At 49.0% G+C, this 214,293-nt stretch overlaps 7 protein-coding genes across 17 annotated transcripts in view; 2 read left to right on the forward strand and 5 right to left on the reverse strand.

Annotated features, from left to right (window-relative positions):
• FBXL18 (F-box and leucine rich repeat protein 18) overlaps positions 1 to 3,145 on the reverse strand; it is an 18,929-nt gene extending 15,784 nt beyond the window's left edge. The window contains exons 1-3 of one of the 2 annotated variants that reach the window (XR_014228412.1): positions 2,983 to 3,144; positions 1,527 to 1,727; positions 1 to 632 (exon numbers count right to left, since the gene is read on the reverse strand). The exon at positions 1 to 632 is cut by the window's left edge and continues 909 nt beyond it. Coding sequence is in view for 1 of the 2 variants with exons in the window: in XM_082314398.1 (XP_082170524.1) it covers positions 1 to 632; positions 1,527 to 1,727; positions 2,983 to 3,123 (974 nt within the window). In the remaining variant the exon portion in view is untranslated. Of the gene's footprint in view, positions 633 to 1,526; positions 1,728 to 2,982 lie in introns of both variants that reach the window. The other variant, XM_082314398.1, reaches the window with a different exon arrangement.
• Positions 3,146 to 8,628: 5,483 nt separating this feature from the next.
• Positions 8,629 to 13,289, reverse strand: ACTB (actin beta). The gene is made up of 6 exons (XM_082313326.1): positions 13,201 to 13,289; positions 11,757 to 11,885; positions 11,210 to 11,449; positions 10,241 to 10,679; positions 9,739 to 9,920; positions 8,629 to 9,370 (listed from the first exon to the last, which is right to left on the reverse strand). Exons 2-6 carry the CDS (start codon positions 11,877 to 11,879, stop codon positions 9,227 to 9,229), a joined length of 1,128 nt encoding a protein of 375 aa, XP_082169452.1. The 5' UTR covers positions 11,880 to 11,885; positions 13,201 to 13,289; the 3' UTR covers positions 8,629 to 9,226.
• A 23,965-nt stretch (positions 13,290 to 37,254) lies between these two features.
• On the forward strand, positions 37,255 to 46,765 carry FSCN1 (fascin actin-bundling protein 1; the record flags this gene model as incomplete). Its single annotated transcript, XM_082314737.1, has 5 exons — positions 37,255 to 38,077; positions 45,233 to 45,389; positions 45,880 to 46,001; positions 46,295 to 46,462; positions 46,563 to 46,765. The coding sequence occupies 5 exons, from the start codon at positions 37,255 to 37,257 to the stop codon at positions 46,763 to 46,765; spliced, it is 1,473 nt and encodes a 490-aa protein (XP_082170863.1).
• Positions 46,766 to 50,622: 3,857 nt separating this feature from the next.
• RNF216 (ring finger protein 216) lies at positions 50,623 to 188,405 on the reverse strand. 6 transcript variants are annotated; one of them, XR_014228254.1, is made up of 18 exons: positions 134,784 to 134,952; positions 119,075 to 119,203; positions 117,745 to 117,878; positions 115,799 to 116,656; positions 113,925 to 114,001; positions 110,100 to 110,202; positions 109,386 to 109,550; positions 108,304 to 108,418; positions 107,879 to 108,018; positions 106,274 to 106,324; positions 104,520 to 104,657; positions 103,363 to 103,511; positions 102,825 to 102,903; positions 66,365 to 66,462; positions 63,659 to 63,881; positions 55,062 to 55,131; positions 50,970 to 54,397; positions 50,623 to 50,640 (listed from the first exon to the last, which is right to left on the reverse strand). XR_014228254.1 is itself a non-coding variant. In XM_082312710.1 (17 exons), exons 2-17 carry the CDS (start codon positions 119,139 to 119,141, stop codon positions 54,078 to 54,080), a joined length of 2,787 nt encoding a protein of 928 aa, XP_082168836.1. In that variant the 5' UTR covers positions 119,142 to 119,203; positions 188,387 to 188,405; the 3' UTR covers positions 50,708 to 54,077. The 6 variants fall into 6 exon arrangements, 5 of the variants coding, with proteins under 5 accessions (XP_082168836.1, XP_082168833.1, XP_082168832.1 ...); XM_082312710.1 differs by lacking the exons at positions 50,623 to 50,640; positions 134,784 to 134,952 and adding an exon at positions 188,387 to 188,405 and having other exon boundaries at positions 50,708 to 54,397; XM_082312707.1 differs by lacking the exons at positions 50,623 to 50,640; positions 134,784 to 134,952 and adding an exon at positions 134,969 to 134,987 and having other exon boundaries at positions 50,708 to 54,397.
• LOC309591597 (urotensin-2 receptor-like) lies at positions 136,297 to 137,454 on the forward strand (the record flags this gene model as incomplete). Its single annotated transcript, XM_082314168.1, has 1 exon — positions 136,297 to 137,454. The coding sequence occupies one exon, from the start codon at positions 136,297 to 136,299 to the stop codon at positions 137,452 to 137,454; it is 1,158 nt and encodes a 385-aa protein (XP_082170294.1).
• SMURF1 (SMAD specific E3 ubiquitin protein ligase 1) lies at positions 141,091 to 188,613 on the reverse strand. 5 transcript variants are annotated; one of them, XM_082312714.1, is made up of 18 exons: positions 188,387 to 188,613; positions 161,283 to 161,321; positions 160,509 to 160,617; positions 159,777 to 159,910; positions 159,592 to 159,657; positions 158,675 to 158,750; positions 158,078 to 158,316; positions 157,202 to 157,286; positions 154,766 to 154,912; positions 153,290 to 153,494; positions 152,918 to 153,021; positions 150,749 to 150,863; positions 149,566 to 149,744; positions 148,576 to 148,713; positions 148,082 to 148,202; positions 146,370 to 146,571; positions 145,462 to 145,537; positions 141,091 to 144,710 (listed from the first exon to the last, which is right to left on the reverse strand). In XM_082312714.1, the coding sequence occupies exons 1-18, from the start codon at positions 188,439 to 188,441 to the stop codon at positions 144,611 to 144,613; spliced, it is 2,190 nt and encodes a 729-aa protein (XP_082168840.1). In that variant the 5' UTR covers positions 188,442 to 188,613; the 3' UTR covers positions 141,091 to 144,610. The 5 variants fall into 5 exon arrangements, with proteins under 5 accessions (XP_082168840.1, XP_082168839.1, XP_082168838.1 ...); XM_082312713.1 differs by having other exon boundaries at positions 145,462 to 145,546; XM_082312712.1 differs by having other exon boundaries at positions 158,078 to 158,331.
• Positions 188,614 to 193,625: 5,012 nt separating this feature from the next.
• Positions 193,626 to 202,110, reverse strand: KPNA7 (karyopherin subunit alpha 7; the record flags this gene model as incomplete). The annotated part of the gene is made up of 10 exons (XM_082312817.1): positions 193,626 to 193,706; positions 194,775 to 194,924; positions 195,641 to 195,823; positions 196,152 to 196,385; positions 196,741 to 197,004; positions 198,223 to 198,305; positions 198,805 to 199,073; positions 200,552 to 200,637; positions 201,192 to 201,329; positions 202,045 to 202,110. The coding sequence occupies 10 exons, from the start codon at positions 202,108 to 202,110 to the stop codon at positions 193,626 to 193,628; spliced, it is 1,554 nt and encodes a 517-aa protein (XP_082168943.1).
• Between the last annotated feature and the right edge of the window lie 12,183 nt (positions 202,111 to 214,293).

The following is a 214,293-nucleotide window of genomic DNA, read 5'->3' on the forward strand; positions in this document are numbered from 1 at the left end:
ACATTTCGAGCCATAGAGTCCAGGAGGTTTTTAGTGGCTCCCGTTTCCGCAAAGCTACCGGGGGCAGAAATAAGGAAGGCATGAAGGTTCTCGGGTGTCCGATCGCTTAGCACCGCCAAGTACAGCCTCACCACCTCCTGATTAACGTAGCCAGGAGCCAGCCTGGCATAGAAGACACGGAGGTTCTGGTAATGAGGCACATTGCTCTCACCTACCATTAGCTGCCCAGAGAGCATAAAACCTTCTCGCGAGCGATCGAGGATCTCAAAATAAAGCAGCAGTTTCTCAAGGCTAGTGCAGCACGGAACGACACCATATGACGGCGTGTAAAGGGTTTGCTTCAATTCCGAGACACGGCTAAGAGTGGCTTTACACTCACTGCTTAGCTGACTGGCATCGAAACCCGGATTTACATCTATCGCCAGGGAGCGCAGGTGCTGGAGCGTGGACAGCATCTTTGAGAGACGGAGAGAGGTGACGTGGCACCCAGACAAGTTCAGTTTTACCAGGTTCTTGCATCGTGTTACGTGATCAATAGTGGAGCTGGGCAGCCAATAGCACCCAGCCATGTTCAGCTGGTAAATCTCTTTTCCGATATCCCTCATCAGTTGCTTCACTTTGTCTTTGTTTACCTGTACTCAAACAAAACCAGATTCAATGAGATATATGGCAATGGTGTGTACTGACTCAGTTTCCCATCTGAAGATGGGGATAACAGTGGTTAGCACTTAGATTACGTGGCTCATCCAAAGGTCGCAAGACGCTAGCACAGCCTAAGAAATATTATACTGCTGGTAGCTGGCTTAGTTGGCCATGCTTTGGACTCTTAAGATTACAATTCCTTTAGCTTCTTAGTCTGTGCAGTTCTGCGTTACTGACTGAGGCAAAATCTGTTCAGCAACTGATAGAAAATGGAGATGGTCCTCCATTCCACTAACAGCAAAGTTATTTCAGCAGAACTAGCTATCTATGGAAACTCAAATTGAAAGGAGAATGTTTCCATTCTCCTTCATCCAGTTTCCTCTTTTGGAAATGAGTAAGAGAGGCTTCCCCTTGCCTGCGCTTGGTGATACAGTTCTCATAAAACATATCACCCTTCATTCCCAAGCTTTATTTTTGTTATAACACATATACAATTTCTGGCTTAGCTGACTGCATGCCTGACAGCAATGTGCACAAGATTTTTTTTGCACAACAACATGGAAAATGTATTTTGCGAAAGTGATAACTTTACACAACCACAGCTACAAATGGAAAGTCACGTTTACTTTCATTTTAGCTTCCAGAAACACAGAGAAGATAGTTTTCACTGACGGTATTTTATATAACTAAGGGAGCACAGAGCTGTTCTAACAAAGCATTCTGGAAAACAAATGCTTTTATAAAACAGTTTATTGTTTATTTGATTTCAGAGTTCAAGAGCAGTTCATTTATGGAGACACATAGGAAAGTTCTACTTCTTGGCATTTTTTCAGAAGTCAGATTTGTCTTCATAGCTAACAGAAGAAGCAAGCTACTCTCCCCACCTTATAGTCTTTCTGAAGTAAAACTGTATGGGTTAGACTCTTGTCAAGGCAAAGCGTTGCGAGTTTCCTGCAGGTTCTCCTGACGTTCAGGACAAGGTCTGTGCAAGGGACGTAGCTGAGGATGTGCAAAAGGATCTCATCTGAGAACTCCATCAAGTTGACGCCATTACTTTCCTCCTCACTCTCCCCACTTACGATCTCCTGGGGGCAGGTAAGAGGGAGAAAAAGAAAAAAAAAAAAGCTACTAGCTCAGAAACTTCAGCAAAGCTTGTGAGAAAACATATACCCCAAGTCTCATAAGGATTTATAAAGTGAGACAAAACAGAAACGCTTCAATCTCTAAGTACTTCCATCTGCATCAAGAAACCAAAAGCTTTCCCTTAGAAGGCAATATGGAGGTAGTGCAAAACTTCACACAAAGCCACAGTACCTTCACTCACTCTTTCGCTGTTGGCTACTTTAGAATGAGGGGAAAAAAAGTTTACATTTATTCCACTTTTGCCACTTACTTTGCAATTGGAAAGTGACTGTCTCTGATTCTTTCTAAATATAACGCAGCAGCCTCTTTCTACATCTTTCCTCTAACTAAGTGCCATCCATTTCAATAAACTCAAGAGTTATATAAACATATACATATATATATATACACACACACACACACAAACAAAATTGCAGTCCAGCATCAGATCACCCATAGCTCTCTGCAACATGCTTATACTTAACCATATGAAACCCCACGATCGACAGCTGGGCTCCAAAGGGGACAGGAGAGCCCCTTTGCTCCTCCACCCCAAGCTGCCTGCCTTCGACACCGAGGTGGCCAAGGCACCCCAGCAATCGCCCCCCAGGCCCACCGGGCCGCCTGACATGGCGGCAAGGGGGTGCGCGCTGCCTGGCGCGGTGCGAGGACCGGACGCGGCCCCCAGCCCACCCCACCGTGATGACGGAGGTTTCGGGGGGCGGCTGGGACTTTAGCACCACCTTTAATGAAGCTCAAATTGGCATTAATGCCGTGGCGTCCCCTAAAGGGAAGGGGGGGAGCTGGTCCCACCTCACAGCCCCTGTAAACTCCTCACAAAGGCGCCCCGGAGGAGGGCGATTCCGGCGCCCGTGCCCAGCCCCGTTAGACGGCGGCAGGCCCGCCTCGGCAACCCGCTCCCCGGGGCCTCTCCCCGCCGCCGGGCAGCCCGGGCCGAGCCCCGCGGGGAGAGGGGCCGCCGGCACATCCTGGCCCCGCCGCCGCCATCTGAGCGCCCTCACCGCCCCCGAGGCCGGCTCCAGCCCCTCTCGCCTCGCCCCCATCCCTGAGGGGGGCCCGGCTCCCCCCAGCCCCAGCCCAGGGAGACGGCGGCTGAGGGCGAGCCCCGCTACAGCCCCGGTTAACGGCCCTCCGACGGGCCGGAGCGGAGCGGGGAGCGGAGGGCGGGAAGAGCCCCCCCCTCCCCCCCCGGCTCACCTCTCCACAGCGGAACATGGCAGCGGCCGCGCGGTCCCGCCGCCACCGCAGCCGCCTCCCCGGGGCACCGCTCAAACCAGCCGCGTCCCGGCCTGGCTCCTCGCCGGCCCGGCCGCCGCACGGTTCTTCCGGCGCTGCCATGACCCGGCTTCCGCGGCTCGCCACACCCCCGCCGCCCCCTCGGCCGCCCCGCGCCGCCATCTTGAGCGTGGCCCGGCGTGCGGCGGGAGGGAGGGAGGGGCGGTGTCAGCCGTTGCTCGGCGCCATCTTGAGAGCGGCGTCGCCATGATGGGAGTGGCGGGTCCATGTTGGGACGCCCGCCTCAGTTGTGCTGTCTCCTCACGTCTCTGTGGGCGCCCTCATCTTGAGGGCGGCAGCTCTCTGCCCCGAGCGGGTGCGGAGGCGAAATCCGGCTTGTTCAGAGGGCCTGGCTCCCTCACCTCTGCCCCAAGGCCACCGGTGCTGAGGCATCGGAGACAGATGGATCCAGGCGAGCGGCCGCTCGGCCGCCTCCGCCCTTGGTGGCTCCCAGCTGCGGGCGCTCTGCCACCCCTGCAGCTGACTCACACCGGGCCCGCACCCTGCAAAGCCCTGAGTCGGCTCCGAAAACGTAAATCTGCCCTGCGAGGAGCTGCGGGTGCAGCGGTGACTCAGCAGGCGAGCGGGGGGCCGAGGAAGCCCCGCCGGGTTGGCGGGACACCCCTGCCGCGCTGTAATGCGGCCCCCGGGGCGCTCACTGGGTTAGCGCCCTGGTTTTCCGGGGAGGCATTGGAGCATTTGGGAGAAGGATCCTTTCCCGATTCACACTGTGGGCTGGAAGCAGCCGGGATGTGGAAGACAGGACACCCATGAGCACTGAACGCATTGGTGCTAACAAGGGGGCTGTGGGGCACCACCCCCTTTCTCCCAGGAAAAACCCTAAATATAAACCCATCGGCTTCAGGTTCACTGGTCATTTACGCAACAATCATCAATCCGGGTTCTAACCAGGCTAAATACTCTAGCTTTGGCTGCAGGTGTGAGATACGACCCTTTGCTTTGCTGATGCACAGAGGGCCGTGCAGAAGTCATCCAGGGCTGCTGTGAGCACAGCCATTGCACACAGAAATGTCCAAGGGGAGCAGCTGGCTCAGCTCTGTTACTGTTAGCTCCTCATCCCAAATCTCAAGTACAGACAGGACCAGAGCGCTGGAATTTCCAGTTACGTGTATGCTTCGGGAATTTTGTTCATAGAAAATGTGTTTTAAAGATGACCCACAAAGGAAAATGAATAGGTTGGTGCTTTCTTCCTGCTTGATTGTTGCCATTTAAGGCCATGAATTAGATTAGGGGTAGATTGGGGGTTTAGCTTAGAAATAGCAAGTGCCTCAAGTCTTGATTACCTGTTTTGCTTCTAGGCCTGTGAGAAGGCTCTGGAGTTGAAGAGGAAAACCCCTCTTAGCCCTTAGATGAGGGAGAGCCTCAGTAAAAGAATCTGTACCTGCTTGCTTTGTCATGTGTTCCACTTAAAGAGAAGGTAATGACAAATTAAATCCGGAGTCAAGACTGACTTGTTTGACATCTGGGAAAAATACCAACCTACCATATTTGCAGTCATCAGGGAAAACAGAGACCGGGGTGGAGGAGACCTGCATTTCCAATGCAAATGGTAACAAATCACCAGCAGGGCCCACAAGCAGAGTGAAGCCCTGCTCAGAGCCAGATCGGCTGGAGCAGCCTGTGTTAGGACTAGCCACGGGTTCCCTCCAGCCCTGGGGCGTACATGGACCAGACAGCAGCTGACAACCCTGAATAAGAGCTGGGAACAGAGATAGGTATAAGAACCTCCCAAGGAGAAACCAGGCTCGCAGCAGTTTGTAAGAGGTGCTGCACTTGGACTCACGATCCACCAAATAAATGAGCAATGTGGCAGTGTAGATAAGACATGGAGGTTGAATACAAGGCAGCAGCGGGACATCAGATGGGCAGTGAAAGAGGAAAGAAACGAACAGCTACACCAAACTCCGGCATTTCTCTTGATGGTCGCTGGGAGGTGGCCAGATGGTGAGAGGAGAAACCCTCCCTGCTGCGCCTTGCTTCAGGAATGCTCTTCTCGGTCTGGGCACTTGGGAGCCTTCCATGAAGATGGGTTCAGTTCAGGGCTGGGACATCTCAGGGCAGGCTTTGGTCATCTTATGACTAATACACAGTTTTCTTAGCCCAAAGCAGGCAGGCACATACCATGTTGACCCAGTCCAGGAGGGCAAGCAAACAAATTAATGCTAGTATCAAGATATTTTGCTCTGTATAAGACAAAAATCTCTTAACTGTTCAAGGCCAGACTGCCCTGGGGATTTTATGTTTTTCCCTCTGGAAAGTCTTGGGTCATTTCTCGCCTCTGATTCTTCTTAAGACTGATACAATCTGGACATCTCATCTTTTTGTCAGCATGACTAAAGCCCAGCTGGACGGCAGTGGCCAGAGCACTTGGTAAGCTTGGGTGAACTGCTAGCTCCACTGCTGTAAGCGATTTTCAATACTTGACACAGTTCACTAGAGTAAGGCCTGCTAAAGTAGATTACAGATGGGTATAATACAAGTCAGGGCAGGCTCCAGGTCAGCAATCCCTCTGCAAAGAGCAACTTCAAAGACCAGGACTCCTCCTGCCGCAAGCACGGCCAATACCCACAGTCCCATCCCTGAACTGATACCTCGGAAAGCCCATTTTCTGAAGCTGATGCTTTGCACCCTCGGAGGGGACTTCCGCAAGGAGGCCAGTTTTGTTTGAATGCTCTGGGATTTCCTGGGACTTTTGCATGCGGCCAGCTGGCACCTCTCCTGAAGCAGCACACGCTTGCTAACGAGAGAATGGGACCCCCCCCAACCGGGGACCGTTTCTGGTCACCACTCCCTGACACGGCTACGAGACAATGAGGAGGCCCTTCAGGGCTAAATCCTGAGAGCCGCAACCGTCTCCTTTGCCAAGGACATCACTAATTCCTGGCGGTGGCTTGATTCCATAAGCGGCTCAGCGAGGTGACTTTCCAGGTCACCAGCTAATTGCAGGTGAAGTGCCAGTGACTGTCTCCAGCAGGAGCGAAAGTTGGGAGCTCTGGGGAAGAAAGGGCATAAAACATGTTTGCTCAGCTCCCTTTAGCTGAGCCAGCTCCCCCCGGGCAGCTAAAGGGAGGCGAGAAAGGGCTGGGTGGCTTGCAAGGATCTGCGGCTGAGTCCTGCTGTCTCTGCAGCCTGAGAAATGCTGGTTTGTCACTGCCGCTGAGCCAGACGGGGGGACGTGCTCAGCCGTGGGTGGCCGTTTTAAACCTCCTGGTCCCCCCACAGCCCCTAGCTGGAGAGGAGGAGGAGGTAGCCAGGGAACTGCTTATTCCCTACGTGTCTTCTCCTTTGAGTCTGCCATGGCTGGTGGCTTCAAGAGCCAGGACGCAGCTAAGCCAACTTCTCTACTGCCCTTCCTGTGACAGGCCCCTCGGCATTTCCCCACCTCTGTGAAACAGCGAGGGGCAAACCGAACCCTCCGAAACGCGGAGAAACTGCGGTTAAAAAAAAAAAAATCCCCCCTCTTCCAGCGCCTGGCGTTCCTGAGAAGAAACCACCCTGGGCTCCCCCCTGCTCGCTGGAGTTGGGAGCAGTGAGTAATGCTCGCAGGCTTCCCTGCCCGGCTCCACATTCTTTTCTCCAGCATGTAATGGCCCAGAGGAGGAATAAACCGAGCCTTGCTGGAGCAGCCTGCAGAGTAGCTGTGCACACCACGGCCTTGCACCGGAGAGGCATCGGGAAGGGCTGTGGAAGGCTCAGCCTCGTTTTATTGGGGGGGGTGGTTGCCTGGAACAGCAAGCGAAATAGGAAGAAAAGAGAAAAAAAACACCCTGCAAAGTGTTAGCCAACAGAAAGCCTCGCCTGCTGCGCTCTGGAGCACAAAAATCAGCCCGGCTGCCCTGCACCCAGCGGCTCTGCACCAGCCCATTGCTCACCCTCTCCCCATGCCCACACCTCTCCTCACCTGAGCTGCTCGTGGCCCCCAGCGTTTTGCTGCTCTGTGGTTTCTCCCTCACTGCCACCATCATCTCTTCTGTTCTTTGTGTCTCAACACATTTTTCCACAGTGACCGGTGACCATTTCAGGGAGGGCTGAAGAAAGGCCCATTTCCCTATGGCCATCGTCCCTTCTTGCCTCCTGGCCTTTTTCCTGCCCTGCTCCCACCAGCTCCCTCCCCAGGAGCTGCCTCCTCACCCCACTTCCCCAAGACCTCAGGTTATAAGCCCAGTTTAGGCCTTGTTCCAACCTGTTTCACCTCCTGTGTTGCAAACTGGTGCTTCCAGTAACTCGTCTGCCCAGCCCAGTGTCTGCACCTACAGCCCTGCCAGGCTCCTACTGCACCCGGGGCAGCCGGGAGGGAGGCTGGGGAGATGAAGGGCAGAAACTGGCAGGTCCACCCTGAACACAGCGTGATGCCGGCGCAGGATCAGGCCAGGCAGAGGATTAAAGAGCCAATGGAGCCTGTTCCCTGCCTTTCATCTGCTGTGAGCATGACACAATCACGGCCATTAGCTCTTCAAAGGCAGGTTGGAGGAGCCTTAGGAAGCCTGCATGCCTGTGAGCGAGGCTCCGAGGTCTGGTCTGCCTGTGTTGGCAATGCACGGTGTCACCTGGCTTTGCTCTCCCTGGTCCCCGACCTGGCAGCCTTGGTCCGCAGCAGTGGCTCCAGCTCCTGGGGCTCACAGGCTTTGCTGTGCCCACCAGGGTCTCAGCTCCCAGCACAGCTTTGTGAGGGTCTCCGCTGTGGCTGCTCCTTTTCATGCAACTGGAAAACTCAATTCACCAAACAAGGCTGAAGCTTCACAGGAGGCTCCGGAGCCCAGAGGATGGGGACAGAGCCAAGAAGCTGTGCAAACCTCCTTCCTGGCAGCGGCTGGGCTAGAGGCAGCTACCTGCACTGCCCACAGCAGCTCCTGCAGCTGTAGGTGTCACTCGCTATGCAAGCGCTTCCTCTCCCCACACCCTTTTCCCAGCCCCACCCCTGTGTCACAGCCCAGTGGCCCTGCTCTCTGAAGTCGTTTTTCCACTTCACAAGACTTTCTCTGGCCTTCTCCCGAAAGCTGCTCCACCCAGCAAGCAGTTTGGCAGAGAGCACAAGTCTTCTAGCCTGAACCAGGCCTAGGGCAAACCAGGAGCAGGACAGGCTCAGGCACCCAGGGCAGGGACAAGAGGGGACATTGCCCCATGGGCAGCTGCAGACTAGCCAAAGGAGAAGCCAGCCACTTTAGCATGATGTTTATGGCACCACCCTCCCACTCGCTTTCTTCAGGCCAAAGCTCGTTATGCTGCACTGTTCTGGAGAGACACGCAAGGCAGCATTTCAGAGGGTGCAGCTGAATCCCCACTAAGCCCAGCTTCTCCCTATTGCACACACTGGCAGCAGCTGCAAGCTGCACAGCCCAGAGCAGCCTTAGAGGCCCGCAGGTTTGGCAGGCTCAGCTCTTCCCCGCTGTATCACCACAAGCCATCTGGCTTGCGCAGCACCAGCATCCACCCCCCCGTCAGACAGCCAACATGCACAGCCTGGCAGGGCCAGATCAGAGCATGCAGCAACTGTCAAAGAAGTGGCATGGAAGAAAGAAAATGAACAATCAACACCAGTCAAGCCTCTATGGTGTGCACTTTTATTTGAACTGGTCTTAAGTCAGTGTACAGGTAGCCCCTCCCTCCCCGCATACTGGCACCACTTCTCCTAGACCCTGCGGGGGACTGTAAAGCCTTCATTCACATCTTATCACTGGGGAACACAGCCCGCTTGCTTGACATATCGAAGAGAAAAAGGATCAAGTGTGTTTTGTTTTTAAGGCGGAAAGATACAAAAAGACACTTGTTGGGTTACATAATTTACAGACAAGCAATTATAACCTAACACCAGTAACTGGCATCGGCTTCCTCCGAGCTGGGCTGCTGCCTTCACAGAGGCGAGTAACTTCCTGTAACAATGCATTATAACAATATTTGGAATGACTATTAAAAAAAGAAACAAATGTACAATCAAAGTCCTCAGATGCATTGTAGAACTTTGGGGGCGTTCACTCCAACATGTTTCATTTTAAGACTGCTGCTGACACCTTCACCGTTCCAGTTTTTTAATCCTGAGTCAAGCGCCAAAAAAAAACAAATAAAGCCATGCCAATCTCGTCTTGTTTTATGCGCATTTATGGGTTTCATTTCATCACAAGGGTGTGGGTGTTGGTAACAGTCCGGTTTAGAAGCATTTGCGGTGGACAATGGAGGGTCCGGATTCATCGTACTCCTGCTTGCTGATCCACATCTGCTGGAAGGTGGACAGGGAGGCCAGGATGGAGCCTCCGATCCAGACAGAGTACTTGCGCTCAGGTGGGGCAATGATCTGCAGGGAAGAGGAGGAATCAGTCAGATGCAGTGTCATACTACACTCGCCGCCCACGCACAGCCCTGCAAGACAGAGCTGCCGAATTCCCTTACCTAGCCTTGGCCAAGACAGCATAAAGTCCAAACAGGCTTAAGACACAACCTCACACGCCCTCCTCCCTCCCTTGCAGCCAGCGTTTACACTAATCCCATTATTCACATGGTCGGGTGGATGCCATCTTGTCCAGAGCAAGGCCATTAAGGCTGCACCAGACACCAAAGTATGGTTTCTATCTTCTCTAGTAGGAATTTAGCTTACCCCCCTCCACCCGCTCTGGATGTCAGCATTAACAGGGATGCCAACAGGTTCCCTTGACTCCATCCTACCTTGATTTTCATTGTGCTGGGTGCCAGGGCTGTGATCTCCTTCTGCATCCTGTCAGCAATGCCAGGGTACATTGTGGTACCACCAGACAGCACTGTGTTGGCATACAGGTCCTTACGGATATCCACATCACACTTCATGATGGAGTTGAAGGTAGTTTCATGGATACCACAAGACTCCATACCTGTGAGGATGAAGCAGTCTCAAGTCAGCAAGGGCTCAGGCACAGCCAAAGCAGCCTGAAGAGCAACCAAGAGACCAGCAGTCCCTTCAGGGGGAAGGCACTACAGAGCCATGGCTCTGGCAGGCTCAACCTCCTGTTCTGCTGTTCCAAGTCCCTCAAACCGCTTTAAGCAGTGTGGAAAGTAAGGCTAACTGGTGGGACAGCACAGACCTTGCTGTGGACCAGCAATAGTATGGTCACTGGCTGCCACGGTCTCCAGGTCACCCTTTACAGAAAGGAACATTGAGGGGCGCAGGGCATTATAGAAGAGTTGGACTTACCCAAGAAAGATGGCTGGAAGAGGGCCTCAGGGCACCTGAACCTCTCATTGCCAATGGTGATGACCTGGCCATCAGGGAGTTCATAGCTCTTCTCCAGGGAAGAGCTAGAGGCAGCTGTGGCCATCTCCTGCTCAAAATCCAGGGCAACATAGCACAGCTTCTCCTTGATGTCACGCACAATTTCTCTCTCGGCTGTGGTGGTGAAGCTGTAGCCTCTCTCTGTCAGGATCTTCATGAGGTAGTCCGTCAGGTCACGGCCAGCCAGATCCAGACGGAGGATGGCATGGGGGAGGGCATAACCTTCGTAGATGGGCACAGTGTGGGTAACACCATCACCAGAGTCCATCACAATACCAGTGGTACGACCAGAGGCATACAGGGACAACACAGCCTGGATGGCTACATACATGGCTGGGGTGTTGAAGGTCTCGAACATGATCTAGGGAGAGACAAGAAGGGGTTGAGTCAACAGCAAAAAACAGGGTTCTTGCCACAGGCCCACACCAAGTCCATGCAAATGGTTTTACTTTTGCCCCTGGGTGAGAGACTTCTCTCCACTACCCCTCAAAGTCCATGCTTATCTTGCCTGGTCTCCACCCACACCTGCCAGGTCAGAGCCTGAGCAGGGACACCACCACAACAGACCCATCCACGTGTCACAGCAAGGAACAAAACGAACGCCAAGGAAGCTACAGTACAGTCACTCAAGGCTGGTCAATCGATTAGTGTGTCTAGTCAGAAACAGCAGTTAGACAAGTTGCTAGTTCAGTCTCAGAGAAAGCCAGCTTAGAAGAGCAAACAAAACCTGTCAAGGTCCAGCAAAGAGCAGACTCAGGTCAGGAAAGGAAAACCCTGTAAAGATGGCAAAAAGGGAGAATAGTGGTGAAGGAGGAGAGAGGACAACATGAAAGAGGAGAGCTGGCCTGCAGCAACATCTGCTGTAGCTCCAAGCTCCGGAGTTTTACACACCTGTGTCATCTTCTCTCTGTTGGCTTTGGGGTTCAGGGGAGCCTCTGTGAGCAGCACAGGGTGCTCCTCAGGGGCTACTCTCAGCTCGTTGTAGAAGGTGTGGTGCCAGATCTTCTCCATGTCATCCCAGTTGGTGACAATACCATGTTCGATGGGGTACTTCAGCGTCAGGATACCTCTTTTGCTCTGGGCTTCGTCACCAACGTAGCTGTCTTTCTGGCCCATACCAACCATCACACCCTGCACAACAAAGAGAAGGCAGTAAGCGCAGCTGAAGGGCAAGCCCCACTGGGTGGATAACCCCGTTTTCCCGAAGCCAGGTCTCCAGTTACTGTCCCCACTCTATCAAATTCAGCCAACTGCTCCGACAGACGCTGCACGAGAGCCCTGCAGGAGGCTGCACCCCCACCCGCTGCGTTGCCATGCGGAAGCCTCTTGCGTTATAAAGCCAAATAAAAGGGCTTCTTGAAGCTCCGTGGCTCTACTGGAACCGCTTCCACGGAAAGCCCCTCTTTGTTGTCCGGTAACGGGCACCCCAGCCCCCTACCTGATGTCTGGGGCGACCCACGATGGACGGGAAGACAGCACGGGGGGCGTCGTCCCCGGCGAAACCGGCCTTGCACATACCGGAACCATTGTCAACAACGAGCGCGGCGATATCGTCATCCATGGCTGGCTGCGGAACGAGAGGAGAGACGGCGAGACGTGAGCGCGGCCGGCCACCGAGCCCCGTCCCCGGTGCCGCCGCGGCCTCCCCCGCCCATTTCCTTCCTGCCGGCGCCGCGCCGCTTCGCCCGCCGCCCGCTAGAGGGGGCGGCGCCCGCCGGGCCCGGCGCCGCACGCGCTCGGGACAAAGGAAGTCCCGGCGCCCGCTCGCGCTGTTACCATAAAAGGCAATGGATGGAGCGCGCCGCGCCTCGCCGGCCTCGCCCGCCGCCGGCGCTCGGGGGGACGCGGGCGGGGAGGCCACGCCCCGCGGGCGGGAGGCCACGCCCCAGCGCCCCGCCCGCCGCCCGCCAGCGGGGCTCGGCGCAGCCCCTGCGGGCCGGGCACGGCGCTCGCCCCGGTCGGCCGCCGCCCCGGAGGGCCATCGCCAGGAGCCGCAGTTGCCACCCCGCCCGGCCCTCTAGCCCCGCGCGAGCGGGGCTCTGCCCCATCCGGCAGCACGGGTGGAATTAAAACCAGGGTCTTATGCAAATGTCGCCCGCCCCGAGGAGGGCGAGCTCGGCTCCGGCGCCTCCGAGAGCGCCGGTTTAATCCGCGGGCAGGGCGGGGGCAGCTGCCGGCACGTGTGCCAGCCCCGCACGGGGCAGCCCGGGAAGCGGAGTCGCCGCCCGCAGCGGGCAGCCCGCCTGCAGAAGGGCACCGCCGCTGCCCGGGGGCTTCTCCCCTTCTCCCCCCCACCCCTTTGCATGCAGCTCTTGTTCCGATGCAACAACCTCGTCCTCGGGAGAGGGTGCCGTCCCCCTTCCCCTGCAAGAAAAAGCCACCGGGGCCGTCTGCATGTCCCCGGGCGGGGGGGACCGCGCCCCTCCCCAGCGGGAGGCAACGCCCCCAGGCCCAGCCGCGCTGCGGGCCCCCCAAACCCCCCCATCGGCGGCTGGCGGGGGTGGGGTGACAGCGCGGAGTAGACAAAGCCCCGCGCCCCATTCCCCCCGCGCCGATCCCCGGAACACAATAGCCGAGCCGCCCGCTTCCCCCGGCCCCACGCACGGCCGCCAGCAATCCCCTTAGGAGGCGGATTAACCCCCACGGGCGGCAGGGCGGCGACCCCCCCGAAATGCAACCAGCACCCGAAAGCACCATCTCCTAAGATACTGCAGCGCACGGCGGGCCGGTCTCCCCACCCCACACCCTCCCCTCCCCCCCAGCAAACAAAGGGCGCCCCCGGGGAGCGGGCACGCCATCTCCCAATGAACTTAATTAAGCAAATATTAACGACAGCAGGGGTGTAACGGCGGAGCGCAGCCCCCCGTCCCGGTCCCGCTCACCTTCGGGGAGTTGCGCGGTCGGAGCGAGGCGGCGGCGGGAGCGGGGCGCGCGCGCGCGGGAGGCAGGCAGAGCTCGCAGCGGCTCCCGCCCGCCGCGCGCGCCGCCTTTTATGGGGCCGCCGCCGCCGCCGCCTCGCCATAAAAGGAAACTTTCGGAGCGCGCCGCTCTGATTGGCCCTCGGCCGGGCCTCCCCCCCCCTCGTGCTGCCCCACCTCCCGGCCGCGCGGCAGCGCCCCCCGCCCTGCACAGAGAAAAAAATATTGGGGGGGTTGGGGGGGCAGAGCAAACGGGGGGCGCGGGCGTGGGTGTGGGTGCACCCCCCGGTCACCGCGCTTTGCCGGGGCGGGGGCCGGGTGTCCCCCTGCTCGGTTCCCCCCCGGGGGTCTGGCCGCCCCCGCGCATCCCCCCGTCCCGAGGGGAACGGCTGCAGCCCTCACACAAAGCCCCGCGGCTGGGGGGGGGGGGCCGGGCTGTGCGGGAAGCGGCGGGCAGCTGAGCCCCGCAGGGGGGGAAGGGGGCGCCCCTGGGGGCAACGTGCGGCGGGACCCCGCTTCCCCCGGGGCGGGGGGTGGCTCCTGCCTGCTCCTGCCTGCAGCGCTGCCCAGCGCCCTGGCCCCGGGGTGGGCCGTCGCCTGCACCCCCAGGCGAGCACCCGTCGCCCCCGGCGGGTCCCAGCCCGGAGCGGGACGCGGGGCCAAGTTCACTGCTGATGTCAGCAGGCAGCGGCGACACGGCTGCTGCCAGCCCGCGGCCAGCCCGCTGCCAGGCCTGCGGCCCTTGAACCCGCCCGGGGCACGTCGGGGTCGCCCCCGGGCACCGTTAAGGGCCGCGTCCCTACGGCGGCAGCGATACCTGGGAGGAGGAAATGCCCCACTGGCGCTGAGCGGGCACCGAGGCGAGCGGGGGGCCCCGGTCCCCGCTCCCCGTCCTGCCCCGGGGCTGGCGGGGGTCACCGTGGGAGCAGCGATTCGGTCAGATTTGGGCAATATTTGTTTCTTTCCTCTTTGATCCAAACCTTGCTGGAGTGGGAGACGTGGCTGCTCCTGCCCCGGTTGCCTCTCCGCAATTCCCTCTTTGGCTGTTATGGTCAAATATCGGCTGGAAATAAAGGCGAGGGCAGCGTCCGCGGAGCAGCAGGCAGCAGCGGCAAGAGGGCTTTACGTCGCCAGAGCGTTGTGCGAACACGGGCTGATTAATCAAGTTAATTAAGCAGCCCTGTAAGTAAAGTAGCAGCAGCCACTCGCAATCTGTTGCCGGTTGGAAGCACACAGACTTCGGCGTGGGGACCTTGCGTGTCTAATCCCAGCGGTTTGAAAACAGCAGTGACAGGGAAAAAAAATTAAAATCTGGGGAAAAAAATGCTAAAAATGTCTGTTCTCAACAGGACACCCCTCGCCCGGCATCGCAGGTTGGGCTGGGAGAGCCGGCCCTGCCACAGGGGTCTTGCAGCCCATGCCAGCGAGCTCTTTGTCACCGGGGAGCTGCAGAGATCTCCGTGAGGATGGGGCCTGGAGGATGGGGGTCCCTCCCCGAACCGCCAGCCACCCTCCCCAATGTGGGGTTTGGCCGAGGGGGGGACCCAGGAGTTATCCCGCCCCCACCCCCAAGCATTGCACCCCGCTGTGGGACAAACAAAGGAGGAGAACTGCACGAGGAACCTGCAAAAGCCTGCTGAGATAGAGATTTGCAATTACCTGGGGGCGGACGGGAGGAGATGGGACACGAGGGATGGATGGGAACGGGAGGAGCAACCCTTTTCCATGGGATGGCATCCCCTTCCCCAGGAGCACCTTGTCCGGGAGCTGGCAGAGGTGCTCCAACGTCCGCCACCATGGCTGCTATCAGATGGGTGCTTTGGTGGGGACAGTGCAGAGAAGAGGGACAGGAGCCCTGTGGGCTCTGCTAGGCCACACCAGGACCGTGCCTCATCCCTCGATGCAGAGTTGGCCATGGTGATGGACCCACCCTGCCAGGCCACCTTAGGACCATGCCATCCTCTCCACACTGGAGGTGGCCATGGTGATGGAGCAGAGACAACCCAGCGCACGGGGACTGTCCCCACGGGAAGCTTTCAGTGGAAGGAGACCCAGCCTGGGCAAGCTGGGGTTTCTGCAGGGCCGTGCCGGAGCAGAGCTGCCTTTGCACAGTCGTTTCCCTGCCACCTCGGGTGGATCGGGCAAGATCTCTGTATCGCAGCTTCCCTTGCAGTAAAATGGGAGTCATCACTGTTAATTACCTACCTCACGAGGAATTAATTAATGTTTGCACTCCACTTTGAAAAGGCTGATTATTAATTAGAAGATTATACGTCAAATAAGGGGAGCCACAAGGCATGGGTACAGCTGATGGCCCTTGCGGGTGTAAAGCATGGTCCACAAATGCGCTGATAAGGGGTCTGCAGAAAACAGCAGGAGGAAAAGGTCCTACAATAGCACTGGGGTGATGGGTTTGGGATGGGGAACGTCAGCCGGAGGTCAGGACCAGGTGGAAAGGCCACCGTGGCTCATGGGGGTCTTGGTCAGCTGGATGGGGCGCGTATCAGACGGATGGGGTGCTCCGCTCCGCTGCATCCCGGTGAGCCGGTTGGGTGGAGCGGGGCTGGGGAGCCACAGAGGCAAGACAGCCCATTAGGCGGGGAGGGGAATTACCAGGCAATTAGCATCTCTTGATTATTGGACTGAATCAGAAAGCAATCAATCCGCCAGCATCCGGCGGGCAGTAACACCGGCCCCGCGTCTCCGGGCTTTCGGGGGCGGTGGGATTTGGCCTCGGTGGGGATGGCAGGATGTGGTCCGCAGCACATGGCCAGGCGCCACCGCTTCCTCCCAACCTGAAGACACTTTGACAGCGAAGCCACCAGTCAGTCGCCGTGCTCACCACCCAGACCATGCACGGTGTGACAGACTGAGCTGGCTCTGCTGGCCACAGCTCAGGGCTCTCCTCCTGTCTCCTCCTGGGGTGTTGCAAGAGCCGAGAGGAGAGAAAAGGGAACTGAGCGAAGAGGTCCCCAGCCATTGTGTTACCCTTGGGCAGACATCGCAGGCTCCCGAGTTTCCCTGTTTTGCTTCACTTCTCCCTGCTTGTCCTTGGCGCTCGGCTCACCCCGGCTCCGGACAAAACTATCCGGGGGAGGATCCTCCTGCCCTTCACTGGCTGATACGGCCGGGCTGGAATTTCTGCACTTGTGGGACAACATGTGAGCTCTCCTTTCCACTCGCTTCTTCCAGCTTTTCCCCTAGAGCAGAAGCCCTTTGCTCATGCAGGGATGGCGTCTGTTGCACATTTGGGGAGAGGCAGGTCAAGGGAGGGAAATAATCCCAGCAGCTTTTGGGGATGGCTTGAACTTCTGCACATCCCCTACAGCTCCTCCATCGCTGCCCTCACCATGCGCTCGGGCCTCCGCTCTCTCCCTCTTGCTCTCGTGACAATGAGAAAAAAGGTGAAAACTTCTGAAACCAGCCCGGTCACTTTAAATAACCCTCCCGCAAAAATCGCGGAGGTTTTTCGGAGCGCTGCTTTTCCCCTCCCTTCCTGCTCCCCAAGGGGAAGAGGGACAGGCACTGGCCACATCCCCTGTTTCGCAGGCATGGGGACCATCCCAGCACCTTCCTCTTTTTCAATTCACTCCTTGCAGCATCAGCTCCAACTGGAATTTGCAGAAGGTAAAACCTAAGCAGGAAGCCCAGGTCCAGGCCCATCTCCCCCTTTGGAGGTGTTTGGGGGCCTCACCACAGCCCCCACCTCTCCCTTTACAGGGACACGTTCAGCGTTAAAACCTGAAGCAAAACAGCCCCTGACATTTTGCCGACTCGTTGTGTTGCATCCCCAATGCTAGCTCATCTCCAACGAGCTGCAGACTCTCCTCTCCCCCTTTAAGCATCACTCCCCACTCTCATACATCCCTCCCCGAGGTTCCTACTCCTTTGTATTGATCCTCGAGCTCTCTCCGATTTATCAGTGCCTTTTGTAGAGAGAGATGAAAGCCTTTCCCTCTGCAGACCTCTGTGTGCAAGGGACCATTCTCCCCCGATCCGCTGTGTCCGTGGTGCATTGAGCATCTCCCCCATCCACAACAGAGGTAAATCCTTATATTGTATCACACTGTAAAACTGTATAAATTCACTGCATTTCATCTTCGGGCCACTGATAGACATCCCGTGCCAGGTTTTGCTGAAGCTGTTGGAAAGGGCACGGCCCTGCCCAGGTAGCGGAGGTGGTAGAAGGGGACACGCGGCTGGTTTATAGCCTGCTGTCCCTGGTAACAGGACTTTGCTGGAGGGGTTGAAGCCCTGAGCAGTGGTTTTTCTCCCTGCATTTCCCCAGCCATGCCTGTCCTTGCTGCCTCCAGCCCCATCTCTCCCTACCCCGTTCCTTCCTCAGCCCCTTCATTGCATACCCCTGGGCTGATCCCTGTGCCAGCATTTCCAGATCGTGAGGCTGGCCCCAGGGTCCCCCAGTCCATGCAGGCAGCAGGAGACCAGGGCTTTGTTCCCAGCCCTGCAGGCAGCTGGGAAAGCTGGCGGACACTACACTGGCAGGGGAATCAGCTGGTGCCGGGGCTGGGCATCCTCTGCCCGGCTCCATCCTGGCCCCCAGCAGCCATGCTGCCCTCCCACCCTCCCTGGCTTGCCCAGAGCAGAGCAAAGCCCTCCCTTCCCCCACAGGTTAAATGTGCTGCTGGTGCTGTCTTGGTTGACCTTGACAGCAAGAGCCGATGAGGCCCAAGCATTGAATTGTTTTTGGTCCAAGGTCATTCCCCAGCACAGCACGATTACACCGGCACAGCCAGACCCCCGGGGCGATGCTAGCCAGGCTCCCAGGCTCAGCCCTCCTGGCTGCCCTGCACATCTTTGGGGTCCGCTTCTCCCACAGCGATGGGACAGGTATAAGCTAAGCCCTATGCTGGCCTCTTCCCCGAGGTGGAGAGCTTCCCCACAGGGACTGAGAGCTGCAGAGCAGCCCTGCCCCTCCAAGCAGGCCCAGCACCAGCTTCGGGGATATTTCCTCCAGCTAAAAACAGAAGAGGAAGAGAAAAAGCTGATGCTCCCTGGGCTTTCTCTGCAAGGCTCAGCCCTCTGGCCCCACTCACCCCACCCCCATCGCCTCCCAAGCACCACTGAATGACCCCTCCGCTGTGATCCAGCCCCGGAGGGCACTTTCCTGCAAAGGATGCTCCCTGGGGTTTGGTTACCTGGCCCAGCAAAAGGCTCCCGCACATGTTACATGGTGCTATGCCGAGCTGCACAGTGTATTTTCAACTGTTTCTTAATTACTTTGAGAATTGATTTTTCTCGGTTGCTGATGGTAAAGGCAGGGAGGCAGCTGGATGGAGTTTTCCGCTCGTACTGTACCTAGGAAATGAAACAGATCCTGGGCTACCCAAGCACGTCAGGAAATTCGCTTTGATCTCTGCCGGGCTAATGGTACTTTCCATCTGGGGGCTTCAAGCCTTTGGCAGAGGTGAGCTGTCCACCTCGGAGAGGGAAGGGAAGAGCGCTGCCTTTGTTTTTGGTGTGGGAAATGGAGGTGCAGAGAGTGGGGATGCCCATTGCCCCTGATCGCAAGGGCTCTCACACCCATGCCAGGTGATACAAAGCGCTTCTGACTCTGCAGGCAAGTCTGTTTTGGGTTTGGGGGCATAATCCCCATTTATCTCCAGCAACAGGGGTCACGTTGACTTAGCGGTTAAATGGAAGAGAGGGATCTGAGACAGCCGTGCTGTGCTACTGGGGCTGGGGCTGCCCTGAGCGCCCACAGACGGGGACCCCCACCCCTCCGGCAGCCCCAGACCCGCATCCAGCTCCTTCACCTGCGAGCACAGAGATGCTCGGGGGAATGGGCGGGCGAGGCGGGGTTTGCCCGTTCCTAGAAGGAGGGATGCGGAGGCACCCGCTGGAGCCGCTCTGGGCCCCGTCCCAGCCCCATCCCTGCCCGGGCTGGCCCCTGGCTCTGTTTGCGCAGCCGGTGCCGAGTCCTGACGCAAGCGTCTCGCCCCAGGCGGGGAGTCGGCGATGGAGGAGTGGATTCTGTTGTTGTCAATGCCCCATCTGCTCCCCGCGCTCCTCCGCGTTAAAATAAACCGTCAGGGGTGATTCAGCCTGTATGGAGCACAGCCCTTTCACCAGAGCCACCAGAAATGAAACCCAGCTGCCATCCGTCTCCCCCTGCCTTGGCTCCCTGCTGGGGAACGGGTGCAGGGGAGGAGGACCCGGGAGGTTTTCACCCGGTGCCAGGAAGGTTTCTGGTCCCCATGGCAGGGATAACAGTGGGGTGATGCCACTCCCAACCAGCCCCTCTCGTCCAGCTCTCGACATGATCTCCAGCAAACCCCGGGGCAAGCTGGTGAGCTTGCAACGATATCATCCCTCTGATATCATCCAGAGGCCACTCCGCACACAAACTGGGGACAAAAGGAAACCACCACCACAAAGCCTGTGTGCAGAGGCACCAATCCCCGCTGCATTTTATTACCCTCTCAGCCTGTTGCCCCCAAAGTTTCCACCCTCACTAGAGACAGTATTTCTGCGTGTGCTTTGTTTGGCTCATTTCACACATTCCTGCTGGCAGGAGATAAGATCTCAAGAGAAAGGCAAACAAAAGCCACGGGTGCCATGTGCTGACTGTCACTCCCCTAACACATTAAGGTACCCTGCCCGCTCCTCACCAGCTCTGACCTGGGACTGGCGAGGACACCTCAATGTTCATCCCACAGCGGGCTGGTCCATGGGATGGAAATGATGGAAATCTGGAAGGAGAAAGTGTGATGGGACTCAGGTGGTTTTGTGAGTTGTCAGGTCCCTCCTGCTCCTGAGGAGGAGGACAGCAGATCTCTGCTCTCTCCTGGTGCCAGGGTCCCTTTGCCACCCTTGGGTGCCCTCTTCACTGTCCCATGTGGGTCATGTGTGCATGGGCGGGCATTGAGTCCCTCCAGGGTGGTGGAGGCATTATCGACTCTGAGAATATTTGAAAAATGCACTTAAGTCCCATTAAAACCTTGAGGACTCGCTGGTGGCATTCATCGGAGCAATGGTACTGCCCTGGGGACTCCCCGCCTGCCCTGGCCCGGGCATCCCCCAAGAGACCCCGTGCTGGCACATGCAGGATGGTGTATGAACACATCCCTCCCTCCTCCAGCCCCTAACGATAAACGGGGTTAAGACATCCATGTTCCTGCTCTCTTCCCTTCCCCACGCTGGAGCCATGAGGGGTTGCAGAGGTGGCTTCCAGAGCTCCTCCATCGCTGGAGCACCACGGGCAGCAGAGCAGCAGAGGAAGCCAAGCAGATACAGGGGCCACCAGGGCTACAGTGGAGCTCAGATGGAAAATGAGCTGAGACACGAAGGGTGGCTGTCTCTACAGATTTTTGGCCCAAGGAAGAGGCAAGCCAGCAAGCAGAAAAACAAGGAGTGATTTTCCTATGGGGCTTTGCAGGAGACAACCCCAGCCTGGAGCCCCCTTGGTTCCAACAGCACTCCCCGTGGCTGTGAGATGGCTGCAAGGCACCTTTCACTTTCTGGGAGCCCTTGTTCTTGTTTTGCAAGAGCTTGGGGGGGGACAAGCAAGAGGAAGACGCAGCAACCAGCTGCGGTGCCGGGAATGAGGAAGCCCCGAGCATGGGGCAGCTCTGGCCCCAGCACAGCCCGGGCTGGGTCCTGGTGACAGCCTGGCAGGGCAGGGGACGTTCCTGCTTCACCCTGGCATCGCCCGGCTCGGGTCCCTCGCTCGGGGCTGGCTCGGTGGGCAGGGGGGCCGCTCACCCAGCCCCTGGGACCGGAGCCCCCTGCCTGGACGCTGCAGCCTCTGGGACCGGGAAAGGTTTTCTCCTGCCCATCCAACACGGGGCACATCGCTCCACAGCCTGAACCAAGATCCCTTCCCTTGGCTTTTTCCTCTGCTGCGGAGGTCAGCAAAAGGAGGAGATGTGGGAAAGAGGGAGGTCGGGATGGCGAGGGTCCCCCCTCCTCACCCATGAGCACCCACCCCTCTCCAGGCACACATTTTAATGAACGCAGAGTGGCCAAGAGACCGACCTACCCAGCAGCTCTCAGCACAGCCACCGGCCTGGGGAAATAAGCCTTAAATGGCAAAACCTGGCCCTGTCTGCGCGTAACCAGCCAGAGAAAGAGGCAGCGGAAACCGGAAACCAGAGAGCAGCTGAGGCCTGCCGCCCGCCCCCCATCGCTTCATAAACCCTAAATTCACCAGGAATACACTTAGAAATGAACCCCTCCCTCCTCCACCCTGTCCAAGTGGCAGACGTGTCCTCCTGTGGGATGGGTGCCCTGGATCATCCTGCACCCCCAGATCATCCTGCATCCCGGGTCATCCTGCACCCCTCGTCATCCTGCACCCTGATTCCCAGGGCAGGCACAGGGAGGGAAAAGATCTCCATGTCTCCCCTCCCTTGTGCATCAGCTCGAGGAACAATGAAGGACAAGAGCCCCCCCAACCCCCGGTTGCTGGTCTTGTGTGTTAGCATCCAGCAGATGCTGGGGCACGAATTGCTGAAGTGCTGCAGGCCTGTGCTTCCTTCCAAGATAACGCTTCATGCTCAGCAGTGAAAACATTTCTGAGCTCCTGAAGTCTCCATGTACTGGGATGGAAAGGAGCTTGGATGCTCACTCATCTCCCAAGGATTTCGAGGTGCCCCCTCGAGTCCAGCCACCCGTAAAGGAGAGCCACCGATCTGCCGGCAGCCTGAGCCCCTCTGCAAGGCTGATGGTCTTCATTGGGTTGTAGGCAAGGGGGGGGGTCTCACAGTGCAGGACAAGCCCACCAGCCTCATGAATTTCCTCCCATAAATCACCAATCCCACCTAATGAACCCTGTGCTGGTGACCGGCGTGTCAGGAGCTCCCAACATCTGCTTTGGCCGGTTTATTGGCCATCCCATTTTTTTTTTTTTGGACGAGCATATTTCTTACACTTGGTCTAATCACATCCTGATAGCGAGCGGGCAGTGGACTGTCAGCAAGCCGCTCCTGGCTGATGCTGGGGTGGAGAGCAAGGTCCTTCGCCCAGCTGCTCCCATGGATTCATGTCTCTGGGATGGGGCAGGCAGCCTGGAAAGCTGCACAGTCCCAACGCTGAGACTTGCTGCGTTACCATTTCCCAGCACATTTCTCCATGAGAGCTCTGCCAGCAGACTCATTAGCAATGACATCTCATTAAAGCAACCATCCTTGGGGGAATTGGCTTGCGCACATGAATGCTGGTTTTGGTGTTGCCCTTTTCCTCCTCACCTTCAGACTGGAGCGAGGACCAAGCGGTGGGAGAAGACCCGTCTGTTGGGATACGCGCAGCAACAACCCTTGCTGCAAGGGAAAATCTGAAAAGGGAAAGTCAGAGGGAGAAGTCTGCACACATCAAAAAGAAATCATCTCAGCAAAGTCACGATTATTTAAAAACCACACAGACAGTCGCCTCCCTACCGCTCTCATCGAGCCTGCAGAGGAGATGGGTTTCTCCTGTGCCAGGACCGGTTTCCGAGCTCGCCAGCCCGGTGAGGATGAAGCTTCGCCCGCCAGCCCCGCTCTGTCGCAGGGTCCCCACCCCGGCTGGCCAGGGGACGGGGAGTCACAGCACCTGCAGCACCTGGACTGGGAGCGTTTCCTCCTGGAGAAGAAGTATGGAAACAACCTGGAAACTGGCTTTGGGTGGATTTAATCCCGTTTGATTTCCTCTTCTGTGAGCTTCAACCAAGTCTTTTGAAATTGTTTCCACTGCTAAATAATAAGAGATGTTTCCCGCATGGGATACACTCTTCTTCTTCAAACAGGGAAGCACCAGCCCCTTCATCTCCCTCTGCTACGGAAGTCTGGAGGCTTAAGTTAAATAGGACACAACCATCCCTGTTGGGTAGAGACCTAAATCCCGTAATTCTAAGCCCAGTTTTACACAACAAAATGGGGCTGCGGGAGACCAGCAGAGCCATCGATCCCTGCAGCTGTCCAGCACTTTGCTGTCCAGGGCAGTTGATTTTCACCATTAAAGGTGATGCCACCACCAGCAGTTGGCTGTTGCCTCCACCCTGCTTTATTTCTAATATTTCACACGCGGGGGGTTTGAGCATGACCAGATCAGCGAGGAGAAGAAAAACAAAGATGAAAAAGTTTTTTAAACCCCCTCACCCTATCTTTTTCAAGCCTCAGAGAAGCTCAGCACCTCTCAGCACGAGCTCCTGGGAGGACCTCATCGTCCCTCCAATGCAGGCAGCAGAACCAAGCCATAAAAAAAAAAAAAAAGACTCAGAGACCTTTCTCCATGGTTTTATTTTTCTGCCAGCAGCTGCCAGGAGCAGTCATGCTGCTCAAGGAGGTCGGACGGTATTTTTTTTCCCCATGGGTTGTCTTGACCCAGGGTTAAGCGAGCCCTGCCCTCCAGCCAAACCTGGCTGCCAGCAGCTGCAGCCGGGCCAGGAGCCCGCAGGGACTGTGGGGACCATCCTCCGTCACGCCGTTCCCACAGTCCCAGCCTTCGAAGGTTTCACCTTCTCTGAGGTGGAGCAGCGCCTAATGACAAGTGAAGTATGGTGCCACACCTGCAGAAAGCCATTTTTGGAAGGACACCTGGGGAAGAAATGATTCCCATGTTGCTGCTCTGTAATTAGCATTAATTACTGGGGCTTGTGAAATCTCTTCCCCATTTACTCCAGGCAGCACCTGACGGAAACTGTGGGAATCCCATCCAGCTGAGTCAGCCGGGAACCATGGAGGGGACGATGGGCCCCCATGGGGTACAGGGCTGAGTCCCCGGGGTCCCTCCCTCTGCCCCCCCAGCCCACAGGGACAGGGTTTTGGCCGGGGGACTGCAGGGCTGGTTAAGACACCAAAGAACAGCTGAGGTTCATCTACCTCACCCTTCCCAACAAGGTGCCAAGGTCCTTCTCTACCCTGGTGACAATCTGGCATATCCTAGGGCTGGGGGACTCGCATGTGCCCCCCTTTAAAGCATCCTTGCTCTCCAGCCCTGCCTCACATGCTAGAGCAAGAGGGCTGTCCCTAGCAGCACATTTCCTTGGGTATTTGCCTCTACCCCAGCTCATTGCCTTCAGCAACACCCCGAGGTGTTATTATAGACTGGGGGAAAATCCACCCCAAAAGCCTAACCCTAAGCAGCCACTCTGTCACCACCAAATGGTAGGGTACCACTGCCTGAGTCACTTTTTTTGTTTTTAAATATTAATGATTCGAATGAATCAGGACATTTCATCATCCGGAGCTGCTTCGGAGTCATCTCACCCTGCCCCAGTGACTCCTCGGTGGCCTGGGGCTGGCGACACATCCAGCCTCGCCCCCAAACTGGCAGTGTTTGGCTTCAAAATAAAATGATAAAACAAGAGGAAAACCCCCTCCCCACCCACAGGGGCTGTTTTCTCCCCGGCTGCTTGCAGCAGCTCAGGGTGCTCCAGCATCCTGGGGGGGCCCAGGGTGACCCCAACCACCACCCTGGGTGGGGGCCCCAGTGGCACAGGGCATCACGATGGGGGTCCCAGGGGCAATGCTTGGCTGTGCCCCAACTTAAAGCACACCATCGCTGCTGTGACCCCCAGGGATGGCCGTGGCCCCCATCCCCCACGTGGGACCCCTGTCCCTCCCCAGGGACCCAGGCATCCCCTCACCCTCCCATTTGACCTAACCTCCTGTCCATAAATGGAGAGGTTTGAGAGCCCGTCCCCGGGGTGGAGGAGGAGGAGAAAAAAGGAGAATAATGCCAAGAATGCAGGACACAACATGAGGAGCCCGGTCCTGGCCCCCCCGGCGTGGGCTGGGGGCTATGGGGGTGGCTGCCCTGGGTGCCAGGGGAGCCCGGCCAAAGCCTGGCCCCAGCTGCAGAAGCCACCCCAGCTGCTGGCAGGAAAGGTGCTATTTTTGTTTCTCTTTCTCTGCATTTCTCACCAGCCGGGGACTTTCCAGGGCTGGACTGCCCCGTTTCCACCTCAGCCCCATGGAGCAGCCACAGGGTGCAGAGTGGTGCCCCCTCTCCCCAGGGGTGTCCCTTTGCAGGGATGTGTCCCCTGCAATGCCATCACCTGGCAGCAACATGGACTGTGCAGATGATGCCCCCACCTCTGCAGCAGTGTCCCCTTGCAGCCATGTGTCCCCCTGCAGAGACATGTCCCACCACATCCTCTCTCCCCTTCACCCCAGCGCCCACAGGACCCCCAGCCTGCAGGAAAATGACACCGGGATGGCCGTGGGACGGAGGGGTGGCCTCGAAGGTGGGTGGCACGGAGGGTGTCAGCAGCTGCAGCCCCAGCTGGCACCATGGGCCGGGCCTCCGCTTGGGGCCAGCGTCCAGCTCCTTAAAATAGAAAGTGAAAACATTCGGGTGCCCCATCCGGACGGGGAGAGGGGGTCCATCCCCACCTCCACCAGCCGCACGCTGCCTCGGTGTCTCGCCACCCACCCCGCTCCCCAGCCACCCTGTCCCCAACCCGGCGGTTCCCGTCCCCAAGGTCAGGGTGGATCCCTTTGGGTTCTCTCGGAGAATTGCTCCAGCGGCTCGCTCAAATCCTCCATAAAAGGAAAAACAGCCGGCAGGTAGCACTGCCAAACTTAGTCATCCCCAGTCCGGCAGTGCTCGCAGCTCCGTCAGCAGCAATTTCCTCCCCGCGCTCCCCTCCGCGCGGGGGGGACAGGGAGGAGCGTCTCTGCCTCGGCAAACACCCCGTGCCGAAAGCACCCTGTGCCGGCCGTGACGCGCCAGGCTTGGCCAAGGGCCATTGCTGGACTTGCCAGGCTCGGGGGTATGCTGCCGTGGTCCCACGCAAGGTCTGGGGGTAAATGCGCATCCTGGGGCCAGGCCTGGGGAAAGCAAAAAGCTTGGTGCAGTGGTACCGCAGTTGGTCAGGCACCAAAATGTCACTTTTTGCAAAGAATTTGGTCTAGAGGCACAGAAGTGTAAATGCACCTGGGAGCATGTTGAAGCACCTGGAGTTTGGTGGGCGAAGCAGAGGCATCACAGAGCCCATCAGAAATATAAAGGACCTCCAGCCCATCCAGAGCACAGGGATCAGATCCTGGTCCCATCCCGGTGCTGGGCTGGCACCAAGGGTGACCCCCAAGCTGGCCCATCCTTCCCCAGCCACACTCAGGGTGGGATGTGCAGCATCCCCGGGTCTCCCCCGTGCTGCCTCCTCCAGCCCTGTCTCTGCCTCCATTTCCCCATGGAGGAAGCAGGGCTAATTGCCCACTTGCCCTGGGATGGCTTAACGAGCCCTGGAGAAGCGACTGGGGCTCAGCGCCACCATAGCTCGGCTCATTCCTGCCCGGGATTACATCACAGGAGCAAATGCCCCAGCCTGTGAGGGAGGAAGTGGCATTTTCTCCCATCGCCCCAGAGAGACAGCCTGGGTGTCGGTCTGGGTGGCCGTGTCACCCGTTGCATCCCTTGTCACCTCACCACGGGGACATGGCAGTGCCCTGCAGTTCAGAGCCTTCCCCCAGACCAAGGGACTAGGAGGGGATCGGGGTGGTGGCACCCCCGCCTGCGCGATGAGGCAAACACCTCAAAATACTGATGGAGAAGCCAAAGCAGCGAAGGGGCAACAGCCGACCCTATAATAGCCCCAGCAGCAGGATTTCAGCGGGGTTCTCACTCCAGAGCTTTCCCAAATCCTGGATAAACAAACCCACCCCAGACAGGCAGCCCTAACTCCAGGAGGCAGCAATCTTGGCCATGCACCCACCCTCTGCTCTGTCCCCTAAGGGGGATTTACCCTTTTGCAAGCGGTTCCCCCACGCAGGACAGAGGAACCGACGATGCGGCTTCACCTGGGGAGCGACCCCTCCATCCCGGCCACGCTCAGCTGGCACCGGCTGTTACGAGGCTTTTGCGGGCAGCCTGCCCGCCCTGGTAAATGATTCACCCCAGCGATAAAAGACTGGGGAAATGTTCTGGCGACGTCCCACAGCACTGAAGGCACATGTAGGGCCATAGGGCGTGCAGCATCCTGGGAGCAAAGGGAGCCCCAAGGGATGGCCTGGGCTGCTTTGGGGCAGTTTGTGGTTTTCTAGTGCGGTTTTCCTCCATGCTTTGGTGAAGGGTGAACAGGTCCGTGCTGGGGCCAGGTCCCCCACCAGCCACAGGGAGCGGCAGTGGGGATGATGCTGAGAGCATCATGTGGGGTGGGGAACTGGGGGACCCACAGCCTCTCTTGTCCCTGTGCTAGGTACCGTGATCTGGATCAGGCCGTGATGGAGCGAGCGGTTACACCATCACTTTGTGAAATCACAGTTCAAGACAAACCAGCCCAAGTGATTAGGTTGGAGTCTGCTCTCAGCAGCACCGAGACTTCAGCTTCGCCGGTGGGAATTGGCCAGCGCTGGGGCACCCAGTTCCCTTTGCCATGATGCTCAATCCCACCCTGGGCTCAAATCCTGCAGCACCCGCAATCAGACTGCTAAGAGTCCTAGTTTGTGTTTGCAAGCGATGCACACAAGCAAGGAATGTGCTCCTGAAGAGACGCTGCCTCCCCAGACGGGATCAGAGACACCCCTGTCCTCCTGGTGCTGCAGAGGCCGGGGAGCCCCCAGCAAAGCCTCTGCGCTCGCTCCCCTTAGCCGCTTTGTTCGTCTCCATATTGTCCACCCCACCAAGGATTTCCCCAAGCTGCAACACCCACCCAACCCGCTGCAAAGCCCGGCCGGGCTGCTGGGTGGCAGTGTTGGGATGCACACTGCACTGCGCAGAGCTGCACGCAGGGCCTGCACACCCAGACACAGGCTGCATGCAGCACTGCGTGTGCTGAGATGCACGCTGCAGCCGGGATGATGCAGGCCGAGGTGCGTGCTGCATGCAGGATTGCATGCACTGAAGTGCAGACTGCACATATGCACCTCAGTGTGCGTGATCCCAACACACAGCGGGAGTTGAGTGTACCGACATGCACACTGCACATGGGATTGTACACACCAACGTGCATGTTACACAGAGAATTACACACTGAGGTGCACGCTGCACACAGGATTGAATATAGCAACGTGCACACTGCACATGGGATCACGTACCAAGGTGCACACTGCACACGGCATTGCATACACCAACATGTGTGCTGCATGAGAAATTGCACGCTGCACGCACCGACACACCGATCACACGCACCGACAAGCATGTTGCACATGGAATTACCTGCAGCGAGCTGCGTGCTCCATGTGGGATTGTGCACGCTACGCATGGGACCATGCACTGACCAAGGACCTCGTCCAGCTCCAGCCCCACCACGCTGACGTGGTCCCTGCTCCCCTCCAAACGCATTGCCCTGCAAAACGCCAGCAGTCCCTGTCCCATCCCCCGTGACCCTCGGGAGGCTCTGCACAGGGGGCTGGGGCGCAGGAAACCCAACCTGAAGCACGGGTTTTGGGCGCACACCCATGCCCAGAACGGGGAACCGCTCTGCTCCCCCTGGACCCCCAGCCCCGCATCATCCAGGCTTTATTCTCCTTCTCCCCTCCGTTTCCATCCGGGAAGCTCTCGCACGGCTTAACCCTGGGGACGGCAGGAGGGGGCTGGGGAAGGGGTTACCAGCACCCTCATTAAAAAGGGGGGCTGCACAGGCGAGCCACCCCCTGGTCCCCATCGCCGGAGCCGCCGCGGGCGCAGGGCCCGGTCCCGGCGGAGCAGCGGCCCCTCCCCGGCCCGCGGCCTCCCGGCGGCAGCCGCCGCGGGGCCGGATGCGGAGACCCGGGGCCCCTGCCCGCAGGTTTTGGGTTTCAGCGGCGGCCCCCCCGCCCCGCATTCCTGCCTTCCCGGGGGCCTCCCCGCAGCCGGCCCCCCCGCGCTCCCTCCCCGCGGACGGAGCCGGCTTGACAGCCCCTGTAATGGGAAGCGACAGCAGCGCTGGGACGGAGGAGGCAACACCCCCCCGGCTCCCATTGCCACCGGTTTCACAGCAGCGGTGGGACGGAGGAGGCAACAGCCCCCCCGGCTCCCATTGCCACCAGTTTCACAGCAGGAGCCCCCAGGTTTGCCCAGCTGGAGATCAGATCCGGCACCTCTTTGCAGAGTACGTGGGGAGTCGTGCTCAATTCAACAAGCAGCTCCAAATTTTGGGTGTCCCCCCCTCCACCCCAGCCCTACCACCCCTCCTTGCAGACCCTGCAGGAAGGACGGCCTCCGTTTTCATTCCAGATGTGGTTTTCCACTCCCCTTGCCTCAGTTTCCCCAGGTGCAAAGCTCCCTCCAGCCTCACTGGGGCCCTCTAAGAATGCATGGAAAGCTCAGATACTAAAGGGAGATGGGCATGGATGTACCCAAGGAGAGAAATGAGGGGCTGCAAGGACTCCCAGGCTGTCTAAGAGCCAAAATCCTGGTCTGGGATAACTCTCCCTTCCCTCCTGCAGCCCAGAACACCCCTGGCCTGCAGCTGCCCCTGACCCTACAGAAGCACAACCTGCAACAAACGAGAGCAGGGAGGTCTCTGCTCACCCCAAAGGCTCCCTCCTCCCTTCCAGCAGCCGCTCTCTGCCAGTGGGTCAGTGGCCGAGGTGGCATGGTCCCGTCCACCGGCTGCCAGCGGTGCCACCGGGACGAGCAGTGCCACGGGCTGCAGACACCCCCCCATCCGAGGGCTGCTACTGCTGCTGGGGTGGGTTTGCAAGCACATGAGGAGATGCAATGGCGAGCGGGATATCCAGTCACTTGGGGTCCCAATTCACCTCTTTCTGCCAACTCCCCCATTTGTCAGCCCCACAGCTCAACAGGAGCCCCATTCCCTCCTGCATCCAAAAACAGAAGGGGGGACAGTGCCCCAAGGAGACAGAGATGCCCCCCCCAGCCCAGCACCCACAGGAGGCAGGGGAGGGCTAGGTGGGAGGTGCAGGGCTAATCCCCAAAGGCCCTGTTCTTAATCCTGACTAATGGACTCTTTTCACCATCAACAATGGAGTTATCCATCTGGAAGGCCCAGAAAGGCACAGCTGGCGAGGCAGTGCCTAGGCAGGGAGGTTTGACCCCCCCTCATCCTCAGACCACTGCCTCCAGCCCTTTCCCTGGGCCAAAACCCCAGCCCCCACCTACCCCGGTGCTCCCCACTGGGGGTGTGGGTGCATGCACTGCTGCAGCCCTGCATCCTACCCCAGGGTGCCCTGATACCTCCACAAAGGAGTCAAAAAAACCCCTTACCTCCTTGCAAGCCACAGACTGTAAAAGGTTTCTCCCTGCCTCTCTCAGTCCTTTATAGGGATCCCCAGGGCTTCCCAGCTGGCTCCTATTACTGCTCCTATTATTGCTACCTCATCCTTAAAGAGATGGGCCCCCTGCTGTGCTCTGTGGGTGTTTGGGGGGGGGGGGGGGGAACCCCCCTGGTCCTGTTAGGGTTTGGTCTTGGTTTCTCTCCAGACTGAGCCTCAGCCCTCTTACCTTGCTGGAGGGGTTTGCACACAAACTTGTGTACCCGCAGGGTGCGGCACCTGAGAGGACAGGGGTCTCGGCGCCAACCCCCTGCAGCAGCATCCTGCAAAGGGTGCCCATGCACTCATCCCAAAGCTGAGCCTCCAGCAAGATGCTGGGATGATGGCAAACACATGAGTTGCTGCCGCCTCCTCCTCATCCTCATCCCCCATCCTGGGTGGCTTCCTCCTGGCCTGCTTGCCTTGTCCCCTGTTCTTGATGTCCATCCCTGCCACCCTCTGACTCATCTCCAGCTGTTCCAAGGCTTCTCCATCCCTCTTACGTCCTCTTTGGGATGCGCTGTGTGCCACCCCAAGGTGAGGACGGAGCCAATGCGTTGTGTCTGATCACAGCAGTGTTGTGTGGGGATGGGGACTACCATCCCAGCCATGCTCAGACCAGCTTTTCGGCACACTGTGGGTTTGGAGAGAGCAGCCATGCCCTGGGGATTCAGGCAGTGCTGTTCCTCTGCCCATCAAACCCTTCGGCAGCCCCGGATGAGGCCATGAGCGGAGGCGGTGCTGGGGCGATGCATCAGGCATGGTGCACCGGCTGCAGCAGGAAACATGGATCTGGGCATGAGTGAAAAACCAGAGCAGAAAGGAGCTGCTGTCGCAAGCTGAATCACCTGCTCCGCCTGGCACTGCCGAGCGGCTGGGACTGTGTTATTTTGGAGAGCTGAGTGGGCAGATGCTGATAACACACTTTCTTCTTCCCTGCAAATTCTTCCGTGCTGACTCCATGCTGCAGCAGGGAACTAAAAGCAGGGATGTGCGCTGGGCGGTGGGGCTGGCACTGAAGTCTGCTTCTTGGGCCCCTGGTTTGGGTTGTGGCTGCAGCTTCTGCGCTGATGGGTGCAAGCTGCAGGCGAGAGTTGAGCACATGGAAACTCGTTGCACCTCTGGGCAGCGGCACAACCGTGGCTTCCCCCGGCATCACCATCCTGCTGCCAGGGACTGACCTGACCCCGGCCCTGGCCGAAACCTCCACGCTGGAGCAGCCCAGGGGAGGATGGCAGCCGGCATCGCCTGCTGCTGGAGCCTCCTCTAAAGTGGTTTTGGGGATAAAATTCACCGCCGGGCTGCATGTGGGCAGCCAGCAAGAGACAAACACACCGTGACAGTCAGCAAGAGCCTCCCCCACTCGTGTCACGGCAGGGCTGCTGCCACATCGCCCATGGGCCAGGGAGGCACTGTGGGAACCTGCCATCACATGGACACGGCTTATTTTTCCCCCTAAAGGACTAGAAAAAGCCCCCAAGGCTCTCGCACCCTCCACTCACAAAATGTGCTGCGTTTTGCTGCAAGACAGGCAGCAAAGAATGGACACATCCCTATTTTTTTTTTCCCTGTTTTTTTGGTCTTTTTTTTTTGAAGGCTGGAAAGCATCCCCTGCTATCTGATTATTTTGGCCCACGAAATGCCCTGTGTCTCGCATGTGTTGCTCCAGGCACTTCCATGGGGTTATGGGTGCCTTGGCAGAGCCCCCAGGGACCAGGCAGGGCTCTAGGTCCAGGACAAAGAGCATCGTCCCCGCCACCGAGGTTAAGAACTGCTACACAAAAGGTCTTTTAAGATTTCTTAATAAAATTCATTCTCCTGCTGGATGAACCAGGGTCCGGCCTCCATCCCATCTCCGTGAGGTCCTCAGGGGGAGCTGGAGGAAGGGGCAGGTTTTTGCCTTAGCTTCTGATAATGTAAAAAACACACCAGAAAACAAGCTCGAGCAGGAAGAGAGGGACAAAGTCCCCAGGCCCAGGGCTGCCCGGCCATACATGCTTTCCCATCCACTTTCTTCCTTCATTTGTTTGAGGCTTGACTATGCCCAACACCCAAACCTTTTTAAACAGTGCACTTCAAGCATTTCCCTCTCTTATTACACTCTGGACACAATTAAATTAGGCTAACAGGATAAACCTGGCTAATAAAGCACCGAGCAAGCACCACGGCTGGTACCACGACCACTCCTAATGGCTGCGAGACGCAGGGACGTGTCTGAGCCCCGACGATGCTCCGCTGCCATCCCTTGCTTCCCGGGTCATGGGGCTGGGCAAGCCCCCTCGGGGCAGCATCCCATGGGAAAACTCCCCCGGAGCGCGATCCGCTGCTCCGAGCCCCTCTCTTAGGGCTGCCCTTTGTTTTCCCTGGTGCTGCTGCTTTTTTTTTTTTTAAATACTGCCTAATACAATTTTAATGAGGCCGGGGCGCCTGCCAACTGTCGGGAGAGCCGCCGGAGAACCTCTGCTGAGCTGCCTGGCGGCATACGGCAGCGAGGCCAGGGCAGCCGGGCACCCCGGGGTGTCCCCAGTGGCCCCCAACAGCGGCAAGGGACACATTGGGGACCCCGGGGAGATGCAGCCTCCAGCCAGGGTTTTGGGGCTCTGCCTGGGGCTTGCTCCTGGCCTCGGTCCAGCGGTCCCTGGTCACCAGCTGGTTTTGGCAAAGCCCTTTGTCCCACGAGAAGACAGCTTGCTGGGCTGCACAAGGTCACCCCATCCTGCACAAGGGCTCCTGTTGTCACCAAGCCCTGTCCCGCATGGAGACGGAGGTGGCTGGAGAGGTGGTGGCCACACAGCAATGCAGTCCTCAATCTCTGCCAAGCCCCTCCATGGTGTAAGGGGGGTACCCGCATTGGGGGGGCTTCCCAGGCCAGCCTTGGCCATCTCGCAGCCACTGCTACCACCACAAGGGACATTGACACCCCCGGGACATCTGTCTGCACGTGCCAGCGACACCAAGCCAGGGTTTGCAACACACAGGGGTCCCAAGGGAAGCAGGTGGCCGTAAGCCAGCCTGTGTTCCCCATGCCATCACGGTGCCGCTTGGATGAAAACCTGCAAGCAGCCCCCTCGCAGCAAGCCCAAAATGGCTGCACCAAGGACAAGGAGGGCTCAGGCCAGGCTGGTGGCTGAGATGTGGCTTGAAGCCAGAGGACAGCCGCGCTCTGAGGGAGGGGTGACCCAGCCGCACCGGCTCCGGACACCCCGTGACACAGCCATGCCCAAAGGGGCTGTGTGTGCCGGAGGAGAGGAGAGGGACAGACACACAGCCCAAAGCATCCCCCGGCTGCTGCGCCTCGGCCTCGTGCCTCCGCCTCCACGCTGCCCCTTCACCCAGGGATGTCTCCTGCTGCCCTGGGATGGCTCCTCTCTCCTCCTGGGGGACACAAGGATGAAACAACCCGCTGCACCCCCATAGTTCTTCATCAGACATTGCCGTACGCTGCGTTTGCCAGCTCTGCCCCCCTTCCAAGCCCCTCGTGCGGGTCGTTGGCACCGTGCCGGTGTGCCCTGCAACCTGCCCTCCCTGCAGCGGCCCTGGCCGCCAGTTCTGCGTTCAAGCCCGATTTCAGGAGCTTGACTAAAAGCCCCGGGATTGCTTGCAAACGAAGCCAAGCTGCAACAAAAAGCGTCCAGGCAAGCATGAAAATCCAAGGGCGTTTCTGTGCCTGAGGCAGGCAAGACAAGGGTCACTCCATGACCGGGGCTCCTTTTCTCTTTGCTTTTCTTTTTTGGAGCCGGGGTTTATTTGAAGTCCCAGTGGGTGAGTCACGCAACCCCTCCAGAGGGGACACGGCCGCGCTCCGGAAAGCCCTTGTCATGGATGCCGTGCGCCAGGGATTGGGTCTCCTGCGGGAGCGGCGGTGGGAGGGCTGCAGGGGGGCTGGCCTCAGAAGCGTTTAGTCACGGCGGCTTGCAAAGACGACGGGAAATGCAATATAGAGAGGGAAACCCATCGCCTTTCTTACTGCTCCCGCGCACCCGGCACGCACGAATGCACTTGGGAGACAGGGTTTGGCCGCTGCGTCCCCAGGCTGGGGAGCACTTTGCCACCACAGTGATATGTGGGGACGTCTCAGACAGTATCTGGGGCTCTTCCACCCCCCCCCGAGCACGGGGTGCAGGCAGGCTGGGTGCAGGCAGGCTGCCCGCTCAGCAAGGGCAGGCCCCACTGAGCCAGGCAGTGCCAGCTATCCACGCTGCACTGCTGGGCGGTGGGGAGAAAACAGGGCGGGTTTTTTTTTTTCCCTGCATAATTGCTTTTTTTTTTTTTTTTTTGTCAAGCAGAAAAGCCATTTCTTTCTCAGCCTCGCCACCATCTGCCTGCTGTGTCAGGAGAAGGCAGATCCCGGCAGCTGTGGGCCCGGGCAGCTGCTCGGCCTCGCGGCCGGGTCCTAACGCCCGGGTGCTTTTAGCAAGAGGAGCAAAACGGCTTTGCGAGACAAATGCAGTTCTGCCTCGCTGGAGCTGGGGGGTGGGATTTGTTTCCAACCCAGCTGAGAGGCTGTGGAGTTGGTTCTGGTTGCAAATGGTCGGCCTGTCTGTCTGTCTCTCCGGATTTGCAGGGCTGCGTGGCAAGCACAAGCATAGAGCAGTTCTGGCTGAGGCATCCAGGAAAACAAACCCCATCCAGAGCTCTCCGGTTTCCCCGGGGGCAGTTGTGCCAGCCTGGAGGTGGAACAGTGGCTCTAACCAGTACGGCCAGTGCAGAACCAGTGGAGCGTGGAGGGCCTGGGGAGATGGGGACTGGAGGCAGCCCTGCCCCGGGGGGGCTGTGAGCCTGGGGGAAGTCTTTGTGCCAGCCAGCCCTGAGCACACCCCGTCGCACCCTCCCACCTGCACCCACACTCCAGCCCTTCCCTTGTCCCGCTTCAGCCGGGGCAGGCGGTTCAGCTCCCTGATCCACCTGAAAAACATCCCGTGGCCCTCCCATCCCTCTTTCTCCCATTTTCTGTTTCTGCACGTTTCCCCAGCAAACAGCTCGTTTCCCCCAGCCAGCTCCCCCCTGCCACCCCAGCCATGCTCCTCTTTATCTGGGTTCGTTTCCATGTTACAGACATGAGAAGTGTCCCTGTCCCCAAGGAGCAGCGGGCAGCACCCTTCCAGGGTGCGGTGCCTCCCCATCCCGGGGCTGGCCCTGCCGTACGTGCGACTGGAGCATGGCCTCAGACGTGCACAGCAACGCTGCTCAGCTACACCCTGAGAAATGGCCTCGAAATACCCCCCTTGCACAGGAGTGCCTGTGTTTTGCTTCTGGCTTTGCTGGGGGAATTCAGATTCCCCGGGGCCCAGATGATCCAGCCTCACTGGTGCCTGGCACAGGGTGCTCAGATGGCTCAGAGATTGCGGGGGGGCCACAGCATCGTTCACCCTTCTCCCCTTCTGTCCTGCAGGCCTGCAGCGTGGCCAACAGCCCCGGGGGGGAGCAAAGGGGTGCAGAGGGGGTGCTACAATGTAGGAGGAGTCTTGCAGTGGGATGGGGATTTGCAATGCTGAGGGATTCTTGCAATGCAGGAGGGGGACTTGGAGTTCAAAGGGGTGTCTTGCAATGCAGGGGGTGGTCTTATAATGTGGGGGGGTCCTGCAATGCATGGGGGGTCTTGCAATGTGGGGGTGGGTCTTGCTGCTCAGGGGGTGTTCTTGCGATGTGGGGGGTGTTCTGCAGTTCAGCGGGTTTCTTCCTATGCAAGGAGTGGTCTTGTTATACAGTGGGGGTCTTGCAATGTGTGTGTGGGTGTCCTGCAGTTCAAGGGGGGCTGTTGCAATGCAGGGAAGGGTCTTGCCATGCCAAGGGGTCTTCCAATGTAGGGGAGGGTCCTGCAATTCAAGGAGTCCCCTGCTATGCCAGAATGAGTCTTGCCATGCAGTGGCGGCTTGCATTGGGGGGGGCTGCAATTCAGTGGGGCTCCTGCAATGCAGGGAGGGGTCTTGCCATGTGGTGGGATCTCACAGTGTGGTGGGGGATCCTGCGATTCAATGGGACTCTTGCAATGCAGGGAAGGGTCTTGCAATGTGTGTGTGGGGGGGTCCTGCAATTCAAGGCGGCTCCTGAAACGCAGGGAGGGGTCTTGCCATGCAGTGGGGGCCTTGCAATGCAGGGGTGTCCTGCAATTCAAGGGGGGTCTTGCTATGCAGGGAAGGGTCTTGCAATGCAGTAGGGTCTTGCAATGTGTGTGTGTGGGGTGTCTTGCAATTCAAGGGGGTTCTTGCCATGCAGTGGGGACTTGCAATGTGTGTGGGGGTCCTGCAATTCAAGGAGGCTCCTGCAATTCCAGGAGGGGTCTTGCCATACAGTGGGGGTCCTGCAATGTGGGGGGGGTCCTGCAATTCAAGGGGGCTTTTGCAGTGCAGGGAGGGGGTCTTGCAATGCAGTGGGAGTCCTGCAATGTGGGGGGGTCCTGCAATTCGAGGGGGCTCTTGCAATGCAGGGAGGGGTCTTGCAATGCAGCGGGAGTCCTGAAATGTGGGGGGGTCCTGCAATTCGAGGGGGCTCTTGCAATGCAGGGAGGGGTCTTGCAATGCAGTGGTGGTCCTGCAATGTGGGGGGGTCCTGCAATTCGAGGGGGCTTTTGCAGTGCAGGGAGGTGTCTTGCAATGCAGCGGGAGTCCTGAAATGTGGGGGGGTCCTGCAATTCGAGGGGGCTCCCGCTGCGCCAGGAGGGGCCCTGCCGCGCCGCGGGGCTCCGCAGCGATGCGGGGGGCGGCGGGGGCGCAGCGGCGGCGGCCGGGGCGGCCGGAGGGGCGGCGGGGAGGGGGCGGGCGGGGGTCGCGGCGGGGGGCGGCCCCGGCGGCGGGGGGCGGCGCCGCGGCGGCGGGGCTATAAAGGCGGCGGCGGGGCGGGCGCGGCGGCAGCGGCGGTCGGTGGCGGCGGCAGCAGCGGCAGGATGACGGCGAACGGGACGGCGGAGCCGGTGCAGATCCAGTTCGGGCTCATCAACTGCAGCAACAAGTACCTGACGGCGGAGGCTTTCGGCTTCAAGGTGAATGCCTCGGCCGCCAGCATGAAGAAGAAGCAGATCTGGACGCTGGAGCAGGACGGGGAGGACTCCAGCGCCGTGCTGCTCAAAAGCCACCTGGGCCGGTACCTGGCAGCCGACAAGGACGGCCGGGTGAGCTGCGACAGCGAAGAGCCGGGGCCCGACTGTCGCTTCTTGGTGGTGGCTCACGGCGACGGGCGCTGGTCGCTGCAGTCCGAGCCCCACCGCCGCTTCTTCGGCGGCACCGAGGACCGGCTCTCCTGCTTCGCCCCCGCCGTCTCGGCCACCGAGAAATGGAGCGTCCACCTGGCCATGCATCCCCAGGCCAACCTCTACAGCCTGGCCCGCAAGCGCTACGCCCACCTGGGGCCTCGCCGCGACGAACTGGCCGTGGACCGCGACGTGCCGTGGGGCGTGGACGCCCTCATCACCCTCCTCTTCGTGGAGCAGCGTTACAGCCTGCAGAGCTGCGACCATCGCCTGCTGCGCTGCGACGGCCGCCTGGTCCCCGCCGCCGAGCCCGGCACCGCCTTCACCCTCGAGTTTCGCTGCGGGAAGGTGGCCTTTCGCGACGGGGAGGGTCGCTACCTCGCCCCCTCGGGACCCAGCGGCACCCTCAAGGCGGGCAAGAGCGCCAAGGTGGGCAAGGACGAGCTCTTCGCCCTCGAACAGAGCTGCCCGCAGGTCGTGCTCCGGGCCGGCAACGACAGGAATGTCTCCACCCGGCAAGGTACGAGGGGGTGGGACACGCACACGCACACCTCGGCCGCCCCGAAGTCGCTGGGGGGTCGCCGCCCCGGGGTGCGCCCCTGCATCCCTCCGGCATCGGCATCCCTCGGGCATCGCCGCCTCCGCATCCCCTGCATCGCCCCAGCATCGCCACCTCGGAGTGCCCCCCCCCGGCAGCCCCCCCTCCTTCCAGCATCCCCTGCCTGCCTGCAGCAGCACCCCCACAGGGTGCCCCCCTGCATCCCTCTGCCATCGCCTCTTCAGGGTTTCTCCCCCCCACGCTTGAACCCCCTCTCACACGCATCCTTACACCCCTCCCCTGAAGTCACCCTCTCCCCAGGGCACCCTGCTGCACCCCTCCGGCATGGCTGCCCATGGTCCCTCCCCCAATCCCTCCATCATCATCCCCCCGCACCCCTCCCACATCCCTCTCCCTTCCCCCTCCAGCATCGCCTGCCTGGGGGCCCCATCCCTCCGGCACCCCCATCCCTGCAGCATCGCCTCCCCAGGGCACCCTGCATGGGGGAGGAATGGTGAGGGGCCTGCCTTGGGGTGCAGGCATGGATGGGGGGGCTGGGGGGGGGCGGATGGGGTCTTCCCTTGCCGTGAAGGAGGCAGGGCTGCCATCCATCGCCTTCCTACCTGCGGAGCTCATTGTTCACCCAACAAAGCCTCCATCAAACTCCCCCTTCCCCGAGCATCGCTGAGCCGTGCGCCCTGCAGAGTGGGGCCCCGTGGGGCTGTAGGTCCCCCCGTGGGGCTGCGTTCTCCAGTGGGTGAGGGGCTGGGTGCCGCCCACCCCCCTGGCCTTGGCAGTGTTACACAAATGGCTTCACCAAAACGCCCGCGTCGAGCCGTGACGGCACAAAGGCCGCTGTTCCTCCGCACCCGCTGCGTCCCCTCCGCTCGCCGGAGAGGCCACCGCGCCGCCGGCCTCGAGCGTCGTGGCCACACGGCGCAGCTCCCCGGGCACATGGCCGCCCGCCCGCCTTCGAGCACCCAGCGTGCATCCTGCCCCCCCAGCTTGAGGGGTGCTTGCTGGAGGACGGGGGTCCCCGCTCTGCAGGCAGGGCGGTGCTGGAGGTGCACGGCTGCCTGCCGCGGCCGGGCTGGTGTGGGAGCCCCGGGGCACATCACCGGCGTGCCAAGTCAGGCCGGCGCACGCCGGGCGCGGGATGGGTGCGAGCATGTCTTGCTGCAGCAAAGCCTGGAGGGACAAGCAGCGGGGAATTTTTTTAGTGTGTATATATAATATTTCAAGGCTGCAGCTTAACTCTCGTCCATGCCTGGGCAGCTCCTTGCAGGGAGCTCACTGCCTTTCTCCTTTCTGAGAGCAAATCCTGCGCTGCAAAGCAGCCCCTTTAAAAAAAAAAAAAATGCTTGCAGAGATGGGCAGTGGGGACTATTTACCCAGGCGCAGGGGTTTGTGGAAGAGGAGGAGGATGGCAATGGCGGGAGGCTGCCGCTGCGCCGTGGGGGAAGGGCTGCTGCAGCCCTTTGTCACCGGAGATGGGAAAACCAGATGCGGGGGGGAGCTGTGCAGGCTGGGGTCCCCCATGGTGGGATGGGATGGCGGTGGGGGACCCCATGGCGCAGGCGGGAGCTGGCGGACCCGCCGGCTTTGTGTGATTCGGAATGGATGGTGGGTGGGAAAGGCGGGGGGGCACAAATCTCCCCAGCAACAGGGGGCTCTGGGCTGTTCCCAGCCCTTTTCCAAGCAAAACACAGCGGGGAGGGGTGCGCTGGGGCTGCACATCCTCGATTAAGTCCGTTTTGGCCAGAGAAGCCATTTCTACCCGGTTTATCCTGCCCAGCAGCAGCAAGAGGCTGAGAGCTGCTGCTCTCTGGGGCTTGCCTTCCCTTCTTCCATCGGGAAAGAGCCTTGTCCCAAGGTTACCGAGAAGGCAGCCGAAAAAACAGCTGTCGGAGGAAGCGGTTGCAGACAGCCCTTTCCCCCTGCCGAGCTGATAAGCGCCACGCTGCTGGCAGATGCGCCAGAGGCCGCCGGGGATGCGGGATGTGGGCAGGGAGCGGCTGGGGCTCGGCGCAGGCTCGTGGGAAAAGGCAGCTCGTGCCCGTGTGGGGTCGAGGAGGGAGCAGAGATGGCAGTGGCTGTCCCCCCGCTGCCCCACGGGAGGAGCGGGGATGGGGCCACGGGGCTTTTGTGGCTCCCCTGGCTGGGAGCTGGAGCTGGTCCAGCCTTGGGACAGCGCTGTCCCACGAGTGCCGAGTCAGCTCCTGGCTTGGAGCCTCCTCCCTGTCCCTGGGATGGCCGGCGTCACCATCCCCTGCACACAGGGCACTGGGGACCACAATGCCAGCAATCCGGGGGAGGGACATGAGGTGGGTGCCAGCCCTGCCTCCGCACTGGGGCTGGGGGTGGCCCTGGCACCTCTCCCCTGCCTCCAGCTGCAGAAGGATGGGGTCCCTGGGGAGCCCTGGGCTCCGTGAGAGCCCCCATCTCCCCATTGCACCTTCAAACGGAGCCGAGTCGGGGTGCTGCCAGCAGAAAGCAGCCTCCTCCCTGGTTCAATGGCTCCTTTCTAGCCCCGGCTGCGGCAACAAAGGGCCCTTTGTGGGCGCGAGGGTCCCGGGGGCAGAGCGCTGGCGTCCTCCCCGCTCCGCTGGGCCCCTGCCAGCCCCCCGCCCAGCCGAGGTGTGCCGCCTGCCTCCCCCACCCTGATGGGGCGAGAGGATGGGCTGACTTGGGAGTGAAGCATTTTGGGAAAAGGGGTCTGGGGAGGGGGGCGAGCAAGCAGTGCGGTGACAGGAGCACGCCTGGGCGTGCCAGGTTGATGATGGGGAGCTCTGCTTTGGGGCCAGGAGTCCTCCGGGCATGGGGCGGCTTGGTGCTGGCTGTAGCCGGTGGCCCGTTCTGCCCCTCCGATTCATCTCGGTGCCACAGCGAGGTGGGGAGATGTGGCTCCAGGGCCAGGGGCACAGCTGGGGGCACGTAGGCTCGGATGCAGGTTTTCATCCAGAGATGCTGAGTGGCGTGTTGGTACTTGGTGATACCATGAAGCCACAGGAAATCCATAGGGAAGGAGAGGAAATCCATGTTTCACCCCCACCTGTGACCCCCTTGCAGAGCAGCACCTCCAGCAGAGGAGCTGCATGGTCCCTGGGTGCTCCAGGCTTTGCTTTTGGACAAAAACATGCTTGGATTTATGTACGGGTGCAACATAAGCCTGTCCGAAGGGCAGGATGAGACAAGTCTTGGGGCACTTGCATGGCTGCAGCGTGGGATGGAGGGTGCCAGGGCTCTGCAGGGAGACTGGACCCGACCTGCACAGGCAGAACTGAGTGCAGCCACCCTGGCTGCTGGGGCACGAGGACCCAAAATCCTGCCCAGCCACCCACAAGGGCTCAGGGTGCTGCCGGCGCTCCCTTGGAGGGAGACAGGCTCAGGTTTTTTCAGGCATAACCGTGGGTTTTTTGGAAAGGAGCCTCTTGGCCGCTGGGGAGTTGGAGGATGGGAAAGGTGCAGCCTCCCGTCTGCTCCTGGTGCTGGGCAGGGCTGGCAGCTGCCTGCAGGCCCTGCCGGCTCCCAGCCATATGAAAGGCAGCAAGCAGAGCCCGTGTGCAGGCAGCTCCTGATGTGTGGGTCTGCCCCCCTTGGGTTCGGGCTCCAGCTGGCTTGTCCCACCAGTTGGCCATGGTCCTCCAGGCTCTTGGCCTCCTCTCCATGGACTGTGTCCCACTGGGTCTCACCAGCATGCCAGGACGGCTTGTAGGACACCCTCTGCGTGAGCTTAATATAGAGGGAAAGTCTTTTGCATGCTGTAGATGTCCCCCCATGCTGGGACTGCAGCCCCTCACGGCTGTGGAGGTTGGCACAGCCACAGCAAACTGCTGCTCCTTTAGATGGAGAAGCTTGTCTCTTTGGGAGATGCGGGAAGGCACGTGCGTGCTCTGGGATGGCCATGGTCCTCCATGTTCATCTGCTCTCCTGGGCTGGAGAGTAGCGAGGGCTGGGGCATCAATCCTGCAGACCTGAGGGGTTGGCAGCGGCTGGAAACCTTGGCAGCTGAGGACTTGGGAAGCCCTTTCCTTCCCCAGCACTGGTTCTCCTCCCCATCACCCTTCCCCGGCTCTCCTCTCCAGGGACCTCCAGCCCAGGGGCTTTGTTTGGAGGGGGCTTGGTGTTAGGAAGCCCTGGGGCGGGAACTGCTCCCACCTCCAGCCTATCCAGCCTCCCCAAGACCCTCGTAGCAAACCCGTGTTGCAGATGGAGCTGGAGGCCATCCCACATGGGGAATTTTTGGGGGCACAGGCGTGCCTCCGCTCTTGCCCCTCCCAAAGTGCCTCCCAGCCATGGCGTGCTCGCCCCCCTCCCGCCTCCAGCTGTAATTAGCAGCTTTGTCAAGGTCAGGCAGAGTCCTGCCGGCTCCAGACTGTAAATTTACCAAGAGCGGTAATTAAAGCGTGATTGGAGCGGCAGTGGCTCGGCTGGGCGCTGCGGGAGACGCCAGCTCCCTGCAACAGCCCTGGGCTGCAAAAAGCAGGGGTGGTGGCTGGGGGTGGCTGGAGGGACAGCCTCTGTCCTCCGCCACCGGGAGACAGGGACATCTCTCTTGGATCTGCCATGGTCCTACCGCCGCTGACCCCCCAAACCTCCTGCTCCGGCTCAGTTACAGCCCTTTGAAGCCTCCTTCTGCCCCAGCTGTAATTGCATTCCTTTCTGCTGAGTCGATGTAACCCAACCCAGCCCTGCTTTCGGGGAGGGGGCGGTGGGAGACCCTCCTGCCGCCGGGCCCTGCGAGGCACCGGGGAAAGCCAGGCGGGAGCGTGGGCAATCGCATGGCGGCGGGGTGGGGGGAGGCTGGTCGGTTCACTGTGCTCCTTAGTGGGCGTCTCTGGGGGAGAGGGGACGTGTCGGGAGGCCCCATCTCTGGTCCATCCAATCCTGCTCTGCGGCACAAGGCGTCCCCCCCAGGCTCTCCCCATCGCCTGCAGGTCAGGGAGATCCTCACCTAAAAGCCTGCTTCCCCCCCCCCCCCCCCCCAAACCACAGCCGCAGCTCTTGCAGGTTTGGAGGTGTCAGCAGCCTTGGGTGGAGGGCTGCATCCCCTCCTGCATCCCAGTCCCTCTCCAGGAGCCCCCACAGAGCCCCTCTTCCCCCTCTCTCGCTCGGCTCCGGCGAGCAGGCAGTCGTAGGGCTCTCAAGAGGAGCTGGAGCAGCCTGCCGCAGCGCTGCTTTCCCGGCGGGGGTGCAAAATCAAAACCAAATGTTTCCACCAACCGCTGGCTCGGCCCCCGGTAGCCCTGGGAAGCGGCGAGAGTGGGGCAACCACACAAGCCAAGGGCTTGGCTGGTGGGGCCAGGGTTGGTGGCCGTGCAGCCACCCCTCTGCCCCCCGCGCTGCCCCAAGTACCCTGGGGAGCAAAGCAGGGGGTGGCTGCATGTCGGTCAGGAGCTGCAGAAGGTGCTGGAGGATGCCTGGCGGGAGAGGGGATGCTGCGAACAGGCAGCCGTGTGGCAGCCATAGGGCAATTTGGGCATGGGAGATAAGATTACAGCCAACAAAGAAAAACCTTCAAAGCCTAATCCCTTTGGGAAAGGTGGGAGACTGATATGCAAAGCAGAGGCTGCTCCCTGGGGGCCACTGGGCACCGATGCTTGTTTGTTTGGAGATGCAGACGGGGTGATGGGAAGCCGCCAGGTAGCTGTGTCTCCCCAGCTGTGGGATCTGGGGAAAGACATCTCCATTTCCAAGGCCCGTAGCTGGTGTGTGGAGGTAGATGGTCCCTCCCCAGGTGGGTCAGCACCCGCTGGGTGCAGCTGGTAGGACTTGCTGGTGGCTTTCCAGTGCGGAAGGGCCACCAAGTCCCTGAAGTCGTCCCAGCGACCGTGTAGTGTGGTACTGGAAATCCCAGCAGCTGAGAAACTGGGAGGCAATGCACCATGGAGGTGCAAGGGGCTGAACACGTTGCCAGTCCTATGAGCAGGTTCTTGGCTCCAGGAAAAGGCAGATTTGGGCAGAATGGTTGCACGCACGCTTTGCATCCTTTCCAGGACCAGGTGCGTGGTTGGACTCGAGCCTGTAGCACCCATGCAGCAGGGGAGGGACGCGGGTGCTTTCTGCTCTAAAAAACTCATCTGGTTCTACTAAACCATGGTCTGTATTGCTGTCCGCTCCTGGGCTGCTCTCACTGGTTACCCATGCCCCACTGGTGGTACTGGGGCTTGTCTCCACTCATCCCAGCTGTAGGTAGGCAGGGAAGAGCGGGGCTGAGCACCACACCTCGGCTCCCTCCCCGAAACCCGGCATGGCAGCTCAGCCGCTTTGCTTTGGCTCCAGGCTATGGCTTGTGACTCGCATCCCAAAAGTATTTTTAGGCAGAAATCCACCAAGCGGGAGAGTGCTGGAGAGGATTTGGCCCTGCTAGCCCTGACTAAGCAGGTTTGCTTGGGCTCAGTGCCTGTGGGTGGATGTGCACGTGGCCGGGGGGGCTGGCGGTGGCCCCAGGACTGTGGCCGGTGGCCCTGGGACTGGCTGCATCCACCTCCGAGGCTGCCGGGAAAAATTGCTGTCTCTGGTCCCTTTGGTGTAGGGACAGGTCATCCTGGCTGGCAGAGCTGGGGGACAGGCTGGTGCCGATGGTTTTTTGGGAGCCAGGGAAAGGCTTGGCTACCCCAGAGCTTTCCTGAGCCTCCTCTCCCTGCAAACCTTGCCGCCCCAACGGGTTGTGACAATTTATGGATGAAAAACAGTGCCACGGTCCTTAAACATGCCACGAGCCAGGGATTCATAGGTGGTGTGGTGGCCTCTGCTAATGGATTGAATAACCTGGCTGTCACCTTCGGGGAAAAAACTACAGCCCTTTTCAGTGTGAAATATCTAAGTTGGCTTTTGCTTGGTGCTTAATCGTGATGGAGCTGGAGAGTCCTGAGCTGAAGCTCATGGCTGCCTCAGCTCAGGCCAGCCCTCATTTATGGCCTTAACACTTGAGTAGCCAAATGAAAACCTGGATTTGAACCCAAAGTGCCAGAGGGGAGATGTGTACGAGGGATTTGGGAGTCACCAAAGCTCACCCAGGGGAGCAGGAGCCCCTCTCAGTTGGGTTTCCTGGGCTGCCCCCGCACCCGGACCCGCTGGAGGTCGGTTGGGGTCCCCCCCTGGTGCCGCTCACCTCCATCTGCCTCTGCCCCGCAGGGATGGACCTCTCGGCCAACCAAGACGAGGAGGGTGACCAGGAGACCTACCAGCTGGAGATCAACAAGGACACCAAGAAATGCGCCTTCAGGACCTACACTGGGAAGTACTGGACCCTCACCTCCAACGGGGGCATCCAGTCCACCGCCTCCACAAAGTGAGTCCCCTGTCCCCGGCGGCTCTGGGTCACGCCTAGGCTTCGGGGACCTCTCTGCGTCTCCCAGGGGAATCTAAGGGGGATTTTCCAGCCTAGGCGCTTGCCCCAAAATGCTTTCCAGTGAAGGCAGTGAATTCCCCGGAGAGTCGGGGCCGGGTTGAGAGGCTTGCCGCCCACGATGCTCAGGAAGTCCCTCGGGCCACGTAATCCTGGCCAGCTGGGGCTGTCGAAATGCTTTACCCTGCAGTTCAACCCTATGCTAGCTGAGAGCCAGGCGGAAACCCCAAAAGTGCATTTGGCTGCCTGCCTGCCTCCTGCCTGCGGGGCGAGCACTTCCCATTGGGATGGCCACCACGATGTGGCTCATCCCGCAAAAATGGATCGAATCGGGGTCTCCCGATCCAGCCATGGCCCTTTCCGAGCTGGTGGGGTGGCACCAGCAGGGTCTCCGTCTGTCGCATCCCGCTGACTGCCCTCTCTCCCCCCACAGGAACGCGAGCTGCTATTTTGACATCGAATGGTGCGACAAGCGCATCACCCTGAAAGCTGCCAACGGCAAGTACGTGACAGCAAAGAAGAACGGGCAGCTGGCGGCCTCCATGGAGACGGCGGGTAAGGGACCGGACCCCCTTAGGGACCCCTGCCCCTGCGCTGGGGTGGCAGGGGATGGACAGTTCCTCCCCAAGCCAGGCTCCTCTTCTAAGCAATGGTCAGGGATGCAGGCAATAAGTTTTTCTTAATGGCCGCACCACTTCAGGTGCTGCGGGATGGGGGGACAGATGGGGTGGGTGAGAAATGGGCCGGGGGCACAGCCCACCCCACCCCCCACTGCTGCCTGCCAGCCACGGGGTCCGGGCTCTGCGCCCCCCAGGCTGCTCTCACGGCCCCTCTCCCTTCTGGCACAGGTGAGACGGAGCATTTTGTGATGAAGCTGATCAACAGGCCCATCATCGTCCTCCGCGGTGAGCATGGCTTCATTGGGTGCCGGAAGGTGACCGGCACCCTGGACTCCAACCGCTCCTCCTACGACGTCTTCCAGCTGGAGTTCAACGACGGGGCCTACAACATCAAGGGTGAGTCCCTGGGGGTGGGTACAGGCTGGGGGGGTGATGGCCATTAGGTTCCCTGTGGTAGCTCACAGGGCCACCTTGTTCCTTCTCCCTCTGCCTGCAGATGCCACTGGGAAGTACTGGATGGTGGGGAGCGAGTCGTCCGTCACCAGCAGCAGCGACACCCCCGTGGACTTCTTTTTTGAGTTCTGCGACTATAACAAAGTGGCTATCAAAATCAATGGCAAATACCTGAAGGGTGACCATGCTGGGGTCCTCAAGGCATCTGCTGACGCCATTGACGCCTCCACCCTCTGGGAATATTAATGCACTTTAGCGTACCTCCCATTGCCAACTTTTCTTTCCCCTCCTCTGTCCTTTTTTCTTTTGGGTTTTGTTTCTCCTCTCTGTAAAAGGATTTTCAGACTGGCTTGCCCTTCCCTCCTGCCATAGAGTCGGTGCATTATGTGGGAGGTGGGTCTCCATAAACCTCTGTAAGAACTGGAAAAATGATGGGGCAGCCTGCCTATAGCTTCATAGAAGGGTCTGTCTCTATCCTTCCCCCCCCCCGCCTCCTTCCAGGTTTGCTGGGCTTGGAAACTGCCGTACCCCCCTCCCGGCCCCAAGCATCACCTTAGGTAGTTTATTTTCCTCCTCGATTGAAAAAAGGGAATAAGATCGCCTCTGTGCTCGCTTCTGCCATATCAGCGCTGGCGCCGCCTTGGTCTGTGCTGCCAGCATCCCCCCGGAGCACCCGTCCCATCTCGCCCCACTCCAACCAGGGGCAGAGCGATGCTGCTGGGCTCAGCCGGCTCCTCCTGGCCGCTTCTCTCTGCTCCTGGCTTTCGGGGCAGGATTCATCCCCAGCTGAGCCATAAGAGGTGACTTTGCATATCGCAGCATCCCCGGGGACAGGGCTGGCATATGCCAGCACCCGTCCCTGCAGTAGGGCCAGCAAGCTGCCCCCCCTCCCCCCCCACATGCACCTGGAAATTATTTTTTTAGGGTGATCCTGTCTGGAAAGCCTCAGCCTTTCATCTCACGGAGCCCCGCGCTCCTTCTGTCCCTCTGCCCCTCCTTGTGCTTCTGGCTCTGGAGGAGCAGCGCAGACCCCGATGGTGGGTCCAGCCTGGCAGGCGCCTGCCCCGAGGCTGGTCCTGCTGCTGTGCCTGGGAGGGGCTGGCGTGGGGGGGACACGGAGCAAGCCCGTGCCGGGCGGGGGGCTTCATCCAGCCCACCTCCAGCGCTGGCGGGCTTTGGTCCCTGCAGGAGCCTGGCTGACCGATACACCCCCCCCCGGCTGGCGGCTGGAAGCATAAGCAGATTTTGGTTTACAGAATAGAAAAGTTCCTTAGCAAACTTTGCACAGTGATATTTGCTCAGTACCTTTGTTTTTTTTTTTTTTTTTTTTTCTTCTCTCATAAAATACTGGAACAGTGATGTGAATCGCTGAACACCTAATGCTGAATTAGGAAGCGCCCGTCCCCCCGGGCTCCCTTGAGGAGGGCAGCTCCCGGTCCCGCTGCTGCCGGGGCACCTGGGCTCGGCTCTCATGCCATCGCAACCCTACTGGAAAAAAAAAGAAAAAAAAAAAAAAGACCAAAACAGTATTTTTGTTAGTCTCTATTTATATATGCTCTCCATGGCACTGTGTTACCAGCTGTTGTCTGTACTAGGTCTGCATTAGAGTATAACGCTGTTTGTAATGGGTGATGCTGACGTGTTCGTTAGGGTGTTGAAAGGCACTTTATCCTTTGGGGCCTTCCCGGGGCCGGTATTTGCTCCCTGCAAACACACCAAGGAGCCTTTTCCCCCGTGGGCCCCCGCTGGGGAGGGAGCGCTGGTCCCACCCCACCCCACGCCAAGGGTGCTTGCGGCATCGCTGCCGTGCCAAAACAGGGCCTGGTCCCTATTGCCGGAGGCAAGGTAGGGGCTCGTCAGCCTTAAAGCCATGTGGAGAGATAACCCTCCGTAGGAGCTTGGTGCTAAACTCAGCCGGGAGAGCGAGCGACCCGTCCCCTGCCAGGGGAACAACTCCAGGCCGGGGTCCCTCGCCGGCGCAGGGGATCCCGGCTGGGACTCTACCTCGGCTCTGCGCTCACATCCAGGGGCTGCCTGCGCTCGCACGGGCACCGCACGCCTGCCCGGGGACCACGATGCCCCTCGAAGGACCAAGTGTCTTGATGAAGCCCTGAGTGACCCTGTGACTTGGCACCCACCTCTCGCTGGCCTTCACCCCCCCCACGTCGCCTCCTCCCCGTCCCCCGTCGCAGTTCGAACCATGTAACTCCCGCTCCGGCTTCTTCCGTGTGACACTAGGTCAACATCTCTCCTGTCTCCTCCTATCGGGTGTCGTGACTCTCTGAAAACATCTCACTCTGAAAATTTAAGTTTTGGGTTTGTTCGTTTTTTTGGTTTTGTTTTTTTTTTTTTATTATTATTTTTTTGTAAGTGCCATTTGTATAACTTAAAAAAAAATAGCTTCAAATGGAGAAAGATGAATAAAAAATAAAACCTGCATTGGGATACAAGCAGTGGTGTGTGGTCTGTCGGGGCGACCGCGGCTGGGGCTACAACAGCCTTTTAATGAGAGGCACGAGTCTGAGCATGGAGCGTTCGGTGTGGAGGAGCCCTTGGGGCCAAATTGCTTCACAAAGCTTGAGCTGGTTCTAGAGGGCTCGGATGAGTTGGTGGGAAGGGAATGGTGACCAACAGGCTCATCTCCACCGAGCGGCACCAAAGCTGGCTGGAGGCTGGGTCACCTCTTGAGACGCACGGAGCGGCCCTAAGCCACCAAAGGCACCGAGCCCACGGGCAGCTTTGAGGACGGGTGAGCTGTGCGTGGGTCAGGGAGATGCACCAGCAAACCATCTCTCCTGCAAAGCAGCTCTCCCACCCTTGCAGCCAGGAGCAAAGCCGCGTCCCCTTTCAGCCTGGCAGCGCTGTGAAGGAGCTGCTTTTTCTCCCCCTGGCTCAGATATTTCCCCCCCATGCAAGGGCCCTGAGGGGGATGTGCCCACCGGGAGGGGAGCAACGGGGTGCTGGTTGCAGGTGCATGGCATGGCTGGGGTCAGCAATAAAGCCCCTCCTCTGCTCAGTGATACGGAAAACGGGAAGATAAAAAAACAGCTAAGGACGGGAAGGAGGTGGGAAGCCCATCTGCTGCAGCTCAGCCCAGGCCAAAACATGGCGTCCGGCCGGAGGAGCCGGGATGTCCGGGATGTCACCCCAGCCCTCCCGAGACAGCTGAAACCAGCCCTAAAACTCAACCAACCCACGCAGGTTTGATGCTGGGGCCAACCTCAGTTTTGGCTATGAAGATGGGGTGCAGCACGTGCTTATGGAAGGGCTGGCGGCCAACTCCATCCCCCGGGCTGAGAGCAGCCAGCCCCTTCGCTGCCCTTCATTTCCCACAGCCCGGCTTGGCACCTGCAGGTCACCAACGGGCTCCTGTTTGGCTTTTAAAATCTAAAGCTGGTTTGCTAGAAGCAAATTTTGGGAAAGAAGGGCTGCACAGCCCCCCCAAAGCACATCCCAATTAGGACAGCGGGAGGGCATTGCCAGGAGGGACCTCCAGCTTCAGACATGGGTTTAAGCACCGCAGCAAGGGCCGAACGAAGGAAGGATGTTCGTTCCTTACTATAAACAGGGCGAAATTAAGGCTGTGCAGGAAACGCTGAGCAGCTCTGATTGCCACGCGCTCGCCCTCGCCCCCCCAGTGACATCCGTGTGTGCACAAGCAAACCCGGCCACGACACCCGGCCGTGACACCCGGCCTGGGGAGGAGGCAGGAGGAGGTTTGCTGTGCGACCGGGGGTGCCCGCGCAGCGAAGGGGCTCCGGAGCTGCTGCGCCGCGGCAGGGAGGACCCTCACCCTTCCCACCTCCCCCATTTCCTTTTGCTTTTGAGGCCGGATTCTGTATTTACCATCGCTCCTGCAAGCGCACATCCTGGTTTCCATTTAAAGGAGCGACTGGAAACCATTTTCTATCCCGTCCAGTTTTTCCTCAGGAGCATGTGGAACACATTAAGCTTTTCCAGAAGGGTCAAATGGGTTTTGCCTTGCAACTTGCAGAGTTTTCAATCGTGCAGGCCGAGATCTGGCAAAACAGTCCTGCCTGCTTGTCCCTGCTCCCTGCTGCTGCCTGTCATTAGCCCCAGCACCGAGCCGGCGCAGTTGGGATGGAAGGATGATGTTTCGGCTGTAATGAAAGCACAGAGGTAAAGGCCAGAGTGCACAAATTTATTTACAAAAATTCAAATTACAATATAATACAGGAACTTTTTACACACAGAATATTAGAACGGTTTACTACCAGAAGGTAAAGAAAAATATTTTTTGTTTTGTTTTGTTTTTTTTAATAAACCACCTATTTATTTTCAGCTATTGTTATACAAAGTTGCAGAACATGCACATCTTTACAGGGTTTCTTTCTTTTAATATAATGTTTTGCTAAGTGCAAATACTAAGTTTTTCTCTCCACCTTTAAGGCAAGTAAAATGGGACACTGCAATTAACCATAAGAAGTACCTGTTATGGGATCAGTCTGGGCACAGCAACCTCCCTGTCGCCTTTTAGAGGACAAATGGTTTCAAGAACCGCGAGGCGGGAGGGAAAACGGGATGCAGGAGTTGGAGACCGGATCGTGGATGGCTCTGGTGGTTGTGCAGTAAGTTTTGATTTTTTTTTTCCCCCCTTTTTTTCAATAAATCAACAGAGACCCCAAGCGCTATGAGAATCCACACCTCAAGGTCTCTCAGGTTAGAGGGGAGGAGCAGCCAAGTGCTTTGGCTGCGGAGTAATTTTCAGTGAAATGGGTGTTTCCTCAGGGAGAGAAGCAGGACAGGAGCCCAGCGTTGCCGCAGGGCCGGGTGGAGGGCTAAGCCCATCGCTCGGGGCTGCTGGGTGCGGTGCACCTCCGCACCACAGACCAAGCACAGATTTCTCTTCTCTCAGACACAAATAAGCTGGTGGATTTGGCAGGGGACATGAGGACAGTGGTCCTCTCCCCCTGCATCTACCGGGCTCCTCCAGGACCAGACTGTTGCACCATGGCAGAAGACGACCCTCACATCCTAACCACAAGGATGGACCACGGACACCAACCTCCCCTTGCCACCTCTGCCCAATGCTTCTCCATCCCTCTTGCTCCATCTCTGCACTTCCCTCTGCCACGGCTTAGCTCTTTACACCCGTGCATCTCTAGTCATGCACCAAAAGATGCGATTAGACCATTATTTTTGCCAGTGCCCCCAGCCGCGCAGCTCCATGGGACACTGGAAGATGTCATGCCACGTTTACTTCGTCATTTGGGCCACCGGTTCAGCAGCTGAGCTGTGCCCCGGCTGTCCAGCCCACCTCCACTGCCTGACCCCCCGCTGCACAGGCGGGAGCTGGAGGACAACCATCAGCACCCCACCAGGGAAAGGCACACGCTTCAGAAAGCCTGGAGGGCTCATCCAAGCCGGCCCTTGAGCCCACGAGATCCCGGTTACTAAAAACCCAGGATTCTCTTTCTGCAAGGGGAAGCCACTCGCGCTTCCTTGGACCTGGGTCCATTTTCTTGCCACCTGCTAACACGGTGAACACAGCCCTTCCCAAATCCAATGGGACACCCTGCTCCTGGCTACTGCAGAAATCACTCAATGCAAGCCAGGATTTAAACCTGGCTAAAACCCAGCTGAGCAGCAAGCGATAAGCTCCTGCAGCCCCTAGACTACTTCCAGAAATAAATTAAAATTAAAAAAGAAAATGATAGCCACGAGGGAATACCACTTGGTTATTGATGCTAGAGAGACCACGGCACTGAGGAGCTGGAACAGAGTACTCCGCAGGGTACGTTCAACCCACAGGCAATGCCCGAGAGGGGAGAAATTGCTGACTCAGCTCCAAAAAGCATGGAAGTCCCCTCTGGGAGACCCTCCTGGGGACAACGGTCCCCAGATGCTGTCCTGGACCATGGCGGAGGCTGCCTCTCTCCGGGAGCATCCCACCGACAGCCCCACGCCCGTCACTCACTGCACGCCCGAGGAGATGCTGTGCTGGGAGCAGTTAGAGAGGCCTGCAAGCAAGGGTTTGGCAGACGCTGCAAGGCGGAGGCAGGGAGTTCTACCTGAAAAACAAATAAAACCAAAAGACACCTAGATGCTCAAATACAGGGGGGAATAACAGGAGGGGCAGCGCAGCAAGCAGGATGCAGCCCAGACCAAACCACTCAGGGAACAGCAGCACAACTGGGCTGCTAAAAGCCAGCCCAGCATTTCTGGGAGGAGGTTTCTTCCCCACTCCAACCATTTTCTTTTCTAAAGGGGGCCTGTACCAGAGAGCACAGCCAAGGGCTGTGGGGAAAGGGCTTTGTGCCAATGCTCCTCCCGCAGCCCAGCAACTACCCACCCCCCCTGCGCTTCTTACAAGGAAGTTTTGCTTTTCCTAAACCCTCGCTTCCTAAGCCCAGCCATACTCACGTTTGCCTTTTAACACGCTTTTCAGAAGCCAATTAAGCTGAAACACACATTTTTCAGAAGTTATTAAGCACCGCAGAAGCAGCCAGCTTCCTGCAGCACAAGGCTACAGCTGCCCATTTGGTTGCAGGGGGTTCGGCTAAGGGGGCTCCCGGCTCCCCGCTCCCTGTCTGCCCAACTACAGGGGTAGTTCCTAATTTTTCTGCCACAGCACACATCACTGCCTACGCATCTAACAACCAGGTATTTGCCCAAGCAGTTTTCGCAATGAAGGGTGCAGCTTAGGCTCCGGGTGTTTCTACCAGCTGTTTGACGACTGCTGGCAGGGGAGGATTTGGGATGCCAGATGAGAAGAGCAAAGCAAAGGCCACGTTTTGGAAGCTGAGAGGCACCCACCTCGGGGGGGAAAAAAAACTTGAGCCTTTCAAAGGGGACAAGTTCAGTTCAGCCAAAGATTAGGGTGCCCGAGTCTTCTGCTACTTTCTAAAGCCCTGAGACAGAACATGGCCCCAGGCTTCCTACCGAGCTCTCAGCACCGAGATGGCTGCTGCATCCCCTCACTCCACTTGCAGAGCGAGAAATGCTAAAAACCACTAGATCGACTTGGTTTTGAACAATTTATTTCTGCTGGGAGGTGCTAGCAGGTTACAGGGATGCTGGAGAACATGGGAACCCCAGCCTCGTGCCTCTCCGCAGGCAGAAGGTTAGGGCAGCTGACTCCTCTGATCTTGTTCCTGAAGGTCTTATTCAGATGCCAAGTCTCTCCTTCCTTCCCCCAAGACTCACTTGACTGTGCAGCAGCTGCTCTGGCCAGCAGGAAGGTAGGATTTTTGGAAAGTCCCCAAGAAACGGCTGCATCCCTGTGCTCCACAAAGTCTCACTTTCCCTCCCAACAGCTGCCTGAACAGGCTTTGTCAAATCAAAATATTTGGATGCTCAACATAGGGAGAGACTGCTTGGAAATGCAGCACCAAGCCCTGTTGCAGCACAGGTTGAAATGTTTGATTGCAAAGGTTCAGAGAAGCTCTAGAGAAGGGTGCAGTGCAGGTACGCGTGAGTCAGAGCAGGTGCCCTTGCAGCTGGCTAAACCAAGAGGGGCTGGAGCAGGAAGGGGGGCGATGTTACTGGGGTGGCTTTGCCCTGCAGTGACTCTACGCCAAGTGCTGTTTGAACCAGGTCAGAACCGGTGTCGAGGCTGAGGGCCAAAGTGCATAGGCAAGTTGTGCTCCAGCTGAACATTGATCTGGGGAAAATCATAGTTCACCCTCATGTTAGGCAATGGGGGGACGTAGGGGGCAGGGATAGGGCCGATGTTGAGGGGGATGTTATTGTACATGGGACGGACAGGAGGGAGTGGGAAGGGAGGGTGCATGAAGGGGTAAGGGGGCATCCGAGGTTGATGGAGGTTCTGAGGAACAGGTCTGGGGATGACTTCAATTCTCTGGATTTTCTCCATGGGCTTTTCCGCAGGAGGGCCGATCCGCTTGAAGCTGTTCTCTGCAGAGGGAGGAGAGAAAAGAACCAGTCATCCCACAAACGAAAACTCACCAAGCTTGGTCCATGGTCTGACATTTGCAATTGGCATCTTCCATCCCCAGCATGTTCCTTAAGCATGCTCTCTACAGCATCACTGCTTGCCCCCTCCACGCTCCAGGCCCCATGGAGCACAGCACTAGCTTTCCAGGTTGGCTCCTTTCATCCATACCACACCACAAAGGGGGAACACCTCCCTTTGCAGGGATGTGGAGCAGCCCCTTGCATGCCCCTGTACTCCCTACCACAGAGCACAGAGGTTATGCTGCCCTTCAGTTACTTTGCCAAGCAGAGAGGAGACAGGCCTGTACATCCATGACACCCGGCGCCAACTGAGAGCTGGACACAAGCCTTGTGCCTCCCCATGGTCCCAGCTAAAGCCTGCAGGCAACAGCACTTTAAAGCTAGACCGGTTCCCAGGAGGAACAGGGCAATGGCTTGCACTCCTCTCTGGAGCAAGATTCGGGTGATGCTTGGTGCAGCAGAGCAATGCACAGAGAAGCCTGCAAGCAGCCAGGTGGCTGGAAGAATCCAATGAAGATCCACAGACTTGTCAGTAGCTGGGAACCCTGTGCTCTCCTGTCGTCCTCAGTCTGATCTCAAAGCACAGGTAAGGACTGTGACTTACCTCCATTTTTCTTCCTTTGCTCCTCTTCAGCCTCTTTCTGAATCTCCTGGATTATCTTCTCATCATCTTCCTAGAAATCACAGGAGTATCAAGAGTCAGTGGGCTAATTCCTGCTGCAGCAACCTTCTGTTCTCTCAATGCTGCTTTTCTTTTCAGCACGTTTGTATGCAAATAAAAAGGTAAATGCAGCTGAATTGTCTTCATTTGGGGTTGACCCAGGTTTAGTCAAAAGCAAGGCTGTGATGGAGGACTGCACGACAAGCAACTTGCACAGAGCCAAGCCTACTCTGTGGAGTATGACTAAGAGGCCTAGATCAGCTTTCCAGGGAGATCAGTGCTAAAATTCATTGACTTGATGGAAACCAGAGAACTGCAACCCAGCTCCGCCCATCTGAAGAGTTGCTGGAGAGCTGTTAATCTTTTAAATGGCAATAGTCTATTAAATATTTACATTATGCTAGCACTTCTAGAGTTTTTGGCCCAACAGCTAGAATTAACACAACTTAAATCCTGGCTCTAGTAGCTAAACGGTGCCGTGACAAGGCCATTTAGATCTTATCTGTAACTCTGAGAAGGGCATAAATCGCAATATGTTTCTTTAATGTCTATCTAGAGGTTATAGCAAAAATATTCAGACCCGCTGCTCAACAAGAACACAAGGGCAAGCCAGAAATTGAAAGCATCCTGCCTCTCATCATCTTCAGTTTTCTCAACCCAAAGTAGCAGCAGTGAGACCAAACAACACAGTGAAGCCTCATGTGGCTGCAGGTATCAAGAGAGATAGCATTTATACCACCTTTTATTAGATCAAGGGAGCATGATGGACAAAGTCCTGGAAGAAGACTGTGCAACTCCTGAGCTAGGAGAGGCTTGCCTGGAGGGACGGTCACAGGCACCGACAGCCCATAGGGTCCAGGCAGCTCTCAGGCTTTACACAAGGCCATGCTAGTGTTGGCATGAAACCAGAGAATCATCCCAATTCATGCTTGAGGATCAGCTGTCCACTTCCAAGAACGGCTGTGAAAAATGAGTTTTTTCACTGCACCGCAGCATGCAACAGCTATCAGCGTAACGAAGATCACACTGAACAACTGAAGAGACAACTCCCTTTTAGTGCCAGGCAGCAGATGCTTCTGCTGGCCATATGTGCAGCGATGACAAGAGAGGTCCTCCTGGTGTCTGCAGGGCTGCATCTGCTGCTGCTTCGTGTCCGCTGGGATGAAACACTACCTGGCACTTTCAGAAAACAAATGAGGATAGCTAAGCCTCCTGGACAGTGTTTGTACTCTTGATGTTAGTTATTAGGGAAGAAGGCCAAGAACAGGAGCTGTTGGATGACACACAACACCTGCAACAGGCATCAGCCACTCTGGGTCTACCTGCATACAAAGGAGCATTTGGTTTGCTTCGGCAGTTCATCTGCAAGCGCTAACGGTGGAGCAGGAGGGAAACCCCGAGCCCCACATACCCCACAATGTGCAAGACTCTGCTTTGTATTATTTGTCCTAATTCCAGTACTGCCAAAACCCATAAATTTCTTCCTGAACACTCTTAATGTGGAAAATATCCTCCATTTTGAAGAGTGCTCTGGGACTAAATTCGAAATATGCTTCATGTGTGCAGCTACGTTGAAATTATTTTAAGTCTAGCCAGCTTCCCAATTCCAATCTCACAGTCCTGCACATGTCTAGCAGCAACGCCTGGGAAGCTTGCTAAGATGTCCCCTCCTCCCGCCACCAGATAAGGTTTCCCTGGGAGACTGAAGTTATCTTAATCTGCAGAAAGCCATCAAACTCAATACTTCCCTCCCTTTTATTATTCTGTGAGTCAATGGTTAAAATTAAGACTTTCCAGGACATGCTTTTTTGTTTTCCAAGCAGGCTGCTTCCATGGACTGGTAATTATAGCCCATCTATCTCCATAAAAACTGCTGAACAATGGCTCTTCTGAGCCTATACAGAACTTCTAATTACCCCCCAAGTATCAGATTGCCACGTTCCCTGGCTGGAAAACAACCTGCGCATGCTCTGCAACCAGCAACCAAACACCCTCCGCTCCTTTGCTGCCCAAGCAGTGTTCTCAAAGGGTGGCCCCAAAGCTTCAAGATTCCAATTTTTTTTTCCTTCCCAGAATTTTTTTTTCAATGCTGTTGGAATATGGAGATAGCCACCTCTCCCATCTTATTGCCACTTACTGGAAAAGATGCTCCCGAAGGGGTTTTTTATAGTTATATGACAAGTAAGAAACATTTTAAGCTCAACTGAACAAGATCATCCTATCTCCTTCACTCACACAAAGGCATAAACCTCACCTTAAAGCCTAGAAACATGCAGAAGTCCCTTCTAATTAAAAAAATTATTTTAAAATTACTTTAGTCTGAGTCTGTGATTAACCCTCTGAAACAGTGCCTTCCAGGGACACCACTGTCCTGCCACTACCACCCGTGTTGCTGCAGCTCCTGCACACCTCACTGTTGATACCGGTCCTGCAGAAGCTCGGGGAATCGGACACATCAACAAGGCAACTTTCCAAAATCCTCCTGCAGCGAGGGCTACTCGACCCCCTCAGTTTAAACTGCAACTGACCTCCACACTAATGAGGGATCGACAAAGCCATCTGCCCCTGGGCTGGCGAGCCAGCTGCACGCACACCCAAGGTGATGCTGGCTTCAATTACTGCAGCTCCCAGAGCGCCGGGGAAATGCGTAACAGCAATCTCCATCTGCCAGGTCTCCAAAATGACGTCTGTCTTGCAAGGACAACATAAAACACATCACGTCAAATGCAACGTCCAGAGATCTCTATGCAACCCCATCCCTTCTTGGTCTTCAAGAGGAGGCAAACCTTGCAGCCCACTCTGGATGCAAAAAAACCTGCCAAGAACAGATCCAGATCGGGATGACGAGTTCCCGACTAGTTCTGCGACTGCAAATCACAGCAGAGGCATAACAAACCACATCTCCAAGAAGAGAAGGTACCAGCTTTGTTGCTTCTCTGCTGATAACCTTCTAATATGAGAATACACTTTTAAGAAGTATTTATACTTAATCCCACATACCAAGTCTTAGCTTACAATTTTTTTTGCATCAGTATTTCTGAACAACTCGTATCCATTAATATAGAAAGAACAAAAATACGCTACACACAATATGCACCTTCCTACTTAAGACATTAAATTTGGCAAGTGATGAATACACAGCACAGTTCAATACCTGCTGTATTTAGGAAAGAGCCATGTCCCAGCTGGAACAAAAAATTGATGATATGTGCACAGCAAGATAATTTTAGGATATTGGATATTCGTGAAGGAAAGCTGATGCCAGAAGTTCTGGCTATTACACATTGCACCGGCGCAGGTCAGAATTAAAAAACAAATCTCAGTCTGCAAATAGTCACCACGTACAACAGTGATTTTTGCAAAACACCACTAATTCTTTGAGAAGCAAAGGCTGTTTTTTTGATTCCACAGCAATTGGAGAGAGATGACTGATTAATCTAGGAGTAAAGCATCCACACCAAAAATTAAGTTTTCATTAGCACACTTAGGGCTGGCTGTTGTGGTAAGAAACCATTTAATGTCACATGGGGTGGAGGCTGCAGTACAATTTCAAAAGCCTCTTGTGTCCGTTTTCCTGAGTGGGTTCAAGTCCCTTAATAAGGATTAGATTATAATTTTAATAGCCTGTTCACAGGCTGTGTGGATTGAAAGGATTTATCTTGTCAAGTTAACAGTCATCTTCCTGTCAGCTGCCTTCCCTACAGCAAAAGAGAGAGAGAGAGAGAGAGAGAGAGAGAGAGAGAGAGAGAGAGAGAGAGAGAGAGAGAGAATGAAAAAAGAAAAAAGCAACCCCCCCAAACCCTGGGGGGGTCTCAGCACTGGCCAGTCCATATGTTTTTTTGAACAAGGAACGTAACTTGGCTGTCCTCCTGAGAGAGAAAATGCAGGGCAATGCTATAGCGTGGCCCTTCCCCATGCTACGTTGCATCCCGGGAGAAGGGAGGTGGCCAAGAGAAAAACGCAAAGGATCTATGAGATGTATTCACCCTTCTTATCTGCAAACCCTGCAGAAAGCAAACGCAGTTATTAATAGCAGCTGCATTTTTAAGTGGCAAAACAGGACTGAGCTTTGCCCCAAACCTGACAGCAGGATGCTCTTTGCAGGAACCATCCCCAGTCCTGTAGCCAAAAAACCAAAATGTTCGTCCCTGGCCAGTCTGAGAGCCTGCCCTTGCGATTCCCCACCTGCAAAAGGATCTCGGCATGGAGGAGGCTTTTCCTTTCAGCCCTCTCCCATTGAATCCAGGGAATGCGGTGAGCACGGAGCCAATCACAGCGCCAATCACAGCAGAAAGGATGGCTCAGGTCTGTGGATGGATTAACTAAAGAGCTGGGCTGGGTTGCTAAGCAAGGCACCTTCTCATGGCAGGGAGGCCTGTTTCAACAATGCTGGTACAGAGAAGCCATGTCCAGCATCCACGCAGGGCCCTGCACACACGCAGAAAGAGCGGCCGGAGAAACAAACAGCCCATCGGGAACAAGAAAATACAGCAGCAAAGGAGATAAGAGCTCCGAAAGTCACACAGAGACAACCTCCCCCCAAATAAAACCTCCTCTGCCCAGAACAAAAGTGCCATCCATGCAGCTTTTGAAAGCTCTGTTTTTATCTACTGCGCTTCTCATTATCTTTAATTATTACGTGTCACGGGAAAGCGGCTGCCTGCCTCCTGAAAGAGGGAAAACAAGAGACCCGGTAACTATTTCTGGGCTGTGCAACCCCTCCTCTGTCTGTAGAAAGTGCCTGCACCACCATTGCCTCCCCCTTTCTGGCTTTTTACTGCTTTCTTTTTCCACGTATGTGTGGCCGCAGCCGTTACTAATAAACTTGAAATGATTTTTCACGACAGAGGCTTCCAAAGGACTAAGGGGTTTTGTTTCAAATCATTCCCAGATCAGCTGCGGAGAGCCTGAGCAAGAACAGGCATCGGCTGTCTCCGGCATGTTCCTCCATGCAGCAGGAAGCAGGGGATAAAAGCAGGCTGTGTTGTAACTGGAACAGGGCATCCGCAGTGCTGCAGGAAAAGGGGGGCCAGGACGGGGACAAAGCACACGCTGGCGTTTAAGAAATGCAGAGTTATTTTAGCAACAGGCATTCCATATCGATGGCTTTCTGTGAATGCCACGGATTAACTGTATGCTTATGATTAGGGCATTTTATAGCATGATTAAAAAAAAACAAAACAAAACCCCCACCACCCTAAATTTAGGGGTGCTTCCCCCCCTCCAAATCCTAAAGGCAGTGCTGTGTACTTCATGCATTTCCTTAATGCATTTGAAGTTTTCCACAGTCTTCGCTCAACATCATCTTTTTATAACACTAGGAGGAGGGATAATTGCAAACACCTTATAATGATTAGTCTTCTGCTTTGAACTTTAATGATGGGCCTTTGGGAGTGTTTTAAGAGTTTACTGAAAACATCTTAAACTTTAAAGCCAAAAAAGCCGCTATGCAACATTATTGATAGTCCGAAGAGGAGTATTAAATTAAAAACAATACATCGGAGAGCAGAACCTGGTTTACCAAAACTGTCAGAATGCATTAGTCAAAATGCATCCCGGGATTTGTACAAACCAGCTAAAATGCACACATCAGCCTCAGGTTTGCTACAGATATTTAGGAATCAGGGAAAAAACAGCCCCCTGAGTCCCAGAGCCTGCTGTTTGCAGAGCCAATTCTCACTGCTCCGTCCCGAGCTTTGTCTCTGGCAATATTGCATCAGCCCCTCCTGCAGCCAGCAATGTCTCAGCCAGCCGAGCCAAAGCTAGCACGGGCTGCAGAACAGGCACACGAGGACTTTTGGCCAAGCAGCTTACTGACAAGAGCTCCTGGCCCGTGTTCATATACTACAGGGGTGCAGGGCACCGATTAGCTCTAGAAGAAATGCAGCGATTAAGCGATTACTGCCTGCTACCCTGGAAGCTGCTGACCCCAGCCCGATTGCAGCTTGTCTCTGAGCCAGCAAATATTGCACCAATACTTTTAAATTAGACTCAAGTCTGATTACAGCACAGGGACAAGATTTTAACTAACCTTTTATTATGGGAAATTTTGAAGCATCTGCTTTACTCAAGATCATTTGAGACAAAGATGAACAGATGCTGCAGTTCCTAGAGGACTGTCTTTAATTTGTTTTTAACCCAAGCTAATGAATAGGTTTACTTATACTTTCGCAAGAACAATTTCAGACTCAGAAAACGTTAAACATTTGGAAAAGAACAAAGGTTCCCTATTTTAAAGAAACCTGACTTTTGCTGTAAATAATGGGGAGTTAGACTCAAACCAGATCCTTCACAGAGGTATGACATCATCCAGGTCTGACAGAACGCTGAAGTCTACACCCGTGAAATGCAAATGGACAAGACCATGGTACTGCAACCATGCCACTGGTCTGCTGCGAAGACTGTTCTAGTTGAGGCTGTACATGAACGCATCAGAAATCAGAACAAAAACATCCTGTCACCCTCTATAAGCCAAGCTTTGGTGCCACACGTGTGCCCTCCCCATTTTGCAGCAGAGCCTAATCCAGGGAGAGGAGCGCCAGCTCCTAAGCGATGGGCTGCTAATTCCACAGGTCACAAGATGACCTGGTCTTGTCTTCTCAGTGCTTGCACACACGCAGAGCATAGCTGCAAACACGCACAAGCCCACAACAGATACTCTCTTCCCATATGCGCAGTGCCAGTCATCTACTGACTTCAACAGAATAAAAGAAATTGAGCCAAAAGCAGAAATGGAGGAGTTGAGAAAGGCACAAGAAGATGCCAATGCAGCAGCTGGCAGAGCCAGGATAGGGTAATCCCTTGGATGGACACCATCCCTGACAAAGAAAAAGACACTACTGATACAATGGCCTTTTGCTCTTTCATATCCTTATGTCAAGATTCAAATTTGCTCCCCCTCTTCACACCTACCACGTTAACTCCTGTTTACATCCTATACAAGAGTGCAGATCACCCAGGTGGGACTGGGTCAGTGTCACTAAGCCCCTTACGAAGGGGGATAATGCACACAGGTACCCATCATTTCAGTCTTAGAAGCCAACAGCCGAGTTTCACGTTATCCTTTGCACCGCAAAGAGGACAGTCACCCAACTTCACCTCCCCAGCCCACCAGTGCTCCGTCATCCAAAAAAAAAAAAACCAAAAAACAAGGCAGGCAGTGCCAGCTCTTTGCTGACGGTGGGAAATTTTTCTTTGCCACAACATTGGTTAATTAGAGAGCTGGAAAGTGCCTGGTGACAGTGCCCTCTTTGTGCTTCTTATTTATTTATTTATTTTAAAGTACAGTACGAGCTTTTTGAGAGACCTCATGTTTTCTCTGGCTCTGAACAAATGCCATCACCCAGCACAGTCAGCAGCCTGATGGGAACAAAGGATGCTAGCGCTGCCGAACCCTGCATCGCATCCTGGTGGAAATCAGGGAGGAGCGGGACAGGAATCCAGGGAGTGCATAACCAGGTGTTGGAAACGCTACAGGGGTGCCTAGAAGGAAGTGTCTGTGTTCAGTTTAACACCTCGCATTGATAGGATAACGCAGGGAATAAAGACAGGCAAGCAGAGGACTAGGAAGTTTACGCTGGCTGGGACCCTGCTGGGAGATCCCCTGGAGTCTGCAGGTAGAAGGGAGAGACTGAGAGTGGCTTTTCCTTTGCTCTGTGCAGGCGCAGGACTGTGCGCATCCCCTGCACAAAGAGGGGCTGGTAGCAGCCTCTGGCAAGCTGCAAGAGCCTGAGACAAAGAAGTGTTGGGATAAACGAAGCTCAGACAAGCCCTGGGAAGGGAAATCCACATTCACATTGCTCTACTGCTTTGCTGAAGTCAGGGAATTCAACTCCTGATCCTACCTCTACTCCTTCTGGATTTCTGGTATCGAAGACCTCTATTTACAGAGATGCTGCACTAAGTTTTCCCATGCTCGTCACAGCTACGAGCTGTATTAAGTTACTACAGCTTCCCTTACAGCTCAGTCCATGCTTCAGTTCTCCCTCTGCAGCTGTTGATAACAGCCGTGAGAACGGATCCAACTGTAACTTTGGATCGTTGGCTTGCAGGCAGTTTTCTCTCTCTGCAAAGGGACTCGCAGAGCGAGCAGATGATCCGGGCACCAAAAAGACGTGACTCCCCTTGCCCCCAGACGCAAAGCCGTACCAAATTGCAATTCAGCTGCAAAACTAGGAACGAGTCCCAGTAATCCCAATGCTGGCTACCGTGCCTGGTGCCAGCACACGCTCCCCACCAGCTCCTTCCACAAGCCCCGCTCCCCAGAACAACGCTCAGAGCACTTCCAACCAAAGCTCTCCTCTAACAGGAGCTGTTTTTCCCTAAAGCAACACCAGTTCCTTCCAAGTTGCGGTCAGATGTGACTCTGTGCTGATGTAGGCTTCCACTGTGTTTTTTCGCTGCCTTGGGAAAGGAAAAAAGTTGTGCTGTCTAAAAACAGCCGTTTTCCTCTGGTGGAAGGCATGTATTTCAATGCGCTGGCATGGAACAGTAATTGAAATCAGGGTGCGAATCATTCACAAAAGTCCTTCATTACTTACTGTGGGATCTGTCCAGAGAGAGCACTTTGCACAGTCCTGGCAGGGAGCCCCGGGCGACCGGGGGTGTTGGCAGAAGTGGTCGTACCCGTTAATGGCAGCCCGGCAGAGGTAGCACATCTGAGCACCGCAACGGCAGGACATGCGGTTGCAACCCTCCGATTTAATTAGGCCAGTCCCACACTTGTGGCATTTTCTAATTCGGGCGGCTGTCATTTTCTCTTCTCTGCAACGCAAGAGGAGGGAGAAGAATTAGAGAATGGGTGTTTGCAGTCACCAGCCTCCGGGAAAATTACTGTTACGCTATCCCAGCAATGCTTTAGCCCCCCTTTCCCCAGCGCACCTCTCCCCCTCCTCTTTCCTCCTGCGCCATCCCCACGGTCCACCGCTGTTCCAAGGAGGTCTGGGCTCAGCTCCACTTGGAGCCAACCCATGACAACTCAAGAACAAATTAAGTGAAAGAAAGTCAATCACTGGCTGCATGCTGCAGACCCAATCCTGGTTTCCATGCGAGCCAAAATGCCACAGTGCCAGGCTCTGGCTTGGGAGGAATTTAAGCCCTAAGTCGAAGGGCCAAAGGGCATGTAGATGCTTGACTTGGCTGTGGAGAAATACAGCCCGGGAGATAAAGTTCAGGAAAAGAAAACCCTTGGCTGTCATCTGCTAGCTAGTTTTATGTTTGCCGTTGCTCCGGCTACAAAGTTGCCACAACCATATATATTTTTTTTAAACCTGGCTGCTATGCTCCAGATTTATTTGGTTTTTGTTAAATTTAAATCAGTAACTGAAAAATAATCACAGCTTTCCCCACAGAGACTGGGCTTTCCCCCTTCTCTTCAGATTCTCGACATACATTTTCCAGAGGTTATTGCTTTAGGTTCAAGAGACGGGTTTTACTCTAATGGAGCACAAATGGAAATCCAGTACAAAGCACAGTCCCTGTCCCCAAGAGACATCCTGGCAGCGACACACGCTCCAGTGGAAAGGCTCAGGTCGCAGCAATACTATTTTGGCACAGAAATGGAGAAAATCCTCGGTCATTTAATTAGAAGACTTAAGAATATAAGTTGTCATCCTAAGGGCCAATTTTCTGACCGCTGGAGATCACGTTACAATTTAATTCACAACCTAGAAGTGAAATCTGATGACAGAAGAGTAAAGAGACTGTGTTTTCATTGAGGGAAGCACAGCTCTCTGGCTGTACTGACCTGACAGTGGGGAATGATCTTCCTTAGCCAGGAATCTCCACCCAACTACTTTAGCGGACCTGCAAAGTCAACATATGTTTGGGGGATGACAGGGAGGAGGATCACAGCAGCAAACCCGGCTACAGCACAGCCCCACAAAGCGCTCCGTCAGCACAACCGGAGGAGCAGGGAATGGCGAGGCGGGAACTTCAACTGCCTTGCAGCTACCCAAAGCTCCCACGCAGTTATACCTGGCGTGACCTGCACCCAGGCATTTGGAGAGATGTTAAGAATAGAGACCAAAAAAAACCAACTTGAGACTGACTTTCCTCTGAGCTGCAGCTGCTCTTCCCTCCGCTACTCAACAGGATGCTGCTGATGCAGATTTTTTTTTTTGGAAACTTTGAGCAAGGCAGGAAGTTTGGCCTGAGCTCCAGCTGTGCTTCCCTTTCCTTATGCAGGGCTTCAAAAGGAAGTTTTTATTGTATCAGGCAGTAAGACTCATCTATCCACAGAAATGTTCCTGCTAAAGGTTTTGAAACTGATTTTTTTTCCTTATTAGGGACATGACAACTCATTCCTCCTCCCTCTCACCCCTCTTTCCTACAGGGAAAGGAGTGGCAGAGAAAGAAGTCATATCAAATCTGTAAAGATTTTGTTCTGAATTAGGGACTGTGGGATGAGCAAGCAACAGTCATTCGGCCTCCTTGTGGTGGAGCTTTCCAGCCTCTACTCATGCCAGACAGACTCTAAATCAGAGGGGAACAGATTAGGCAATGTGGGCAAGTCCCATTTGACTGCACCAGACATGCAGCTCCATGAATGAACCTTCCCTTATTTCCTAAAGGCAGAGGATTTTGTAATTTTCTGTAGCAACAAGAGAGATCAAACTTCAAAAGATTTTAGGAAAACACTCAGGATTTACACCTGCATATTTCAAAATATGATTCCATTCGATAACAATTCCTACAAACCGGTTAGAAACAGACAAGCTTCTGTAAGAAAACACATCCCCTCCCATGAAGCCAGAAAGTAGCAGCTGAGCAAACCACGTTGTCTCCACTTTAGATTTTCAAAGGGTAATAACGACTTACTGTGACTCAATACACTTCTATGCCTCTGTGCAACACCTCCCTTCTCCCCCCCCCCCAAGCAACAGTAATGGGGGTTTCTCACCTCTGAGAAGGACGAGGTGCCAGCCTGCCAGACACCGGGCTAGCCAGAGGAACAGGCTGGTCTGGTGACAACTCTTCCACACTCTCAAATTACCAGCTGGATCCATCTGCCAGGTATCTTTCACAGAAAGAAATCCCACCCTGGGTACCTTCTGACCCCTCAGCTTTGACGTCCCTAGGACCTCCCTGATGGAGGGTACTGACACCCAGCAGAACTTTAGGGCCTCTGCTAGTCACGAGAACAGACGGGTTTCTCACCCCCTCCACACCAGAGCGTATTGCCTAGTGTATTGCTATTACGAGTTCATCCACCCCTCCATTTTTGCCTGCTTGTGGAGTTTACTTACATGGACGTCCTGTATTTGATGTCATCCTTCTCAGCCAGCTGCTCACAGGTGAGGTTCATGTGCTCCTTCCACAGCCCCTGGCACTTCCGACATGTTTCCTGAGGAGGATAACAAGTATTAAAGAAAGAGAAGACCCAGCACACCACTAACAGCATTAGGAGTCGGAAAAATTCCCATCTCTTCCCCCACCACGCTGCAGGTTCTCAGTTGAGGATGGGGCTTGCGGTATGGTATAGAGGTCTGCAGGTCTGTCCTCTACCAAGAATGAGGCTGTCAACAACAGGAGCCAAGGGGTTTCCAAGGTACAAGAACTCAGGTACGAAATGTGCCTGTAAATCCTAGTTCACCTAAAACTCATGGAACAGCTACCAGGTTCACTGGTCACTTTCCCGAGGAGGCTGCAGAGATGAAAACATGGTGCTAGAGGACATCAAGTTCATCTGTTTCCTGACCAAAATCCTTCACCTTCATACAAAGGGCTTCTAGTTCAGCAGGCGATGGAAACTTTGCAGCTGCACAAAAACTCTGCTTCACCATGCATACAAGCAAACCCATATCATGCTTTGTAAAACCTCACAAAATAAAGTTAAAGCAGTTTATGTGAGTAAACAGATTAAAAAGGCAGGATGTGGATAAATGTCCATAAAACAGAGGTGGAATATGAACAAATATGTATGAATTTAACCAGAATATCTGAACTAAACTTAGAGCAAGTGACTGAACTCTCCTGTTCTTGTAAACTCTTTAGCAAAGAGGCTCTAATCCAGGACTGGTAAAGCTGTGTGGAGCAGGAGAGCTGCAGAGGCACTATTGGCAAGGGAACTTGGACTAGCACTGGGGATAGAGTTGATTTTTTCGGTTGGCTGGCCAAAGAAAACATAATTTTGTTTTGGGTCAAACAAGAGATTTTCCTTTAATTTGAGGAAGATTAAAAAACATCCAAATCAAACTTGGAAAAAGTACACGTTTCACAATCCAACTGTTTCATCTTCAGGATGGCTGGGGCTCAGGCTTTTAAATCCAACTTTCTCCCCCTGGCAGGAAAACCCATATGGCTGTGAAGCATCCTCTTCCACTCCACACCAAAGAAGGTCCCAAAAGAGCTTTGCCCAGCTCTGGTCGCACTGCTAGCAAAAGACGACGACTGCAGACACACATCTTTTTTGACTGCATTACCTTAATTTTATTTTAATGAAGAAATTGGATGGTTATATGAGATATGATAGAAGTAACTGCTTAAAGACACACGTAGGCAGCAACACGCTTTTGATCGCAAATCAGACAAACAGGATAAAGACCAAAGCTTCCAAGGAAGCCACCCCTAGGAGGGGGTGCAAAACGTTGACTTGTTTGTATTTGTGCGTGCTGGGAGATGCGTAACAGCTAGTGCTTTCATCTGGAGAATTAAAGGCTCCTCGTCCTGGCTGGTAAGCCGGACATGTTTGCAGACTGCAGGGTAAGGGCTGTAGTAAGAGGAGAGCCAAGCGTGTGACTGTGTCCCAAAAGCTCAGCAGAGGATTTTGTGATCACTCACCTTGCAAATGCACCCTTTGGCAGGCAGACACTAGTTTTAAAGGTAGTAAATGCCTCAGTTCTATTGATCCTCATGAATCATTCATCATACACTGCGTTTGCCTGCTAAAGCTGTTAAAACAGGCACCATTTTGTGTGCATTTGTTGGCAGGCCAGGTCTGGCTGTTATTGCCACGGAAGGATCAGACTTGGAGCTGTTCACGTACCGCAATGAGGACCCACCTTCCCCTTTTATTCTCGACAGCCGGCCACTTGCCACTCCAAGATCAAAAGTGCTGTAGGTTTTCTTTTTTTTTTTTTTTTTTTTTTTTTTTTTGCATACATCAAGGGTTAAAAACAGTCTTTGGAGCCCTGCCACACAGAACCACTTTCACATGCCAGCAACAAAGATTTAACAGCTTTTTGCCAGAAGGGTTGGCACACTTTCCAGCCAGGAGCCTACTATTCCCAATTACTTAACTCCAGGAGCCTCCTTCACTGCCGAATTAGAAATGATGCCCTTCTGAAGCAGATGGTGCCACTTATACTTTCATACCAAGTCATTCCCTTTGCCTTTTGTTACTGCCACCATCCTTGCTTTGCACGCTGCAGCTATTTAAAAACAATGCTCGCCCTTGAGCTGAGGCTGCTGCTATTTGCCAAACAGTTGTCTCCTACACCCGGGAAAAGGGATTCCTGTGCAAGCGAGGAGAAAGGGAAGGGGCACGGCAATGCAGATTCCCAAACGCATGGGGATGGCATGAGATAGGAGGTATCCGGTTCCCCGCATTACTGTGACCGCCGCACAGCGAGTGCCATCGCAGCTGTGCACATTTCTGGGATCCCTCCCAAGACGTGTTGGCCACGGGGAGCTGCAAACCCACGGGCAGCTCTGCCTGCCTGTTCCAATGCACCCCGTGAAGGAGATGTCCCCGTGGCTTCCTAACTCCAAGTGTCACCTGGTGCTGCTCCTGACCAGGCCGCATCCTCTCCAAAAGAGAGGCAGGGGAAAAATGGACAATACACGTGCCACGAGCAGAACTCAAGGCGACTTCTCCCCTCGTTCTACCCAAGACAACGGCACATCGTTGGCAGTTACAGGAACCCGTGCTGGACCCCTTTGCACAAAAGCAGGGAGAAAGCCCACGGTTCAGACAAAGGCAACTGCTCCAGCGCCATAACTGAGGTCACAGCTCTCGCCCGAGAAAAGTGACTTTTTAAAATTTTTACTCCAATTCGAATCCAACTCACTTGGCTGCTGAGGGTTTTGCACATCTCATGTGATGACAATTCTGATCTCTACAATTTCCACAGGGAGTTCTTCTATTTTACAAACAGCTTTTTGTTTGATAAAGAAACATACTCTCCCATTACCATATTAATTAACCTAAACACACAGTAGGATGGCTCATTTTTTGCAACCAGCCTAGATTATTTCTATTGTAAGAGCAGCATTGGCACAAAGACTGGCTACTGCAATATAAGGAAGCACCTAAACCTACACAAAGAGGGAACGAGTCCTTCCCAGCCCCGAAATCTTCTACTGCAAACCTAATGGCCAAGAAGCAAGTCAGTCCACCAAAACCAAGACCCTGCCCAACTTCTCCTTCAGCGCCTTGTCCACTGGCAAACCCTGGCCTACCAGCGTAGGGGTACCTGATGTGGGAAAGCACATTTTGTTTTAGTTTTAACAGCTTTTCAGTTAAATTCATCGTTTCTGGACGGTGTGAACTCCATGTGTTTCTCCTCTTTTCCCCAGCCCACTCCTCCTGGCAGGCAGGTACAGCTAACACAGCTCACGCTTTCGGTGTGAGGGGCGGCGTGTTTGCAGAAGCCTTGGCATCAGCAAAAGGCTCCAAACCAGGCACGGATGCAGGAGATTAAGTATCTGCTGCCTGTTACATCTGCCCGAGCTTGGCAGGCAGCCTGGGACAGTCCATTATTGCGCCGGGCTGGGACGGCAGAGCGGAGGATGTGATGGAGAGGGTGTTTAATCGCACACTGTAATCTCCTCACTGTACATCTGTTAGAGGTAGTGGCTCCGTTTCCTCTCGCTGGCCGCCAGGAAGCAGCCGGGATTAACACAAACATGTTTGGGTTCAGGAGGATCCTTTGTTCCCAGGGTCAGCAGTGCGGATACGCAGCTTTCTGTGCTCAGGGCCAGCCTGGCTAAGGGTGGCCAGTTTGCTTTTGGCACGGACATTGCAATCCTTAAACATCCTTGTTAATTGTCCCAGCACCTAATGAAGGTGGAAGGGAGTGTTTTATGGGAACCTACCACCTTCGTCAGCACTTCTACTGGTACTTGAAATGGATACTACAGTTTTAAAACACAGCCTAAACTTTTTTTTCATTCTGCCATCTACTAAAAATAACTCTCCAAGGTCCAGCCCACATATCAGTGGGGGGAAAAACCCAAATAATCAACTTCTCCCTGACAGTCTTCATGTCCCTTTGGGCTACAGTTGGGCTGTTGTATGCCCTGCCAGCAATGCAGAGGCACCAGCTTTCCTGGTTTCAACCCAAACAAATGCCACATGGACAAAAACATCAGATGATACACACAGATCACTGACCGACTGCCCACAGCATTCCTGCGTGCCCGCTTCTTCTGTTGGAGTTTACACGAAGCCTTTTACTGATTGAGCAAAATGCAAAGGGAGGAGGGGAAGCTCAACTTAAACAACAGCAGGCGATGGACTGGGCTGTCATCACCGCCCTCCAGCTCTCAGTGGTGGCTCTGAGCTGAGTCCAGCGCTTGCCTTAGCTCTCCATATGCTGGTTAATTAAATCCTTCTGCCGCTGCACCCTGCGACTCCCTGCATCCCCCAGGAAGGGCGAGTTGCACACTCCAGTGGTCTCCACTGATTGCACACACGGGGACATTTGCTGCTGTGCTCCCTGGTAGGAGCGAGAGGGAGGTAAAACATGCTGTGTATCCCTTCGATGCTCGGTGGGACAGAGCCCCAGTGATTGATTCCCTGCTTCTTCCTGCTTTTAGACACACAATAGTGCAGGCTAACCTCAAACAGGCCAAGTTTTACCCAAAAGCAGATGTGAATGCAATAGTCTTAGAATAGCACCTCAGGGCCAGTCCATACTGCGCTGGTTTAATTAAAGGGCTGCAATTCCCAACCAGACGAGTTAATGGGAAAACAAAGAACCACACAGTCTTCTTCCCCACAAAGTCTCCACTGTCCATAAAGCTGCACTGACCTTAACTAAAAATGGATGCAGAAGTAGCTAAATGAATGCAACCTTTAAGCACGGATAAGCTCTCATGAGCAAACTCCTTCAGGACTGTTTCTGGGATTTCCTATACGTTAAGCTGGGATAAAGAGGCTATAATCCAGCCCAAGACAATCCATTTTGGTGAGAGACCCCTCGTTAGAGATGTACAAACACCCAGCGCAGGGATGCAGGACCCCAACTCCGCAGGTACCCGACCGTCCAGGACACAGAGTGCTGCTTCCAGCACAAAGTGCTGCGGCAGCTCTCCGGTTCCGGAGCCACCAGCATTGCTGCGTGCAACAGGCGAGATGGGCAGCAGGTACCAACTCCAAACACTCAAAATCCATGCAGCGTGGAGAAACGAATGCCGTGCCTCGGATGGGCGAGGGGACAAGGAGCAAGGGGCTGGAAGGGCATCGGTGCCGGGTGGGTGTGCTGGTCCCCCCGGGGAGCTGTGCTGGGTCCCCAGCAAGGCTGTTCCCCGGGCAGCGCTGCCGCTCAGCGGCCACCGGCCACAGCGCAGCTCCGGGAGCTGGGACGGAAAGGGGGAGACGAGCAGCTAAGAGAAACCCAGGAAAAGCTGGAGTCTCCTCTCCTTAGTACAGCCATGATTTATTCTGGGAGGGGAAAGGTTGCGGGAAGAAATAAAGCAAAGGCACAAGCCTGGGACTAGGCTGTAAGAACGTGCCAGGGTGTAAATAGAGAGACCTACGAGTGATGGATAGTTAAAGACTGCATAAGGAAAACAGGCATTTATATCCAACACCCATCAGGGGGGTTGGCTAAAGCTTTTATGGCCATATGTTAGGCCCCATTACCAAAAACGATGATCCCAACCAATGCCTCCTGTTTTGCATGTTTTTGTTAAATTAAGCATATTGCACCCCCTCCCCATCTTTAAGACACTGGAGATATGCAATGCCCTTTTGCTTCCAGAAACACGCCAGCAGGCCGGTTCCCATGGAGGTTTGGGTCATCTGCGTTAGAATCTGAGAACCAGAAACACGTGGTAACTCCCACCCCACGTTTGCCTAAGTCAGTAGGACTATCTCATATCCGTAATTCAGAAGTTCCTGAAACATATACGCCAAACCAAAGCAAGCTTTTTACCTCCCCAGAACTTGACTTTAAAAGGGCAGATCAACTGCTGTTTTGGGTGCGGTGGTTAGAGACCTACAGAGCAAAAATATCTGCAGCTTCACGCAAGAAGTGCTGCTCAGCATCAGTATCACCCTACAGCTGGTCAGAGGTGGAAACTGTGCTAGCACGAGAAATTGCTTGCTGATCTCATGCTCGCTTACTGTACTGTAATTGGAGCAAGAGAAACAGCTCTTTCGCTGAAAAGGATCACGCTTTACTTTGAACTTGTACAAAACTTTGAAGAATTTCATTATTTGGAATGTTTTGAAAGAAGCAGTTTTGTTTCAAAGCTACTTCCTCTCAAGCTCCAGAGATGCAAGGAACGTATCAAAAGTTGCAGGTGGCAGGTCAACTGCGTAAATGAGCACTGGAGTATTTGCATCACACGTTCATCTCACCAGGATCCCTTCTCCTAAACTGAGAAACAAGTGTTTCGCATAAGGATAAGCGTGCCTCCCCTGCAAAATAACATTTTTCAGGAGCTAGTCCCCTGTCCTGAGCAGACTGCTGTCACACACAGCGTGTCTCCTGCTCAGCCCACGGGAAGTTTGGACACGGCCAACGTGGACTGGCTTTGTGACCTACCCAGAGGCGGTCACCCACCAACCTGAGTCAGCCTGCAGTACAGGTAGAGGAAATCACCGCTTGGTCGCTTTTTATAAAGGCAGGTTAAATATGGTCTGCGACCTCACACCAAAGATATTGTCTAAATCGGTATACCTGAGGTCATATTGCTCCTTCGCAGGACAGAAAGTTCAGACAAATTCAGTACATGCTACTGGAAACACATCTGTAGTTGTTAACCACAGTTTTTAGATCTGTTGGACTGAATGCAGAAAATAGCTATATGCCTTCCCAGCCAATGTAAATAATTAAATACTAGCAGCCTAGTTCAAAGCACTCAGCAGCTGACCCTCTTGCCTCTCCCCCAATGCAGATTGCCTTACCCCATTCAGCAGAGAAGATCTAAGAGGTTATCCACTTAATCCTACGCACAACCTCACACAGAAAGGGATGCTGCTTCCAATAGCTGGAACTCTTAACTGATGAAATCTAGCAGGGCTAAACAACACCGGCAGCAACTGTGGAACTGGTGGAAACAATAGAGACCTTAGGAGAGGAACAGATTTAGATTTCAAGACAAGCAATCTAATTTTTAAAGGATAACTCTGGAAGGTTACTCAAGGGGTTGCACCCAACAACATCAAGAAGGTTAAGGCGTAACAAAACCAAGGTATCTTATTTGCAGAGGTACCTGCTAACGATGCATTGTAAGACTGAGAGGAGGAACAAATACTGAAGTTAATTTTGAAACTTCCCTCTTACACCACCACAGGATAAACAAATACCGCCCCTGTCACCACACCCCAGACACAAATCCCTACCCAGGGCTTTCGGTGGCAGGAACTGGAGAAAGCCTCCTCCAGACCTGTCCTGTTTTTCTCGTGGTTCTCTCTCCCCCTACCGTCTCCCAGATTTTATTGTATTATGAAAGGATCACACGAGGAACTCGGTACAGATGTCCTCTCCTCCATCAACAGTTGCGTGGAGATCCAGGTTTATGTAACACACCTACGACCACTTTTAATGAGCCTCTGCAATATGGCAATTTTGATGGTAATTTAGCAGCATTAACACACTTCATTTCCAATTTAGAGCCTTTTTAACTGTACACTCTACCTACAGCAGAAGTTAACACTCCAGGTCATTATAAAACCAACAAGGGATGAGAAAAGGTGAACTGTCTGAGCAGAGAAGCTATGCTGGTAAATAGCTTTAGTCTAGGTACAAATACACCCTCAGAAACTGGGCAAGTACAGCTTGCTTTGCCAGGGAAATTAAACTCAAATGAGGGGAAACTCCAAACTAAGATGCTCCTAGCTTTTTACTGGCCATAGTAAAACAAAAATAAATAAAAAACCGTTGGGGAACTAGCAAGGATAAAGAAAAATGAAAGCAAAGTGATTCCTGACCTCCTTGAAATCTCAGAAGTTCAAATGATTTATTGTTTTAATGCCTACGTGGTCCAGAGCTACCTCTTACCTGCTGCTCCTGACAAGAGCTCCGTGCAGGCAGCAAGAGGACAGCTTTGCAGCCCCTGAGCTGAGCCACACAGCCAGCCCTGTAACGATAGTATTTATAGCTATAGCATTTACGGCAGATAAACTGAAAATGGCCCTCTGAACTGCTAACCTCCATCTTCCAAATTCACCAATGTGCAGTGAGTCATCTGCAGCTCATTTGCTATGCTAAAATAAGCTAGTGGTAAAACCAAAGCCGATGGCCTGTACCAGCAGCCCGCTGAAGCATCCTGGCGGGAAAGAGCGCTGTGTGAGATTTTAAAAAGCCAAAACCGCCGAGAAGTGCAGCCTGATGGAAGAGTTTACACCCGAAGCTCCAGTGCAGACAAGCACTGGATTTCTTCCCACACAACAAAAGCTATTCAGATGCCTGTTCAAAATAATAATAATAAAAAAAGATATCAAGCAAGTGAGTAGGCACCAAAATAAAGCAGAGTGAAGTACTGAAAACTAATCAGGGAAATAGATGTGCCGGCAACTCACTGATTCCTCTTTCAGAGCCCCCAGCTGATGTTTCCATTCCCTCCTATACCTAAAGCACCCGTGAGCCCAGACTAATACCAGCTGGGCCTGGGTTTCTCTTTGGTGCAGAGGTGGCAAAGAAGCCTCAAAACTGCAATTTGGGGGTGGTTTTTCAAGCCCAGCTAAGGCTGTTTGGCCCCACAGCTTCAGTAGATGCAACGTGCCTCCCCAGGGCTGCAGGGAGCAGAGGGACACTGGGAAGGAGATGCAGTGAGAAAAGTGATGTCCAAAACCATCGGACAGAGGCTGCAGCGATCAAAAGCATCTCTTACCCCAAGCACACCTCGCAACGGGGGAAGACACCAGCTTCAGCCCTTGCCAGGTGTACGCTGTCACATCCCCGCAGGTCACTGCACCAGCACCGTGTGAATGAATAGGGGTATTTTGCAGGCAGGACCATACCAGCCTTAAGGTTTTGAAATAACAGGAACGCCCAGCACATATATATACGCGGGGATACAGCGACCCGAGGCCATCGCGCGAAGTACCTGCTTACCCCCAGACCCGTCTAACCTTGACCAAAGCTGATCAGCTGCCCTAACTCCTGAGGGAGGACGGGCAGGTTAATAACAGCGGTGCTACAACATCCTGCCAAACAAGGGTAACTCAGGACACGCTCGTCCTCTAATTAGACGACGAGTTTAATCTGTAATTTAGTTTTCATTTAAATCATATAATCCCTTTAAATTCTTTGAAAAATCTGGGGCTTGGAAGCACTTTGGAATAAGAGGAGGACCACCTTGGATCTGCAGACATCGAAGCTAAACTGAGTCAGCAATTCCAAGGGGAGCCTCTCCACCTGCACCAGCTCTGAAACAAAAGCTGGTAATCCAGCACGACAGGCTCGCTTCCGCACAATCATGTGAGACCAGGCAAGAGGCAGGGAAAGCGAGTCAGAAAACAACGCTTGAGCCCTGAAACGTTTGCGAGGTCCCAGCACGGCGCACAAGACAGCCCATCGCAACAGAAGTGAGACGGGAAGAGCGCGCTGCAACCCTCGGCGTTGTGAAATCCCAAGGCAAGCAGTTCCCTTTCTGTTACACTTACAAACTCTGATCAGAAAGACTGGTTCCCCTCTTCTCCCCCTGCTTCAGTAGGGCACACAAGCAGTTTAATTAAGCGCACTGTTCAACTATTTGCATGGCATGACTTGTCTACAAACCAGAGATGTTGCAAGCCTGTTTTCTGTAAAAGAAAAAAAAAACCAAAAAAACCAAAAAAACCCCACAACTCCCAAAAAAGCATAAGCCACCTCATCTCCAGGGATCTGTTTGAGACCCGGCGCTCATTCCCAAGTAGCAACAGTCATTTCTGCTGCGACTCAACTACAACAGCAAGTATTTCATGTTGTATTGCTGACATCAATTTCGTTTTGAGGGTAGAATCCTGGCTGGTTCAGGAGAAGGAAAGCCATCCTACCACCCTGGGCCCCCGAGGAATGCTGCTCCTGTTGCAAGACAGGGGTCCACTGGTCACCTTTACTGCACACAGACCATCTCCCTCCTTCTACACCCATACAGTAAGAAAAAATTAAAAAGAACTGCAAGTAGGGAGTGCTTTGGTATGGTTGAATGTAGGTACGGATCAAGACTGGTGCTTTGGGGGTTACCTTATCAAAAGGGCGGATTATTAAGTTATGCTGTACATGCAGTTCCTCTGAAAGGATTAAGTACGATACCCCCAGAGAGGTACAAACCACAGACAAAAATGCAGAGTGTGGGATACCGAAAGATTAAATCAACAATTTTGGCAGCACAAGTGAAGTATTTAGAAACAGGCCTGGTTTTGGCCATTTCCCCAGCCCCAGAGCAGCTTGCAGATCCTGTTCTCATTTTCCTGGGACCTCTATTGTAAAGACAAGGAGAGGAAAGGGGGGGGGGGGGGAAAGTGTGATCACAAACACACCATCATTAAAACAGACTTGAAGAATATGCGGATGGTACTGAAAACGATTTCCAAAGTGCTTCCCCAACATGTGGGGAAGTGTTTAGCTCCTACTGACCACTTAGTATCTCTGGGGAAGAGGATTTCCATGTCAGCAAACCCCACTGCCCTTCCTACAGTCAACCACCAAGGAATCGAGATCTTCAAAACACCTTTCTCTGAAAGACAAGCCCCAACTGTGCACCCGTAACTGGAAGTGGTGATCTAGTGAGGGGCGGCTGGAATTAAACACGAGGTCCGTAACATACGGAGATGGTTGTGTGAGCCTACGTCCACCGCTCTCGCTTCGAATGTCCGACTCATTTGTTCAAAGGTGCAATTAGGGAAATAGCAACCAGTTGGACCAGGGTCAGAACGGTCTTTCAGCTGCCTGCCAGAGGAAAGAGCGGGGGAGCCCATGAATGAAGCACTTCGTTTGGGTCAGCAGCTACTGGAAGCAAAGGAGGCTCACGGACAGTCCCCGGAACATCACAACAGACTCTCCTAACCAGTTACTCCTTTTTTTTCCCCTCCTATTTTCAGAGCTCAAGTGCTGAATAAGAACCAAAACTAAAGCAGCAGCCAACAGGTTTTGCAGGGAAGAAATGCGAGCAGTATCACTGAAAAATCAACCAGTCTAACCAATTGCTAAACAATCCACTTGCATTAACGTCATGAAACAGGATATGAAGCACTTTGTAGCAAGAAACAGGAGATTCACTTTATTAGAAAAATACTTTTAAGGTTCAAATTCATCGAACTATTTGCAGCCACGGATGATTTGTAAAAGACATTATCGGCCGACAATGCTGGCTTTCGGCTTACCAACACCATCGGCAATTACCACCTAGAGAGACATTACCTGTTCTCAGCTAATGAGTGAAGGCAGTGCCAAGTGTCAGGCACAAAGACAACATTAACCGCTGTAGAAAATGTCTCTTCAGGGTCCAGGAAGAAAACTATTCCGAGACATCCGTAAGAGGCCAAGACATTTCGCTTGGCTTGAAGGACTGAAGGTGATTGTCAAAAAGAAGCGGGTATTGTCTTCCTGTGCTTACCTAGATTCAATCAGTTATCTAGACTCAATCAGACTATCTGAAGCCATCCTGGGTTTGAACCAAATCAACTTCTCCCCACGAAATTAAGGAGAGTCACAATTCCTAATTGCCGTCTTAAGCAACGGGACTGGAAACTTAAGGCAAACATAAACCCCTCAAGCAAACAAAACCAGCACCTCTGGGTAGATGTTGTAACTTGGTTTATTTTAGCCTAGAATTTACTATGTCGCAAATCACCCCCCCACCCATTCGGAGCTGGTAAGACCAGCCCCTTCCCCCGCCCAACTTCTCGCTTCCACTTCTGACCCAGGATTTTATTGCAAAGGGAAACCAGCATTATTGGCCATAAAAGGAAAAGACCCATCTGCCACATTTCTGCAGAGGGGAGTCAACGAGGAGGAACTTCAGTGACTTCCTTAAAACTCCGGAAACATCAGAGGCCACCGCCGTCCCCCCATAAGGATTAAAGGGTTTTTCTCCCGGTTCTGTCAGGGATGCACATGGGCAATGACACCAGACTGTAGAGGAGCACAGATGTCCCGTTTTAAAGGAACACAAAAGAGGAGGAAAACAAAAAAAGACGGCAGCGAACAGGCAGAGTTGGGCAGCATTCGGGGAGCTCTGCCCAGGGCTCCCGTGCATGGTCCGGGAAATATCTGTGAGGGCACTTCATATGCACGATGCACCATTTTACCAGGTGACCCAACATGCTTCTTTCCACACAATCTGAGTTACGCATCTGCTGGAAAACGATGTTTAACAAGCTGAGAATTTCATTTAAATCAGGAACGCATTTGCCCTTTTAGTTAGTGCATGTTTAAGTTTGCTTAACAAACCCTTAAGTTTCTTCCATCAGATATTATTCTGAATTCCTGAGCTTAAATGCAGACATGCTCAATCCAAAAATAAGAGCAGTCAGAAGCAATTTTATTCAGGAACAGTAACTTTGCTTTTATGCTTTTTTTTTTTTAAATGAAAAAGTATTCTCTTACCTTTACACCATTAAACACAGCCATACTTAAACCCACTTACACAAAGATGAAGGCCAAATGGCGCTGCACTTAAAATCACTCACTGATTGCCATCAGCACTGTACACCTTGCATTTCAGATGCATCGACAACAAAAGCTGACAGGACAATGTCATTTTTTTGTTTGGCACTAGTTTCACTTTCAGAATCACATAAAACAACACAGCAGTATTGGGTGGAAACCACAAAACTGATTATGACTCCAGAATTAAAAACAAACCCCAGCCTCAGTTTGTCAAGTCTTATTAAGACAGCATTTGGGGAGAAAAGTCAGCGTAATGCTCATAGGGCGTGTTAAGATCCCAAGACATCATCTGTCGTAGTTTTTTAGGGAGGAGGTTGCTATTACTGATAAAACGACCTAGTTGGACCTTTATGTTAAAAAGCAGAAAGTGAAAGCATCATCATTTCATACTCGCAATGTCTCCGAGTTTCTTCCCTACTGTGCTTCCCACATGCACGAGTCTTGTGGTGCGTCCCCGCTCCCCAGCATCAGCCTCTCAAACCAGAAGACTTTCAGCAAGAAGGGAGCCAGACAACACTAAAGCATCTGCATTCTTCTCCTTCATACCGAAGGAGATATTGCTTTGTCCCACGCCGGACCTTAAGACAAGCTGCTTCACTCTGTGCAGCTCCCAAACATCACCAATTGCTCTCCAGCAAAAGTCCCCCCAGCACAGCACCCAAAAGCACTTCCAGTGTTTATCTTGGATTTTGGTTAACACACACACTACAACCGAGCACCTTTGTGAAATGATTTGGTGTGGCAGGTTAGATGCTGCCTGGCAGCCAGAGTGAGCAGCTATTGAGACCCTCAACCCTTTTTGCCCCACTTTTTTTTTATATATATATAAGCACTACTACTCAACTTTCCAAAGAGGATACAGTATAACAGAAAACCCACAAAAACTTCAGGTTTTGGTTTTGGCCACCAATCTGGAACCTCTCCCTTAGAAGAGCAGCTTTTCAGAACATGCCTGAAAAACACCTTGTCTTACGGAAGAGTCTCCTTACAGGACAGGTGAACAGCAAAAAAGTTAAGCCTCCCCGAGACACAATAAAACACCAAAATTAAATACAGATCAGATAGACATCAGACAGCTTCAGGCTGCAAGGTTTCTTTGGGTGTATTGTTCAAAACAATCTTCTTAAATCAGATCTTCACTGCCCATTAAGTGTTTGGCCAGTTGTGGGTCCCACTGCTAAACCTGGTGCTGATGTCCCCTTGTAAGCAAGCCAGTGGGCTATGTTAGCTACCCCAACAATTTCTGAAGCCAATTTACTTCATGAAGCAAGAGCCTCAGCACACATCATACTCAGAGGAGGGGAAGAAAAAAAAAAAAAAAAAAAAAGGCAGGTACAATAACTCACTTTACTGTTTTCAGATGCAAAACCTCACAAAGCTTTTTTGACATAAGGCTGCTAAAAATAATTCATCCTTAAAAAGTCCTGTTATTTTTATACAGTCACAAGAATCACTGGATTGCTTCTAATTATCCCATCCTTCCTTGGAATTTCTATTTGTGCTTAACAAGACACAACAGGCTGCCTCACCAGTGCAATCATCACACATCTTGAATTACAGGCAACTGGATAAGTTTAGTTTCTCCTTGCGAACAATTCTGGGAGAACAACAGTTTAAAAAAAGCCTGTTTTACTGGGGTCTTTGGAATCTATGTTAAAAAGGGACAAGCTTACAGCTAGGTGCCAGGTCAAAGTAGAAACAGATCTTACACTGGCCATACTTGAAAACAAAACCAGTCTCTAACAGGGATTCACAGCAGGATTAGAAATGTTCCACCTAAACAGGATCAACAAGGAGATTCCTAAAAAGCCCCTAGAGCAGGACTAGGTCTATTGGACTTCACTCTCTTTCCTGTAAATACATCCTTACCGCTTCTGGCTTCCAGGGGACATTTACTTTCCCCCAGACAGTGGTAACATGGAGGAATCTGCTCTAGGCACAACAGAAATATAAATAGTTAGCCATCTGCACTGCGGCCGATGTACCAGACTGGCAGCTGTATCTTCACTGGTAAGCATGCTTTCAGCACACGGTCCCTACCCTCCCAGTATCTCCCATGGTACGAGTCAGCAGTCAGCTATTACTGGAACTCATTACTGCACGTCCAAATATTTGCATGAAAAACTTGCTGGACGCTTACTCATAGGATGCCTGGCTCCTCCATGATCTTCTTAACGCTCCCTCAACACCCCAAGGGGAAGAACATTTCCAAAATTAACACCTACAGCCCCATGTTTTTCTAGCAAGCCATATCTACTTGAAGCTAGAATTCACACCATATTTCAACTGCTATTATTTTACACTACTTTTTTTTTTTTCTTTGAACAATGTGATGCTTTTATCTGAAGAGTCACCCATTGCAATTTGCATTGTCATGGCAACACAGCTCCCTCCCCTGCCCCAAACCCCATCCCCGAGGCTCATTGTGTTGGTTACCAGACAGGCACACAGCATGCTGCATACAGATGAACAGTGCCTCTCAAAGTGGTCTCAGGCCTCCTCTCCCTGCAGCTGTACCCACACAGCTCCTGCTATGGGGTATAGGCACAACAGTAGAAAGGAAGGAGTCTTACTAAGTCAAATTCCTCTATTCAGACAAAGAAATAAGCTTCATTAGTACAAGGTGGTTTTGTAGTATGTACATCTGTACTGGTTAAAATAAAGAGACCAGGTTCATAACCAGTCTGAGCAATGCAAGAAAAAAAAAAATATTTAGAGCAGGTGTAAGAGAGTTTTACTAAGGCAGCTTGGACATACTGGTAAAGAAAAAGGGGAAGATCGCTCCACAAAGGAGCGTACTCAAGAACAGGGCTCTGGAGCCCTCTTATGGCAGCTTGCTCTCAGCTTCCTCAGAGCAACATCCCACGTATGCCTCATAGTGTCTCTGTGTAGACAAGGATTCAATGCCACTGAGAGAGGGTGGGAAAGAACATCATCTGGCTGGGACCGAGCTTTGACAACACAAACGTTAAAACCCCACACTTCCAGCTACTTGACTACTCCTGATGAGTGGGCAAAGACTGGACAACCCCCATGTTTAAAAGGGGTGACAGAAGACAGCAAGACCAACCTCCTCCAAAGCTGAGGTGCTGCTTTAGCTCTAGAAATGCATGAAGGGTGCTAAGGAAACTACAAAATCCACTGCTCCAGTACTAATGACTGCTCCACAGGGATGTCAGGCTGCCCGGTGCTATGCAGGAAGGCTGGACTAGTTTCATACCAACCCTTTCTTGACTTCTCCAGGGCAGTAAGGTCCAACAGAGCCACAGAGCTCAGTTATTGACAGGTCAAAACCTCTGCCCAGCACTCAGGGAGCACATGGTGAGGAGGCAGCTTGCTGCTAGCAGGGAAGAGCACAGCTGCTGGGTGCCGAAGGGGTTACAAGGATTCGACAGCAGGGAAATATTTATGGAGGAAAGATGCTGAGCTGTGCATGTTTCCCAGGCTGGAGATGGTTTTAATTTACCTCTTGCAAAGGCTGTGATTATTTGCTGCTGGTTTTTGTTGAAAGCAACTATTTCAGGCTCACTTGCTCCCTCTGGTGTCACAGCTCTGCAGCTGATTCAGAACAAAACCACTGCCCAAACCCACACAAACTAAAAGGAATCCTGCTTTCCCCCCCACTCTGGGGAAGAGGGGGCAGTATTTACAAGCATTAGCGATTACTATGGCCTTGCCAGGCACAAAGCATTCCTTAACTATAGCACGCTAACAACATTACAAGTACCTCCTAGAGTTTAGAGCCAGAGCCAGAAAAAGTCTCCTCTTTTTCCAGCTCTCCCCTTCGGAGACTGGTCTCTGCCTGACTTCAGCTGAACTGCAACATCCCTCACACTCCTCCCTAGGTCTTCCTCCACAGCAGCTCCTGAGTGCGCGGTTCTGGTCAGTGTTGGCATGCTGCTATTAAAACCTTAGTTTAGATCTTTTTATGAGCACAGGGATTTTAAAACTATCCTCATCATTAGCTAGACTGGAGTCTGGCACCCCATGACCTTGGGACTAGCTGTACTCCGGGGGAGGAAGCCGTACCTTGTTAGCCCTCTCACATCACTCCCCAAACTCCAGAAACCTGCATAGCCCCACTGACAAAAAAGAATCAGTCTTCTCCATGATTAAAACTCTCACCTCCCATCCCATACTGCCTGCCCAGTCATGTATTAGATGCCACCTTGCTGTATGGCTCTTCTTTCTTCCAGCCTCAAGCTGCTCCTCCTTTGCTTTGCCTTAGTGTTTCTTCTCCTTTACTCTCACCCCTGCGTTGCTGTATGATGCTGCTATAGCACTGAGGGTAACTAAGACATGGGTTCTTGTCCCCCGTTTTTCCTTTGTGAGCTGCAGCTGCTCCTCTCCCCATCCCCACCTGGGGGATGCGACACATGGAGGCTGCCCCCGCACCCTCACTCGCACTGCAGCAGCATCGGCCGCCCCACGCCTCTTCCCCAAGCCGGCGGCAGCAGCAGCTTACCCAGCCTGGCAGAATCCCTTCCCAGCCCACGTGAGCAAGGTTTCCAAGCTCTCCTCATAATGCATCTACCCCACTTCACATTCTCGAATTAATACGTACCTTGAAGGGAACCATAAATATTTGCCTGGATTTTCTGTTAATCTTACTATGACACAGCTATTAGGATTACTGGAGTGTGGGTTGATAAGCAATGGGACGGAGTGCTGGAGTGTTTCAGGAGATGACAGTAACATCTCGCTGTATTTTACCGATGTGGATGCCTTGCTGACCTGTGCTAATCCACTTGGAAAATTACTATGAGAGAACAGAGTCTTAAAATATGAAACGGGAGGTGGAGTGCTGCAAAGAGAAGTTTATTTCCAGACCAGCCTTTTCTAAGTACATGCATAAACATCTGTATTCAACGCTAAGCGGAGAGTTGCAAACAGAAACATGCAGAGAAGAACCCAGAGCAGGACCTTCCCGCATGCCCACATCCACGTGCATCAGTTCAGTAGCAGGAGAAATCAAGGAACCCTAGTTTATAGCATAACCTTTCTCTCAGTATACATGTACAGAAATGCCTACCTTCAGCCTGGAAAAGCAGCTGTTTAACACACCACCATGCCAAAGTGAAGGCTGTTTTGCAGAGTTCAGGCCAAAAGCGGAGTTTCAGATGCAATGATTACCTACAGCTCTTTTCATAGAGATCTCTTACTTCTGAATATCAAGATGGTGTTAGTTTTCTCCACCAGCAAAATTAGGATGACCTAGCATGGTATCTTGCACTAGAAGCCCATCTAGACCTGATCCTGTGGACATGCTGCTCCTGCATGCCGCTTTCCGTAGGCCAGGGACTTTCTGCACCATCGGTGGTACTTTGTCTAATGGCTCTCTATAAATTTTTCTTCTTTGAGTCTGTCCTGTGGCCTTTGAATCACACATGTTCCAAGGTTCTCTCTCCCCTGGTAGTGCTAATTAACACAGCGCACAATCCCCAGGAGACCATTACCTATTGAATCCAGGCTACCACTTCTTGCAGTTCTTCGGCTCCTTGGCCGTCAGCCAGTCACGTCTGTTCACACCTAGTCTGGCTTGGCCTGGACAATCTAGCTAAATCACAGCTTGAAATGGTGGGGCTACAGATTGTAATGATGTTAAAGCAATAGACTTCAACCCTGAATGAAGCCAAAAGTGACCATTAAAGTAGGGAGTCCTGTAAAAGCATCTATTCCCTGTATCAAAAATTCCATTTACAACTAAGTCTAAAATCTCCCTTCTTCCTTCTCAATCAAGATATCCAACTTGATCCAAAAGCTCCAGGCTGACTCAAAGCACAGGTCTTTAACCAGCTTTACCTTTTAGACTTTTATTGCTATCTTAGCATTACCTGTTACATTTAAGATGTTACATTCATCTCTGAAGGTGTACGTTTACAGACTTACCAAGTGATCTCCTAACATTTCTCTTTAAAGAGTTAGCTTTAACATCTTACTGTAAGGCAGGATTTCTAGACTGCAGAGAATACTTTTAAACTTTTTCTCAGGGTCCTCTAGCATCCTGTCATTCTTGACTAAGAATCAGAACAAACCACGTAATGTCACTAATGCCATAATATAAAAAAAATACAATCTTTCTCCAACTCTACATGCCCCAGCATGCAAGTCCAAGGACTACAGCAGCTTTCCTGGTAACTGCATTGCTTGCTTTCACTTCTCCATGGTGAAGTGAAGTACTTCAGAGGAACTATCCAGTCCAAATTTTTAGGATAGCATCTGTCATCAAGCCCATAGAAAGCAGTGAGAAAGCCACTGACACTCCAAGCAGAAAGGCATTCTGAGCGGAAAGCGATCTGGAGTAACACATGCAAACAGGTCATGGGAATTTTGCATCTTCCTGACAAGCAGTTGTAATGAGTCCATGTGGGAGACAAGTCAGAGGACCGCGGTCTGTTTTGGTACAGCTGTGCAGTTGCACAACTCATTACATACAAGAACAGTCCACCCAATGCGTTGAGTAAATACCTTTCAGTTTTACATAGCCAAATCAGCCAAGCCAGCCTTTCCCCCACACTCTCCAACTCCCCAGTGCCTTTGGGCTCCTCAGGGTCAGGGCTTTTGATCCAGTCTCGCAGGCAATGAAAAATTTAGAGAAAGGGCGTGCAGGAACGGCAGGGGAGTGTGTGTGTGCAGGCACACACAGAACACACACAACACACGCACATTAACATCACACTCGCGTTTGCAGATACTTTCTGGACACTGGAGATGACAGATACCCACTTCTATTAAAAAAAAAGCTGAAGAATAATCCTTGATTTCAAAATAACAATAATTGATGGGTGTCTTAGCCATGGCAACTTGCTACATATAAATGGATGGAGGCAAAGGATAACATGTCTCTTATTCAGCAGCTACTTCATTCCCATTTAACTTTCAGAGCTCACAGGAGGGAACAGAAGAGCTAACAGCTACAGCTAATGCACAGCAGCTTTTGCCTGATCGGGTCATCTCATTCCTCACCCTGGCTCTGCTCGCAGCTGGACTTTAAGGCTGCCCCTTGCAGCGACAGAGATTTGAGCCAACTGCAATTTGAGAAAGCGCGTACATTTTACACATATGGCATGCACAGCTATCGCTTGCCAGTCATTTTCCTCTGGTACGAGTCACCCGCCTTGGAACCGAGACAACTGATTTTATACTACACATTTTAATTTGTCTGCTTATGGAGGTAAAGCATAAGGAAGGCAACTGCAAGTGTCACAGCAATACGCAAGAGTTCAAATTTCAGACAAGGAACCTGATCCACGTGTTTGGTGAATAACCTGGGGTTTGTACCCGGTCCTTAGGGGATCACCTGCATTTCTTCGTATCATCGCTCTTCCTCATTTGCACACTTTGAGTTCATCACAGCGCTTGGGATTAGGAAAAGGAAAGTAAATATAATTACATATAAGGCACTGCCTTTCAAAAGGGCAATGCTTGTTTTTTTAGATCACGGGTCAGCTTTGACTAGGTAAAGGGTGCTTTGCTTTTAGAAGACCAGCTCAAAACAGCTGTGTTAAATCTCCTATGCAGAACATGGTTTAGTCTGGCAGATGGAGATGCTAAGTAAAACTCATTAATCTGTTATCACTTTCACCCACCCACAAAAATCCCAGTGGTCTGAAGTCATGGTTTTCTGACACAAATCTAGAAATCTATAGCTTGTACAACAGCTGCAACCAGAATAAAGTTCCAGGAGAAAAAAAATGCTTCATTTAATTACATGGGTAGGTCAGAATTATTCAAGACAGGGATCTCTTACAGTAAAACAAAGTTGCCTCTGAAAGTATCTGCGTGCTTGTTTGCGGTACAAAACTGGAAAAGTTCCCTAATGACTCCCACCAAGCACGTGTTGTTCGCTCTGCACACCTGAAACACACCACAAAGGGTTAAAGTCACAGGATAAAAACATACTCCAAAAAGAAGCTTTTTTTAAAAAATACCCCAGGTTTCATCTGCAGACAGAACAGCTACAAAACCAACTCTTGTTCACATAAGCTCATCTAACTATCCTCTCTACCCCAAACACGGGAACTGCAAGGACCAAGGCTGAAAACAACTATAGAGCCGAGAAGCTGGCAAGCTGCTTGGTTTTGTGCCTATCTCCATATCTAGAAAGATTCAATGTGTTCATTCTGGGAGGCCAAGAGAAACTAAATATAGTAGCAGGCTACCAGTAAACACACAGACTGGCACAGCTTCCAGCTACCTGAAAGATCCATCCCTCTCTTCGCAGGCCGCTCCGATAGCTGCAATCCTTTCCCTTGTTTGGGGAGAATGTGCCATAAGGAGGCACTTGCGGGTTTTACTTACATGGATAATTGCATACACAAACTTTAGGATGGAGGTAATGCAACAACCACCAATACTCCTCTCTCGCCCCACTCAGGGGGGATCATCTGCCTCTTTCAGATTGTTTTTTGTTTGCCTTTTTTTTTTTTTTTTTTTTTTAATTAAACCTGACATGCGCTTGCAAATAGGAGGTAGCATCCTCGCTTCACGTGCCAGGAGCCAAGGCCTCTTACAGCAACTGCCTCTTAGCAGAGCAGAGATACCATCCAAGAGCATCTGTTTTGTTTTAACCTCTTCCCTTTAAGGAGGGCCCAGAAAGGAAAAAAAAAAAAAAAACAAAACCCTTCTAGCTGCAGACTGGCTTTGTTGGTTTGTATGAGGCTGGATATCGTGGTGAGGCTTTTCAATACAGAAAAGGCCTTGGGGAGAGTTGCTCACCTCTCCGCTTCTGAATGGCATCTCTGCCACTAACAGCCCACGGATATTGTGTTTTAAGCAGCAACCCTGAAGACAGAACCCAATTTTGACTGGGCTTTGAGATTTAGCTTAAAGGCATGCATGCTCCCAACACAAAAAATGAGGTCAAAGAAGCTTCTTTTGAAAAAATAAATAGAGCAATAAAGCATTCTTTCAGATTAGCTTCACAGAGGATAAATCACTGAACAAATACGACCATCTTATCTTGTTGGCAAATGGTATGTTGCAGTGTCCAGCTTTATGGGAAATATGTTGGCTGGTCTGGAGAGCAGACTGACTTTTCATTGTCTAGAAAAATGCAGCTCTTTACTTTTTACAAGATTTGTTTGTTTTTAAAAAAACCATATGATCTCTATGCAGTGCCAAGCCTGCCTCTCAGTACTTTCCCGGATGCCTTGGGACTTCCTAGCAACCTCGCAGCAGAAACACGATCCATCTCCTTTTACTAGAAGGACAACTTGCTTAAAACAAGATCGCAGCTGCTCTCCCGCTATTCCCCAGATGGGTGGGACACAGTAGCCACAGGACCCCACAAATGCCGGGGGGAAGGCGGTGAAGCAGGCAGGGCTTTCCCAGCACATGGAGGTAAAGCTTTCCCCAAAACCTCCGTTTTCAGCCTCTGTTTGTCTCTTCTGAAGTCAAACACTAACATGACGAGCACCCAGCAAGGAAAGCAGCCACCAAATAGCTAATGGGTGGTTACAGAAACGTCGCTGGCTGCAGGATCCAGCAGCAGCTATGCCTGTTCAGTATTTTGGCACTGATTTATGACAAGTGTACTTGCATTTCCATTAGCTGCGGCTTTCTCTGTTGACCCCTTGGCTCAGAAAGGCAGACTCGACATTAAACTCCCATCAGCTTTCAGTACCACTGACCTCATCCCCAAAACTTGCAGTGATGTTTTGCATCAGCCAGGGCCGATGCATTCCATTAATGCTCCCCCGACTCGGGGAAACATCTGCTCTGTTTACACTGGTAGCAGCACGGAGACCACTTAAGCATCACCTCTGCTCCCCGAGCCCACAGCAGGAGGAGCAGCCCCGCACGGGCCAGGCCCTGGACCTCCTGGCCCCCAGCACGACGACCTGGCCATTAGTTATTCGGCAGGGCAGAGGTCACCTAAACCATCAAGGTGTGGGAGAGGTGTTATGTAGTAGCAAAGAAGGTGGTTTCCTTCAGGCCAGAAGTGCAAGCTTGAGAGAGGTATTGGTGTCGACTCCAGCTGAACAGGCTGATTGGAAATAAGGAAGAATTAAAGAATGCCAGAAAAGAATTCAATTTTTTTAACCCCAACGGTTTTACAGATTCATATCTTCAGGCAGAGATTCAGTGGATACGGCTGATTAATGTAGGTTAGAGCTCACACGTGGAGCGCACCTCTCTCCGTGTCTCCTCTCCAAATGCATTATCACCAGGGTGCTGGGTGCCAAACCCACCCTCGCACCCCTCTGGCTCCACCGCCGGGGCGGGGGTACCTGCAGAGTGGGTCTTCCTGCAGAAACGGGAGACGACAGGATACCTTCCTGACAGCAAAGCACAGCTTGCCCAAAACAATCCCCCCAGGTCCCCAGATGTACCCCAGGCACCGCCTTATACACCACAGCTCACCAGCAGCCACCAGCTTCTTACTGGGAAAGCCTGACAGCTCTGAAATACCTCTTCATGTAGCGGCTGCTGCTTTATCAGTACCACATGCCGGCTGGTTATGGCAAGTCTCCACTAGGTCAAGGGGATGCTACTACATATTTTCCCAAGGATTTTTGACAGCCAAGACCTCCAAAGGGAGTCAAACCTGTGGCAAAACCCTAAAACACTTGTCGCTCCCATTGTTCTAATGTTAGATATGCATTAAATTAACCTTCTATTACTGCTGGAAGCTTTCTTTTCTATTAACCATCTAGTGAAGGCTACAGTTGCTAACAAGCCCATGAGGACACATAAAAACATACAGTAGCCTTGGAATATTTGACAGCATCTGTCACAAATGGAGACAGAGATGGAGCGCGCCACAGACGAGGACATTCAGCAAGGGTCATAAGTTTTTATTATAATGAAGTCAGGAACGTGACTGGCTGTTTCCATCACTGATCATTTTGCTGGTACATGGATTTGCTGGATTTTAGATTTTTGCCTTTTACAGAGCTTTGCAGAGCTTGGACTGTGAGCTCGCAGAACAGTTAACACAAGAGGACCTCAAAAAGACCTTGATTCTCACAGAAGTCTTAGGCACTAAAACCACTATTCCAACACCCCTGTAAACAAGCAAGAAATCCACCCCCAAACCACCTTTTTTTTATTTTTTAAACTGCACGCTAATGAAGGCTGGTTTGATTTGGGCTGTGGCAGGCAATTCAGCCAACCCAACCCTACTGAGGCTGAATGCGATGGCAGGTATTGGGGTGGGAAGAGAATAAAAAAACGTATTTGCTCTTGATCTTCTGTAATACATTAGGGATGAGTGACACGATCTGCACAAACACTCCCTGTTTTTCACCTCGTTCCCAGTGTCCCAAGGTGTTGGCAGCTCACAGCTTTGCCAATTCCACCACAAAGCTAACACACTGACTTAAGAAAGCATTTTTATCTAATTCTCTTTCAACCAAAGAGATGAAAAATCAGTAGAAGAGGAAGAAGCTGGCACTGAATGAGACAATTCAAATTGTCCCTTTCCAGTTCCTTAATTCACATGTTAGGGGACAACCACTGCTGGGAATTTCAATCTCTGGAGCAATTAAAGAAAATTAAATTCAGGGAATGAGGCCTTATGCACTCAAAGCTTCATTAACCCTGTCGCTTTTTAATTAAATACGTGCACATGAAATTTTGGACCGAGAAAGCATTTGCCTTACTGACAATGCTCAGTTTTAATGGCAAACTAGTACTTGCCTTTTAAAAAAAGAATACTGAGGTCGTAAACTCTAGACCTCTCCCACTCCACGATGGCGTTATTAAATACGTGGTAGAAATTACTGCCTATCATCAGCTCCCACTTAACGGGAATGGCTGCTCTCCCTCAAATGCGCTAAGCTGCACTAGCAAAGCTCTGCTTTGGGCTCGCTTCGAGATAACAGACAGCCCCACCAACACTACGGATAAAATATGAGCCAGGATTTAAGAGCCCTACACTTATTATGATCAGTTAGAAAAATAAAGTTGGCTAGCTACAGCAGGATAGATTTTTCAGCCCACGGAGAAGAGATTAGAGTAGCCAGCCTCTCTTTTAAACACCGTTCATCCTTACAAAAGGCTCAGGCAGGCGCCAAAGGCGGTGTGCGACTAGGACAGTTAAAAGGATAATCTTTGAAAGGGGATATTGTCAAGTCTGCCCAGCCTAAACATCCAGCTCGCTTTGTGCAAGTTACCATCTGACTTGCGAGGGAGTCATGCTGCTCATGTGCCAGCCTCCCGGCTTTGTCGAGAATATAAATGAAGCACGCGACTAGTTTATCTGGATGCATGACTGCCTAGCAGGGACTGAGCACGAACTGCTTTGATGCTTCCCCATATTCATCCAAAAGCAGTGTCACCCAACTGATGCATGCACAGGCGGTCACGCATGCTGGGACCAGCGACACAGAGAGGGAAGAAACACACAGTCCCTTCCCCTGTCTCCAAGAGACTTCTAAGGAATCTGCCACGTTGAACCAGCCATTTCACCCAGAGACATGCTCTCATCACTAGCAAGCAAATTTATACCTCTGGGTGAAATTAGACTTCAGTTTGTGTTTTTTCTTTTAAAGCATCTTTTTGGGAGATGGACTTCAGCCTCTTGCCAGCACACACTGATCAGTTTTGTATTTGTGTTTTATTGCTGACCTATGTATTTTAGCCATTTGAACTATTTCAAAGAAGACAGCGTGCGTTTAAAGAGATTACTTTCTCTGTCACTTACCATAAGAGTCAATACATTTTACAGTTAATGACACTTCCCTCTTCACACTTGCCCCTCTCTCAAGGAGCAAGCTAACGCGACAGCACAACTGTTCACGCAAGGCCTCCAAGGAATGCCAGATTCCCAAGCGGATGCTCTGCCCAATTGAGTGAAAAGGCACAGCTCCATTAACCAGAAACAGGCAATTCCTTATGCTTACAGCAGCTCAGTATTCACAGGTTAATTGCTGCATCCCCAAAATAATGTTCTTGTTCTGATTTCATAGCAGCCATATTCTCTTAGACGGAGCACAGAGATGTTTGCTGCTACAGGATGCCCTTGGTACTACCAAGGACAATCTGAACGCACTGAGTGCGGCAGGCTCTCACTGAATGCAAAAATAAACACAGCCACTTATGCTTCCTCAGCCTTTGACACCAACAAGGGAAGGGGCTTCCAACTACAGCTCCAGCAATGAAGAGCACATGAATTTTGTGATGCTTGACATGCTACCAGGCAGAACACAACCCATCACTCCATTCCTCTGCTCCTGGAAATTACAGGTCCATTAACCTTTTTGCGTGTGCGAGAAGGTCTTCCCGCTTGCGCACAGCAAATACGCAAGGAAGACACACATGGTGAATGTGCACAGGTATGCTACCGGGTGAAGGAGGCCGTTTCCAATGCAAACCTGCTCGGACAAAGAGTTCTGCTCCCCAGTTCTGATGCTATCATTTTATGATGACAACATTTTCTGAACCAGTTTCTATCTTGCTTCTCGTTCCTCTGCTCTAAGTAGTAATTAGTAATGTCAGTGTTCTGGCTGGATTGCTACAGCCCCATTAATAATGCAAGAGTAGTAACAGAGAGCGAGCAGAAGAAAAGAGGCTTGAAGGTTAAAAGCAATAAGAGAATGCATTTTGGGGGGCACTGGAAGGGGAGGGAGAAGGAAGAGAAGAAATGCTGGCCTACTGAGATTATAAACCATATACTTCAAAACATAGCATTCCTTTCAGGTGGAAGTGGTGGGTGAGTCAGTCATGGCTAATTAGAAGATAATATGCAAGTAAGAATGACACACAGAGGTGATTTTTACTAAATTAGAAGAAAACTTCTGCTTCACCTTCCCTTTCCCCCTCTAAACTTGCTGTCTCACCACTTCATCTTCCCGTTTCTCCGTTACTCATGTTTCAGAGGTCAACGGTAACCTGGCATCCAACAGATGACGCACACCAAAGTTTCATCTCTCCAGAGGAACTTCTGCAGAGACCAGCCCATACCTGCCCATCTACAGCCAAACCTTTAACGCCAGTAATCAAGTAGTGCACCTTAACCTGAGGCTCTGCTGAAGCTCTTTATGACATGTACTCTGAACCTAAAATAGTGCTGGATCTGAGTAGGCAACCCAGCATCTCCCTGTGCTTTGAAGGCCAGGGAGTCTTCTCCAATACAGACAGCAGCTCCCTCAACAGCAATAGCTTCACCACCATCTAAGGCACACAAGCCTCCTGATGGCACTGAATAAAGCTGCTGGAGCTGCATCCTCGATTGCATCACTTGGAAACACCCCCCCCCGCCTTTTCCTGCGAAGTCCAGCACAGAATCATAGAACAGAATCATTTAGGTTGGAAAAAACCCTTTAAAATCATCCAGTCCAACTGTTAACCTAGCACTGCCAAGTCCACCACTAAACCATGTCCCTAAGCACCACGTCTACCCATCTTTTTAAATATCTCCAGGGCTGGGGACTCAACCACTTCTCTGGGCAGCCTGCTCCAGGGCCTGACTACCCTTTCGGTGAATAGTTTTTCCTAATATCTAACCTAAACCTGTCCTGGCGCAGCTTGAGGCCATTTCCTCTCGTCCTATCGCTTATTACTTTGGAGAAGACACCAACCCCCACCTCACTACAGCCTCCTTTCAGGCAGTTGTAGAGAGCAATAAGGTCTCCCCTCAGCCTCCTCTTCTCCAGGCTAAGCAACCCCAGCTCCCTCAGCCGCTCCTCATAAGACTTGTGCTCTAGACCCTTCACCAGCTTCGTTGCCCTTCTCTGGACACGCTCCAGCACCTTGATGTCCTTCTTGTAGTGAGGGGCCCAAAACTGAACACAGCACTCGAGGTGCGGCCTCACCAGTGCCCAGTACAGGGGGACGATCACTTCCTTGGTCCTGCTGGCTATTCCTGATACAAGCCAGGATGCCATTGGCCTTCTTGGCCACACTGCTGGCTCATAGTCAGCCAGCTGTTGACCAATGCCCCCAGGTCCTTTTCCACCAGGCAGCTCTGCAGCCACTCCTCCCCAAGCCTGTAGCACTGCATGGGGTTGTTGTAACCGAAGTGCAGGACCTGGCACTCAGCCTTCTTGAATTTCATACAGTTGGCCCTGGCCCATCGGTCCAGCCTGTCCAGGTCCCTCTGTAGGGCCTTCCTACCCTCCAGCAGATTGACACTCCTGCCCAACTTGTTGTCATCTGCAAACTTACTGAGGGTGCACTCGATCCCATCATCCAGATCACTGATAAAGATATGAAACAGAACTGGCCCCAGTACCGAGCCCTGGGGAACACCACTTGTGACCAGCTACCAGCTGGATTTAACTCCATTCACCACAACTCTTTGGGCCCGGCCATCCAGCCAGATTTTTACCCAGCAAAGCATACGCCTATCCAAGCCATGAGCAGCCAGTTTCTCCAGGAGAATGCTGTGGGAAATGGTGTCAAAGGCTTTACTAAAGTCCAAGTAGACAACATCCACAGCCTTTCCCTCATCCACTAAGCGGGTCACCTTGTCATAGAAGGAGATCAGGTTGGTCAAGCAGGACCTGCCTTTCATAAACCCGTGCTGACTGGGCCTGATCACCTAGTTGTCCTGTACGTGCCGTGTGATGGCACTCAAGGTGATCTGCTGCATAAAAGAAATAAAAGAAAAAAGGAGCCCGCAGGTTTGATGTTGATTCCTCAGCTGTTCCTTTTGCTGAATGAAAACTCACCTTGACAGTGGAAGGGCTAAACTGTCTCCTGCATGCCAGGAAGGCAGCTTGTTTGGGGCTGACTCTAGTCCAACACTGAAAAGCAGGCATCTTCTAAAGGGGTTGGCGGTCCCTAGTTTTCTTGAGGATTTGCAAGACACATGAGCTAACTTTTACAGGTCATTTAGCAGAGCTGCCCAGACACACTATTTCTCTCCCAGTGTTTGGCATTTACAGCTTCCTACATGCTACCAGGCCTCTCGTTCATGGTGATGTATGAAACAAAACAAAGCACGTGCTCTTTCCATTAGCTGAAATCACACATCTCTCCCCTTGCAATATACATTCCAATATATCAGCTTATCAATGTTGTTATTTAACCGCAGCACAGCTCCCTCTGTCACTTAAGACAACTATTCCAAAGTCCACTAGCACTAAAGGCTCAGATGACCACCCAGAAGGGATAAAATCCAGCAGGCTCATTGAGATGAACTCATGAAAGAGAGGCAGAGGAGGAAAAAAAAACCACCAAGAAAAAAACCAAACTGGAAAGATCAGTTTCAGAACTGCATTGCTTTTTCAAAGCGACCTTTCAAGTATCACTTCCTCTGCAGAGAGGAAGCGAAAGAAGCTGGAGGTTCTCCGACACAAACAGCTTCCCCTCCACAACAATGATATAAAAGGATGGGTGTTTTTAAAAAGAAGAAAAAAAAAAAAGGAGAAAGAAAAAAGGAAAGCAGGCCAGCCCTGAGCACACTGTGACCAAATTAGGAAACAAACTCTACTGACAGCCTCCAAAATGGACATCATCTGCAGGAGCCTTGTATTAGCTCAGGAAGTCTGATGACTGTGTCATCTGCTCAAATCTGTTTATGTGCAAACAGAAAGGAGAAGCAAAACACCTCCTTGCACTACACACGCCAGGTTAGGCCATTGCAGTGCTCTGGCCCGGAGGAGACAGTCATCAGCTGCCCTGACACAATACTATTCAAAACCTCCACTGCTGACTCACGCCCCTCCAAAGATAACTCTGCCCTGGAAGCGCTAAGGTACAGCAAGACGAGGTCTATGCAGAGAGTCAGGGCTTTTTAAGTGCATTTTTTAAGTGGTTAGCTGTGGCAGATGAAGCTGAGGTTAGAGATCAGTGATTACTACGACAGGAATGTGAGGGGGAGGAAAGAGAGGGAAGATGTAGCTTCTTGACTAAGGTCAGAACAATGTTTTTAATTTGGTTTGGGAACTGCCTTTTTCCATCCTCTCCAACCTCCATTTCCACTGCAGCAGCAAAACGATAACCCTGCTCTGATGCTCTGCAAATACAAGTAGCACCAGGCAGAGTTTTAGTCTTAAACTCGCCCCTGCTGCCGTGAAGGGTACCTGTCCTGAGCTCCCACAGCAGTCCCAGGGCAGCTCGGTGGCATCGCTACCTGTTATGAGGACAGACAAGTGACAGAGGCTAAGTTACTTCACTGTTTAAAAATCAAACAAATCAAGCAATCTGAGCACTCTGGGCCATACAGAGGTTTAGGGTTTCTCCCTAATGTTAGGGCAATCATGTTACATTACTCCCTCTCTTGTTCCCTGCATGAAATGGAAGAACGCCACTCCTCCCTTTCTTTTTCAAAGCGACCTAAGAGAAAAAAGCAAAACTTACAGCTCATCTCAGCCTGCAGCAGGTCTCAGCCTCTGCTCAACCCTCAGCACAACTACAGCCTTCAGGGTCCTTCCAGCCCCAGCAGTTTGGCTACAGGACCACTCTGGCAACTTGCCACCTTCAAGGCAGACAAGGACCTTTCACACCACGGCAGCACCCACCCGTGGTGCTCTTATCCAACCCCTGGTAGAGTCCATCAGCTTATCTCCAAAGACCTTGTCATCGCATGTCACCACCACAGGTTTGCAGCTGCTCTCAGTGGCTCCTTTGCCTAAACGGCTGCAGGCTGTGCCCAGGGAGAGAAGGCAAGACGAGACTGCGGAAGCTGAAGTTTCCATCCCCATATGAAATTGTGTTCAGCTTATTACCTCTGGACCTTTCCTCGGCAAAGGACAAAGCTACGAAGGGAAGATAGCACTGCTACCTCTTATGGACCTGACAAAGAGGTATTCAGTGGTCAGTAAACAGTGGGAGAATTGCCTTTTCACTGAATGGATATTGCTATATAAGGCAGAAAGCAAGCACAGGAGTAAGCTTTGTTGCTTGAAATTGCACTGACTTACACGGTCTATTTTTAAAGAGACTGGTTTGAGTTCTTGCTTTCAGCAGCTTTTTTTTTTCCCCTCTAAGAGACAGATACCCCATTTAAACTGACCTCTTTCCTCAGGTCCATTTCTAGGCTGGGCTTCGCCCTCTCCTCCTCTGTCAGACTCATTTATCAAGCGAAGCATTTCCACATACCACTGCATAAATAGACTTGACCTTGTAAAAGCAGCAGCACCTGAGCTCCCACTGATGGAGTCTCTTCACCCCACCACAGCAATTAACCCAGCCTGCTCCTACCCTCTTTCCAGGTAAGGTTTTCTCAGATCTCCTACAGCCCCTTCCTACATGTCCTGAGGAAGGATGGCAGGTATATAGACAAGGCAAGGAGTGATTCTGGGCTGATCATTGTGCCTCCTCTCTGGAAGGGGGCATTTAGGAGCAAGCTACTGCTGGCACCACTCAATTCTGGTAGCTGCTCCTGGCCCAGACCAAGGATACACCAAAAAGCAAGCTATGGGAGTTCCCAAGGGGACACAACTCACTCCTGGTCCCTGGCTTTCCTAGATGCTCCCTCTCAGCCAGGGAGCAAGCTGTGGGCATGCGCTGTCCAGCTTCCACGGAAGCAGGGAGAGCCCCTGGCATGTGGCTTTCCCTTGTTCCCCTTGCATCCCCCCCAAAAGATAAGTATCTTGCCCAGCATAAAGCCAGGGATGAGAAGATCTCCCGACTCTCAGCATTCCCCATGCAACTTTGACCCTACATGCCTTGATGGGATAAACCACGTGGTTCAGCACGTGCGCACTCTTCCTACATGGGACTCTACTTTTAAGGCTTTGCTATACTAGGAGCCCTCTCCTGTTATCTATCTTCCTTTAGGACTTGGCAATAAAATCTACTGGGGTGTTATCTGCTACCTACAATCACCTCAACCCCACCTTTGGCCTTGGTCCCTCCCTCCTGCCCATCCCTTTGAGGAGTGATACGGAAATCATCAGCGCTCCCGCTGCAGTACTGCTGGCGCTGCTGTCGATAGCATCGCCGCTCGCCCTGCCTGCAGCACAGAGCACCGCCACTGCAGACGAGTTTCAATGTCCTTTTATGGAAGAAAAATGAAAATCGCCTGCCCAGCCACGGAGTGTCTCAGAGCCGAGCTGAGATGACAGACGGAAACTTGCCATTTGTTGTGGTTTTGGCAGTAATAGAGTGGAGCGTGTTCCCATGCGCGCCGCTCATTTAAAAAGGGTGCAGCGAAGGCGCTGAGCTGGAGGAGAAAGCTGAGAGCTCCAGAGCAGGAGGTTTCAGGGATGCAGCCCTGAAGAGGAAGATGGCAGATTCATGAAAAAATGGCTTAGACTGTTCTGCCAGTCCAGACAAGAGGGAGACAGGCCTCCGGACAAATGTGTATGCAGGCATGAGTGCTCCATTCCCCAACCCCCCAGTAAGACACGTAGCAAGGTCCTCCACACTGCATTTCTTCCTCATCCCAACAAATTCTGCTAAGCTGCATTCACACAGACACAGGAGGATGGGAATTTAAATGAGGGAGATGGTTCTTGAGGTCTTTGCCACTAGAAAGAAATTACAGGGGTTTGCCATAAGCGAGTGCCACCTTTGGCTCTGCTCTCCACTAAAGCTGTGGGGCTAAGCTCTAAGTAGCAATCAAATCTAAATAAATAGGCCCAAGGAAAAGCATACAGAGAACAGCAATAAGAATGGCTGTACAGAGAATGAGATGGGGCCATGGGACCTTCAAAATGTTTGCGCTGCTGTCAGGAAGCTGAATGAGACAGCAGACTTCAACAGCTGGGAAAACATGTTGCAAAACAAGGAGAATTAAGTAATTCTCCATATGCACATCCTACTCTGAGGCATTTTGGACAAGCTCAGTTTCTCCAACCAGAACAATTTTTTTTTTCCATGTTGCACACGCACCCTGCCAGTGACAAATCTTGATACGGTTTAAGCCTAAAACCACAGCGCATCTGGAGTCGGGCAGGGCAGCTCCGGGCAGCAACGGGCCAGCCTCTAGCACAGAAGTAATGGGCCCTGTGGTATGTGTTGGATGACATCCTTGGAAGGCTATGTCATCCTGAACACATCCCCTGCTGCTGGGTAATTGATTACACAAACATTTCCCCTTGCACCCTATAAAACACTTGTAACTGGATCATAGGTGGCTGGGGCTGCCTTGTTACCTACCTCTGAATCACAAGCAGCTGTGGGCCCCGTTACCACACCGGGTACAGAGATCACAGGCATGGCCGTACGCTCCTTAGCTGCTTCTGTAACTTTAAGCCTGGTTGATCGTACAACAACTTGTTATTTCAGCAAGGCCACTCACGTCGAAGCTGCTGCAAACCGTACAATGCGACTTACGCTTATTAGCATAGGTTGTGGATGCAGTGTTAGCACCCTGCTAAGAGAAGCCATGTTCAGACACAGCTTGCTAGGCAGAGCACTGTACAAGCTTAAACCTGTCTCGCTTCCAACAGAAAATGAAGGTTAAAAGCAGCTGGGTGCATCTGTTCCTAGCCAGCACCTTGAAATCAATCCTGAGACATTCTAGCAGCTTAAAAAGAAGTCCCCTAAAACACCATGTCTTAGTCCTGCAAATTAAAAGTACACACAAGGATTGCTGTGGCCAGAGAGCCTAACCTGAAGACAAAAAGGCAGAAGAGCGGAGATTTTATCCATCTGACACAGGCACATGAATGCTCAGTTTCCCAGCCTGACAGTTCAGATGCCCAGCAGGCAAACCCGCTCCCCAAGCACGGCCTCATTAACAGGGTGCACTAAGGAGCCCTGAACACAAGGGGCAGATGCCCAGTCCGAGGGCGATGCAATTTAGCACCATGCAACCATATGCCATCACCTCTTCGCGTCCAGCCAGCGCCAAGGCAGGCGACAACTCAGTACAATAAAGTAACAAAAATTTTAAGCTATACAAAGGGGTTTTAAGGACAAGTCTTGGAAATGCAAGTCCCTGCAATGTAGCCTGGCTATGAATTGAGTGTTGAGGGTTTCGAGCTCTCCTGCACCGGAGGGACAGCGCTGCTCCGTGCATGCATTATTTCCATGGCAACGGCAGCTTTCACCTCCCCATCTCTTCGCTGGCTGAAAGCCCTGCAGTGCTTTGTGCTGAGACTGCAAAGAGGGGAGATGATCTCCCCCACCCGCAACTCAGCAGCAAGCAGCCCGAGAACAAAAGCCTTGTCTTCACCAACAATATGGGGTCTTGGGAGGAGGGAGGCAGAGCAGAAAGGATGGACTTCCTTTTCTGGTGGGAAACAGTACTTCCCCCAACGTGCAAAAGTGCACGCTCACTTCCCAGTGCTGCACAAGTCAACAAGCAACATGTGCCTTTCCTGGTTTTACCAGAATTGCCAGCTTTGGTTAGCTCTGTCAGAGCACAGGAAGGAGAAATGTGCATCATTACAGATGAGAAATTCAAGTGGTGCTTCCACGCAGGGATCCCTGCACAGAATAAGATGGAGCTTGACCAAGCAGGCTGGCAAATCCTCCTGCCGCCGGGAAGCCTGGCTCCATGTGCGGTCAGCGACCTGTTATAGAGCAAAACCTCAAAAGTCAAACAGGTCTGAGCAAAAGCTGCCTCTCCCCTAGCACCAGCTGAGACTACACACAAACACAGAAAGCATCCATAGGGTGGCGTGGGCAACATTTTTCCTTGGCTAATTAAGCTCTTCCTCCACCCTGCAGTTCGTGATATTAAGATTCAAGCCCTGGCCACCTAACTAGGAGCCAAACTTGACGCCACACAGCTGGAGCCACAGTGGCCCTGGCAGATGGTGCAGGCTCATCTGCATGCTCTCCATGCAGCCGTTCAGTCACAGAAGGCAACTGGCAGCTCTGCCTGTTGCTGAGGTTACAATTAGCCACATTTTGGTCCCTGCAAGGTGCAAATGACTGGAACTACAGGTGAGATGCATAAGCAGTGACCCGGGTATGCCTGGAGCTCTTCTTATTATTGAGCCCAACATACATATATACAGTCAAAATGAAGGCTTCCAGCTGGTTCCCATCACTTACTTTACGATACATCCATAGCTGGCCCAAATATGAACGAAGCTCTCTGCAAGATTTAAAGGAAAGCCTCAGAGTATCAACATGAACTCTCAAAGCCAGACAAAGGATCCAGGTGATGGAGCACAGAAATACAACAGGACCACCATCTGGTCCTCCTCTCCCCTCCCTTGAAGAGCCTTGAGGTTTCAGGAGAGGCACATTTTGACCTTTCCCTTTCCACACTTCCCCTTGCTTTAGGTTCAGCTGTGCAAGTGCGGTCCTTCCAACCAGAGAGGGACTCCTTCCAGGATCAGTCGTCACCACCACAGTGTCTGCCAAAGGCACTGCTAGCAAAGCCCATGCATCCTCTCCAACCTCTGTAGAGTTCCCTAGATTAGCCCTTTCCTCCCTAAGGGCAACAGTTTCCTGCAAGCAAGAGCATTAACTGAAATTTTTCATTCTGGAGAGAGACAAGATAGTGGGAATATGAAGAAACACTGAAGTTGCTGCTGTGAGACAACACCACATCCTGCTATCTGAATTCCTCACCCTCGACTTCAAATCCTGAAGTCATTCAAGACTTCTAAGAAGAGCACAAAGCTACTCAGCAGATTTTCAGCTAATGAATCAACACAAGCTGTCCAGGAAACCAGAAATCCGGCCCACTGGAATGCTGCAACCCCAGGGAGGGGGGACAGGCAGTATACTAGGAAGGAAATGAAACAGCAAACCAGAAGGAAAGGAACATTTCAGCACTGACCCCTCTTGCCACAGTTATTGTGCCACATTACACATTTTAGGAAAAAAAGCGACTTCAATTTGTTTTGCACATTGAAGCGTTCATGTTCTTCAAGCCTGAATTCTGTTCTGTGGTGCTGACATGTGTACATTTTGAAAACAACTCTGGTTTTGCACCAAAAAAAAAAATTGATTTAAACGTGAATCAACATTGCCACCTAGTGACTAGCAAACCTCTTTGCTCATGACACTTGGATGATCCATCAGAATCAGCTTTCTTTCCCAAATGCTAGAGGTGGATGTTAGCAAAACATATGTGGAGATTAGAGATCTAAAATGGAATTGTGCATCTTTCATAAGCAGCTTTCCCCTGCCAGTAAGTTCAATTTTCACTACAGAGTGCAAAGTTCACTGCTGGCAACTTCCATTTCTCCAGACAACAGAATTTTACCTCCTATTACTTTCTCAGTACAGACAAACAGTGGGATCACATCAATACAAGAACCCAAAGCTATGGCAGCTACAAGCATAAGGTTAAGGCACTCAAGAGGAATTTCAGTGATTAGCAGAAATCTCTGCCAGGGGACAGGCAGTTCCCTGAATACTGCACGAGAATTCACTGTTGTGGCTAAAGTTACGCAAGAGGCCTTGTAGCTTCAGTGCTAAACACTGATGCTGTACTGGCCTCGGCTCACTGGCACCAGATGTAAGTGGGGTTCTGCATACATTCAGGAGACTGGGAAACACATTTCTATGCTTCTATTTTTCCCCAGAACAGATGGTGAAGAAGCAGCAGCAGCAAGCTTTCCCCACTCCGTCCCTCCATTGGGCCTGACAATTCTCCCGTTATGGCTATTAGCAAACTCTGAGAGAAGCACAAAGATCATCTGCCCTTTGAACGGACACATTTCAGTGAGCTCTTCAAACAAGTTTTTTGTCACTTCAAACTGAATCTGTATTCAGGCGACGGCATAAAAGAAAAATGCAGATGCCAATTCTCTTAAGGATAGCACATAAGGTTGTTTCAGCTCATTCTCCAGAATTTTCATTAGATAAAGGATTACAATTTGGTTTTATGCCTTTTAAACACCCAGCTCCCTGTTCACCTAAAACATTTCTGTATAAGCCAGGCAGCAACTTAAGGCATCTAGAAGCTTTTTCAGCCAACATCTTCCAAGGAAAGAAAGGAATACTGTTGTCTCATCTGTCCAGCCACACAATTTTATAGAACATCAGTAGGATCCAGCATATACTTTGGCTGCTGCCCCATGCAGCCACATTAGATATTCATTCACCTGCTACTAGGAAGTGTGAGTTGTCCTCCCAGCTCTCCTGCCCAACACTCCAGAAGACACCAAATGGCAAAGTATCCCCCAATTACCTTTCTGCAGCGGGGATTAGGGCAGCTGAACCGCTTCACGTCATTGTCCAGTAGAGCTGGGAAGTTACAGAACGGACACCTGCAGCCCAAAATAAGATGCCATTAATGCAGAGTGCCAAACATATCTTTGCTGAAAGCCGATTTAGTCAAATAGCTACATGGTAGTTAATAATGCTGCCAACCAAACACTTGCTGGCAGGATGTGCTGACTACTGCCTTTCTGCTCATATTTCTTCGATCACTTTCCTCTTTGCAATCAAAATGTTATATGCTCAGCACTGCTTTTGACCATGTAATTTAGAGGATCAGTACAGAGCTGGCAAGCAAGTCTTGGGGGAGACAAGTCTATTGAATTTTAATCCCCTCCTAGTCAAAGGCAGACCAACCTGAATAAAAACAGACCTGGGAAGGCAGAAGCCTGAATTTATAATACAACTCTTTGAAAGCTACCTATCTCACAGTCAGCACACATTTAGGGTTTCAGGGAACAATTTTCTACAATGGTAAGTGCAGTCTGCATCCTCTGCTGGACACCCACCTGACAAGCTCATCTGCACAAGCAGCAGCCACCTCCTCCTCGGCTTTCCGCTCATAGTATTTACAGAGGATGTTCTCTGGAAGCACTTTCTCCAGCTCGCTGGTGGGGAATGAACACATGCAACTGCCCTCCATGCAGCTGAGCTCTGACTAGGGTTGGAAAGAGAGAGCTCAGGGTCAGTATGATGCTAGCAACAAACAAAACTCAGTACCCAGAACATTCCCAAATAAACCAGCACAGAGCCTTGCTTAAAGATAACAGAGCTTAAGTCAGCAGATGACTGCCAGAGAACAGGTTTGCTATGGAAAGAACAAGACTAGTTAAACAGATCAGGCCTCAAACAAACACTGGGCATGAAGAACAGCATGTTGATAGCTGGTTCACTCACTTCAAGTCCACTGTGACCACATAGCAGCCCGTTATTACTGTACGGTCTCTGCTGAGAACTAGCATTCTGCTCACGAACAGCATGTTGCATTCTTGTCAATACAGTCGTATAAAATACAGCTGCCAGTTTATATGTTTACATGAAATATAGATCCCAGAGTACAAAAGCATCCCACAATTTGATCATCATATCTCAAGACAAAGGAGCATGCACACCTCAGAGCAGGTTAATGGCTTGTTTATAGCTCAGCTAAGTACCAGGATAATTGCTAAATTGGAGATTAAGAAGGTTAGTAGTGTCATAGACGAACCAACCCCCAAATTAAGTTGGGATCACAGTGATTTTATGAAGGACAAACACTCTTAGCTAGGAGGAGATTGGCCAAGTAAGAGATAAGAGAGAGTTCTCTGTGCAGATACCATTGGTTTATTAAGTAGAAAATAAAAACCAGATGAGTGCATGTTATTATTGTTACTATGAATGCTGTAGAAAGTTTTCCTAGTAATCCAAGTTACTAAGCATAGAGCACAAAAGATGGAGGTTAGAAAAACTGAAGTCCTATTCAGCAAAGATCCCATTGTGAAGTTGTTAGCTTCACTTGATGGTGAGACTGACTTGTTGGATTTGCATTTTAGGACACAATTCCATTCAATTATTTCCTGGGAAGGGCAGTTACACCTGATTTAAGCAACAACACTATGCAAACAGCAATGTGATCTCCCAATAGCAATTTACCCATTTTCCCCTCGTCCAGTTGGGAAATTCTTACCTTCCCAGAGCCAAAGACTGCCTCCTGAGCATATTTAATTAGGCACTCCTTGCAGAACAAGTGACCATCTGCACACTGAGTTAGCTCTTCAAATGCAAACTCCCCATAACAGCAGCGGCACTCTATCATCTGACCATCCTGCAGCCATGAACAGAGGTATTAGCTTCATCATCATCAAAACATCGATAGCTATAGCAACATACAGGCACATAAAACTGCAAGCCATAAACAATGCCAGGATTAATTCCAAAAAAGTGCAACAGATAAACACCATTCCATTAGATAACCTATTTGGTCGTCAAAACTCACTAAGCACAACCAGAAACTCAGTTTTAAGTAACTTAGTATCTACGTGTCCTGCTCGACAGGTTCCAAAAAGCTACAGAACACATGGTGTTTTAATAATTCTTAGTTCACACGCAGAGAAGCATCTTGGGTTCGTGTCCTGTTTTTGGCTGAGATACGAGTTAATTGTTTTCCTAGTAGCTGGTACAATGCCGTGTTTTGGATTTAGTATGAGAATAATATTGATAGCAACTACTAAAACATCAGTGTGTTAAGTAGTGCTTACACTAGTCAAGGACTTTTTCAGCTTCCCATGCTCTGCCATGAGCACAAGAAGCTGGGAGGGAGCACAGCTGAGACAGCTGATCCAAACTGGCCATAGGGCTATTCCATACCATATGATGTCACGCTCAGTATATAAAGTGGGAGGAGTTGGCCAGGGGGCAGCGATCGCTGCTCAGGGACTGGCTGGGCATTGGTTGGTGGGTGGTGAGCAGTTGCATCACTTGTTTCTCCTGGGTTTGGTTTTTGTTCTTTTTTGTTGTTGTTGTTTTCCTTTTCACTATTACTATTACTATTACTATTATTATTATTATTATTATATTTCAGTCATTAAAATGTTCTTATCTCGACCCATGAGTTTTCTCACTTTTGCCCTTCCGATTCTCTCTCCCATCCCACCAGGAGGGGGAGGGGGAGCGAGAGGCTGGGTGGTGCTTGGTTGCCGGCTGGGGTCAAACCCTGAGAGTTCGGGAAGCTGCAATCGCAGGGAAACAGCAGCGAGTACATACCATTCACATGGGGAAAACCAAGCTTCGGATCTGTTGCCCTCTAAAGGAACATTTACCCACCTGCCTGGAGAGACCTTGTCTTGGTCTCTTCAGTGCAGGGGCGGAGAAGCTTGCCACTGTTAAGGAGTAAGTGTGCCCAGTTCTTCAAAGGTCCAACATCTCCTCCAAAGTTTGAAGAGAAATGGGCATTGAGAACGAAAAGGTAATCCACAGCTGCTGAACTGATCTCTAACTTTTCTCTCTTTGTTTAAAGGGAAAGACCTGATTTTCAGGTTTTTAAAGAGTCCTTTCTGCAAATGAGGAAGGCCTTTCCACTGGCAGAGCTCCAACAACAGCAAATCTGTTTTAAACAGCCATAACGGTGGTAGCAAGAGCAAACCTGGTACTATTCTGTTGCAATGTTTGTTCTGGCCAGTAAAGATACAAGCAGCAGCTGACTGAATTACTACAGATCATTACATGCATCAATAGTGTCTTGCTGGACTCAGCTCTTGTCTACCTTTTCTAAAAGCCAGCCAACACACACTATGCAGGTTTTGCCAGCTCAGCAAAAGCAGCACAGTACAAACGCAGCTTCAGAAAAGCTCCATTCCAGAAGACAAAAGAGTCTGAAGTAGTAAGTGCAAAACAGTGTCTATGCATAAGCTGAACTCAAGAGACCACATTATAGATACTGACCTTCTGATACTGCTCCTCATTCATCTGCAGAGCGAGGAGAAAGTCTGCATGCTGTAAGAGAAACATATGCATCTGTATTTACAGACTAGATAAAGCATTTTTCCACCTCTACACTCTTTTACATTATCTCAGGACTTACAAACCACCATAAAAGGCTCACTGTCTGCTTACCACATCACTCAGCCCATGCTTCCAATCCATTAAGCTATTTATGATTCAGCTAAAAAAGATGGGAGAACCGAATTCTATACTGTGGAGGGCTGCTGGTTCAGGTTTCCATGGGCAGAGATGATGTCGCCCAATGGGCCCCTCCAGAGAAAGCCCCAAGGAACATTAGCTTTGTGTTTAAAAGGAGACACTATCCATCTGCCTAAGAGACAAGGATCTTTAAGAAGCGACTTTAGAAAGGACTGTAGGTGCAGAGCTGTGAATTCAGTCTTCCCTCAGATGACGAGGGGAAGACAACACATCAGCGAGGGTTCTGCTTCAAAACATGTGTTGCTCAGCACAGGACAACACCTTCTGGAGACACGGGACTGCCAGCCTGTGGAAGGCAAAGTGAGTGGACAGACTGCCTTGGGCCTGGTCATTATTCGCCACCAACACTGAGCTGCAGTTACAAGCCCTAAAGAAGCGGAGAAGCCTGCTAACAATTAGAGGAAATAATTAATTAGTAGAGCTTTTACTACTTTGTAGCAAAAAAAAAAAAAAAAAAAAAAAAAAAAAAGGTCCAGACCAGTGTTGTATCATGGACTATATATAGTCATTAGCAGATATACGGAAGGTTTTCAGCAGCAACATATTTAAGTAAATATGACACACTGTGCTTGGTTTTGGCTGGGGTAGAGTTAGTTTTCTTCATAGTAGCTACTATGGGGCTATGTTTTGGGTTTGTGCTGAAAACAGTGTTGATAATACAGAGAATGTTTTCATTATTGCTGAGCAGTGCTTGCACAGAGTCAAGGCCCTTTCTGCCTCCCCCCCACCCCGCAGCGAGTGGGCTGGGGGTGCACAAGAAGCTGGGAGAGGACACAGCCAGGACAGCTGACCCCAACTGACCAGAGGGCTATTCCGTACCGTACGACGTCATGCTCAGCATATAAAACTGGGGGAAGATGGAGGAAGGGGGGACATTCAGAGTGATGGCGTTTGTCTTCCCAAGTAACCATTACGCGTGATGAAGCCCTGCTTTCCTGGAGACGGCTGAACACCTGCCTGCAGATGGGAAGTAGTGAATGAATTCTTTATTTTGCTTTGCTTGCGTGCATGGCTTTTGCTTTACCTATTAAACTGTCTTTACCTCAACCCATGAGTTTTCTCACTTTTACTCTTCCAGTTCTCTCCCCCATCCCACCAGGGGGGAGTGAGCAAACGGCTGGGTGGTGCTTAGTTGCCAGCTGGGGTTAAACTACGACACTCCAAAACCAAGTTATTTTGGAAGAGTCATACATGTTAAACAGGTAGTAAAGGGGCAAAGGTAGTTATTCAACATTTTGTTCAGCATTTGAATTTCTCTAAGAAGCAGATTTCCATGTTTAGGGCCAAGACGTCTACAGTAGTTGAAGTCGTTGGCACCACAAGATCAAAGCAGCTCCTACCACTCACCTCTGCCATCTCTTTAACTTTCTGCTCATAGAATTCCTGCTCCAGTAGCACTGGTGGGAGAAGAGCGAGCTTGTCATAGGACCTCCAGTGCCGTCTCTTATTCTCCAGGAAGAACATGCGCTTCTCAATTTTCACATCTCCTAAAGCAGAGTTAAAGGCACAATAAAATGAGATGGAGCAGACAGAACAAAGCTTAAATCTCTCTTCCTCCATACACCACCAGCTGCTTAACTTCAGCATCTCAAACAGCATCGTACCAAGCAGAGGTACTAATGAAAAATATCTCCAAACCAGATACCAAACAGTGACAGAAATATAGCTGTTTTGGGACCACATCCCTTTTCAACAACAGTACTTTCTGCTGCAAGCCAGTTCTGCCTACAATTACCATGCAGAGAGCATGATACATACGGTTTGGAATTTACCTTGCTCAAATTTGAAGTCTATATATGAATACTGATTCATTTCTTTCCTCCTTTTTCGTTTCCCACTGGTTTCACGAGACAGCTCCTGCCATTTTTTGATGGCATCTGAAAAGGCCTAAAAACAACATACAGACTTAAATCCTGTCCTCTGAAAGAAAGCAGAAGCACATACTTCAAATCAAAGCACAGTACAAACATGTGCATAAGTGATCCAAAACTGGAAAGTCAAACACCCCATACAGAGGCAAGGATACCTCTTTCCTTTGCTCACCTTGTTGCTTTATGTACTCATAAAGCAATCATTCCATAAAAACAAAATAGTTGAATGATACTGCACACCACCTCTGCTATTAACTCTAATACAGCTGGTGTCCGCTCTGATGCAACAGAGCTGGTTTATCTTTTTTTTTGTTGTTGGGTTTGTTTTTTTATTTAAGAAAAAAAAAAAAAAAAAAAAGTTCAAATACTCGGTGCTCAATCAGGCAAGTGAAGAGACAAGGAGTAGGTCTTTTAGTTAAGTCCTGGAATAGTGGAGAAAGAAGCTCAAGCAAGCGGGGCATATCAGAGGAGCAGATCCAAGTCGAAAGCCTGAAGTCACATTTACATTCAGTTTGTTGATACTTCAACCAAGTTTCTTCACAGCTCCATTACAGTGAAACTCTTTTATGAGGAATATAGGACTCATTCCACAAGTTATAATAAGACATGCAGTCAGTTAACTAATAGCAGCAGTTAAATGTTTTAAGATTTAGCTAAATGTCTAGGCTTTATTGGCAATTATACTGCACTTCAGCAGCGACGTACAGGAACACTCCTCAGTTTAATGCATCACCTACCATCAACTAGCTAGTGTTTCCCCAGTTCTCCTATTAGAGAAAAGTAAAAACTTCCTGCAGCATTCTGTTTGGCCAATAAATTTTTTAAGTCTCTACTAAATGGATTAATACTCCTCAAAAGGAAAATTATGAAAAAACCCATAACCACACACTAGCAGATGGTACAGTATGGCAAAAGACATCGCGCTGCTCTCCACAGACACGGGAGATAACCCTAGGAAAGAAAACAGAGTTGAACTGGAGAACCTTTCGTGTGATTGCATAGTGTCCCTTGAGTTCATGTAGTGCCCACTTAATGTCTTGGCTGCTCAGCATTTTGAAGTCTGCCATAAGGAGGTCAGCTGCCTGAATAAAGCATCGCTGATCAAGTGGGGCAAGTTTGGAAAAGTCGAAGTAGTCCACTTTAGGCACCTAAGGAGAAAATGTGAAAGATATAAAAAGGCTGCTATAAATACACACAAGAACACCCCAAACCACTCTTTTGGTGATCAGGACCTCCTGCAAGACCACCCAAAATTCAGGTTACATGGCACCCAGTTCTGAGCACCTATCTAACCCTCAGCTTAGAGCATAGCCTACTGGCCTATGCACTTGTGCAGGGTAACCTGCCCTGAGCTGCACTACACTGCAGCTCTGCTTCTAGCAGGACCCACACCAAGTAGTTTAAAGCCATTGTGTGTGGCTGCACAAGACAGTGAGGAGAGGATACGTTTAGGTTAACTATAAAGGGTGAACAGCTTTATTGACTTGAGGTTGAGAGATGCTTCCAAGAGTAAAAAGAGGTATTTGACATTTCTCTCTTTCTGAGGCCACACACACTATTTCAACATACTCAAAGCAGCTCAGAGAGAAATTTTTGTCAAATGGACTTCAAACGAACAGAACCAGACATCCCAAGATCTGCTCAGGTTGAACAGACTGGATGGGAGGCACGCTGTACATGAAGACACTCTCACTTGCCTTTGTCTCATCTTGGCTGGCAAGCAGGCTGCTGCTGGGATTTAAAACCACTCTGCCTTCCTTCTTTGGGTAATCTGGATTTTCCAGAAGAAAGTTACAAAGTCTGAAAAGATAAATGTAGTTAATTCAGGGTTTGGGAGCTCGAGTTCATTCCTCGCTTGTCCAATTTTTAGTACCTTATAATTAAGAGGCTGGGCAGGGAAGTCACAACCTGCCCTGTAAGAACCAAGGGAGGTCTCAGACTAGAGCAAACAAAGTAAATGACTGAGAATTCAGTAAAGAATGATCGGCTGTATGACTGCAAAAGGAAAAGCAAATAGGTTTTGTCTTCCAACAATTACATTTACATAAGAGAAGCTTGTACAGGTGAGCTACTAACCAACCTACATCTCTCCATGCCCGAGGTGAACTTCCCCACTCATGCCCCAGGCTTACTTCCCCACTCACACCCATGGGTAAAACCGTGCAAAGCGACGCCTCCTTTGAGCACGTGTCAAGCCCTGCAAGACTAAGAGTCAAGGTGTACTCACTTTCTACTGTTCTGGAATTAACATTATGAAGACTATACAAGAAAGAACAGTCACAGCATTAGCAGCATTAATTGAAATCTAGCTGTTACTAATACAAATGCATCTATGAAAAAAGTATACGAACCCCTACAAAACTTGTGAAACGCTGATGGTCTTCCTTGACAGAAGTTTACAGATTCAAGTTTTAATTAAAGCCTCCAGTCTCTACCTACTTTAACATTAGAGCAGAGATAGAAACAAGTTTAAACTGTGTTTACATACAACATGTACTCTGAACACATTTCATTGTCATAAAGCTTGAAATGACACCAGTATTGTCCAATTCACACTAGAAACTGGTCTAGTGAGAACAGCATTTAGAAAATAATCACCAAAAATTGCTGGAAAAAATGCGTACTAGCCTGTAAATGCAGCATACCTGAGGTCCTATCAGAAACAATCATAACTTTGTCAGGTAAATTTAGTTTAATTGAGTATTTCAGCTTAGAAAAGACTCTAGCAAGTAGTTTCAGAATAACCCATTGCCAGAGATCCACAAATACTTCAGAAGCCCTTTGAAAGGGAAGCTTGCTGTCGGCTGTCTAAATCAGACTTTCACAGCTTATTCTCAACCATCCCTAACCAGCTGTACTACCTGGGTCAAGTAACATAAGCTGTTCCTCAGTTTCCCCAGCTGTAGAATAATATCCTTCTGAAAGGAGCTGGGACAAGCAATTAACATTTGTAAAACTTTTCGAATGAGAAGGTGCTAGGTTGCAGCAAAGACATAATTGAAGCTAATTTACATTCCTGATGTCAGAAATCAGTCCCTAATTAAGAAATCCGAACTGGCTTGAAGCATTAACCCACTATCAAGGCATGATTACTTTAGCCCTGCTTTCACATTCAAAGCAGAGGCATTTCTTTTTGTTTAATCAGGTATTGACATATTGAGCCAGAAGCTTTTGACTGAGTGTGAATGCTTCTGCACACAAAAGCTGAATAGATGATACCCTGCTAAGAGGAGCTCCCACATCTTATCTTTCACATCAGTTGAAAGTTTTAAGACAATCATTTCAGAAAACAACAAAATATCTTGGCACTGAGCATTTAATAGCTTCCAGCCTGCTCCCCCATCCCTTTTGTAAAAGATAACTGTTTTAATCCAACAAAACAGAAACTTCAAGGAGCTCAAATCACTGCAGCTCAAATGCAAGGGTTTCAGTTGGGGCACAGTCAGAATACATTTGAACTATTCTGCATGTTGCCATTTCAATGCTCAGGGTTTTCAGAGATGTTAACCTTCAATGTCTGACAATTAGTTAAGTGGGTCCCAGCACGCAACGCACGCACACTTGCAGCTCTGTTCATTAATATCTGCACCACAGGACACAGAGCCAGTTAAAAGCCTCATCCTTGCCCAAACCCAGCCACCCTTATTTATTATATTTCAAGTCTGATTCAGCTTGACACACCATGGAGATCAAAGAGACCCTGCCAGCAAGGCTGACCAGTGCTTTGACCCATTTGTTCTCATACAAAAGATGCAGTGACAACTCAAAAGATAGTTTGGTTAAAGGAATAAAAATATGGAAAAGAAATCTTTATCATCCAGTAAGTGGGTAACGCACCGCTGAGCAGACACTGTAGATGGCCTACAGGGAAGCCTGTAAGCACCTTTTCATCTCACTGGGTCTGTGGCACACAATAGGAGAGGAGAGATTTCAGGAGCAAAAAGGGAAGGAACACATTAAGACTGATAGAAGCCAATGCTGGGATTTAATTCTCTCAGGCTTCGCTAAATCCCCGCAGGACACAATAATGAGTTTTTTCACACAATCTGTGAGAGGGTCCTGCAGCCAGATGCCTAACTTCAACAGCCCGACTGCCCCAAGGAATGGCCCTACCGGTCTTCTATACTCCCAACGCAACCATCCACACCGAGGTGCACCAAGTACGTGGTGTGGGCACCTGAAAGCTTCTCTCATGCTGACCACACCACCGCTTCAGGGGAAGCATTTTCGAAAGAGAAGAAAGAAGTTACAGTCTGTTGACTTTCTAACCAAGAAGCCATGGAGACATGACTTCACAACACAGGCAAAGGCAGCACAATAGGAAATCTGGGCCCAATGGATGGGGTCATCCTTAATTCCTTGCCAGTTAACTTATTTATGGTCCAATAACTAATTCTAAGCCTCACGCACTTGAATGCTGCTTAATTAGTGCCCTTCTTAACTGGAAAGGGCATCAGATTCATACAAGATAGAGCGAATACTCTGGCAACCAACACCTATTCTTCATTCTTGTATCACATAATAACTAGTTCCAACATGTTTGAGATAGCAGTGACAGCTGCAGAAAGAGAAAGAGAGAGGGGTCACCTAGCATCAGACACAAGTCACAAGTGATTTACTTCAAACCACTCTCCCCTCTGTGTTGCTGGTGCCAACACATGCAATCCTTCGCTCTTCAGCTGTGCAAGCTTTCCCCAAAAGAGTAGGGAGATGATGCAACTTATCAATAAGGTTACCGACTTTTTTTTAAACTTTTGATTCTAACATGACTCTCAGAAATATCAAGCATGATGAACACTAAGGTATTCTTCAGCTGCTAACACAACTGGGAAAACAACAGTCCTCACGCTGATTTTTCCAGTTCTCTTACTTCTCTTCTTGGCTCATGTTTCTGCTTAGTTTGACCAAAATCAGTCCCTCAACAGATATCTAGAATCAATCCTACCAGCCCTTAAATGCGTTTGCTCTATTTTATCCGCAAAAAGTGATGTGAGAGAACTCAAACAGTACCACTGCTACTTGATTAAGTAAAGGGGATAAAAGCCAACATCATGACACTAAATAAGGGAGTCCAAAACGGTGTCAGCTTTACCTGGAAAAATCCAAAAGCCAGTGAAATGAAGAGGTAGGAAATTATTTTCTCCAACTCAAAGCTCACCAACCCACCTTCGTACTATGTTATATAGAAGTCATCTCAATACCTTAATCCTGACACTCACTCTTTTTCAGAACCCTAGTAATAGTTAAGAGGAAATTATATGTAATATCTTTAAATAAGCAAATGATCTTAAAAGCAGAGAAGCTACAGCACAATGTCAGAATTAGAGAGGATTTAAGAAAAGCTCTATTAGAAGGAAAAAGAAAAAAAAAAAAAAAATCTCTGCTCTTTGGCGCTGTCAATGCAGTGCTGACTCCCAGCCTGGATATGCTCTAGAACAGCATCACTAGCAGGTGGGGAAATGGAAATGTGACTGCAGTCAGACTGTTGCATGATACACCCTGGCTCTTAGCTCTATACTTACACATTTAAGTCATAGCAGTTCTTGATGCTGATTAGCTCTTCAATATATTCCTTCTTCACATCTGGGAATCTTGCTTCCTACAGTAGGAAAAGCTAAAGGTTACATAGGTATTAGAGGAGCTGTGTAGCACAATCTAGCAACAGGACCAAAGATGGAGATTTATAAGTAATTATCCAGCATGATCCTGAGACAAGGGCCAAAATGGCTTTCAAGAGACCATTTATAACCATTCAGACAGGATACTGCAAGCTGCTGGCTTTCCTTTGCTCCACAGGATGATTGCTAACAGCTCTTTCTCAGAAGTATGGGTAGTGATGTGAATGGCCAAGAGCAGCCTGCCTAACAAGTGATTCAGGCTGGATGGAAGAAAAGAGGCACGTAGGTATGATCTACAACACAAGAAAAGCTAATATTTACCTTCAGACAGAAGATTAAGGAGTTCCAGATTGTGTGCTGAAATACAACATTCCAAAGCAAAAGGAAAAAACCCAACAATACATATACCCACCCAAAGCACCCAGACACACTAGGAATGAGATCGGAACAGACAACAAACCCCTACTGGCATTTCTGTGAAAGCTCTCCCAGCATTAGCCACGTAGCAAAGAGCACCCTTTGCTCCTCTCTCTCTCCTTGGGTTTCTGTACAGGTATTGCAATCGATTGCACCACATGATATTTTGCTTTGCAAGACTGGACTGGTCAGGGTTGTCAAGCAACCCTGACAATGCAAGAGTATCTACTTGCCCATCTCAAAGCATGTCACTGATCAACAAAGTCTCATTTGGAAAGAACTGAACTTTGTTGGACTGCTACTTAAAGAATATTTTCCTCAACCCTAGTTTTCCCAAACAGAATCAGACATGGGATGTGGAGGGAAGACTTGGAGGGGATGGGGGGAGTGGTGTAAGATACAGATGCAGTCCATTTGTTTGCAAAAAAAAGTATTCCATAAGGTATCAAAAGGGACCCTTCCTCCCTAGCAATCAAGGGGAGGAGTGTGCAGTGGAAGGGAAAACATCAGATGTGAAGCACCACCACATTTGTTTTGTGTTTTAAATATACACCATGTGGCCCAAGCTGCTGAACATACCAAAGGTTAAGGAGTACCCTTCTTGGTGGTCCAGTTCTTGTAGGCAGTGCCCCTCGTGCTAAGCTTCACACGCAGAGTCAGAAAGGAGCATGTGGAGTTAACATACACGAGTCTTCACGCTGCTTATCGAGTAATTCCTCAGTGCTACCACCAGAAATCCACACTGCAAGGGCAACCCCTGACCACGATGGCAGGCTTTACACAGCCATGGACCAAAGTACTCCAGGAAAGGCAGCTGAAAGCAGCCATGGCTCTCAGCCATGTGTCTCTCAGCCTTCTCTACCCCACCCCTCTATCCCTCTACCAGTGTTTAGTGTCCCAGTTTTGCTCGTTTAGCTCTACATCCATCCCTAAACCAGCTCTACAGATTTGGGTTAGGAATCAGCCAGACAAAAACAAATGAGCAGAACTGAGAGGGCAGTAGCCTTTAAGGGAACAGACCCATATTATTTTACCTCACTGTGCCCTTGAGACCCTGCAATCAGCTCTGTTAAATCTCCCTGGCCAATAGCCCGCCTTGAAGCAAACAGTGCCCTCAAGATTCGCATCCTGTCACCACTTCTGCCATAGGGCTGGGGTTAGTCTTTCAAACCAAAGTTCTCCAAGACAGTTCATTGCATGCTCCTCACCTGGTGCATAGCTGAGTCTCAGCCAAAATGAAGAGGATTTGCAGCTGAAGTCAATAGGGCTGTGCTTTGAGCATGTGAAACACTACACACCTTGAAAAACCTGTCTGAAAATAACATGCTCACTGAAGGCAAACAAGCCCTGGGAATACTTACCGTCTCTCTGATGAGCAGCGCAGTGAGGTCTTGGTCCTGCCCAGCAGCTCCTTGTTCTGGCACATTACTAGAGCCAAGTTCGTGAGAGCCCTGTGCGGGGAATGCTGGACCTGGCTGTTCATTGTCTATCGCTGCCTGCTGACCCGTTTCTTCTGGTGGATGCGCCGGCTGGGGCGAAGCGGGACCTGGAATCCCATCCTGCTGTGGTTCGGGTCGGGGGAAGGCTGGCCCAGGAGCCTCCTCTCCATATGCCCTCAAAGATCCTGGGTCTGCTTCAGGCTGCCCTTGCTGAGGAGCCCAACCATTTACTACAGCATATGGCTGGCCTTCCAAAGGCTGGAAGTATGGGTGATCCAGCTGGCTGTTCTCGTGAATCTCCTGGTCTGTGGTAGTCACAGCAGCTGGTCCTCCAAGGTTTTGCTCCGGCTCCAAGTCCTCTCCTTGCCATCCCTGGGCTTCCACCTTTTCTTCCTGTTGTGGTGGAAGGTCTGCATTCTCCAGACCAATGATCTCTTTGTTAACAACAGGCTGTGGACTTATCTTTATTGCTGGGAGCAAACTTGGGCCAGGCTCCTGGTTACTTGCAAGTTCAAACCTGGGGCCGTTAAGCTCAGATGGTCCAGGCTGCTGCAAGGCAAAGTTCATATTCTCATCCCTGCTTGGTCCAGCACTGCTCTCCACCATGTGATTATACTGGTCTGCCTGGCACAGCAGAGCTGAGTTCTCATCTTGCAGATACATGCTCCTCATGGGCTTGGCAGCACTTTTAGATCCTCCTTCTCCCACAGTGTTTGCACCCTGCCATTGAGCAGCAGGTCTGATGACATTGGGACGCAGAGGGTGCTGATGCTTTGGGGTCTAAAAAGAAGACAGACAAGAGTAAGTAGGAGTTCTTGTCTGCATGTCAGAATCCTTGCTCCAGATGATCTTTTGCATCTAATCAAATTTTTGATGGGAAACAGATGAAGTCTGTTTAGCAAGGTGCTTAATAAGGCATAAAACTGCAACCCACATATCTTTGTTTCACTGAACTCCATCCTCAGTCTGTCCCCAGGTGCTAAGAGAACATTTGGCAGAATGGGGGATGCACAGGACTTTCAGACTGGAATAATTTCCTGAGCTCACCTCAGTCCCCACTTCCCTCCCAGTAAAATAGTCTGGGAAGGAGGAACTAACTGATGGCATATTTGCATTCTCACCAATTTATTTAAACAGGCAGGACCCAAAGCTCAAAACAATCTCTGGCCTTGTTCTTGCCTCTGGCAGACAGACTACTGTATGCCAACAGAGTCTGAATATCCTCTGCTACTGTTTTCAACTAAGAAACAGAAAGGTCAGCTTTGCAACCGATTTTCCCAATGCCTCTGGTTACTTTAACAGAAAAGTGGAATATATTCTTAATATAGCTTAGATATGAAATTAGACACTTAAGATAATCAGGGTAAGCTAAAGCCTTTGGCCCTCCTCTGTGTGACTGCCTGTGCCAGTGGAAAGGGATTTATCAGGTGGGCTGGCTTTGTAAAACTGCAAAAACATAAGCGCCTGCAACAGCCCAACAAGAATCCAAACAGCATAGAGGAATATAAAGCATACAAAGTCAAACAAAGCATGTTTTGAAAACCCGCCTTCTAAGGAACATCAAGCAGTCTTACAAAGCTCTCCACCTTTCTGGATTAACATAGATAACTTTATGGAAGCTACAGCCTTCGTTAAGTATAAATTTAAATACAATGCAGTTTAACAATCTAGTTCTCCCCTCCTGTGCCCAAAATACGAGTAAACACTTAAAGCCAGCAAAATGCCATCATTTCAACATTTATTTCAGACGTCCTAAGTAAATTACTGTAACCGGACAGGACTCTCAAAGGAATGCACCAGATATTTGCACAAGAGCTGGCTATAAAGGCCATGAATAAAGCAGGGCAAGTACAAGAATGAAAAATTACCTCTGCCAAGATGACTACATCATCGTCATCTTCCTCATGCTGCTGCTCTGCTGGCGTTTCCAGCAACAAAGGTAATTCTTCATCTGAGGAATCTGATATCATGATAAGACCTTCGTCCCTGAGGTTTATCCAGTCTGTAGTAAAGTAAGTAAAGTTAGCTATTTGTTAAAAGTAAATAACTGAAATTACAGGGCACAATCACGGAAACATCTGAAAAAGCAATCTTCACATTTGCATTGCAGCAACAGGGAAGAAGTGCTCAAAGGTCACTGGTTCCTCTGCAGGTTACTGTTACAGCCACTCCTACCTCCCTTGGCCCTCTGAGCAAAACACACGCAGAAACCATAGCTCAAAAGACCAGAACGGCACATGCATGAAACAGTCACTCATCAACACTTATGCAGAAATGCTTCTACCTCAAACTTCAGCACGAGTCAAGCTGCTGCAAAAATTATTCTGAACAAGCCACATACATAGTACTTCCTAATTTTTGCAGAGAAGTCCTGAATGTTCAGTATCTCAGGGATGATACATTTTCTTTTATTAATGTGCAGTGCATTCTAGAGGAGAGAGAAGGTTCCCTGTGCAAGTCAGCCTCTTCTGAAAGAGTGTGACTTTGCAGGAATACCTTATGCAAGACAGAAATAGGGCCCCGACCGTGGGCGCAGAAGACATCCTGCTATTAGATGACAACCTTGTCCCTCAAGGCTCGTCAAGAGTGAAATATAGATGCTACTGAGCAGAGCTACTGGAACTCAGGAGAGACACTCCAGCCAGAAACAGAGAGTTTCCATACTGCAGAGACAGCATACAACCATGCTTTCCCTACGATCTAACACAATGTTTTGGCTTATGCTTCAGCATAAGTATTCATGAGTATTCATTTATCACCTTTCAGGCATGCACAGAAAGCATCATTTTGAATTCCACTCTTGGAGGAACGGGTGCCAACGCATACAGCCCTATGAGGACAGGAATGCAAAGCTAGCCTCTCTCCTATGAGGTCCTCAGAAGGGTGGAACACCATAAGCCCCTCAGATCTGCGGAAATATCTCTACGTGGTGTTCCCAAGAAGCTAGCAATCTGCCTTAAGGCAGTACAACATGAGAAAGACAAGAGCCAAATATTTTGCATGTCAGCATAAAATGAGAGCATTTTCTGTAGGTGGCTGTGAAGTAAGTGTAACGGAGCAGCGTATGACACGGCAAAACAGACCACTAGCAGGTTCCCATTAACAGCACTCTTGCAAGTTTAGTATCTATGATTCCTGCTGCTTCTAAGCGGAGTTTTACAAAGAGAGTTTTGGAAATATGCACAAATCGGTACTCACCTTTTCCTCTGTGACTACGGAAGCTGTTCAGGTTAATTACTTCTTCATTTCCACCTCTCTCTGCCATTTTAAACTGCTGTACCTGAAAGTGTCAATGCCCAGGCATGGCAGTCAGGCTTGCATGAGGAACTAGAAGACAAAACAGGAGAGAGTAAGGCAAACTCAGCAGCACCCTAATCAGGCTCTCCCAAGACTAAGCCAATAGATCATTTTGGGTGTTCTCCTGGCTCTCCCACTACAGCCTCTCCATCGGGATATTTTTCCATACCACCTTCTCAGTGCCCAAAAGCAGACACGTTTCTGTTGTCTTCTGTTCCGCCAGCTAAGACAGCCAACTGGAGTGCCATCAGACCCAAGAAGCCTCTCTGCAGGACACCAAGATGCTTATAGCTATGCAATCACAGAAAGGGGGGGGAGATGCAATTCTGTCCAGCCAGGACTCAAACCTTCCCTATATGTTGATCTTCTGTTTCCAAGAGGTCAAAAAAACCTTATGCATCAACTCACATAGCGGTGCTCCTGCCAGCATCTGCTGGTGAGAGGAGCGAAAGCCACTTGCCTGAGCTGCCAGAGGGCAACACCGTGTAAGCCTACATCTCAAACGTATCAGCTGATGTCATTACAACCATCCCCTATCACACTTAATGCCATGAAGTCACATCACGCACAAGTGCTGCAGAAATGCTAGCACCGAGGCAAACAGTCAATGTTATGGGTCAGACCTGACAGCCTAGCAGTTGAGTAGCTGAACCATGAAGTGAGCCACACTGCTGAAATGGAGACACCAGCACCAAACCCTGAATTCCCTTGTGGGCTGCCAAGCTGAGGTGCAGCTTCAGAGGGACCAGAGACGCTTTGAGCTCACTTCCACGACGTCCATGCTGTTGACAGGCCAGAAAGAAGCTGCACCCCTGGCAGGGCAGTAAATAAGCGCATGTTTTGTGCCTGCACTGTGAAAGGGCATGGGAAGAAGTCACATTTACAGAGCATACTTTTCTTGCCATCATCTGTTATTTTAAAGAGACCTCCCTGATTTATGACACATCCTCTCCTCGATGAGGGTTTGGTACAAATTCCAGGATATGCCACCTGCTCTCAAACCGAAAAGAGAGCACAACAGGGATCAGGGTCCTTCACAGGACTGAGCTTTTGGGAGTAAAATTTGCTACCCCCACCTGTTCTCAGAGAGGCACAATGAGCCGGCTGGAGGCTCCCAAACAGGATTAGGAGATCAGAGGAATCACTGCATCCTGAACAGTAGGTTTCCATTTTATGCTCTGTCAGCTTATAGCTCTCAATTCCCGCTATCGCAGAGCAGCTGAATACGTACAGGAACTCCGACCACAATTTGATCACCGGAACGAGAAAGGAGGTCTTTTTATTGAGAAGTATTCATCTCATTATTAGAGCACGGAGGAATCTGTATTATTAAATATTTACTGATGCATAAGTTAGAAGAAAATGGTGGGTCTGCTATAAAATCCTGTTTGCTAGTACACAGGAGCAGTATAAATTCCTCATCAATAATTCTACTTAACCTCCTCTGCAGGGAACAGGATTTGCAGATAGGAGAGCAAAATGAAGAAATCAGTTCAGATGCATACTATGTACTCATACCTATACCCCCCCAAGGAATTAGTCATTACCATCTTCAAAATACTTTAATACAGGTTAAAATAATAAAAATAAAAAAGTATAATTTAGCACTTAAAAAAGCCAAAACCCAAGCCACACTTCACAGAAAGCGCTGAGAGTCAGACGGCTTTGGGCAGGAACGCACCCTCCTCCTGCAGAACAGCCTGCACAGACACGGTCCAAAGCGTCGCAGCGTAGGCAGCGGGATAAATGAGCAAGACAGCAGCACTTTCCCGTTTGCAGGGCAGGACGCTTGCTTAACACACACAAAGGGTGCCAGCAGCACGGCTCAGTGCCTGAAGCAGCCTTCTCCAGAGGGAACCTCCACTCTAAAGGATTGGCTACAAACAGCCACGCTCACCTGGTCCCAGCACTGGTGACGGTCCAAGTTTGAATGGGACATTGGGCTAGGGAACTACAGAGGCCTCGTCTAACCAGCATTAATACAAATACGCAACTACCCCTATATATGAGCCCTGAAACCTCAGTAGCACACCCTATTTCCAGCAAACAGCTCCAAGAGTATTACAGGCATATTGATGCTTTGAAAATGCTTCAAAACAAAGATTTTGAGAGCATTTCCGCGACATTCTTCTGCTTCTGCCTTATAAGCAAGGAGAAATAAATCTTACTTTATTTGCCAGAATGGCATGAAAGCACTGTTCTCATCACTGCAGACAGGTGCTGGAGCAGCAGCTCAGTAGCTGGATCACTGTAAGCATACTTGGTGAAAACCCTGTCCTTTTTAAAAGGTCATATCCACATTGTTACAGTTTCATTTTCCCTGGTACTCGTAAATAGCTACCACCTAGTCCTGCATAGCATTTTTCCGTTCATAGCCCTCTTAGTACTTTAGAAAATAAGACCAGTACACTTCTTGCCATTTAACAGATGGAGAAATGGAAGCACGGAAAGGACCAGTGTGGCCAAGGCCACCAAGCAGGCTAGCAGCAAAGCCAGGAGCGGCACCCAGGCCTCTTCAGCTCAGGTACCCACGCCAACCACTTCTGCTTCCCCGCAGGCTGGTCCTACCAAGCACTCCTTGCAAGAACCAACAGCCCCTGCACAGCTAGCACCCGCCTCGTCTCAGCTGCCGTCAAGCAGGCTCATGCTCAACAAAGGAACCTCTTGGCAGGCAAAACCAGCGAAGGATCACTCCAAGACTGGCTGGGGAGGAACAAGGACGGTCATGAAAGCCACAAATCAGCCCTTGCAGCATCAAGCGGTGCAGACAGAGGCTAGACAGGTGTCTGCTCGGATTTTCTCCGAGCAACGCTAAGTGGCTTGGATATTTCTCCCCTACAGGGGCATGCAATGTGTTAGCAGAGTTAGGTATGTGTGTACGCGTGGGTGGGTCAACACCACAAATGCTCACTCGGTACAGTCACCAAAAAAAAATCTTCTCCCAAATAGCTCAAATGGTGCTTTGTCCAATGCTGGCTAAACCACAGCTGTTCACAGCCAAGAACAAGGGATAAGCCACAAGACTAACATTAAGATCGTATTTTCTATAGGTAACTCTGATTCCTGTAGAGAAGAACTCGCACCCTTCAACCTTGAGCATCAAGAAAGAGGTATAGGAAATTCATCTGAAATGAAACTTGGGATAACAGACTGTCTACCCCCCCGTACAAGAGAAAGATGCGCACACATCACCAAAAGACTCATGGTGGTTTAAAAGCAGGAATATAATAAATAGCGTTAACTGTAATAGACAGTCAAGGCAACAACAAAAAAAAAAAAAGCACCAAGCCTGGAAAGAACTGGCAATGTACCACTTTTCTATTTCAAAACAGGCTGCATAAAAACCCAAGCAGCTTAATAAAGCACTGCTTTGAGGGTAAAAGCCAAGCTTCCACTGAGAGCTAGCAATTCATTTTGTCAATACTCAATACAGAGCTCAAGTTTAAACAAATATCTATAAGCATGGGCCAGTTCCATCTAGTGGCACGAGTAAGTAGTTTATTCATGTTTATAGCACTGGGCCGCCAAGAACGTGAAGTAACAAGATCAAAGCCACCCTAGGGTCTTGCCCTACATAAACAACATAATAAAAAGGAAGCAAGACAGATGGAAAGAAGCTATCCCACGCTACCTCAGTGATTTCAGTGCCTATTTATAGGTAAAGAATAAGGCTACCTATAACCAAGCTCTAACATGACCATCACCTTTTTTGCAATACAGTCAAGGACAGGATACTAGAACCACTTTAAAAGAAAAAGACCTGGCAGCAGGCAGGTACACACTTTCCAAGCTTGCCCCCCCCCTTTTTCTTAAAAATTCCCACCTGCACTACAGGACACCAAACTGGATTTGGAACTTGAATCCCTATACAGCATCCGGGTGACACAAAACTCTCATCACGACTTCAAAGCCACCCGCTGACAGCGCCGTGAAGACCGCCACGCCGAAGATGCGGTTCCATCAAATCTCCCCTCCATTTTCCACATTACTTCATGTATTCATGACTCTGCATATCCAAGTTGTTTCACTGCACAGGCAATAAAATCGTCCCCATTAAGGTTTTTCCTACAGCAACTTGAGAGAAGAACCCATTAATAGAACAGCTAATGGGGAAAAAAAAAAAAATCAGATACCATCGGGGACTTACATATAACTGTTCTCTGAACTGACTGGATCTCAGACTGACAGTCAAAGTCACACGTACTTTCTGAACAAGCTTCTCATATATGCAGAAATACAAATCTACAAAACCACTGGTCCCAACCACTACTATGAGTTGACGGATCAGTTGCTAAGAGGTGAAGCAGGTCTCAGGCACGCACAGAATGCTTACACAAGGATTTCCAAAACCCATTCAAAATCCCTGCAAACACCACATTACATATTTTTAGCCTAACCTAAAAATAGCAAGCTTCGGTACCGTGCATATATTTAAATTCCTGGTATATGTAGGGGTTTCTGGACTGCAGTAATTGGAGCAGAACTCAAATCCGCTCCCTCCACCTCGCATTTGTGCTGCAATGAGCATCTTTGGATGGTGCCGGAATTTAAAGTGACAGTCAAGGGGAGACCCCCCTCCTAGACAGAGTGTCATGTATTTTTTCCCCCACTTATAGCATTTGAAATATTGAACTCCCACATACCCAAGACAGGACTAGCCTCAAAGTGCTCTTTTCTGGCTCTAGCTCAAGGCAACAGAACTAGACAGAAAGCACTGCCGGGGAGGTAGGAATTGAAATCCCAACCGAACAGGGGGGAAAAAAAAAAAGAAAAAGAGCAACTTGAAAGAGATGTCAGCAACATCAAATCATTGTATGTTTTATCCTCTCCCCCATACAGCAACACCACTGTTGCTCACCTACGTTGACAGAAGAGCATCAACTCCCGCTTTCTGCCTGCGGGCAGCAAACGTGTCTGCTGGTAGCCTGCGAGCAAGGTGAATTTCTGGCTCATTTCAAGCTGCTAAAACAAAGAGAAGCTACTTAAATAATGCATGGCTTGTGACAACCAGCAAAATGAAAAGCTAAAAATTCAGCCCTTTAAAAAAAAAAGAAAGCACAACAGAAGGGAAATAAACCAGCCTGACTTACTGTCAGGCATTTCACTGAAACATTTCAAAGGGTTCACGATTTGCTGGGGCCTGCTCCTTGTAACAGTCACTTAGCAAAAGGAGGGAGAGTTTAACAGCATTTGATCGTTAAGCAGCATCATCCCAACCGAAAATTAGAAATCCCCTGATTATAAGCCTGACAAGAACCGCTGTGCACAAACAAGTCCTCTTTGCTATGCACAAAGCAGCAACCGCCATTGCATTGCACCTTGCAAAGGAATAAAGCCAGGGGTTAAAATGTGGACCTGCAGCAGGGCTTCTGCTGAGCAGGTTTGCACGGAGGCCTGCCCTCAGCTCACGCAAAAGTGGGAAATCACACCAAAACAAAAGCATTGGCCCCAGCCCAAAAGCCTGACCCCGGCCTCCTGAAGATAGGAGTTTGTGGGCAGTGGCTCACAGGCAAGACCACCTGGTTTCCAGCAGCAGGTCAGTTTGCTAAGAAAACAGCACAACCAGCTACATGTATCAGACAAAAGCTCCTCTTAGGAGCACAGAATGGGAGTAAACTTATGACAACTGCATCCATGTAGCTCTGCCACCAATTTCTCGACCTGCAGCATGTGCTGAAGAGGAACAACATCCCAGAAGATCATTTAGTAACGGAATCAGCTTATAAGCTCTAAAACAGTCCCTAAGTGTTTCACAAGATATTAGCAGCTGGCTTGGTTTACCAAATGATTTTAGACAGACACGTACGCCCTCTAAGAAGGAGAAGATAGGACTCCTGAGATCTGAGAAAAATCAAGGAACCGAAACTGAAGTGAACAATTTTTTCTCCATTAAGAGCCAGGTAAGACTTCTACTGCAGAAAGCCAGAGAACTGAGTTTATCACACCAAAACATAAGACAACATAACACTAGAAGTGCTTTGTGGCAAGTAAATCAAAACCGAATGTTTACCTCTCCATGCATACAAGACAGCCAACACATGCATTGTTCAGAAAGTGCCTCAGAAGAGCGCCGACTATTTCTGCATCATAACCAGCTTCAGAAGCAGTGCTCCAGGCTAGAACATTACTGAGATGGACAAGAGGGACCGGGAGTCTTCAAGCTTCTCTGTCAGCAATCACGCCTTCTAGTCATCTTACAAAAGTTCCCTATTCCTCACCCTCTCTTACCCGAGAAGAAAAGCCGCACTGTGAAACACGCGCCGAACCAAGCGATGCCCTTTCCACTGAGGCCTACCATTGATGCGAGGTCTCTCAATAACTGCAGAGGGCTTAGTGATCATTGTATCGACAAAAAGCAAACTACGAGCTCACTAACGCGGGGCTGTCTGGCTCTACTAAAATCCTGCTTGTGGCTAGAACAAGGACCATGTGTTGTAGCTTCATGCAGAGCTCTGCTGTGCATTTTTGCAGTCAATTCTCAGTCAACAGCATTACCAAGAACACATCAGAAGATTTTTTGGAAAGAGAGGCTATGGATTAACAGGGCACAAGCTACATCTATGTGTCACTGCTCCAGTCTAATGAAAATTCCTTAGTCAGTAGCAATTAAGAGAGCACATTTTTAGGGATCACTTGGGTTCAAATCCCTAACTATATTTTCCCCATTTTGCAAGTCAACTTAGGACTTAGAGGAAACATCTCGACTGTCTGTACATCACAAGACTTCTAATCAACCTCACTTGCAGTTCATCATTCCATTAAGGTGACCGTATCACTTTAATAATATTTTTTTTAAATACCCAGTCTCCATTTTTATTGTATCTATTAACACAAAGTACAAGAGGAAAGAAATCTGTCCAGTTTTATCTTATTCCCCTAACAGCTGGCCACCTACAATGATACCAGTTTTCCTAGCAAAACCGATCTCTGCTCTGTGAGCTCTTTTCTAAAATGTAAGACTGTTTTGAAACAGATGTTATTTGTTTTCTAAAAATGGGCAGCGACTAATTCAACTCAACTGTAAGTTTCTGATGCCTTCGAGCTATTCCCTGATGACTAGCATCAAAGTCAACTGCTGGACATTTCAGTGCTTTTCCATGACCCCCGTCAGTCCTTCTGCTAAATAACAGGGCTCCACACTGTCACCTCTCTCTGATCAGCATAAAATTGATAATTTTGATGTATGCAAAAAACCACGCTCTGCACAAGAGGTGGGGAGCTTTGGATCAGTCATTTACCTCCCCTATTGAATTGAGTCCTAAAAAAAAAAAAGTTAACTTTACAAAGCCTGGTTAGAAAGGAGAGTTAATGCCATTGCCTTGAGCAGCATATTTAAGAGCAAAGTGAAAATTCAAGACTTTGAGGAAGGAAGAGGCATCTCTGCCATTAGCTCCTGTAAAGGGTACTACTCTGCCTGCCTCAGACTTCTGGCACGCACAAGATCACACGGTATAATCCCCAAAATCCAAAACCTCCCTCCCACATCACAAACATCGGTGCCAGCTTGGCATTTCCTGTACAAGCAATAATTCAGACCCCAGCAGCTTGGCACTTAGCTACAGCAGCACACACACACAAAACCAACCTCTTTGGGCTCACAGCCTATCTCCCAAACCATCATTTTAAAGAACTGTTTTGTTCTGATTTTGTAGTATAAGGGTGGGGATGAACGGAAGAGCACAGGAAACCATGTGATTTGCAGATCTGCCACTTCCAGAGCGAGTTTTACTTCCAGTTTTCTTGCCCTGAACTCACATGTATCCCAGGAGAAGGGGGCAGAGGATCCCTTCTCTGAGCAGCACCGTTATTAAACCCACTGGTGTCTGAAAGCGCCAGACTCCACGGACTACCAGGCGCTGCACGTACCTGCCAGGGCTCCACATAACATAAATTGCAACTGCCTTCTCTTCCCCATCAACCCAGCGGCCACACAGAAAAGAACAAGAGAAATGCCCTACGTGCCCCAGGATATACATGAGAGTGCTCCTCTTACTGTACTTCATAGAGCTCTCCAGGAGAAAGGACACAGCATTTCCTCTCCAAATCCTTAGTATTTTTTCTCCTTTTTTCTTTCCTTTTTTAAGGGATCCTGAATGTCACCTTTAAAAGGTATAACAGAAGAAAGAAAACCAAGTGCATCCTTTTAAGTAGTTATTTAACAAGATGGATGCACATCTTCAGGAGTCTTCAGGTTACCATCTTAGTACCGTTTTTCACTGGAGAGGAAACCGAGAAATAAAGGAGTTTTAAGGTTGCTGGTTAGAGCAGCCCTAACAGGCTACGGGCACTGACATTCCCATAGATGAGCAACCCACAGCCTGCTCCGCTTGCAGCCCTCTTTGCAGGGGGCACTGGGAGCAAGAAGAGAGACAGGCTGCACACAACCAGCAAACTGCTATTAAAAGCAGCAGCGAGGGACTAACTAGACCAAAGCCAAGAGGGCTGGAAAGCACAAAGAGTCAGTTTTAGTTGCAGTAACAGCCAGAGGACTTTAAAATCGCGAAGGATTGATAGGTTGCAATGGCATCCTAGATGTTAAGCTGCTGCCCAGCAGATCAACTCTGGAAACAACCACCTAAGCTGCACTTGGGAAGCTGTGTTCCAGAAAAAAGCATAATGCACCACCAGGAGCAAATGTGGAAAGGAAGGGGGTATTTTTTAATTTTATTTTAAATGTGACCTGAACCTACCACAAGAAACTCCGTTTTCAAGGATGGCTGCAGTCCGCAAAGCACACCTCACCTCATTCCACAAAGCTGCTCACAACAAAAAAAGCTAAGACTTGACCTTGAGGTGGCACAGAAGGGAAAAAACCTGACTTACTGCAGTGGCCCACCTTAGCAAAAAGGGAGGTTTCTGTGTCATCCAGCACAGTACTTTTAGAAGTATCAACTTAAAAGCTTGCCACCAGCCATTCTAGGTGTCAAACATCCCAGACTTCCAAAAAGAATGACTTCACAGGTCACGTATTCTGGTTATTACAGCCATACCCTTTTTTTGAGCTATGTTAAGTATCTGCACTTGCCATAATTTCAAAGGTCAGTGGCCAGTGGTGGCCAGAAGCTGTGGCTTCATGTTAAGAAGGGTTTCGCTGCAATATCTGCTTAAGATGGTCATGTTCCCACACCACAGCTTGTTGCCTCCTCTCACACTGAGCTCTGCCTGCATTTGTTACAGCTTTGAGAAGAAATGCCCTGGAAAACTTTTTTGTAAGATTCAGATCAGATACCTTCTCTCCTCACACATCCACCATAGCATAAGTGGGAGAGCAGAACTAAGATGCTAAAATAAACTGCAAGAAGGGGGAAGATCTTAAACTGCAGCCTAACAGTTGACACTATGCAACCACAGCTGATACCTAACTAGTGCTCAAACTATACATGCTCCTAGTCCAAGATCAGGCACTACTTTTGAAAGATGCTTTTAATCATTCAATTGAAGGGCTTAAATAGGTACAAGAGCCAGCTTAGAGCCATACTGAGCCAAGAGGCCAAGTTCACTCTGCAGTGAAACGAGTCTTAAACTGCCTTAAGTACTGAGACTAAAACACCAACAGAAACCTTGTAAGGCACGTGTAATACTTGAGCAGCGAGTCCACGCTCTGCACTAGTTCCGGCTAGAAAGAGTAAAAAAGCTGCCTATTGCACCCAACAACCGCTGCACGAGAAGGACTGCCACCAACCCATCTGAAGAACAGCAACTATGTCCTTACTGCTCAAGCACCGCAGATGACCGGTTGTAACAAGATTTTCAAACTAGCCAGCAACTGCTTTTGTAAAACTGGGTTTCGTTTTTGTTTGCAGCCACCCGTTAGCCTTGTGGCCAACCGATTCCAGCCCAGCAAGCAGGCTCTCGGCAGCAGAAACTGAGGGCAGCCTTCCAGGCTCACGACAGTTGTCCAGCCTGACTTCATCCATGCCACGTGGCAGTGGCCATTGCAGGGTTTAAGCAGAATATGGTAAAATAGGAGAAAAGCAAAGCGTTTCTATTTGAGATAAGCACACCACTACATCAGAACCGAAAACAGCGAAATCAGATTGTGGCCAGATTTAGAGGTGCTCCGCATCCAGCATTATTCTCTTCTGAAACTATTAAAGTTCACAAATGAAAGAGTTATCAGCTGGCCAGCTAAAAAGCAAGGAAAGAAGCATGGCACATTAATTCTCCAGGTCCGCAGTCATGCAGATTTAGGAGACTGCAAGGTACCTAAAAATTTCACTCCAAGAGAAACAAACATTTTGCATATGCAAGACTAAGAAAATCACTACAGGCCACAGCTAAGAGGTTACACAGGCTGCAGTCGGACCGCTTGCTAGGGACATGACTGTTTTCAGGCTGCAAATTTGCGTGCCTACCCTTTAGTCATTGCAGTCAAGTGTCCAACACTGTTTAAGCCTTCACATAGCAGAACATAAATTCTTTTCCTGGGTGTTGCAACAGCACATCATCAAACAGATTATTTAACCATCTGGGATGGAGGGTCAGTAAAAGCAGCCACAAACTGCTAAACAAACAAAAACATTAAGCTGAGGAGCACTGTTCAGACACTGTGTTCACATCAGAGGTACGTTCCAGCCATTGCAAGCTAGTCTGTGCTAGTCGTGGCTGATCCAAGGGCACCTCCCAGTTTATACACAATGAAGCCTGCTCCACTACAATAGGATTCTGGTTTAACAATATATAGAGAGGACATGAACTATTTATGCTAGCCAAGTTACTGCTAATGGGTCTTGCCAGTCTTGTTCATCTGTAGCTGGAAATCCTAGCAGCAGGGGAGGTATGAAACGCCCTAAGCTGCTGGTTTCCTGGAAGGGAGAAAAAGCTTCTTTTCCTGCCTCCCCATTATGCTGCTGCTGTCATCTTCCTCAAATTGCATTACAGCGCACTACAGCGAGAGCGGGGAGAGGAGGAAAGTTGTCTCGGCAGCATCACCGCTCTGCTGTGGGCAGCTGTCAACATCACTGCCTGCTCCACTCTGCCATTCCGCTCTAACACGTTTATCCAACAACATTTTGTACTTGCCACGGGTACGTGGGTAAGTGCTCCTTCCGCTACCAGCCTTCAAGCAAAAATGATCTGCAAGAGAGGCTTCCCTCCCCTCCCCTCTCCATCAAATATAAAAATGCATCACGTCTTCGGGATGGTGCTTGGAAGTAGAAGTGTACATCTATTCCTAACTCTGGTTTTGCAAAGGCTGCAAAAAGCCAACTGCCATCTTCCTTTCTCCAATGGAGAAACGGCAATAACAGTGCCTGCAGCTTGGTAAGAGCACGTCAGTATTGACAAAGCAATACAGGAGCCTTGTGTGAGAATGGCTTTAGACAAAGTACATTACTTGAGGCCATTTTACATCCTTATATTCCCCAACCAAAGATTCTAGCTAGTACAAATCCTGATCACCTTATACTACAGAGTAATATCACATGATGCCTCTACAGATCTTGTCCAAATGTTTATCTAAACAATGCAAACAGTACCTTGGCCTTCTTAGAGAGGTAAGCAGACCGAGTGTGAGCAATATAGCACTTGTCCTCAGAAGCCAACTGAAAACATTTCAGGTCACCCTGACACCTACATACGCTCCCAGATTTATTTCAGTTCATCAACTTTGCTTCTCGTTACAAGTGACAACAACAGCCTCCAAAAGTCACCCTGTGAACAGACAGGCACTGTCGGCATCAGCAAAGGAGTCGGGCTCCCCCAAAGCCAGCGAGGAAGCCACGCTTAATTTAAATTTCCCCTGACCTGGGTCAGAAACACTGCGAGATGGCATCATGACTCAGGGTAGCAGCTGCCCTGTGTTGAAATCCTTCCCCAAAGCCCAGTGCTTTTTCCACTTAATCAGACACCGACAGTTCCCCTCACAAACGCAGGGAAGGAACCACAGCAGCGCTAGTAATCAGGAGAAAGGTGTCATTCAGCACGAATATGATTTCTAGTCCTGAGGAATTAAGCCTTCTCAAGGATAGTTACGAATTTAAAACGACTGCAAGCTCTTAAGCACTGACCCAGAGGAAAAACATCACTCCTGAGATATTCCAAAATAAATCTAGGATACTATAAAAGCAACATGAAGGCTGCTGAGAGCGAGACTATCCCAGCTCAGTAAAACATTCCTTATTATCTCACATCTCAGTGCTTTGGCAAGGATAACTTATTCAAGCCACCAGGACACTGGTAAGTGTCTTTTTTTTCTCTTTCCTGTTCTCCCTGTCTACCCCTCCCCAATTGCCCAGATTTCCCCGTCCCAGTAACCTGCCTAAAACAAAACTACTCCACTTCTCGTGAGACCAGTGCTGATCAGCACGTTATTTAGCTCCATTTCAAACACAGGAACTACCACATCGGCACACAGATAACCTTATCTCCTGGGCTGCTACTGGAAGATAGCTAGTGTCCTGAACCAGCTGCATGTTTCACACCTTCCACTGTGCACTGTATTAAAAAAGGCACCTACCCCATCGGGGACAGATCCTACTGAGAGCTGTTGAAGTTACATGTAGCAGCTTGAAAAGCCCACCCATCCACCAAGGCATGCGATACACAACACTATTATTCTAGTGCACACACAGACTTCTGAGACTATTAGTGCCTCTCCTTTAAGTAGTTAAGAAGATGTCTGAATTCAATAATTTAAACGGAGACTTAAAATATCTCCAGACCAAATCTATGTGCAAAAAAAACCCCTAGCTTCTGACAAGAGGAATTAGCGGCACAGTTCTGACTGTCCCGAAAAGAATGCAGCCGGTGGCAAGCCCTGACGCCCATTGCCGCGCCGAGCTGCCGGCGCTATGACACAGTAAACCACTTACAATGACTTTAAAAAGAAATAAATAAAAATAAGACACCCATTCCAAATTAATGAATGGGAGCTTCTTCCAGCAGGCACTAAAAACACCCAAAGGGCTCCATATCTCTCACGCTTGAGTTTGTGCTACTCCGGCTTGCTAATCAGCTCCTGTCCCCCGAGATACGCTTCCTGCCTCTCTCCAGCTGCACCGAAGTCGCCAGAGTTGTGTGCTTGCTCCACCTATTTTTGCCACAGGACTTTTTAGCGATTTGTGTCCAATTTCAAAGCATAAGCCACGCTGCCAGCGATCATAGCTCGCCGGCAGCAGTAACGCCCACTGCATTCTCAGGCAGACAAAGCATTGGTCTACCCAAGAATTTGGACTTCCGAGGCAGCTTCTGAAACACAAGCCCAGGAACAGGCTGCCAGCACCCTGCTGGAAACCAGAAAGTACCTTATCATCAGTAAAGCCTGCCCCAACCACTCTTCCAGGAACTGTTATTCATGCCCTGACTTATGCAGCTGCCCAAGAAGGATGCCTGCAGCCAGGCCGACAGGAAAACATCCTAGGACGGAAAGAAGAAGAGATGGAAGAAGGCCTGTTACCAAAATGCAGCACTACCAAGTGGGCTGAATGTCTCTACAGATCTTCAGGAAGTGGGTCTGAGTCCTCTCCCAAGTCTTGGCATTCCAGGCACAAACTCCTGTCAAGATGATTGTTTATTAACATTTAGTCACACCGTGCAGACACCCAGCACATGAAATCTATTAACATGTTTACAATATGGAAAGGCCTGATGTAAAGCAGTGGAATTTTTGCACGGCATTCATCCTAGAAACGAAAAGCTCAGATTAAAGCTGTAAATCCCACAGTTCTGTAATTAAAAGCTGTCCCTGCAATTCTACTAGTCCTAAAGAAAACGGGTCCCACCATATGGTTTGTGCTGCACGCTCCTACAGCACGCTACCCGTACAGGGACATACTAGAACCTGCTCAAGATTTGGGTCTGCAGAGTGATGGGTCTCCAACATTCCCCTTCACCTTCCAAACAGGTTGCTGGAGCCAAAAAGCTCTTATGCCATCCTCCCTGGAAGCAGGAGGAGGCCACTTTATAGCTGAGCATACAAAGTCCAGCCTACCCACCTGATCAGGGACGCCTGCCTTCTCTTCCATTGCTACTGCTGGAAACCTGCAACAGCTCCAAAGTACATCAACCGAGATAGCAGAAATTGTAAGAAAGAGGAACCAACCACCACAGAGCAGAAGAGAGAAACGAGGATCTGCTCATAGGTCTTAGCACTAATGCTGCCTGTGCCTGTCAGCCACCAAGGCAATTAGCTACTGCTTTTAGTATTGCTGCCCAAAATAAAGCAAGAAGAGTCTGCTGTCCTGCATAGCAGTCAGTAAGCTGGAAAAAAAACACCAGAAGAGACGCTGTGAAAACACGCAGACAACCAAGCTGTAGTTCCTCAGCATTATGCCTCGATAATGGAAATAAAAGTGCACAGCAGCAACATTAGCTTTTCTTTTTTAAAAAGCATCAGAGGTCTCAAACCAGTGACCGAACCATAATGCTTCACGTGACAAACTGAACCTTGCTTGACCAGCAGTAAGGAAGCTGAACAGAAACATGGACAACTAAACTTATTCATATGAAAGCTATGCTTCTGGTATAAGTATTTTTCAACAAAACTCTGAGATAAGGTATTAGAAGACATTCAAAGACAACGCTTCAGGTCATAAATCGGAGGTGAGATAAAAAGAAAAACCTCCCAGGCCAGACTCAGGTGCAAGGGGCCGTTATCCACCCAACGGCCGCACAGGGCTTCCAGCGAGCGCAGCTGCAAAGCCAGCGGATCCGCGAGACGACGGCGACTTTTTAAGCCGACCTACATTTTGCCCACCCCAAAGCGACGTGGGGGAGCGCTGCCTGGGTGAGCTCGGGCTCCTCTCTTCGCACGCACACACCGGAGTTAGCTACAACTCTTTGGTCTCGGAATACTTTGCGTGAAAACCTGACTTTCCTCCAGCTGTTTGGGGGAACGAGCGGAGCTCCAGAGGCAGGAACAGCCATCGGACACCTCCGTTATATAAACACCGCATCCATTAGCGCTTCCAGCCTTTGCTCTCTCCCACCAAGCCGAGCTAGCACTCAAATCGATAGAGAGAGGGGGAAGAGGAGGAGGAGGAGTATCTCTTACACAGATCCCTCAACTCTGAGGACAGCTGTGTTTTGGGTTTCTTTTCTGCAGCAGCTCCCACCGCAGATGCCTGAAATGTCAAGCTGCCCCAACGGCACCCGGTGTTTCCACAACAAGACGGGGGTCCGAAGCGGACAACAACCCTACACCCGCCTGGCCCCGCCAGCTCCGCGGCCCACGCCGGGTTTCTTCCCGAGTACAAACATGCCGCCCGGGGAACCTGAAAGGAGCCGGTGAAGGCAGCCGGCGGGGCGCAGCGCCGGGAAGTGCCCCTGGGTGCCCCCCACCCCGCTCTGGGGGGACACGGGACCTCAGCGGGACCCCGGGGCCGGCAGGGAGGCGAGGGCCTCACCGGGGCCGGCCGCTGACCCCGGGGGAGAAGGGAGCGGGGCCGGCCCCAGGGAGGGGGAAAAGGAAGCGGGGGGAGGACCCCGGCCCTGAGAGGGGGAAGGACCCGGCCTGAGGCGGGGACACGCGGGGCGGGACCCCGCCGGGGGGAGGCGAGGCCCGGGAGGGGGGCCCCGGCGGGAACCCCGTCGTCCCGAGCGAGTCCCTGTCCCGCCGCCGCTCGCCCCCGCCCCGCCCGGGACCCCGAGCCCGCAGGCGGCCGGCACTCACCGGGCCCGTCCGCCCCCGCGCCGCCCCTCCGGCCCCGCTTCATTTAGCCGCCGCTGCCCGGCTCCTTCCGGCCTGCCCGCCCCACGTGACCGCACCGCCCCGCACCATAGAGAGGAGCGGCGGGGAAGCGGGGAGCGGCGAGGGAGAGACGGGCGGCCCGAGCGGTCCCGTCTCGGCAAACCTACCATAGAGGCGGGGGAGGGCGGTCCTCCAGGCGGCCCCACCCCGCCCCCTTCCGGGCGGTCCGTGTTTTCGGGGGAAGGGGGCGGGGCCTGAGGGGAAGGGGCGGGGCGGAGAGCTGCACGTGCTTCCTAGGGGTGGGGGGGCTCTGCCATGGGGGGGGCAGGTCCCCTATGGGGGGCTCTGCTGGGGGCTCGGGACCCCTACAGGGTGCTCTGCTGGGGGGGCGGGGGGGGCAGGTCCCCTATGGAGGGGCTCTGCTGGGGGGGAGCAGGTCCTCTATAGGGTGATCTGCTGGGGGCTCAGGACCGCTGTAGGATGCTTTTGGGGTGGGGAGGACAGGTTCCCTATGGAGGGGCTCTGCTGGGGTGGCAGATACCCTATAGGGGGCTCTGCTGGGGGGACAGGTCCTCTATAGGGTGCTCTGCTGGGTGGGGTAGGTCCCCTATAGGGTGCTCTGCTGCGGGGGCAGGTCCCCTGTGGGGTGCAGGGGTGCAGTCCCACCGCAGTGGTTAAGCTGCTGGAAGGGAAACCCGGGCCCGGCCCGGGTGCCGCTGTGGGGTGGGAGCCAGAGCCCGAGGTGACCCCTGCAAGGGCTCTGCTGCCTTTCAGAGGCCTTAAATCGCGGTTTTGGGGCGCAAAGCGGCTCTAGGACAGAGCCGTGGGGCTCTCTGTGCCCTCGCTGCCTGTGGACCAGGGTGGGTTTACTTCCCCTGGCACCAGTGTTGCTAATTCAGCCCAAAAGCATGGGTGAAGCCCCGAGCTTTCTGTCTCCCATGTGTTGCTAATAAGGACCCAAGGTGGTCAATGGAGTCATCTTCTCGCCTCCCTGGGCCCCTTGAGCTGCCTCCTGCCTGGCACCGGATCCTACAAACTCCCTAAAATCCAGCAGCAACCCCACCCCACCCGGCCACAGGCCAGAACAGCTTTGGGGACAAGACACCACTGTGAATTTTTTATGACATTAATTTTTCCTTTGACAGCTGGTTACAGGGAGCTGAGCCCCCTGGGGAGGGTGAGGGCTGGGCCACATCCCTCTCCTGCGAAGCCTCCCAGCCCAAGGCCAAACCAGCACCGCAGACCTGGAGAGACCTGGGAGACGGGGAAAAATAGAAAAGAATAGTAATTAAAAACAAATCTCATAGAAAATGATCTGTCTGCAGTAATGCACATTGTGGAAGGAGTGGGGCAGGTGCCCAGGGGCAGCGGGAAGGGTTGGTGGGCGGCTGGGGCGTCCTGGCATCCCGAGCAGAGAGCTGCTGCCGCTGCTGCTGCCCCGTCCCGCTGCCAGCCCACCAGAGGAGCTGCCCGGGGCGGCTCTCGGCGAGGCAGGATGGAGCCGAGCACGTGCGTCTCGGTGCACTGCCGCCCCAGAAATGCCGCCACCCAGACGAATAGCTCTTCCAAAAGTGCAAAGGAGCTCTTGGTCACCTCCTTCCTCGGCTGCATCCTGGCCACCATGTGCGGGGTTGGGGCGGTGGGAAACATCTGCACACTGGTGGTCACCACCATCTCCACGAAGCACACTGTCTCCACGTATGTGTACGTTGTCACCTCGGCCCTGGCTGATCTGTACTTACCCCCTGTTCCCTTTGTGGTCTGCATGTACTTCGTGCGGGACTGGTATTTCGGAGACTTGGGCTGCAGGATCCTCTTCAGCCTCAATCTCCTCACCATGCACAACAGCATCTTCATCCTCACCATCATGAGCACCGAGCGCTACCTGGCCGTCGTCAGGCCTCTGGACACCCTACGCAGGTCAAGGGACCACCAGCGGGCGGTCACCTGCCTGGTGTGGCCGGTGGCCTTCCTCCTCGCCCTCCCCACCATAATCCTCATGGACCTGCACACCAGCAACCGTAATGAAGTGACCAAGCACATGTGCCACCCCACCTGGCAGCTGGGGCCTCACTGTCCTCTTCAACACCTCACCCCAGACATCATCATCTGCTGCTTGTACACCAAGCTAGTTAGGACCTACTGGAGGCCCCAGCGGGCTCTTGTTCTCAGCAGCGAGGAAACCAGCCGATGTCCCAAGCAGAAAGTCCTGTGTATGATCTTCAGCATCGTGCTCGCTTACTGGGCTTGCTTCCTGCCCTTCCGGCTGTGGCAGCTCTTCAGCATCTCTTGGTACGAGCAGGGGGAGCGGGGTGGCACTGCTGTCATCTCCATCAGCTTCCGCGTGACCTGCCTGGCCTACAGCAACAGCTGCCTCAACCCCTTCCTCTACATGCTGCTCTCCAAAAATTACAGCAAGTACCTGCGGAGCCGGCACCGGGCTGCCAAGACCCTGCCTGCCCCGAGCCCTGCTGTCCCCCCCAGCCATCGCCTGGCTGCCGGGGGGCTCTGGAGAAGACGGGTGCTCCCTGTGAGTAGTGGGTGCCCGTGTTGCATGCCAGTGTGCTATCAGGTTAAGCCCTTCTGCGGGGGACATGGTGCTGTTGCCACCTGTGTGAGGCCAGTAAGAGATATTGAATACAGTAATAAATAAAAGGCGGCTCCCCTGCGGCACTGAACTCGCCCTGAGCCTTTTGCTAAACGCCTCTCTCACAGTTAAGTTTTTCTCTGGGAGCTCTATTGAAAACTAATTTATTGCCAGATTAGCCCCAAAAACAATTTCCCAGAGTGAACTGGGGCTCTGGGCTCCCACTGCAAGTCCTCTGGAAACCGCTTTTCCATATCATTTGAGCCAAACCCTTTGAGATGAGCCATTTTCCGAGGTCTCCCTGCAGACCGTCCTCCCACGCTGCCCATGCGCCACCAACATCTCCCCCATCCCGCAAAAGCGGGATGAAATTTCAGTGCCTGGGAAGCGGGGGAAATCCTCTTGCATTTCCACCAAAAGGCAAAGGCAGAAGGAGCCCCGGCACTGGGAGTCCCTGCTCTGAGCAATGCACGTGGGTGCTGGGGACCCCACCCTGTTGTCACCCCCCCCCCCACCCCATGGCCATCGATGCTCATGGAGGTGAAGCGAGTGACATGGAGCCACCCAGGACGTCGCATTTCCCTCTTGGCCAGCGGCTGTCTCAGGCGGGGACCCCGCGATGGGGCAGTGCCAGGAGGTGGCAGGGGCTCAGGCAGGAGCCTGGGCTCAGCCCACCCATGGCTGCAGGAGCTGGTGCTGCAGGGGGTCAGCCCTGGCCCTCCCAGTGCCCAAACACGAGGCCGTGTCAAAGGACAGTACAGGCACCTGGTGACAGTAAACGCAGCCCACATCAGACAGCAGGGATCAGTCCCTTCGGATAAAGGACCTTTGCTTGCTACTCTCCTGCAGAGCCAGACCAAGCGGATCTACCCGTCAGAGCATCCAGCCCAGATCCACATCGTGCAGACATGTCACCGCCCCCACCCCTTCCAGATCCGTACCAAAATACAAAACATCAGTCTCTCGCGTTCTCAGCACAAGCGGAGCACCACCAGCCACCTCCCTTTGGGAGGTCCCGGACCTGACTCCTGCAGGACTTCGATAACAGGTCTTGCCTGGCTGTGTCCAAGACCAGAATCGGGGGAGGCAGCTGGACTCATTTAATCAGCATCCAATTAAAATTTAATTTCAAAATCTCCCAGACCAAATGCTTTACACCAGCCCAGGAAGATGCAGTGGACGGTAGCTCTCTGACTGGGGTTATCTCTGTAAAAGAGACCAGTTTGGACCAGCAAGACTCACGTTGCTTGCTTATCTTTTCCATCACCATGCCCAGAAGGTTTCTCTCCCAGATCTTGTCCTAAAACCTGGCCAAATACCACGACCAGTGCCAGGGTCTCCCTGGCCCTCCAGGAACATTTCTCTCCCTGCTCCCTCCACAGGGACCGCTGTGACTCAGCCATATGGTTTCCAGCCACAGCCTGACCTCCGTTTCGGGTGCCAACTGCTTCTGGATCTGGGACAGAAATCAGCAAACTTGGCACGACTCTCCCGCAGCCATCTGCAAAGCCACGCTTACCTGCCCCTGAAACACCCCTCTTCTGCAGGCCATAAAAGCCAGGTTGTGGTGCAAGAAAACATCTGTCCTTCTCGGCCTGCTGGTGCCTAACCTCCTTCCCGTCATCTTACATCCAGCCGTGAGCTCTCCAGGCAGATTTTGTTTTATTGCATGTCTGTGCAACACAGCAGCGTCCCGGTCCCACGTCAGGGGCTCTTATTCTCTAGAGGGATATAAGCAATGAAATAATGCTGTGGCCAAGGCTGGGAGAGGGTCCGCAGGACAGGTGGGTGTTGTTTGCATCGTCCATCCAGCAAGTAGCTGTGAGATTGCAGAAGGGGGTTATATACATTTATAACCCCCTTCTGATCTTGTTTGATCTTGTTTCAAATTAGCATGATCAGAAAGAGAGGCAGCATCCTCTCCTCCTGCCCTCCATGCCCCACCACGCCTGAAAGGATTTCACCTGTAATTATTTATTGGCAAAGCTTTGGGATTTTAGTTTTACCCTAAACCACATGTGAAGGAAGGCTGAAAAGGGAAGCAAGAGGGAGGGTGTAGCTAGGCATCAAACTGTAAAGGACCAACAGAAAATATAAAGAGGTTTAGCTTGTGAATTAAAACCCATTCTGCCATGTCTTTTTAAAGTACATGCTAGTGGGCAGGGGCTGTCTTTCCCCAAGCAGGCAGACTGCCCAGGACACAGGAGCATCATCATAAATCAGCAAAGAAATTGCCACTGCAAGACCAGGGCTCCTGCTCATAGTCTGGCTTTGTACATCCTGCAGAAAGAGGCAGAGACTGGAAAATTCAACTTGAAGAATTTAATTGACCTGCCAAGCTTCCACAAGAGAGACAGTCAATTATTTGAGCTCTATAAGATTTCTTCAGAGAAATATTAATTTTTTATCATGTCTTCAAAAAGTTCACATAGTGCAGATGTCCTACAGCAACCCCTCTGCAACATACCACATCCACTGGAGCAGGCTACCGGAATCCTCTTTTCTCTTTGTTATGTCTGCATACGAAAAGGATACCAGAAATCAGGAACACTTCCCAAAAACTATTGATTAAAGAACACACAAAGCAGGAGCAGCGTTTGACAGGGCACTGAAGGACTGACAGCGTTTCCTACTCCCAGCCACCGAGCAGAAGTTGCTCATCCCTGCTGCTGGCTGAAACAAGGGGCTGGGTGAAGCCAGCTCCCCAGTCGCTGGCTCATTGTATGTTAGAGCCTTTGATCACATTTTGAAGTTACTCAAAGAATAAAAACCAACATTGTGTCCCCTCCCCCCCCCCTTTTTTTTTCCTCTAAAAAAACCAACCAAATATGCACAGATTAAAGAACTCCTAGCTTTCAGCTTTAGAGAGGGAAGGCTCTGCTGCAGCACACACCAATACTGAGCACTGAATGATCGCTGCCAGCACCGTCCTCAGACTCGTACCTGTCTTTCTCCACTTGCAAAACACTACTAATTAGAAAAACAAGCAAACAAACAAACAGGAAAGCAGAGATTCATCAGTATTAATGAATCTTCCTCCAACTCTCATTAAAGAGGGGGATTGTAATTTCTTTCCTGAAAACTGAGGTTTTGGAAAAATAACAGAACAAATAATAAGGTAAGAAGGGAAAAAGATTAAGGCTGGTAATTAAAGAATGAATGAAACAAAGTGTTCTACTTGGAAAGGAGGGCTTCTGTCTGGGCAGCCCATATAAATCTGTTAAATCCGTTGCATTTCCATTCCTTGCCCACCGAGTTAGCTACCACAACCACAATCCCGCTGCAGAGGTGCTGGGACTCAGATCAGCGTGAGCCAGTTTTGCGAGAAAGCACCAATGCTCAATATTCATGAGACACTGCTAACACCAGGACAGCTTCATCACACCGAACTCTGCATCTGCCAAACAAACGATTTTTCTTTTTTAAATCTTACTCAGTATTTCATAATACTACAGAATTTTTAATGACAGCAATATTTTTCTGTTGTTGCTGCCTTTATCCTCCACCCCCATCTCCAGCTAAGCTAAGCACAGCACTGCCACACTCTTTAATTACGAGCATATCAATTTTCCTGTGACTTCCATAAATATTTTAACAAACAAAGTGGTGGATACCAAGAGTTTAAAGTTGTGAGTTTATTGCATATGTAACAAAAATGAACATGACCTCCTGGGTCCAGCCTACTATACAATCACTGTTTATTCCAGCTGGTTCCATAACCACATTAAATAGAACTAGTTTTTCTTTAAATACTTTGATTTAGACATAAAATGAAACATTAGTGTACAACTTTCACAAAATAAATCTGCAATAAAAACAGTGGGAAGAATAACAAGGATAGCAGCAATACTTAAACATGACATTACAAAATAATAAATTAAAAAAATACATTATAAAGTGGTTGAGGAACAAAAAATTAACAAATTAAAAACAGATCCATACTGTGTTTCTGGGAACTTGCTGTGCCACACAGCCCTGAACCTGGGCACCGGCTCCAGAGGGCCCGGTGGCTGGATCACTAATTTACAAGATCTGTTGGATTTCCTAACCACCTCGACTTGAACTAAGTACATACTGCTGCGCAAACGCTGATTTCACCATCTGGAGCTTCGAGCAGCCTTTTTGAAGCAGGGTCTCGTCTAACATAATGCCCAAGTTAACGCTAACATTCATAAAACAGTCTCGTTTCTTCCCGATTTAAAACACGAGCAAAGTGGTGGTTTCCTACATCCCTGAGCATATAGTATATAGGCTGATGAGCAGTATCAGGGCAAGCACGGAAGGTCTGTGCCAATGGACCAGCTTTTAGGTTTGCCTTTAGGACAGGAACAAAAGACGCACTGTACCTTGTATTTCCTTCAGGTCAGATCCAAGAGTATCCGTGTACAAGGTGGAACGCGTAATGACAAAATGAACACCAGACTTGATGTTATTCTTTGGGCAAGTTTGAGAAGTAACAACCAGTTCAAGTGCTGGCAGACCAAGTGGGAATAAACATACAAATTCAGACAGCTGAGGTTATCCGAACAGCTCCCGAGACCTCAGAGAGTCAGTGGCTCAAGCCATGCAAACTCTTGTTTGCAGTTCAGCCTTCCCTGGCCTTGAAACCAGCCGTAGGAAGAACAAGCCAGCGCTTAAAACTCATTCTGCCTCACTTTATTTTCCTCCATCCACCCAACCAGCTTTAAGGCCTGCCTCAAATGCATGTACAGAACAATACAAAAAAAAATGTCCTCGTCGTCACTGAAGTGGCACAAAATTGCAAAGACAACACGATGGGAGAGGTGGTGAAGCTGTTCAAAAGAGAACTGAAAGAATTAAAAAGACAGTGCCCTATTCTCGTTACGGTCAGCATGGAGGAGGTACCTTGACAAGGGCTTTTAAATACAGCAAAAAACAGACGGACTTTTCAAAACAACAATCCTTGCCTATTCTTATTTTGTGCATTCAATAAAACACTGACCTAGCAAAGACATTAGGAACTATCATATGCCAACTGTGTCATTGACATAAAGCTACTTGACCTATAGATCTCCAAATCAAGGGCCTTTACCTTCACCTCGCTTGGTTTTTACTGAGCCAGTTGTGCCGCACGTAGAGCTTGCGTGATAGGATTTTTGTTAGTAGTGGGCTTTAGTATCTGGGGTTTTTCTTCTTTAAACTCTTTCAGTGAAAAATCCACATGAGACTGCATGCAAAGCTTTTGGGCAACAATCCTTTTTTTTTTTTCCCCCCTCCTATCTGACTGGTTTATTGCACATTCAAACATACTGAAAGGATTAAATACACTCTATGAACAGGTATGACTTCACAGCCATTTTGAAAAGCCAGGGCTGTGAGGATTCTGCTACTCAGCCCAAGACCGTACAGATGCTTCTCTGCAGACAGTCGCATTTCCTCTCTTTTCTGCAAGTCACATAGTTTCATTTACGTCCCAACAACCAGTGCTGCAGAAACTGGTCCCCAAGTGCCAAAAGATTCCTATAGAATGTGGGTCTAAGTATGCCTCTCCTGTACAGTCTTGCAGGATGAGCACCTTTAGCCACCCCGTGCAAATCTTACAATATGGTACAATTTTACACCTCCAATGCAATCCTTACTCCCAACAACAAATCACAACAATTATGGTCAATGGAAAAAAGAAAACCACAAACAAAACAGAGAAAGATGCCAGGGTTTTGACAAGTGTCTACTTTCTGTCCTATCACAGTTTAAAGCTATTATCAAATTCAATTAAAAAAAGACAAAATAGAAGTATTCCAGTAGACATCTTCTAAGAACGGTCTCTTACCCACAGCTGAATTTCAATGCACTATTTCATAAACATAACATCTGTTAAATGTTTCAGTAATGAATCTCTCTAAAAATCAGGCTTGCCAAAGAAAAAAAAATCCTATACAAGCAAGTCTGCTTTACTTAAGCTTAGACATGTTTGACAGATAACCGGGTCTTTCTGAAGCTGTGTTATTTGTTAAAATACTGTCTCATCTTGGTGTGCAAACTGGAAAAAAATGTTAGTGATTCAGGTATTTGATTTGCTTTTGTTTCCCCCGGGAAGTCATTTTAGCAATGTGTTAGAGAACAAACCTTTTAATATTAGTTTCAAATATTTGAAAAAATTGCCTTATATGGCTCTCTGGAGAAATTTTCATCCCTACAGAACTGAAGTAATAAATTCTTCCAATAGCTTTCCGTAATATTTAAAATGTACTCACTATATAGTTACCCTTTTACCTCAACCTCCAAATAAACCTTTCCCAAGGCCAAAAACTTCAGAACAGAAGTCTGCTCTGTTAACTTAGCTTTCAGCGATTTCCATGTGAGTTTTAGAATTTGAAGTCACACAAACACAGCTCTGGTAAAACAGTGGCACAGAAATCACAGCTTTGGGATTGAATAGATTTTTATCCTCCGTCTCTTCCTTTCAAGGCTTCTCTGCAAGGTACTTACATCTGAATGAACTATGGAAAGTAATTCTGCAGGAGGAAATAGTTGTTTTCATGTGCAAAACAATTAGATTTCAGCCAGGACAACCAAAAAGAAATCACACAATACCATTTAAGCTGTCCCAGATTCCTTCACTTTTCTCACGGTGAGCCACGGCTTCCACTGGGAGCTTCCTGCTAAGGCAGAGCTTGGATTTCTTTACCTGTCAGTTAAATGTTCATATGGAGGTATTTTCTGCTAGAAGTTTACTTTTTAAACAGGTGTTTAAAATGTGCAATGCAAATTCCAGTGCCAGTCAGACACTCTGCACCCGCCGGACTCTACAAGGGCTCAAGCTTGATTTAAGACAAACTAACCAGGTACACCTACCAGTTGCAAGTCCTCAGCAAATCAAGCTCATTCTTAATTACACTTCGATTCTCCTGTTAAAAAAACCCACAGGTCACTGACCCTATCACAATATGTGTTACAAATCTAGCAGAATATCCTGTGTAATCAAAGCCAAATGCTGAACTTGGCTGCATTTCATTTTATGGGGGATGGAAGAAGAGGGAAGGGGTTATTGTAACAAAGGGGAGAAAATAGAGTTGGAAACCACCAACAAAAGCCCCGACCCCCACCCTCATCCACCAGTGGCGGAAGGGAAACAGCCCCATCTCTAAGTTGTCTAGAGTTCCGATGCTTCAGACAGCTTAGCAGGAAGTTCACAGCAAGCTTCTTCTAGCTTTTGATTTGGTGGTCCATGAGCTAGCATCTGTTTCCTTTGGTTGCTTTTTCACTCCACAGCAAACCCACATGTCTCTTCCACAGCTGTCAACAGCTTCTCATAAAGCTTCTCGTATGACTCATAAGGCGGAATGTCAATCCGGTTAAAGCTAGAGGTAAAATAACAACACATTGCAGCATATGAATCTAAAATACTTATTGAAAAAAAAAATCTAGATCAGCTACATATAGACAGAATTTGTAAAAATCAAAGAAAACCTCAGCCACCTCGGTGGCCAAAGGAGACAAGATAAAAAAAAAAACCAACCCCATACTTCTGCAGCAGGAATGCACAACTTAATAGGGCAGTGTTTGGGAGAGGAGGCAGGTGGCAGATGCAGGAGACTTGCAAATAAAGCGAGACATCAGACAGGCCTACTCCCTGCTCTGCCTGCAGACAATCTGTGCCTCCGCTGAAATGATTTCCTGTCTCTGATAGAGTGAGACTTCCATACAAGAGCTCAGTTCTGTGCCTATACTGTACCAATAGCACACTCTTCCTACATTTTACATCTGAAAGCTATTGTTTGTAACCCTGGATGAGGGCTCACTGCTGTGAGTCATTTCTCGGTGAATACTTTTGCTGAACACGTAGAAATAAACTTAAAAACTTCTCACTATCCAGAATAATCAACTCCAGGATAAACAAAACCCACAGATAATATAGAAGACAAATCAAACTATAAGTTGTCGATTATTTTGCTGGCTGCAGAGTACAGATATTCCCAAGGTAGCACAGCACACTTGGATTCATCTGTGCATGTCACACAGCTAATCCATAGCCTGGACCAACAGAAATGACTCCTTTAAACCAAGTCAAAGGGAAAGCGAGCATCGACATGCAGAATGTTTTCATCTTACCAAGTGTGGGCTTTTGGAAGGTTGTCTGTGTTTGCATCTATTAAATGGATGGTAAACAGTCTGGGTCCTGCAGCGCCTGTAGAACCTTACAGACAGACATTCTAGTTAATGCACTTCAACAAAACATCATTCATGCACACCGATTTTGCTACTTCTAAAAAGGCAAGAGAGAAAATTACAGTTCCAGCTGCAAACATAAGTATGTCATAGGCTAAATCTGTAGATCAGATTTGCAGCTGATGAAGGGATGGCAGAAGTGTTAGGGCTGTTCATGACAATGAATTTGCAGACTAGTATTTTGGAAAGCTGCTAAATTTTATATTAACAAAAGGTGCACCTTGATAAATGAAAAGACTTAAGTGCAAGAAGGTTTTCCTTGTAAAACAGAACTCTGTATTTTAATTTTGAACATAAGTTTACTGTCAGCCAATAAATGAAACATTACCAGGAGAATCACAACAGCCTAGGGCACTGCCACCTTTCCTGATGACAAAAATTGCAATTTTCAGGAACTTGTTTTAGTCTAATGATTTGCTGCCAAATAAACAATGATGGGAATACAATTTTCATGTGAAGAAGTTGTTCAGTCAGCTCTATAATCATGTGTGTGCTTGCATGCAATTATTTTAACAGTCCACAGAGTTGTAGGAGACTGATAAGCTAATACTGACACCAGTCAAAGTGCTACACGATGACAGATCGACCAGCTTGTATCACTATCAGCAACGGCTAAAGTGTTCACCATCAGCAGAGCTGCTCACAAATGAAAAACTGCTCTTTGGGTCTGAAGTTTGTAAGTGCTTGAGTTATCCCGTAATACACTGATATTCTACAAGGGGCTAGTAAATAGCACACGATTTTTATCTCTGTCTCCCACCACAGATTAACTCAGCCTCCACATCAGTCACCTTGTAAAGCCTTGAAACCTTGAAGTGGGACACGCGTCGAACCTGTCACAAACTGCAGCAACCTTGCCCTTCTTTCTTCATCAAATGTTTCCACTGCTTGCCAGAACCACTTCACGATATTGCTATCTGCCATGCAGTGCTTTAGACGTGTGTTTGACTTCCAGTCATTCAGGTCTATCTTATCCAGGCCTCCTATGATTAGCTGTTAAAGGATTAGAAAACACTTTAACATTCAGAGTTGTTTCAGGTTTGCAGCTATAAAAACATACATCCAACCATTTCACAAAGCCTAGCATTCTTTACGCGCTTGAACCACCTTTTTGGTGCACGGTAACGCTCCAAAACAGCTTGGAACAGGCAGTAAATCTTCCCAGTTAAAATACAATGAAACCAGCCAAAGAGTACACTTACCAAAACCAGAATTTTCACAAGAAACGAGAGCCAGAAGCCCATTCAAGACCTGCTTTGTTAAATCTATCCTACCTGAAAAGTACAGCATATCTTTATGAGGGTACAGTGCAGACTTGGAAGAAGGCATGCCATCTACTGCGCTACACAATGTCATTGTCCTGATGCAGGTTTGTCTTAGAGGTGCCAATGCCAACTACGACAGAATTCTGCTTGGTTTATGGTAACATCCTACTTCGTTTGTTGTTCCACAACAAACTACAGAAACTTTGCATCTGTTTTCTGATGTCGTTTGTGAGAGGCTCTAACACAGACCAGACATATTACTTCAATCTCTTTTCCAGATGACACCAGGTTGCAAAATACTGTAAAAGGAAGTCACTGCTGGCCATGAATCTAACCACCTCCCCTGGCAACGCCAAGTAAATGGCATAGAGAAGACTTCATCCATCAAAGCAAAATGTGCGTCATATTCTAAATTTCCCATATTCCATATTGAGGATCACATTTCTGAGAGCTACCATTTAACAGCTGCCTTTTTGTGCCACCAAGACAGCACCAACTTACACTCATTTACATTATTAGGACAGTTGTGACTGTTCTGACGCAGGCAGTATTGAAATATTTAATGGATTTTTAATCTGCCTTTTCAAGCAGCTAGCAAATGGAATGCAATAACTTCATGGGATTAATCAGCATGCACGAACAACTAGCACGAAGCTAGTGCTTCCAATACCACAAATGGTCCATATTCCACAGGTTGCCTTATTTTTTTTTAAAAAAGGCAAAAAAAAGGAAAAATTGCTCTAACAAGAACTATTTTAAGAGGCAGCATTCTGCATCTCAGGATTAAATGAGAAGACAAATTCATTTCTTTTCTATATGCTCTACACTTCTATTTTAGTCCCTGTAAACCATGCCCTGCATGAATATAGAAACAGCCATGCATGAAAACAGCTACTGAAGAAAACAAGTTCTGGGGTAGATAACACATTAGGTCTTGCCAACAATTCCTCAAACTTGCAGTACTCCCTCCCTGCTCAGACCACGTGCTTTGAGCATTAGTCTTTGGTTAGACAACATGGTGTATTTGTCTTTCCCTGTTTAAGTAGGCCTCTCAATAATGTTAACCCAAAGAATGTCTAGAATAAACCAAAAAGGGTTTGGTTAAACAAATACACAGCTTTCTGGTACGTAAATTGGAATAAGTTTTGTGGGTTTGTTTGGTTTGGTTTTTAGAATCAGTGCTTGATTGTGAATCAAACGAATTACAAAACACTATTCCATGTGAATAAAACACGTACCTCAAGTTCCTTCTGGTCGAAAGGCTTAAGGAGATGTTGAGGAATAAGTTCATTAAAACCTTTCTGCAGAGCCAGAAACTGTGCCTCTATTCCTCTCATAAATCGCCAGTTTACATACAACCTGGGGGAAAAAGTCAGGGATGATGAGCTAGATAGGACTGGGCTTTACAGAGCAAAGCTAGAAAATGCTTGTTTTAGAGAGGAACTTGGTTTAATACACACATTTTGTATTATGAAAGAAGTGCTTATCCATTCCTTTTTCCATCAAAAATTAATTACTACACCATCATCAGAAAAAACAAAGTACAATTCACAGCTTCCTCTTCCCAGGTCCTACAATAGGGCATTGTGTGAAAACGTTCATGTCATTTATGACTCAGGTATTTCCCCCCCAAAATACTTATTTCATTAATTTCACTATATAAAAAAAAAATGCATCTGTTTACTACCTTCTTTCCACTACATTTGCAGGATATATTTTTGTTCTGCAATACCTGACATATTCTTTCTTGTTCTCTTCTGTCACTGGAATATTCCTGCCGTTTGGTTTGAGTTCATGCTGTAAAATCCTCCCAAAAGCATTGTGTTCCACACAAAAAGTATGGTCCAGAACGGGGGTGATATCGTTCTCTCTGGCAATGGAAAGATAAAAGGTAAACCTAGTATTTTTGATGTTTTGATAACTCTTAGTGCTGATGCTGACAGTTTGTTATTTGAACACAGGTAGTCTTCAGGATAAACCTAGTAACTAGCCATCTGTATTTCACACCATTAGAGAAATATTGCCACGATCACCAATTTCTGTATAGCTTAATGCATGTTGAAGAGTCTGACCAGATATGAGTCATCCACCTAATTCTAGTAGTACTCACAATAATGAATTAAACCCCATATACACAAATGCACATACACGTATATATAATATATATATAAAAAACAGAATATATATACACACAGAGCAATAAACTGATCTGCTGTCATATATCAGTGTGAAGCACAGAAGAGAGAGCATGCAGTGAATTTCAAAGACATCAATAACTTTAAACACAAAGCAGAATTGCAGAGTCCCAGAGCTACACCAAATGGTGGATTTGGTTTTGAACTGTAAGTGTACAGAAGCCCAAATTAATTCAATTTATTTCCTTTTTAATTGAAGTTGGTTTTCTCTTGAACAAGGCTGTACTTTCCCTCAGAACTCCGTCCCGAGTTTGGATTTTGATACTGTGATATTCCACCACACCCATGCCATGTTTAATAATTTAGTATCTGCTTTGCTGCAAGGAGAGCTAACACAGTTTGCAGGATGAACTTTTCCTCAAGAACCTTGAGCTTGCTGACACAGAAACAGTAGTTTAATAATTTTGTCCAGATCTCCCCTGTTACAATATTTTTGCGAACATTTTCTCTAAAGCATATCTCACTATTGCCAACGTACTCTACCCCATCTTCTCTACAGTGAGGCAATATATAAATACAGTACTTACAAGATCCAGACTAAACTTTTGTGTAATTCTGGGTCAACAGATTCCAGATCTGAGAGCTGAATGGGCTTCCCCAGAAGCTGTTTGTAAAAGGGAACCGTGAAACCACCATTGATATAGTGTCCATGGAACACAGCCAAACCCATTATCCGACCAACAAAATGGAAATAAGACAAATGGTCCTGCAGGGAGAGAGGAGAGGAAAATCAGGCAGCGGGAAGACACTGACATCTTGTGGTTGTATCTGCGCCATCAGTTGTATGTTCAGTGCAAGTTACCTGCAACCCTCTGGGCAAGAGGAGCCACCATTTTTCCTCATAACATAACCAAGAACAGAACCATTTAAGGACTAAATGCCTCAAACAAGTCTCTGTGCATTACCTGACTAATAAATTGGATACAAGTCCTCCAGACCTCTCCAAGGGCAAAACTCGGGAAAAGAAAATGCCCATAAAATCCCCAGAATCCAAGATACGACAATTCCAAACAAATTAGTTTATTCTTTGATTAACCATCAAAATCTTTTTGCTCTTGAGGAAGCAGGCCACATGCTCATTTCCTTCATGTCTTCCATGTTGCTTATAAACTGACTTTTGAAAACTGAGGCATAAGTCCTACGGTTGAGATTCTTCCAATCTATCTCCCCCATCTTACAGAGCAAATGTCAGGAAATGTCACATCAGAAAAAATTCCCCTGTACTAATACAGAATTGCTGCTCCTTTTAAGGTCTGCATCAATACAACTCCTCCAGTGAGGAAAGGAGAGAGAAAAAAAAAAAAAAGCAAGCACAGCAGCTTATTGAGAAAGGGCAAGGCAGGCATGCAAGTCCCTACAGTCATGGGGTGAACACTGCTTAGGATGCAACACTGTTTACACAACCGCCTGCATTCAGCTGTGAAGATGAATTTCACCTACGGATATCTTCTCAGAATCATCGTCCACCCCAGTCAGTACCGAGGAGTCTCAAAGAAATCAGATACTTATCAAAGGATACCTCCTGTCTCGTGTTTTTCATTTCTGAACAAACCCCCTCTGCTTCATATTATATCAATATAAGACTCATTAACACATTCTTATTCTGCTTTACCCTTCAGTTTACACTCTTGTCATGGAAGAACAGCTACAACAAAAAACTGCAGGGGACCTCTGTTAAAGTAGGTAAGTTGCTCAGAAGTTAGTACTTACAGGATTGATAGAAGAGTCTGGATTGATTTGCAGCATGTAAATATTATCCGTGGAGTACTGGAAGAGTCCATAATAGGGATTCAACATTTCATGGCACAGTAAATACAACCATTCTCTGGGGAAGAAAAAAAAAAAAAAAAAAAAAAGAGTATTTTAGAAGGGTGTAACTTCCACTTAAGTTTCAGGCAACACAATTATTGTGAAGCATCAAACTAGTCATCAGTTATGAAATGCTTACTTCAAAATCACATCACCTTGTACTGCCCTCCACTTGCAGACCAAAGAGGTATGCATAAAAACCCATAAAGTACCTTACTCCACTCACAGGCAGACTTGTTTTAGTTTAGAAGTACTGAAGGGATTAACATCAATTAGAGAAGCTATAGCAAGCTGTTAGACAACGCCATCAACAAATTAAGTCTGAACAAGACCCACTTCCAGAAAAATCTTGACTTTGTACAGAGTTCAGATATTTGGAGACTAAGAGATCTGCTCCTCTGCAACCTGTACAGTACAAAGAAATATGCAAAAAGTCTGTTGTTTAAAATCAGCTCAGTCACTGGAGGTGTTTAGAAAAGCTGTTCTGCAAATGCTCGATGACTAGAGAAACTCTGCTTTCAGCAGAGAGCCCAGAAGGGGCACAGAGACCAAACACATTAAAAGAGGAGGGCTTAGGTAAATTCTCTCACCTCAGTATCGTACAAGGACAGGAATGGAACTAAAGCTATTTCTGACCTCCCAACTCACCGTGACAAATACCCCTTTATTATTAAATTTGGATGCCCAGCCCAGGTTCAAAATATTCTGAGCGCGCTATCAACTTTAATGCTTACAAGTGGAGCAGTACTGATCTGAAAGAGTCTGTTGCAGCAAATGGGCAATTATGAAAGCCATCAGGGCAACAGGATGTCAACAGCCGAGACACTCAAGGTTGCCTCTGGTAAGGCAGCTCAGAATGTTCCAACTTCTTTCCTTTGTCCAGAGATGTGTTACTGAAAGACACCTAAGTGGGTGGTGTAGCCTTTGTTTAGGATTAGTTCATCTTCACTCCTGCTCCAACAGATCAGAGGACTCTCCTGAATGTGGCTGAGACCCACAGGAACCCCTGCTGTCTTGCAATCCTTTCGCTGGAAATCAGACAGGTGTATTTAACAGAACCTCTACTGTGATTTGGATTTGACTTCAGAGTCTATACGCTTCTTGAAAGACCTCACAATTTGAGCTGATCACACTTTCACTTATGAAACTGGAGCCTGCTGCTGGGATCAGCACTTTCTGCAATAAGATCAATAGCCTATCCTAAACAAGCCTTTTACACTCACTGGGTAATGGTGATGAAAACAGAGTACGTATGGGGAAGAGGGGAAACAGAAACACCTCAAAGTGGCATTAATTCTGATGTCGATAAAGATTAACCTTGCTCATTTTACCCTAACAATACTATGGCATCATGAAACGGGTATATGTCTCATAACAAAGAACTCTAAAGTGAATGATAGTTTGCTTCACTAACAGTCTGTAAAGGACTGCTTAGTGTTGCCAAAGTTAAGTGAATTTAGGGGAAAGGTAATTCCGGCAGGGGGAGATCATGACCACGGACTCAAGGACCACCCACCCAAGAAACCCACCGACCCAAAAGATTAAGGAAGTAAAGGTCTTGAGAATCATAGTAAGCATGTGTAGTAATTTACATGGCAGGCAAAGAATTTTAACCAATCATTTAACAAAGTGACAATGAACATGTATTAGATGATTGTATAAATAACTGTTAGTTTACATCAATGGTGTGCTGGTTTGTACATGCACGCGTATTTACGTAATAAAGGAAAATACCTCGACTCTGTGTGTGAATTGGGCAATGCACATCGGGTGATGGACCCAAGTTTTTGGGACAATTCCAGTAACGTTCCCAAATGCAAGGCAAACCAAATCATGTAGTGCAAGCCTTTGACACCAGGAGGGCTGTAGGACAACTGTTAAATCACATGCTTCCACTTTCCAATCTACCGTGAAACGAAGACTGAACCTACGACCACTACCTATAAACTAGATGACAAATAACTCAAATATACTATTAACAGATAATTTGAAAGGGAATTGTATCAGCCACAGGTCACTGTAAGGAAAACTTTACAGTTGAAAAGTGTCAGACAAACCCCCAAATCTCACCTTGCTACTCCTCCATAATCCAGGCCTTCCTCTCCTCGAAATTTCACCATAAGCCTCTTTTTCAAGTCCTTTGGCCTCATCTTCATTATCTGACGGTACGATTCCTGTATGTGTATTTTTACAGTTAGACATTTTATTTCCTTCCTATAATTAAGTCTACTAAGATGCATTACTGTAATACATAGATTGTTACTCAACTACAGAAAACATTATTCTGTTAAAGTGCTAATCTGAAGCAAATGCCAATGAGAACTTTCTAACACTTGGTGGTATTCACCACCTCTTTTGTCAAGCAGACTTGCTATAATCAGTTTTACTTAAGTCTTGAGTTACAAAAGCTGCTAATAGTAGTAAAAAAACCCAATCAAATACCTCAAATATTTCCTCTCTGGATACTTCAATGCGGCAGTGACCAGCCTGCGGTTGCTGAAGAGAGAGCTCATGTCTAAGAACTTTCAACTTTTGTACCAAGTCTCTCTCATATCTTTGTGCAGGCAACTCCTCACCATCTTCTAGTGACCCCTCATTTGGAGCTGGCAAAGGCTGCTGGCTGGGCTCTTTTAGCTGGCATTGATGGCTGTGAAAGAAAAGTAAAATATTTATTCTGGAAGCATAACAATAGGGAATATGTAAAACAATAATGGAAGAACTGATTAAGCTTCTGCAAGAGGAACCTGGAGTGAAATGTATATTCAGCTGGGTATCTTCTATAGCATCATTACCCTACATTCAGGGACATAAGGAATGCAGGTATTTACAATAAAGAGTTTCAGCATTTTTCAGCTCAGTTTTTATATGGCAATACATTGTGGAAGGCTGTGGAGCATGATCACTGAATGCTAACTGAGCAGTAATTAAAAAGTTTGTGTGTCCCATATAGCGACAACTTTCAAGACTATAACATGAAAACAGACCGCTAATGGAACAAACAACAGCTTTGTAAATGGAACTATCTAACAACTGCAATGAATTTTATTCCAGCTCCATGCAAAATAAAGCTAGGGATTCTTGACACAGTAAAAGTACTGCATCTATGGTTATTAAAAGAGAAAGATGTACTTGTCCCAAATAGCTGCAGCTTCATACATTCAACTATCCTCACCTATCAGTGCTTTATTTGGGTTATGGAGCAATGATTTTTTAGATACAGAGATTCCCCAGCTGGTTTCAACCACAGACAACTTGGATCCAGGAAAAAGTCTGATCTTGGGCACAACAAGCACCGCCAGGCTGCTTCCAGGGTCCATTCTGTAACAGTTCAGCTGCCTTTGCATGATGCAGAGTTTGAGCTTATTAAATCCTGCTAAACCTGAGCTGGCTCTGCACAGCACCAGGCAACCAGACTCCAGCTGGCTTTGTACTCCAGTTGCCTGGAGCTCATGGGAGCATGAAGCCAGTTCAGGTCTAGCATAGCTAGCACAGAGCTAGAACTACTAATCCAGACAGGGATGAGCTGATTGCTGTGGAACCGCCTGGCAGACCCTCCACCCCACACCCCAGCATTTCCAGAACTGCATATTTGCTCCAGCACAGCTTGGTGCAATTTTATCAACCAGCTTAGAGAGATCAGTGTTGTGCTGAAATAAGCAAGCCCTCCCTTAAATCTGAGGAGTGCAAAGCATAGCAAAAACATTTTTGAAGAGTCTCTGCAAAAAGCTTAGATAAAACCAGCACTGAGAACCAATGCTCGGACCCTGACTAGATCATTGGTGGCATCTGTTCCCCAATATCGTTATCATGCAGTTTTTCAACCCTTCATGACTCCTAGACTGTAGTTAAAACTAGACAAAAATAAAAGGTTTAAGAATCCAAACTTCACAAGAATTATTTATCAGGCAAGGTTCTTACTTCATGATGTGATGTAGTCGCGGATCTGTGAATTGTGTGGTTCTGTTGTTATGATCTACAAAATATATTCTTCCTGAAACTGTACTTCTAACTTCCCAGCCTGGAGGCAAAGGTCCTAGTTCATCACAATTCACACTGTTAAGGTCTCTAAGGAGCAAAGCAAACAAAGTGTTAAAGCACATCTGAAGTTAAGATGAAACCAATTTACATTCAGGGGAGAGGGGGGAATGAATTTGGTGCTCAGTGATTCTAGGCTATGAAAGTCTTAGGAAGGACAGAATAGCGATTTTAATCCTGTCTTTTTAGAATCCTCAATCTAGGCAGCGCAACTCCCTGTATATGCACTGTACACGAATAGAAAGGTAAATCAGGAAAACACCTTCTGTCTTTGAAAGGCTTTGAAAGTAACAGTCATACAGCTCAATATGCAACATCATCATTTAGGTGATGACAGGGCTTCTGAGTGCTGTAAAAGGAGGAAGAGACATTTTTTCATAGCAAACATTTCACAGAAAAATTCCCATTAACACTATTGTGATCCACATGCAGAAAACGAAACAATTAACTAAAGGGCTCTGAACCAACCACTGTCTCCAAACACCCAATAAGTTAAGAGGCTAAGGCAGCCAAATACTAAGATCACAAAAAAACCCCACCCCAACAAAAAAAAACCTCCTCTTTAATTAGACAAGGTTAGAATCCTAACTATTTGACTGATAAATCATTGAGAGTAAGGCTTTACCAACACATTCATCCCTTTCATCCTAGATAAATTTTGGGTATCATTCTAAGTGCTGCTAAAGGTAGTCACTCACTTTCAGGTAGTGTTTGAATTCAATACATAGGATGTATTTACACCTAGAAAATTGAAAACACTTAAGGCCCCAGCCACCTAATACAGGAAAACGCTAAGATTGGCAAGAAAAGTAAGGAGGGAAACCCAAAGATTATTTTTAGACAGAAAAGCTATTGTTAAGTAAAGTATTCTCTAGACAGCTGGCATGGATTCATCCATTATCCAGGATTGAAGACACCACTCTATGTATTTCCTTACCTAAATCTAACCATGCAACATCAGTATAAATGAGTAAACTGAGAGGCTTTACAAAGGTAGAAACACTTTGTACACCAAAGGCTTCATTAGTGTCAGAGTGAGTATAAGCCAGCAGGGGATACAGGCAGACAGACAAGCCTTTGTTAGGCTCCTTAAAGAAGATTATGGTTGTAACCATTTGTTTCAATCAGCTGTGCATCTGAAAGTACTGTAGAGATCTGATTACATCAAGTTTTAACCTACATCTGTGCTAAATGACAAGGTTAGGTTTTTGCACTGCAAGTTGGTAGTATGAAAGCCACCTTTACCTAAAATAAGGGTGACCTGTGACTCACAAGGCACTGTTGTGTCCACTTACATTGCTGGTCCTGAAAACCTGGCTCTAACATTTGTTGAGAGAAGAAGCAATACCTTTCATTAGGCCAACCAGCATCACTGGAAGAAAAGACAAGGCTTTGGGCACACAAGCCTGACACGAGTGACATGAAGAACAAGCATTGTCATTTCTTCTTCCAACGATACCAGCTAATCTAACATCAGCTATTTTCTCTCTCTCTCAACTTTATTTTTCATATCCTTCCATACACTGTAGTTTTATCAACGCTTTTGCCTACACTACTTTGTATCATTTTTCTAATATCCTGTATCGTATTCATGTATTATCCAGCCAGAGCAGCAGCTGAGGAGTTACAAACTTTGTGTTTCACTCTCAAATCTGGTGTGGAGGTGGTCCAGCGAAGCAGCCCAGATTCAGAGCTCCTCAAGGAAGAGCGCCAGACCTTACTCACAAAAACCTGGATTAACTGCAGGTTAAAGTTTAAAGAGGCTTTACTAAATGAATCATGTGGAGGATTCAAATTTTCTAAAGCATAAAAAAACCTCAACACCACTTCAAGTTTAAAGATGACAAGTAATCTCTGCTTCAGTTATATGTAAGTGAGCACTATTAGAGCAAAAGTTACAAGTTCAATACTCAAGAAACAATGGCTTTAAAAAAGTAGTCACTTTTTTCTTCAATTTGCAGTCCAAGTTGTTTTATAAAAGAAAAAAAAATAGGTAAGATTCAGAAATCTGTAGCTTCACCAAAAAAGAAACTCGATACATCGACACTTTAGAAAGAATTTGTCAAATGGGAATTCCTGAAGGGCTACGTATTTTTTTCCCCCTTTTGTTTTACATGATTCACAAGTAGATAATTGTTTCTTTCAAAAAGAGCAATCCTTAGTGTTTGGTGAAAAGGTAACTAGAAAGATCCGAAATTATTCCTCTGCTCCCTTTAAATTTAGACAGGCCATTTCATAGATTTTTGCTATTAAAGATTCAGCTTACTGCCATACATACGCACACCAAAACCCCTTGACTTTGTAACTATAAATACATACCTTGGTATCCTAGGGTCATGCCATGTGCTAACTCCAGTCTGTGTGTGCAAAAAATAAACCTGTCCCTGTACCGTTGTTCTTTGTTCTATCAAAAAGGAAGAAAGATTATTCTAAATTACAAATCTGAAAAAATCTGAATAAACAGTTTGTTTAAAGCCATTAGAATATCATCTTTCTGTCAGATCTAGGAGAAAGTACTTGAGCCATCCCCTTGATCTTTTGCAGCATGGACTGTTTTGTCCTTCACAAATTTGCTTCGACTACACATTTCAACGTTCTTTTTGAAACTTGCAAATCCATGCACCAACGTGTTTTAGTTTGTATTTTTATTTTTAGGTTTTGAGACAACCCAAACCCCCAAACTAGATTTCTTTACTCCTAGATTTGGTGTGCTCTTTTCAGAGATTTAAATTCTCCTTAATCTTATCCTCCCTAATCTTCTGTACTACTGGCTTCTTTGTTGCTTTTATATTTTCCTGATCTTTTCTCAAATGTGGGCTCAAACCTACACAACATGCCAAGGGGGAAGGAAAAAATAGCATTACTGCTCTAGTTTAAAGAGCTCTTTACATTTGTTCTCCCTAGATACACAGCCAAGATTAGCAGTGAATTTTCTCTAACAGCATCATACCACAAACTCATGTTTAATTTACCATCAACTCCTCAGTGTATCCTGGCATAGCCAACTGCTAATTAGCCAATCTCAAACTCCCATCTGCACTGCTTAGTTCTTTTTCCAAAATCCAGACCATTAGATGCATGTGGATACTGCATGTTCTAACAGGTAAACTACACCTACATATTAAAATGGGAGATTTTTTCTCTGAATTCTTTTGAAAAAAACCCTTTGATTTTATAGTTCTGGAAAACTCTTACCGTAGCCTTCTGGTAGGTCAGGTGACTGGTGACCATGCGGTCTGTTCTGAGGTGTCTGTACATGACCTCTGACTTCAGGAGTCCGAAGTCGCTGTGCCTGAAGCCTCTGATCTTGACTGGGGGACTCTACGAAGCGACAGTTGCCTCCGCCAGCGGCCCCCGTAGTGTCTGTATACGGTGCTGGTTCCTCCATAAAACAGCTCAGTGGCCTTCCCGGTCCGGAATCTTCATAAACCGTTCTGAAAATGGGGAAACTTCAAGAGTTTCCATCACAGAGAAGTGAATGCAGAAATAACTGTTTTTCTCTCTCTCTCTCCATTACTTCAAGTATTGCAACTTTTAATTCAAGATATGCCACTTTCTTAATGTTTTTATACCCAAAATTTCTCATGAAGTGCCAGAAGCACTGGTAACAAAAAATATCAAGTCCTACCCAGTTTAGCTTACTTTCTTTCAAGTAAGCTATAACCTTACTACCTGACACATATTCCCAGACAATATATTAGTCACACTGATATTTAATATTTCTAGTGTTAATTACATTCTTTCTACATATAAACTGTCTTTCTAATTAAGTGTAAAGAAAACAATCCTTACCCTTCATTCTCCAAGAGCCCTCTACAGTCTACTACAGAACCTCCTGTGCCTATTCTGTCCCGTGTCTGTAAACTGACTGAAAGAAAAAAATCAAACACGTTAATAATAAAAGAACAAATGTTCCCTTAAAAACAACATAAAGCCAAACAACCCACATTTATACAAGGTAAAATATTAAGGAAAGTTATATCCTACACACAAGAGCACACCACTTACCAAAACTCCTTCTGTAACCCTAAAGCATTACCGATTTTTAAAAATGGAGAAGAGAAACCAGAGGCATCACCGCAACAAAACTTAAGCTGAGTCTATTTCTGTAAGTATCAAATGTCAGGTTCTACATCTGGGTTTCATGAGGACCCAGAAAGGTAAGCTGGAAAGAAATTACTCACCACTAGATGTCATCATTACGGTGAGAATTTGGGTTGTGCCAAATATGTATCAATTAAAAGCTTGGGTTGGGGGGCAGCAAAACATGGTACAATGGGGTAAATTAGCCATAAAACTGGCACTGTTTTGTTGAAATTTGGAAACAGGTTACATGAGCCAAAGGTATTAAAACAGCAATTTGCAAAATTTCTTTTAACTCCTCCAGATCCTCTTTTCCTGTCACCCTGGTCCAAATGCAATCAGTTTCACAGTAACATTTATCCTTCCAGAGCTGCATCAGAAACCTTGCCAGATGCATTCCCTCTTTTTAATATTGTTTCTCATTATCCACTGAGAGAAAACAAACTCCCACATAGGAGTACAACAAAAATTTTCAGGTTATGTAATTTAATCCCATTAAACTCAGAAGAAACAACACAGAAAAGGCACGGAAGCAATAATGACTACAGGTTTCTTTTTTAATACAATATTTGTCCCTATACTGTATTTACCCAAGAAGATGAAAGTTTAGCTGAGAGTATTCTTACCCACTATTTGGCCTCGTACAGCATCGGTATCTGTGGGATTTAGTTTGCATAGATCCAAACGCTGGTCTGCAAATGAGAATAGGAAAGATCAACAAAACACTGGGGGGGTGGGTGGGAATACTCTTCACTACTCAGATACAAGGCACCAAAGGTTCTTGACTGCACCAGGTAGGAATTGCTCTTACATCCAGTATCTTTTAGCCTGCTGATGGCATTGGAGAGGAGTCGGACACACCCCAGGAAGCCAGCTCCCTGTTTCTTGTGGATTTTTTTATGGTTCCATACACTGATGGTTATGGAATCTGTCTTCCCAACATATCTAGAAAAATACATATTAGAAGACAGATTTCAGAAAAAAAAATACTCTACAGAATTTACTCTACAGAATTTATGCATTATTTGGTACAAATTCTGATACATTTTAGTACATTGGTCATGCTGCTTTATTATAAATACAGAAGTGCTTAAGCCTGAAATGGTGTTATTAATGAATTACTGCACTATGATTTCACACAGCATGTTAAATTGATATTGCTGCAGCACGAATTTAACTACAGACAGCCTCATTAAAAGCTATGCAACAAGCTGATTAATGTACAAAACTTTAAAATTTATGTTTCTAATAATTTGAAGAAAATAAATCGCTACAACAAGGACAATCTTTTGTAAAAGCTGGACTGCACTGCTCCAGTAGAGCTTACTCTAAGCAATTGTGCTGTGCACCTGACACACAAATATTTCCAAATTCAAATACTTAAAAGCAAAGTACCACTCCTTTATTAACAGGTAATTTCTTGTTGCAAAAGATCAGTTCTCCTCAGCTAACACAAAATGAAGTTGCAGTGCCAATCCTTACGTTCCATTTACTAGATAAGTCTCTAGAATATTGTTTACTTATGACTTTACAAACAACTCACAGATCGTAATGCTGGTTCCATTTGGGGTCCAATGTGTTCTTCACAGTGTCAGTTGAATGGCACTGACCTGACCCATCAACCACTATTTTTGCAAATGGGTCAGGAAGTCCTGTGGAAGGGAAAAGGTGCTATTAAACATAGTACTTTTTGTTTTGTTTCTTCCAAGATAATGCTATCATGAGCTTCTGCTCCCTCCCAAGAAAGGAAAGTTGCCATTATCCTAAAACTATTTTAGTAAATCCAAAAATAGAGAATTGAGTTCCTAATTAGATAATGTATTTCTGTCACACAGATTGATATCTGCCATAAATTGTGAAAGTTTTTAGAAAACAAAAGGTTAGAAGTGCTCAATTTAACAGTGCATACCCATGCATACTGATAAGTAGGTATTTTTATTCAGTCGTTAACATAATACCGAGACTGCAGCACTGGGGTACTTCACTCATACCCCTGGCAAGCTTTACAAACAGAGCCTTCTTTAAGATGGATGCTTTTGGTACCCCACACACAGAATTGTAAGCAGCAACTTGCTTGTGGTCTCATCAGCCAGACTTTCAACTAGAATTTGAGAGTCCTCGGTCTTTCCAATCCTAGAGCCTATGCCATCTAAATACAATTCAGGGTAATGTCTACTCATGTAGTAACACAATGTTACTGCAAGAATGGAACCACAGAACAAATGACCTACACAGATGAGCCACGACAGTAATGCACAATCTACAAATGAATCTGATTAATCAAGAGCAGAAAGTTATACAATTAGGGCATACTTACTGAAGAAATCTTTCTTTGCAAGATTCTTGGCACATAATACTGCAAAACAAAATATCAGATAAAGAAATCTTAAAACCATAAAAAACAAGCTTTCTGGCAATCATACCAGCTACAATACTACCTGATCATAATTCATAAAAAAACACCCAAATATTAAATGTGAGCATTGTTTTCTTTATCTGTGATTGGAATACGTATTTACATAAAGAAAAAAATTCCTTTGCTTTTGTTCTAGCGTTACAATATACAGAAGATTTAATGAACGTGCCTTTGTGTTAAAACCTCCTAATTTTCTATGCTGCATGCTTACACAAATGCTAAACCAGAATTTTGTTGTGTTGTTTCAGAACCCACCCATTTTAGAACAAGGACTAAACAGTTTCTGAACCAAGAACATTTCTGCAACTCCTGGAGGAGACCTCTACGCTAAGTCCCATCAAATACAGTGCAAAATCCTGCTTTTTGCACACAAAAAGTACACGATGCATGGTAGAACAAAACATGGGAGGTGTGCTATAGCAGCATAAGTAGTTTGCAAATACAAATAAGTTTTGTGGTAAGTATGACAGGACCTCACTCAGGAGAAAAAAAATACAATGAAAAAGAATTGCATCAATATGTTTTCCTTTGAAAGGGCCACAAATGAGACATCATTTCCCTCTCTCCAATTCTACTAAATAGTACAGTAGTTTCAGCAAAAATTAGATCAGGAAACTCACATCAATCTCCATTTCTACTAGGTCTATTACCAGCTACAAGCCTAATTTTGCTTTTCAATAAGGACTGCTCAGTACAATCTCAGCAATCCAAGTTGTTCAGTATCCGTTAAACTCTTATAACAGGCCAGGAAAAATAACTACAGAGCCAAAGATGAAAATATTAGAGCTCTAACTTATCTAAAACTAGGATCCAAGAGAGGAAGGTAACTATGAAAGACCTAACTATTTTTGAGGTAGTCTCTTTTCCGCCCAGTTCTGACCTTTCAGCACGAGAATGAACGCTCAGAAGATACTCAGTGGCCACTTCCCCTGGTACGGACCCCTTCTCATCTCTCTCTCACCTTGCTCCTGACTTACACTCAGTCTCGCCGTAACTCTGTATTGGGGAACGTGAAGACACGGTAGCAAAAATATGGGAACAAATTCCAGAGCAACATTCCCCACCTAACATAGCTAGCAAAATAAAAATCGCCTCACCTCACATGTCAAGCAAACAGACCAAAGTAGTCCACTGTTGAACCCAGATGTTCATGGGAAAAAAAAAATACACAAAGCCTCCGTCTTAGTAATAATTAAAGCAGCCACACCAGAAAACTATTTTTAGAATGGATTAAAAATTACTTATTTCTTACATTGGCAAACTGCATAATCAGAGAAAGCTTTTTTTTTTTTTTAAACAACTGATCAAAAAAGAGAAGTCTGCAGGACCATGGCAATTCAATTTGAAACAAAACAGGATTACAGAATCACAGTCTGCTGTTCTATGGAAGCACAACAGAGGAACCTTAAATTTCCTCTTCCTGTTGCGAGTGCTTCAGAGGAAAAAAGACCAGAAAAACAGGGAATAAGTACAGGTAAAAATCAGAACTTGTATGTTCTAGTACTAGCCAAAAAGAATTTTAAAGTTCCTATGAGTGGTAGAGCTTTTTTTGAACTCAAATAACTCATTTTACTTCCCCATCCCCAATTTTAAGAATACATTATTGAGCTGGAAAAGTATGCCATCTGTAACTAACTGCATATAGTCTGACTATATAATTATTATCTTTATTCTATATTTCAGGTGTGCTTTCTAGAGCTAACTAGCAGTGTAAGTTTCTAAAGCTATTATTGAGGAACTATATTTTTTCATTTAACTCTTTTCCCTCTGCCACAGGCTTTCAGTCTACAGTAGAGGAGCACGGCTGCCAATTTTCCAGTTGCAGCCTGTGAAACACTTAATTTTAGGTTGCAAAAATCATTACTCTTTCTTGTAAGAAAAATATTGGCACAACAGCTAATAGCCGAAATAAACCTTTATGGAGCAATCTCCAGAATCAGGCTGCCCAAGATGGACCATTGGCTCTGTTCCACTATTTGCATATTAAACGCACTAAATCAAAAAAATTTTTCAACTGCCCTATCACTTAAAAGCCATAGATTTCCAAATTCCAGTAAAGAAACAGGTGACAAAGGTCAGCAACGGGAGTCTTGGACATGAAACCATGCCAGCGGCGGAGCAGACAGCCCCTCCCTGCTCTGCAAAGCTGTGTATATGCCAGATTTTCTGAAGTACATTGCCTCCAATAGGACTTCAGAAAGACTGCTAGCAGGATCTAACTGCTGCTACTTCAAGCCCCAAGCCTGTGAACTCAGGTAGATTTAGCTATAAAGGCTTAAAAAGTTATTAATTTTATCCCTGCATCAGAGGCGGTGTAGGAGAATGGGATGGATACTTATCTGCAAACCAGGCACCTCAGACACGCTTTGCACAAGCTTTGCACAAAACCCATCTTTGCCTACTTCCCATCCTTCCAAAGAGCTTTTCCTTTTCATTTTTCTTCCTTTTAAACAAGAAAGGTTTAGGGCTTGTCAGCAGGAGCAATCTCCCTGCATTTGTTGCAACGTTACAAAAGGTACTAATTCTCCTGACTTGGGCATTTACATTCTGCCTTCTCAAAGTCAACCGACTTGTTTCAGCTTGACATAGTATTTGTTTATACTCCGCTCTGGATTGCTGCACAGCACTGAAGGACTATTTTTTTTTTTTAATACAACAGATCCCAAACAACACTGAAACAATGTCTTTACATCTAGATTATAATATTTATAAAGGGATGGGAATGTTTTTTTAAGTACCTGACATTATTGAGATAATTTCAAAGGCCAAATTAGCCAGCTGGGTAAAGTACTAGTGTGAAAGCATATTTGGCAGGAGGTGAAGAAAGGACGAGCGTTATACAAAGTCAGTATTCGCCCTGGGGATGTCTTCAATGCAGATGTAACCTGAGCAAGTTGAGTGGTTCCTCTGCCAGCCCCTGGTTGTCCACTCTGCTTCCAAAGCAGAAATGAATCATCTGCTGTGGTTCAGGAGCTGCCGCAGGAGCAAGCTACAGACGGGTGTAGTAAGGAAAGCACAGAGTGGCACCAATGTCTGAACAACCCGGCTGAGAATTGCATCAGAAAGCTGCTGCTGTTTTTCATCACCGAGACACCTATCTCTGCAGCAAGACCAGCATTTTCAGAAAGGAGGCAGAGAAAAGACAAGCCTGGGTGAGGAACCATTTCAAACATCCCTGAGTAAACAGACCCAGCCTACAAAATCAAAGCCTTCGTGTGCAAGTTCCTCCTCCTGAACTGTCGGCACTCAAAGGATGGCTGCTGGTCCGCAAGAGAGCCCTCACACTGCTGTCTGCACGAACACGGGATTTATTCACATATAACATACTCCATCCCATAGCACAGTGCTAAGATGCTACAACTGTTTTCGGCTGCACAGTGCTAAGATACTACAACTGTTTTCAGCTGCACAGTGTAAAAACAAGGTAGTTGTGTTTTGGGACCTGGGGCGGGGGGGGGGGGGGGGGGGGGAAGAAAAAAGGCGATAAAAATATTCCGTAGGTCCCAGCCTGTACTAATGCAAAATAGCAGGCAAATTTGCACCTGGGACTGCACTCATTCACACTTTGCGAGTTCAAGGTAAGAGCCTCCGTGCTCAAATTAGGACTTTTACACATGTATAAGATCTGAGCTAATGACAGCCTTCAATTTAGTACTCAAGTTAATTCTGAAGACAAGACAAACCAGCAGTTGGTCCACATCTTCCTTCGGGAAGGGGGGTGGGGGAGGTCATACTGAACGATGCTAGCAAACACACCTTTCAGCCATCTTTGGCCTTCCCTTCGATATTCCAGGTTAATCATTTCTGCTTGTACAAACAGGCAGCTAGATTCCAGGATACATTCGTTTTACTTTCTGACAGAAGGTAAACACAGGCCAGCAGGCTGATGACGTAGAAAGGACTTTACATATTTACTTCTGTGTAGACTATCTTTAATCATAGAGATATGTAGCATAATCATTAAAAGCATCACAGGTTGGTTGGTTTGTTTTAAGATATAAGTAAGAAGCAAAGAAGAACAATGAGGCTTTGGAGGAGAGAGGAATAAAGATCTTGAAATAAAATGAAACTAAAGTAACTGCACACCATTGAAAAATACAAAAGGCCTCAAAGCAGGCCAAACGTGATGCATCCAAGTAATGCAAACATCTCTGCTAATGCTTCAAAGTCTGCCTAGCTTTTGACTTGTGAAGCTGGTAACCAGTGCTGGAGGTAGGGTTGCTCCAGCTCTCCTGTATGATAGCAGGACAGCCCCCCATACATGCTAGCTTACAGGCTGGTTTCCACAGCAAAAATTCTGTCATTCTGAAAAACAGTTTTCAGGAGGCTGCATGGCAAAAATAATGTGCTTGAAGTGTAAAAAAGCCTCCAAAAAAAAAAAAAAGAAAAAAAGCAAGCATCAGCTATTTACCACATGCTGCTCTAACACCCCAAAGTGCCGTGGCCCACAATTACAATCTTTGCTGAATCTGTTATGTGAAATCACGTCTCATCCAAACGGTTCGGCGTATTTTGTGGAAAATACTCTGAATACCACAAGCCACCCCTTCTGAACCGCCTTCACGAATGACTCTGCTTACCATTCCTATTCGCTGCACATAACTTTAAATGAGACTTCACTGCAGATAAATGTCTGTTTTTATTTCTACTACTAGGCAACCCATGAAGGTTTTAAGCGCTCTGGTTTTTTTAAGGGTGACAATCATTTATATTTGGTAGGGTATGAGAGAAGGGGTTTAATGGGAAAGGAAAGATGGCTGAAAGCACCAAGTGCTTAAAAATGCAGTTTCTTTACAGCTAGCCACATCACTGAACTGAAATATACCACTTTATTCACAAATTGGAGTTTAAATTGTCACCACAAAGGCCAAGGTTTCTATTCTAGTCCTTTTCTTGTTTGCTTTAGGAATACTTTTGGTCTTTCTGTTCATCTGCTTGAGACTGAAAAGCATAAATCCACAGGCTGCTTTAACTTCTCAGTAACTGAATCTGAATCACTGCAGTGCCTAGCATGCAGAAGAAGATAAACAAAACTGAAGTCTTCCATTACATTTGCCAAATAAACCAATGAGCTGTACAGAAATAATTTTATACAGACATGTACATTGAGTGGCCTTCACTAACGATCTTGGCATTGTGGTGCCGAGATTTGCAATCTGACATGTAAGCCAACCAAAAAACCCTCGAGACCCCTCAGACTTCAGGACCAGCATACATCATGCCCTGACATTGGAAGGCTCTACCTGAACTCATGCTAAAACAGAACTTGACTACCAGATTAAAGCAATGCTTCATTAAAAAAACCTCAGTTCTCAAAGAGTTGCTAGATTTGATACACGAAGCCTTTTTGTGGCCCTTTTGTGTAGGCTGCAGTAAAAATCAAAGCCTCTTTTCAAGGCATGCTTTCCTCGTGGGTTGGAACTTGGCTTTGTGTAGCCAGTTGCAAACACAAGACAACTTTGAAGAGATCTTCAAAAAACCACACACCCAGAAAAAGCCATTTTTATTAGTCCATTAACATGTCATTAAAGTATCTACTTAGCCAGGAATCAAAATTCCGTCCTACCTAAGCAGAAACCCATCACAAATGAGAGTCAGTCCTCGCAGTGCAAACAATACCAAGTTGACAAAACAGAAGAGTTTCATCTCCAGGATTCCTAAGAATTACTCAAACTGAAAAATCCTCCTGGGCACTGACCAACAGTAAGTCTTCATATACACACCAGGAAGGGCTGATTTAGCCCTTAATAACACAAATCATTAACAAAGCCAGCACAGGACTATTGGAAGAACAAGACTCATTAAATTCACAGTTAACCGAGACTGTGTGCAACACAAGACCAGTAAAGCCAGTTTAAGAATGAACTGACTGAGATGTAAAACTTGGAGAAACGCTAAGAGTTATGGAATTAGCTGAAGAACTTTGCAGGGATAAAAAAGGGAGATCAATAGGAAGCTGAATTAATGCTGATGTACAGAATCAGAGAAAGGCACACAAATCAGAGAGGTGGAAATAAGCATATCCAATTATCCCTCATACTAACTTGTCTTTCTCTTCTTCCCCCTCTGCTCACCCATAACAAATGCCTGAGATAAAGGCTACCTCCCAGATTAAATCTTTCATTAAATCCTAGCTATTACATCAGTTTTCTTACGACTTTGCTATGCCTTCCTCTAATCCAAGCCAAGAACCTTCTCATACTCTCTACACAGTTGCCTGTTTCCTAGATAGACATAAACCCCAGGCATTCCCGACTGAGTCTTACAGACATGCCCTCAGAGCAGCCTCAGCTCCGAAAGCAGAAGCTGCCCATGGAATTTATTTGCCCTGTGTACCACAGGGAAAATTCCAGCTATGTTAAGTTCCTGTTTCTCACTCAAATTGTACTTCCAGGGGCTTTTTAAGTTTATTTTTTTAGGGCAAACCTTTCATAAACTGCTGCTTCACCACCTTCAGCTAACCATTCTTCTTGGCCCTACAGTGACTGCTCAGCTCTAAGAAATACAGCCGGAGACACTGGGGCAAAAGCGAGACCGTAACTAGTTAAGCCTCCTCTGTCATCAAGAAGATGCCCGTGAAGCACTGTCTTCCCTCACATCCTTATACCTTTTCTTTGCAGACTGTCTCCCAACATGTTCAAAGCACAACCACTTTTTTAGAGAACCGGAATTCAAGAAGTAAGACAGTTATTACTATCTCCATTTTACAGCCATTCTCAAAAAAACACCCTATCAATTACCCAGTTTTACCAGCGAAAACATTAACAGAACATAAAGTAATTTATATCCACTGTATGGATTTTAAAACTCTGTCCTCCACCCCCACCAACTCATCTGCCAGAACCACAACCAAGTGGAATAATAATTTTGTAGAGAGAGATTGCTCAAATTCAGTCAAGTTTTCCCTTTGTTAAAGTGTCCACAAACGGTCTCCCAACTCTCTGAATACGCTCAGGCTTCAGCTATAGTGTCAGCTTCTGCATACACCAGTAAGAAATAGAAATATCTGGGAAGAACTCAAAATTTCTGTTAAAACCACACAGAATAATATCCCCTTCTCAGGGCAAGTACAATCTCTTAGCTGACAGCTAAACAAAACAATTTCAATGACAAAATTCCTACTGGAAATACAAAATTGCATTTTACATTTACTCCACAGTTCACTGTGCAAGTTGTATTTACTGGGATCAACACAACTCTGGATTTCTTCCTTTGCATCTCTTCTATCTCCAACCACACATGCTTGCATTGAATAATTCATATTTTCAAGCAAGTAGTGTCTATCAAGATAGGCTTATCTGCACAGCTTGCACATACTTGCACTCACATTTTGAAACAGACACCAACCTGCGCTGTGCGACATCATCGCCATAATAAAGTTAAAAACATGCCACGAAACTATGTGGCTCAATTTTCTTACATTACATTAAAACTAAGGAGTAAAACCATGCTGAAGTCTTAATACTTAGCTTTTATAGTTACTCAAGCACTGAGAAAGCATCTGGAAAAAAATTCCTAAAGCATGAAAAACATGTTCCTCCACCCACATGCACTCATAACTCAGATTCCAAACTGGATTTTACTAAGATTGCCAAAAATATTTTGCACTTTTAACACTTGGAGTTTTCAAAGCACCTTTTTCAAATCTCTACAAATGTCAATACCTAACAGGACCATATACTCAACCTAACATTGCTCACAACAGGTCCCAGGCAGAGCTGGGGATCAAGATCAAACCTAGCCCTACTCCCACACTCCCAGTAAACAAAAGGTCCTTTCTAGAAATACTGTCCAAATCTTTAGATGTATAAATTTGTTTCTCTGGAAAATGCTAGACAAACAGTTAATTACTGATCAAATATAGGAAAGAAACCCCAAACACTCTAGATATTACTTAGGCATAAATTACATATTAAATAGTTGACACTCCTCTAATGGAGAATTAGAGCCCCCGTACAGCACAGTCTACTGCTCAGTCAGCATTTAGTTTAGGTGTGTTTAATTTAACATGCCTCTGATCTCCACTTTCAGAAGTTAAATGTATAAAGCGTTAAACACCCTATTTTCATTACCAAAAAGAACCTTATAAGGACTCTCTCGTGCAGCTGATCATTTGCTTACTAATTCAGTACATAAAAGGCTTTTCCAATAAATATTGTGTTCACTATAAAACACAGAAATTTAGATTCCCCTTGTTCCCAGATATTCTCTATGGGCTACCCATACCACTACTACAACTATAGGTTTTATAACCAGTTTGTGAGACTTAAGTTACGAGTACATTTCTGTATTAACAGCAGTTCCCCCCCCCCCCCCTCCAATTAATGGACTTAGAGCTTTTACAAGACTTTCATTTCCTAAGTCCAGGAGGAGAACCTGCACAACTGCTCTCTGCTGCTTTATAAGGGAGGAAAAAAGTACAGAACAAGAGACCAAAACCAGAAGCAACACATTTGCAGATGCTTACCAGAGACCTAGAATTAGTAGAAAGCCCAAGCAATTGTAGCAATTAAAACAGATCCAGCCTTGGGGTCCTGTCCACGGAGCAAAACATTTTTGAAATTATATGAACAGAACACACAACTTTTGTACTTTCTAACCCAATATTATCTCCAGCTCTCTTCACATACATCTTGCCTCAAAATATCTGCCTGTTTTGTAGAAAGCAGAGAAAAAAAGAGTCTGACCTTCCATTGCAATACACACAAAACCTGTGAAAGCAGAAACCCCGGTATTGAAAATCTTGGCAAAGTTTGACTAGATACAGCCAAGCAACATTTCAATAGAAACACTGAATTTCTGTCAAAACAGTAAAAGGTCTAAAACTTTCAAGCTAAAATTAAGCATATTTTTTGAGTTTAAAACATATGTTTTGTATCTCCAAAGAGTGGCTGGTATTTACAGCCCTTCACATACAGGTAGTGTCAATATTTCAACAAAGCAATTTGAATGCTAAACACTATTGTAAACAAGGAAAAACAAATGCAATTTAACACATTATCAATCTCACTTTAAGAACTGAGATTTGTTTTTCCAGACAGAACCAGTATTTAGTTTCTTCGATATCTTACTGCAATTAAATAAGGTACAAAATCAACTTTATAGGAACAAAAGTTTCCAATGGGGGTATTTTAATAAACAGTACAAAATTAATGTCTGGTTTTCATCAAGTGCTAAGTAGATTGCTTAAAAGCAAGAACATTGTTATTTAAAAAATAAGTTGTAAACTATGTAAACTATTAGTTGATCCCATGAGAGCTTAAATGTATCAGTAGAAGAGTTTTAAACAATTCACATGGAACATAGCCTTAAAATTACAGGTTTGGCTCTGGACAAAGTAGGACTGCTCAGCTCAGTGTTAAACTAAAGCTGCACTGTGAACCAAGAACAGGAAGCTGGCAAGAGAATTGCTTAGGTGACCAAGGACGCTGCTGATGTTGAAATTAACTGCCAGCAAAATTAAAAAGACAGAAACAACCCCCAAAACTTTAAAAACATTGGAAATAAGAAACAACAAATTTTGCCATAGTAAGTTTTAGAAGTTGCAGTTAAATGTATATAACACTGATGACCACCGTGGTCACAATATTCAAGAATCCACATTTCTTCATTCATTCTGAAACATTCGAGTGAAGAATCTCCAATACAGAAATTCCACAGAAAAAGAAATTTAGCCTGTAGAATATTAGCTATTTAAAAAGAACAAACCTCAGGAAAAACAGTGCACTGGGCCTAAGCTGTTTTACTAAAATTCAACTCGTTTTGCATTTCTTTAATAACAAGACAATCTTATAACAAGCAGTTTCTAGAAATCTACTACAAAGAATAACACTTACCAAGCAACTCTTCTAGCACTACTAACGACTTCAGTAACTGCTACCAGAACAAATTCCAACAGGTACTGGATGACTTTTCAAGAAGCTCAGTCAACACCCCAAATTTTTTTTGTAAGTAAATGAAAAACATTCTTTCTTTCAAGCAAGGCATTAGTACCACACCATTGCTTTAAAACCACATACCTCAGGTTAACTAATGATTTACAAACTTTCCCTAATTTCTAGCGCATCTAGCTGTTTTCCGTGCTCGGATTTTAACTGAGGTATGCCGAGTGCTTTTTTGGCACGTTTGGATAGAAACATAAAAAGCCTCAAGTCTTGTCATAGAAAGCTTTTCAAAGCCATGGGCCTCACTGCTAAAGAAACTTTTTTATGCTCTTACAGCTTTTGCCTTCCTTATTTGCAAATCCGTTGTTCGTTTTGCGGTAAGCATGATAACAAACAGATGAGATGGAGTAGTACTTTCTGAACAGACCCAGAGTGAGCTCAGATTTAAAAGTCAGGGTGGTGAAAGTCAATATTCAGTGAAGAGTTAACAGTGTACAAAAGCCTAGAGCAATGAGTTCATTTTGTTCTAGTCTACTTAGCGAATGGACAGCCAAAAATTGAACCAGCTGGAATTCATTCAGAAGTACTTCTTTCTTCCCATGGCTCCCTGGGCTGTCGTTATCAACCTGAGGATAACAAACATATGGATCATAAAGATCGAGCTGGTACTGGAAAGAAGTGGCATAGCCTAATAGCCCATAATAAATGAAGTTTTGATCCTAACTTGGATCTTAGTACTGAGGTACAAATGCTTTTAGTGTCTTGTGGGGAGAAGTGTAGGATTTGCCCAAGCTAGATGGAATTAAAACATTCTACTGACTTTTCTTGATGATTTACCTTGTTACCAGCTCTTGTACGTGTGATGTTTAGTGAACAGTTTTAACTGCCATTCTTTTGCTGGGTTTCAGCTGCTGTCAATACAGGACAGTATAGATTACTGAAATGGGAAGGCTGCATTTGTTCTAAAATACTTAGTCAAGTAAAGGTATTGCTGCAAAAAACCACCACAGAGTTGTTCAAAACACCACCTGGATACCTTGCTGTAGCAAATCTGTACTAAAAGGGATGTGAGCAGTTTTATTTGTCACACACAACTGACACCATATCTCAAGAACGGAGCAGGGTTTCATAAAGCACTATCCAGTATTTTTTCTAAGTCCACTCAGCCGGGCTGGTCATTGGTACTGGCACAGCCACCCCACAATCAGTACAGCGGTGGATCGCCCTTGCAGTAGCCACCATCGGACCGGTGTTTTGCAGGAACACTAACGACAAGCCTGTTACAGGAACTCTGCATGCTGACATTGGGGCAAAATACAGCCACACATCTATTTTTGTCTTCATTACCATTTCATATTCAAATTATATCCATCAGGTTCCAGACGATTCAAGAGGCACATGCAAAGAAACTGGAAAAATGACACCTTGACTGTCCAGGTAAAAATTAAAAAAATAATTCAGACTGATTAAGTGCTTAGCTAGAAAAAGGGAAAAATTACTTTAGTAATTTCCAATACAAAAGCTAAAATAAAGGTGCAAAGTTTAAATTCAGGAAGAGGAAAGAAAAATTGTGTTGGCACAAATTAAATTCTTGGCATTACTTCTGATTTTGAATAAAGTATATCAGCTGGTTTAGAATATTGTTTTTAATTCCTGGAAGTTTTCAACTCTAAAATCTTCAGTAGTTTGTTTCATGATTATTCAGCCCGTTATAATCCCTTTCAACATCTGCCGAAGATGTTACAAACCACTCTCCACTTTCTTTACACATTTTTTTCATTTGTTCAGAAAGCTGAGCTTAAACCTTCCTTGTTTACAAATGAAAAAGCACAGGAAGCACCAAAGGCATGACTGTATTTGTGAAGGGCACCGATGCTAAAAGGTGAGCAGTGGCAATAAGCTGGTCTCAGCTTATTAGCCTGGGCCCGGCGGCAGCACTGCTGAACTCGCAGGGGGTGCATGGGGAGCGGGAGGTGACAGCAGTGGTACCGCTTAATGGGGAAGGAGCAGGGGGTGCTTGTGTATGTGCGGGAATAAGGAAGCTGTGGCAGAGGGGAAAGGAGAACAGGAGAGAAACGAGCCTTGTTCCAAAAAAAGACTGCAATTACAGAGATATTAATAGCTTTTGGAAGCCAAATTTTTATCATTCATTCACCTACTTTTGTTCCATTAACCCCAGTACAGAATCACTATTTTCTTCTGCAGGACATTTGTCCATCTGTTGCAGGAAAAACATCTCTATGTAACAAACTTTCCTAGGAATTAGTATGAAAGCTTTTATGTAGAGGGAAAAAAAAAAGTCTGATTTAATAACCAGTCCTATTTAAAAGCTACGAGAATGATGCATAAGAGACTTTTTTGATGCTGCTGTTGTTATACGGTAAGTATCTCTACAAGAAGCACATACACACACTCCCTACAATCTACCTAATCACGTATTAGTCACACAAGTGGTAAATCCCTAAAAGCACTTTGGCTCAGGTCATGCAAATGCTGGATGAACCGAGTTACATCAGTTCTCATCTGATTTCCAGGCAATGAGATGCACGTGACTGCTGCTCTGCCCGAGGAAATGCGGGTCAATACGCGTGCATCCTAGTGCTGAATTTGCACGCTCTCTAGGGACTCGCAGCAGTGTGACTCAGGAGCACCGGGCTGTCTGCAGGTGCATGCTGCACATACATTAATGAGATTATCGCTGCTCCTTGCCAGTGTGTTCACACTACACTGCCAGTCGTCTGTAACGGATCTTCAAGGAGTCCAGAACGCATGCAGCAAAACACTCTGTGTGTCTTACGGCCACGCTCCATCTAAAATGTTAAAATTATTTAGAAGGCTGACAGGCACATCGCACGACAGTAGCCATTAAAAGGAAATGTCTTCCTTCTGAAATAATTAGTCACCCATTGTGTTTGAATATAAACATCCAGATCTAACAGGCACTTGTTTCTCTCAGCTGAACAGCAGCGAGATGGACAATCAAAACCCGCTACTGCTTCAGAGCTGGCAGCAATGCTGCTCGCTTGGAGACGGAAGGCAATACGGAGCAGTATTCCTCCCAAAGACGTGCTCTAGCTGGATGTGGTTAACCAATAACCTCACGTTAGCACCCCCTTCTTCCAAACACGATTTCCAATTAGTATCAAAGTTCAGCAGATCCACATTATATCAGTGTCATCACCCTCTTACACAAGCAAAGTCATCCTCTTCACTTTAGGTATTTTAAACAAAATGTCTAATTCTTGTGTGACCTATGGGAGGCACAAAACTGAAAGCTGAATAGCACCAAACAAGATTTCATGAAAAGAAGGCTTTTATTCAGAATAAAGCCGTATCAGCCTATGTGTTACTCCCTTGTTCTAATTATATAGGACAGCATCTATTTAAACTGCCAAGTTAATGACTTCAAATTTGATCAATAGTCTCTGTTTATTCAGCCCAGTGCTACTGACAGTCACCAGGGATGAACAACAAAACAAACAGACTGGTTAGAGCCAATCTATGGTTGAGCAAGAAAAACCAATCCGCGACAGCAAATACCCTTCGATTTAGTCGGGAGGTGGGGAGGGAAGTCTGTCGCCTATGGACATTGACACAGTCCCTTTCCATTGTGCCCATAAAACATTTATCCATATTATTCTGCTAACAACCAACTCTTGGGTTGAGTGAGCTCAAGCAGAACTAACATCACGGATACAGAGCAATTCCAACCCTTACCTTGTACCATCTAGCTATGTTACATATTTCCATTTGTTTCCAGATTAAGCATGGTAGGACATGACAACAGCAAGAGGACGTCACTAAGCCTTTCGACCGTAAGCAGTGACTTCCCTTACTGTCACTGTACCCGCTACGGAAGGAAATTTCCTTTGGAGCAGCTTCAAGAAAGGCTGGAACCATCTTCTTGAAAGCAGGATGGAAAACATCCTTGACTAAATCTCCAGCCAAAAGATGCCAGGAATGTTTTAGTTACAGGCTGACTTCAGAGAGCAAAATAAAAATAGAGTTTAGAATGAAAACAGATAACATACAGTGTGCATGTAGCATTCTAGCAAAGATTTTTTTTTTAATAAAAAAAATGCTTTCATTGCAAAGTCAGCTTCTCAACAGTGGCTTAACAGCAACATATGTGGACCTCCCCCCCAGGGCAATTTTTTTTTAATAACAATTTGCAAGCTACTCAATAAAGGAAACCCCCTTTCTAATCCCAAGTGAATCCGCAGTCACAAAGGCTGGGATCTTGATGAAAATGTTTCAGTGCATTATTCTGACCAGGATGTTTGGTTACAATTTTCTCAACATTATACATTCATCACTTTGCCTGCAACAGCAACTGTTTGCTATTTTCCTTGTAGAAAATGTCAGTGGCCATTACATCAATAAATTATAATGACACTACTGCTTCGAGATACCTTGATCAAAGGTATTATATAAATAAACCAGAGCTTGAATTCAAAGATACCATGCCTCTTCCTATATGACCTTAACATATGCGTTTCATATTCACATATAGGATTTTATGCAAGGGACACCACTCAGCTGCAGGATCCTGCAACAAAAAATATGAAGAAAGTTCTCCTAAACAAAAAGTACTTTATCAAACTACTATATTTACACCTCCAAAACCCAAAATTTAATCTCTAAAAAAAAAAAAAAAACAATGTATGAGGACAGCTGGTTCAGTCAAAGCCTAAGACGCTTCCTTTCCATTTTAAATTGATTAAATAGATTCAATACATTACATTTTGCATGGATGGTTAACAGTGCTAACATTCCAGATAAAATGAAATACTGTCTGAAGAAAATTTTTACTAGATCTAGCTCTCACTGGATGTATTACTTGCTCTCACAGTAATTTAGTATAACGGAGGCCTAACAATTTCACTGAACAGGATTACAAAATCTCTTCAGTGTTCATGACACAGAAGCTCCCAGAAATGCCTATTTCTTCACTACCTTCTCAAGACAGGGAATGCACTTGAAAACAGACTAACGCGTGCTTTGTAGGAACCATAAAATAATCTTAACGTTTGTTTGTTTTTAAGAAGGTGATTCCTATTTACCAAAGTTGAGATATTAAAAGCAAGACTTATTTGCATTCATATCACTAACAGGACTTGCACACCTAGGAATCCGATATTGTCCAAGCACTGAATGACAAACTACTAGATAGAACCAAAAGAGAGCAAAATTTAATAAACAATTTTCATAAGAGAAAAACCTTTAAACACCATTTCGCTCCTTACTAAAATAAGCTATGTGGCACTAATTTGAAGTGATAGTGCTGTTCTTTTAATTAAAAAACGCCAGTAGGAGGTTGATGCACTGGCTGATGCTGTAAGCGACATGCTCACAGGACGCAGATGAATCTTTGTGTAAGGAATTAACGCACAATTTCATCTGGGTTAAAAAGCAAAACAAAACCCCTAAGTCAAAACAAATGTATAGGGAGTGTTATTACAGGTGCTTGATAAAGTCATCCGGATGTTTCCCTTGGAGAACTCCGGGGGGAAAGAAAAGCCAAAACACTGTCAATCCAGTTGTGCACTTAGGAGTTTAGTTCATGAAGGTTGATTTACCCGCAGGTGTGTGGTGGACTTAATACACGTATTTCTCTCCCCTTCCTACCTCAGAGCTCCTCTCCCACTCTCCCAGGTTACTCCTTCAACACCTCCTGTCTGCATGGCTGGGACGGGGACCGGGCAGCCCTCCTCCCCCCCTCCGGCAGGCCGAGGGAGGGGGGATTCGTTCTACCAAGCTACTCATCTCCACGAGTCTTAGAGACCCAGTATGCGTAACATCTCTGCCCGTATCAAATTTGACTGAAATCAGATGAAGAGCCAAAAATTATTTACAGGAGAATGACAGGTGTGATCCCATGTTCAGCCTGGTAGTTTTTCAGTCTGGAAAGAAGATTAAGCTTGTCCCATAAATTTATCCATCAGCCTGATGGTGAACTAAGGCAGCTTCATCTCCCCAAACCTGTAGACAGCTTCTGTGTGCCAGGTTTCACTGCTGATTTATGAAACCAACAAAAGCCTAGAAAACATTAATATCAGCTTTCCAATCTAGAAGAAATCCCTGCAAAAATATTTGCTGGATCTTTTTCCCCTTGGTCTTTGAACTTCTTAATTCCACCACCCCAGAAGAGGCTGGCAGCCACGACTGGGACCTCCTGCGTGAGTCTTTGGTTGCTGCTATCATAAAAATAAAAATAAAAAAAAAAAAAAAAAAAAGAGCTCTACATCAGCATCTGGAAGCATGACTGTCCTTAAAACTGACACCTGCTCCGCCTGATACAGCCACCCTGGCGAAGAAACATCACAGAAACAAGCAGGACATTCTGTCTTTACTTGGTATACAGACTATCAAAGAGAAGTCAATTTATCCAAAGGCTTCTAGTATATTTACTCACCACTCCTACAATGACTATTTCAATCACGTTTACGCTGCCAGCATCATCTCAAACGTCACAGACTAATCTGATTCCTTCTGGTGTTTCAAAGTCTGTTTTCTCTCTGCACGCTTGTAGGATTTACATCCTAAGGCAATGATAAAAAAAAACCCTGGTACTACTTTCCAACTGGGCTTTATTTTCTTTTTTTTCGCCCCTTGTATCAAAAATAGTTCTCATCTATGCTCTAGTTCAATTTGGAAGTAGCACATGCAGACTTGATAAGCATCCTGCGAAGGAAATGCCTTGAATTGCAGACTACTTACAACACATTTTCCCAAGCAACTTTTTATAAATCCCATTTGATGGCTGGTTTGCTAATTTCTGTTGAAGTTTATCAAAACATTATTTGTAGATGAGTCAAATTACTTCTGTGATTGAACAAAAAAAACAACCAACCAAACAAAAAAATCACTTGTGACTACAAGTCCAAGCCAAGCTGTTGGATTATACTGAAGTATTATTTATCGTGTTACCAGACAGACCTTTCTAACTCTGAGAAGGTATTTGATTTTAAACTAAAGAACACAACACAGAAAAGCGCCCATTTACATGTTTCTTTTGTTTGTCTAAGTCTCCTTCTAGACCAGGTAAAAGCGCTATTAATAAGAGCTGGCGACAGCGCAATTATTGGAACTGATTACATTACCCTAAGCACATCTAGAGGTTGCATGCTGGTGTCAGTCTGGCCAACTGACTCTCGTACCTGTGCTGGTTTATCGAGCTGTAACAGACATCTAATTAATATGTCTCGAAAAAAGTCTATTAATGTTCAATTCCGTAAAAATCTTGGAAAGAAGGAATAAAAGATGTAGGTACTCCTATCACGGCATACTAGGTGTACATGTAGCATATTATATTTTAGGTAATTATTGCACAATATGCAGAAGTCAGTCTTACAAAGAGCCAGATATTTATTCCGATAGCCTGTGCTTTTGCAGTAGCAAATTTAATGTTACATTATGTAATGAATTATGGGATGTCTGGGAAAAGGTGCAGGGGCAGAGATTTAAACTCGAGTTTAACTTGGTTACATCACACAACTTGGTTACATCACACAACTACCAAGTTGAATAAGGTCATTAAAGAGTGAGTTCACAATTAGGACCCCTTCTCTGACTCCACAACATTCACGGGCTGATGGACCACACCATGTTTCAAACAATCGTGCTGCTCGCTGGCACCTACTAACTCCCTAGCTTCACTTATGCCTTTTAACCTTATCTTACCTGTATTTCAGCACTCAGCTGTGAAAGGGGAACCTCCACAGAAGTATTTTCACTCTGGTTAAAAACAATTTCAGGAGTGGGTTAAATGCATCAGCAGATCACAGCATAAAAACTCTTCACAAAAGAAATAGTTGGGAGATGAAAAATTAGATATGCAGAAGTTCTCTGCAAATTCCAAAAGCCCCAACACTTCAGGCGCTTTTTTTTTTTTCCCCACCAAGCCATTTCTGTTCTCTCTGCTCTGTTGTTTAGTGGGGTATTTACAAACACGTGAAATATGAACATGCCTATTGCAGTACTTAGCTTGATGGTTACCTGTCTGCAGACATTTAAGAAAGAGATACAAGAGATACTGCTTGGAATTGCTACTACTATATAATGCTGAAGTAACTATCATTTCAGGAACTCAGAAAATGCACCCAATTATTCCTTCAAAGGCTGACATCAGAGCTTTAGCTTACATTCACCTACTCAATTCCAAACCCAAAGTTTACCAAATCTAATGGATTCTCTCCCCATTAACTCTAAAGAAGCCTTTTTCAACAATGAGGTATCACTACTTACACTTGTAGAATATGACACCTCTGCATTTTAATTCTGAGTTTAAACTGAAGTTCCCACATGCTTTTAAAAATGTCTGCACAGGTACAAAAAAACCAAAACACACCAGCTGCAAGGATAAAGAACAAGGCTTCCTCTGGAAGGATATCAATCACTGCAAGTCTGAATCAAATTGAAATTCCTTGCTTTTTTAAATTCTGCACTTGTGTAGTCAAAAAAAAAAAATCTTAAAGCAACAGCACAATCCATATACTCAGTTAATTTTCATATGCAGTCTGGACTTTTTGCTTCTGCTCTTCAGGAAAATGGAGCACAGGCATTTCAAAAGATGTTTCCTTTTCAATAAACTTTGAGTCATATACCCTCCGTACTAGAAGATCTAAAAAGACTGACCACAGGGACTGACTTCTCTACTGTAATGTCTGGTTTTCTTTAGGGATGCAATACAGACCACGTTCGGCGTACAAGGCAGAAAAGTCAAGATGATGAAAAAAATAGTTCAGACTGATGTTAGCAGTTGCCTTGAATTAAAAATAAATACAAAAGGTAACTATCTTCAATGGGTTTTTAACCTCTATTTTATGGAGAAAAATACAAAGTACAGCTTTTAATATAGTGTCCTGGAAACTAGGGAGATTAATTAGAAGAATAGATTTTAACACATGCAAATTGAATTTGCCATTTTGTGAAGTAAACAAGAGATGGAAACTTTGAATTGATAGGAACATATGCATTTTATTTTAGTCTAACCATTAGAGGAAATAGGCAGATTTTTACGGAAGACAAAAATGCAAACATATGAAAAGGTCAAAGAAAACGCTATTCCTCCTAATTCACTCACACAAAAAATGCCATTTTACTCCAAATAATAAAATGTATAGAGAAAGAACTCATCAACTTGAGGAAAAAAAGATTGCATCCTATCAAAAATATTTCTTTACATACTACTGGTTACCAGTAAAAGCAAAAACTACTGCAAGAGAAAGATAATACCAGGTTATCTCTGAAAGAAAGAAACAAATTTTATTTTCTTCAGCTGGGCTTCTTCATAATCAATTGGGAAAGAAACATTTACCATAGCTAAAACTGCACATTAGTGAGGACATTCAGGGACACATAATATTCCTGGAGTATTCTAGTGGTCAATAATACTTGAAGTTAATAGTGTGGTTTAACATTGCCCTTTATTCTTAAATGGGATGCTGTATATTCTTATGAGAGAATCAGGAACCAAAGTGTAAAATAGAAGGCTATTACAAACACCTAATTCCACAGGATTTTCCATCATTTCTTACAGTCATAAAAGCACGATTTAGGATTATGAGCTGAACCCATTTGAACTGCTTCATCACACAACAGCCAAAGTAAAGGGCCGGTGCTCACCAGGATGAGATACTGGAGCCGGTCCTCTGCCAATGACAATTCCCTCCAGCTGTGGCGGAGGTGAGCACAGCTGGAGCAGCGGAGCAGCCTGCAGCACCATGCAGTCACTGGGGGGATTGTGCATTATTTTAGTATTGCTCCCAAACAATAATGGATTGTTTTACCCACAAACAGATGAACAAACCTTCCATTTAAATACTTGCTGTTAAATTGTATTAGTATGCATAATAGTGTCCATATCCTCAAAAAAAAACCAAAACAAAAACAGGCAAGAGGATTTTTCATGGGGGAGGGGAGGAAGAGTAAACCATGCTCTGCCAGCTTTATCTATCTATGCTGTGAATTGGGTAGCCTTGGGGATTTTTGCCTGCTGTGCTTAGTGTCCTTGACAACAAGCCAGTTTGAATTCTGGCCTTTAACTTGACAAAAATGACTTACTGAAGAGGAAGGCATCAAGCTATTACAGCCCTGTGGAGAGATTCTTTCTAAAACAGCATGCATGCTTATTCTGCCAATTCAACTAGAGTATCGTCAAATTTATCATCCAGCTCCTATACCCCCAAATATTCCCAATGTAGATGCCAGTTCATAAGAGAATATTTAAGAGAAAAACTTTCAACATTTTTGCTCTGTCCTCCCATTGCGTTTTACAACTTTGACAAAGAAAGATGGAGATGGAAAACAGAGAAAAATATCCCCAGGGATCTCCTCTCTGAAATTACTGAATTTCCCTTCAAAGAGATGTGAAACAAAGTTTATAAACGTGTAGCATCTTAACCTGTTATGGACCTACTGACTCTTCTTTAGCAAACATATGTGCAGGTTTCTTCTTATATTACATTAATACTTAAATAAGTCTTTTATAAATTGATATATACTAATAAACAAGCTCTAGCAAAGCTTGCCGCTTGGTTTAAGAAATCACTGCTCTCTCTTTCCTGTTTTTCCCCTCCAAAAGTTAACTGCTCCTAACAGAAGGCACCACATGCACATACCTCAGCTTTTCGAAGTCCAGAATCTTAGTTTAAATTCTTGAGCTAGACTTAAATGGAGAAGCTGAATCTGCACTGAAGCAGCTGAAGTATGAGCACAGGTTTTCTTCCACCAGTTTTCTCACGGTTGGTGACAAATTTTTGGCAATGGGGGTCTGCAGACTAGCAAGGAGGTAACACCTTGAGTTACTGCAGCAATATTGGCAGGAATTCATTTGTAAGCACCTGAAACATCACAATCAGAGCAGCACAGCTTCCTCACTACCAGACGTAACACAAGTGCTTCATGTCAACTACCTGCATGCTTAACTTCAGGCTTTCCAATAGACATGCTAAAGAAGGCGAGACAGTATCAAGGTAAAAACGCTGGAAGTTGATCAACTGTAGTGCTGTCCTCACCATCAACAGAGGATGACTCCTTTCCCTCCCCACAACTGCTGGTGTAGGAAAGAACAAACCATTTTCAGTAACAGGGTAATAGAAGCTTCTTTCACTCTGGGAGAATAAATCAGCATCAGTTTTCATGAAAAACAAAATCAAAGCACTAATACAGGTAAAAGCTTTCAATGATATTCCAGAATTTGGTCCTTTTCACAGCAATATTTTGACCATTTCCAGAGGAATCATAATGGAAAAACGTAAGAGAAAAGATTCAATTCCCAATTTAGGGAAAAAGATGGCAGATGGAGCTGTCTCTTCTAGCCCTTTTTTTTTTTTAATATTCTCTTCGCTCAAGTCTTAAATGAGTTGCTCTGCTGTGCACATACCTAAACTTCACAAGTATACTACACCGACCGATGTAACCACATCTTTTCCAAACCACTCTGCCCTATCACACTACCTCAACCAACACAGCCCAAACAACAAGGCAGCTGAGTGAGTAGTTAACTCTGGAACCATAAATAGCAGCAAGCAATCTAACCAGATTAATCCAACGTTAAGCGTGTCAACTGGACTTGCTTCAAGTTGGGCAGCGATCCAGGTAAACCTCCAAAACACACCCACACACGGACGGTATTTCCATACAGTACTTCTTCATTCTGTGACCCACCAAGCACACGTCCAGCCAGCTACAGAAACAACCGACGGGTCTCGTTTATTTACAGTGGCAGTTTTAGCAGTTTCCGAGTTGCCGTCAGTCAGAGGTCAGCTACCAGACACACATAAAATCATGGTGTAAAACCGACTTCCTCGCTGAGAAATTGGAAACATTGCTTATATTACCCCGGAATTGATGCTTAATTTTGCAACAGAAAGAGGAAGTATGATGCTACAAAATTTTAGAAATGTGATAAAGCTCTTTAAGGAAGCGGATGAGAAAACTGTTCTTAGACTGGTGGGTAGTATGGAACAAAAAAGAAGAAATCATTAAGTAACTGCACAACCACATCCCAAATTGCATTTCTTTATAAGACATTCAATTTGAGAAAAGAAAGTTTTAAGTTAGGAATAAAGTAGTTATTGTTTCTACTTTCCCTTCCTGAGGGGGATATGCAAACAAACTCCTTTTGGAGATTTAATTTACTTCCACCAGGACAATGGTGCTGGCACAGCTTTGACTTACTGGGAGAAACAAAAAAGGGAGAGTCACTACCCATAGCCTGCCCAGAGGAAAAGGCTGCTCTTTGGATTCCCACTCAGGAGCCCAGAGATGCCAGCTGGCCGACTGCAAAGGCTGCTCTCTGCACTTCCCCCCATGAAAGCAAGATTTTATTTTTTTCATTAAAGTCCCCATAGTTATACACCCCAAGCCTCTTTGCCATCCCTATCCAAAGGCCTCTGAACGGCTACAAATATACCTTCACGAAAACGCTACTACTTCATAACACAAATGGGGAAGAGAGGCAGAGAGCTTAAGTGCCTCGCTCAGCATCACACAGGAAATCTGTGGCGAAGCTCAGCATCGAGCTCGAGCCCAGCGCTCCAACCACAACCAGACAACCCGCTCCCAGAAGACACGGAGCAGAGAAAATCCTTACGAGAAGAAAATGACGAGACAGATTTCAACATACTCCCAGATTATCAAGCAAAATAAATTTGGAGCTACTGAAGTGCCACTTCCCACCGTGTTCCCCATTGCACGAAACCGGCTCAGCGTTAAATTCCAAATGCCAAGGCAGGCTGGGCTGGCCGGCCAGCCGTCTCTGCCTTCTTGCACTAGCACTCTTAGCCTGTAACCCGTAGTCTTTCCAATGTACGAACATAAAACTACAGCCAGCCTACAAAGCATTTACGATGTCTGATACAGAGATCCCTACAAAGATATTCATTGTTTCTGAACACCGGACATAAAACTGTCCAGGTCACCAATATTAGCGTTGCTATTGACCAGTCAGTTAACTTTGCTGCATTGATCAATACATTAGTCATGAAAGGGAAGCAAAACATACTGACATTTGTGACACATTTTAACCTGTGCCTCTGTAACAATCCTACATGAATGCCCCTCTTAAGGTAACATAATATTTTATTTTCTACTTGAAGTCACTGTATTCTTTACGTATTCCTTAAATTACAAATGCATATCTGCAAAAAGACCGAAAGCCACCCATTTACCAGCTACTAGCTGGTCAAGTTCTGTAGATGGGACTTCCCTAAACTGTGCTGACTACAGTGAACTGAAAGTGGCGTTCAGGATACTCGTCTGCATCACCTCTTTCCCTTTCTTTGCCACTGCTAAGCACCACCACCTGTCCTACAGGAATCAAACTCATCACCTACAAATCCTCTCTGGCTCTTCCCCTCACCTCACAGAGACCACCCGCTTCATCATCATCTTCCTCACTCCTCCCCGATGCTTGATGCTTCCAACACTGCACTTTCCTCCCCCTCACAACTGGGAGGGCTCTCACCTATACCCTCCCTCCAAAACTGCAACAACAACCAGCAGCAGCCCAGCACCTTCCCAGGCCAGGCCAGGCCAGCCAAGGAGGAATGCATTTTTACACCCTTGAGTACTCTGAACCGCTGCTAAGCGAGATGCTTGGAGACGATTATTTGTATTCTCCTGTCATATCAACGCCGGCTTTTCTGTTAAAGAAACTGGTTTTGCCATCAGTCCTCGACACGGCCATCTGACCTTACACACGAGATCCTCCCCCCTTCCTGCTCCATCTATAAAATGATCTGTAAAGTTTAAACTAATGCCTTTTCCTTCCCAATCTTTTCTCAGTTCTGAAATGGTACCAGAAGCTAGCCAGCTTTTAACACCTCAGCTGAGACCCTGCTGAAAAAGCCAGTACCAATGAAGTCAGGACACAACTTGCAGCTTTTTTTGGTAGAAAAGTTACATATTTAGTCCACTTCTTCACAGTCTTTCCAATTCCATCTGCAACCTTCACCTGCAAGCTACCTGGCATAGGAACGTCTCCAATACCCAGCGCAATGAGACTGCAGTTTTCACGAGTGCTTCTGGGTGATATAACAGTACGAGTATGAGCAAGACGCGTGTAAGCCTTGGAGACGATGAACCCTTTGGAACCACCCCAGGGAGCTGCGACTGCAGCAGCAAACAAAGGTTTCAGAGAAGCACATCAACAAAAAAAGGGACACGTGCTCTGCAAAAGTCCCCTGGCCTGTGGATCGTGTTCCTCCACGACCCAGAAAATCCTCAGTGGACTTCTAGAGCATATGCACTCACAATATCACTTTATTACTTCCATCCCTGTTTTGATAATTCCGTTACTGTTGCACTACCCTGATGACAGTACGGACACAAAGAGACGATGGACTTAATAAGTTTTACCTTGCTTTGCCTAGAACTGCTCCAAGAGGCAAGGTCATGAATATCTCTGGCTCCTACATCACCAGCAGTGGTGAAAGCTCCAATGGAAATAAGAGGAACAGGCTTTTGGAGAAACTGAGATATGACGAGAGATTAGCATGTTTGAGAACCATAGGATGCAAAGTCATTTTAACCTGCCATCCAACTTACTTGCTGATGTTGTGGGTTTTTTTTTTTTATATTTCCAAACAGGATGCATTATTTGCCATTATATTTCATTACAATTTGTATAGGGATAGGACTGACACCATTCTGTATAAGCTGGAAGATCATTTCTGATAACCGTCAGAGGATCCAGAACTTTTAAATATATTCACGCAAATAAAATAAACCCAACGCGCTGCTAATAAAAATACCTTTCCAATATACAAGAAAAAAAAAATGTCTTTAAGCATGAAAGATTCTACCACCCTTCACTTCCCATTTACAAAGTAACACTCACAGGCATCTTCAGACTAAGTGGTATTTACACAGCTATTTTCAGTACTGCAGAACATAAATGGTTTCTAATCACAAGAAACACAATGCAGGTAGTAAATCATAACAGAAGAGGTCCTCTGTCTTGATTTAAATCTGCTCAAATCTTCCAATAGCAAAACAGATGAGAAAACAAAAGCCATGCTAGCTACAGCTATTTGAAACAGGTAAGTCAGCACACTATTCTCCAGCGAAGCCAAGAACACAGCATTGCCTAATGATTCTAAAGCTAAACCTCTCCCAAAGCAATTTATTTTTTATTAAATACAGCAATTTTTGTCACACCACCCAGGTTTCATGCCTATAAAAACAGAAGATGTGTTTGAGCAAGCAGGAGATTTCTTCAATATAGTTTAAAAAAAAAAAAAAAGAGAAAGTAAAAAAAAAAAAATCCACCAAGTTGCTCAATAAACTGAAACTCAGTCTCTTCCAGAAAACGTTCTCAGCTAGGAGAGAAGACTAGTGCACGCTAAAAGTAAAAAAAGCATTTTGATGCAGCATTCATCCTTTAAAATTAAACGAAACAGCTTCTGTCTGTTATTCAAATGATATCCTCCAGCTCAGAAGAAGGGCTATGGCCACGGCATAAGTTACTTAACTCACAACGTTTTTATTGACTGACTTGCATAAAAATAAGCCACATAAATGACTGAGTTGACATTTAGTATACATCACCACAAAACTAATTTCAGATCAAACATCATCCATACACCCTAAAAATATTTTCAGCTTTCTCACGTCCAAGAAAAGGATTTTCGGATTTGTATTACCCTCACAAACTTTGGTCTTCTAAAGCACAAGCAGTGCAGAATCAAAAAAAGGATTAAAAGAAAACCAAGATCTTTTTTTTTTTGAAGAGCTGCTTCTGTTTGATTGCGCTATATGCCAGAAGCAAGTTAACCTGTAACTGAAGTTTAACTAGCACCGTTTTCTCATTATTCGACAACGTTTTAGGCACCCACAGAAACAGCTCTATATAGATCAATGCCAGTGACTTGGAGTAGCACCGTGGCTCCTTCAGCCCAAGAGATCTCCAAGCATCTACCTGTTGCCTTTGAAAGACTGGATTGGGCCTTATTTATTAATAATTCACACGGCAGTCTCAAGAAGCAGAAACTGTGTCTCTTCCCGTTAAAGAAGCAGTCTCAGCATCGACGGGAGCAGCTTCCAGAAGACTTAATCCACATCTTTCAGGGTGCAACATAAGTTGACTTATCCATACGTGCACCCTCCTAAGGAGGCAGGACACACACACTGCTTTTGGTGTCACCTCTCGCTCTGGGAAGGAACTTCAAAAGTTGAATGTGTGTTTGCCAAGCGAGAGCAAGTTGCGAGGAAGGAAGAAAAAAATACCACTAAAAAAAGCTAAAACCAGCTAAACGCACGTTTTCTCATTAGCAATCAAGTTCTCCTCCTCGGCACACGGGAGGCTGGGGGGGTTTATTAACTAAAGCAAAGCAAGGCAAATTATGAAAGGCTTTGCTGAACGCCAGTCTGTGGGAGAGGTGGCTCTGGAAATCCTCCCGAGGAAGGTGCAGATGAGACCCTAGGGTGTCCTGGCCTGCGGGGGTGTGTGTGTGTGTGTGTGTGTCACAGGGACCCCTCGCTATGGAGAAGGTGCAGAAGAGACCCCAGAAAGTAGCAGGGTGCTCTACCTTGCTGGAAGGAAGGGACACAAGGACACACACACACACACACCCCCCCATGGGGGAAGATGCAGTAGAGACCCCAGGAAGGGGCAGGGTGGTGGGCGGAGGGGGGGGCGGCAGAGGGACACCCCCCCTCCCCCCCCAAGGGGAAGGTGCAGAAGAGATGCCAGGAACGAGCAGGGTGCCCTGGCTTGCTGGAAGGAGAAGGGGAGACAGGAACACCCCACCCCACCCCCCCCGAAAAGCCTTCCTCTCCCCAAAATTTGTGTCAGCCCAAGAGGGCTGAAGCAGCGGGGGAAGCTGGGGGGGGGGGGGGGGGGGGGCGGAATTTAAAGGCTCTACCGGGCCACGGAGGTGGAAGCGTGACTAAAAAACGGCGGATAAAAGTTAAGTAACGATCGGAGCTCGGCCCCACGGCCTCCCCTCACGCTGCCGCCACCCCCCCCCCCGCCTTGGGCCCGGCCTCCCCTCCCCTCAGGCCGCCAGGCCGGGGAGGGGGCGTCCGCCCCCTCCCCGGCCTGGCGGCCTGAGGGGAGGGGAGGCCGGGCCCCAAGGTGGCGGGGGGGAGACAGCGTCGCCACCGCCCCGTTACCTGTGAGGCGGATCTTGATGCTGGAGCCGTTTCGGCGGGTACCGGGATTCGACATCGCGCCGGGAAGAAACGGCGGCAACGCCGAGATCAACCGGCGGCCCCACGCAACCCCCCCATGCGGGCCCTCCCGCTCGTCGCGATGCCGTTGATCCCCGGCCTCCGCTCTCCGCCGTTCTCCTCAGTCGCCGCCAGACCGACGCGCCCGCCCGGCCCGGTCCGGCCGCGGAGAACGCTTTGGCCACGCCCCCGCCCCCGCCCCGCGCACGCCGGCGGGTGGTGACGTCAGCGCGCGTCGCGTCGCGGCCTCAGCGCGCCGCCATGATGGGAAGGTCGGAGGGTGGGTGGGACGCATGCGCTGACGGACACGCGTTGAGGGCGGGGCAGCGCCCCCTGGCGAGGGGGAGGAGGCTGGGGGTGGCGTGCGGGGGGGGCATGGGGTGTATAGGGGTGTATAGGGGTGCGGGGGGGTGGCACGGAGGGTGCACAGGGGTGCCCGGGGGTGGAATGGAGGGTGGCTAAGCGTTGCCAGGGGTGCACGGGGGTGACGCGCGGGGTGGCATGGAGCGTCAACAGGGGTTCTCGGGGGTGGCGGGGGGGTGGCATGGAGGGTGCGTGGGGGTGGCATATAGGGTGGCATGCAGGGTGCACAGGGGTGCCTGGGGGTGGCGTGGAAGGTGGCAGGGGGGTGGCATGGCTGTGGCATGGAGGGTATAGAGAGGTGCACGGGGGTGGCGGGGGGGTACATGGGGGTGACACGCTGGGTGGCAGAGGGGTGGCATGGAGGGTGAGTAGAGGTACACGGCGGTGACATGGAAGGTGGCATGCAGGGTGCATAGGGGTGCCTGGGGGTGGCATGCAGGGTGCATAGGGGTGCCATGGAGCGTATATGGGGGTGACATGCAGGGCGGCATGCAGGGCAGCATGGAGGTGCACAGGGGTGCCTGGGGGCGGCACGGAGGGTGACATAGCTATGGCATGGAGGGTATATAGGGGTGGCATGGGGGGTGACACGGCTGTGGCAGGGAGGGTGTCAGGGAGGGTATATAGGGGTGCATGGGGGTGACATGGAAGGTGGCACAGGGGTGGCGTGGAGGGTGAAGAGGGGTGCTTAAGGGTGGCATTCAGGGTGGCATGGGGGGTGAATAGGGGTGCCTGGGGCTGGCATGGAAGGTCGCATAGGGGTGACATGGCTGTGGCATGGCAGGTGGCAAGGGAATGGGTGTGAGCATGTATGCATCAAGCATGTGGGGGCTGGGAGCAACACCCACAGCCCTGGGCAACTGGGACCACCAGCTCAGCCCCCAGGACCTGCCCTGAATGGTCCCCACATCCCCATGTCCCCCATCTTGCAGGCTAACAGCCGCTAACTTCGGGTGTCCGCCAGCTCCGCCATGCCCCATCCCTTCATCCTTCTTGTGACCCAACCCCAACTATTGATTTATGAAATGCCAATAAAAACCCCAAATCATTGCATAAACCAGCCCTCCCACCAGAAATAAAATCACATCCAATGGAAAAATCCCTAAATCCTGAACCCCTCCAGAGGGACGAGCATCCTCCCAGCTCCCTGTACGGAGGCAAAGCTTGGGACCAGCCTTGTTTCACACTGAGCTGCTGAGGCTGGGCTGGGCTGTCTGCTCCGGCACTTGCCAAGGGTACTCACAGCCCAGCACAGGTAGTAAATACCACCGGGTAGCAAATGTCCCCTATTTTTCCTGCAGGCAGAGTGGTGCTCCGGTTGCCCAGCCCGGCTGATTTATTGAACTGGGAGCGCGATGACATATGCTGGTCTTGGCATCGCTCCTGCCCGCGTTCGAGCGGGGACCATCACTGGGTGCTGCAGGGTGAAAACGGCAGGGCTGCAGAGGCATCATCTCCGAGCATCCCTGCTTTGCAGCACAAAAATAGAAGCAAGGGTGCAGGTTTTGGGGGGCAGTTAGTGGCAAAATTTGTTATCCCCACCTGCAAACACAATAACTGGCTTTCAAGGTGCTGCCACTGTGCCAAGCAGAGGCGATCTTCCATTTTAAATCCCAGCTTTTATTTCCTTGCTCTGCCCACCTCTTACCCAGGGGCAAGAGGAGAAAAAAGCCTTTCCCCATAAAATCCAGGGAGAAAGCAAAACAGCGATAGGGAAGAGGAGAAAGCATCAATGATTTATGGCCAAGCATCAGGTGCAGCAGCAGACCTGGAAGCTTGGACAGTGCTTTTCGCCATCCAAATTCTTCCTTAAAATCCCCCTCCCCAGCCTTCCCCTGCCCTGCAGCACTAACCCAGCTCAATCCCTGCACTGGGATGCTGCTGGCTCCAGGCAGACCCCTGCCTCCTGCCCAGCCGAACTTGCCCAAAGCCATTTCTCCCACCTCTTCTTCCTTCTCACCAGTCTTTGGTTTTCAGCTCACGTAGCTCTCCGAACCGGCTCCCGCAGGCTCCGGGTGTGCAGCCTCAGGGGCAGCCACAGAAATCCCCTTCTACCTGCTTCTGCAAAGCCAGACCCGGGTAACGAGTCTGTGTGGTGCTAGGAAGGCTGCAGGGTGCACCCGTGGCGGTAGGAAACAAACAATTAGGCATAAAAATGCTTTAGAAGAGACCCTGCTTCATATACATAAATTAATTGGGTCCTAATTTGGGGCAAACAGGCCACCATGGGCACTGGCAGTGCCTTTTCCAGCTCTCCAGTGACATGGGGACTGAGCAGCCATCGCCATGCTCCTCCGGGGCGAGGACACAGGATGCTTTAATTAGAAAAACTACTTTTTTTGTGCATCTCTAGAGGGAGGTTGAGCTGCTCTGGGGAAGCACTGGGGAAGCGGCACGGCAGCATCTCACCCTCGCTGGTCCCCACGGACCCCTTGTCCCCGCAGCTACCCCATCCCATCCCGTGGGGAGAAGTGGGTGGCTCCAACCCCCAGAGCAGAGCACCAAAGCCAAAATTGCCACGGCGGCTGCTGCCTGTGCCCCGGGAGAAGGGATCAGAGGAGAGCAGCTCCAATTAACCAGGCAAGCAGATGCCTGTAGGTCGCTCGCACGCCCACGGCGCAGCAGCAGGCAGGTAGAGCCCAGCAGCCTCACCATTCCAGCAGGCACCAGTCCCGGTTCTCCTGCTGCCGTGGGACAACAGCTGCCCCAAACACCTCCTCCGCTTTGCTTGCCCCGCAGCACAGGACAGTAGGCACATATTGATACTCTTAAGAAAAGGGGCATGTTTTTCTTTCCATCACAGTCAGAGCTACAGGGACACTATTTTATTGCAGCTTAAGGACACAACGGTGGAAGCGAGCAGTTTTGGTCCTAGGGCTCTGTGTAACACCATCTACTGCAGGCTCATCTCCAGCACATGCAGGACAGAAGGAAAAAAAGTCAAATAGCCCTGCCCTTTCTCTTTTTAGTTTGCTTTAAGTCAGCAGAGCATCAGCAAACAGCAGCCCCGCTGCCCAAGCAGCCGTAAGGGACAGCCCTGCCTGACCGTGGGAAAAGCCACATGGGATGCTCCGCGCTGGACCATGGTCCAAAGTCAGGGCTGCCACGCGGACCCCAGCTCCGGTCTGCATCTCCATTTACACTGAGGAAGCACCTCCCTCAGATTCGTTTTACCTGGTGAAATCTGACCGTTTCTAGATGCCGTATCAGCCTTGTCAGCAGCAGCATGCTGAGAAGGTGCACGCAGCCGAGCCGGAGCCCTTTGTGTTAACCCATGGGCACAAACAAAGGATTTTCACAGGCGCTTGTTTCAGCTGCATGTTCAGGCATTGCTTTATCATAGGTTTAAGTACACAGCTTTGGAACCAAGAAATAAGACCCAAAAAGTACTTTGCAATTAATCAACTCCATTTTAATAATAAATAAGTGATATCCAGCTCTGGTACACACAGTCAGGGCTGCATGCTGTTGTGCATGGAGCACCACCAGACTTTAGCTACGTAACTCCCTTTTTTCCTGGGTGGCCCAGAGAAGAAACACAGAAATCCTCTGGTGAACAGATGCAGGGTGGAAGAGGCTGTGCTTCCTGAAAAGAAGATTTTTTTTTCCCTTCAGATTAAGCTTATTGTCACATTGCATCCCACTGCATGTGAGGAAGCAAAGCACTGAACCCACCCAGGGTTATTTTGAAGAGTCAAACCCACCAGAGCAGGGAGGAGGAAGCTGCCACCCCCATCTTGCATGGAGCAAAGCCCTTGAGATAGCTTTAACCCCTGGGGACTGAAGGATCCTAACAACCTTCCACAACCCATCGATGCTACAAGGATGGAGCAGTGTCCAGCAGCTTATTATGAACCTGCAGCACATAACATTTGCACAATGGAACTGCTAGCAGAGCGGTACAGATAGATGCAGGGATGGACACAGGGCACCAGAGCTTGCTGCAAGCTGGACTCAAGAGCCACATCAATTCCATCCTCACCTTCTGCTCAGCCTACAGCTAGAGACCAAAGTTGGAGGGCTTGGAGAGAGGGAGGACTTCCCTCAGCAAGGGGCAGTGACATGCAATACATACAGGTCCTCTCTATTTAAGGTCCATACAGTGACATGCAGGTCCTCTCTATTTAAGGGCAGCTCTAGGCAGAGCCAGATCAATGGGCTCCAGGCTAGTGGATAGCATCTGGGAAGCTGCAGTAGGAAGCAAATCAGCTCCCATGGCAATAGCTGCCTCTGACACAGCCTTGCTGCCAAAGGACCAGCATTTACTCCTGTGTCCAGCCCCTGATACTTCCATGTGGAGTAGCACATACAGGGATGAAAGTGTCCCACCTTCCCCTGGCCCATTTCCTTCTCTGCTAGAAGCATCTCCTCTCACAGAGAGGTGGTTTTGCCTGCAGACAGGTGAAACGCCTCTTGAATAGCTTTTCAGAGCTGCTTCAGCCACTCCAAGTCAAGCCTAGAAGTTTCAGCACAAGCAATGAGACCCAAGTTGGATTTGGTGGTAGCACCCTGCTCTCCAGCAGCTTAATGCAGTTAGCAGAAAGTTTCTGGCTGCACTTTCCACCCAGAAAACATGCCCAGGAGCTCCAATACACTTCTGCAGGGCCTTAAGATGCTGTGGAAAAACGGTCTATACTGTTTACAACAGCAGCTTGAGAAAGAAAAAAAAAAAAGGCAAGAAGTACAAAGCCAGAAGTGCAATTTATTGACAAGTTTCAAAAGTAAAAAGACACAGCATCTTTGCTCCTCTTGGTTTGGATGTCTGAGCTCTACCAGAACACCTCCACCCACCAGCTCAGAGCTGTGTAGTACTTCATCTTCAGAAATTGAAGTCTTGCTTCTCCACTGAGAAATCATATAGTCCATCTTGGCCAGTCCCAGGCTGCAGATCTGGATTTTCCTAGGAGAACATTGATAGCCATCAGTTAAAGGTTCTGCATCTTAATAAACCTAAGCTTTTTGCACCAGAGTTTGCCTGAAGCTTTTTACAGCATCTTATTGTTTTATTCTTGTCTTAAAAAATTCTGCTGCTGTAACAACCTGTTAAGATCAGCTTGATGCTAACAGGACCCTTTGGAGACCAGACCAAGTCCTCCTGTTGCTTACAACACACTGAAGCTGCAGTGTCCCTGCATCTCACCCACAAAAAGCAACCAAGTCTACAGGCTCAGACACCAGAGGTAGAAGAAAAGACTGGCTGGGGTGGCAGAACTCAAATTAAATAGACTGCTTGGAACAGCAACAAGCCAGGAGTGCTTTGGAGAGATGTTCCCCTGGCATCCAGCCCCTCAGGCAGGTGCCGGTGTGTAGGAGAGCTTCCTCCACACCCTCTCCCAGGGACATCCCGCAGACCCTGTTCTGGGCAGAGGACTAACACAGACATTTGCTTCCTGCTGCTGCAGTTCACATCTAGACTGAGCTTCAGCTCCAAGATCTGCCAAACTGCTAAGCCTCTTCCCTGGCGTTTCCCCATCTGCGAGACTAAGGCTAGGACCGAGCATGGCGTCTAACTGTCATAGGACTCTCTTGCAACTGCTAGCTGGTGTCCTATCCTTTTTCCATAAGTTCATTAGCATGAGAGGGGTCAAGTAATCTAAACGCAACCTGAGCATGGTTATCAGCTGAGTAGGAGGCTTCCATTCATAGTGACAAGCTAGCTCAGCTCCGAAGGAGGAAAATTCTCCACATTTGGTATTCATATCAGCAACTGCAGTAACTCCAGCTGATGCCAGTTTAAATTCCAGGAGCAAGATGCTATCAAGGCATCCATATCTGTTGTGCTACTCATCAGCTGACAACTCAGAGCTTTTACAGACCTTTAAGAACAACTGCAACAATCTGCAAGGACTACTCTAGTCATCTAGAGGTCTCTTCCAAAAACCTGTTTCAGCATCCTTAAAGTCTGTGCTTCATTCCAGTGTGTAATAGCTTCATATTTTCAGATGAGAAACAGCAAGAGCTCACATACCTCACCAGAAAAGTATTTCTCTATAATATTCAGCGCAGCTCTGTAGACCATGTTGTTGTCGTGGGTTTGCAAGGCTTCAATTTTCTCCAGCCCATCAAGCTCTTCCACCAGCAGACACAACCTTTCTGTCTCTCCCAGCTTCTCAGCTGCCTGTGACATCAGATAACAAGCAGGCAAACATAACCTCACATCAGTAACAGGTCTGAGATGGTCTTTACTGTAAGACCCTGATCTACAAGTCAAATGACCCCAGTCCTGCATTTACTGTCCCTGTTTGATTTGTGTTTAGCAGAGATCCCAGGGATATGACTGCTATGCGTATGAAACAGTCCCTGCTGGGATTACCACACAGTGGCTTGACTGCCAGCCAAACAAGCTAGCCGAACTCTACTCGGCTACATCCACACACTGAGAAGCAGTAAGTGTGACCTGCCACTCGCTATTTCACTTGCAAAAGTCACTTCACTGGTTCAAAGGTGCTACAAGAAACAGCCTTTCAGACAAGAGGCACGTAGACATCAGCTGGCAGGGACCTGAGCTGAAATGCCCCCAGGACCACTTGATTTCTCTGCAGTTGCATTTCTGCAAGACCTTTACCTCTGTCCAGCTTGGCTATTAACACATAACCTCTTTCCCTTTCCAAAAGCAGACTAAAGTCACAAAAGGTGAAGAGGAACACTTTGAGACCTTAATCTTGTCAAGCCCTTTGGATAACTCAAGAGCATTGAAGAAGTTAGACAACATGAAATCTAACTCTTACTCCTGCAAGATCAGCAGCTGCTGTAGGAGGAGATGCTCTAGCCACACAACGGCTCACACCTTGTTGCTCTCTTGGGGAAGGAATGCAAGAGAGCAGGAGATCTTACCAGGAAGAGGTTTGAAATAGTATCCAGGATGACCAGGATAGTTTTGCTGTCTTTGGCCAGGAGCAGGTTGAGCAGAGGTTTGAGGACCCCAGACTGGACAAGCTCCACCACTTGCTCCACAGTGCCTCCTGTTGTGAAGTTGGCCACTGCCCACACAGCTTCCTTCTGAGCTTTGAAGTCCCCCTGGAAAAGCAGCACACTGAAGGCACTCCCAAGCTTCAGCACCCCTCTAAGATTAGTGTGAGGTGAGGATAGCCATTTCCCTCACATTCAGTTTGGGCTGACCCACCTCCCCTAGCACTTTGAGTAATGGGTGGACACCAAGCCATGCTTTCATGCAGGTGTACTGACAAATCTCAATGCCCAGGCTGTTCCAAGGATCCCAACAGCTTTGAAACAGATTGCTCAGGTGGCTCTTGGGCACATGCTGAGTGCTTCACAAGTGAGGCATCATGGACCTCATGAACCTCAGCATCACTTCTGCAGAGCTGTATGTGCACCCACCCCTTACCTTATCAAGCAGCTCCACCAGAGGTGGCAATAACCCACAGGTGATGAGTTGTTGGATCTGCTGGCAAGGCCCTGCAGCAATGTTACTGAGTGCCCATGCGGCTTCCTTCTGTATAGTTGGCTTTGCATGTCGCAGGAGACAGGGCAGGACAGCCAAGACACCAGCATCGATAGCTGCCTGGGTCTGCTCATCAGTCCCTGTGACTACATTCCCAATGGCACGGAGAGCCGGAGTCTAGACAGAGATTAAAGGAGATGAGAAGAGTCCTTACCTCAAGGGATACATGCCAGAAAGTCCAGTGAGATCCCTCACTAAGTGCTTGATCCTTCAAATAAGGAAAGCATCATGGGAGATTACTGTTGTATTTACAAATCTATCGTCCTCCTGTTTTGCCTTAAGCAGCTTTACAGTTTCTATCCAGTCTGCCAGCCACAGCAAGCTGGAACAGAGCAGTGCCTTGACAAACAAGCCATCAATACCGCAGTCTGAGGAGACAGCGGACCACACTAGCCACATATAGTAAGGAGACAGGCCTTCTCTCTCCCCAGATGTTCCTACATTAAAGGTCCAGAGGCTGGAGATTTCCTACCATAATGATCAGCTCTGGGCTGGCCATGAGTTGCACCAGCCTTGGGAGAATCCCTGTATCCACCACAATTTGGATGCGATCATTGGAGCCATCAGTCAGATAGGAAACAGCCCAGCAGGAGTCAGAAATTATGTCCTTGTCCTCATGTTCCATGAGGCAGATGAGGACTGGCAGCATCTTTTTCACAGCATCCAGAGGAGGGTAAGGGTTCTTGTTCCTACAGAGGTTTGATAGGGTCCATGTGATGTTCCTCAGGAACCCAACCTGAAACACAAGGGAGGTGTAAGATCCTCACTGCAGTAACAAATGAGGAAGAGGTAGCACCCTGCTTCTGGTCCCTACAGCTCAGAGACATTATACAGTAGCCAGAAGCAGCCTTCTTAAGGGCTGAGGCTGATTTGAAGAAGGGAAATGAAACAGGTAGGTGACTAAGACAATAGATTCACCCTCTCCCTCCCCAATATGAATTTCCAATAACTTCAGCTCTGGTGGTGCAACAAGCTATGATGACTAACAAAGGTGACAAACAGCTTATTTGCTGGGTCCTTGGACAAATTACAGAGCATTCTTTGGACAAGATTGGGAATTTGGATTTTTCATGGTTTTTTTTTTTTTAATATTAGCAGCTCATTGTTCTAGAGTAGGACATCTTGAGGATTTGATTAAGTTGCATCATCCAGACAGTTCATCCCAGTAAGGATGTTCCCAGGAGAGCACTGGAGCTACTTTCAAAGCATCATAGCTACCAAAATGCATGTATATATGAACTGGTGTTTTGTCATGTTTCTTCCACAGGGCTCCTTAGGAAGAGGCAATGGTGAGGTGGGCTAGGAACAGAGCAGCCAGAAAAGTTTTTTTTAAAAAACATCTTGCAATATAAACTCACAGAAGGCCTAGAGGGTGTTTTCTGAACACCAACCTGAAAGGCCATAATTATGCCTACAGAAAGCATACAGCTTCCACCACACCCAGGGGTGGGACACCTGGAGGCATCAATACCACTGTTACAGCCCCTGAGAGCTTCTCAGTCCACTTTATGGTTCTCTGAGAAGGTCCTTCTCCCCCACAGACCAAGCAATCAGTGGGGCAGGCACCATTGCAGAAAGGCAGAGATAAGCCACAAATCCAGCAATTTAGAGCTACCCAAAAAGCAGCAGGAGGAAGCTTGAAGGCCAAGTTCAGCCCTTCCACATGCATATGCAAGTTTACCTTGCACCAGTTTCACCTCATTCCTAGCTTGACATGGTCAAAGCTAGATAGGAAAGCTAAGACTAGAAGACATCACATTAACTTGAAGACTGGCTACTTGGCACCTCCAGCTTTGTATATAGTGGAGAGGTAGGGTCATTAAAAGCAGCTTAGGACAGGGTCTCATTCAATTATACAAACAGCTTGTTGCTTATAAGGCAGGTGATAGACCACCATTCACCCAGTATCCAAGTGATTAAGAGCTGTTACATCAAGAAAGTGAAGGTTATTTACTGGAGTTACAGGTGACACCAGAGCCAGCAAGGGAGGAATCACATTGCAATTGATAAGAGCATCTCTGTATAGGGGACCATCACCTGTACAGATGAAAAAGGATTGTTTATTGCATCTGCCCAAGTCACAAGACAATCAACATCAAATAGCAACCAGATCTGCAGGCACACACCAGGGCTGGGTGACTGGGCTCACTCACCAGCCACACACCATTGAGTATTTTCAGGTGGGGAGGATTTGCCAGGTAGACTGGAGTACCATCATGGCTAGTTTGTGGCAGGCTAACCAGACACAACCCATTCTGTTCTACAGACAGCACTAGTGGGTTAGGCCATCCCCACAGGATGGAGTCTTGCACTGGGCTTTGGCCAAAATCCTCTTGCAGAGCCAACACAGGGTCTCAAAGGCTGCCAGGCCACGTGAAGGGACTGAAGGGTTAAGGGTTTCAATAGGGGCAGCAGCTTGGAGACAAAGCTGCAGGAAGACAAGGCTATCTCAAGGAACATCAATATTTTTAGCTCCCCAGCACTGGCTTAGGTAGTGACTCTCTGCATGTCCCCAGGCCTGGAGACCTCTGCTTACCTGCGATGTTGCCCAGTGCCCACACAGACTGCTCACTGATGTGCATGTGCGGGGAGGACAAGAGGGAGATGAAGGCTGGGATGGCACCTCCCTCCACCACCGCCTTGGTGTGGTCAGAGGTGCCAGAGGCGATGTTAGTCAGTGCCCAGGCTGCTTCAAACTGCAGAGGAGCATTGTCAGCATGGGTCAGGAATTCAACCAGCCTGGGGATGATCCCCAGCTCGATGATCTGATTGATAGGGGGGTCCTTCTGCCTGGACAGCATTCTCCTGCAAGAGAGGACACCACACAGCCTACCATGAGAAGCCCTGTGTGGTGCCATGACAGACCATAACCCTGTGGCCACGTAGAAGGCTGTGGCTTGCAAGGGAAGTAGCACCTGTAAGAGATGCTAGTTCAGCATCCCATGTCAGCAAATCTAGCAGAGGAGTTGCCATAAAGAGGCTTCTGCAGAAGACCCATCTAAGATGCTGAAGCAACAGCAGGGTGGCTGTTAGAGTGCCATGCTTCACACATCCTTTTGGGACCATGACAACATTATTCCATGCTCCCTACCTTGCAGGAGTTTGAGACAGTGAAAAAGTATTAGTTTTTTCTCTTACAGCCTGCAAGCCTGCCTCTGCTGCTCCCCAGCTCAGGAGCACTGGCCAGCCCCACACAGACCAGAGCTCACATTTAAAATGAGGTTTCACAGACTGCTTTTCCAGCTAAAAAGCAGCATCACCAACTCCCCGCTGCTGTTTCCTGCCTCACACCGGCACAGAACCATGTGGAGCAGCCCAGGAGATGGGATCAGGGCACTGATCAAGTCAAAGCCAGAAAAAGAAACACTTTCAGCCAGATCTGCTTCCCAGCCTGGTTCATGAGGGCTGGCAGAGGGTAGCGTGGACGTGTGAACCCATGGCTCAGAGCTGTGTTAGTGCTGCCACTGGTACCCCACCACAGCTCAGTGTGCTGTCAGGGCACCATGGGTGCAGGCAGGCTTGGTTTGGGCAGGCAGAAATCCAGCTCCATGCTGCACAGAAGATTAGAGAGCTAGCCATGACTTGCCCCTTTAGGAAGGGTCTGCTCTGGCCAGCCTCCAATTAACACCTTGGGAGCAAAGTTTTTGCTCTGCTCACCACAAGCAGACATCCTCACAGCCACTGGGAACAGCACTGGTCCCCCAGCACATGGGCAGATTGCTGATGTGGCAGCTCAAGCCAGCCAAGGAAGCACCAGCAGCAATGCAGCCTCTCCTGGACCCTCAGAAGACATCCCTGCTGCCAGCTGGGTGATGATGGCACCCTGTGGTCCCTCCTACCCCAACCCAGGTGGGGACAGCCCTGCTCAGTAGTGACCCTTACAGAGCCAGGCTCTCCAGCCCTTGTCCTGCCCAAGCCTTTGGCACTTGGGTTTCTTCCCAACCACTTCATCAGCTGGTGGGATCCAACGTGGTCCCTGCCCCAGCACAGGCACAGCAAGGGGGGCAGCTCCAGGAGCCACAGCCAACCCCTTGACTGGGTCCACCCACACAGGTCCCTGCCACACACACTGCCTGGGACTTTGATGGAGCCAAGCAGGGCGTACAGGGCACAAAACAGGCACCAGCTGAGGTTCCTCAGGGCAGTTTGGTTACCAGGCCCCTTCCCCCTTTGTCATATCTTCAGAGAGCTCTTCAAACAGGAAGAAACACCTTCTGTTGACAGGACCCACCGCAGCTCCATCAGCCACCTCCCTCCCAGCACGGAGCAGCCAGGCAGCATACCTGGTGGCCTGCGTAGCCTGCAGCTGCAGCTCCGTGTTGCTCCCATTCACAGCTTCAATGATTTCCTCCAAGGACAGCTGAATAATCTGTGTCACAGGGGATGATTCAGAGTCAGATGGCAAGCCAGGACTCCCTCCAGTTTAATCTCCACAGTCAATCAGCTGTCTAGACCCAAGTCAGTCACCACTTCATATCTAAGCTATGTCTATTCTTTATGCAATGCAGTTTCGAGATGAGGCAGAGGAAGAGAATCCACAAAAGCCTTCGAGGCAACTAATCCTTATAATCAAGCATGGAAAGAGTCACTGACACACCGTAATGGGCCTACAAGCTCGGTAATTACCCCTTGCTGTGCAAGGAGCCAGACAGGAGCTTTGCCAGCTCCCAGCAAGCCGGAGCACCAGCCAGTTCTACCTGCCGTCGAGGGAAGCCACACAGGACATCATCTCCAGGCAAAATAACACAGAAAAAGGGCTAGGCAGTCTAAAACACTCCCCAGCACGGGGCATGGCAATCAGGAATGGCACTGGCTATTTAACCCAGGTCACCTGAACTGGACTTGGTAGTGGTCCAAGTAGTAGATGACAAGCCATGTGCTGCAGCACTGATCCTGCCCAGGTGCAGAGCACCCAGCGCTCACCTCATTTCTTCTCTCTTCTCCCGGAGAGAGACTCTCATCCATCAAACGGAACGAAATACTCCTGCGCTTCAGGATCTGCTCATCCTTCTTGGCCTTTCGCAGCTCGATGTTCACCTCCACTCTCTGCCTCCGCAGGGCCTGGAGAGGGGGGAGAAGGGCAGCACCCCACCGGTGTCTGCATCACCGAATTTCTGCATCACCCAATTCCCCAAGGAGCTCAGCTCTGTCACCCTCTGCCCCAAGTTTCCTAAGTGAGGAAGGCAGAGAGCCAGCATCTGTTCTCAGGCAGCTCCTTGCTATGGCTTGGAGAGTTACACAGGAGATAGGACAGACTAAAGCCTCTCCCTTAGTGCCTCCCAAGGACATGGGCTGCTGGATGAACCAGCAACCAGTGGTTGCTTAACAGTTGATTTGCTGAACCTGAAAGGCAAACCCTCATCTCCTCTACTGGCTTAAAACAAGCTGACAAATCCCGTGGTCTGACATCCCATCCCAGCCCCCTCTCTGCAGGGATAACTGCTGTTGAGAGCTCAGCAGAAGGGGCTGGACCATCTCCCTTCCCCAGCATCTTCACCAGTGCAGCTCAGTCACCCACCCAAAACTCACATCCCCCTTGCCCATGCCACCACGCTCCTGACAGCCCAGCCAGCTCCACACCACATCTCAAAAGCTAACTGAGCATCCCTGCTGGCAGAGTCATCCCACCCCCCACTGCTTTGCTACCACGTACAGGTAGGTTTGGGGCCAATTAGCCCTTCAGAAGCCTTTACATCAGCTCCTGCCGACAGGCAAACCCCGAGCGGGCTCCACCATTGTCCAAAGGGATGCACAGGCAGGTGGGGGAGGTACTTACAGCTGCATCCTTGCCCTTGTTCTTGAACTTCCTCATCCGCTCACTGTGCTTGATCTCAACTGGCATCTTGGCAGGTTTGAGAGAGGTGCCAGCTGAAAGCCTTCACGTGCTTTTGGGGTTCAGGACAGAGCAGGGTCAGGTCACAACTGCACAGCAACATCCACCTCCATCCACAGAGGGGTCTGGGACCACCCCCACTCCCACCAACAGCCTGGGCCACGCGTTTTCTCACCCTCCCCTCCCAGCAAGGGAGATGCTGAAGTCCCCTGCCCTAAGTAGAGCTCAGCTGGATCCTCACACACTGCAGCCGAGCCACCAAACTAAATGCAAGCACAAACTACCACTTAATACCAGGCTACAAAAATTACAGCTGCCACCGCTGCAATCGCACAAGGGAGCCGGACACACCACTTCTCATAGTTACACTAACACCACCTTCCTCCGGTTCTCATCCCGTGTCTTTCAGGTTTACTTAGACACACGGCCCAAGCCCAGCAGAGCCTCTTGCCTCCAAAAGGATCAGCTTAAGGTCTGATTTAAGGACAAGTAGCCACATCCAAGCCTACTTTCTTACCCCACCGCAGAGCCCACACAGGCTTCCTACACCAGGGGCCCCCCAGTAGGAAAGACACAAGGTCACATCCAGTAGCATGAAGTGGCAGAGTTCAACTAAGCAAAGAGTTCTCCTGGAAACCCAGCTATTAGTATGGATTGCCTTACAAAACATTAAATAGGGACAGGTAAAAATAATTTCTAAGCCTCTCCTCGTAAGGACCACAGACATACACTCAAATAAGACCAAGAGCAGGCCTTCAAGAAAGTTTTTGTCAGAAAAAGCAAGGCTTTCACCCAGCAGAAGTAGAGGTGTTTTCAGAGCAGCCAGACACCACCAAGGGCCCCATAAAGCCAGGTTGTGCATAAACACACTCAGGTGGTGCATCTTCACCTTCCCTCCAGGCTTACAGCCAACACCTGTGGCTCCAATCAGCCTCTAAGAGCTCCCCTTATTCCATCTTTCCAAGTTTAAGGGTTTTTTTTGTTCTCTCTCTCTCTCTTTCCTGCCCCAGCAGCCAAGGCTGGATACCAGCAGCATCAGCTCTTTACCCCAACAAAGCAGCCAGCCACCAAACTACAGACCTCCCCCAGCTCCCAGAGGACCCAGGAGGAGCCACCTCTTGGCTCAAGGCAATTATAGCCCATAGCCTTAAGCCCCTACACTCAAACCTTAAGAACTGCTTCAGCCTCCCTTCCCCTGTTTCTGCTCCAAGAGGGGACCATAGTAACACCCAAAAAGGCCTCTTCTTTTTGGGGAGCTTCCTCCATCTCCATCTCAGCAGAGGCACACCACAACCCACACTGACACCAGCCAAACAGGAGACCCAGCACAGCCCCATAGGGCACAAAGGGACAACCAAACACCCAACACTCCAAAAATGAGGAAAGTCACTCACCCCAACACTCTCTCATACCCCATCACCCTCAGACTGCCTCTTTTATAGCCCCCATGGAGCCACGTACCCCTCAGTTCCCCCCCACGATTGGCTCTTCCCAGGACAGCCTCCCCGTTATCTCCAGCTGCTCCCTTGCCCTGGCCATCTGGATGCACCTGGAGGAGGGTGGGTGGATGGTGATGCCCTTCCTCCTGGGCTGCCCTCCTGCCTGGGCCGTCCCGCTCACCCCCCACACCTCCTCCATGCATTCATGCTTTGCCCACTTTGGCCTTGTTTGTGGCCAGACCCTTCATGGGAGACGCCAGCCTGCACCCATACAATGTCCCATGATGCAGGGGACAGTCTGGGTGCTGCCACCCATCACTGCACAGGTGAGGGGAAGTGCAGGGGATGGGCAGTCTGGGGATGCCCCTTTTTGTCTGGGTAGCTGGAAGGTCCTTGTGGGTGGTGATGCAGGCCAGGAGAGCAGCTGCCTTTGGTTAGCAGGGACCAGGACCATGGAGCCAGGCAGTAGCTGAGGGGAATCAGCCGAGTGGAGGTTGCAAGTGGCATGAGACAGGATTAAGAAACTTGGAGCAGCAGCAGGTGCTGCTGGGAGGTGGGAGCCCAGCGGAGCCGCAGCAGGAGCATGGAGAGAAACACAGCAGGAACCTATTATCTCCATGAGTCCTTCAGATTTTGGCCAGGAGCTGCTGGGCAGCTCTTATCACACTACGTTTTGTGCCTGTCACAGTCTTCATCAGCTTTAGTCAAGAGATTGTTTGCATTTACGGTGCCCTAACACCAGTTACACGCCAATGCTCGGGTTGCTTGCACGGCTTGTCCTCCTGCCTGTGCCACTGCTTGGCCAACAGGGACAACAGCATCCCTGCCCTCAAAATAACCACTCGCAGCAGGACTTGGTTACAGCACTGTGGGCAGTTTTGGGGACTTTGAAGTGCTGAAGGCATCGTGGTTTTGCAATCCCTCCAAGCCATCGCCCTTTTTAGCAAAGCCCCACAAAACCCACTCTGTACACCTCTGTGCGTGCAGAGGTGCCAGCCTGGTCCAGCCGATGGGGAGAGGAGGAGCAGTGTTTGCCAAATGGGTAGGGAAAGCAGCTATTAAAATATTGAATTAAAACCCGATTTTAAATTACTTGGTGTCTTTTTCTGCGAGGGAGATGGGGAGCGCCGTAATTCAGAGCAGGTGCCTGGGCTCACTGCAGGAAGGTGGGAGCAAGGTGGTGGTGGGAGGCAGGCGGGAGCAGCACCCACCGCCGGGGTCTGCACCCTCCGCACCCTGGGAGCACATCCTGGGCCTTCGTACCCTGCCAGCTGTGTACATGGGAGCCATTTCAAAATAAATTATACGAGTTACAGGGAACAACTACTTCACTGCGTGGCTATTTTCAGCATGGAAATACCTATGGAAATATGCTATGCAATACCCAGGCTGCTTTAAGTCATGGATTCAAATCCCAGGGTCATACCAATTCTCCCTTTCAAGGCAAATGAAAGAAGTTCTACGAAGCTTTGTGCAGAAGGTGACGGTGGGGTGTGTGTTGAGAGAAGACCTTCAGATAAATCTGTTGTTTGTGAGCATTAAAAAGCCAGTTGTGCTAATCCTAGATGCTGTATTTTTAAGCTTCAAGTGCCACTGGTTGCATTATCTTGTTTCTTGGCTGCTTGAGACAGGAAAATTACATTTCAATTGCTTTTTAATTCAACTTAATCTGGTGCAAAAGTTAGTGTGCACCTTCTAATTTTGTTTTCTGAGCGGTTTGTTTCAGCTAATTCCTAATCAGCCAACGCTAAATCAAAACAGGTCTGGCTCAAGCTGAAACAGATGAATCCTCACAACCTTTCCAAGCAATTTAATTAAATTGGCTTAAAATCACGCCCCAGGATAGGTGGGGGCAGCCTCCTGTAAAGGCCAGCCCCCAGCATTTGCTCCTCTGCCTGGAGAGCTCTCTCACCCAAGGTGCTGCAGGATACGAACATGCAACAAGGCTGCAAAAAGTTTATCGTTATCCTGGGCTGCTCTTTCCCTCTCTGCCCTTTCCATTCTCTCTCCACCTGCCAAGAGCAATCAGACCCATCCTGTTCAGACCTCTGTCACTGCCAGTGCAGGGAGGGAGAGGATGGGGAGAGAAAAAACACGTGCAAATTGATTAGTGACCCTCCTCCCCGGCCTTCACTTCAGTCACTGATGGCATGAGAGGTGGCACCGCCGAGCGCTCGGCCCCACAAGCAGGCAGAGGATAAGCGGGGCTGGTTTTAACCCGTGCCAAGGACACGGGCAGATCGATATTTGCCAAATGCGAAAGGGAACAACCGCTGCAGGAAAAAAAAACGTTTTGGTTTTCAGCATAATAAGAGGGTATCACAGCTAATGGAGAGGAACGGAGATAAAACCCTAAATCTACATGACAGTGTCCCCTGAGCTCAGCCTTGTGTGCTCAAGCTGAAAATCCACATCGTGACAGGTATGAAAAGCTGTGGTTCCAGTTCAGGGGTTTTCTTTGTGGCTGCTCTCTCCCACCCTGCCACCCCTCGCCCTGCGCTCCCACCAGGGCACTGCAGGTTAGTTAGACCGTGACTGGTGGCAGACATGAGAACACCAGTTTTAAGCCCTGAGATAAAAACACTGATTTTTTCCTCCTCTGTTTTTTCATGTTTCTTCAATAGGTTTACCCTCACTGCATGCGGAGAAAGGTTCTGGTCAGGAAAGATGTTAGCGTGTGGCATCTCTGCAGTGGGGTTAGATGAGGCAGGACAGCCTGGGCTCCATCGCGGGAGGTTGCATGGCCACAGCAGCTGGTCTGAGCAATCCTGTGAAAGGAGAACCTCACCTGGCAGAGAGCAAGCAAAGGTAGGGATTCCTGCCAACCCCCTGAACGTCTGCCTTCAGACAGCATATTTTCTCCATCAGCTCTAATGTAGTCCATTAAGTTAACAGCAACAAATTAATTTTACTTATTTGTTACAGGAACACCAAGCAAATATCCGTGTGGCTTCCTGAACCAGCTGCCGAGGTAACTGCTGGTGGATGTGGGGCAATTCCCAGGTGTGGCAGGGATGGAGCCTGGAAATTCCTCCTTTTTCAATTGGGATGCATCCTCCTGGTGCACGATCCTGGAGGGAGGCAGCGCTAACTCGGCAGCCTGCACCGGTTCCTCCCGGGGAGGCAGATGTCAGGCAGCCGGTGACCTCCCCACCGCCAGCCATGAGATTCATTTCAGTCCTATTGTTCGTGCAGCAGCCGCGGGTTTGAGTCGAGATCAGAGCTGCATTGTGCCAGGCACTAAACAAGCACATAATAAGTGACAGCCACCCTCCCTTACAGTCTATCTAATCAGGACATGCAGAAGGTGGGAGAAGGGATTTATTGTTATCCCTGTCTTACTGCTGAGCCAGAGGGAAAGCCGAGCGCTGCAGCTGGATTTTCCAAGGCTCAAGGTGCAGTTTATTGTTTACCCTAATTTAGTTTAGCAGCCTCAAAAATGTGGTCCTACTTTTCTCCCCCTGCCCTGCTTTTCTCCCCCTGCCCTGCTTTTCTCCCCCCGCTCCTCTGCAGCCAGGGAGCTGTGGGGATGCATCAGTTCAGACAGCTCATTCGAAGGGAAGGCAACCCATGAAAATAAAGAAATAAGTATGGTTTTCTAGCAATTCAGCTGAAGCAGCTCCTGCTGTGGCCATGGGATGATTCGAGCTGGCAGACAATGAGGAGAGGTGTCCCCGAGGGCGGGTGGCAGTGCAGCATGGCATCTTGCACTGCCGGCAGTTACGGCAGGCCAGGGCAAACTGGTCCCCAGACCAGTGCCTCATCCCTGCAGTTGGTACAGGAACGTACCAGGGCTCTGCGATGGGGTGGCACCAGGAGGAGGGAAGCCTGTCTTAAAGGCAGCTTAATTTTCTCCCAAATACCTGGGAATTTGGCCTGTTAAAGTGGGTTTGATAAACACTAACTCTGTCGTGGTTGCCTGCTGCACTGTGGGACATCCCCATTCCCATGATTCTAGTTCAAGTTTGCTTGGAGTTTTTATTTGGTTGAGCAAATAGATTATTCATGCCTAATACTTCTATGAGGTTACATCGACCAGAAAACTTGTCCTTCTGTGTGGTGCTTTGCAAGGTGAAGTGCTCTTCAGTGCCTTTTTCCAGCCAAGAAACGGGATCACTCACTCAGAAATGTAGGTGCTGAAAAAAAAAGAAAAAAAAATTCACATTGCTATTATACAGAAGAGGTCTATATTTCTTGATAAAGAGGCCTGGCAGAGCTGGGAATTCCCTAGGAATTAAGGAGAAGGGAATTGCTGCGCGGGAAGACAGCTTGTAAAGTGGATAACACCATGAAGTGTAACACCAACTGATTATCCCATCAGCTGGGCTGGAGTCGGTGGGAGCTCCTGCCGCGCTAACTGAGCCCGGGAAGGAGAACAGCAAACAGCCTGAGTCGTGGGAGCCCTTTCCCACTTGCCAAACGCAGCTGCTAATGTCCATTAGGCAGACGGTGTAAGCGGATGCCCCAGAAAACCAGCACAGCCCTGGAGGGCCTGTAACTCCACACCAGGCTGAACATTAAGGAACTAATTTTAACTTCTAAGCAGCATCTTTTCTGCCAGCCATGGAGGGATTAGAGTAATAGTTTTTGAAATTATTTAAAAATAACATCAGACTTAATCATAGCTATTTATTAAATCCATTATCCTCTGTCAGTTATGGGACACGGATTTATTCAGTTGCGGAAACTATAATCACCTATGGCCAAAAATCTTACTTTTTTTTTTTTTTTCCCTAACGGGGCCCAGTAATAATTATTCCTTTAGTCCCTGAATCTGTAACTCAAGGAACTGAAACAGAGAAATCTGTGGTGAATTTGGTGACGAGACACAACGGAGTGATGGAGAAACCTTGACAGTACTGATAAAACCCATAATTTTGTATAAATCATGCGTGACCTTGCTCCACGGCACCTAGCAGGAGAAAGGCTAAGGCGCTCTCTAAAGGAGTAGAGTACCTTGTAAATCACGTAGGGAAGAGAAACCCCATGAAAACACCAGAAAACCCATATAAATCATGTGGTCTTGAGCCTCTCGATGCCACTTTGCTGTCAGGGAGTCCATGTGCAGCTTAATTAGGCAAGGAGATGAGCTTTCCCATTCTCCTGCACGCACAGTGCTGTTCCTCTGTTTCCTCGCAGGGAGGGCTACCAGATGTCTGCTCACCTTGCTCTGGCGCCTCCGATTATCACAGCTGAGGACAGCATTTCAACAGAAATTAGTGTCTTTGTTTAAAATGTGTATTTAGGGGCCTTTGTTTGAAAGCCATGCTTAGGAAATGCTAAAAAGAGCATTCAACATGCATATTCCACCTGATCCTAGGCGCTGGAGATAATTTTTGCTAAGCCCACGGGCGATATTCGTCTCTGTTTCAACTGCTTCACGTCTCATACACACACTGATTTGGTAATGAGCTTTCGGGGGGCCCCTCCAGTAATTACATGTCATTGTGCCATCTCCTTCCTGCCACTCCACTGCTCCGAGCTCTGTCCTGGACAAGGCGGTGGCAGCAGCTCCCTCCGCACCAGCGCAGCCCCTGGGCAGCACAGTCCAGCTGGTGTGATCCTCCAAGCAGATTTCTTTTAACTGGGGCAGCCTGTATTTGGGGATTAGATACATAAAAATACGTACTCAAATTCTGCGTGTCACTCTGAGCGGGCAGGTAAGTGATGTGGTCCATTTTTCTGAGGCTGAGGTCCACAACCCCCTGGCAAAAAAGGCAACCAGGAGAAGAGGAATGGCAGAGCCCCCTCCTGCCCGCTCCCTCTTGTCTTTTCCGGTCCTGAATGTTACAGGCAGAGAACAGGAGGTGCCTGCAGCAGGAATGGAGCATTCATAGAGTCAATCATAGAATCAGAATTGCTAAGGTTGGAAAAGACCCTTAAGATCATCGAGTCCAACCGTTAACCTAGCACTGCCAAGTCCACCACTAAACCATGTCCTCGAGCACCACGTCTACTCGTCTTTTAAATACCTCCAGGGATGGGGACTCAACCACTTCCCTGGGCAGCCTGCTCCAGGGCCTGACTACCCTTTCGGTGAAGAAGTTTTTCCTAATATGCAACCTAAACTTCCCCTGGCGCAGCTTGAGGCCGTTTCCTCTCATCCTATCGCTTGTTACTTGGGAGAAGAGACCGACCCCCACCTCGCTACAACCTCCTTTCAGGTAGTTGTAGAGAGCAAGAAGGTCTCCCCTCAGCCTCCTCTTCTCCAGGCTAAACAACCCCAGCTCCCTCAGCTGCTCCTCATAAGACTTGTGCTCTAGACCCTTCACCAGCTTCGTTGCCCTCCTATGGACACGCTCCAGCACCTCCATGTCCTTCTTGTAGTGAGGGGCCCAAAACTGAACACAGCACTCGAGGTGCGGCCTCACCAGTGCCCAGTACAGGGGCACTATCACCTCCCTGGTCCTGCTGGCCACGCTATTCCTGATACAAGCCAGGATGCCATTGGCCCTCATGGCCACCTGGGCACACTGCTGGCTCATGTGCAGGCGGCTGTCAACCAACACCCCCAGGTCCTTTTCCACCAGGCAGCTCTGCAGCCACTCCTCCCCAAACCTGTAGCGTTGCATGGGGTTGTTGTGACCCAAGTGCAGGACCTGGCACTCAGCCTTGTTGAACCTCATCCAGTTGGCCCTGGCCCAACGATCCAGCCTGTCCAGGTCCCTCTGTAGGGCCTTCCTGCCCTCCAGCAGATTGACACTTCCACCCAACTTGGTGTCGTCTGTGGACTTACTGAGGGTGCACTCAATCCCCTCATCCAGATCATCAATGAAGATGTTGAACAGGACCAGTCCCAACACTGAGCCCTGGGGAACACCACTCGTGACCGGCCGCCAACTGGATTTGACTCCATTCACCACCACTCTCTGGGCTCGGCCGTCCAGCCAGTTTTTAACCCAGAGCAGAGTGCACTTATCCAAGCTGTGAGCAGCCAGCTTCTCCAGGAGAATGCTGTGGGAGACAGTGTCCAAGGCCTCACTAAAGTCCAAGTAGACAACATCCACAGCCTTCCCCTCATCCACTAAGCGGGTCACCTTGTCATAGAAGGAGACCAGGTTAGTGAAGCAGGATCTCCCTTTCATAAACCCGTGCTGGCTGAGCCTGATCCCCCGGTTGTCCCGCACGTGCCGCGTAACGGCACTCAAGATGACCTGCTCCATGACCTTCCCCGGCACCGAGGTCAGGCTGACAGGCCTGTAGTTCCCCGGATCCTCCTTCCGACCCTTCTTGTAGAGGGGCATCACATTTGCTAACTTCCAGTCATCTGGGACCTCCCTGGTTGACCAGGACTGCTGCTAAATGATGGAGAGTGGCTTGGCAAGCTCCTCTGCCAGCTCCATTCGGTATCCTCGGGTGGATCCTGTCTGGCCCCATGGACTTGTGGGCATTCAGGTGGAGGAGCAGGTCGGTGACTGACACCTCTTCGACAACTGAGGCTTCATTCTGCATCCTATCTCCAGCAGGTGATCTCCCAAACACAGATGGTGAAGGCCCTGCAGACCTGCTAACGAAGCTGCTGATTGACCCAGGGACAGTCCCAGGACAGGGCTGGGATTCATTTGAGGCCCTTTTGTGGGTTGGGGTTGGCCCAGACCCACCGCTGGACGCTGGGAGATGTCCCTGTCCAGTATGACGTTGTGGCCCCCGATGGTCTCTGGCTAAGCATAAGGGTTTGGTTGGTGGTGGTCCTTGGCTAGAACTAGGCATAGAGCCCTGAGGCCAAAGGTTGGGGCTAGGGGAAGACTAACTGATAGATTTGCTTCAGGTTTAGGGTGGGCTCTGAGGGTTTTGGCTCTTCCTGACCTCTGTGGCAGACACATTTGGAGAACTAAGGTGGGACAGGCATGAAGGGACGGGCAGGTCACTAGCTGTTAGTCCCCACTCCCTTCCAGGTCTGGGCAGAAACCTGTTTTCTGACTGCTAACGTTGCTCTGCTGTTGGCAGACACAGCTAAACCCTGGTGGAAGAGTTGGCTTAGCCCTCTGTACAGCTGGTCCACCTAGGGCAGAGACACTCGTCAGAGCTCTGTGTCGCTCCATGAGCTCAAGTGGCCAAAGCCTATGCTATGGATTAAAAATTCCCAGCGTTGCCAACGGTCTGCATGGGGTCAATTTGATGCCACATGCCAGAGGTTTCAGGGGATTTTTTTTCCCCTCTTCTTCCTTTAAAAAAACCCTCCAGAAGTTTTGGGTCTGTTTGTTTTGCCTCTGTAATTCCTTGTATTAAAAGAGTGCTACAGTTGGAAAGCTGAGGACCGAAAAGTCAGACACAAGACTTTAATTTTGCTTTCATGTGCATACGCTTCCCCGCAGTTTTTGATCATATAACTGCACAGACTGTCTTCTGCAGGACCCATGACTCACTGAGCACCTAGTGGGATTTGAAAGTACTTGGCATTGCCCCCATCAGACCCTCTGTGCCTCACGAGCAGCGACCTGCCCTTGTTTGGTTAGAGACTGGTTGTGCCTCCATACAGCCAATACCCCTCCAGCCCTCGCAGGAATACACTGATCCTTCCCAAGCAAGCAACAGACAACAGCTGAGAATGAGGATACAGCTTTCATTACAGAACCAGCATTATTTTTTAAATGACTAATAAATGCAAAAACATCTTGCAGTCTCCTGGGCCAGATCTTTATATAACCCTGTGATCCTTCAGCAGGGCTTTCTGATCCGGATACCATTCCTTCCCTAACCACCAGAGATCAGTTTGCTGCTGCTGCTACTGAAACGCAACCCTGAAAGGCAGCATCTGAACCGAGTTCCTGGTTACTCCAAGGCTCGTCACTACAGCTCAAAGGCTGAGGCTCTACCGCAAGCTGTCAAAAGTGGTTTTGTACTCCCTGTTCCTCACCCTACCCTCTGTACATTTACAACCTCCTTCTTTGTAACTGGCAATGTCCTTATGGACACCTGGGCTGCTCTCTTTAGCCTGATCCCTGGCAGCGCTAAGAGGGAGAGACCAGAGCCTTTCTTCCACAGGGCCTGTATTATATGGGCTGATTTGCCCCTTATCTGAAGACCATTTTCCAAGTTATGGTCCTTCGGGCAGGAAAGCTGGACTCTTAGTCTCACTTTAAGATGACAAAGAAATCTGTGTCAGAGCAAGAAACTGAGCCCACCCTGACGGCAAACAGCCTGCTTAACAGACAACTCCCTCCCCACGACCCGCTGCCTGCAGAGCTCCCTGTGCAGTGCTATCAGTTCACGTCACTGCAGAACGTGTCTCCTTCATTTTCTAAGAAAAAGTTCAAAAACCTCCTTTACCGGATAATATAATCGTTGTAACGGGATGTGGCTGGATGAACCAGCTGCAGCCCAAGCCAGGCTGTCACAGCAGGATTTACAGAGTGCGGTGATGTGCTGGAGAACAGCATGGCCAGGGACGATACAGGACGGGGCCTATGCTATGGAAACTGCAATGACATTTCATTAAACTCAGCAAGAGGCATCCTAGTTACTCAGGAAGCAATTTGGCCAAGTTCTAGCCGTTGCTGATCTGTCCATGGGCTGAGTGAGCTTGTAGCTATTTAAGGTTTGCCATTTTGACCTGTATCACTTCATGGAGAGATCCGATTGCTCCCTTTGCAGCTCGTTCCTCCTGTGCGGTCAGAACAGACATTTATGCACGTTATGCATGAGTGAACAGGTCAGAACCCATTATTTATTTGATGCATTTCACGTCTTTCTCTAAGATGTTTTTCTGAGAACTCTTTACAATCTTCATTAACAGATCTGAGGTTTGAAATAATTACCTAAAAAAGCACAGAAAATATTACTTGCTCCGGATACATTCCTGAGAAATTAATCACAATTCCCAATATTCAAGACTCAGGCTGGCCACGGTTTCTGTGGTATGATTCTGCTCCTGATGGGACATGCTGAGTTCTTAGAATCAGATTTTCAGGGTGAATAGTCAGTTACAAATTCAAGAGGTGGGTGTAACATGAACTCTCTAATTTTCACCTCAGAGTGGTTGTTTATCTGAATCTTCCTGCTTGGAAAGTCTATTCCAAGTGTATTCACCCAAAACACCCACCATGGCAATACCTGCAGAGTAACCACATCCCAGACACTCCAGCTGAGGAGAAACTCTAGCAGAGGAATACTTAAAGCTGATACAGAAGCAGTTGTCTTTCAGGGCAGTTCATATCCACTGAGCAACTGAAACAAGCAAGACTGTAACACAACAATAGTCTTTATCCTCTCTGCTTGTAGCAAACACAGAGAATTTATTCATCATAAACATGGGGCCTAGAAATTATTTTAAAATGAAACTTTAATTCCACCACCAACGTGGCTGCTCCTGCCAAGGATTCAGTCTGAGGTTTGTCTGCCAAAGATCTGCTTCTCTCACCGACGAAATCCACCAGTCCATCTTGGCAAGCAGGGCACAGCCAAAGACGTGACTTTAAACGAAGGCTTTATTAGACGGTCTTTCTATTTCAGCCTCTTGTCCCTATACTCCAGCAGCTGAGTTCATAAAACACCCTATAAGGAAAGGAAAGACAAGGAGAAATCCCCAAGAAACAAAGCATTATCTGATCTCTCCTGAGGGACCAAAGCTTTCCCAATCAGGCTCCCAGCACTACGGCCTGCTGAACTTACGGATAAAGAATGTGTTGTCTCTGTTAAAACGTAGGTGCTGGCTCAGGCCCTTTGGACAGCTATGAAAGAGCCTGGCCAGCCCTTGTAAACACACATCTTCCAGGATCATGGGTTTGGCCCAGTAGGTCCTTGCTGTGTGTGA

The sequence above is a fragment of the Platalea leucorodia genome, assembly GCF_965183815.1.
Source record: "Platalea leucorodia genome assembly, chromosome: 5".
NCBI classification, from domain to species: domain Eukaryota; kingdom Metazoa; phylum Chordata; class Aves; order Pelecaniformes; family Threskiornithidae; genus Platalea; species Platalea leucorodia.

Excerpts from the sequence above, each read along its gene's own strand:
- RNF216 (XM_082312710.1), bottom strand. The coding sequence starts at position 119,141 with ATGGCAGAGAGAGGTGGAAATGAAGAAGTAATTAACCTGAACAGCTTC. Across the intron at positions 110,203-113,924 it reads AACTGCTATGACTTAAATGT|ACTTTGTAACTTTCTTCTGG; the intron begins GTAAGTATAGAG and ends TTATCTTTTCAG. Across the intron at positions 103,512-104,519 it reads CAGTCTTTGGCTCTGGGAAG|TCAGAGCTCAGCTGCATGGA; the intron begins GTAAGAATTTCC and ends TTCCAACCCTAG.
- ACTB (XM_082313326.1), bottom strand. The coding sequence starts at position 11,879 with ATGGATGACGATATCGCCGCGCTCGTTGTTGACAATGGTTCCGGTATG. Across the intron at positions 10,680-11,209 it reads ACAGAGAGAAGATGACACAG|ATCATGTTCGAGACCTTCAA; the intron begins GTGTGTAAAACT and ends GTCTCTCCCTAG. Across the intron at positions 9,921-10,240 it reads CTTCCAGCCATCTTTCTTGG|GTATGGAGTCTTGTGGTATC; the intron begins GTAAGTCCAACT and ends TCATCCTCACAG.
- SMURF1 (XM_082312711.1), bottom strand. The coding sequence starts at position 188,441 with ATGTCGAATCCCGGTACCCGCCGAAACGGCTCCAGCATCAAGATCCGC. Across the intron at positions 159,911-160,508 it reads TGGAACCAGCATTACGATCT|ATATGTTGGGAAGACAGATT; the intron begins GTGAGTTGTTTG and ends GTATTTTTCTAG. Across the intron at positions 153,022-153,289 it reads CCAGAGAGGAAATATTTGAG|GAATCGTACCGTCAGATAAT; the intron begins GTATTTGATTGG and ends ATACACATACAG.